The following is a 252,942-nucleotide window of genomic DNA, read 5'->3' on the forward strand; positions in this document are numbered from 1 at the left end:
CACAAGGTCTCCAAGACTCGTGGCAGCCCCAGGATATCCCAGAGGAGTTCTGGTGAGGATCCAGTGAGGATGGTGTGTGTACCAGAAACCAGAAGTCTTGAACCAGATCAGTGACTCATTGCAATGAACATTTGCCAGTAAAACTGATGGGACAAAGAAGTATACTATATGGCACACTGAAGTCTCCACTGCCACCAGGATGAATGAAGAGGTGTTGAAGAAGCAGGAAAGAAGGAGAAGCAAAGAGATTTTTCTGTTGTGATTTTTGTTTTGGGTTTTGTTTTGTTTTGGCTTGGAATTATATATATATATATATATATATATATATATATATATATATATTGCTTTTATTCATTTGCTTGTTTGCTTACTTTGATGTTTCCTTATGTGGAAGGGGCATGACAGGGATGAGGGGAGGATGGGGGCAGGAGGTAAATGGAATTGGGGTGCATGATTTGAAACTCCCAAACAGTCAATAAAGAAGCTATTTTATAAAAAGGACAAGTATATGTACCACATGTGTTCAGTGCTTTCAGGGGCCAGGAAAAGCATGAGATCCCCTGGAACTGAAGTTACCGGTGGCTGTGAGCTGCCATTTGGATCCTGGGAACTGAATCTGAGTCCTCTGAAAGAACAAGAATGCTCATAACTGCTGAGCCATCCTCCAGCCCTAGAAACCTTTCTTACTGGGAAGATGAATGCTCCAGGAATGTTCAACCAGATTCAGTATCACCACTATCTGGAAAGAATGCTTTATTATTTGCTTGTTTGTTTATTTATTGCCTTGGACTCGCTATGTAGCTGAACACCTTGAATTTCTGATCCTCCTGCCTCTGTCTCCTGGTGCTAGAATTATAGGCATACTCCACTATGTTCATGTGGTACTTGGCGTCCAACCCATGGCTTCATGCATGCTAGGCAGGCATCCACCAACTGAGCTACATCTCTAACTTCATGTTCAGGGAGAAGTTCACCTACTGATAATTGGGTGTCTGTACTTGTGTGATGCCAGTAGTCATCCTTCATGATCCCATCATGTATGTGTATTCTATAATGCTTCAATTATGTGGATTTAATAATCACATGTGTCCTTGCTTCTTTAGCTTTATGAATTTCATAAACAAACAGTGGTGGTTAAGAATGTTCATAAAGCCATGGGAAGCATTTGTTTGGACCTAGTCTTCTCCCTCCCCCAGAAGGGACATGCTTCTGTGATCACTGTTCAGGAACCCCCATGGAGGGTCTGTTCTGCCCTTCAAAAGAACAGTGTCTCACCAAAGCTCAATGAATGAGTCTGTTTTCCCAGAGACTATGGCTGTGCACTACCTCTTCTCCTGTCTTACCTGGCCTTGGGTCCTGGACTGACTTTCATCATCAGCCAGCTTTTGCCCACCTCCTACCCCCAGCTCTCCCTGGTGGTCTTCTTATGTCTCCTGACACTATCCTCATAGTGATCTTCAGTAAGTCACTTTGGAAGAAGATGCATATGGACTCTGAGCTGTTCTCTTTCTTTTCACCTTTAGATATTGAGAAATACTTTGGCCTCATAGCTGCATACTGTCCTCTGAACCAGGGTTGGGCACTGAAGGGCGGGGCTGTGGTATGGGTACACAGCTTGAGTACTAAATAAACACAGAGCTTTCTGGGCTTCTGCAGGAATTCCAGCTCTTAGAACATATCAAGCAAGAGTCTGGAGAGATGGCTGTGTTGGTAGAGTGCTTACCCAAAACACATGAAATCCTGGGTTAAAACCCAGTACTTCATAAACTATATAGGTACACATCTGGAATCTCAGCACTTGGAAGGTAAGAGGATCAGAAGTTCAAAGTTATCCTTGTCTACATATCAAGTTTGAGTCCAGCCTGGGATGGAGACCCTATTTTTTACAAAAAGAATATAGTATGTAGTATATAAATTATTTCCCCTACAAAACGTGTCCAGGGAACACAGGGACTCCAGACTGTTGACCCAGATGTTAACAAAGGCTGTCAAAGGGAGGAGCTCTTTATCTACACTGGATAGTCTAGCTATTCCAATAGGTAAACAAGATGGGGGAGGGGAGCAGCATGGAAGGCAAGCATTCAGTAGCCCCTAAAGAGTCTGGGAATAAAGGAGGAATGGTAATCCTAAGTATTCCTGTCTTCAGGTACAAAGACATTTGGCAGGTTGGTGGGAATCTGAAAGTCAGTCTGGCACAGCTGTTCTTTGGGTACTTTCAGTCCCTCTGCTCTCTGTCTAGCTCTTTCTGTAAGCAAGTGCAGAGTCAAACTGACTCTGCTGCCCTTTGAACGTGGAAGCCCCTCTGGGTTGGTGTCTAACCTGCCTTGCTCTCCACATGATAGCCTTTCCTGTCTATCACCTTCCATTTATCTTCTAGACAAAATTTTCTGTCTTTTCTAACTGTTCCTCCCTGGTCACCATGTGAAGAATTCTTATCCTGGCACTTCCATTCAGAATGCATTTAGTTCCATATGACACAGTGTGGTAGCCTCAGGCCAGGTGAGATATTTCATAAGACCCAAGCAGTGTGGCCTGTGGAGTCTGTCATCTCATTTGTCCTAAATCAGGTTATAACTCTTTGGGCAGGCAGGAAACAGACAAGCATAAGCTCTGCCTCTGAGACACAGCTTGCATTGGGAAAACTTCAGATACCTGAAAACTTTGCCGAAGAATCAAGGGGAAGCATTGCGACACTTGTTGTAGGAATTGTCCCAACCAAATAGAGGAATATCTCTAGAGCAAACTTAGCAACTTTATTTATTTTATAGCAGATAGTAGATGATGAGGGACCACCACCATCACACTGTCCCTTCAAATGGAGCTTGCTTTAAAAAATTTTTTTTTTGTATTTTTAGTCGTGTGTGTGTGTGTGTGTGTGTGTGTGTGTGTGTGTGTGTGTGTGTGTGTGTGTGTATGCAGAGGATAACTTACAGGAGTTTGGGGAGCTGGTTCTTTCTTTCCATCATGTGTATTCAGAAAGGTCATTGAGAAGAAAAAGCAGACTAGGGAACTCCAGACAATGAAAGCTTTTATTTTTTGAAAAACCTGAAGAAGTGGTCTCTAAGAATCATGGCCCTGACCCTTACAAGCTTAGGTGGTTATAGGGAAGAAAGAAGGGAAAGAAGGGTGGGGAATGTGATTCTAAATATTTTTTGATCAGAAGTTGGCCATTGCTAGGGGTAACCAGTGAGCAGTCTATTAAAGTATTTAAGAGGGGGCTGGCAAGATGGCTCAGCAGTTAAAAGCACTGTTCTTGCAGAAGACTCAATTGGATTCCCAGCACCCACATGGAGGCGCACAGCTATCTGCAGCTCCAGTTCCATGGGATCTGATGCCCTGTTCTGACTTCTACAGGCATTTGACACATGGTACGCACATGTACATGCACACTTACACACATAAAATGAAATAAAAAAATCTTTTTTTTTAAAGGTCAGTTGATTAGTAAACAGCTTTCCTGGCTGGCCATAATAGAGGGTCCATGGGGCAGAGCTGTCAAGAATTTAGAGAAACAAGTACATTTACTTCTAGAAACCAAATTGCTGTGGTTACTGGAATTATGACACTTCAAAAGGAGTTTAACAAAATTGTGTGTCCCTGGCTAATAGGTCCTGGGATCAAATTCAAGTTGTGGGGCTTGGCAGCAAGCACCTTTGAGCCATCTCCTTGGTTCCTGAACTTGTCTTTGACTAAAACTCTAGACAGTTTTTTTCTAGTTCATTCTGTTTCTTTACTCAAATTATTGATGATTTAGGCTCTATCAGAAGGCCTAGCAGAGGTTTACTAAATGCCACATTGTTAATATCATCCCGGGATCTTTATAGCCCTCATTTTGATATCCCATGTATCTGGGCTCTTCCTCAACTTCATGGCTCAGCTGGTGAAGGTTCCTTATCAGGGGTATTAGAATTCTGTTCATAGTCCTTCCTGAAAAGAGGTCAATGACAACTCCTTCTCTGGAGTTCTCTTAGGTCTTCCCTACTTTGCTGAGCTCTCATCCCTTCTGTCACCATGGTTACAGCTAGAGTCATTTGTCCATGATAGTGAAAATAGAGGAAGGAAATATACTCACTGTAGCCATATTAAGAAGAGCAACAGAGAGTTCTAGTGACCTGTCCCCAAGCTCATTTTGGGGGGTCCTGCCATGGGTTTTGGTCTAAATAAGACAAGAGATACATACAATTAAGCAGTCCTGGCCAGGGTATGGTTCTGCCCATCACTGACCCACCCTTGTCTTTGTTAAACTCTCTCCTACAAAGTGTTCTGATAAGTTATCAGAACACTGTGACATCTCTTCCTAAGAGGCAAGGTAGAGTAAAATGAGGCAGGAAGTACCTTGAGAGATATAACACTTAGAGGTGTGAAGTCTTCATGAGTATTCAGGATACTTCAGAGAGTTTTGGGGTAGCTATAGTACAAAACACAGCTAAAAATGCCTCAAAGTAAAGAGAGCTCACCATCCTTTCCTCAAGGTACATATTGACAGTGATGTGTGTGTGTGTGTGTTTACATATGAACACATATTTATCTCCAAGTTAGCTTCAGCTATCAACTTGACACAGCCTGGAAGTACCAGAGGGAGTCTCAGTTGGGGAGATTGCCTTGATCAGGTTGGCCTGTGGCATGTCTGAGGGGCATAAAAATTACTCATTGATGTGGGAGGACCCAGTGCACCCACATGGCAGCCTACAACTGTCTAACTCCTGTTCCAGGGGATCCTACATCCTCCCACAGTCATATATGCAGGCAAAACACCAATGTCTATAAAATACAAATGAATGAAAAAAATGTTTTTAAAAAGAGAGAAAGCTGGGTAAGCACAAGCCAGAGGATGTAAGCCAATAAGCAGCCTTCCTCTATGGTTCTTATCTCTGCTCCTGTTTGACCTCCCTGACTTCCTACAGTGAGGAACTGTAATAGGGAAGTATAAGTGAAATAATCCCCATACCGTCAGGGGGGTGGGTGGGGGGGGAAGTGGGGCAGCCCCTGAGGTGTTTATCACAGTAAGAGAAAGGCAAACTAGAACAGTGCATGAGGAAATCAGGGGTCAATGTTGGATGTCTTCCTCAATTATTCTCTGCCTTACATTTTGAGATATGGTCTCACACTGAACTTGGAGCTCACCGATTTGGCTATACACCCAGGGACATACAAAGGACAGAGAGGAAGTTCTTTATCTTTCAACAGGAAAACTGACTGTAGGCTACAGGCAATAAAAGCATCGCCAAGAGTCTAAGGAGATGGCTCAGTTAGTAGAGTGTGCACATAGGCACTTCAGTTGGGACCCTTAAACCCATGTAAAGGTTAGGTGTGACATCACTCTCACTTAATCCTGTGTCTGTAATCCCAACGCTGAGAGGTCAGAGACAGGAAGACCTCTGGAGCTCATTGGCCAGTCAGCTTCGCCTAATTAGTGAGCTCCAGGCTGGTGAGAGACCCTGTCTCAAGAAAAACTCTAAATGAATAGCATCTGAGAAACAACATCCATGTGCACATTCACCTGCACACACATACTTGAACACATATGAGCATATATGCACAAATATTAATTCAGAAGTCCATACCTGACATGGAATAAAAATAACAGCAGTTTAATAATGAGCATATAAAAAAGGAAATAATGGCATAAGAATGAAAACAAAAAAGAGAAGCAGATGTTGGCATAAAGGAGGGACAAATGTAGGACATATGTTTAGTGATAGTTTGTAGCCAGAAGGCTAGAGGCAAATTGCTCTGGGTCCTCCAAGGACTGAAGACTTCTTAATCCAAGTCATGAAGATTCTTTCTGCAAGAGCATCCAGGAGCAATGACTCGGAAAAGTCACCATGAGATCTCTAACTGCAGACACACTGCAAAGGAATGGGGCTTGCTCTGCCAAACTCCCCATGTGATTCAACCACGGCCCCTCGCCAGAAAGCCAGAGGGAGAGAAAGCCATTCTGCGGAGAAGTGGAGATTTCCCAGCACCATCAGCGAGAGAAACAGCAGCGTGGGGCTTTCAGGAAGCCATTCCCGAAGACGATTTGGCTTTGAGAAGAGCCGGTGGAGTGCCAGAGCGGGTGATGCACTGGCCGCTTTCCACAGTTTAGCTGCTCTTGCAGGGAGACATTGGGTACTTGTAGTGACTGAGAGTCACTGATTGCCTTCACCATCTGCTGCTGTCTTCCTCAGGTGACATCAGAAGGCACAGCAGGGTTTCCCTTGTCATCCAATGGGACCTTAGGCTGTTTGACTCAATTGTTCATGTTCCTCTAATACTGGCAAAATGATGCTACCCTAAGTCAGCCAAGAGGAAGCCAGGATTTAACTGCAAACAAGAGACCCAGCTTGCTTAACAGCATGGAGCACTTCTGCTGCAACTGAGTAAGTATGTGCTAATTAGGCTGCAATGGAAGTGTCTACAGAGTCACTGTGAAAGGAAAGCCTTCCTTCCTCATCTGAAGAAGGTAATTACAGTACAGGTAGGCAAACATGTTTCTGAGATTGCTCAGTGCTGGCAGAAAGCTTGGGCAGCTTGGGCAGGAAGGCTGGGCTCTGGTTGAGAGCTTGGGTTCCACAGGACAAGTAATGAGAAAAAGAATCCTGGCAGCTCTGTTGCCGTAGGATGCTGGCTCTTGCTAATGCTTGTTCAGAGGGTGGCTGGTACCCTGGAGAAACCTCAGACAGGGTATGAGGCAAGAAAATAAAGCCATCCCCCAGAGTTGTGTGAGCTGAAGGCCGTCACTGGAGAGATGCCAGTCCTGATTTTCTGGTGCCAGGAAATTTGGATTGTGTTGGACATTATGGAGTTAGGAAAGGGTCACTTGATAAATGGGTGCAGATGGGTTTGTGTGGGATGTGACCAAACAAAGCACATGAAACTAAGTAGACCCAAAATGTTCTTTTGGAGCTGAAGATGTAGCTCAGTTGTCAGAATGCTTGCCTAGCATGCATCAAACTGGGTTTGATCCCCAGTTCCACATAAACTGAATGTGGTGGCACATTTTAGCATTTGGGAGGTGGAGGCAGAAGGACTGTAATCTCAAGGTCAACCTTAGCTATACAGTGAATTTAAGAATAGCATGGGTTGCAAGGAACTCTTGTCCCTACCAAATGATCTAAAAGGCCCCTGGTGCAAGGAACCAGGATCCACTTCTCTGTAAGCTGGGACACTTAAGGATATGGAGGCGTCATCTTGACTGAGGGTAGAGAAATCAGGAGTGAATAAAAAGACAATTCTATCTGCGGCTCCACAAGTCACTGCCTTATCCTTGTACAGGCTCCTCTATTCCCCTCAATGCCCATCTCCATCCTTACCTCTCCTCAGTTTGAAGCCTCATTGAGTCTCTTAGGTGTGGGTGGGTGGATACACAGGCATCTCCTTGTCATTGCCTCTCCTCTAGTCCCTTCCACCCCCATTCATTCTTATTCAGTCATCAACATGGTCTTTCTAAAATGCAAGTTGGTCGTCTCTCCAGTTTGAAAGACTCCAGTGGTCCAGATAGGAAGATAATTCAGTCAGTAAAGTGCTTGCTGAGCATATATGAGGACCTGAATTCTATCCCTAGAACTTATTTAAAAAGCCTGACCTAGTGGTGTGTACCCATAATCCCAAAGCTAGAGAGAGAGAGAGAGAGAGAGAGAGAGAGAGAGAGAGAGAGAGAGAGAGAGAGAACAATAATCCCTAGGGCTGGCTGTCTAGCCAGCCTACCCTACTTGGTAAGTTCTAAGTGAGAGACCCTGTCTTAAACCCTTCATGGCTCCTGAAGGTGTCCTCTGACCTCCATACAAATGTGCAGACACATGTAGCTGCATGAATACACACACACACACACTGCAGCCTTCATCTGGAACTTAGCTGCAAAGACCCAAGCTGGAGTTACCTGCATTTAGTGCTGTTCCTTAAAAGGTCTTTGTAATGACTTTCTTATTTCCTTGTGCTGTTCACTCATCTTCAGTTACCTTCTTCTTTTGTTCTGCTGCCAGTCCCTTATCTTTCTAAACAAAGCTATCTCCTCTGGGAAGCTTTGTCTGTCCTCCTTCCATTGTAGGGTTAATTGTTCTGTTTCTTATTCATATGTGCATTGTAAGTATACATAACAAAACTTAACAAGTTTAACATTTGTGTGTATGTTCACAGGCATGTAGGTGCATGTGTGTACAAGTGCGCATGCCTGTGGTAAAGGCCAGAGGTCAACTTCTGCTGTTGTTCCTCAGGATCCATCCACCTTATTACCTGGGATAGGGCTCTCTCATTGGGACCTGGCACTGGACCATTCAGGTAGACTGGCTGGCCAGTTGGCCCCAGAGCTCCTCCTGTCTCTGCCTCCCCCACACTGGGATTACAAGGGTATGTTGGCAAACCCAGATTTTCACAATGGTGCCAGGAATTAACTCAGGTCCTCATGATTGCATGGCAAGTACCACATGTGTACAGATCAGTGGTCATAAGAACATTCACACTGTTTAGCAATCATCATCACTGTCCATTTCCACAACTTCAGCTTCCCCAGTTGAAACACTGTCCCATTAAATACTAGTTCCTCACTCTTCCCTTTCCTAAGTCCTGGAAAGCACCATTGTACTTTCAGTCTCTATGTATTTGACTATTCTTGATGCACCATACAAGCAGAATTACACAGTATTTGTCCTTTTAGGACAGGCTTACTTCACTTCCCATAAGTATCCTCACAGTATGTTCATTACAGCATTTTGTCAGAATCACTTTCCTTTCCCCTTTTGTGCTGTTGTGTGTATATACCACGTTCATTATAACCACTAGCCCATTAGTGCATGCTTGAGTTGCTTCCATCTTTGGCTGTTGTGAACAACACTGGTAGGACATTAGAAGCAGATGTCTGAGACCCTCCTTTGCAACTTCTTTCAGTATGTTCCCATGAGTGACATTACAAGATCATGTGCTCAACCTAACTCCCACTCTTTCCCCTCAAAGGTAATTGTGTATGTCAAATATGAGTTTTCATTATGGTAATTGAGCTGGACATGAATTCCCTTGCAGTAATCTTAGATGATTAAAGTACCTCAAGGACCCTGTAAAGGATGCCTGCCTCTGCCCTGCTGTGAAAGTATGTTTTCCATAGGAGTTGTACACTGGCTGAAATCTGACAGTGCTAATAGCACATGAATCTAAAATTAGATGCTGGAAAATGCTGTGAGGAGAAAAGCCTCTTGAGAAATCTAGTTAGCAAGTTTTACAGTTTGCACTTCCTTGTGATCTGCCTGAGTATATGAAACCTAGAATTCTCTGTGTCCTCCCTGCTCTGCTCTTTATACATAAAGCACTTCATCCTCTAGGTTAATTTTATCTCCAGTAAAGGAACAAGTGCTTCTTTACACTCATGAGCATGAAGCAACCCAAACGAAAATATGTTGATGACATCAAGAAAAAGGGGTCAGCTGAATTAGCACAATTAGGACAAGCTGGCTGGCCATCCTGTCAAAGGAAGCTAAGTGGAATTCCTTTGGAGATGAAGTGTGGCCATTCTTGGTCATTCTCATTTAGATAAGAACATTCTCTGAGAAATAAGTGCATTTCCAGAGCTAGAGCTCAGTGGTCCTGATCTCCATGGAACCTGGGCTCCAAAATAGAGCTGAAAAAAAAAGTCAAATCCCAAGAACAGTAAGGGTAAGAAGAAAGCCACTGGTACAGTTTAAGAGTACAGCAATGGCACCTATGAATTAGGAATAGACACTGAGAAAGAACGTCCTGGGCCAAGAGAAGAAAAAAAGCCCTTAGTAAAAACAACATACAGTAAGGATCTGAGGCCTAGTGTTAGAGTGCTTCCCTAGTAAGTGTGTTTGACATGTGGTAACACACACACACACACACACACACACACACACACACACACACACACAGAGAGAGAGAGAGAGAGAGAGAGAGAGAGAGAGCCCAGTAAGTCCTACATGATATGTGTGCATTCTGTCCAAGAGATATTGGTTTTAGTGTTAAACTAAGTAGTCTAGCCTACTCTTGTTTCTGGCTCTCTCTGTGTGTGTGTGTGTGTGTGTGTGTGTGTGTGTGTGTGTGTGTGTGTTTGTGTGTAGTTTGGAAAAATGTATTTATCATCACTGCAATGATACTGTTTCCAAATGAAAACACTTACTGATGTTCCACAGTTTAGTACAACTGACCAATCAACTCAATTTAGATTTACAATTTCCACATTTGTCTTTCATGATTTAAGGTGTCTATGTTATTGATCCCATACCAGGGACAGCAGTATAAGCTTAGAAATCATTTGTTCTTTTCTCTTTAAAAATAAAACAACCTTTTTTTTACATCTATCTATCATCTATATATCTATCCATCATCTGTCTAGTGTACGTGTTGAGGGGGATACATGCATCTAAGCACACATGTGGAGGTCAAAGAACAATTTTCTGGAGTTAGTGTTCCCCTTCTACCATGGATGGTCCTGGTATTGAACTTCAGTTCTCAGACTTGGCAGAAGTCTTACATTCTAAACTGTATTGTTGGCCCTTGGTTTTATTTTTTGGCCTAGAAGACACTGTATAACTAAAGAGACCTTGAGCTTCTGACTCATCTTTACTGCCTAAGTTCTGGGATTGTAGGTGAGGGCCCTCCATGATTGGAGTCTAGGGCCTCATGTCTACTAGGCTAGCACTGTACCAACTGAGCAACATTTGGAGCCCTCACTTTTTGTTTGTTTTTAAACAGACTAATAATGAAAACTTGCTATTGGGGGTTGGAGAACTGGACAGACGCTCAATAGTCAAGGACACACACTATTTTTGTAGAGGACCTAAATCTGGTTCTCAGTATTCATGCTGGGCAGCTCACAACTGCCTATAACTCCAACTTCAGGGAGTTCTGACCTCTGGCTTCTGGAGGCACCTGCAGTCATGTGCACATACCCTCCCCCCCCCACAAACCACACACAATTAAAAAAAATTAACTTAAAAAATTGCAGGGACATATTCAACCTCATTATTATCTCTGTTTACTCACTGAAACTGGTGAAGTGATCAGTAAGACTTAAACAAGTTTGGAATAATTATAGAACCAAGGAGATGTAACCAACCACTATTGATAGGAGACCTAGATAGCAGTACTGAATACGGAGTAGCAATTAAATCTCAGAAAAAGAGACTAGTGTCTTCTATAAAGATTCAGGCCCATTTTTGAGTCTGAGCTATGAGTTATAGGTTTCAGTTTTGCTATTCTAGAGAGACAGAGCTTGGACAACAGGAAGGAACTCACTATTCAACTACAAGACCATTCAAAATTGAGTGGGATGGTGAGGATCTATTTGGAAGGAGATGCTTCCCCAGCCCCACCTCATTCAGTTTCCTTTCAGATGCTGTCTTCTTCCACCTGTGTATTCTCAGTCTGTGGTCAGGGAGTCAGAAAACACAGGTGGCACCTGCCATGCTGCTTAGCAGGCTGGAAGTGGATGCTGTTAGCATTCAACTCTTCCTGCCTTATGCATCTCCTTTTGAGTCCCTAACATCCAATAATTTTTCTCATTTTGGAACATTTATTGTTGCTTGCCTTGAATTGATCAAGCTTCAAGAAGCACCCACACATGCCCAAAATGCATTTTCCAGGTAATGATTGTCCAGATGCTGTTCTGGGGGCCTTTTTTGTTTGAGACAGTGTCTTGCTGTATAGTGCTGCTAGCTTCAAACTTGCAACAATCCTCCTAAGTGCTGAGATTACAGGAAAGCACCATTGTGCCTTGCTACGTGTGTGTGTGTGTGTGTGTGTGTGTGTGTGTGTGTGTGTGTGTGTGTGTGTGTGTATGTCCATTCATAAACATATGGAAGCCAAAGATCAATGTCAGATGTCTTCCTCTATTTTTCTTTAACTTACTTTTTGTGACAGGGTCTTTCACAAATCTCGGAGCTTTTCATTTTGCCATAATGGTAGCCAGCAAGCTTCTGGCATCAGTTTGTCTCCACTGCTCAAGCACTGAGGTTACAGGTGCATGCTACCGTGCCAGCATTTATGTGAGTTCTGGGGATCTGAACTTGGGTCCCCATGCTTAAACACTAAGCTTTCTCCCCAGACTTTCATTGTTTTTGATAACATTATTCTGTTAAGAATCAGCCATAAGTGGTTAACACACTCATCTAGCAGCTGCCTGTAAAGTGTAAAGACCCCAGTTTCCTGTACTACCTGAGTCTGGTGTGGTGGGTGGCAAACATAGGGTTGAATCAGGTTTGCAACAATGAGCAAAGACACAGCTACTTAGAAATATAGCAGATGCCTGCACACCACCAGGAACTCCTCACTCTCCTGTTAGATATAATTATCAGCCAGCCACTGAGTTGCAGAAATGTTGCTATAATTTCAACAGGAAATAATTCAGGGTTGGGAGAGTTATCCCAAAGAACAAGAGGTCCTGGGATCATACTTTTCAATGCATTTCCTGATAATGTATGGCTTTGATTTGTTGACCCCAGATTCTTGACTGGTGACTTTAATGTCTGGAGAAGGAATTTGCACAGTCTGAACTGAATGGGACTATCATTACCATTGTCACTGTAGTCATTAAAACCACCATAATTGTCATCATCATTATAATCATCACCACCATCATCATTACTGCCATCATCACTGTCATTATCATTAATTATCACCACCATCACCACACCATTATTATCATTTCCATTTCTTTTCTTATCTTTTCTTTTTCCAAGAGAGGGTCTCACTATGTAGCTCTGGCTGTCCTGGAACTAGCTCTGTAGAGTAGGCTGTTCTCAAACTCATAACCATCTGCCTGCTTCTGCCTCCTGGGATTAAAGGCATGTACCACCACTGCCCAGTTTTATCATTTTCCTTCCAGTTCATAGATCTGATTGAGGAATGGTCAGGAGGATGGGATAACAAGAGAGTTTGGAAAGCACTCAGAACTCAGTAGAAGGAAGGTCAAAGCAGTGTCTACCTCCCAAGACCAGATTTCCTTCACAAGAAGCTATGCCTTCTTGTCCTGGGAGGAAGCGCACTTTCGCTGCCTTGCTCCTGATATGGAGTTGCACGTAGCTGACAGCTGAGCCCAACTATCCTGGAGGCTGCCTTGGAGTTCACTGCCTACATGTCCCCTTGATGCACAGTTTTCAGTGGGCCCAGGCATCCCAATGCACTAATATACCTGTTCAGATACAATGGCTTTCCTCAGACTTTTGGAATGTAGTGATACTTTGTTGCCCTGTCCCCCTCTTTCCTATTTCAGTGACTCACTGGTGCCTTCTTCCTTCCCTTTGTTCTTTGTTCTTTTTATATTTAATTTATTTGCATGTGTGCTTTTGTTTCATTGTATGTCTGTGAACCATGTGTGTGCTGTACCTAAGGAGGCCAGAAGGCTTCAGATCCACTGGCACTGGAGTTATAGAGGGTGGTCAGTCATTATGAGGATAATGGGAAACAAACCCTAGTCCACCAGAAGAGTAGCCAGTGCTCTTAACTTCTGAGTCATTTCTCTAGCCCTTGCCCCTCATTTATTCCTGTGGTACCTTGGACTGAAGTCAGGTCCTCACATATAGTACTCTATCACTGAGCTGTATTGCTAGCTGGTTTAAAAAATACTTTTAATTTGAGACAGTATCTCACTAACTTGCCCAGGCTGGCCTTGGACTCATTCTACAACCCAGACAAGACTTAAACTTATTATCTGTGTTCCTAAGTGTCTTGAGTAGGTGGAATGACAGAGCTTTGCCACGAAGTCTTGCTGTTTTCTATCCCCATCTGATGTCTACATGGATTCCAATACCAATGTGTGTCTTGAATCTCTTTTCTGGGCCAGACATTGTTGCCTTTCTGGAAGGACCATATAATTTATTTCTAGTATGAAGGTATGTCTGAGCTATATCTATACAATTTAATCATGTGATTGTTCATATAGAAGAGTGACACTTAAGAAATCAGGATTTAGCCATGTCTTAGTCACTGTTCTATTGCTATGAAGAGACTGCATGACCAAGGCAAGTCTTGTAAAGGAGAGCATTTAATTTCAGAGGCTTAGTCCATTATCATCATGGCAGGGAGCGTGGTGGCATGCAGGCAGTCATGGCTCTAGGGCTGAGAGCTTTATATCCTGTTCTGTGGGCTGAGAAAAAGAAAATGGAATGGTGTGGGTTTTTTAAACCTCAAAGCCCACCTTCAGTTATACACTTCCTTTAACAAGGCCACAGCTACTCCAATGAACCCATGCCTCCTAATCCTTCTATTTCTTTCAAACAGATCCACTCCTTGGTGACTTCAAATATGAGCCAATGGGGGCCATTCTTATCTAAAGTACTACAAGTCAATTGTCTATCAAACTGATGTTCCCATAGGCTTTTGTGTTTTGGCTCTTGGTGCAATTTTGGCATCACCTAGACAGACAGGAAGCCCTTTGCTTTCATTCAAACCTTCAGGCAAACACTTGGTAAAATGAATGTGTTCTCTTGGCCTTGTCCATCATACTATTGGGCCTATACACAGGGGGCAGGGTTATCCTCCTGATTCTGGTGTGTTTTTGTTAGCATTTCTAACACATTACAGTCTCTAGCCCCCATAGACTTGTAACCATAATATAATCCAGGAATGCATTCAGTACAACTTCAAAAATCCCCACAGTCTATAGCAGTCTCAAACTTATTTAAAAATCCAAAGTTCAAAGTCTCTCCTGAGACATTGCAATTTCTTAACTGTAATCCCATGTAAAACCAAAATCAAAATGCAGTTCACATACTTCCAACATATAATGGCACAGGATATACATTACCATTCCAAAATGGAGGAAAATGGGCATAGTAAGGAAATACTGGACCAAAGAAAGACCTGGGCAAATTCTAAGCTCTGCATCTCTATATCTGATGTCAAAGTGCTCTTCAGATCTCTGACTCCTTTCAGCTTTGTTGACTGCAACACACTTCTTTCTCTTGGGTTGGTTTCACTCCCTGTTAGAAGCTTTCATTAACATCCCATGACTATGGCATCTCCAACATTGGGGTCTCTAAGGAAATCCAGGCTTCAACTTCTCAGCTTCACACAATGGCCTCTGCAGGCCCCCATTCAAGGATACCCCTGAAACATGCGTGGCCTCAGTGGCTTTCCTTAGTTAGTCATGAAGGAAGATTCTATAACCTTTTTCTTCTATCCTTGATTTTAAAGCCAGAGCCATATGGTTAAAGCTGCCAAATTCTTCTGCTTTCTGGGGCTGGAACATGGTCCCCTTGTTCAATCACATCTTCATTAGCTTCTGTTTTCAATTATTTCCTTCCTTCACTGCCTAAGCCTGGCTATTTTGAAACTCTATCTATAGACCAGGCTGGCCTTGGATTTAGAGATCTGTCAGCCCCTGCCTTCTGAGTGCTGGGATTAAAGGCATGCACCGCCACTAAGCTTTTCTTTAATTCCTTTTCACAAGTTGGAAGCTTAGCTGATTGGGGTCTTGCCCTAAGGTCACCACTCCCTTTATTCTATTTAACATCCATCTCTTCTATAATCTGTTTGTTTCCTTGAACATAGGACTTAGTTCCATTCTACTTCCTGGTAACCCCTTTCTCTTCAATTTGTATATTTTATATTTTTCTCTTTCTGAGCTTGCTCCTTTTTATTATAGATCTTCATAAGAGTGACCACTAATAACCACTGCAAAGTTTATACTAGGCTATTTTGAGATTTTCTTTGTCAATGCAAAACTCCTCACTTTAGCCTCAGGCAGATTCTTCGGACAAGGGCAAAGGCATCCACATTCTTCACCAAAATATCAAAAGAATGGTTTCTAGGCAACATACTAAAATTCTTCCCCTCTGAAACCTCTTGAGCCAGGTCCCCACAGTTCAAATATTCCATGCTCCCACTAATATGGCCCATTAAGTAGTGCTTAAAGCATTCCACTGCTTTTCAAACCCAAAGTACCAAAGTCCAAATTCCCCCAAACAAAAACATGGTCAGGCTTATTACAGCAATACCCTGGGCCCTGGTACCAACTTATTGTAAGTAGTGCAAGTTCTAATAGGTCCATTATCATCATGGTGAGAAGCATGGCTTCATACAGGTTGATATGGTGCTGGAGAATGGAGCTGAGAGTTCTACATCTTGATTCACAGGCAGCAGAAGGAGACTGTGTGCCACCCTGGGCATAGCTTGAGCAAATGAGACCTCAACACCTGCCCCAACAGTGATATACTTCCTCCAACAAGGCCCACCGTCTAATAGGGCCACTCCCTATGGGCCAAGTATTCAAACCCATGAGTCTATGGGGCCATTCCTACTCAAACCATCACATGGTACATACAGTGTGTTCTTTAGATAGTCCATGCTGCCTGGGACCAGGAATCCCACAAACATTCTGTGGAAATAGATCTGACCTTCTTATGTCAAATTTCACATGGTTTTGTCCTGGGTAAGAGTTAGTGTCCAGAAAGCAGATGGCAAGTGGATCAGGATGCAAGTCTCATACATTCGGCAGTTTCTTTCTTTAGGGCAGGTTTTATTATAAAATGAACTTGTGTCTCATGTAAGGTCTTAATGAGAATGTCCCAGAAATGTTATCCAACCATTTACACATAGCTAGGACACCATCAACTCCACATCACAATTCCAGATGCAAATGGAGCTTGAATGGAAGTGGGGACACTATGTGTCTATTTAGTTGATTCCAAAGACATGAAAGTCCTGTGCCACTAAAATGGCTTTCACAGTGATCTGGGGAAATGATGAGGTTCTTCTTACAAGTGTGATTTACTTTGCCTAAAATGGTGCTTTTTTTTTTTCAGCAAACAGGATACCACATCACAGTGCCCACAGAGGTAAAAAATATTATGATCTGTCAGGTTCAAAGTCCAGAATTTAAACAACATATGCTGAGGTGTTAAAAGATGTACCTCTTTCAAGGAGAGTTTATCCTGTACTTCAAGTCATGGAGAATTTCCTCAGCAATTTGCATTTTATTTTTCTCACTATCTTCCACATTTATTCAAAACTTTCATAGCACTTAACACCCCGACCCGTAGGAACCCAAAAAACCAAAGCTTAGTCCCCAGAACTTAATCATCTCAGTGTAATTGAGAGAATTTTGGTTGTTTTTTTTCTTCTTGTTCTTTCACATAATGTTTTACACTGTAGCCCAAGCTGTTGTAGGACTCACTATGTAGCCTACACTGGCCTCAAATTTGTCATCCTTCTGCCTTGGCATTAGGATTACAGGTAGGGGTCACCATGCCCAGTTTGAGAAACTTTCTAGGGACAATAGTGACATTGCAGAAGGTAGAGGAGGATGGGAGACAATATGAGACTGTCTGCCAGTTTCCTGAGTGTTCTTTGAGCACTTAGAAGAGACAATGTAAATTTTAACTTAAATCCTAATTTATACCATTGAAAGGGCAAGATGGTGCCTTATGGATGTTCACTGCAATCTGATGAACGGGCTGGATGAAGACCAATTAAGACATGTGGGACAGGTCAACTCTTGACAGCATATATGTACCAGCACCCTGGCTTTATTCCTTAATAAAACAGACTCTTGCCAGTGTGATGTTACAGAGTCCTAGCAATCAGGAGGCAGGGGTAGGAGGAGTTCAACTTTGAGGCTAGCCTAGGTTACACAAAGAGACAGTTATTTAGAAAAGCCCAAGGTATAGGGACACAGTTTTGTGGTAGAATGCTTGCCCAACATGTACTAAGGTCAATCTTTACTGAGAGAGAGAGAGAGAGAGAGAGAGAGAGAGAGAGAGAGAGAGAGAGAGAGAGAGAGAGAGAATATACAGATTCATGAAGATTCCATAAAGAGTCACTATGTCAAGTCAGGCATTGGTGGCACATGTCTTTAATCCCAGGACTCAGGAGGCAGAGACAGGTGGATCTCTCTGAGTTTGAGACCAGTCTGTTCTACAGAGCAAGTTCCAGAACAGGCTCCAAAGCTCCAAAGCAATACAGAAAAACCCTGTCTTGAAAAACAAAAACAAAAACAAAACAACAAAAAAGTCACTATGTCACTATGACCTGTGTTTATCCTTACAAAAGGCTTATTTAGCAGCATCCCACTTATCGTCTAATTGTCACATAATAGGCACTAGATTTTGGTCCCTCATAAATTTTACCTAGATTGTGATTTCTATTTTCTTTTCTTTGTGGTGTGTGTGTGTGTGTGTGTGTGTGTGTGTGTGTGTGTGTGTGTGTGTGTTATGTGCATGTGTAAGTGCAGGAGTGAATGCCCTTGTACAAGTGTGGAGGCCAGACAAAGACATCATGTGTCCTGTTCTCCCACTCTTTACCTTATTCCCTTGAGACAGGGTCTCTCACTGAAGTTGCAGCTAGGCTGACAGTCAGAAAAACCCCCTGATCCTCCTGTTTGTGTCCCGCAAAGTACTGGGGATGCAGGCATATGTAACCATACCTTGCCTTTTACATAAGGACTGGGATTTGAAATCAGGTCCACACTGTTGCTTAGCGTGTATTTTACCCTTGAGCCATCTTCACTCATTGCCTTCTATGAGTTCTTTAATAAGTGATTGATGTTTTAAGGAACATGAAACATGGCTTAATTAAAAATGACCAGGATGATATATAATGCAATGTATTATATATTTATAATCCCAACACTTGAGAGGTGGAGGCAGGAAAATGGCAAATTTGAAGTCAACATGAATTATATAGCAAGATTCTGTCTCAAAAAAGTCAACCAAATTTTTAACAATTAAGGAGGATATAGAGAGCAGTAAAGAGAATCCAAGTATGAAAACAAGGGAAAATCCCCAACAAAACATGAATCAACTTCACCTCCCTGCTTGCCTTCCTAGCATCTCCCCACCTTGCCTGAAATATGGCCTTTCTCCTTCACTAAGCATCTTCAAGCCACAAGGATCTTGCTCATCAGACTTTCCCGTGCTGTTTCCTTCTAAGCTTTAATGTGCATTTAAATAACCCAGAGGCCTTGGTCAAATGCCAGGTGTGACTCAGTAAGTCTGGAGCATGGCCTGAGATTCTGGTTTTCACAAGCTTCCTGGTGATGCGCTCTCTCTCTCTCTCTCTCTCTCTCTCTCTCTCTCTCTCTCTCTCTCTCTCTCTCTCACACACACACACACACACACACACACACACACACACACACACATACATACACACACACCCCAATGTCAGTCAAGCAGCAAATCCTGTCAAGAGAGTCCAGAGTTGCCAGCTCCTTATTACCAATTGTTTGAGAAAGGACATCAAAGGTATGCCAAAATGTTGTTTCTCGGCTGTAAAAGGAAGGCTACTCTAATTTCAAAAGAGAAGGAAGGGTGGAGTTTCAGAATAAAAGACAGTGGTGAGTCAGCTTAGCTTTGTGAGTAACTGACTTCATTGATCTTACTTTTAAACTGGAATCATTAAGAACATTTGGGAATAATTGTCCTGTCTCCAAACTTCCTGGTCTTTAATTCTCAGGTCTAGAGTCAGCCTTTCAAAGCCTTTCTGACCTTGGGTGGGCATGACCACACTCCTCCAGAGACTCCTGCATAGGATGGTTCTATGGCTCTCATCAGCCTCTGTAAAAACTGATGGTTTACCTACCTGGAGTCCTAGTAAACCTGCAGTGTCTTTCAACTACATTTTGGTCCAACTGCTGGAACATTGTTAGTACACAGAAAATCTCCAATGATGGAATGAAGGCCTACAACAGTGCCTCAGTCTTGTAATCTTTTTTATTTTAATAAAAAATTGAGACAGAGTCTCTTGTACCTTGGAATAGCACGGGACTCTACTACAGCCTTTTGTTTTTTCCCTCCCAAGATCTGGGATTGCAGTCATGTACCTTCATGCCTAGTCAGTCTTGCAATCTTATCAAAATTTTGTAGGTAGGATTAGGGATGATTTTTTGCCATAGATAATTGTGATGTTATCAAAACGAGAGAGAAAATGTACCTATTAAACATTTTATGAGCTGGGCTGTTTTCTGGTGGTAGTTAAAGGCCCTAGATCCCATCCCTAGTCCTCCAGAAATGAAATGCATAGTGTGGTTTTATGAGTAGACAGAGAAGCACATGTCTTCACCTATTCCTTACCAGATGAATTAGTTACCATCTTCATTGCAGTGATTCAATGCCTGACAAGAAACCACTTAATAGAGGAAGGGTTAATTTTGGCTTACAGTTTGAGGGGACATAGTTCCTCGTGATGGAGAGGTATGGCATTAGGAGTGTGAGGTGGCTGGTCAAATTGCATCTGTAGTCAGGAAGCAGAGAGCAGAGGGGAAGAATCCTCAAGCCACACCCCCCAGGAACTCATTTCCTCCAGTGAGGTCTTGCTTCGAGGCTTGATCCTAGCTAGGGATCAAGTGTTCCAACATATGAACATGTGGGGGATATTTCACATTCAGACCACAACAGTGTGTTTGTTTGCCAGTGTGCCTGCTCCTCACCTGGTCTTTTCCCCACCCTTTGCACCTGCTGCCTTGTGGTGATCAGGTGATGTTCTCTTCTGTCAATCCACTCATCAGTGGGGTGGGGGAGGGGTGTTTCTAATTCCCTTCTGAACTGCCTGCTTGAGCTCTTAGACTTCACCCTTATGGTCTTCAGTTTCCTCTGACCACCCGGCTTTCGGCTTAAGAAACAGGAATCCATAGGAACCCTGTTTTCTTCATGATAATGTTTTAAATTTTCCTTTTACTTCTACAGCCAGTCTATTATGTAGGACTGCCTTAGCTTGCTCTTCTAAAATAAACAGCTCATTTAGATTACAGCTGGAAGTTAATCAGAAACTTGCCGGCCACGGTACTCTATTGGGTATAAAGACTGACAAATATTTGCTATTTAAATATGAAATACCAAGTACATGACTTGGCTTGTGCTTTGTAAGTGACTGAAATCCCACCCCCTCCCTCCTCTCCTTCCTCATTTCATTTTGCAGTATAGAGACTGCACCTAGGATTTGGAACATACTAGGCAAATGATTTGCCACTGAGCAGTATCTTTTATTTTGAGATTAACTCTTGCTAAATTTTCTAGGCTGAATCCACTGTGTAGCCCTGGCAATGATTGAACGTGTGATTCTTCTGAGTAGTTGGGATTATGGGCCTGGATTAAATCCTAGTTTTTTTTCAGTGACAGTAATATAAAAAGAATAATGTGTGGTTTAAGCCTTTAATCCCAGCACTTGGGAGACAGAGGCAGGAGGATTTCTGTGAGTTCCAGGACAGCAAGGGTTACATAAAGAGATCCTGTCTCAAAAAAGAAAAGTTAAAACAATAGTGTGTGTGTGTGTGTGTGTGTGTGTGTGTGTGTGTGTGTGGTGTTCACTAAAACATCTGTGGACAAGTATATCAGTCACTAGTTTGTGCTTTTTGGGATACCACTATACTTGGTTTTCTATATTGTGTATTTCTCTTGGGTCTGGCTTCATATATATATATATATATATATTTTATATATATATATATATATATATTTCCAATGAGAAGCAGAAAATGGATCATATTTTGAAAAGAAAACAATACCTTAATGAGAAAATGACACCGTTGCCCACAAGCCGTCTTTCTTACATATGAAAGTCGAGCCCCAAGTCACACTTAGCTTGAGGTTTCCCCAGCAAAGAAGGAAATCTGAATCACTTTAAGACTTCTTGCTACTTTCAAAGGTCACCTCAAAAAGTGGTTTTTGAGTTCAGAAATCAAATGATGTAAGTCCTGAGTAAAGTATCTATATGTTTAAGGACATTTGCTATCAGTGAAACAGCAGAGAAAATTGCATAAAAGAATTTGACTAAAATCAACTCTGATAGCTTTTGTAAACAAGAGAAGTTGGCTCTTATGCAATGAAGACATTAATTATGAATGGGTCACTTCAATCAAATTTCAAGGTATCTGTTGGAAAGCACATTTTAAAGATTTATTAAGGCAAAGCACTCCAAAACTCAAGTCTGTAGCCTAAAATAATAATCATAGTTATTATATTATTATTGCTTTTGAAATACTGGGAATCAAACCCCTGGCCTCACCCATGCTAAGCAACTGCACTACCACTAAGCTATATTCCAAGTCTGGTATGTCTCTGACTTTTTTGCTTGTATATATGTATACTGTGTGTTTATGCATGTTGATATGGATATGGTGCACATGAATGACAGATGTAGCAAATGGCTGGAGTCTTCCTCAATTGTTCATCGAGTCAGGGTCTTTCAAATGAACCTAGAGATTGTCAATGTGGCAAGCCTTGCTTCCAAGTACTGGAATTACAGATGGACTGCCACACCCATTGGCATTTATGTTAGGTTCTGGGTATCACAACGCCAGTTCTCAGCTTGGTGAGGCAAGTCTTCATCAGTTAAGCTATCTCCCCTAACTTCTGATATTTTTAAATTTTTTTATTTAAATTAGAAACAATCTTATTTTACATATCAATCCCAGTTTCCTCTCCCTCCCATTCCCCTCACCAACCCCCTCCCCATCCCATCCCTCTTCTGCTCCCCAGAGAGGGTGAGAACTTCCATGGGGGATCATCAAAGTCTGTCACATCATTTGGGGCAGGGCGTACTCCTTCCCCCATGTGTCTAGACTGAGAGAGCATCCCTCTATGGAGAATGGGCTCCCAAAGTCCATTTGTACACTAAGGATAAATACTGTTTCACTATCAGAGGCCCCATAGACCACCAACGCCTCCTAACTGACACCCATGTTCAGGGGACCTAGTTCTGTTCTATGCTGGTTTCCCAGCTGTCAGTCTGGGGCCCATGAGCTCCCCTTGTTTCTGTGGGCTTCCCCAGCCTGGTCTTGACCCCTTTGCTCATCACTCTTCCCTCTCTACAACTGGATTCCAGAAGTTCAGCTCAGTGGTTAGCTGTGTGTATCTCCTGATTTTTTTAATGGAACAATTATTTGGTCTTTAGTTATATGTAGTATAAATACAGCTAACTATATAATCTTGACCATTATATTGTTACAGAAATTGCAGCCCCACATTCCTTCCACCTTTCACAAATTCGCTAGGCATTTAACTTGTATAAACTTAATATAGAAGTTATATTATGCATAATTTATGTATATATAATATACATAATATATAATATACATAATATAATATGTATAAACTTAATAATCAACATATTTTTTGAATGCTTATTTGAAATTGAAGCAGATTTTTCTTTGAGATAGGCTAGCAATCCAGGCTAGTCTTGAACTCACAGTGATTCTTCTGCTTCAACCTCTCCTGGTATTAGGATTGCAGGTGTGAGACATGTGTACAGGTGCGTGTGTGCATGTGTACAGGTGCCTGCAGCAAACAGAGGCATTTTGAACTTGGGGCCTTGTGATGTCCCATATGGTACAAGGATTGCTTCTCGAATGAATCAAGTAGTCTTAAGTGGGAGCAATGATAACAATAAGCATATTAGCTAGGCCTGAGCAATATAATGAGATTCTGTCTCAAAATATAACAGTAAAAATGGGTGGGGCATAACCTTGGTGTAAGAGCATTTGCCTAGCATGTTCAAGCCCCATGTTCAATACACAGAAAGGTAAAAATGAATAATAAACCATTTAAATATGCTAAAATTGATAGGTGCTATGAAAATGATATTTAAAGATACAGGTTATAGCATGTGGACTTGCACTCATGATACATGTGGATCCTGTATTCTAAATGGAAGTGATGATAAAAAAAATAAGCATAAGGGCTGTGCCTGGTAGTATAGGCCTGTCATCCCAGATCCTCTGAAGTCTAGGATCCCAAGCTACAAATTATGTAAATTTAAAAATTTATTTAGATGGTACTTGTCTTATGAGAGAAATTCCAGCACATGGTCCCAGGGCTGAAGTCTTTGTTGCTGAGGACTCAGAGCAGTACTAAGGGAGGATATTACTGGGAGATAATATCAGAGCATAGCTAAGGGAATCATTGTGGCTATCTAGAAAGAAAGCACTTTGTGGAGAGGGGCCAGGCAATGCAAGATCTTAAAACAGGAACTTGTCTGGCTGGAAGTATATGCCTACCAGTGAAGAGGCCAGTCTGTGAGGAAGGAAGACAGAGAGGAGGTGAAGTTCTGGGGCACATATTAAGCTCTGAAGGTCATTGCAAGGATTTTTGCTTTTGCCTAAGTGAAATAAGGAACCATGTGATCTATTAGTCACTGAAAAAACTGAAGGTATTTAGGGAACAATTAAATGTGAAAATGTGCACATTACAATGCATATTTTAAAGTCTATTTATTTATTTATTTATTTATTTATTTGGTTTTCCAAGACAGTGTTTCTCTGTGTAACAGCCCTGGCTGTCCTGGAACTCACTCTGTAGACCAGGCTGGCCTCAAACTCATAGAGAACCACGTGCCTCTGCCTCCCAAGTGCTGGGATTAAAGGCATGCTAATGCTGAATGCAATGTGGAGTCAGAACTAGATTGAGAACAGGTAGTTTATTAAGTAATAGTACTCACACAACGGAGCCAGTGACCAGGTTTAAACAAGATGCCTTCTAGTCTGCTCAGCCAGGCAGAAGGGAGGAAAGGGGACCCATGTGCACACCTTCGTCCTTCTTTAAACCCTTGTTACATCATTCTGACCATGCCCAAGGGGGTTAGCAGTACCTGTGGCCAGCCCCAAGTGGGCATGGTCAGCAGTACCTCTAAACAGGATTTCTCCCTATAGCGTGTGCCACCACCGCCTGGCCATTTGAAATCTCTTAAACTAAGTGTCTTAAGCTTGCATATACTTAGCATTCTATCATCTGTTCTTATTTACTCATTTTTTATTGTTTTGATAAAGGGTCTTATGTACTTGGCTGGCCTCAAACTTGTAGTCAAGGATGACCTTGAACTCCTGATCCTCTTGTTTCCACTTCCTGAGTGCTATTCTTGCCTGAATATTAATGTTCTAATATTATATACTGGTTTTGTTTTTACATTTACTTATATGTTTGTTTGTAGTGTTTGTGCATATGTGGGTGTATATCATTTGCACAAGCCATGAAACACATGTGGAGGTCAGAGGACAACTTTTAGAATTTGACTTTTTCCTTTTTCCATGTGGGTTCTAAGTAAACCAAATTCAAGTTGTCAAGGTTGGCATTGAATTTTGTGGAAATTGTCCTTCCTCAGTCTCTAAAATGCTAAGGTTACCAGTTTTTACTACTAATCCTGGCTTAATTCTAAAATGTATACTGAATTCAAATTAAATACTATAAATAATCTTGTTTAAAATGCCTTATGATTTAGACATGCAATGTCACAAATGCTATTACTTTGGCTGTGTATAAGTAAATACTTAAGGCCAATGTATACCATTGTTTGATTTTCTTTTGCTTTAAAGAAATCTTGATCATTCCTGTCTTACCTTCCTTCCAAAGGAAACAATACTGTTTGTCACTTGATGTTTCTGTGACCTTTTGTTTATTAAAAAGCTTTGCTTGTTTGCTTGTTTTTTTTTGTGTTATATTAGTGGGTGAACTTTGTGTGAACAAGAGTAGATTCAGCCTTTGCTAAATATGCAACTGGTAATTCTTAACCACTTTTCCTCTTTGAGTTTAGAGACATTGCAGTGTTTCAAGTGCCTGGCACTGTGCTGGGCATAGATCCTGGCACCTAGGAGATGCTATTTATATATTTGTTAAACAAGTGCCCATTTCATGGCATTTCTTTCATTTGATTCTTAGAGACTTTGTATGTTGCCCATCCCTAAAGTACTGGCATTTTAAAAGACTGCCTGTCAGAGGAAGTGGGTAACCTCTGTCTAAAGATGTGAGCTGTTAATGGTTAAACACTGGAGTCAGATAGAGTTATTTTAAAGAGAGGAATTTTCCCAGAGAGCCCCCTTAAGCCACATCAATGGACAACTGTTTACTCGGCTTTATCATCAGGCCATAAGGGAGTTGAAGGATTAAGAGTTGCATTTGGCAAATAGCCTTTGGATATAACATCCGGAATTCTTTCTATTTCTCAATTCTTTTGCAAAAAGTAACTAGAGGCATTGGATCTACAGCAATCCCTACTATTATAGGCAGATGCTGGAGTGTGGAATCTCTTTTTTTGGGGGGGGGGCGGTGGTTTCGAGGCAGGGTTTCTCTGTGACTTTGGAGGCTGTCCTGGAATTAGCTCTTGTAGACCAGGCTGATCTCCAATTCACAGAGATCCACCTGCCTCTGCCTCCCGAGTGCTGGGATTAAAGGTGTGCGCCACCACTGCCCGGGCTGGAGTATAGAATCTATCCACTGGAATTCCTAGTTTTTATTTTTTTTATTATTATTATTATTTTTGTCTTGGAGCAAGGACCAGGTACATATAAGGTAATGGTGGAAACAAAGGGTAGTTTATTGAAGCTTGGGCTTGAGCTGGAGAAAGATCAAAGGCTCAAACAATGGCACATAAGAGTTGCGACTCTGTATGTCATTTACACAGCTTCTGCCTTTCTTCACATTTGTACACTATGGGCTTTTCTTAGACATGCCCTAACTTTTTGTGTAACAGCCCTGGCTGTCCTGGAACTGGCTGGCCTTGATCTCACAGAGGTCTGCCTGCCTCTGCCTCCAGAGTATTGGGATTAAAGGCACTGCCACCATGTCTGGCAATGCCCTATTTTATGTATCCTTTGGTGATGATAATGGGGTGTTTTTTTTTGGTTATTAATTGTAATATCTCTACCCCATTCTTCTGCTTTTTGATAAGCCTTAGACTTTTTGATTGAGTGCATTATTTGTGAAGACTTAAAAACTGCCAAATGATACCAAATATATGTGTATAGTTTTGACTCTTTCCCCATACTTCTAATATCTCAAAGACCTGCCACAGTTGTGGCTGGAAGGTGAGGAAGGGTGGCCTCTAAGCTGTCAAAATGTCAAATGTCAAAATGTCAAACAACAGCACTTTGTCAGTGTTAAGATTTAGCCAGACTGTCTGTGATGAGACTCAAATTTCCTTTGTTTAACTTGTGGTTCCCACACTCAGGAGAGACTGATATAGTAAGGTATGTAACATTAACAGTCATCAGAGAAAACCAGAGCTGGACACAAGTTAAAGTGGCAAAAACAAATTTTATTTAGAATGAGTGTGACAAGAGAGACCCAGTCACACAGCTGGCCTCTGTTGTAAACATGCTAGGGATAAGTGGGGATTTATAGTCACTGAACATGGAGCCCTCGGATGATACCAACTTGGGTGAATTCTGGCTGCACCAACCCACAAGATTCTTGCTGAAGGTAGGCCAACATGAACAGATACCACAGGTTGGGACCTAAATATTTTTGTTATGTAGGGAGGGTGTGATTGTGGGTGTGTGGGTTCTTGCTAAACTGCCTTTAGCAATTGCTAAACCTGAAGTTTACAAAGATGAACACATATAGCACGTGGGCCAAGAAGGTTCAAAAGTCTGACTAAAGTTTGGCTTTAGCAAGGATCTTTGTCACAGGGCCCAGTCTATTCAAACGTGCTTGAACAGGGTTAGGTAGAGTATTAAACCTGGACCCAGAATTACCGAAAGCCTCTCTTTAGTTCGTGACCGAAGTATAAGGTCAGGCCCTAAAGCTATCTTGAGGGTATCCCTGCTTCCATCTCGGTAAACCTTTCCATTTTTCTTTTTATCCTTTGAACTTCAGCAGGAGATAGGATGACAGTTCATTGCATATACTGTCCGTGCAGAACATCTCTTGCTCCAATGGGAGTAAGAGAGAGTTTATTCTGAGGCAGATTTGAGTGTACACCGTTTAGGAATACAGTTTAAGGGTTCCCGGATTTACACGCTCAGTTGTGGAAGAGGTTTACATGAATGAGGTCTTATAGCCATAGAATAAAAGACCATAGATCAATACATTTGCCAAACGCAGGGAAAAAGACATCAGGCGCGCAGACTGCAGCACAGCCCGAAAATCTCTCGCGGATGATAATTTTCGTTTGAGTATTGCTGAAAAGCCAGTCATTGGCTAAGCTTAACAATACATTCCAAATGTCTTACACAATAGCCACAGCGATGTTAGGTCAACAACAGAGGTTGGTAATAAGCGGTTTTTAAAGAGCCTAAAGATACTCCAGGATAATTTTGGCTACCGATCATTCATCTCTCCATAATGGCAATGTTCTGTCAGTCATTCTGAACAGTCTTCGACACAGATGTGGCTTTTTCAGGGGGGACGCGAGTTTACAGTAGGAAGGAGATATTCCGCTTGCACCTCATAGGCTAATTTCAGTCTGACTGAGCTTTACACTGCGGGGGAGGAGGGGTGGAACTCAGATGGGCCGCACAGGCCCCGCCCTGCCGCCCTTGGCCCGCCCCCTACCTCTCATTGGCTGAGATGCTCCACGCAACACGCTGGCGACCCCGGCGTGCCCTCCTGGCGGGGCGGGACTCCAGGCGCTCGAGGCGGGGCCTGTGCGCACGCGCAGAGGAGCGGGTCTGTGTCCGGGCGGGGGAGGAAGGGGTGGTGTTCCCGGTTTCCCGGGTTACCTGAGGGGGCGGGGGTGAGAGCTCGCGCTGGCGGGGCAGCGGTGGCGAGTCCGGATTCTCTGGAGCGGGTGCGAGCGCGCCGCGGACCACAGAGCGGAGGTAAAGGCGGCCGCGGGCTTCTTAGAGGGTCGGGGTCTCGACCTCAGCAGGGCATGGCGGGAAGGTGGCGGGTTGCCCGGGCGGGGTCGCGCCACGCTGAGAGAGCTGAGGGAACCGATGGTGCTCAGAGTTCTGCAGGGCTGGGGCTCGCTTGCACTCGGAGCTCTGCACCGCTCCTGGCTGAGGCGCTCCCGGGCCCCGCGGACTGTGGCGGCGGCGCGGACCCCACACTAACTTTACTTGACCGGCTGGCGCGGCGGACCGGTGCCCTCAGGGGGCGCTTCACCTCAGGGAGCGCTTGCCCGGCACCGCCGCTACCCTCAGCCGCCGGGTCCTCTTCATCATGACAGCGGGAGCTGACAGGTTCCGGGAGTCCCGCTTCGGGCTGCGGGCCCATCTGTCATTCCCACCCCGTGTGCGCCGGAGTCCCCGCTGTCCCTTCCCTGCGGGTGACACCTGCTGCGGGGCTCCGCACACAACCCTCCGCGGTTCGCGCTCATCTCCGGAGTGGTGGCTGAGATGCTAATAATGTAAGGGGCATGACCCAGGGAGACCCCACTGCCACTGTGCAAAGGCCGAGGGTTCATGATGGAGGGCTGGAGCTCAGGGAGTCAAGAAAAGCGTCCTCATGCAATCCTCAGAGGGATAAACAAAACAGCAAAACATTCTCGATGCTCAGCCTATCACACACAGCCAGTGACAGCTCTTGCTTGGTAGTTGATGGGGTGAGGAAAAATTTTAAGGGTGTTGACTCGAGTCGAATACACATTTGTGTTGAATTCTGGCCAGTGTTTCCTTAAGGAAATTTTGCGTTTTCCCTAGGGTTTGTTTAACAGATTGATATGGCGCACTGAATTGAGGTTTTCTTCTTGAAGGTTGTTGGCTGGTCTGCCATAACGTTTAACTTCCACACCTAGAAACCTTATACTAATAAAAATGTTGACTCTTAGCTTCTACTAATGTCGTTAATTAGTAGGCAAGATCTGTTTTTAAAACGCTTTACAAGTAACTTTTCTGCTGATTGCTCTTTGCTGTCATCCACATCAATACATATAGATATTAAGAGAATTTGGGAGAGGGAATAAGGGGAAAAATGATTTTCCGGAATTTAGTTTACATTAAGAGACTTTGCAGACTATAAATATGTAATGTATGTGTTTAGTAAAGATCCGTTAAACACCTATTGTAGGCCAGGCACTTTAAACAGATAAATGGAACATGCACCCTACTGGAGAAGTAGATTAAATAGAGTATGCCTTGTCAGATGATGTTAAGGACTACAGAGCAAAAACAGGGAAGAGAGAAAACAGGGAGCCAGAAATGGGTTGCAATTTGATTAGTGGTAGTTAGGAAAGGCCTGCTAGAGAAGATGACATTTGATCAACCAGAAGGAAGTGAGGGGTGATCCATGTTCTTTTCTGAGGGAAGGGTGTGTAGTGAGAAGCCACTTGCATAAAGCCCTGAGGCAGTAAGTAGTGTGGAGACTGGAGTGAGAGCTGGGGGCTAGTTTGGGTGTGTTGTAGCCAGCTAAGTAAGAGTTGTAGAGTACTGACCTATTAGAAGGCTAAGAGATCAGATTGTGAAAGGCCTTGTAAGCCTTTGTAGGGAAAGGAGTCCTCTTTTGAATGCAAAATGATATAATTAAACTTGATTTTTCAAAGGGGCTATATTATAGGTGGTTGGAAAATACACCTCCTTTGGGGGAAAGGGTTAGCAGGAACAGAAGTATCGAAACCTTATCTGGGGATATTGGCATAGTTCTGTTCAGAAATGATGTAGGAATTGGTTCCCGTGGGTGAGAGGTTATCGATGTTTGAATAGCTTATGTGTAGGGATGTAGAGGACAGTAACAATTTTGTCTTTAGCAAGAATGATAGAATGGTGAGGTACTGAGAGTTTTATGAGAAGAATAGGCTTGATTGGGAGGTTAGGTTTTAGGCAATAAAATTAAACATCCAAGTGAAGATTATTCATAGTAGACATTAGTGAATTTCAATTGCAGAAACTTTTTATGTTGCCTTGACTATTTCAGGAGATTAACAGTTTTGCCCATAAATGGACATTTTTTATTTCATGCTTACTTTTTTTTCTTCTAGTGTTGGGAATCAAACTCAGTACCTTGAGCCTGCTAGGAAAATACTCTCACTGAGCCCTACCTCTGGTTTCATACTCATTTTCTTCTTAATTCTTTTGAACCATCCTAGTTATTCACATTCCCAAATGTAGTTTTTGTCTTATTTGTTTGGATTCAGTCTATGAGTTTATTAGTTTTAGTTGCAGAGAAAGCCATGTAATATGGAAATCCAGAGTGTCTTTTATAGCATGCTGCTATATTTAACTTGAACACCTTTATATGATTTCTCTTTTTTTCCTGAATTATCTTTAGATGCCCCTTAAAAAGAATTTAAGCCTCAGAAATGTTATCAAATGTGGCTTTTCTTGGCCATTTGTGAAATTACAATGTAAACAACCTGAATTTTTTAATGCTTTTCTAATAAGTCAGTAACAAAGAGATTACCTTGATTCTTTTGTTTCATTACAGATGACTTGAAATAAATGGACCATCACATTCTAAATGGAGACTTTTTAAAATAACATCAGAGTATAATGTATTAGACCAATATACTTTGATCTATAAAACTTGATGGAGCACCTCTGTAGTCCCAGCTACTTGGGAGACTGAAGCAGGAGGATCACATGTTCAAGACCAGTCTGGACAGCTTAACAGCTTAGTAAGGCTGTCTCAAAAATGAGGTTGAGGATGTGGCATGATTGTAGAGTGTTTGTCTGACATGCACAGGGCCCTGGGTTTAATCTCCAGTACTATGAAAGAGAACAACAACAAACTTGTATCAGAAAATATGTGACTCTCAGTCCTGAGGTCTATACTTTATAATGAAGAACCAGAAAATAATTAATATTTAAAATGAATTTTCAACATATCTATCCTGAAAATATATAAAACTCTGTTGTACTAGTGAGTAATTATAAACTGATCTTGGAGTCAGTCAGACAGCTGTATTCTCATTGGTACTACTTTTTCATTGTTGCTACTCATCAGTGCCATAGTACCTCTTAATTCCCTTGGCCTTGCTTATAGTAATTGACAGAGTGCTGATACATTGGGAAATTTTGAATGCTTACTAAGTGTAAGTGCTGGAAAAAAATAAGGAAAAAAGTACCTAATAACCCATGAAATAATAATGCTTAGAACCAAATATCCTAGTCAAAAAAGAAAATAATTTTCCAAAAGGCTAGTCACTGTTCCATTCAAATGTTAGTCTTTGAAACTGAAACCCACATAGTGGATAAGAAAATGAGAACTTCTAGCTGTTTTAAATAAATGGAAAAAGTAGATGAACAGTAGAGAGCTACACACACACACACACACACACACACACACACACACACACACACACACACACACACAAGCACCCACACACATTCACAGCACAGCCAACCAAAAAACCACGATGTACCTAGTAGCTCCATCTAGAGAATGTGCTCTTATCTGTAGTGTCAAGAAGCAGTGGTGGATTGGGTATAGATAAGGTAAGGGGAGGAGGCACAGAAGGGAGGGATAACAAAGGTGTACTGGGAAACTGCAGGGAGTGATAGACAGGTTTCACTATCTTGATTATGACCCATGGTTTCATGGGTGTACACATATGTTGAAACTGGACAAATTATACAATTTAAAGATATACAATGTGTTATTTGTCATGCCAATTACATCTTTATAAGTGATATTTAAAAGCTCAAACTTTAAAAGACAGAGGAATTTGAAGTACATATTACCAAATGAAAGAAGCCAATCTGAAAAAGTTGTTTACTTAATTTTTCCAACTATGAAACATTCTGGAAAAAGCAAAGCAAAACTCTGGAGACAGAAGATCAGCAGTTGAAGAAAGGGAAGAATAAATGGGCAGAGAGCACAGAGAATTTTTAGGGCAGTATGATACTTTAATGGTGGGGTATGTGTTATTATACATTTGTCAAAACCTGTTATATGTACAACTGTGGGCCTTCATGTAAACTTTGGCTTTGGATGAGAATGATCTGTCAATGTAAGTTTGTTAGTAACAAATGTATCTGTAATGTGGGATGTTTATAGCCAGGCTGTGCCTGTGTGGAGACAGCTATGTATGATTTTTTTTTACCATTTGATTTTGAGGTAAAACTAAAATTGCTTTATAAAAGAAAGTTATATTTAGAAAGTAGAAGATTTTTGCCAGAAACTTGAAGAATTGCCATTTTGTTTGTTCATGTGTTTGTTTTGAGCCAAGATCTACCAGTATTGCCCAGGCTGCCTGGAATTTGTGATCTTCCTTCCTTGAGTGCTGAAATGAAAGGTGTGCACCATCGTGTCTGGCAAGAATTGCTTAATTTACATTTCAAAATTGAAGTATTAGGTAAAGGTGAGAAATTGTATATTGAAACGTTTGACACTGATTCCCAGAAAAAGTATAAGCCAGATTGCCAAGTACTTTATGATTCATGATCAGAAAAGAAAATATTGATTACTAAGACCTATTCAGTTTTTAAGAACAAGTCAATGATTTAACCTCATGCTCACACTTTACCAAGGTTAGCATAATAATAGCATATTTTATAGCATTTCATGATGTATAGAATACACACCCAGTATTTTATTTAATCTTCAAAAAGTACCCCCCAGGATAAGTTTAGGATGGGAACAATGTCAGCAGTAGCAGTCTTAGCCTAAGAAATGGGATAAAGGGAAGAGGAATAAAAGCAGGCTTTGAAGAGTATAAACTGGGTGAATAGTGATGCTGATTGCTCTTAATTTTTAAAATACAGGAAAAGGAAATGACATCCATCAGTTTTCAATTTGGGGAATGTAGTTGTTTGGTTTCTTTCATTGAAACAAGTTTCATAGAATTAAAAAAAACATTAAGTCTGATCATGTAAAAACATCTTTATCCAGTAAATGTAGTCTTTCATATACTTTTGGAATATAGAGAAGACAACGTGTGGAAGCTTGAACTGGGAGGTGCAATTGGCCAAAGGTGTGGTTTTCTTTAAGGAGTGAGGTCAAAGATACTTGTGTGGATTGAGGGAAAGGGACATCCTATAAGAGAAAGATGCTGATTTATTAAAATATAATATGAGAGAAAGGGAAGGGGTGAGCCCAAGAGCAAATGTTAAAAAGGGTTATCTAGAAGAAGAATAGTAATGCATCTTCCTGTTTGCAAAAGAAAACAAAATAAGGGAGTGGGTTGAGGTGGAGCTGAGCATCCAGGATGGTATATCTTTCTCTATGAAGCAAGGTTATCTGCTGAGACAAAGAAAAATGTGAGTTGGGATATGCTTGGGGAAGCACTTTAAGCCTGGTGTATTGGGATTTCTTGTTTTTATGGCTAATGAGTCCTGAAAAAGAGCACTTGTGTGGAGATGAAGAAACTTAAACAAAGATCAGTGACCTAATTATAGAATGATGATGAATATCCTCCCAAGATTTGAAATCACTAATGTATAGAGGTTATCAGAATGGCTAAGTAGTTTTCTCCGTGACCTGCTTTGCTTAGATGAAAAAGCAGGTATGTTAAATTGAACATGGATGAAATTGGGAAGGAAAGGTGTAATGAAGAACCTTGGGAAGAAGATGGTATGACACCTAGGAATGGAGGTTGGCAATGAGGTCACTGTGCGAAGGGATGAGCCCCCTTCACAATTAGGAGTCCCCTACTTTATTAGGAAGAAAAGCCAAGCTAACTTGAAGCTGATATATGTGGATTGTGGAGGTGAAGAATATTAGTAAAAAAGAATTTATGAGTAGAATTTATGGTAGTAGTGGATTACTAGGGATGGAAAAAAAAGCACACATATACAAAAATTCTAAATTTAAAATTCTCGAGTTGGGGCAATTTTAAGAGATAAAAGTAAAAATACAGCAGCTTCTGCTGGGCATCTAGTCTTAACAATAGTAATATCAGTGTGCTAGTCACTATACATGCTTTTGGAAGTTTATGTTTCACAACAATCCTATAAGGTTCATATTAGGATCAGTGAGGCTAAGTAGCCTTCCCAAGATGCACAAGTAGGGAGTATCTGAGTCTGTGTAGCTTGAAAATCTTTGACCAACTGTTGAACCATGTTAACCTTCTGCAAAGCAGGAGCCATGGGAAACAAGGTAACACTTAAGCCTAGTGCATTAGGATTACTTGTTCTTATAGCTAATAACCCCAGAAGATCAGCTCTTATGGAGAGCATGTGACACTGTTCATAATAAATGGTAATGACCTACTCAAAGTTTGGCCAGTAGGTGACAACTGTAAACCTAACCCTGAAAGTAGACAAAATGAAGTACTGTGCTTGAGATGCCAGATGAATACTGATATTTCTTCCCAGGCTGTGATTTTGGTGATGTGATGATCTTTACTGAGAAGAGGAGGTGAAGGTAAAGAAATTGCTTAGCAACAGTGGTAGGGTTTGGAAAATAAGTAAAGAACACAGGGAAGGGACTGAATAGAAAACTGAGTAAAATTTCTACTTTGTATGCATGAGACCCTCATTTTGAGACCCTCATTTTGACCCACAGAAGCCATGTAAAAATGGTGGCTGTGAAAGCATGCACTTAAAATGCATGTGGAAGCATGCACTTAAGAAGCAAGAGGATCCCTTGGTTTTGCTGGCCATCTAATTTAAGCCAATTGGTGAGCTCCAGCACCATGTCTCAAAAAAAAAAAAAAAAAAAAAAAGGTGATGTTTCTGATGACACTTGAGGTCATGCACATATATGCTCTTACAAATAAAACATAACAACAAAAAATTTATGGAGGACTTATAGTGGGGCACAAAAACTCAAAGGGATAGTGAGTAGGTAGGGTAATACAGCTTACTGGCCAAATAGATGGTATTTTGATGAAAGGATGTCATTAATAGTTACTCTTTGACAGATGTAAGCCAGAACTAGTCTGGGCAAATAGAGAGGTATTTGGTCACACCAATGTAGGTAAGCAGAGGGACATTGGAAAAGGATAGATAGTGAGAATGAGTGAATGAGTACACCGAGTCTCTTATTAGAGGGCCTTGAAGGGTGCCAGCTTACAATGGGTATCATCGTACTATCCTGAGACTTTCTCGATAAATTTTATATAAGAAAGTCTGGGCTCAATCTTTGTATGAGAATTTAGGAATTCATTAAATATATAGGTGATAGTTGAAACCTCAGAAGTGGCTGAGTTCATAAAAAGCACTCCCCGTAAAAAAAATGAAATGAGGAGGAGGAGAGAATTCAGAGCGTCATCAACATGAGGAGCTGGTAGAGAAGAATCCAACCAAAGAGACTAGACAGTAGTCAGAGAAGGAAACCACAAAATACAGAGGTATGTGTATGTGTGTGTGTATATGTGATCCCTTAATAAGGGAAGTATATGTGATTCCATAAAGAAAGAAGAGAGGGTTAAGAATGGAATGATTATTGATAATCATATGCTTTGTATTTCACAGAGAAGTCCAATCAGATAAGTACTTGGAATGTGCTTTTTGGAATAGAGTTGGCAATTAGAAGGCTTTTTTGTTGCTCTTGGCCTAAGTAGTTTTGATAGAGGACTGTGAGCAAAAGCCAGGCTGCAGTGCACAGAGCAGAGTTGAAATGTGCTTCCATTATAGGCTACCTTTGAGTAATCTTGAAAGAGGAGGTAACAATGGGATATTCTGTTTTAAATGCAAGCAGTGAAGAAACTAATGGAGATCTAAGAGGGAGCTGGGAGAATGTCATCAGAAAGTATTTATGTCATTGCAAAGGCAAAAGTGAGAGGAAGGAATGTTTTGTTGTTTTGGGCTTTTTTGAGATAGGGTCTTACTTTGTAACCCAGACTATCCTGAAACTCACTCTGTAGCCCAGGCTAGTCTCAAACTCACAATCTTACCTGCTTAGTGTCTTCTGTAATGAGATTCACTGAACCTGGCTTGGAAGATACATTTTTGGTTTTTTGTCTTTTTTTCTTTTTGGTTTTTTTTTTTTTGGGGGGGGGGTTGCTTGTTTGGTTTGGTTTGGTTTTTGTTTTTTTGAGACAGGGTTTCTCTGTGTAGCTTTGGGGCCTGCCTGAAACCTGCTCTGCAGACCAGACTGGCCTCTCACAGAGATCTGCCTCCCAAGTGCTGGGATTAAAGGCACCCGGTTTAACTTTCTTTTTTTATTCTTTGTGTCTGTCACATCATGCATCCCGCTCCTATCCACCTTCTATCTCCTCGAATCCACCCTCTGCTCTTGTAACCTCTCCTTCCCCAAATAAAACAAAATAAAATTTAAGATAAAGAAAAAAGAAGGGAAAATCTTGACATGGAAGCTGCAATGTGACACAGTGATGTCGTAACCCCTTTATCCATATATTTTTACATGCAGGGGTTCTTCAAAAAGAATCATTGGTTTGGTTCGAGGCCCCTAGTCTCTGATACACTATCGACACTGGACCCTCACTGGGATTCTGGAAGATATGTGTTTCTTTAAAAAAAGACTTAGACATGTATGTGTGGTGGGAACCAAACTTGAAATCTCTGCAAGAGCAACAAGTGTTCTTAACCACTGAGCCATCTCTCCAGCTCCAGGAGATGTGCTTTAAATAAATAAGACAAACTTACTCACTGAAAGTATCAAATACTGCGGTGGGTGGGAAGTATTTAATTTACATCTAGTGTGGACTAAGTCTATAATTCTGTTTTCTTTGTACTGTTTTTAGAATGATTAGCCATGAGTTACCCAAAAGATTGTTGAGATGTTTGCTATTTTCTGGGGCTTTTTTTCTCCTTATACTTACCTCTTTTTAAAAAGTTAACTATTTTTGTACATCGTAAATGTTTTTTAATTAAGTATAGTAATGTCTGTTTAGTTACCACAAACAGAATTAAATCTATATGCTTTTTAAAGTATTATGAACTTTTAAAAAGCAGTAATAATATATAATTTTTCCTTTTCTTTAACACTGATCTGGTTGAGTGTGATTTACTGCAGTTTTTATTAGTTCTGTAGTTGTCTTCACTCCTTAGGAGAACAGTAGTCATAATTACATTCATTAATTTGGAGCACCAGAGCTATTAAATACATTGAGTTTGGGTGAGTGTGAAATTCAAACAATCATAAGAACAGTTTCCTCTTTTTATCAAAATAATGTGACCTCTTTGAAAGGGCAGCAAAACATATCAGTTCATAAAATGCATTCATTGTTGTAACTTCTGGTTATTCATCCATTGAAGTGGGAAATACAGCATGGCCAATGCAAGGAGGTTGTACTGGTGTAACTTGTAGGGCAGCTATGTGTATCCATCAGCTCCCTATTACCCTGCTTTCTATATTTGCTTTTTGGACTTCATTGCATTTTGACTGTGTGTGTGTGTGTGTGTGTGTGTGTGTCTGTCTGTCTGTCTGTCTGTCTTTGTGTGTATTTGTGTAGGCCAGAGAACTTTCAAGGGAGATCTGCCTGGTTATTTTAAGATAGGTCTCTCAGTGGTATGGAACCAGCTGATTAGGCCAGGCCATTTGGCCAGTGGACCCTAGGGATCCACTTGACTCCACCTCTCTAGCCCTGGGATTACATGCATGGACCACCATGCACAACTTTTTTTCAACGTGGGTTCTGAAGATCAGACTGAGGTCCTCATACTTACAAAGGAAGCATTTTGCTGACTAACCTATCTCCACAGCCTGGCCTGGTGTTTAAAATGTATGTGCTGGCAGTTGGACCTAGGGTTTTATGTATGCCAAGCAAGGACTTCAACACTGAGCTATATCCCCAGCCTTGACTTAGAATTTCTTCTTTTGTTTGTTTGTTTTTATTGTTGTTTTGTTTTTTGAGTCGAGGTTTCTGTGTATAGCTCTGGCTGTCCCTCAACTCTGTTGACCAGGATGGCCTCAAACTTAGAAATCCACCTGCCTCTGCCTCCCTAGTGCTGGATCTACTTAACTTGGAATTTCTTAAAGATTAAAATTCTTTGTTGATTTCTGGATTTCCTCTTAATGGTGCTTCCAAACACAATAATGCTGATACTTACTCTTGCATTTTTTCTTGTTAGCTTTATTTAAATGTTTTAGAATCCATTTCTAAAGTCATTTGTTTCAAGTTACTAGCATAATCTTCTCCACTCCTTATATTTTATGTTAATTATCTATGTGTGTCTGAGAGAAAATGTGTCTGAGTGTAGTCATGGAGGTCAGATGACAACTTTCAGGAGTATGTTCTCTTACCATCATTTAGGTCCTGGGGATTGAACTCAAGTTGTCAGGTTTGGTAGCAAGCTCTTTTGCCTACTGAACCATATCACTGTTGTTTTTTTTTTTTTTTTTTGTTTTTCTAATATTTATTTTGTTTGTATGTATGTGAGCCCAAGTCAATGCAAGTGCAACACATAAGTGATGGTGCCCATAAGATCAGAATAGGGTGTTAGATCCCCTGGAGCTGGAGTTAAAAGTGATTGTGAACCTCCTGATATGGGTGATAGTAACTAAAACTGAGTCCTCTGCAAGAGCAGCAAGTTAAGGATGCTAAGCCAGATTTCCAGCCCCACTCCTTGTTTTGTTTTGTTTGGGGTTTGGTTTTTCGAGACAAGGTTTCTCTGTATTGCTTGGAGCCTATCCAGGCTGGCCTTGAATTCACAGAGATCCACCTGCCTCTGCCTCCTGAGTGCTGGGATTAGAGGTGTGTGCCACCAACGCCTGGCTCCTTATTTATTTTTTTCTTTTATGTTTTCTCTTTTTTTTCCAACTTTTTTCATTTGAATTAGAAACAGGATTGTTTTACATGACAATCCCAGTTCCCTTCTCTCACTCATCCTCCCCTACCCCCCCCATATTTTTTTTTTTAATTGAATACTAGCAATGTTGTTTTGGCAAAACCTGGTAATACACACATTAAGGAAACATTAGAAATACGTAATTACAATTGTAAATGGATCTTCATGCTTGCTGAATTTTCTCATGGTGTACTGCCATGAAAGTTCACAATCTGAAGAAACATTTAGATATTATTTAATTTTTATTTTTCTGAATATAAGAATAATAGGCAACAGGCTAGGCATAGTGACACACACCTAGTACTGGGGACTCAGAAGGCTAGGTAGAAGGATACTAAGTTTTGGAGTGACCTGGGCTATATAGCTAGACCCTGTTTCAAAACAAAGTGACAAACCAACAATTGAAAAATGTGTGCTTAAATGGAGGTGGGGGGAGGCGTGGTGGTGGGGTGGGGGGTGTTCATGAAGGTTTGAGGAGAAACAAAAGCTCAAAAATATTTTTATTTTTAGTCTGACATTCCTTCTATTATACTGTCAACACTCTAAATATTTTAGTGTGCCTTAGGAATGTAATTTTATAGCCAAAATATGTATGGGTACCACAGGAACCTATAGCAGTTGGCTTCTAGTATATAATTTATGTATAAGTTTAACTATTTTCTTTATGTGTCTGTATCTACATCATCATCATTATTATTTTGAGAAGGTGTCTCATTAGCTCTGACTAGTCTAGAATCCACTGAGCTTTAACTTGAGGCACATTTCATGTCTTAGCCTTTCAAGTGCTAGGATTACACACGTGTGCCACCATGTCAAGCTTACCTATTTTTTCAACATAGTGATAGAAACTAATTGTGATGATGTTCAGTGTGGTGGGAGAAAAAAAAAAGTGTGGGTTACATTTGAAAAGTGTTTTCTCAGAAAATGTTTATTTCTTTTTGTTTAGTTCTCCTAGCTCCTGTGTTCACCTCACCTAACTAGACTTCTTCATGGATGGTTAGAGAGCAGTTGATTCAGCAAATATATCTTGGTTTGACTCTACTCTTACCTTTCTTGGTGTGAAATGTAACAGGAAACACATTTTCTATAATTGCTGCACCAAATAAATTCACATTTCTTTAAAAGGGCAGTTAATTGTATTGTCTGTATACACATTGCAGAAGAATAAGAGGAAGCTAGTGCTTTCTAACCTTGCAAGGTGTAGCCTAGGTTGGCTTCAGTTTCATCCTGTGTAGCCTCACAATAGCTGACATTATAGGTTAGAGCCTCTTAACTGGCTTGCAAGGTGTCTTTAAAGCTTATGAATATCTATGTTTAATATTTCTAGATCTTATTTTGTGGAATCTTTTGCATGTGTCAGAAAACATAAAACTTGATCAATATGATACTACTACAGAAATTATTTTTTTATTGTTTTCATTTCACATTAGATTCAGGCTTCAAATTGTTTTTAGTGTTTCTTCAACAAATATGAAGAGCTACATGTCTATAAAAAGAGTTTAATAACTTCTTTAAAGGCGTGTAGTTTCTAAAATTATAATATTTAACATTATATAAATGATATACCAACTTTTATTCATAAAGGTTTGTTTTTTTTAATATAGCAGACTTTGCTAAGGCTTTTAGGAGTATGTGTAGTATCTTCTTAGTACTTCACAACTTGCTATGAAAATTTCTTGGGTATTTTGCCTGCATATATGTTGGTGTATGACATGCATACAGTGCTCAAAGAAGCCAGAAGGTGGCAAATTCTCAGGAACTGGAGTTACAGATGGTTGTAAACTACCATGTGAGTACTAGGATTTGAACCCAGGTCCTTTGGAAGAGCAACCAGTACTCTCTTTTTTTTTTGAATTACAAACAAGATTGTTTTACATGTCAATCCCAGTTCCCACTCCTGCCCCTCCTCCCATACAACCCCCCCCAACACACAAACACACTAAAACCCTACCTATCACATATCCTTTCTGCTCCCCAGGGAGGGTGAGGCCTTCCATAGGGGGTCATCAGAGTCTATCATATCCTTTGGGATAGGGCCTAGGCCCACCCCTGTGTATCTTGGCTCAGGGAGTATCCCTGTATGTGCAACCAGTACTCTTAACTATTGTATTGTCTCTTCATTCCCTTGGTGTCCCTTCTTAAGAAAGAATATAACTGTATGATACAGTATGATGAATGATAATTAAAGGCACACAGAAGAGAATTAATTAATAGTAATTTCCATGGTGAGAGCAACATGATAAAACAGTGAAGCAGTGTGTAGGAGGTATATACCTTTGGGGAGGAATTATAGAGGAGGTGGTACTGTGTGTTAGTTGCATAGAGAGATTGGAATGACTACATGGTAGAGGATATTGCATACTCAGATCTAACAAAGGTACTGGAGTCTTATTCCTCATGAATTAGAATGTCATTTATAGTTTCAAGGAATCTCATGACATTTTTTTTTTAGCAGTTATAAAGATTCAGGTTGGATGGAAAACAGACCAGAGGCAGGTTGTCAGAGAGGAGATGAGGGCTCAGAGGTACTTAGAAATAAGGCTAGAGGAGAAGAGGTGATGATGATAATGGCTAATAATTACTGATCTTCAGATTGCCAGATACTTGTGTTCTGCATGGATCTTCTCATTTAATTTTAATATCCATGCCTCACAAGTAACTCTTCATAAAAACTTACACACTTAAGAAACAAGGGGTCTCTCGGGAAGAAAATGAGCTAACTCCAAATAAAGGCTGTGTTTATTCCACAAATTCTTACTGTAAGAAGGGCTCAGGAAGAGGAAGTCAAATGCCCAGCATCTCAGAGCTAGTGAGTAGTGGATCTAGATCAGCAAACAAGAGAATTGCCAAGGCTTGGATGAAGCACTGTTCTGGTACTTCTTCTGAGTAGCTGTCCACAAACTGGAATATGAAGGAGGAAGGAAAAGATGGCTTGTTGAGGGCAGTCAGTAGACTTTAGATAGATTGGTGAGCCTGACTCCTGTCTCTGACTCTTTGAAGCTTTGTGATCTTAGACAACTGCTTAACCTTACTGTGCTTCTGTGTCCAATTTGTGTAACCAATAAGGGCACTTCACAGTACTTATGAAATTGTTATAGGAATTAAACCTGTGCAGTCATTGCAAGTGTTAGCTAGTTCCTCACATCATTACCATTATTTTGTAAAAATCTCAAGATCTGTCTTGAGGTCAGCTGAGCTAATCAGTATAAAATTCCTATCATATCCCCCTCAGCAAGCCAGAAGATATTTGCTTGGGTGGGCCTTCATAGTTCTATTTTGTATAGTCTCACTAAAACCATCTTATTTTATTTTATTATATCTTCCTTCCTTCTTTCCTTCCTTCCTTCCTTCCTTCCTCCCTCTCCCTCCCTCCCTCCCTCCTCCCTCCCTCCCTCCCTTCCTTTCTTTCTTTCTGTTTTGTTTTTTGAGACAGGGTTTCTCTGTGTAGTTTTTCCTGGCATTCCCTCTGTAGACCAGACTGGCCTCGAACTCACAGAGGCCTGCTTCTGCTTCCCGAGTGCTGGGATTAAAGGCGTGCACCACCAACGCCCAGTTTTATTATATTTTTCAAGCCAGCATTTCTCTGTATAGCCCTGGCTGCCCTGGAACTCGATCTGTATATAGAACAGGCATACCTTGAACTCAGATCCACCTGCCTCTGCCTCCTGAGGAGTGCTGGGATCAAAGGCATGTGCCACTACCTCTAGGCTTCTAAAACCATCTTTTATGAAACTCAGGGTTAAACAGGTTTTACCTGAGAGATCTAGTTGCCTAATTCATTTGTTTTAGGAAAACAAACTACTTGTTGAAGGGTTTAAGTCTGTTGCATTTTGGTGTGACTTCCTCTGAATTTCCATTAGAATTCTGCCTTGCTGCCATGGCCTGGGCTTCATTTATTTTCTCATCAGCTTTGTCATATGAGGGCTCAGAGTGACTGTTTCTTTTTAGACCTACTGTAAGTTTTAAGGTCGTTGGAATAGAATATGCCAACTAGGACTTTTTGAGCTTAGAGAGGTGGGAGGGAAATTGTCAGAATTGGTTGATTCCCTGTAATATGGAAAGGAAAAAATTGGGGTCTATTGCTTTCTTAGATTTCTGCCCTCTTCACAAACATTATTCTAAATTTATTTATTTTGAGAATTCTTTATTTGAACAGCCCATACAGTTCCACATAAGTTGGAAATATTTTATTAAACACATTTTTCTACTTTGACTTAGTCTACATACACAATACAGAATAAATATAGGAATACCACCACCATTTATTAACATTTTTCACTACCTGAGGATTATCATAGTTCCACATTTGTAATGTGGAACACCTAGGTCACAGGTGATGTTGAAATTCTAGTAACAGCTCTTGTTAAATATTTTTTGTAGGAGGAATAGCATCCTTCCAGGTCATTTACTTGTTTGTATAAAAGAAAAACAAGAAAACATAAGGGAAGTGATACCAAGTATGCATATTTTTCTTTATATAAAAAAATAAAGTAGGCAGTGGTGGCATGTACCTTATTAATCCCAGCACTTGGGAGTTAGAGGCAGGAGGATCTCTGTGAGTAGTTCTAGGCCAGCCTGGTCTACAGAGCGAGTTCCAGGAGAGGCTATAAAGCTACACAGAGATATCCTGTCTTGGAAAAAAAAAAAGAAAAGGAAATGAAATTGAGAGTTAGGATAGCAGGAAACTTGTGGTGCTTAGGGATGTTATACATAGTTCTAGGCCTGGCCATTAAACTATTTTGATAGATACAACATTCTGAAAGACATGGTTTGGCTGTGAGAAATCTCCCTAGACTTCATTCAATCTCAGGAAAAACATTAGATAAGAATCTGCAGGCCCAGCCTTTAAATTTAGTCCTACTCAGTTTTAGGAACACAAACTATAGATATCTTCTTTGCCAGAATGTAACATGAATTACCTGTAGTCTAGTTCTCCGTAGACTACTTATTCTCATTTGAAACCTCATGAAACTGGCCTTCACTGTCCCATTCAGTTGGGACAGTGTGCTTCTGAGTTCTCACCAGAATGACTCATTAGGCTTTACTTGTAGTATTCTAGTTCTTTTTTAACCTGTAGCTCCCAACATTTCCAGTTTTCATAAGTCAGTCCCGAAGGCTTAAGAACCACATGATTGGGCTTAAACACAAAACTCATTTCACTGGTATCAGTTGTCTGTGTTAAATAGTTTTGCAGAACTGTGACCAAAATACCCAAGACAAAAATCTAAAGGAGGAAAGATTTTTGCTCACAGATTCAGGGGTTTCAGTCTATGGTTGCATGGTTCCATGAGCTTGAGTAGAAGATCATGGCAGCAACAGTATATGACAGAAGAGATAGAGAGATGAATAGATAGATTAACAGTATAAAATAGATTTTAAAAGGCTGCTTATTAACAGAAGTGTTTAAATGTTTCTAATGTGCTTTCTGTATTAAGTATGTGTTTAGAAACCGGATGGCTCTTAGCACATCAAGTATTGACTAGAAAATTACAGTGTAATGCACATATCAACAGATACTCTCTTGCTTATATGCTTTAATTTAATTGATATACTTTAACTGAATTATTTTTATAGAGAAGTTTGGCTTGGGGAGATGGCTCAGTGGGTAATACTTTTTTTTCTGCAAGCTTGAGCTTAGATCCCTGGTCCTTACATACAAAAGCAGGTTATGGCAGTGTATTTTTTAATTACCAGCACTGAGGTGAGGGATTGAGCTTGGAAGATTCTTGGGCCTTGAATGACAGTGAGTCTGGCCATTTGGTGAGCTGCAGGTACAGAAAGAATTGGAGGGAAAGGAAGGAAGAGAGAGAGAGGGGAAGAGCACGGAATGGGGGAGGAGGAGAGGAACAGAGGAGGAAAGAGATTGGGGGGGGCTGTCTCAAAAAATAAGGTAGAGAGCAATAGAGTAAGATACCTAATGTTGGCCTCTGACTTCCACAAGCATATACATGTGGAAATAATAATTTTTTGTCATCCATCACACAGCCCTGGCTGTGACTTGAGTGAAATAATTGAGGCTATCATTTTTGAACTGCCTTAGTTCTTGGCTACTATCTGATGTTTCCCATATCTGTAATTCAATCCCTCTTTCCTTTGGCATTAGAAAATGATGTGATGCTTCTTGTCCTCTGCTCCTAGCCTGGCCTGTTTACCAGTACTGTAACTTAATCATTACTTATTTTCTCTGACTTTATCCTTCATTCATTTCTTCTCTTGCTGCTATCTTTGGTGGTTTTCCCCTTGTAGATAGATTGGTGTGCCAATAAATTGCTCTTTTGAGGGAAAAGAAAACAAGCAAGACCCTGTTATGGGTCAGTGAGATGGCCTTGTCCAGAAATTCTGGTGACTTTTGAGTTCAATCTCTAGAACCCATGTAAAGGTAAAAGAGAGAACTTCACAAAATTGTCCTCTGACTTCCACATACATGTCCCCCACCTGCTATCATTTATGCACATGCACAATGAATAAACAAAAATTTAGAGACCTTGTATAGCATTTGTTCTTTTTCATGGTGTAAATACTCTTACTATGATTGAATTGCTTGGGAGAAGGGCCAGGCAGAGCCAGTTAGAAATATCTAGCTGTACCAACAGCCTGTTCCTTTCTTAGAAGCTAAAAATATGACTGGGTTCTCAATAGTTCTAAAACAAAAATGAGAACTAAATGTTTTAAAAAATATAGCAAAAACCTTTCTTGACCTGTGACTTCTCTCTGTAGCATCCCACTTTTTTTCTTTGCTAGTCTTGTTTCTCAAAAGACTGATATGTATTTACACTATTTCCTTATTTCACCATGTTTTGGAAACTGGGTAAAGTTGGCATGGCTGTTTTAAGACATTCTGGGATTGAAATGCAATGCATAGTGATTTTAGTCTTTGTAGTTACTGCAAAGAAGTTCATCACTAGCTTAATGGGCAGAATTGTAGCTCACCTACCAGGTGACCAGGTGTGTTTTTGCCCTGGCAGCCATTCTGCATATCCTAGCTCTTCTGCTGTATGATGCCAAGGTGGCAACACCAACAGCTCAGTCATCCATTTAGAGAGTTGTTCTGACTCTCCTTTTTTCTTCCCAATCTAATCTGTCTCAGAATTATGCTCTTATAATTCTTAAGTAGAAATTTATTAAAACTATGTTCTTCTACTATTGCTTAGGAAAAAAGGTCTCACCTTTTACTTTAAATATTACAGCAGTGTCCAAATTGGTTTACATAATGCTAGGTTTTTTCCTGAAATCTTGCTTTTACTTTGCTACAAGAATGATATATCTGTTCAACATTAGCTGTGCTACTCTCACATTTAAAATTAGTCCTGGGCTTTCTATTACCTGTGTCATGGCTGTTGGGCCTATTCATCAGAACCTCTTAGGAAGCTTGTTAAATATGTTGATGTTGGGCCTTCTTCACCTTAGGAGATCAGAGTCTTTGAAGGTATAAACATGGCAAAGTCTCTAGATGATTCTAAGACCTATTAGCCAATAGATTACATTCTTGGTATAATGTCAAAATTCTCCCCCATCTGATTTTCACCTACATTCCACGCTCATTTTTCCTGTATCTACATTACAATTATAATACCTAACTTAGTATAATGTGCTCATTGACTTAACTGGAACTGTTCTTTAGTCTGTAATACTTTTCTTTCCTCATTTGTCCATCTTCTACTTAAAGATCCCTTAGCTTAAGATTTACCTCTCTCAGGAAGCTTCCTGAACTCAAATTTGGGTCAGGTGCCCTTAGTAGTATACAGGGTCCTCTGTTCTGGCTCTCCTTTATCACCGTAGTGTGAGCTTCTAAAGGTAGATACCGAGATTTGTGTGTGTGTGTTCTGTATTCATTTTTACATGCTTTTAAAAAATGGCATTTATTTATTTATTTGTAAATGTTGGTGGTGTGCATCCCATGGCACATGCATTCAGGTCAGAGCACAACTTTCTGGAGTCAGTTCCTTCCTTCCACCTCATGAGTTCCTGGAATAGAACTTAGACCATCAGGCTTGGTGGCTAGCACCCTTACTTATTGAGCCATTTTGCTGACCCAGTGTTTTGTATTCTTAATCCAGTACAACTAGATCTTCTGTAATTATAAACAGGAAGAACATGGAACCAGGCTGGTGTGTTAAATTAGTTCTTGTCACTGACAAATACTCAAGAGAAGTAATTTTAAAAGGAAAAAAGATTTATTTGGGTTTGTGGTTTCAGAAGTCTCAGTTGATGGTTAGCTTGTCTCATTGCTTTGTTCTTGAGGCAAGGCAAAAACTCATGGTGCAGGACCATATTAGATAAAAGCTACTTACTTCATGTAAGCAGAAAGCAGAGGTAACAGGAAGAGATCAGAGCCAAGAGAGTCCTTCCAGGCACATATCCCCAGCAACCCACTTCCTCCAGCTAGCTCTACCTTCTTCAGTTTTACTACCTCCTGAGAGAGTTTGTTGAATCTTGAATCTATCAGTGGATTAAACCAGTGATTGGGTCAGAGCCCTCCAGATCCAATTGTTTCTGGAAAAATCCTCATATATGCTAAGAGGTGTGCCTTACTGGTCTCTAGACCATCTCCAAATCCAATCAAATTGACAAGATTAACCACCATAGCTGGGATACAGCAAATTAAGATGTGGAGTTACAGGGACTGGAGACATGACTCAGTAGAATCATTTGCCACAAGAATCTGGTGACCTGACTTCCACCCCCAGAACCCTCATAAATGTAGAAAGAGAACTGACTTTACAAAATTGTCCTCTGATTTCTACATGTGTACTGAGCATTGTTCTTGAATGAGAATGGCTCCCTTAGACTCATATTTGAATACTTGTTTCTTGATTGGTGAAACTGTTTGGAAAGGACTAGGAGGTATGGACTTGAAGGAGGAGATGTGTCACCTGGGGTGGGCTTTGAGGTTTCAGAAACCCTCACCATTATGAGTTAGTACTCTCTGCCTCCTGCTTGTGGATCAGATGTAAGCTGTTAGCTACTGCTCCAGGGCCATGGCTGCCTACTGCTGTACTCCCTGTCATGATGGTCATGGACTCACCTTCTGAAACTGTAGGCCCCAATAAACTCTTTTGTAAGTTGCCTTGGTCATGGTATCTCTTCATAGCAATAATAAAGTAACTAAGACATACTCTTCTTGTGCAATAATAATAAAGTTGAAATTAAATATGAAGTTTGTAAGGTGTAAAGAAATAAGGTGATAATAAATAAGGTAAATAAGGTGCATGGATGTAGGCTCTGGAAACAAAAGTGGTTATATAACAGTCATAATGTTTTTATAGAACAACTGGAAATTTGTAAAGGAAAAAAAAGATAGGGAAATAAATTAGGCAAGTTGACTGATTTTATGCATGTGCAGAAGGAGGAACAAAGGATATGAAACCAAATAATATACACACATAAGACACAAAAGTGAAACACATCCTAGTAGAATAGAGAACTGAGATTTTGAAATGGGTTAATCTGGCCTTTTTACTTCATAAAAAAGAGAATGAAAATCACAAATAAATAAGTAGTTAATGACCTGGCCCTGTAATTGGATTCAAAGAACAAACAAAAGTTCTCAGCTTCTGTTCTTTGTCTTCTCTGATACAGAATGACTTATATGCAGACTAATGAAGATCAAAGTAAGAAACATATTAAGACAAATTGAAGCCCAAGGTGAGGGAGGAGATCTAGAACCTCTGGGTAGTCTAAATGAATTCATACCTCACAGATTCTCAGCAGATTTGTTAATGTTTTTGACAAACTGGCAATCTTTGAGTAATTATAATACACATGAAAACTTGTAAGAAGCTGTGGAAGTGTAATGTTGCAAATTTGAAGAGAATATAGATTCCATAGGTTATAGTGAACTTGGCATTACCCTCACAAAATTCTAGAGATGACTTTAAAATATCAGTAGATATTTACATATGGGGAAAGTAAGTAGTTTGCATGGGTTCTCTAAGAATTCATTCCAGATAATGCAGCTCACCCCACCCCCTTTGAAGACAGATAAAGTTGCTGCTGTAATGTATCTAGATTTCTGTGGGAAATTAGCTGAGCTGCTGTTGCACTGTTCACTGGTGGTGTGGGCTGCACCTACTCTCTGACTCACACAAAGCTCTATGTAGTCTTGCATGGTTCCTTGTTCCATTTCCTGCTGGCTTTATCTTCCAGAGCTTGAATAATGTGTGATCAAGACTGTTTGCCAACATACTCAAGGTAGTTTTTTGGATCTTAAGTGTTTTGAAACTTTTAAAGATGACTTTTATTTTTTAAAGAGCCTTGTTATTAAAAATAGTCCCTTGTAGCCATAAAGAAACATTTCCCATGTCTTTCTGGTAAACAGAAACCTAAACAGAAGCATCTTATTGCTCTCAGAGGCAGAAAATTTTCATTAGCATTCAGGAAATAGCCTTTATTGTCTTATGCCCAGAAGAATTTCATTTCATTTAAAGAACTCAAACCCAACAAGAAATTCAAGAATATGCAATTTGGTGGGAATTCATCATTATTTGGTTTTGGGGTTTTGAGTTCTTATATATCCTCAAATATTCACCCTGACAGGAGAGTAATACATTGGCTGTCTGTAGGGACACTGAGTTGCATGTGGGTAGTATCCCACCATTTCCTAGATTCTGTTTAGCAGATACTTGTCTCATTCTCCATTGTAGTTAATTTGTGTTTTATGTGGAGGTAGGAGATGGAAAAGGAAGAATAGAGTGTTGTGACTAAGTTTACAGCTCTATATTCCAGGATTTCCTTCCTCAAGTCTCAGTTCTTGTAGTTAGGCATTTGAATTTTACTTTTTTTTTTTTATAAAATTAGGAATTTTATGCTTGCATGTATTGTTTTGATCAAGTCCACATTTCATTTTCTCTCCTCCTATTCCTCCCTTATTGCCACCACCGCTATTCCTTCCCAATTTCATATGATTTATTTCTCCTTTTTTTTAAACCCACAGAGTCCACGTAGTGTTGCCAGTATGTATAGGTGTAGGGCCATCCACTGGAGCATATGGAATCTCTCCAGTACCACATTCCTGAAAAGCTACACATCCTTCTACTAGCAGTCATTAGTTGTCAGTAGCTCCTCAGGGGTGGAACTTCTTGACCACCTCCTCCTTTCATTATGGGGTTTTGTCTGGCTTGATCTTGTGCATGTCTTGAGCCGTTGTCAGTTTCTCTGTGCAATTTTCCTGTTATATCAAGGAAAACACTGGCAATAGCCATCTACTGCTTCTTGTTCTTACAATCTTTCTATCTCCTCTTTCTCTATCCTTGAGCCTTGGGAGGAAGGGAGTATAGATATCCCATTTAGATCTGAGCACTCCACAGACTCTCTTATTCTCTGCCTATTGAGCAGTTATAGGTCTCTGTGTTAAATTGTTATCTACTACAAAAAAAGAAGCTTCTCTGGTCAGAGTTGAGAGATCCACTAATCTATTTTATAACTATTAAGGCTTTAGGAATTTGTACTACCTGTGTGAGATACTCTTCCCCATTCTCAGCTTGGGTGGTGGGGTCTGGGGTTGCCCACTGGGTAGCACTAGCTGTATAAGGTGTGGGGCTCTGCCCTGTTCTCAGGTGGCAGGATACTAGGGTTAGTGGGTGGGTGGGTGGGTGGAGCTATCTGTGAGGTGTTTCTAAGAGGGTCCCAGCTGCCTAGAACTTTTTCTTTTAAGTGTGCTCTTGAGATCACAAAGAATTTGTTGCCTGTTACATATATCACATACAAAAACTGGCCACTGATATTTTGTCAGAACTTTATTAATATTTGTGGTTTATTATTGCTGCTAATGTATTTGTATCTTTTTCTTATAGGTGAAGCCATTTGCTAAGACGATTTCATCTAGTTCATGAACCAAAATTATATACACGCTGAATGTTACAGAAGTGTTGAAAGACTGGTAGGTAACATAATATTTTTTTAATATTTTAATTAATTAATTAATTATTATGTATACAACATTCTATTTCCATGTATATCTGCACACTAGAAGAGGGCACCAGATCTCATAACGGATGGTTGTGAGCCACCATGTGGTTTCTGAGAATTGAACTTAGGACCTTTAGAAGAGCAGCCAGTGCTTTTAACCTCTGAGCCATCTCTCCAGCCCTGGTAACATAATATTAACAGAAGACTTGGTTCAAGGTAAAATTTTGGAGCTATATAGTTATAGTAAGCAATTAGATTCTCTGTAGGAAAAGTGTATATGTAGATTGTGTAGTTAATATTTTTATAGCTATAAGCATGTGTATCCTGTAAAAAACATGCATGGTAATGCTAAATACCATCTAGTGTGAGTTTATCTTTCTTTTGCTGTAAACCTTGGTTTCTTTATATACACATATGCATGTTCACAAAATCACCTGAACATCATGAATGCTAACACTACTGATTCTGGGTGTTGGCTATAATTTCATGTTCTATACATTTTTAAAATATTTGTATGTAGTCTGTGTGTGTATTTTTTGTGTATGTGCTCACATTATGTTTTCTATATACTTTTCTGAGTATATTAGAAAAAATTTAAGGAAAATATATGCTTTTCTGTTTAGTTGATATTCAGAATGTCTGGAAAATATTCAAGTATATTCAACATTTATTCTAGGAAGTAATGAACAAAGTAGAAATATACTTTAGTGACCTACTCATGTTGTGTTCTGTTTGTGATAATGCAGTTGGGATGTAACTGTTGTGTGAATACTGCATAGGAGAATTCAGAACTTTGGCAATTTGTAAATAAATGGTAATTTGTTGCCCAGTAACTGTAGTCAGTGATGACATATTATATTCTTTAAAATGTAAAACAGGCCAGGTGTTTAATCCCAGCACTTGGGAGGCAGAGGCAGATGGATCTCTGAGTTCCAGGACATCCAGGGCTACAGAGAAACCTTGTCAGAGGTGGGGGTGGGTGGAAAAAAGCAAAACAATGAACCTTGGTGATCTCATTGTGGCATAACTGTATAAAATAATAACTTTGTTAATTAACTTGATTTAACCATTTCACAGTGTATATAGATATGTGTGTTTTTAAACATTGTGTTGTGTGTAATAAATGAAATTTTGTCAATTTGAAAAAAGGAGTAAGAGCTCATATAAAAAGTCCTTTTTTTTTTAATGCATGAGTGTTTTACTTGTATTATGTATGTGCGCCATGTGCTTGCCTGGTGCCTATAGAGGCCATAAGAGGTTGTCATATCCCTTGGTACTGCAATTGCAGAAGGTTGTTAGCTGCCATGTGGGTTCTGGGAACCAAATTTAGGTCCTTTGCAAGAACAGCAAGTACTCTTAAATCCTGAGCCCTCTTGTCAGCCCTCCAAATTACTTCTAACCATAAGATAAAACTATTCTGAAACTCTTCAAATACTATGTTTTTTGTGATTTTTCTTTTCTGACTGTACATTTTTCTCTGTCTTCATTACCTGCATGCTTTACCTTGTTATTTTCCTTAGTGTTAAAGTTCCATATTGCCTTTTATTTGGCTAGAAGCGGCATAAGCTCAGCAGCTAAAATTCTTTAGTCCTCACCTGACAGAAATCGCTACTTTCTGCATTAACTAAGTGTTGGAGTTTTAGGAGGATGGGTCAGTGACTGGGTTATATCAAGAGAAAAATTATATTATATTATATTCTATTATTTATCCTATAGTTTAAGATTTACTTATTTTCATTTTGTGTGCATGAGTGTCTTGTCTTGTCACATGCTTGTTCAGTGTCCACAGAGACCAGGAGTCCTTGGGTCCTCTGGAACTGGAGTTGTAAGGCAGTTGTGAGTTTCCATGTGGGTGTTGGAACTGCAGGTCCTCTGCAGGAGCAGCAAGGATTTTTAACCACTGAACCATTTCTGCAACCTCCAGTTTATATTTTTGAAAGATCCCTTTATCTGTTTTAAGTATGCAAAGCAAGAACAGTTTCCTAAGTAATTGTTTATTGTATGTAAGAAAGTCAGACTCCTCCTTAACTGTCACTGTTCACTTGTGTCTTCTCAAAAGTGGTGTTGCTTATGCCTGCCTGTGTCCAGGCATTTCAAACCTCAGACTAGTAGAACTGCCATATAAGAATTACCTAATGAGGTCAGAACTATGCCTGAGAATAGTAGAGAGCTAGGGACTGATATATAGCAATTTTAAATCACTCTACAAATCACATATATTTACAGGTAAATTTATATTCATTTAAAAAATCTTTTGTATTCTTTTCATTTTATAGTTCTGTCATGAGTACTGATAGTAACTCATTGGCACGTGAATTTCTGATAGATGTCAATCAGCTTTGCAATGCAGTGGTCCAGAAGGTGGAAGCCAGGGAAGAAGAAGAAGAGGAGACCCACATGGCAACCCTTGGACAGTACCTTGTCCATGGTCGAGGATTTCTGTTACTTACCAAGCTAAATTCTATCATTGATCAGGTAATGTCAAACAATTGTTCATTAGTGTGTATGTTATTCCTGGTCACCAATTAATAACTTGTAGATTTCATATGTTCTGAGAATCTCTTCAAGTTAAAGTCCTATCTTTCTTATTATTCAAACAAAAAAGTTATCCCTATTTGTGGAAATATTATTTATTTGGATACTTGACAAGCTGTCTGAATTTTAAAAGTAGCCTTTTTTTTTTTTGGTTTTTCTATACAGGGTTTCTCTGTGTAGTTTTGGAGCAGTGGGCTTTTTTTCTAAAGAGGTTTCATATATATGTTTTTTGCAGTTGATTTTGATACTTTAATAATAATCTCCAAGGCATCAATAGTACATTGTTTTTTGGTTTTTTTTCTTGTTTGTTTGTTTCTCTGTATTGCTTTGGAGGTTGTCCTGGAACTCGATCTGTAGACCAGGCTGGCCTCGAACTCACAGAGATCTGCCTGCCTCTGCCTCTCGAGCAATGGGATTAAAGGCGTGCACCACCAACACCTGGCATAATACATTGTTATTACATTAAGGAAAGAAATATTAGCAATTCCCCTGGGTGTCATTTAACCAAAATCAAGGCCAGATTTGAATTCTCTGCTTGATGTTCCCTATGTCGTCTATCCTCTTTCTTTTGGCTGCATGAGTCTGAATCTGTGACTGCCTGAAGTCTGTCCTATAGTCATTCTTGTATCTGCATATAACTGTGTGTCTATCCCTAACAAAGGGGTTTGTTCTCTTTATTGAATATTACAGAAGGTATCATATAGGGAAGGAATAAGAGATACTTCACAGAAATCTTTAACAGAGTTTTATAAGGGATTAGGTATAGAGTTTGGTTAACCCCAACTGATCCAGATAACAAACAGTGCCACAAACATCATTGCTTATCGGGCAATATATAAATGTTTCATTCAATATTTATGGTGTCTATTCATTTTTTAAAATTATTTTTATTATTACTTAATATCTTGACCACAGTTTCCACTACATCTTCTCCTCCCAGTCCCTCCTCCATTTCCATTCAGAAAAGGGCAGGCCTCCCATTGATATCAACCAAACATGGCATATCAAGTTGCAGTGAGACTAGGCACCTCCCCTCATATTAAGGCTGGACAAGGCAACCAAGTATGTGGAAAAGGGTCCCAAAAGGCGGCAAAAGAGCCAGAGACAGTCCCTGCTCCCACGTTAGGAGTCCTAAAAGAAGACCAAACTATACAAGTGTAACACATATGCAGAGGGCCTAGGTCAGTCCCATGCAGGCTCTCTGGTTGTCAGTTTACTCTGTGTGAGCCCATATGAGCCCAGGTTAGTTGATTCTGTGGGTTTTCTTGTAGTGTCCTTGACCCCTCTGGCTCCTACAATCCTTTTACTCCCTCTTCTGCAGCATTCCCTGAGCTCTGCTTCATGTTTGGTTTCTGTATCTGTTTCCATCCAGTTTCTGGATGAAGCCTCTTTGATGACAATTATGCTACGCTCCTGTCTACGACTATAGCAGAATATCATTAGGAATATATATATATTTTTATGTCAAATATCCTACATCTCTGGGCTGTTTAGCCTCTGGGTCCTGGTGCTCCAGGCAGTTCCAGTGGTGGGCTCCCTCTTGTGGCATAGGTCTCAGGTTGTTCTAGTCATTGGTTGATCACTCCCACAATTTCTGTGCCACCTTTACCCCAGCACATCTTGTAGACAGGACAAATTATAGGTTGAAGATTATGCGTCTGGTTTGGTGTCCCAGTCTCTCCACTGTAAGTCTTGCCTGCTCACAGGAGGTGGCCAGTTCAGGAATATATATATATATATATATATATATAATATATATATATATATATATATATATATATATATGTATATGTATATAACTCCATCCATCCATCCATCCATCCATCCCAGTGCTAGGAGTGCTAGTATCACCCGTTAGGTTCCTGGGAGTTTCCATTGCACTAGGTTTTTACCTCACTCTGAAATGCCCTGTTTTTCCAGTACTCTACCCTCCTGATTGCTCTTGTTCCCATCCCCACCTTCCCCCTTAAGCCCTCCTTGTTACCTAGCCTTGTTGGGTCTGTGGATTGTAGCATGGTTATCCTTTTCTTTACAGCTAATACTCCACTTATGAGTGAGTGTATACTATGTTTGTCTTTCTGTGTCTGGGTTACCTCACTCAGGATGATTTTTTTCTAGTTCTATGCATTTGTCTGCAAATTTCACGATATCATTGTTTTTAACAGCTGTATAATACTCCATTGTGTAAATGTACCACATTTTCTTTATCTATTCTTTGGCTGAGGGACATCTAGTTGTTCCCAGTTTCTGACTATTACAAAATAAAGCTACATGAATACAATTGAGCAAATGTCCTTGTGGTATGATGGAACATCCTTTGGGTATATGTACAAGAGTGATACAGCTATGTCTTGGGGTATATCGATTTTAATTTTCTAAGAAACTGGGTGGCTATTCATTTCATAAGATTGCTTTCAACCTCTATTTTTTCTGGTTTCAGCAAATGATTATTAGAGCATGCATGGAAGAGTGAACGATTTAAGATTACAGTTATGCATTAGCTTAGGTTGTAAAAATTGATTATATGGGAAATCCAAGGCAAGTAAAGTTGATTGTTAAATTATTCTCTTAAAGGCAGGTAAACAAACAGGCTGAGTATACAGTAGAATAGCAGTTTTAAGTCTTTTTTGTTACTTTCAAGACAGGGTCTCCCTATGTAGCTCTGACTGTCCAGAAACTCACTATGTAGAGCAGGCTAGCCTTGAACTCACCAAGATTTGCCTGCCTCTGCCTCCCAATTGCTGGGATTAAAGGCATGTACCACTATGTCCTGGCCCAGGCTTAAGTCTTAGGTGACCTCAAGGTATATTATTAACTCTGTTTATGAGGTTCAGCAAAAGTTCTAGTCTTGTAGAGTATAAGAAATATTTTCTTAATAATGCATCACCACAGCTTTTGACTAATGGCATGAGATTACCATGTTTATTAGAAGAAGCATAGTATTATAGTTCAGAAAAGGAGTTTATGTTTTCAGTAAAGATAAGAATGCAGTTTTAAAAGTTTAATAAGACGATTTAGGAAGCATGCAAATTCTAGGATGAAATGATCTTTTAGCTTGTATGCATTTAGTTTTTTTATCATACACTTTTCTTTTTCTGTCCACTCACTTCTTTCCCTTCTTTTCTCATCACTCTCATGTTATTGGAACCAAGGTTTTGCTTTGTAATCCTTACTGGGTTAGAACTTGCTATATAGCCCAGGCCAGCCTAGAACTCTTGATCCTCCTGCCTCAGCTTCCTGGGTACCGGAGTATAGGTATGTAACATCACACCTAGCTTCTCTTTTTAAAGATGCTATATAAATAGTACCAGAAATGTTACAATGCACTTACCAATAAATCTAGTAAAATATATATACTTCTGCATAGAATTCTATAAAACATAAAAATTAAAAGAAACTAAATGTGATTTAATTAAGTAGAAAATGATTAGATTTTCATGTGTTCAAAGAATCAGTGTTGTAAAGATACATGTTTTCTCCAAATTGATATATACCTTCCAATATAGTCCTAATCAAAATCTCTAGCTTTTCAAACTAACAGTGTTATGGAGATATAATTCACATGATATAATCTTTATATATGCAAAATGCAGTTGTGTTTAGGACACTCAGAAATATGTGCACTGTCACCATGGCCAATTTTAGAGCACTCTCATTATCTCAAAAGGAAACCTGTAGTGTAGCCATCCTTTTCTACCCTCCTCCTAGCCAAAAGCTACCACTAATCTGCTTTTTGTGGCTGCAGATTTTACTTTCCATGAAATATAATCCATGAAATATCCTTTAATGTATTATTAAAATGCCTAAAATTATCCAAGTCTTACAGCAACAATAGTTTTTCTAGTAATGTTTTGTCAGGTTTTAGGATTAGACATTCTAAATGAATCTGAAGTGGTAACTTATAGTTTGTTTAAATTATTTTATGTGTATGGGTGTTTTGCCCATATTATGTATGTCTGTGCACCATGTATGTACATAGCACCCACAGAGGCCAGAGAGGGCATCAGGTCACCTGACAGTATAGTAACAGATGGTTGTGAGCAGCCACATGGGACTGTGAATTGAGTCTGGGTCCTCTGGAAGAGTAGTGCTTTTAACTGCTGAATCATCTCTCCAGCTCCATAGCTTATAGTTTTATTTGTATTTAACTGACAACCAAAGATGCTGAGCACCATTTCTTATAGGCTCATTGGCCATATGCCTACTTTTTTGTGAGTCTGTTCAAGTTATATGTGTTTTTGTTATTGTGTTTATGGCTTTTTTTTCTTTCTCTTAAGACAGGGTTTCTCTGTGTATCCCTGGCTGTTCTGAAACAAACTATGTAGACCAGGATGGCCTTCAACTCAGAGGTTCACCTGTCTCTGCCTTCCAAGCGCTGGGATTAAAGATGTGCATCACTGCCCATTATATGCCATTTTTAAGGCCAGGCTATTTGTTTACTATCCAGTGTAACAGTTATTTATTATGCTGTATACAATTCTGTTGGATTGCAAATATGATAGATCCTTCATGAAATAACTTTTAATATGTAGCTAAATGACTAAAATCACTAGAGCTTTAATTGCAATAATGTTTTTCCTATGTAATAACTTTTTTATTTCTTCTTTCTACCTAGTCACTTTTTGGAATATTTACAGCAATGATAATAGGGACAGTATATGTTATCTTTGGAGTGCAGATAAATAGCCATTTTAAAAATAGAGTTTATCTATATTTGATTGTTTCAGTTAGTGGTGAATGACTATTTGAGTCTTTAAGGGAAATTAGTTGAACAAGATACCCTCTTTAAAGATATGTCACACTAGATACAAAGCTGCCTATTGCTGAGTGGACTGTAGTTTTAATATTAGTGGGGGCATTGTTTGACTATTTGGGGGATGGGGTGATTTATCCATCCACTGTGGACCTTTTTTGCTTTATCAATATCTAGCATAAAGAATTAAGAGGACTCCTTATTGAGAGAATCAGCAAACATACATATAAAATATATAGTTGGATAAATTTTGAGAAGTATTTATATCTCCATACAACCACCATTTCACTCAGTGTGTCACCATGCCCTTTTCAGACAGCCTCTATCAGTTGCCCACTGTACAGTAACTAATGTGTTGATCGCTGGCATCTAAGTATAATTCTGTTTTTCTAGGACTTTTCATCAGTGATCACACAGTTTGCCCTCTTTTGACTCTGAGATTGTTGTATCCATTCTGTTGCAACAGTCAGTCAGTCATGTTTGTTTGTTGTTTTTTTTTTTACTGATTAGTATTTTGTTGTATGTGTGTACCACAGTTTAACTGTTCACCTGCTGCTTAATCATTTAGATCGAATGCATTTGGTTATTATGGATAAAAATGCTATGGACATTCTTACAAGTCTTTCTGTGGTTGGATTCAGTTTTCATTGGGCATACAAATTACTGGTGAAAGGATAGTTATTTGTGTAACTTTGTAAGAAGCTGAAAGTTGTTTTCTGTGGTTGAGCCATTTTTAACAAAAAATTTTGTTAGATATTTATGAGAAGTCTACTTGTTCTAATAGTCTCTTTAAGATGTATCATTTTTCTAATATTAGCCATTTATAAGTGAGCATGAAGAAGTATCTAATTGCATTCCTGACAATTAAGGATGCTGAGAACTTTTTAATGTACTTATTGATCATTTATATGGGTTATATATAATGTTTATATATAATATATAACCATGTATATGTAACATAGTAATTATATGTAATATAACTATAAATGTTTATATATATATGTGACTACATATATACATATATAATGACCATTCCTTTTCTTTTTTTAACAAATTTTATTTAAATTAGAAACAATCTTATTTTACATATCAATCCCAGTTCCCTCTTCCTCCCATCCTCCCAAGCCCCCCACCGACCCCCATCCCCCATCCACTCCCCAGGGAGGGTGAGGCTTTCCATGGGGATCAGAAAAATCTCTCAAGTCATACCCTCCCCGTGTATCTAGGCTAAGAGTGTATCCCTCTATGGGAAATGGGCTCCCCAATGGACGTTCATCATGGTTCCACTGCCAGAGGCCCCATAATCTGCTCAGTGCTCCTAGCTGATACCCACGTTCAGGGGGCCTGTTTGGTCCCTATGTTGGTTCCCCAGCTGTCAGACTGGGGTCCATGAGTTCTCACTTGCTCAGGTCAGCTGTTTTTGTGGGTTTCCCCAGCATGGTCTTGACCCCTTTGTTCGTCTCTCCTCCCTCTCTGAAACTGGATTCCAGGAGTTTGGCTCGATGCTTAGCTGTGGATCTCTGCTTCTGCTTCCATCAGCTGCTGGATGAAGGCTCTAGGATGGCATTTAAGGTAGTCATCAATCTCATTATAGGGGAAGGGCATTTAAGGTAGCCTCTTCACTATTGCTTAGGTTCCTAGTTGGATGACCACTCCTTTTCTGCAAGAGATATTTGCTATGATACTGGATGCAGTAGGTAGCACTAAACTATATATATTTTCCCATCCTATATGTAAATATATGTGATGAAGTATAATTTATAAATTAGACACAATAAAAGGTACATAATCATTGATAAAATAGAGCAATTATGGCAAAGTACTTTAATAAAATTTATTTAAATTTTGTGAGTTATTTCTTTTTTACTTTTTTTTTTTTTTTTGGTTTTTTGAGATAGGGTTTTTCTGTGTATCTTTGGCGCCTATCCTGACACTCGCTCTGTAGACCAGGCTGGCCTCGAACTCACAGAGATCCGCTTGCCTCTGCCTCCCGAGTGTTGGGATTAAAGGCGTGCGCCACCAACAACCAGTTTTTAAAACTATTTTAATTCATGTATTTATTTAATATTTAATTTTATAGTAGTGTTGAGGATCAAAGCCATTTTCTCATGAATACAAAATAATCACTCTACCAAGTGATGAATTTTCTCAGCCTTTCTAACCTTGTAGCCTTGTTTTTAACCTTACATCTCTGATCCAATTTACATTACTATTTGGGTAAAGGGTGAGGTAGGCATTGCCACTCTTTTTTATTTTAATTTTTTATTTATTTATTTTTTAATTTCATTTTACATACCAACCACAGTTCTCCCTCCTCTCCTCCCAAATCCCCTTCTACCCCACCCCCATCCACTCCTCAGAGAGGGTAAGGTCTCCCATGGGGAGTCAACAAAAGCTGGTACATCAAGTTGAGGCAGGAGCAAACCCTGCTCCCTGTATCAAGGTTGAGCAAGGTATCTCACCATAGGGAATGGGCTCCAAAAAGCCAGCTCATACACCAGGGATAAATGCTGGTCCCACTGCCAGGGTCCTAGAAACAGACTAAGCCACACAATTGTAACCCATATTCAGAGGGCCTAGTTAGGTCCCATGCAGGCTTCCAGCTGTCAATCCAGAACCCATGAGCTCCCACTAGCTTGGATCAGCTGTCTCTATGGGTTTCCCATCATGATCTTGACCCTCTCCCCCATCATATAATCCCTCCTCCCTCTCTTCCAGTGGACTCCAGGAGCTCACCCCAGTGCTTGGCTGTGGATCTCTGTATCTGCTTCCATTTGTTACTAGGTGAAGGTTCTATGATGACACTTAGGTCACCAATCTGTTACAGGAGAAGGCTGGTTCAGGTACCCTCTCCTCTATTGCTAGGAGTCTTAGCTGGGGTCATCCTTGTGAATTCCTAGGATTTTCCCTAGCACTAGGTTTCTCCTTAGCCCTATAATGGCTCCCTGTATCAAGATGTCTCTTTCATTGCTCTCTCTCTCTCCATCCCTCCCCCAGCTCAACCATCCTGTTCCTCATGTTCTCATCCCCTATTTCCTCCCCTCCCTTCACCCCCAGTTTACCCAGGAGATCTTATCTATTTGCCCTTCCTAGGGTAAGCCATGCATGTCCTTCTTAGGGTCTTCCTTGTTACCTAGCTTCTCTGGGTCTGTGGATTGTAGGCTGGTTGTTCTTTGCTTTACATCTAATATCCTCTTATGAGTGAGTATATACTGTGTCTTTCTGAGTCTGTGTTACCCCACTCAAGATGGCTTTTTCTAGTTCCATTTGTCTGCAAATTCCATTGTTTTTAACAGCTGAGTAATACTCCATTGTTTAAATGAGTATTAAATGAGTATTAAATGAGTACCACATTTTCTTTGTTTGTTCTCCAGTTGAGGGGCATCTAGGTTGTTTCCATGTTCTGGTTATTATGAATAATGCTGCTATGAATATAGTTGTGCCCTTGTGATGTGATTGGGCATCCTTTGTGTATATGCCCAAGAGTGATATTGCTGGGTCTAGAGGTAGATTGAGTCTCAGTTTTCTGAGAAACCGCCATTCTGATTTCTAAAACATCTGTACAAGCTTGTACTTCCACCAGCAGTGGAGAAGTGTTCCCCTTAGTTCACATCCTTTCCAACATCAGTGTTTTTGATCTTAGCCATTCTGACAGGTATAAGATGGTATCTCAGAGTTGTTTTGAGTTGCATTTCCCTGATGACTAAGACTGTTGAGCAATTCATGTTTTTTTTGCCATTTGAGATTCTTCTGTTGAGAATTCTCTGTTTAGATCTGTACCCCCATATTTTAATTGGATTATTTGGTATTTTGATGTCTAGTTTCTTGAGTTCTTTATATATTTTGGAGATCAGCCCTCTGTCAGATGTGGGGTTGGTGAAGATCTTTTCCTATTCTGTAGGCTTCCATTTAGTCTTATTTATGGTGTCCTTTGCCTTACAGAAGCTTTTTAGTTTCAGTAGGTCCCATTTATTAATTGTTGCTCTCAGTGTCTGTGCTACTGGTGTTATGTTCAGGAAGTGTTTTCCCGTACCAATTCCTTAGAGGGTACCATCTACTTTCTCTTCTAAGAGGTTCAATGTGGCTGGATTTATGTTGAGGTCTTTGATCCATTTGGACTTGAGTTTTGTGCATGGTGATAGATATGTATCTATCTGCAGTCTTCTACATGTCAGTGTCAGTTATGTCAGCACCATTTGTTGAAGATGTTTTCTTTTTTCCACCGTGTAATTTTAGCTTTTTTGACAAAGATCAGGTGTTCATAGATGTGTGGATTAATGTCAGGGTCTTCAATTTAATTTCATTGATCTGTTTTTATGCCAATCCCAAGGTGTTTTTAATACTATAGCTCTATGGTAGAGCTTGAATTCAGGGATATTGATGCCTCCAGAAATTCGTTTATTGTATAGGGTGTTTTGGCTATCCTAGGCATTTTGCTTTTCCATATGAAGTTTAGTATTGTTCTTTTGAGCTAGTACCAGTACTCCTCAAAGTGTTTCACACAATCAAAACAGAAGAAACATTGTCTAACTCATTTTATCAGATGACAGTTACTTTGATACCCAAACTACACAAAGATACAACAAAGAAAGGGAATTACAGACCAATCTCCCTCATGAACATTGATGCAAAAATAATAAAATACTGGCAAACTGAATCCAAGAACACATTAAAAAAATTCATCCACCATGATCAAGGAGGCTTCATTCTAGAGATGCAAGGATGGTTCAGCATATGAAAAAACACATAATCATCTCATTAGATGCTGAAAAAACCTTCAAGAAAATCCAACACCCCTCCATGATAAAGGTCTTGGAGAGAACAGGGATACAAGGAACTTTCCTAAACATAATAAAGGCAAAATACAGCAAGCTGACCACCAACATCAAACTAAATGGAAATAAACTCAAAGCATATTGCGTGGGGATCAAGATTCACTAGACTTAGTACAGGTTAAGTGAAGTTTATTTGGGGAGACTACACTTACACAAGATTCAGGTGACCGCTGCAGAGCCTCTTCTTTCCTCTGTGAAATCACTGGTGATGTTGTTGAAAGCATAATACTGTAGAGGAATCAGAGAATACCCAAATAAACTGATTTATGCCATGTTCATGGACTGAGAGAACTCAGTAGTGTCAGTTATTTTTATTTATTTATTTATTTATTTTTGGTTTATCGAGACAGGGTTTCTCTGTGGCTTTGGAGGCTGTCCTGGAACTAGCTCTTGTAGACAAGGCTGGTCTCAAACTCACAGAGATCCACCTGCCTCTGCCTCCCGAGTGCTGGGATTAAAGGTGTGCGCCACCACTGCCCAGCAGTAGTATCAGTTCTTTCCAAATTAACTATACTTAGTGGTCTCTATCTGGACTTTCTGTTCTGTACACTATCTGTTGTCTTTTCTTTCACCTACATTGCACTGACTTGATTAATATGGCTTTTAAATAAAAATAAATCTAGAGGGCCCACAAGATGACTTAGTGGGCCAAGGCCCTTGCCACCAAGCCTAAGTCTAATAACTTGAATTCAGTCCTTAAAATACACATGGTGGAAGAAGAGAACTGACTCCTGCAAGTTACATAACCTGTGATCTCCACACACACATCATAGCACAAGTACAATCCCCCAATAAACAAACAAACAAATAAATAAATGTAGTTTTAAAGAGTAAATCCAGAAACCAGGTCATGTTGATTTCTCTTAGTCCATGAACATGGTGTAAATTTGTTAATTTGGCTCTTTAATTCCTCTACAGTGTTGTTTTCAATATAGAGATTGTGTATTTTTTATTAAATTGGTTCAAATATTTTATTCGCTTTTGATGTTATTGAAAATGCTATTTATAGATTTCATCTTCCTGTTTGTTGCTTATAGTAATAGAACTGAGCCTTTTTGTTAAATTCATTTATTGGATCTCAGAATTTTTCTGTAAACTCTCTTAGGATTCTTTCTGTTAGCAACTATGTCATTAGTATAATGACAGTTTAATTTTTTTCCCAGTCTTTATACCTTAACTTTTCTCCTTTTTGGAGTATCTTCTAGCATAGAAGCAGATGGAATTGATGGGCGACAGTGGACTTGTAGTCTTGGGTCTAACCTAAGGGAAGTGTTTTTCCATTGAATGTGGTTTGAGCACAGTGCTTCTTAGTTGACTTTGATCAGAATGAGGTTTTTTTTTCCTGCTTGTGGTTCACTGAGAGTTTGTAGCTTTAATAGATGCTGAGTTATGGCAAATGTCTTTTCTGCATCTATTGAGACTATCATTATTTTTCCTTTTAATTCTTAATATGGGTGAAGTACACAGATGGTTTTTAAATGTTGTACTAAGCTTAGATATCTGTGATAATCCCCATTTGTTAATTATTATACATAATAATTTTACTCTATTAAATAAGTTATTCTTTTTAAATGACAAATAGCTTCTTTTTAATGGTTAATGATGACAAATTTTATGTTTATATTCATATACATACATTTGTATATGCATACATATATACAGGCTAGGACCTGATTGGGTTTATAGGTTTTTACACATTCTGAGGGCCTGAATATTTTTATTCTACGTGAGTGGTTCACTAATTCCTGGTCTCCAGGACTCTTGGCTTCATGCACTAAGAATAGATTGCTTTTTTACTGGGGATAGAAGACAAGAGACCTTTTCACTCTTTGTTATCCTTCACACTTTTAAGTGAAGCTGGTAGTTATTTCTGTCCTCTAAAAAATTAAAGTTTTTATACAAGTATATATTGTATGTTGAACATATTCCCCCATATTTTCCCTTTTTTCTCTCCTCCCACAGTGTTTCTTAAAAGTACAACTTTCTTTGAAATGTAGGTTTCTTATGAATCTTAGTGAGATTACCTCTGTATTACTAAAACCATATCTATAACTGTTTTTGAGACAGATTTACCAGACTAGACTGCATAGTAAAGCCCTGTCTAGCAAACAAAACATCATGGTAGATAAATGGGAGGTAAAAATACTGTTTTTCAAAGTGATGTGTAACAGAAATAAAGATAATCATTAGGGAATCTTTTTAGCAAAGCTAAAAAAAAAATCCAGTCTGGACTTATTATGATTCCTTTAGCTCTGTAACTATACAGTTAGGGTGGAAAAAAATTAGATAATCCTAATGAAATTTTTAATATATATATAATATACATATATTAGAATAAAATTCTTAGAGAAGAAATGAGGACTAGCAATGTGTTAATATGCTGATGCTATATTGTGTTTTTACATTTGGAAAGTTAATTTACTTAGTATGCTAAACATTCATTTGTAATAACATTGAATAGCTTCAATAATTTTGTATTACTTTATAGCTACAGTTCATGTTCTTTGATGTCAAACATTCCATGACAAGGTCTCCACTGATGCCTACCTTTGAGCCTTCTAGATATGTGTCTGGACTAGATCTCAACCTTTCCTGACTCACTTGCCCTTCCTTTTCCTCCTGTGACTACTGCTCCTAAATGCCTAACATGGGAAGAGCTATGCCTGGTATTTGCCAAGAACTTGTAACATGTTTCTTGAACTGAATTGAGAAAGTGACACCTCAGTGAGAATGATTTCATTAATTATTGTTGTAGGGGAAAATTTTAAAGGCATGATCTATCCTTTTTCTCTTTTAGAAATGAAGACAAAACTATAAGTATTAAGTAATAGAAGGTATAATATAGACTCATTTCTATATGTCAGGTCATTAGAAAGCCAGAGAATGGCTCTGTGCATGGCCTGTGTTGCCTGATGTGGCATGAATGGATCTGGCCTGAGGGGACAACCTTATTTCTAGATACTATAGTTGGTATGCATACTTTGACATAACTAACCCCTACTTTTCCAGAGTGCTTACAAATAAAAGAAAAATATTTATGGGTCTCCAACAAAATTACATGTGACGTTTCTCTGAAGACCAGAAAGGATTAAAAAAAAGTAGATATATATAATACTTTAATAGAATCAGGGCCAGTGAAATGGCTAAGTGGGTATAGGTGATTGCTACAGAAGCCTGGTGTGTTGGGTTTGACCCCTCAGAACTCATGTTCTGGGGTGGAAGGAGAGAAACAATTCCACAAAGTTGTCTTCTAACATGCACACATACACTATGGCATGTGCACACAAACAAGCCACATTATTCTTATTCTTATTATTACTAGGGAGAGTTACCTCACTAATGAGTTGTGTTAGAAACACGCTAATTAAGTGTGAGGTAAAGAATTGTTGCATTAAGCTGTAAATGTGTCCTCCTTCCCACCTAGGACTGTTGTTCTAGCATAGCAGGTCAAACCCCAAAGATCTATACTTGCTTCCACCTCATCCTTTCAAAGGCATGTGGTTTATAAGTTTGCATGGAACTGGGGGCAATAGGCATGAAATCCTGAGAGGGGAGAGCAATTGTTTCAGGAAGAACCGGGTTATGAGCCCCACAGAGCAGATATTGCTGGAGCTAGGCCTTATATGGTAGGAAGGTATTAGGGATGATCCAGATCATGTTGAGCAGCAGGCGGAGGCAGGAATGTCTGTTCACATAGCAGTGATGATTTGCCAGTGTACTGCTGTAGAACAAGGACTCAGTTACCAGGACCGTGAGTCTATTTAGTTAGAATCCACTAAAGACTCAGATTGGAGAACTCTGAAAGATTAATGAGCTAGGAAGTTATTTACTTTTATTTAAGACTGGGAATCTTTCTTTAATTCCTTTGACTCTTCTGCCTGCTATAACAGGGACTCACTCTGTTCATTCCATTATCACTTCATTAAAGCTGTGATTGTGAATGTTATCAGCACCCTCCAGTTGCTAAAGGCTTTTCAGCCATCATTTTATACAGTTCAGAAATGACAGCTTTCATCCCGTTGAATGCCTTTTCTTTCACTGCTCTCTTCTGTGGTTTCTCTGGTTCTACCACTCTCTGTAATAACAGTTTGCTCAACAGGCTTACTTCATTCAGCACTGCCCATCCTTTAAGACTTTTCAAAGTCTTAAAGACGCCCCCCCCCCCACACATCTCAGATTACATATGTCTAAAAAATGAATCAGGGCTAATTAGATGGCTCAGCAGGTAAAGGCATTCACTGCTAAGCCTAATAACAACTCATGCACACTAAATATAATTTTAAAAATTTAAAGTCAACCCATCATCTTTACCCTAACCTAGTACCCCTCTTAGATTTTCTGTCTGTGGAAATATTATCAGATACCTAGTTACTTAAACCAGAAACCTATGAGGAGTCTTTTTTTTTTCCACTCTTGTGCATCACTGAAAATAAACTGTGAGACATTTCAGTTTTACTATATAGTTTCTCATATGTCTCTGTGTTTATTTGTTGAGTTACTTAGTCATTAATCTCACATATGGGCCATGTGACCTTACTGCTAACATTGGTTGTTCCCACTTACCACAATTATTACTAACAAATCTATTTGTGTCATCCTGCTCCCCTCCCCAAAGACTGTCATGAGAAGGAATAACTCCAGGCTTAACTGTTAAATACTTGACCACCATGTCCCAGGTTTCCCAGGTATAGCTGTCTAGTTGCAGTCCTACTTCAATACTTCTAATGATCTTTTTTTTTTTCTGAACTCCTATACTGAATATCAATTCCATAGTAGGGTTCAGTTCCATACTGGAAAATTTACTGATACTACATGCCTTCTATTGTTCTGTTTGTGTATATTTTATGGAACAATTAAAGGGACCTTTTCCAACATGGAACATTTACTTTGAAAAGGATTATATAGAAAGTCCCTTGAATAGAGTGTTCAGTCAATGTATTTATCTTCACTGATAAATATTTCTATATGTATTATTAATATTGCTTTCACTTTTAAAATTATTTTCTGTTTTACATTTAACTACATGAAGACTTACATTTTTCTAGTAACCTTGTTTACTAACTTACAGGCTTTATTTTTTTATTTTTACTTAACAAGTCTGTTTTTCAGACTTGTGATGAATTCTTGCAATGTGCATGTAGCAATAACAGCTCTCTTGGAAATACTAGCAAGAATATGCTAAATACCACCACATAATCTTACATTCTTCTGTGGTTGGAAAGCTTATAAATTGATAAGTCTCCAGTTTGACTTGGACTTAAAATAGGTTAATTTGATCTTCAGTTTCTCAAATGTATCTTTTTTTAAGTATAAAAAATTGTTTTTGGTTCAGTTGAATACAGTATGTTAGGAATAAATGTGTCTTGGGCCCTTAGAACATGAAAGACCTTTTTTTTTTTTTTTTTTTTTTTTTTTTTTTTTTTTTTTCCTGACACAGGCCCTGACATGTAGAGAAGAACTCCTGACTCTTCTTCTGTCGCTCCTTCCCTTGGTGTGGAAGATACCTGTTCAGGAACAGCAGGCAACAGGTATGTCCCTTTTCAGAGATCACTTGAGCTCTCAGAGCCCATTGGTTCATTTGCAAAGCTACTTCTGCTTGAATGGTTAATGCAGCTTCATAGTAGCAGATATTGTGGTGATTTATTATATACCTAGTATGAAAAGTTCATTAGGCAAACACAAATTTATTTTCTTCCTGTAATATAAAAAAATCATGGTGTTTCTGAGAGGCTTACACAAATGACAATTACAAAATTCATGAAGAAGCAGAATACTTACTGAAAGGAGTTGCTAGGTATGCTGTAGTATTAGGAAAATAGGTGGTGAGGAGTTTGAAGAAAGGAATTAAATCACCTTGCTTAAAGACTGCTCTCACCATTGCTCTAAAAGTGACTTCTGCAATATTTTATTTAGTTCAGTTTTTCTAATTTTGCTTTTGAAGGAAAAACTTGAAGTTATGGTTTGTTTCTAGGCTAAGTAGAATTATAACATGAAGTCAATATGTAATTTTAATTTCTGATTTTGAAAAATATTCATTGTAAGTGCATGAACTTTACTTCAGTGGAAAGACAAACAGGTTTTCTCCTGGATCATTTCTAGAACTGTTTGATAATCTCCTGGTTTAAAAATAGTCTCCCTGTATCATATTTTAATGCCTTGTCTATATTTTAATGCATATTTGACATAGACCTCTTTTAAGGAAGATATTTAAAGATATAATATTATTTTCCTGACTATTGATTCACTAACTACTCTTTTTGTTTTTTTTTCTTGAGTTTGCAGAATTAAAAAATGGTTAACTAGCTAAGATTGATTACTGCCATTTTAGGGAAGTTGTCTTCATTGCTGGCATCTTATATTTTTGTGGAACTGGTCCCTTTTAATGTTTGCTCTCATTTGCTTTGTTTTTCCTCTCCTAAATAAAATACAAGATTCTATTAATGGGTTTTTATTTATTCCTCCTAAATTACAACTCTGTTTCATGTGGATTATAGCACATATTCATTTAATTAGATTCTTTTTCTAAGAAATGATCATTGAATGCTAACCCAAGCTCTGGGGAATTAGGATAGACTGCTGATCTCAGTATACTTGGCTAGTTCAGGAAACAAGTCCCCAGAGAAATGCTTTGACTGAAGAATTCTTTTAACCCCAGGCTTGATGAATACTTGATATGTACTATCTGATTTTGAGTTCATTTGGGTGAATATTGAAGCTATAAACTAACCTTATATCTTAACTATATCTTAATGCTATATCTTAACAGCATTACTAAAGGTTTATAAATGGTGAGCACAGCAGCTGGATAATTCAGTCTTATAGTTTGAAATTAGAATGAAGTATATTGGTTCAGTCCACATCCACTTTTCTAATTATTTTCTTTGCAGTTCTCAAAATCAATTTGTATTCCTCTAGCTAATGCCACCTAGTGTTGAAAGTGAAAAGGGTAAGTGTGGATGGAAGTGACCTAGAGAAGTAACTAGGGAAAGCAGACTTGCAGGAAAATTATGTGAGGCCAGACTTACAATGTGGGTTGTAAGAGTCATTACCCATACATGTTGAGTTGAACAAATACTGACATATTTATTCTAAGCTTCTTTCTTGATTTCATTAGATTTTAACCTGCCATTGTCATCTAATATAATCCTGACCAAAGAAAAGAACTCAAGTTTGCAAAAGTCAACTCAGGGAAAATTATATTTAGAAGGAAGTGCTCCGCCTGGTCCAGTTTCTGCAAAAGTAAACCTTTTTCGAAAAAGCAGACAACAGCGTAAAAGTACCCATCGCTATTCTGTAAGAGATGCAAGAAAGACACAGCTCTCCACCTCTGACTCCGAAGGCAACTCGGATGAGAAAAGTACAGTTGTGAGTAAGCACAGGAGGTCCCATGTGCTACCCCGGCTCCTGACGCAGTCTCCTAAGGAAGACCACCTCATAGCCAAACTTGACCCATCTGAAACCAAAGAACTGGTCCTTTCTGATGCCATGGCTTTGGAAAACTCCAGAGAAATCATTCCGAGACAGGATTCAAATGGCGACATATTAAGTGAGCCAGCAGCCTTGTCTATTCTCAGTAACATGAATAACTCTCCCTTTGACTTATGTCATGTTCTGTTATCGCTATTGGAGAAAGTCTGTAAGTTTGACATTGCTTTGAATCATAATTCTTCCCTAGCTACCAGTGTAGTACCCACACTGACTGAGTTCCTAGCAGGCTTTGGGGACTGTTGTAACCAGAGTGACACTTTGGAGAGACAAGTGGTTTCTTCAGGTTGGTCTGAAGAGCCGGTGGCTTTGGTTCAACGGATGCTCTTTCGAACGGTGCTGCATCTTATGTCAGTAGATGTTAGCACAGCAGAGGCAATGCCCGAAAGTCTTAGAAAAAATTTGACTGAATTGCTCAGGGCAGCTTTAAAAATTAGATCTTGCTTGGAAAAGCAGCCTGACCCTTTCTCACCAAGACAAAAGAAAACACTACAGGAGGTCCAGGAGGGCTTTGTATTTTCCAAGTATCGACATAGAGCCCTTCTTCTACCTGAGCTTCTGGAAGGAGTTCTACAGCTCCTTATCTCTTGTCTTCAGAGTGCAGCTTCAAATCCCTTTTACTTCAGTCAAGCCATGGATTTAGTTCAAGAATTTATTCAGCATCAAGGATTTAATCTGTTTGAAACAGCAGTTCTTCAGATGGAATGGCTTCTTTCAAGGGATGGTGTTCCTTCAGAGGCTACAGAACATTTGAAAACCCTGATAAACAGTGTAATGAAAATAGTAAGTACTGTTAAAAAAGTGAAATCAGAGCAACTTCATCACTCCATGTGCACGAGGAAAAGGCACCGGCGTTGTGAGTATTCCCATTTCATGCAGCACCACCGTGATCTCTCAGGTCTCCTGGTTTCAGCTTTTAAAAACCAGCTTTCTAAAAGTCCCTTTGAAGAGACTGCAGAGGGAGATGTCCAGTATCCTGAGCGGTGCTGCTGCATTGCTGTGTGTGCTCACCAGTGCTTGCGCTTGCTGCAGCAGGTTTCCCTGAGCACCACCTGTGTCCAGATCTTATCGGGTGTACACAGTGTTGGAATCTGTTGTTGTATGGATCCTAAGTCTGTGATTATCCCTTTACTTCATGCTTTTAAGTTGCCAGCACTGAAGAATTTTCAGCAGCACATACTGAATGTCCTTAACAAACTTCTTTTGGATCAGTTAGGGGGAGCAGAGATTTCACAGAGAATTAAAAAAGCAGCTTGCAACATCTGTACTGTGGATTCTGACCAACTGGCTAAGTTAGAAGAGACACTGCAAGGCACCTTGTGTGGTGCTGGCCCTTCCTCTGGTTTGCCCAGTCCTTCTTACAGATTTCAAGGTATCCTGCCCAGCAGTGGGTCTGAAGACTTATTGTGGAAATGGGATGCATTGGAAGCTTATCAGAACTTTGTCTTTCAAGAAGACAGATTGCATAACATACAGATTGCAAACCACATTTGCAATTTAATCCAGAAAGGCAATGTAGTTGTTCAATGGAAGTTGTTTAATTATATTTTTAATCCTGTGCTCCAAAGAGGAGTTGAATTAGTACATCATTGTCAGCAACTAAGCATTACTTCAGCTCAGACTCATATGTGTAGTCAACTGAAACAGTGTTTGCCTCAGGAAGTGCTTCAGATTTATCTAAAAACTCTGCCTATTCTACTTAAATCCAGGTGTGTATGTACGCATATATATTTACAGTTGCATATATTATACATACATGGGATAAAAATGTGTGTGTCTATTTAAATTTCTAACTTTGATGTCTTCAGGATCTTACCCATAGTATAATCATAGCTATTGTATTGTTTTCAAGGAGTTTAGTTTGTCCACAAAGAAAGCAATCTTCCCATGTCATGTTTTAAACATTTTAAAATTTATTTTTCTGGGGAAAGATATAGAAGAGAGGCTAGAGACATTGATTTTTAACTCCTCAATTAGAAAAAAAAAGTAAAAATTTTTAATATATTTCTGAGGGAAAGAAATATGTGGAACAAGGATATCTAAGAGCAAAGGCTGGTTTGCATTAATTTTTTGTATTTACTATATAGATAGAATATTATAAACCATTAAGACATTTATAAAGATCATTTTAGAACAGGAAAATGATTGTAATATTTTATACATAAAATATAAAACTTAATATAATATTCATGTATTTACAACAATGTATAATTTATATATACATGAAATATTTAGTTCCTGAATCAGTGGCATTAAGGAGATCATTTCTTAAATATCATTGTTACATTTATTACCCAAAGTAGAAAACACAGATAAGCAAAAAGAAAGTTTAAATTATATTCTATCAGTGGATTTTCCAAATTTCATGACTGTTAAGTTTGGGGCATTTTAAAATGATTGTGTAAGTAAAGCTTGCTTTAGTGGGTAGATTGACCATTTAAATTAATGCATATGTCATTTCAAAATAGCATAAAATATAACCTGTAACTACTATCTTGGTGTGCAGTACTTTTTGGTTCATCTTAATACAACTACTTTAAAACTGACATGGATTCTACCCAAGCTATACTCATCTTTCATGTCTAGCACAGATCATCCTGACAAATTAGAAGAAAAATATAGGGAAACTCATGTGGTGCTAAACCCTCAAGCTGAGAGAATATCCTCCCAAGATTTTCAGCTCTGTAGATTGGTTCTTTGCTTTCACAGAGTATAGGTATAAAACAAATGGAAAGTTTTGAGCAGAGTGTTAGATTATCAAGTGAGCAAGTGAAGGAATGTATGCTTGCCCTCCTGTACCCACATCAGGGGTGGTTAATGATTGTGATATTTAAATTTTCTATGAAATTTACTATTTGAAGAAAAATTCTTCCTTAAGTTGCTTTTTTAAATGTATTCTATATATAAACATTTCTTTTTAAATATAACCAGAGCTGTATATAAGCATTTAAGTGCAATTGGAAAGTAAATTGAGATCTTGATCAGTATCTTAGAACTGTTCAAGCATCGAATTAGAGTAGGCAGTGTTTAGTGTATACCACACGCAGCAATGGCATGGTTACATAGTATATGTACCTATTTATATATGTTCCACTATGTTATATAAAATCTTTTGTTTTTTCCTATCTCTCACAGGACAATAAGAGATTTGTTTTTAAGTTGTAATGGAGTAAACCAAATAATTGAATTAAATTACTTAGATGGGATTCGAAGTCATTCCCTCAAAGCATTTGAAACTCTGATTATCAGCCTAGGGGAACAACAGAAAGATGCTTCAGTTCCAGGTGTCAATGGGTTAGACATGGAGCAGGAGTTGCCATCCTTAAGTGTGAGTCCTTCTCTCCATAAGCAGCAAGCTTCTTCAGATTCTCCTCGGAGTCTCAGTAAGTTTTATGCCAGTCTTAGAGAAGCTTATCCAAAGAAACGGAAGACTGCTCACCAGGATGTTCACATAAACACCATAAACCTCTTCCTCTGTGTGGCTTTTTTATGTGTCAGCAAAGAAGCAGATTCTGATAGGGATTCTGCCAATGAGTCAGAAGATACTTCTGGCTATGATAGTACTACCAGTGAACCATTTAGTCACATGCTGCCATGTCTATCTCTTGAGAACATTGTTTTACCTTCCCCCGAATGTTTGCACCAAGCAGCAGACATTTGGTCCATGTGTCGTTGGCTCTACATGTTGAGTTCAGTCTTCCAGAAACAATTTCACAGGCTTGGTGGTTTCCGAGTGTGCCACGAATTAATATTTATGATAATCCAAAAACTATTCAGAAGTCATGAAGAGAAACAAGGAAAAAGGCAGGGAGAAGTGAGTGTAAATGAAAACCAAGAATTAATCAGAATGTCTCAACCTGAGACATTGAAGGGAGATGTGTCATCTTCAGCAGCACCAGAACTGGAACATCTGAAAAAGAATGCTGACAGCTTGAATGAGTTAGAATCACAGCATATGTTTCCCACAAGTGTAGAGCAGATTTTGTCTACTGAAGCTGTTTCTGGCAAAGCAAAGGCATTTATGAGTCAAGAAAATGATACCTCTCTCCAGAGTATACGACTTTTGGAGTCCCTTCTAGCCATTTGTCTTCATAGCTCCAGAGCCAGTCAACAGAAGATGGATTTGGAGCTACCTCCTCAGGTGATGCTTTGTTCTTAGTTCAGCTCATGTGACATATATATGTATTGTATGTATTATATATACATATAATAATATATAGTGTATATAATGACAGTACTACCAGTGAACCATTAAGTCACATGCTGCCATGTCTGTCTCTTGAGAACATTGTTTTACCTTCCCTCTAATGTTTGCACCAAGCAGCAGACATTTGGTCCATGTGTCATTGGCTCTACATGTCGTTGGCAGTACTGTTATTTTGCTGCATATTTAAATTTTTATTTTCATGTATTAATTATACATAAATATGGACCTCAATATAACAGTTTTATATATATAGTGTACTTATATCAATTTACCCTCCTTGCCCTCTTCTTTTTCCTCTCACTTTCACATTCATCCCTTTCCTCTTCCCATCTGGCTCCCCCTCCCTCTCCCTCTCTCTCTCCCTCTCCCTCTCTCCCTCTCTCTCTCTCTCTCTCTCTCTCTCTCTCTCTCTGTGTGTGTGTGTGGGTAACTCCTTATATTTTATTAGTATTTCTTATAAGATCCTGGATGGAGTTATTTATCAGAGTAAGAGTTCCTTGCCAGTGGTTATACCACAGCAGAAAATGGAAATAGTTACTTCCCCAGTAACCATTAATTCCTTCTAGATACTGAGAGGGCTGGGACTTCAGGAGCTCTTCTCCCTATTAAATCCACAGAAGGAGAGGGGTCTCATGGCCCTCCCCCCTCCCATTTGCCACATACTTTGTTTTTAGAAAGCCCTTTTGTGTGTAGCCAGATACCAAGTATGGAGGACAAAATGGGGCACATAATCCTTTTCATGCTCTAAAAAGCTTACTGTTTAATTTTCTGCAAAAGCCCCTTGAGATAATTTGTGAACTAAGTCTTAAATGAGTAGTTATGGATGTTTTGTTTTAGAGTTTCAAAGTTCATAATCTTTGTGATACTGTTGGTTACTCTGCTTATATCCTCTGACCTTTGTTTATGGCTCTGGTATGGTCATTATCTTGTCTGTACTTATTTGTTTTACATGTTAGACTTGGAATTCCTTAAAAGCAAAGCACATTTTTAATCCACTGTTATAAAGATCTAGGCAAGCAGTAATAGCTTCAAAGGGGAGAACTGAAGGCACAAGAAGAAAATAATTAGAACTGCTTCTTGGACTCTTAGAGGATTTTTAAGAACAAGGAATTAGTAAACTCTAGAGATAATTGAAACTCCAGTTTCAAAGGATGATTTTGTAAAAATTTTAAGATTTGTTATTTTATGTGTGTGAGTATTTTGCCTGTATGTATATCTGAGCACTATGTATGCACAGTGCAGAGGAGGCCAGGAGACAGGACATTGGATTTCCTGGAACTGGAGTTACAGACCTAAGTCCTCTGTAAGGACTCTTAACCATTGAGTCATCTCCCCAGCCCCAAAGAGTGAATTATTTTTATGATTCGTATCATTTAAAGTATATTGAAATTAAAACCTAATATATTTATAAACAAAAATTTAATAGGTTTTTTTGTTTGTTTGTTTTTGAGACAGGGTTTCTCTGGCTTTGGAGGCTGTCCTGGAACTAGTTCTTGTAAACCAGGCTGGTCTCTAACTCACAGAGATCTGCCTGCCTCTGTCTCCTGAGTGCTGGGATTAAAGGCATGAGCCACCACCGTCCAGCAAAAAATTTAAGTTTTTAATAGAATATTTGGATAAGAGCTCAAAATTTATGCAGTCAGTTTACCTTCATATCAATTACAAGTAAATGATTTTTCCTGCTTATTATAATCCATTTTGTCACTGTTTTTTAAAAGCATGATATTGATAGTCTTAGTCTCTCATTTTATCTTAGAACTTGTCTGTGGAAAATATATTGTGTGAAATGAAGGAACACCTTTCCCAGTCAAAGGTGACAGAAACTGAATTAGCAAAACCTTTATTTGATGCCCTGCTTCGAGTAGCCCTGGGAAATCATTCAGCAGATTTGGATCCTGGTGATAATGTGACTGAAAAGGTATGAACCCATGTGTTGTGTTTTTAGGTATGCCCAGTAGAGACTGGAACATGTGGGGTGGGGCCAGGACACTGATTTAGATCACAGGGACATGGATTTTGGTTAGGTGAGTTCATTGGTTCATTCTCTGTCATTTGGAAGAGGTAGTATTTCATCATTATCCCGCCTTGAAGAAAAGCAGTACATCAATACAATATGCTTCAGCTACTCTAATCTGGAATTTTTTTGGTAATTGTTCCCAATAAGGCAAAAATGTATTACGGTTTGATAATATTACATATAACTGATAATCTTTTTTCCCTAAAATACTTTAGTTTGGAAAATTTCAAATCTGAACAGAAACTGTGCAGCACCCCCTCCCCTGCACCAGCTACTTCCACAATTGACTCCTTAGCATCAATGTGTTTTCTCACTTTCTCCCTCCCATATCTTTTTTCTTCTCTTTTAATTAGAAAGATTATTTTACATGTTAATCCCAGGTCCCTCTCCATTCCCTCCTCCCTCACCCCCCACCCCAACTAATACCCTACCTATCCCATACCCTTTCTGCTCCCTAGGAGGGTGAGGCCTTCCGTAGGGGGTCTTCAAAGTCTGTCATATCCTTTGGGATAGGGCCTAGGCCAACCCCCTTGTGTCTAGGCTCAGGGAATATCCCTCCATGTGGGATGGGCTCCCAAAGTCCATTCCTATGCTAGGGATAAGTACTGATATACTACAAGGGGCCCCATAGATTTCCAAGGTCTCCTCACTGACACCTACATTCAGGGGGTCTGAATCAGTCCCATGCTGGTTTCCCACTTATCAATCTGGGGACCAAGAGCTCTCCCTCATTCAGGTCAGCTTTTTCTGTGGGTTTCATCAGCCTGGTATTGACCCCTTTGCTTATCACTCCTCCTCCTCTGCAACTGGATTATGGTTCAGTTCAAGGTTTAACTGTGAGTGTCTGCTTCTACTTCCACCAGCTACTGGATGAAGGCTATACAATGGCATATAAGTTAGTCATCAATCTCATTATCAGAAGAGGGCATTTAAGGTAGCCTCTCCTCTGTTGCTTAGATTGTTAGTTGGTGTCATCTTTGTAGCTCTCCAGACATTTCCCTAGTGCCTGATTTCTCTTTAAACCTATAATGTCTCCCTCTATTATATTATCTCTTATCTTGCTCTCTTCTGTTCTTCCCTCAACTCAACCTCCCTGCCTCATCATGTCTTCCTCACCCCTCCTCTACTTCTCATTCTCCTAGTTCCCTCTCCCCTTCCTCCATGCTCTCAATTTGCTCAGGAGATGTTGTCTCTTTCCCCTTCTCCAGGGAACCATGTATATCTCTCTTAAGGCCCTCCTTGTTTACTAGCTTCTCTGGCAATGTGGATTGTAGGCTGGTAATCCTTTGCTCTATATCTAAAATCCACATATGAGTGAGTACATATCATGTTTGTCTTTTTGTGACTGGGTTACCTCGCTCAGATTGGTTTCTTCTAGTTCCATCCATTTGCCTGCTAATTTCAAGATTCCATTGTTGTTTTTTTTTTTCTGCTGAGTAGTACTCCATTGTGTAAATGTACCACATTTTCTCTATCCATTCTTCAGTTGAGGGGCATCTAGGTTGCTTCCAGGTTCTGGCTATAACAAATAGTGCTGCTATGAACATCGTTGAATAGATGTCCTTGTTGTATGAATGTGCTTCTTTTGGGTATATGCCTAAGAGTGCAATTGCTGGATCTGATTTCCATTTTCTTGAGGAGTCGCCTACAGATTTCCAAAGTGGCTGTATGAGGTGGCACTCCCACCAGCAGTGGAGGAGTGTTCCCCTTTCTCTACATCCTCTCCAGCATATACTGTCTTTGGTGTTTTTGATTTTAGCCCATTCTGCCAGGTGTAAGGTGGAATCTCAGAGTTGTTTTGATTTGCATTTCCCTGGTGGCTAAGGATGTTGAATACTTTCTTATGTGTCTTTCAGCCTTTTTAGATTCCTCTATTGAGAATTGTCTATTTAGTTCTGTACCCCACTTTTTAATTGGATTATTTGGCATTTTGGAGACTAGCTTCTTGAGTTCTTTGTAAATTTTGAAGATCAGCCTGTTGGATGTGGGGTTGGTAAATATCTTTTCCCAATCCGTAGGCTGTCATTTTGTCTTGTTGACTGTGTCCTTTGCCTTACAGAATCTTCTCAGTTTCAGGAGGTCCTATTTATTAATTGTTGGTCACAGTGTTGATCTACTGGTGTTATGTTCAGGAAGCCGTCTCCTGTACCAATTCGTTCAAGGGTATTTCCTACTTTCTCTTCTAATAAGTTCAGTGTGTTTGGATAAAAAAAAATCCTGGTTTATAGTACTTGATGTTTCATGAATAGTGATGTTTAGCTATCTTATCTGATCACTACTGACTTTAATTTTAAATTACTCAACATACAAATGACCAGTACTCATACAGAAGACAGCACTGGGTGATTTTGAGTTCTGTTAGCATTATTTTTAAAGTAACTATTTTAAATTTTTTTCCTGCAAGTTTATGATGTGTGTTTTAACTTATCTCTCTTCCCTGTTATGCTTCTTTGACTTTGGGTTAACTATTGTTAGCTTTCATCTTTATATAGCTTCTTTTTTAACCTTTGGTCTAGTAATATATTTTTTATTTTATTATATTTGACATAATAGTCTATGTTATTTTCCATAATTTTAAAGCTTATTAACTTTAAAAGCTTATAGCTTTAATTTGTTTGATCAAGTGGCAGACTATCACAAATTAAAACATCTACTTTATGTTACCTTTTATTGCTGTTGCAATGATAAAGTACTCTGAGATTTTATAAACTCAAATAGATCCTAAGGTGAAAGTGTCAGTAACATTTTTATAAGGAAAAAATTTCTTGCCACAGGTATTAGACAGGAAATTGATGCTGGAACTCTTGGTTTCTGAGATCATTATGTGTAGACATTTGCATTCTGAAATCCTTATTTCCTTTGGAAGATTATTTTTTCCAGTTATCTAGTTTATGAAACATTTAATTAAAAATACTTTGGGGAAATTTTCCTATCAACAATGTGTGCAAATAATATGTTTGTTATTAGAAATAAGTCTATATATTAGAATACTACCTTAGTGTGGTTTTCAGTCTTTCTCTGTTGTGTAGCTAGAATGAAAATTCCTGAGTAGATTTATTTTTTGGAGCAACAAAAGTAACCAATGGTTTTATCTGCTACAGCCCTTTGATCTGAGTTATTTTGTATTTTTCAATGACTACTGATTACTAAGATTTTTTTCTCTTAAATAAAATACTAAGATTGTTCTTAGAGTGACTTTTGAATGGTAAATATTCTATTACTGAAGAATGCATTAGTGTCACAACTCTTGCTGTTGACTTTGGCCTCATAGAGTCATCAGTCTGAGGAAGAAATGTTGTCCCAGCCTGGAGATTTTTCAGAAGAAATTGAGGATTCTCAGTGTTGTAATCTGAAACTTCTGGGTGAGGAAGAAGGTTATGAAGCAGATAGTGAAAGTAATCCTGAAGATGGTGACATCCAAGATGATGGTAAAATGTCTCTGCTTGTGATTAGATTGCCATCAGATTATAAATTAGCCCCTACCTAGTGGCCTTACAGTTTCAAAAAGGCATTGCATTGTCATTTTATTTGGCCATGTGATTAACCCCTTACACTGTGAGGAAAACAAAACAAAACAAAACCCCTCATCTAAAACAAATAGATACTTAAGAATAAGTATAAATAATAAAGTCCTTGCTTTCATATGCATTCTGGCAGGAAAGAAAGGCAATGTCTAGAAGTAGACATCACAAGTAAAAACAGGTAATTACCAGTCATTGGCTAGTCAGAGAAGCCCTTTCTGAAGAGGTGATATGTACATTGAAATCTCACTGTCAGTGACATCCAAGAGTGACATCCAAGCAGGTTCCTTTGTCATTTCCTGTAGACTAGCCTGTTCTTAGGATGGAACTGTGTTGCATCTGATCTTTTGTGCTGACTGTGAAGCTTGAATAGAATGGAAAAGATGGTCTATTTGCTTGTTTTATGTCAGGTTGACACAAGCTAGAGTCATTTGGGAAGAGGGAGCTTCAGTTGAGGAAATGCCTCCATCAGATTGATTTATGGACAAGCCTGTGGTACATTTTCTTAATTAGTTATGTGGGAGGGCTCAGTCCATTGTGGGTACCACTCTTGGGCAGATGATTCTGCAATGTATAAGAAAGCAGGTAATGTAAGCTGTGGGGAACAAGCCAGTAAGCAGCACTCCTCCATAGCCGCTGCTTTTGTTCCTGCCTCTATATTACTACCCTGAGTTCTGGCCTTGATGACCTTCAGTGAAAGGGCATGACCTGGGTGTTGTAATCTGAAATAAACCCCTTCCCAACTTGCATTTTGTAGTGGTATTTTATTACAGCAATGGAAAGCCTAAGTCAGATTATTTTAGCCAAAAGATTTTGTGAAGGTTCTTCCTTTTCAGATATTGGCCTTGGGACTTTTCCAGCACTGTTAGTTTTCTTTAAATTTACAGTAGTTTATTCCTGCTAGAAATTAATTTTCTCTTTTTCATGGGGGGAATAGGAATAATCACTGATTTTAAAATTGAAAGTTGTAATGGACCCATAGTCTGTGCTTTTTGAAAAAAAAATTGGTTTAATGGTAGTTTTATTATATCCTAGGTATAACTTTACAATGGTAGATTTCCTTTGTATGCTTGTTAACTAAATCTCAGACTAAAGAGGTCTATTCTAGGTAGAAATTTACTATGTGTGTATGTTATATGTACATGTTCTTATGGGTATGTGCACACATGTGTATGCGTATGCATCTGTGTGTGTATGTCTGTGGAGGCCAGAGGTCCATATCAAGTGTTTTCCTCAATCATTTTACATCTTTTTTTTTTTTGAGACAAGGTCTCACTGTGTAGCTCTGGCTGTTCTGGAACTCAATATATAGACCAGGCAGGCCTTGAGCTCAGAGATCTAGCTGCATCTGCTTCCCCTGTGCTGGGATTAAGGGCATATACCACTATGCTAGCTTTTCTTCTTATTTAACTTTTTTTAAAAAAAATTTGTTTATTTATTTATATTATTATTATGATTATTGTGTTAATATATTGTGGAGGACAAACACATGTGTGCGATGGTGTGTGTTTGGTCAAAAGACAATCCTTTGGAGTCAGTTCTCTTCTTTCACCTATACATGGGTTCCAGGGTTCAAACTCAGGTTGTGTGTAATGCTTGTATGGCAATTTCCTTTACCTACTGAGTCATCTCACCTGCTTCATTGATCTTATTTTTTGAGACTGTCTCTGACTAAAGTTAGAGCTTGCTGATCTGATTAAACTGGTTAGCCAGTGAGCTCCAGGCATTCACTTGTCCTAGTTCTGGTATTGCCAATTCTTGGCACAGCACGCAGCTTTTTGTATGGGTGCTAAGAATCTGAACCTCGTGCTTGTGCAGCAAGCACTCTTTTTAGCCTTTGTAAATACATTTTTAAAGAGTGCAGTAGACCCTGTTAAGTTCAGTCTGTAAGATAGTCATAAGAGGACAATGTTTAGACTTCAACAAACCAAGCCTACTATTACCACAGAAATAAGGGCAGATAAAATAAACTACACTCTGGTTTAGATATTTGAGGATCAGAAAAGCTGGGTTAATTTTTTCTAGTTGCATCAAAAGAATGTGTTTAAATCTATATCACATGTTTATGAAAATTTCTGTTGGTAATATTTTAGTTTTATAAAAGATCAAAATTACTTTCAAAATTAAACTATCCATAAGACTTGATTGTTCAAGGTACAAACCTAAATCAACATTAATGTTTCAGGAAAAGGCTTTGTGAATATCTTAATAAAAGAAGCACAGTTTCCATTAAATGTTCTTAGTAATGAGTTAGGGTTGAAATATTCAGTGTTTGGGGAATATAAACATTCTTTTTCTTTCCTTTTTCAGGAGTAGAATTAAAACCTGAAGCAGAAGGTTTCAGTGCATCGGTTGTTCCAAACAACTTACTTGAAAACCTCACTCATGGGGAGATAATATACCCTGAGATTTGCATACTAGAATTAAATTTACTTTCTGCTAGCAAAGCTAAACTTGATGTGCTTGCTCATGTGTTTGAAAGCTTTCTGAAAATTGCCAGGCAGAAGGAAAAGAACATTTCTCTGCTCATGCAACAGGTAAAAGATGCACTAAGTTGAATCAGTATTTATCACACTCATGCCCCCATTATTCATTTCCTTATATATAACCCAACTTGTCTGAAAATTATTTGAGATGGTAGCTTATCATGTATCCTGAGAGCAAATCTTAAAACTTGCATTTAATCCTACAATAGTATTCTTTCCAGTCATTTAAACACACACACACACACACACACACACACACACACACACGCCCTTATGAAATAATTGGTCATGACATTGCAGGTGTATTATGCTTTTATGAAATTAAACATTTAATTTCTTACATTTCATTTTTTAATCTTCAGGGAACTGTAAAAATCCTTCTTGGAGGATTCTTGAATATTTTAACGCAAACAAATTCTGATTTCCAAGGTGAGTTGAATATAGAATAAGGGAGTAGCTTTGTAATTTTTGTGATATTGCTTGAAGAATTGATGATTATGGCTTCTACTAGCATATTGCTCTGTGGTTTCCAAATTGTATTTATATGTATCATCTTATTTGTTCCTCACACTCAGTAAAATATAAGTGTTTTTATTGAATAGGGGGAAAATGTAGATTCCAAAGCCTGCAGTAAGTTGTTTAATAGCTTCATGGAGATTGTAACCAGATATAAACACTGTATTATGTCTTGTAATATTCTCTTCTCTACCCACTACTTTCTCAGACATTTCAGAAATTCATAATGAAAATTAGTGTGATTTCTGACCATAGTAAATCTAAATTATAGTTGGAGGATTAGGGCTAATGTATCTGAAATGTTAATTTGTGTTTCTGTAATGCTTCCTTCCTTCCTCCAAGTTAAATTCACATGCTTTTGTCAGGAAAGGTGTAGGCTGTTGAAATTTCATACTTTCTGTTTTGGAGTGAGGAACAGTTGAGGCATACATGTAAAAATATACTTGAAACACTGTAAAATGATCTGTAAATAATAGTTATTACTTTAAGGAATTTTTATTAATTAGTATATTATTGCTTTTGTTTATGTTAAACTCTTTAGTAGAATAAAGAATGTGGTCAAAATAAATAGCCTGGGATATTTATATAATTTTGTTATTTACTTTTATTTCTGTCATTTAACTTCTAAGTAATATGTGGTAGTTATAATCTAAATGACCTGTTTTATTAATGTTGGTTCATTTGCCTTTAGTTATCTTGCTGTTTCTTTAGCAGTTTTTATGATTGCTAACTAGATTGTTTATAATCATTCCACATGAGAGAATAGTTTATTTCTTTCAGTTAAAATGCTTATATCTTTCTTTAATTAAATGTGTACTGGCTTTAATTTGTTTCTTCTTTTTAAAATATAGCATGCCAGAGAGTATTGGTGGATCTCTTGGTATCTTTGATGAGTTCACGAACATGTTCAGAAGAACTAACCCTTCTTTTGAGAATATTTCTGGAGAAATCTCCTTGTACAGTAAGTATGCTTGAATTTTTATGTTTTCACTAATTCTTTAATAGAATTATTTTTTTACTAATTTGTAAATCACTAAACTCTAGATATTGTAATTACTATTTAGCCAATTCTATGTTTTATGTTCTACATATTCAGTTATATTATCTGTATATATCTTAACATTTCACTTTGATTTTGACTAACCAGTTACCTTTACCCTATGTCAACTCCAACCTTTGTGCTTGAGAAATGCTTTGATTTTAATTACTAAAGAGAATTTAAGTATGAATAACAACAATCATCCCAAAATTGTCCTTTATCTAAAGAATGATTATCTGTTCTTTAGTTGAGTATTCTCCTTCCCATTGCTATATAGTTTAGTGGCTCTTAGCTAGGAAACTCATTTTTATAATGCAGTCTTCATTGGAAGAATCTGCCGATGAATCTAGAATGTGGAGGCAGCCCTGTCCACTTCACTGGCTGCCTCATTAACCAATTCAGTCTCAAGGCCTCATGGAAGCTCCATCAACCACCAGTTTGGGTCATTGAGGGCTGGCTATATGTTGATGGATTATTTCTAGAGCTTGTCTTGAGCACAGTTTCCTTCATCCTGGCCAACATTAGAGATTATTTTATGCATGAGTGAGGCATTGCACTAGGCTAATCTTTTATACTTTGTAACTTAGTTCCTCTCTCTCTCTCTCTCTCTCTCTCTCTCTCTCTCTCTCTCTCTCTCTCTTCTCTTTTTTCTAGACAGGGTTTCTCTGTGGCTTTGGAGGCTGTCCTGGAACTAGCTCTTGTAGACCAGGCTGGTCTCGAACTCACAGAGATCTGCCTGCCTCTGCCTTCCGAGTGCTGGGATTAAAGGTGTGCGCTACCAACGCCCGGCTCATTGCTCTTTTTTTTAACTAAATGTACATTTCAACATTCCATCTCTTACCTTTGTTTTGAATTCCATTTAAGACCAAAACCTTAAAACTTTATTTCAATTCCCCAAAAAGATCTGATAGAACTTTTCCTTGGCTAGGGGGTAAAATGTGAAATAAATTGGAAAATAATTGAGCATTCAATTTTATGTAGTTGATCGTTTAGGGATCCAGAGAATTTGTATGGTTGTATCCCTCACTTAAAAATATTTGAGTTATGGGAATAGAAAGATGTCTCAGCAACTAGAGTGCTTGTTGCTCAATCACAAAGACCAGAGTTCAAATCCCAGCACCCACTTCAGGCAGTTTACAAATACCTGTAACTCCAGCTCCAAGGGATCCGACCCCATTTTCTGGCTTTTTCAGGCACCTACTCAGGCAGGCAGGCATGTATGCATGCATACATTCACACGTGCACACATGCACATACACACTAATAAAAATAAATCTTTAAAGTTATTTTGAGAGAAATACCATGAGGAAGTAATAACCTTGTTTTATAGAAATATTTCCTGATATAATTATTGTATTTCATTTATAATACTTAAATGCTACTCATAAATGTTAGATTTGTACCATAAAAATACCAAAATTTAAACCAAATTTATCAAGAGATTACATGATAAATTAAATCTCCCTATCTTATTGTAAATAAAAATAAAAAAATTTGAAGATATAATAGATATGATATTTAAATTAAAAGACTACTATATACAGGTATTTTGTATTTTTACTTATAACCTGAATTTTGAGATTATTGTGTATCTGGTTACAGATTGTAAAAGTTTAATTGTTTTTCTTTTTCTCTAGGAAATTCTTCTCGTTGGTATTCAGAAAATTGTTGGAAATGATTTTACTATGAGCCCTTCACAGTATCTAACCTTTCCTCTGCTTCATACCCCAAGTTTAAGCAATGGTGTCTCACCACAAAAGTCTCCTGGGATTCTTAACAGTAAAGCCTTAGGCTTATTGAGAAGAGCAAGGATTTCCAGAGGCAAGAAAGAGGCTGACAGAGAGAGTTTTCCCTCTCGGCTGCTTTCCTCTTGGCACATAGCCCCAATCCACCTGCCATTGCTGGGGCAAAACTGTTGGCCACACCTGTCAGAAGGATTTAGTGTTTCTCTGTGGTTTAATGTGGAGTATATCCATGAATCTGAGAGTGCTACAGAAAGAGGAAAGAAGATAAAGAAAAGAAACAAACCATCAATTTTACAAGACGACAGTTTTGAAGGAGCAGGTATGATGGTAGGGGTCTGATCTGTACACTAAGACTCTTCAGATAGCCATTTGCCTGAACTGTAAGGATATTTGGCAGTATTTTAATGTGTTCTTTAGATGTTCTTCACCTTAAAGGCCATACTTAACTACAGAATTACCAAAACCTGAGTTTTCAGATAGCCTTGACATCTCCATTCTCTTCTAAACCTTAGATATGGAAGGAGATAGCCCATATCTACAGCTGCTGCTGGTTAGTAGCCCCATTATTATGGTAGTGTGGCCCCTCATACTAGAAAAGGGATAAAAATAAGACCCTATAGCCACTTACATTTCAAGTTCTTCCTTCTGTCTTAACTTGGTGGCCCCTTCCTAGTTCCTATTACTGAGCATTTATATGCAATAGTGCTCCAAAGTTAGGACAGAGTTTACATCTATAACTGAAAAATTACTGTTAGGTCATATTGAAACTGCATCATGTTTTTGTCTTTCTTAGGTATACAACAGTTTAAGACATGTGGCAGCTAGAGTGAATAGTGTTAGAAATTGGTTGTGTATTTTTTTAACCTGTTGAAAATGGTGGCTAGTATTTATACAATCTATTTACTGATAATGTTCATCTTCTTTAAAAGTCTGAGCCTTTGGATATGCACTGTGTACTTTAGTACATCTTAGCTTAGTTTAACATAAAGTCACATCATAGTAACAAATAGCTCATCATACTTAACTCAGGTAGTTCACGATTTAATTGGTAAGATGGCATTGGGAAGGATAACCAACTAACCTAAAGCCTATAAACAATTCCTTTAGCTGGAAACAAACTATGATACAAGGTTTAAGCATCACTTAGCACTCTTATTCAAAGGTTACCCACCACTCTAAATAATGACCCATCAAACACTGTAGCTTTTCTAAGAAGAGTTTTAATAAGATTATTATATCAGAGATTATATCTTCCTAACAACAATCAAGTAAATTTTGGTAGTGCAAAGCATGTGTTGATAGTGTGTGCTCCCTAGAACAGGGTCGGTCATGTTATAGTGGCCCAAACCAACAAAAGCAGAAGCTTGGCACAGCGTATAACTGATTACAGTCCTTCAGCAGCCCTGCCCAGATCTGTTCTCAGTTATTATGTATTTTAAACCATTTAATAATTTGTAAAACACTGTTTTTCACCCACTGTGTTCTTTTGAAGTTAACATTTAACCTTTGGAAATATTGTTTGAAAGAGGTTCAGACATTTGGGATAAATAACCTGATACAAATAAACCAGCACACATTGTATTCTTTGAAATTTGCTTTTCCACAGTTTTCGTCAACTATTTTATTGATGATTCTAACATTTTTCTCACAGAAGGCGATAGACCAGAAGGTACAGAACCCATCAATCCTGGTGACAGACTCATAGAAGATGGCTGTATTCATTTGATTTCATTGGGATCCAAAGCATTGATGATCCAAGTTTGGGCTGATCCCCACAGTGGCAGTTTTATCTTTCGGTATTGATTATCCTCAACTCTTAATAAATAGGTCATGTATTTAAATAATTTATGTGAGAAATTATTAAATAATATAAGAACAATCTTATTAAAGGTCTTTAGAGAGAAAAGAAAAATTAAAAGAATGATTATCAGACAGCACATAGATTCTCTCTGGCAGTAGACAGATAACAAAACATGGCAAGTCAAGTGCTTATGATATCCAGTAGAAATGACTGTAATATAATACTCCAATTGGCAATAGTAGCAACATCAAAAAAAGCACATGAACATCCAGCAGAAATGACTAGAGAAATCTTGCTGAAAACAGTCACACTGGCATTCTTGATTGAGAGATTTACAAGCAGATAGAAGATTCTCTCTATAGATGAGTGTCCAGCTTCCTTACCACTACAACCATTTATTTATCTATTTATCTATTATGTATACAGTGTTCTGATTGCATGTCTGCCTGAAGGCCAGAAGAGGGTATCAGATCTCATTATAGATGGTTTTAAACCACCATGTGGTTGCTGGGAATTGAACTCAGGACCTCTGGAAAAGCAGTCAGTGCTCTTAACCTCTGAGCCATGTCTCCAGCCCCACTACAACAATTTTTATGCTGTGTATAAGGATAGTAACCTCTGTTGGAATATGTTTCTCCATCCAGTTGTTCTCAGGGGCACAATATTTTCACTAGAACAATTCATTCTCTTCTGCCCTTAAGGGTGCAATGTTTTTATTCTTGTGCTGTTGTCTTGTTCTTTTTTCCCTATCACAGGGCTAGGGGGGCAGTCTGTCCCCGGACAAGAAGATACTTTGAGAAAAACATATTTGGGTTTGAAATGGGGTATGGTGTCTATCCTACTTCCAAAGCCAACTTCTTAGTCAGCTCAAACAGCACACAACAATTTACCAATTTAATATATCTTTCTAAACATAAAAATCAAAGCCAGTATATTATTTAGATTTTGTTTTATAGATAATATAAATGTTACCAGGTGTTTTCTACATACATTTCTCCTTATTCTTTTAGTAATTCTGCAAAGTGAATTAGCACCCAATATATTCTGGTATTTAAACATTTATTACAGTATGCATTAATTTCTTTGTGAGCCAAATATTACATTATAATTTCTAAAATAGATAAAATCAAGGAAAAACTTGGTTTTATAAACTGATTTCTAGAAATTGTTGCCCAAGTTATTAACATCAGCCAATGAGTCTAATCCATTTTAGTTCATAAACTGAGGAAACAGATATGGTGTAAAACAAAGACCTACTGACTTTCTCACTTGTTTTTAAAATAGAAGTGACTTTTAATCTCACATATTGAGAATTATAGTTGCAGTGTATGTGTTAACTATTAAAGTCAGAATTTTCATGTTTTTGACCTGTGATTTTCTTTTTCCTACAGTGTGTGCATGGACTCAAATGATGACGTGAAAGCTGTTTCACTAGCACAAGTTGAATCACAGGAAAACATTTTCTTTCCAAGCAAATGGCAACACTTAGTACTTACCTATCTTCAGCATCCTCAAGGGAAAAAGAATGTCCATGGGGAAATATCAATATGGGTCTCTGGACAGAGGTATTAAACATTCTCAGAAAATATTCCTCTCAGTTACAGTTTTAGCTTTACTTTTCATTCCTGAAACATTGCAAGCTAGGTAAAATTTGATATGTGATAAAAGAAATTTATATCAAAATTGACTTTTTTCTGTTTATCACTTTAATACATAATAAATCTTCCATAGTAAATTTCCACAACAAGTCTTCTATATTGAAAATTGTCCATGAATTCTGCTCTTGAAGATTCAACCGACATCAGACTGAAAATATTTGAGAATTGTATCTCTGATGAACATGTACAATCTTGTCTTCTGGTTATTCCCTAAACAATAAGTATAACAACCATTTGTAAGGCATTTATTTTAGGTGTTGTAAGTAACTTAAAGGTAGCTTAATATATATAAGAGATTATATGCAGGTTATATATAAATATGGCATTGTCTATAAGGGATTTGAGCATTCTCAACTTTTGGTATCTATTGGATGCCTAGTGAGTATAATGGATTACTGTATTTAGGTATGAGGAGCAAGCCAAAAACCTGGGCATTAGATATTTATGAATAATATATACTAGGTAAGTAATTACAAGATATGTAGTATTATCCCTCAAATCCATATATTACAAGGAATTCTATAAATCAATTTAAAAAGAAGTCTAATACCTAAATTAAATTGGGACTGAAAGAAATTAAAATGACTGGAGAAGAATATAAAGCATCATATCTGATAATAGACTTACATGGGTTCTAGAACTATATAAAGTAATGGATTTAGGTAGAATACTGCATTTCTTTTACTGCACAGACTTCACAGTCAAGTTAATAAACATTTTGTAGATGATCTTAATGTAAAAATTAACCCCCAAATAAACTATGTCCTAGTTTGCTTTCTATCTCAGGGAAAAAGGATTTATTTGGATACAGGTTACAGTTCATCATCAAAGAAAGTCAGGGCAAGAGTGCAAGGCAAAAACTCAGAAGCAGAAACTGTAGCAGAGAACACAGAGGAATGCTGTTTACTCTCATCCTAACCCCTGGCTTGCTCAGTTACTTTTCATAAACAACAGAGGACTACCTGCCTACGGGTGTCACAGCCCACATTGTAGGTCCTTGTTCACAAATCAACAATCAAGAAAATGTCCCACATACATGGCCACAGGTAGTCTGATAGAGGAAATTCCTCAATTGAGATTCCCTCTTCCTGGGTACTGATGCCAAACTGACAAAACTAACCAGCACAAATTATCATGTACCTTGGATTTGAAAGAGTTAATTGAAATAGCATGTGGGAAGATACAGTTTATCATGGGAGAGCATTGAAGTGGATAGACAAGATGGAAAAGTTTGGCAGGAGTGAGTGGCAAGCTGATGAATATAATTTTATTTTATTTTTTTTACAAAAGTCTGTTATGTGTTGTATACTTGTTATATTGCAGACCTTTTTCTAGATGGTTTATATATGTTATCTCCTTATCCTCTCAAAATACTCAAAATGATTAGATCATAGAAATCACATATATCTTGAGTGCACATTAAGGAATTGCTATGTGTCAGACTTGGCACTGCTTTAGGAGGCTGTAAGCACTGGTTACTCATGGTCATCAACTTTTAATCCCTGAGAGAGACAAGAAAGAAGGGCTTTGGGATAACCCATAGTGTCTGCTATAGGAAGTTAAGCCCAAGTTCTGTTTTGTTGATTCATTGAAGAAAATACATAAAAACACATGCCTGAAATAGTATTCTTCTAAATGGTATTCACAGCTGCCTAAGCTTGAATAGCAGCTATAACCAATTAGTGAATTTGTTTTCAGAACACTGGGATAGAACTATTAGAGTTGGAGATGGGCCTCTTTTTCTTAGACACACTCCTCATTTCTTGAGCTAGTAACAAGTGCCACTCATTGTACTGTTTCTGCACTGTACCTCATTTTATCCTTCCCACTACACTGTGAAGTAGGTATGCTATTGACTATTTGAAATGCTCAGCTGAGACCTAGAGCGGAGTAAGGAAACTTGCTCAGAGCTATGCCACATGGAAGGAGTATAGGCAAAACTTGAACTGAGGCTCCAAGCTTGGATTGCGGTCATGCTGTAAACCCTGTACTGTGCTGCTCCTCTAGCTCTTGTTTTTGCCTCAGAATATCTTATGGGTATGGGGACCATACTTACACTAGTAACTAGTCACTTTCAGAGTGAAAGATGAGACTGTCACAGATAGTTCTGAAGTCTTTTGTGTCACACATTGCTCTTGCTCCATTTACTAATTTTTATTTTGCTTTGAAGAAATTTCCTTGGTAGAGGTTAATTTGATAGTAAGTTAATAGAAGTTAATTTCATTAGTTAACTAATCAATGAACAAGTGACAGGTCAATAATATAATTTTGTTGATTTAAATTTGGTTCTTTGTTATTTTAGAAGCTACATAGCCTAATGTCTACAAAGAATGCATTTTAAGAGGCCATTTTAATAATACATAACAAGCCAAGCATTGTGACTCACACTTGTAATTCCAGCACTGTAGAAGTTGAGGTAGGAGGATTGCTATGAGTTCAAGGCCAGCCTAGGCTACAGAGGGAGACTGTCTTAGAGAAATGAACAAACAAAAATAACCAAAAATAAAGCACATAATGACAGTGGAAAATAACTTGTTAGCATTAAAGTCACACAAATGCAGTAGAAGCATGTGGCATAGGTACACTTATTATTCACTGTGTTTATTTTATGTTCATCTTCCAGGAGGTTTTCTTTCACACATAAGAAAAGTAAGTCATAATGTCATTGGTGGCAGTAGTGTTTTAATTGTGGCCATTTATTGGCCCACAAAGGAGATAGTCATAGATTGTCTGTCTCATTTCTTTTCTTTATTAATATACATTAATTATATATTTAATTTGTTTAATTATAATTATATATGCCAGTAATTGCTTTAATTGATTAATTATATACACACATTTTTCCTATTTGGACTGGTGAGGTGACTTAGCAGGATAAGGCATTTGCTACCAAGCCTAACAACCGGAGTTTGATTCCTGGAACTCAATTGAAAAAAATCAACTCCTACAAATGTCTCTGTGCACCTTAGAGTGCATATGCACACACAGATATATGCACGTTCATAGATATTTTTAAATTAAAGGATGTTACTAATAATATAGTTGGATTTACTTAATAAATACGAATCAGATGTTAAGGTTTTAAAATAAATGTACAAAAAGTTTAATTTCTGAAAGTGAGTTAGCTGTGCAAGCTAAGTCTCCATTTTCCAAATTTTAGAGTTTGCCTCTAAATAGGGCCCCCTCATTACCTTACTGCGGAGTTTAGGAACTTGCCGTTTACCTAAGCAATGAAGTCTCCTCAGTCTTTGTGTATCTGTGAGAAAGCCTTATGCTTACCTTATATAGCTCTGTTTTATGTAAGAATTCTTGACAAACCTTTAAAGAAAAAGAGACCCCAAACAAAATTTCTGTAATGCTTAACATTAGAAAACAAAATACAAAAAAAAAAAAACCCACTGGCATTTCAGAGGTTAGATATAGCAAAACTTATGGACATTCTGAAATTCTGATTCCAACACCTTATAGAGAATATGAAATCTTAGTAATTATCGCCAAGACAGGAGAGTTTTTGACAAATTAAAGGGAGATGATTACTTTGTTTCTGTGCATTAGGAAGGCACATATGTACAAGTCATGTGTTTGCTTTCTCTGGCCAACATATAGGATCCCTAGGTATTGTCTGTGGCCTGTGGACCACAAGCACATTTGACCAGGAGACAGAAAGCTACCCTCTTTACCCTCCCATTGCCAACAATATATTTCAGGACCTAGAAAAGTTCAGGGATGTCCCCTCATTAAGCATTCATGGTATTCCCAAAAGCCATTAACTTAATTTTGTTTTTAATGTAGGAAGACTGATGTCATCTTGGATTTTGTGCTTCCAAGAAAAACAAGTTTATCATCAGACAGCAATAAAACGTTTTGTATGATTGGTCATTGCTTAACATCCCAAGATGAATTTCTGCAATTAGCTGGAAAATGGGACCTTGGAAACTTGCTCCTCTTTAACGGTATATTTTCCTGTGAAGTATTTCCAAACTTTTCTTTAAATTTCCATGTACTATATAAATTAACCTGACAATAATTCTGGTCTGTCGTCATTGACTAATGTTTAGTAAGTACTGTGTTTCCAAGATTCTGAGATTAACTTTCAGGATGTTTTTAATATATTATAGCTTAACATTTTCTTACAATTGATGTATGATATGGAGATGTAGCTTCTAACTTCATCTCATATACTTAATCAACATTACTTTGTAGTCTTGGGAAATGCAATGTCATAACTAATAAACCTAGAATGGTTCTCTCTCTCTCTCTCTCTCTCTCTCTCTCTCTCTCTCTCTCTCTCTCTCTCTTGGTTTTCGAGACAGGGTTTCTCTGTGGCTTTGGAGGCTGTCCTGGAACTAGCTCTTGTAGACCAGGCTGGTCTCGAACTCACAGAGATCCGCCTGCCTCTGCCTCCCGAGTGCTGGGATTAAAGGCATGCACCACCACCGCCCGGCATAGAATGGTTTTCTCTTATTTATAACTTTTAAAGAATTATTTATTTTCTATGCATGGTTTTTTTTGCCTGCTTATGTGACTGTGCACCACAGAGGTCAGAAGACAGTGTCGGATCCCCTGTAGCTGGAGCCACAGGAGGTTGTAAGCTGCCATCTTTGCAAAAAACAGTCAGGTCTCTTAACTACTGAGCCACCTCTCCAGCCCCTCTTTTATTCATGATTTTAGTACATTCTATCCAAATAGCAAATTTATGCAAAAAACAATGAAAACCATTTAAAAACTACTAAGCCTAGCATATAAGGTATCAGTTTAAATTTTATTTTAAAATGAAATACATCAAGAAATAGTTTTTATCAAAAAAATTCTAAGTCTTTATTTATTAAAAACAAACCAAACAACCCAAGCTTGGTTAAATTAAAATTCACTGTCTTAAGAAACAAATAGAAATTTTATCAAAAGCTTCCCAGTTTGTAAGGATACATCCAAGCATCCTTAACATAGTTGACATAGGTTAGTTTATCCTAACTTGGAAATTGAGACTTTGAGTTTTATAAGATATAGTGAACAACTGAAATAATCTGGTAGACAAATATATTCCTACCTCGTTTCCTTGTTATGTATGAAAAATTCTACTTGAAATGTTTTAAATAACTAGTTTTGTTTTTCTGCTATCCAGGAGCAAAAATTGGCTCACAAGAGGCCTTTTACCTGTATGCTTGTGGACCCAACTACACATCCATAATGCCTTGTAAATATGGCAAGCCAGTGATTGACTACTCCAAATACATTAATAAAGAAATTTTGGGATGTGAACAAATCAGAGACCTTTTTATGACCAAGAAAGGTGTGGATGTTGGTCTCTTAATTGTAAGTTTTATAAATTTTAACATTGTAGTAGGTTTGTGTAGGTATGTTCATTGACATGTATAATTAGTGGTGATTTAGATTCATAATTTTCCATTTTGCTCTTTTCTTAGAATGTGGATTTTTTTTCCTTTAAAAACTGTGAAACATTTTAATCTCTTGTTAAGCTTGTTTCATGCATCTGTGTATACATACACACACACACACACACACACACACACACACACATATATTTTTATAATCATTTACTTGGAATTTCATTTATGTAGCATTTTTATCAGACTAGTTTATTTTATACCTAGTAATATTTTAAGAAAAATGTTTATGACACATTGAAAATATAGCTCTTTTAGCCTGACATACTCTTTTTTAAAAAAGTCACACATTCCATTCTTTTTCATACTTAGAAATGAATACAGAGACTAACTTACAGTATTAGATGTAATTGCATGTATTAGGGGAGTATGAGATGGTACAATGGATAAAGCAATTTGTTGTGCAAGCCTGGTGCCCTGAGTTGGAACCCTAGAATCCATGTAAAAATAGAAGGAAAACCATTTACATGTGATAACATGTACAAGTGCACACAAACAAATTTAAAATTAATTGCATTTATTCTGGGCTTATATAACTACTCTTTAATAACAGTATAAAATGGGAATTTTGCCTTCAAAATATTGCTAATTTTTCTCTATTGCTTTTTTACATTATTCTTTTATTTTGTCTTACCAGTACACAGTTCATGAGCAACTGGTGGGGATTTTTGTTAATAACATCAGTTAGCTGTTTTAGTTTGTGTGTGGATAAGACATAAACTGTGCTTAATGAGACAGACTACTTAAGCTGCTGTGGCTTCTTGTAAGTGACCAAAGCCCAGAATCCTCTCTGACTTCTTTAAGTAGTAGCTCAGAGAAGTTTGACATGGACCAGTGCTGGTTGTGACAATGTTCTGCAAGGAGAAATACTGAAATTTTGATTTAATTTTGTTTTCTTCTGATGACAGTGTGAAAATTAGTTCTAATCAAAAGAAAAATCTATTCAAAGACACTTTTTTTTTAAAAAAAAATTGAGAATAGATTCTTCTCTCATACAATATATCCCAACTACAGTTTCCCCTCCCTCTATTCCTCCTAGTGACCTTCCACCTCCCTTCTCCCTGAGATCCACCCCCTTCATTTCCTCTTCTAAAAGGAGCAGCCTCCAGGAGACAACAGCCAGACATGACAAAACAAGATTCAATAAGACAAGGGTAATGCCCTCATATGGCGGCTGGGCAAGACAACCTAGTAGGAGGAAAAGAGTCTCAAGAGGAGGCCAAAGAGTCAGAGCTTCACTCTTGCCTCTGTTAGGAGTCCCACAAAAACATCAAGTTAACAGGCTTAACATATATGCAGAGAAACCTGGTGCAGACCCAAGTAGGCCCTGTGCTTGCTGTTTTGGTCTCTATGAGCCAATGTGAACACTGCCTAGTTGATTCAGTGGGCCATATTTTCCTGCTATCCTCCATCTCCCCTGACTCCTACAATCTTCCCTCCATCAGAGACACTTTTCACTAAGTAGGCAGCCCGTGAAAAAATCCAAAACAAAAACTTGGGGTAAATTAACCCAGAGTCCTCATTTTGAAGAGTTAGAACAGTAACAAAAGGAAGCCAAGTGTGGCAGAAGACTCAACTCTCCTGTATTAAATATATAAAGTTATCTATGTGGGTTTGATTATAGAACTAATAAATAAAATGTTCTCTGAATAATGAGAAAAAGGCTAGTTGTAATTAGTATTTATATTTTAATCTCATGTTTATTCTGGATGTATCAAAGCTAGAATCCTTAGCCATGGTTCATGTTAGTGGTCATAGCCTGATTAGCTTGTCATTTATGTTGTAGAAAGAAGATGAGCTTCTCTGACCATCTTTGTTTAGTATGGTGGCTATCTTTTTAAAAATAAAAGTTAGCTAAGTATCTTTTTATGTTGAAATATTTATTTGCTAGTTGATAGCTAACATTTTAAAATTTTTTTATGTCACTAAAGGAAAATGTTTGTTTTAGGAAAGTCTTTCAGTTGTTTATACAACTTACTGCCCTGCTCAGTATACCATCTATGAGCCTGTGATCCGACTCAAGGGCCAACTGAAAACTCAACTCTCTCAGAGACCCTTCAGCTCAAAGGAAGCCCAGAGCATCTTGCTAGAACCATCTCAACTCAAAAGCCTCCGGCCTACAGAATGTAAAACCATCCAGGGTATTCTGCATGAGATTGGTGGAGCTGGTGTATTTGTTTTCCTCTTTGCTAGGGTAAGAATCATGATTATAGCTTTTTTTATTTTTTATTTATTTATTTTTTATTAGTTCAAATTAGGAACAAGCTTGTTTCACATGTCAATCCCTTCTCCCTCTCCCTCCCCTCACCCTCACCCCTTCTATCCCACCGCAACCTACCCCCTACCCCATCCACCCTCCACTCCCCAGGCAGGGTAGGGCCCTCAATGGGGCTCCACAAAGTCCACCACATCATCCTGGGCTGGGCCTAGGCCCTTCCCCATGTGTCCAGGGCAAGAGTGCATCCCTTCATGTGGAATGGGCTCTCAATGTCCCTTCTTACACCAGGGAAAAATACTAATCCACTACCAGTGGCCTCCTAGAGGGCAGAGGCCTCCTCATTGACATCCATGTTCAGGGGTCTGGATCAGTCCTGTACTGGCCTCCCAGACAGCATCTGGGGTTGATGTGTGCTCCCTTGTTCAGGCCAGCTGTTTCTGTGGATTTCTCCAACCTGGTACCAACCCCTTCCATCTTCATTCCTCCGCCTCTACAATTAAGTTCCAGGGTTCAGTTCAGTGTGTATCTGTGGATGTCTGACTCTGCTTTCATCAGCCACTGGATGAGGGCTCTGAGACTAGGGCATCTGCCGCCGGACCTGATTATAGCTTTGTCTGAACAAAAGCTCCCTCCCTTTTATTGATAAATTGAAGGGGTACTTGTAGAGTGCCAAAAAACTGTACTCCGCTATGTAAAACTTTAAGACAAAAAATTATCACATATTACTGATGATACCAAGCTTTCTGCCAAGGATGATTAAGGTTTAATTCATGAAGATTTTAGAAGTTTTTATTGTCAACAAATATAATTGGAACAAGTAAATGTTAAATATATGAGATTTTAAATTGCCTTTAGAAAGAAACTATATGCTAACTAATGATATGAAGGAAATATTTTTTCTTTTAAAAATGGTTTTTCATTATGTGTATGTATTTATGTATGTGTATTCATGCATATGTGAAGATACCGGTAGAAGCCACCAAAGAATATTGGAATCCCTGGAGCTGTAGGTACAAGCAGTTGTGAGTCACCTGGTGTGGGTGTTGGGAACCAAATACAGATCCTCTGGAAAAGCAGCAAGCCTCCTTTAACCCTTGAGCCACCTCTGTAGCCCCAAAACATGTTTTCTTTTTTAAATTTTAAAACATCATCAGATTTTCACAGTATGTACTTAACTAGCTTCCTTTAATGGGGCCACTTTCTTTTTCCTTTTTTTTTTTTTTAAATTTGAATTAGAAACAAGATTGTTTTGTATGACCATATCTGTTCCCTTGTCCCTCCCCTCCTCCCCTACCACCCTCCCCCAACTAAAACCCTACCTATCACATATCCTTTCTGCTCTCCCTGGATGGTGAGGCCTTCCATAGGCTGTCATCAGAGTCTATCATATCCTTTGGGATAGGGCCTAGGCCCACCCCTGTGTGTCTTGACTCAAGGAGTATTCCTCTATGTGGAATGGGCTCCCAAAGTCCACGCCTTTGCTAGGGATAAGTACGGAACTACTACAACAGGTCCCGTAGATTTCCGAAGTTTCCTCACTGAAACCCATGTTCCTGGGGTCTGGATCAGTCCCATTCGAGTATCCCAGCTATCAGTCTGGGGAGCAAGAGTTCCCCGATGTTCAGGTCATCTGTTTCTGTGGGTTTCATCAGCCTGGTCTGGACCCCTTTGCTCATCACTTGTCCTTCTCTGCATCTGGATTCCAGTTGAGTTCAGTAATTAGTTGTGGGTGTCTGCTTCTACTTCTACCTGCTGGATGAGGGCTTATCGGTTCTTGATTTAATTTTGGTAAGTGAAATCTGTCCAGAAAATTGTCAATTTCCTTTAGATTTTCCAATTATGAGGAATATAGGTTTTCAAAGTATGACCTGATGATTCTCTGGATTTCCTCCGTGTCTGTTGTTATGTCTATGTTCCTTTTCATTCCTGATTTTATTAATTTGCATGTTCGCTCTCTGCTGTTTGGTAAGTTTGGATAAAGGTTTGTCTATCTTGTTGATTTTCTCGAAGAACCAACTCTTTGTTATATTGATTCTTTGTTTTGTTCTCCTAGTTTCCATTTTATTGATTTCAGCTCTCAATTTGATTATTTCCTGGCATCTGCTCCTCTGGGGTGTATTGGCTTATTTGTGTTCAGTTGTGCTGTTAATTGTCTAGTGTGAATTTTCTCCTGTTTCTTCATGTGGGCACTTAGTGCTATGAACTTTCCTCTTAGCACTGCTTTCAAAATGCCCCATAGGTTTGGGTATGTTGTGTCTGCATACTCATTGAATTCTAGGAAATCTTTAATTTCTTTTTTTATTTCTTCCTTGACCCAGGAATTGTGCAATTGGGTATTGCTTAATTTCCATGAGTTTGTAGGTTTTCTGTAATTCATGTTGTTGTTGAATTCTAACTTTAAAGCATGGTAGTCTGATAACATACAGGAGGTAATTTCAAATTTTTTGTATCTGTTGAGGTTTGCTATGTTGCCAAGTATGTGGTCGATTTTAGAGAAGGTTCCATGTGGCGCTGAGAAGAAGGTAAATTGTTTTGTATTTGGATGGAATGTTCTATAGATCTCTGTTAAGTCCAATTGTGCCATAACTTCGATTAGTTCCTTTATTTCTTTGTTAAGTTTCTGTCTGGTGTTCCTGTCCAGTGGTGAGAGTGCGGTGTTAAAGTCTCCCACTATAAGTGTGTGTGGTTTTATGTGTGATTTGAGTTTAGTAATGTTTATTTTACAAATGTGGATGCCTTTGTATTTGGGGCATAAATGTTCAGAATTGAGACTTCATCCTGATGGATTTCTCCTGTGATGAGCAGGAAGTGACCTCCATCTCTTTTGATTAATTTTAGTTTGAAGTCCAATTTATTGGATATTAGGATTGCTACCCCCGCTTGTTTCTTGGATCCATTTGATTGGAAAATCTTTTCCCAACCTTTAATTCTTAGGTACCTTCTGTCTTTGAAGTTGATGTGAGTTTCTTGTATGCAGTAGAAGGATGGATTCTGTCTTCTTATCCATTCTGCTAACATGTGTCTTTTTATAGGTTAGTTAGGAGCATTAATGTTGAGGGATATTAATGACCATTGATTGTTCATTCTTTTTTGTTTTTGATTTGGTGATGGTGGCAAAATTATGTTTGGGATTCTATCCCTTTTTCCTTTTGGCTGTTGGTAAAGTGGGATTATCTATTGCCTATATTTTTCTGGTTGTAGTTAACTTACTTGGGTTGCAGTTTTCTTTCCAGAACATTCTGTAGGGCTAGATTGGTGGATATGTATTGTTTGAATCTGGTTTTGTCATGGAATATCTTGTTTTCTCCATCTGTATTGATTGAAAGCTTTGCTGGGTATAGTAGTCTGGGCTGGCATCTGTGGTCTCTTAGTATAGGTAGAATATCTATACAGGACCTTTTGGCTTTCAGAGTTTCCATGGAAAAGTCAGGTGTAATTCTGATAGGTTTGCCTTTATATGTTACTCGACCTTTTTCCTTTGCTGCTCTTGATATTTTCTCTTTATTCTGTATGTTTGGTGTTTTGATTATTATGTGGTGAGGAGACCTTTTTTTGGTTCAGTCTATTTGGTGTTTTGTAAGCTTCTTGTTTTTTCATTGGCATGTCTTTCTTTAGGTTGGGAAAGTTTTCTTCTTTGATTTTGTTAAATATGTTTTCTGTGCCTTTGAGTTGGATTTCTTCACCTTCTTCTATACTTATTTTTCTTAGGTTTGGTCTTTTCATGGTATCCCATATTTCCTGGATATTTTGTGTTAAGGATCTGTTGGACTTAAGATTTTCTTTGGTTGATGAGTCTATTTCTCCTAGTGTATCTTCAACTCCTGAGATTCTCTCTTCCATCTCTTGTATTCTGTTGGTTATGCTTGTGTCTGTAGTTCCTGATCATTTATCCAGTTTTTCTATTTATAGCATTCCCTCAGATTGTGCTTTCTTTATTGTTTCTATTTCAGTTTTTAGGTCTTGAACTGTTTCCTTGAGAGATTTGTTGATATCTTGTATTTTTTTTTTTTTGGTTTGTTTTTTCTTCTGTTTCTTTAAGGGATTTTCTCATATCCTCTTTGAGGTCCTCTATCATTTTCATGAATATGTTTTTAAGGTCATTCTCTTCTGCTTCATCTGCATTGTGATGTTCAGGTCTTGTGGTGTATGATTCCTAGTCTCCGGTGGTGTCATATTGGGTTTTCTGTTGTTGAATGTGCTTTTACGTTGTCCTCTTCTCTTCCTTTCTCCTGGTGGGTGTAGCAGGAGTCTCTTCCTCTCCTGGTGGATATGGGACGAAGGTTCTCTTCTGGTAGATGCAGACAGTTCCAATACTCTGATGGCTGTCCTCTTGTCGTGGATGGAGGTGGAACTGCCACTGGGGCCTCGGCAGTGTCCAGGTGCATTGGGTGTCCAGGTGCATTGGATCCCACTGCTGAGTTTGGATCCAGTGAGCAGACCCCTGGCGTCAGATGTTTCAGAGCAGGGCCGCTTAACCGGAACTGGAAACAGCCCTTGGCCTACCTGGGCTAACTGCCACCAGGGCCTCATCAGTGTCCGGGTGTGCTGGATCCCACTGCCAAGTTCAGATCCAGCGAACAGACCCCTGGTGTCAGATGTTTCCCTAATGGGGCCACTTTTGATTTAATCTTGCAATAAAAGGGTCAGTGTTTGTTGTTAGAGTCTTTTTTAAATCTTGCTAGTGTCTTTCCTACCCTACTGTGTTTCCTGTCTTGTCATCCTCTAACTGCTTTTCTCCCATCTAGTATCTAGTTGAATAGATTTTCTACAAATATTTCAAAAGCAAAACTTTCATTTAACTCCTAATCAATATTTTGCTATCTCTTTTTACATTATAATTTCAATATGTATGTCCTTGGTTTTTCTTGTTTTATCCAGGTTTAAATATAATTGGATCATAGAAAAGAGATTTGATTTCTATTAAACATACATTTATGATTTTTCTAGTAGACTTTAAAGTATATTTTCATATTTAAAATTCAGAAATTGTGTTCAATATCCTTCTGTTTCCTATAAAGATAAGTGTATCCTCCCTAAAAGTCTTATATGCACAGCCTGTCTTTTAGCATAATTTCCTGCCTAACAGGAACATGTACCTTCTTTAGGTGTTCTGGTGCAGGCCTTGACCTTCTAGATATGCACTGTGCTCATTTCCCCCTTATCCCTGCTTTCAAGGCAAGAGTCTGGCTTTCTCTTCAGGGTAGCTTCTCAACATAGCCTTCCTTAAACCAGCCCAGGATCAGAAGTGGGTACTGTGCAAGAATCTAAATATATGTGCAGTAGAAATCTAAATCCTGTTTTTGCCTTTTATCATGATAAAGGGTTTGAGACAGGGTTTCTTTGTGTAGCTCTGGGTGTTCTGGAACTTACTCTGTAGACCAGGTTGGCCTTGAACTCACAGAGATTCACCTACCTGTGCCTCCCAAATTCTGGGATTAAAGGTGTGCACCACCACTGCTGGGCTTCTTGTTGTTGTTGTTTTTGTTTTTGAGGCAGGGTTTCTCATGCCTGGTTCTTAAAAGTCAGAGATATTGGAGGCATTGTTTGAACTGTAGTACTAGGTACAACATGTGGCTTTTATTTTTCTCTTTAGCTTTATGCTAGATAAGAGCCTTCTCTGATACATTGACCCTTTGATTCTTTATGCCTCTCCCTGAAGCACATCATGTTGTTGAGCCTGTTTCTTGATTGACTATGGAAAACTCAAATTCTATGATCCCACTTCAGATTATTAAGTGTTAAGATGCTACTGATCTCTAAGGCTGTCTGTGTTACAGCTGTTCATTTTAGTGTATTTGAGAGATTAAAAGGAATGGGATTTATGATTTTCTTTCAGTTTTATTTATCCACAGTTCTTATATTACAATCATTAAAAATAGCTTGATACTTCTCCCAGCTCTATCTCCATTATCCACATCCCAAATCTAATCTCTCCTTTCCCCATTAATAGCTCAATGTAACATCATCTTTTTTCTGGGCTTTGCACTAGCAACCTACCAGTTCACTGCTTCCCCACCGTGGCCAGTGCTCTATGCAATGGCTGCTGTAAGTTTTGAAATAAGCCACTCCCACTGGCCTTCCATTGCACTGATATAAAATTTAAACACATTGTATTGACTAATAGGAAGTTATCTTCTTTTTATCTCTCCAGTTCATCCTGTCTTTCCATTCCTCCACTCTTATAGCCACACTGGGCTTTCTTGATATTTCTTAAGTATCACCAAATGAACTCCATTCTATAAAGTAACTACAGAACATCTTTATGCATCTAGTTTAGCTCATTTCAAAATGCCCTCTTCAAAGCCTTATCCTTTCAACTGCTATTACCTCTCCCTGGGTGTTCTTTGATAGTTAATTTACTCAGTATTACATATTAAAGTTGATAGATTTATTGATGTTATCTTTCATAAGAATATTTTGTTAAAATACTCTATTGTTATATTTCCCAAGCTTAATTGTTCAAGACTTGGGAAAATTCCAGTTGTATCAATGAACTAGCCTGAGTCCTTTAATAAATAGTCTAATGTTTAAAAGTCAAAAATAGCTTGATATGACATTACTATAAATAATCATACACATTACATTTTTACTATTAACAGATCAAGAAAAAAATATCGCTTTTTTGTTTTCAGGTTGTTGAACTCAGTGGTTGTGAAGAAACTCAAGCATTAGCACTGCGGGTTATATTGTCTTTGATTAAGTACAGCCAGCAGAGAGCACATGAATTGGAAAATTGTAATGGACTTTCAATGATTCATCAAGTGTTGGTCAAACAGAAGTGCATTGTTGGCTTTCACATTTTGAAGGTATGGCCTCACAAAATTTGTTCTTGTGGTTTCTATGCAGTGACACTCACATTTCATAATAATTCTATGTTGCTAGTAAATGAAGGAAGCTCATTAGTGTATATGTACTCAAACCAAGGTACTCTGCTGATTCTTTCCAGAATACTTATATTTTTCTTTTTTCTAAAGCTTCTTGGAAAGGAAGAAAATAAACTATAAGAACTTTAGCTCCAAATAGACCACAGATGTACTCCAAGCCAAGCCCTTTGTTCTGTGGGCCAATGAAGTTGTTTATCTCCCACACTTCTATTTCTCCAAATAAGTGCTACTACAGTCAGTCAATGTTGCTACAGTTAGGATTTGTTGTTCTTGTTTGTCATGTTTATATGCAGGAGGCCTTAGGATAAGTATGTACTTGTTAGTGTGTGCACATATACGAATGCACAAACAGGTGTGTATGTATGCTCATGGAGGGCAGAGGTTGATGTCAGGTGTCTTCCTCTAGCTCTCCACATTTATTTTTTGAAATCTCACAATGAACCTGAAGTTTATCAATTCAGCTTGTCTAAATTCTCTGGCCTCTGTTATTTGAGAATTTCATACATACACATAATGTATTTTGATCATATTCACTCTCCATTTCTCCCTTCCAACTCTCCTGGACCCCTTCTCAACAAGACCTTTTCCCAGCTTCATATCCTCCTCCTCTTCCTCCTCCTCCTCCTTCTTTTGAAAATAGATTCTTTTCTCATACAATATAAATTCTTTCAGCCTCCTCTTCCTTGGAATTCCCTGACCTTTGAAGAGAGGGATTTGATGGAGACCTTCAATTTAGACTCCTTCTTTGTATAATGTCTGGCTGTGGGTCTCTGCATCCCTTCACATCTGCTTCCAGAGGAAGCCTCTCTGATGATGACTGATCTATGAGTATAGCAGAATATCATTAGGAGTCATTTTATTGATTTTTATTTTATTTTATTTTTAGACCAATAATGTTTGGTTTTACCCTAGGTCTCTGGGCTATCTAGTCTCTGGTTCTTGGTTACCCAAGCAGTGTCAGGTGTGGGTTCCTTCACGTGGAGTGAGCTTTAGATCAAAACATATTGGTTGGCTACTCCCACATGTTCTGTGCCACCATTGCCCTAGCATATTAGGCAGGCAGGACAGATTCTAGGTCAAAGGTTTTTCGGATGGGTTGGTATCTATGTTTCTCTTTTTGTCACCTGCAGAGTACCTTCCCATACTAAAGAGATGGGAACTTAGGGGTGAGAGCTCAATTAGGAGTGAGAAGTAGATACCAGCTCTGCTTCTATGTGTTCAATAAGTTATGTAAATGTTGTGCTTGTCAGTGGGACCCACTGTCAATTTTTCAGAGAGCAACATTTTTCCTTAACAACATCTTGGGTTGTTTGGGGATTTCCATGGAATCCCCTTAACCAGCAAGTCAATTGAATACCGCCTAATCCTGCCATTGGAAGCCTCACCTGGCTACAAGAGATGGCCAGTTAAGGCTCTGTATCCTGCATTAGTAGTAGTCACCCACATAGATTCTAGGAAGTTTCCACAGTACTAGGTTTCCATACCACCCCCAAATGTCCCTGGATTCCAGCCATCTCTCCCACACTCTCTCCCTGCACCCTATCTTCCCTTGCATCCTGACCCGTTGCACCTGACCCACTGCTCCCATCTTCATCCCCAGTCTGCCTGTAAAATCTATTCTACATCCCCCTCCCAAGGAGATTCCTGCATCCATCCTCCCTAGACCCCCTAAACTCTCAGGGTTAATGGATTGTGGCTTGGTTATCATTTACTTAACAGTTTATATATACTTATAAGTGAGTACATACCATATTTATATTTCTGGGTCTGGATTACCTCCTCAAGATGATCTTTTTTTCTAGTTCCATCCATTTGCCTGAAAGTTTCATGATGTCATTTTTAACAGCTGAATAATATTGCATTGTATAAATGTACCACAATTTCTTTACCAATTCTTCTGTTGAGGGACATCTAGGTTATTTCCAGTTTCTGGCTACTATGAATAAAGCCTCAATGAACTTGGTTGAGGAAGTGTCTTTGTGGTAGCTATTTAGCTGGGTCTTGACATAGATAAATTAGATTCCCAACTTTCTGAGTAACTGCCATATTGATTTCCATGGTGGCTATAAAGTTTGCACTCCCACCAGAAATGGAAGTGTTCCCCTTGCTCCATGTCCTCATAAGAATGAGCTGTCACTTGTGTTTTTTTATCTTAGCCATTCCACCAGGTTATAAGATAGAATTTCAGAGTTGTTTTGATTTACATTCCCTGATGGCTAAGGATGTTGAACATTTTAATTATTTCTGGGCCATTTAAGATTCCTCTATTGAGAATTCTCTATTTAGATTTGTACCCATTTTTTAATTGAATAATTTGGATTTTTTGAAATCTAGTTTCTGAGTTCCTTATATTTGGGATATTAGTCCTCTATCAGATGTGGAGTTGGTAAAAATCTTTTCCTATTCTGCAGGCTGCTGCTTGACCTTGTCCGAATATCTGTGTCCTTTGCTTTACAGAAGCTTTTCAGTTTCATGAGATCCCGCTTATTAATTGTTGGTCTTAGAACAAATTGGTGTTCTGTTCAGAAAGTCATTTCCTGTTCTGAGGCACTCAAGGCTATTCCCCACTTTTTCTTCTATCAAGTTCAGTGTCCCTGGTTTTATGTTGTTGAATTCTTTGAGGCACTTAGACTTGAATTTTGTGTAGGTTGATAAATATGGATCTATTTAGATTCTTCTACATAGCGCCATCTAGTTGAAGATGCTTTTTTCTAGTGTGTATTTCTAACTTTTTTTTAAAATCAAAAATAATGTCCATGGGTGTGTGGATTTATGTCTGGGACTTCAATTTGATTCCATTGATCAGCACACCAGTTTTTATGCCAATACCACATGGGGTTTTTGTTTTTGTTTTTATTACTGTAGCTCTGTAGTACAACTTGAAATCAGGAATGGTGGGACATCCAGCAGTTTTTTGTTTTTTTTTTTATTTTTCAGGACTGTTGTCACTATCCTGAGGTTTTTGTTTTTCCATATGAAGTTGAGAATTGTCCTTTTAAGATCTGTAAAGAAGAACTGTGTTGGAATTTTGATGGGGATTGCATTGAATCTATAGATTTTTGGTAGGATGCCCATTTTTACTATGTTAATCCTACCATTCAATGAGCATGGGAGATCTTTCCATTTTCTGTTATCTTCTTCAATTTCTTTCTTCAAAGACTCAAAGTTTTTATCATGCAAGTCTTTCACTTGCCTGGTTAGAGTTATCACAAGATATTTTATATTATTTGAGGGTATTATAAAAGGTATTTCCCTGATTTCTTTCTCAGTTCATTCGTCATTTTACATAGGAGAGCTGCTGGGTTTTCTTTTCTTTTCTGTTTGTGAGTTAAGCTTGTACCCAGCCACTTTGCTCAACGTGTTTATCAGCTGTAGGAGTTCTCTGGTCGGATTTTTAGAGTCACTTATGTATACTGTCATACCATTTGAAGATAACCATACTTTGACTTCTTTTTTCCAATTTGTATTCTTTTAATCTCCTCTAGTTATCTTATTGCTCTACCTAAAACTTCAAATACTATATTTAATAGCTATGGAGAGAGTGGTCAGCCTTGTCTTGTTCCTGATTTCAGTGGGATTGCTTTGAATTTCTCTCCATTTAATTTGATGTTGGCTATAGGCTTGCTGTAAATTGCCTTTATTATGTTGATTATGTTCCTTGTATCTCTACTTTCTCTAAGACTTTTATCATGAAGGAAATATTGAATTTTGTCAAAAGCTTTTTTGGCATCCAATGAAATGATCAGGTGTTTTTGTTTTTGTTTTTTCTTTCAATTTGTTTATATGGTGGATTACATTTACTGTTTTTTTTTTTAAATATGGAACCATTCCTGCATCTCTGGGATGAAACTTGCTTGATCATGGTGGATGATTTCTTTTCTTCTTCTTCTTCTTCTTTTTTTTTTTTTTTGATGTGTTCTTGGATTCGGTTTGTATTTTAGTGAGTATTTACATCTGTGTCCTTAAGAGTAATTAATCTGTAATTCTTTTCCCTGTTGAGTCTTTTTGTGGTTTAGCTATCAGGGTAACTGTGACCTCATAAAATGAATTGAGCAATATTCCTTATATCTCTGTTTTGTGGAATAATTTGAGGAGTATTGGCATTCATTTTTCTTTGAAAGTATGGTAGAATTCTGAGCTAAAACCATCTAGCCCTGGGCTTTCTTTGGTTGGGAGACTTTTGATGACTGCTTTTATTTCACTGGGGGCTATAGGTCTATTTAAATATGATCTTGATTTAACTTTGATAAGTAGTACCTGTCAAGAAAAATTGTCCATTTCTTTTAGATTTTTCAAATTTGGTGGAGTACAGGTTTTTAAAGTATGTCCTTATGATTCTCTTGATTCCCTTGGTGTCTGTTGTTATGTGCCCCTTTTGATTTCTGATTTTGTTAATTTGGATATTCTTTCTCCACTTTTTAATTAGTTTGGATAAGGGTTTGTCTCTTTTGTTGATTTTCTCAACCAACTCTTTGTTTCATTGACTCTTTGTATTCTTCTCTTTGTCTCTATTTTATCGATTTCAACCCTCAGTTTGGTTATTTTTTTTTCCATTTACTCCTTATGGGTGTGATTACTTCTTTTCATTCTAGAGGTTTCAGGTGTACTATTAAGTTACTTGTATGAGACATCTCCAATTTTTATGTAGGCACTTAGTGCTATGAACTGTCCTCTTAGTGCCACTTTCATTGTGTCCCATAAGTTTGTGTATGCTGTATATTCACTTTCATTGAATTCTAGAAAGTCTTTAATTTCTCTCTTTATTTCTGTCTTGTCCCATTTTTCATTCAGTTTCCATGAGTTTGGAGCTTCTGTTGTTGTTGCTATCCAGCTTTAATTCATGGTGGTCTGACAGGATACAGGAAGTTACTTCAGTTTTCTTGTATCTGTTGAGGCTTACTTTGTGGCCAAGTATGTGTTCAGTTTTGCACCAGGAGATGCAAAGTAGAAAGTATATTCTTTATTTTAAATATTTTTTTTATTTTTCAAGTCAGGGTTACTCTGTGTAGCTTTGTAGACCAGGCTCGCCTCAAACTTAGAGAACTTCCTGCCTCTGTCTCCCAAGTGCTGGAATTAAAGGCATGTGCCACCACTGCTCAGCTGAAAGTATATTCTTTTGTATTTGAGTAAAATGTTCTGCAAATATATGCTAGGTCCATTTGGTTTATAACACCTGTTGGTTCCAATATATCTCTATTTAGTTTTTGTCTGGGTGAGCTGTCCATGAGTGAGAGTAGGATATAGTAGTTCTCCCATTATCAGTGTGTGAGGGTCGGTATGTGATTTAAGCTATAGTGTTTCTTCTATAAATTTAGGTGCCCTTGTGTTTGGGGCTTAGATGTTAATAATTGAAATGTCATCTTGGTGGATTTTCCTTTGATGAGTATGCAGTGTTCTTCCTTATCTCTTTTGATTATTTTTGGTTGAAGTATACTTTGTTAGATATTAAAATAGCAACACCAGCTTGCTTCTTAGGTCCATTTTCTTGCACTATCCTTTTCTAACCATTTATCCCGAGGTGATGTCTATCCTTGATGTTTAGGTGTGTTTCTTGGATGGCCCCAGACGGATGGGTCCTGTTTCTGGTGTGAGATTACTTATTTCCTGTGTTTTCATGGGCCTAGTTAACCTCCTTAGGTTGGAGCAATCCTTCCATCACCTTCTTGTTTTGTAGACAGATATTGTTTAAACTTGAATTTATCATGGAATATCTTATTTTTTCCATCTATGGTGATCGAACGTTTTGCAGGATATAGTAGTCTGGCTGGTATCTGTGGTCTCAGAATCTACAGCACATCATTCCAAGCCTTTCTGACTTTTCAAGTCTCCATTGAGAAGTCAGGTATACTTCTAATAGGTCTGCCTTTTTATGTTACTTGGTCTTTTTCCCTCACAGCTTTTAATATTCTTTCTTTGTTCTGTATGTTTAGTATTTTGATGATTATGGGGTGAGGGGATTTTCTTTTCTGATCTAATCTATTTGTTGTTCTATATGTTTCTTGTACCTTTATTGACATCTCTTAGGAATATTTTCTTGTATGATTTTGTTGAAAACATTCTCTGGGCCTTTGAGTTGGGTTTCTTCTCCTTCCTCTGAACTTATTATTTTTAGGTTTGGTTTTCTCATAGTACCCTAGGTTTCCTGGATGTTTATTTCAGGAGTTTTTTAAATTTACCATTTTCTTTGACAGTATATCTATTTCTTCTATCATATTGTCTAGGGCTGAGATTCTCTATTTATCTGTTATATTCTGTTGATAAAGCTTGCCTCTGTAGTTCCTGTTTGAATTCCTAAATTTTCATTTCCAGAATTCCCTTAGTTTGTGTTTTCTTTATTGATTCTATTTCCAATTTCAGGTCTTGAACAATTTTATTTATTTCCTTACTCTGTGTTTTCCTGGATTTCTTTAAGGGATATCTTAATTTCCTCTTTAAGGACCTCTATTGTAGTCATAAAATCTGTTTAAAGGTCTTTTTCTTATGTTTCATCTATGTTGGAATATTAGGGGTCTGCTATGGTGGGTTAGCTGGGTTCTAGCAGAGACATATTGCCCTGAGTATTGTTGGTTGTGTTTTTACACTGCTGTCTTGGCATCTGGGTTTGGGATGATTAAAGCTCTAGGTGCTGATTCTGGATTTATCTTTGTTTTGTGGATGTGTTGTTCTTAGTTTCTGTTTTCTTTTTGTATTTTTTTGAGAGTGTGATGGCTGTATGTTGCCTATTTTCCTGTCCTATTCAACTAGTGTTGGCAACTGAGCTGCTGGGATGAGTTAGGGGAAGGGAAGGTAGATTGGAAGAGAAGGTCTTTGTGATTCCTTGGGGATGGGTGGGAGAGGATGAGAACACAGCAGATTTCCAGCTACAGAGCTAGGGATGAGACTGAGGGATTAGATCTCAGGAGCAGTAGGAGAGGTGTGGGTCTGCCTTCAGCCTTTTTGTTGCCTTGGAAGAAGCTGTCTTTGTTAGAAGAGGGTATCTGCTAGGGATGGAGTCTGGGATAAAACAGTGGGGGGAGAGAAGTTAGGAGGGAATGCTGTGTGGGATCCACAGTGAGGGAGGGCTGCAGCTGGTGTTCTTTCTATTACAGTGCTGGGGTTGAAACTGGAGATGGGTCTGATGGAACAGAGAAAGGAGAAGGTCTGTGAGCAGCCTATCTGATTTTCTAGTGGAGTGGCCTGTAGTTTAGCAGGGGGTGCCTACTGGTGTTATGGGATGGGATATAGCCATGAATGGGGGAAAGGAGGTTAGAAGAGAGTGGTTCATGGGACTCCACAGGAGATGTGTATGGGGGTTGGGAAGTTGTAGGGGGTGGGAGAGGTAGGCTGCAGCTGGTGTTCTGTTGCTTCTGTAGGGATGAGACTGGAGGATGGGTCTGGGGGAACAGATGGGAAATGGTCTATAAGCAGCCTACCTGGTTTTCTGACAAGTATGGCCTTTCATCCTCTTGCTCTTTAAAAAAAAAAAAAAAAAACAAACCTGTATCTAACCTAGTGAGTCCAATTAGTACTGCCTATATGCACATGTGTGTGGGCAATCTATGGAAGCATGGGCAACCTATCAACATCCACACTCTGAAGAAAATTATACTTTTCTCAGTAGCCATCAGTTGCCAATGGCTTGATTTTGTGCAGTTCTGTGAGTGCATATGTGCAAAAGCCTTGTCATACCCAGAAGACAGCATCTCATGGCACTCCTCCTCATTCTCCAGCTCTTACATTATCTTTTTCCGTTTTCTTTGATGTTCCCTGACTCTTAGGAACAGGGAGGTGGATATAGATATCCTCTTTAGGGCCAAACATTCATATTCATTGCAAAAAGAATCTTCTCTGAGCAAGACTGAAAACCACAGAAATCTATGGGTGTAAACATAAGTACTTAGAAGACAGCTTGATAACATGACCATTTAGCATAATATAATATAGTATGTTCCCTGTATGCCATGGGCTTTTGAACAGGCATGAATTTCCCTCCTATGAATAAGCATGCCCTCTTGTGGTTTCTAAGGCAACTGCACTCAAGTACATACCTCTACATATAGACCACACTAAGTAAAAATATTTTAAAATCCAAGGGCTAAATTCACCTGTGTGAGCCTTAGCTTCTACAATCATTTATACCTCATGAGGTTATCTGGAAGATTAATCAGTCTAAAATACACATATTTACACTGGAACTTGAACTCAGAGCAGCAAGAATAAATCAAGGGCTAGAGATTTGCCCTGTGATAGAGTGCTTGTCTGTAATGTACAAACCCCAAGTTCCACTTCTAGCACTGCAAAAAATGAAGAATAAAGATGAGTTGTAGGTGTTTTTACCCTGTGTTTAAAACCAAATAATCGTAACTATTTGAAAATTTATGATTTGCTACTAAATTGAATTGTTGTATAAAACAGATATTTGGAGAAATGTTTAATTCCTCATTAGTTTTCCTTTAAATTTGATGTTATGACTGCTGAGATAGAAAGCTTGATATTTCTAGTGAGTTATTTGGTTATTCTGTTATTATTACATTTTACATTAATGCTAATTTTCTGTAGACCCTTCTTGAAGGTTGCTGTGGTGAAGAGGTTATCCACATCAATGAGCATGGAGAGTTCAAGCTTGATGTCGAGTCTCATGCTATAATCCAAGATGTTAAGCTGTTGCAGGAACTGTTGCTCGACTGGAAGATATGGAATAAGGCAGAGGCATGTGATGTGCACTTTTATTTCATCTGTGTATTGTGGTAAAGTACCTATAGCATTCAGTTTGTCTATCCCGATCATGTTAAGTATGTTATCCAGAAGCATTACCTGTATGCAAATGCTATACAGCCATCACCAATATTTATCCCCATGGGTTTTTTCTTATTATAAAAACAAAACTCTATACCCGTAAAACATCTTTGCCTCTCCTCCTAGTTCTATTTTGGGGTCTTTGATACTCTTAAGTATCTCATGTAAGTTAAATCATGCATTATTTGTTTCTTTATGATTAGACTAGTATAATGCCCTCAGGATTCATCCAGGATTCTTGTTCTTCTGGGATTGAGGAACATTCCAGTGTGAGTGTATGCTATGGTATCCTGGACCTCTCACCTTCCTAAGGACATTTAAATATAATCACCTAAATAAACAGTTTAAAGGATATGAAGTTGGAAAGAGGGGTGAGGTACATCTGGAAGGAGTTATGGGAGGAGTGTGAATATGATCAAAATGCAGTGAATGTATGTATTAAATTATTAAAGAATTAATAAAAAATTTTAAAACAATTACTAATAATTTTTGAGGAAAGGATGATTTTTGTTTCTTCAATGTAATGTTAATTATAAATGTAAATACAGAAGCTTGTTCCCTGTGTGGAGTTTTGAACTGCCTGAGGTAATGATGAGCTGAAAGGAATAAATTTTAAGACTTTATTGCCCCAACCCCAACAAATTTAATCTGTGACATAGAATATGCACAGTGTTAAGTAGTTATGTTTCAAGTCTTCTAAGAGGCCCATGGCATGTTTTCCATAACTGTGTGCTAATTGGTGCATGTTTATTTTCTCAGCAAGGTGTGTGGGAAACTCTGCTAGCAGCTCTGGAAGTCCTCATCCGGGCAGAGCACCAGCAGCAACAGTTTAATATTAAGCAGTTGCTGAACGCCCATGTAGTTCATCACTTCCTACTGACTTGTCAGGTTTTACAGGTACTTTTCATGTAGCTTCTCTGCGGAGATGTCTCCTGCAGTTGCTTCTGTTTAATAACCTACTGTTGTACACATCAAGATTTCACAGGCCTGTCAATGGGAATTTTTTCTGTCTTTTGTCTTACCTACTCTGCAAGCCTGTTTTCTTTCAGCTTTTGCCTCCTGATCTTTACACTATCATCTTTTCTATCTCAAACTGCAAGAGAACAAGTAGTAAATTTCTGCATGTTTCTTTGTGTTGAAATATAATAATTTTGTAGTTTCCTGAACATCAACATATAACGATCCCTAACTCATTATATAGTCTTTAAATAGCAACTTATGCATATGTATGCTTTTAATAAATACAACTTATTGTAGGTATATTTTATATGATAATTAGCAACATGGAACTATATACAAAATGTTATGTTAAAAAGTGACAGTAGCTTACATTCTATGTGCTGTCATCTGCCTTTACAGTGTCCTTTTTTATTTGCTTGATTGGTATAGTGGACTATTTCCCAAGGTTTTATTTTTGTTTTTAATGTTTGAAGCATCCATTGGTCTTTTCAAATGAGATAAGTCCAGATAAGGTGGGATCTATGGGAATTTTATTATTTCATGAGGCTAGTGCCTTTGCTTCCATAACCTGACACCTTTACAGTATAGTTGGGTTAAAATCCAAATAAGGTGACATGCCAGCCTCTTAGGCCACTAAACCCCTGGTATTCTTTCCTCCTCTAGCCACAAATCATAGGCTTCCCTTCCTCTGGCACATAATCCTCCTTTTGGCTTGGATATTGTTGATCCTGTTCTTTTCATTTGGCCCACATGTACTTATTTACTACTGGGGCTTCTAATCTTTACACTTTCGTATCTCCTTAAACTCGCTCCTGGAAAGAAGCCTGCCCTGATTTTTTTCATCTTAATTGGCTCCTTCTGCTTTATACATTTGTTCCCACTGTGTGTATATGGTGTAGTTTTATGTTCATGATATTACAGCTTATTTCTCTCTGTAAATCTTCTGTTGCTGCTGCTGGTAACCACACTCTGACCTCTGTATCAGGAACACATAAGGCACTAAATGAATACTTGCTTTAAAAAGCATCATATTTACCTTTCTGGGCCTCTGTGGTACATCAGCTTATTGTCTTTGATTTCTTAGCTTGCTGACTATTTTATGTATCATTTGTGCTTCTATTTTTCTCTAAATTTGTTTATCCATTTTGAAATTTATTGCCAATTTTCAGTAATTGTATGACCATGTGATAGTCAGTCTTTTCAATATATTTTCCTCTTCCATAATTCTTCTGCAAAATGTTTTAAAACTCAGGTAGCAATTCCTTCTTCTAAAAGGTCTTTTTTTTAACCTTTCATTCAGAAAGTTTATTACATTTTATTAAACATGAATCATATGTAAAGAAATGAACACTTGGTCTTTGCATTTACAATATCTCAGTGTCTGTGGCATTTTGAAAAGAATAATGAATTAGCAGCACAATGAATATGAGACAATTTCTTTAGTTACTGAGTATAGTGTACAGGCCCTGAGCTAAGGTGATAAAGTGAGAGTGTAAAGAGGAAGCACGTATAAAGGAGATTAAAAAGATATCACTACTAAGTCTGTATATTATGTTATATTGTTATGCACACATATAAAACACTAAAAACTGTGGGGTTAAAGAATAATAGCATCAAAAAAGCGACCAAGTTTTATTTTTCATCCAGCCTACATCTGGGCTTTCAGCAGGCAACTCGGTGGCAGTGGCTATAAACCCATGGGGACGGGGTAGCACTCCCAGGACAGCAGCCTAGCTAGGATATAATGAAGGCTGAGAATTTTTTGCCTTAAGAATATCCATTCTCCAAGATGAAAACAGAAAATGGGAACTATAGAAAGACTAAACAAAGAGAAGAACCTGGAAGGTCAGGAGAGTGAAAGCTGGAATGAGCAAGGGACAAAGAGATAGCACAAGGGGCCATGTGATGGAGCAAGCTCAGTGATGATACAAGCAAGAGAGTTGGGAAGGTAAAAGAGGCATGAATTAAAAGAAAGTCAGGTGACTATAGCAGAAATGTGCTCTGAGTTGGAAGTTAGAAGGCGTAACTTCTTGTATTGGTCTGAACAGTTGAGAGATCTTAACAGATTTTGTTCTTAAAATCTGAGCTAGTTAGATGACTAAATTATCTCAGAATTAACAACTTTTAAGTATTTTGATTCAGCAGTATACCAGAGTAAATAGAGTGGAGGGAGAACTTTGTATTATATTTGGACATAGGGAGACAGAAGACAAGGCAGTTTTATATTCTGTGCCCTTAATCAGGAGGTTAATTACTAGCCTCTGGGAAGATGGAGTTGAAGGCCATAAACAAGTTATGTCAGCCTCTATTTTTAGTAATGCAAGACATCTTACCAAGTTCTATAATTTAAGCAACTGATAGTACAGCACAAAGATGCTGGGGGGCCTGAGTTTAGGTCATAGTAGAACAATTATTTGTTTATTTGTGTGGTTCATGCTAGATAAATAACTACTTTAAGCCCATATTCTAGGAGTGAAAGATAAGACCACTGCAAAAACCATTGTGAGAAAGGACTTTGTAAGCCAGGGCACAGTATATCACTATAACTACTTTGCTCTATTGCAAGAGGTCCTTCCAGATCTAGTAACCATAGTGGAGTCATAGTACTAAGAGTGATGCTAGTAGTAAAAGAAGTAAGTTTTATGCACTAAAAAAAAAATCAGTTTGGAACATTTCTAATTTGGGGATTATAGGTCTTCATCTATGAAATCAAGATACCCAAATCCAAAAACCTGAAATCTAAAGCTTTTCTTCCAGCTTTTTAAATTACAAGATGGTTACCCTGCATAGGACTTAGTGTCTGAGGCAATGTTCTAAGAGACTGTGTCACTTAATTCTTAAAATGATCTTATATACTAGCATTAGCATTATTCATATAGACAGAGACAGCATGGCAATGTTAATGTAATAACCTAACATTGCACCCTTAGACACTTTAGCTTTTGAGTCCATGTTTGTGAGTTTGGCAGTATAACTTGGCTCAGTTAACTAAATTAAGAGGGTTAGAATTAAATCACCATCACTTTTAATGAATGTTTAATGGCAAGATTATTTGAGCCTCAATTCTAATGGTAAATATTTTCACACTAAAGTAGTAAACCAACAAAATTCTATCTTAAGATAATATCAATGATATGATTCTGCAGGTAGGGTGCTTGCCATGTAGGCCTGATGACCTGAATTTAATCCCCAGAACCCACATAAGGGTAGAAGGAGAAAACTATCCACAGAATTGTGTTCTGACCTCTACATGTGCACCGCTGCATACACTAATAATAATGATAATAATAATTATTCTTAAAAGACCATTTTGTTTAAATGAGAAATATTATTTGATAGTTCTCTAAATATAAAAAGTGTTTTGGCTTTTATTTTTTCAGGAACATAGAGAGGGGCAACTTACATCCTTGCCCCGAGAGGTCTGTAGATCATTTGTGAAAATCATTGCGGAAGTCCTTGGATCTCCTCCAGACTTGGAATTGTTGACAATTATTTTCAATTTCCTGTTAGCAGTACACCCTCCTACTAATACTTATGTTTGTCACAACCCCACAAACTTTTACTTCTCTTTGCACATAGGTAAGTATGATCATTGCTGGTCATTGTTTCTATTGTGTTTTTCCTGCTGATCCACATTTGTTTTGATATTCATTGAGTAGTTTCTCTGTGCTGGAAATGGCCCTAATTTTATCTTGGGGATAGAAGGCAGTGAGTTACAGGATAAACCAAATTGGCCTCTGCTTCCAGAGCTTGAATACCAGGAGGAAGGAAGAGCATATATTGAAAAAAAAGCAATTAATAGTAGGTAACCTAGCCAGCTTTTTTAAAACTAGGGAGATAAAACATGATAAGAAAGTAAGCAAGGGTGAAACTTTGAGAGAGCTAGGTAGTGAATCTAAAATAGAAATCTGGTTGTACAACAACCATTTAAAGAAATGTATAAATAAAATGAATGATCATCAATAAAACTTCAAATGAAATTAGATAGCATGACTTTGTGTTAGGTTAGCACAGTTAGTAAAGTACTGCACAAGATTCTAGAATCAAAATAGTTCAAAGATTAGTAAAATATTTCCTTAAGAGGCTTATGTCTGGTAGAAGGACAGAGAAATGAACAGATAGTTATACTAGGATTGTGGACAGCACCGACATATAGAAGCCATTATTTATGTGGATATATGTGGCTTTTTTCTGGTAGTATAGAGCAGGGGCTAGGGGACTGAGGTCTATTTCCTGAAAAAGAAGGCATTTGCTTAGAGTTTAATAGAAATAAGAAAAGAACAATGGAAGGGCATCCAGGCAAAAACTGACAAGGAACCTAGGGGTTGGTGTTGCTAAAATATAAGAAGCACAATGTACTGGTTGGTTTTATGTCAACTTGACACAAGCTAGAGTCATCAGAAAGGAAGGTGACTCAACTGAGAAAATGTCTCCATAAGATCCTGCTGTAAGCAGCAGCAGAGTGGAGCAGCAGGACATCCTGCTTTAATCAAACCTGGGTCATTTTCTCAATTAGTGATTGATGGGGGAGGGCCCACCCCTTTGTGGGTGGGGCCAGCCCTGGGCTAGTGGTCCTGGATTTTATAAGAAAGCAGACTAAGCAAGGCATGTAGGGCAGGCCAGTAAGCAGTACCCCTCCATCATCTCTGCATCAGCTCCTGCCTCCAGGTTCCTGCCCTACTTGAGTTCCTGTTCTGATTTCCTGTGGTGATGAACAGTAATATGGAAGTATAAATTGAATAAGCCCTTTCCTCTCCAAGTTGCTTTGTTCATAGTGTTTCATCACAGTAATAGTAACCCTAACTAAGACCCACAATTAGAGAGAGGCATGAAAGACATGGAGGTTCTTGAAAACAAGAATCTTGAGCTTTATCTAAGATATTAAGGCAACAGGAAGCCTCTGGAGTATGTTAAGTCATGCCATTATTTGTCCAAATTCTGGAACTCTGAAGATCTTGGGATGGACAAGACACCTACCAGTTATGACTTAGAAAGCTATGATACTGATCCAGTAGGGAGATGATTGAATAGAGAAATGATCAAGCCTGAAAATTGGGAGAACCTAGTGACATGGGTGAAGGACAGCAGGTACACAGGTATTTCCAACTCTCAACAGGGGATGAGTGAGAAATTCTCCCACAGTATCCAGAGAACAAACAAAAGTTGTGAATAAGAGCAGAAAGATAGTGTAGCTGTGTGCTTATGGTACATTTAAAAAGTCAAGGTGGGAAATTTCAAAGTATGAAGCCTAAAAGCATGATTAAACTGAAAGATTACTTAGGATTCGTATCATACACTGAAGGTAATTTATAAAAACATAAGAGTCGGGTTGGAGAGGTGACTTAGTTGCTGCTCTTCCAGAGGACCCAAATTCAGTTTCCAGCACCCACTACTGCCTATTACTCTAGCTCCAGAGGATCTGATAACTTCTTCTGACCTTTGCCGGCATCAAGTAAACATGTGGCAGGCACACATACATACACATAAATTAAAACATAAATCTAATATACAGGCATATGACACAGTCCTTACTCAAGGAATAAACCAGTAAACAGTCTATTTGGAGAATTCATAATTATACATGAAAGGGGAATAGTAAAATGTGAAACCTCAGAAATAATTGTTAATACACTTGGAGTACAAATGATGTGGAAGTTAATGTGGGCTATGATAATCAACATCCACAAAATCCATAGTGAGAAATTGTAGAGTGAATCCTTACATACTACACTTGACAGTAGGAAGCAGGCCTTATTTGTTTCTATTTGAACATTTTTGCCAAATCCTATTTTAAATTTTTGCTGTCTCAAAACCATTTTGAATTCCAGATGGCAAGATCTTTCAGGAGAAAGTGCAGTCAATCATGTACCTGCGGCATTCTAGCAGTGGAGGGCAATCTTTTCCCAGCCCTGGATTTCTGGTAATAAGTCCATCTGCCTTTACTGCATCACCTTCTGAAGGTAATAATAGCAAAGATTAAACCACAGATCATCTTATTTCAGTTATGACTATTCATGAACAGTTAAATTGTGCATGTTGTAGCAATATAATATAACCTGATATAGCCAAAGTGTGTTTAGTACATTTTGTGTACACACACACACACACACACACTCACACACACACACACACACACACACACACACACACACACAACACACAGAGATAGAGAAATATATATACACCCACACTCTCACACACACATAGACAAATATATACACCTCTCTCTCTCTCTCTCTCTCTCTCTCTCTCTCTCTCTCTCTCTCTCTCTCTCTGACACACACACACACACACACACACACACACAAGAAATGGGAGTAAGAGGAGAATGTGGGAGAAGGAAACTAGAAGGAGTTGCAGGGTTGGGGTGAGATTTAGCAAAAATAAAATAAATCCATTTTCACAATATCTGGTATCAGTATTTTACACTCAGAATAACGACACACCTAGAGCAGGTCTTTGGAGGATCCCAAAATATCTCACCATTGCATTATATGTCCTCTTACCATAGTCATTTATATTTTCATTAAGCTTCTGGTTTGCTTTCCAACTTAACTCAAAAAATATTGGTTGTCTTATTCTCCCCTTTGCCAGACAGCTCACTTGTCAGGTTCACTGTCCCCTCTGTTGGCATATTTCTTCAATGTGACTAATTATGAAGGCTTCCAAGTACTTCTAGAACCCTATTGCTCTTTCCTGTTCTATCTGTGAGATTGATTTTCAGTTGCCTGCATCACTCTAATTTCAGATGCAGTTGTACCCTCATTTTTTTCTAGGTCTTTTGAATAGAATTTTTAAAGTAGCTTTGGCCCTCCATCTAGAAAGAACATCCTCTGGGAATTTCTGGTAGCTAGAAGAGGAGGCAGTCATTCTTTTGAACCACTCTACTGCCCCAGTTCCCTATGCTTCTACTTGTATTAGTTAAGACTAGTTCCTGTTAGCCAGAAACTGCAGCAGTTTTTTTGATGCTATCTTCAGTGTCCTATCCTGTGGCTGTCTGCTTCCACTTCCACCAGATGCTGGGTGAAGGCTATCGGATGGCATATAAGTCAAGGACAGCCTCATCTTCTGTAGCTTTACTACAAACAACTATTAAGTCTCAGAAGCAAAGTAGAGCTATGGAAAAGGAGGACAAGATGTATAGGTTTTAATTTCCAATCATGCTTATTTTCCAATGCATTTCAGTTATTCTCTAGTTCATTCTATGGTAATTTATTATAATATTTTAAGGCCATGTTTTAATTAGTTTCATCTAGTATTTTGTAGGAAGTGTATTTTTAAAAATTGTATCAGTCTGAAACATTTTCAAATATAATCATACCCCATTTTTTGCTGGATTTTTTTGACAGTCTTTTGGCAACTTTAGCCAGCCAGCACAAATCAAGAATTACTAGGAGTGAGTTCCAAGCTGTGCATCTCTTTTATTGGCACAAAACTTTGCCTCTAAAATAATTCATTCAGGAGCTCTTTTTTTTCTGTCATACTTATAAAACTTGAACATGCATACAAGTACCTGATCATCTCACTCCAACACTGTGTACCTCTCTACTGTATTCTGGAAGAGTAGGTGTAGGCCATAGTGTATGTGAATTCTTAGCTGTTGGACTGGTACTGCTGCTCCATTGTTGAAGTTCATGGCCAAATGTTGGGAAATCTGTGCTTATATCCTGTGCTCTTGTCCTAAAGGATTTTTCTGGTCTCCTGAACATAGTGTTAGAGTCATTAAATTGGAGAGCCATGAAGAAGAGAGATTATTACCTCTCATTAGTAAGTAGCTGCAGAAATAATAGGGAAAGAAGAGAATAGTCTGAGGGCCATTTTTGTGATGACAAGTACTACCTTTTATTAAGCACCTGTTATAGTCCAGGTATATCATACAAGACCTTTCTTCATACTTAAAACACCCTGCAGAGTGAATATCTAAACTCTCATTATACATTTTCAGAAACTACCACTTATGTAGTAATTAAGTGATTTACCTATGGCCACTGAACTAACAGAACTTTATTTGAATCAGTCATGTCTTATTGCAAAGCCTGAACTCTTTCCATGTTGTCAAGTTGTACCCTGTGACTGTTGGCCTAAGTAAATTAAATTTCATTTGATTCACTGAAGCTGAACCCATTAGTCCTAATGACTTCAAGCCATGCCATCATTATTGTATTTTCTTAAGGAAACATGAAAAGACATGTTTTTGAAAGCTTAATAAAATGTAGTTAAAATAAAAATAGCTTTGACATGTATGTATTTTAAGTATTTTTGGCTAAGAAAATTGCCCTTAATGCAGGTAGTCTCTTTTATGGTTGTGACTTACATTACAGAAGAAAAGTGGTGTTATTTAATAGGTTTTTAAGTATTATTTTTCTGTCTACACTTACTAGGAACCGGTTCTTCCAATATTATTCCTCAGCGAATGGCTGCCCAAATGGTTCGATCTAAAAGTCTACCAGAATTTCCTACCTATTCACCACTAATGCAAGCACCAAAACTGGCTGGCAGTTTGGGCTATAGTATTGACAAGTTACTAAATGTTGCCGATGTCCAACCAGAGAAACGGAATCCTTTAGGGAGTCCCTGTACACTGAAAACAAGCAAAGAGGAAGCATTCATCAGTAGCTGTGAGTCTGCAAGAACTGTTTGTGAAATGGAGACACTTCTTGCAGCCCAGGACTCTGTCAGAGGGGTCTCCAGAGGAACACTGGGGTTTCCCATGCCCAGAGTAGATCACAGAGACTTGGGAACCGAGCCCAGATCAGAGGATGACAGTCCTGTGGATGAGTCTTATCCACGTCGACCTGATAATCTCAAGGGACTGGCCTCATTCCAGCGAAGCCACAGCACTATTGGAAGCCTTGGACTTGCATTTCCCTCTCAGAATGGAACTGCAGCTGCTAGCAGGTGGCCGAGTCTTGTTGATAGGAATGCTGATGATTGGGAAAACTTTGCCTTTTCTGCTGCTTATGAGGCAAACTACAACCGAGGTGCAAGTGCTCACAGGTACTTAATGTTTTCTTGCCTCAGAATCACTGCACTAGAAATGTCTTCATTATGCCATTTCTGATCATATTCCATTAATACCAGGACAAAAGATGCCTTCCCATTTATTTGCTGTTAGATAATACTGAATTCTATATTCACCCAAAAGCCAAATAACTATAAAAAAATATGTCTTGTGGTTTTTTAGACAGAAAAAATCTTTAGTTCAGAGAAATCATCAGATTGATGTTGCTAGATCATGTCCAGGGTCCTGAGTGATGAAACTTTCTGTGATAGTGAAATGTTCACCTATGAGACATTTGAAATGCAGCCAGAGGAATAAAGGCCCTTGATCTTTTTTAAAATATATTTTTATTAATTCTTTGAGAATTTTATGCATCTAACTCCTACAAGATCCACCCTCTACGCTCTATCCTCCCCTTTTGTGTTCTCTCTCTGATTTTTGTTTTTACCCAAGTCCAATTTGTGCTGCCTATATACATGAGTATGTTGGCATCCACTGGAGAGTGCTCAACCTACCAGGGCCACAACTTTTAAAGAAACTGACCCTGCCTCCCTCAGAAGCCATCAACAGTCCATAGATGCTCAGTTAGGGGTGAAGACTCTTAAGTCCTTCTCCCTCCCTGCTGGGCTGTTGAGTTACCCTGATGTTATACAGGAGGACCTGGATTTTTAACTTCAAATAGTTTAAGTAGCATATGTGTCAGTGGTGACTGCATTTTAGTATACTATCTACTGGGGCAGGGTATGTAAGTTTGTTTATCATGCTTAAATCAGGAAACATTTTTAGACTGGTTGGTGGCGCACGCCTTTAATCCCAGCACTTGGTAGGCAGAGGCAGTCAGATCTCTGTGAGTTTGAGACCAGCCTGGTCTATAAGAGCTAGTTCCAGGACAGGCTCCAAAGCTACACAGAGAAACCCTGTCTCAAAAAAACTGAAAAAAAAAGGAAAAAAAGGAAACATTTGAAAACTTTCTGAGCATTTGTTTTGCATGTTAATGTTGCTGCTCTTTGCAATTTCTAAGGTATTCTTCATGTGGATTTCTTTCTAATGGTGTTAGTAAGACTTTTCTGGTTTCTGTCACAGTGTCACTGAAGACTGTTTGATACCTATTTGCTGTGGGTTATATGAACTCTTAAGTGGAGTTCTTCTTATCCTGCCTGATGCTATGCTTGAAGATGTGATGGACAAGATTATTCAAGCAGATACTCTTCTAGTCCTCGTTAACCACCCATCACCTGCTATCCAGCAAGGAGTAATTAAAGTAAGGGCACAAACTACATAAATGATATTTTCATCAGGAAAATAAGTATATGTAGGAAGAAGATTGCTACATACTTGTACCGCTGATCACACCCATTTGGGCATGGTCACAGGTACATAAGAGACATGTAGAATAAAGGGCTAAGAAAGAGGGGACACACTGTCTTTCGGGGTTCCAGTTGGGTTTTCGGTGTAAGTAATCTTCCACAATAAATAACCAACATCATTCTTATTCCATATCCTGTTATAATTCTATTACAAGTATATATGTAATTTAAATTGTTTAGTATATGTTAAGACTTAAAGTTTATCTTACAATTAAGAAGAGTAAACTGTTGTGGCTAAAGAGATGGCTTGGTGGTTAAGAGCGCTGGGCTGCTCTTACAGAGGACACAGGTTCAATTCTCAGCACCCACATAGTGGCTCACAGCCATCTGTAACTCCAGTTTTAGGGACACCCTTTCTTGGCCTCTGTGGTTATGAGGAGCACAAAAGTGTATAGACATACATGCAGGCAAGACACCTATATACATAAAGAAATTAAAATAAAATAATTAATAAAAATAACAATCTATAGTTTTACTTTACACTGGCATTTTGTATGTAGTATTCAATTTAATCTTAAGTTTTTCCTGTATATTGATTTATACCAGTTTACCAATAAATTCATTGTCTTAACAGTGCACAGATAAGAAGAGAAAAACAGTGCACTGGTTTCTTTCCTTTTGAATTAGACATAATATTCTGCTTATACTCAGCCATGGCTCCCAAGATACCAGGTCCTTTGCTTAGCCACAGGACATCCTCAGAGAAATATGAAATCCCCAAGAAAGTGTCATCACTAGCATCCCACAATGGCCAGTTAATTTTTCTATGCAGGTTACAGTTATTAGCTTTCTCTATATGTGACTATGTATATGAATAACAAATAATAACTTACAAATAAAAGAATATATATAGTCTGATTTGTATATATTAAATGTTAACATCTAAATGGTCTTAATTTTTTTCTTCAGCTGTTACATGCATATATTAACCGAGCATCTAAAGAGCAAAAGGACAAGTTTCTGAAGAACCGTGGCTTTTCTTTACTAGCCAACCAGTTATATCTTCATCGGGGAACTCAGGAATTGTTGGAATGCTTCACTGAAATGTTCTTTGGTCGAAGAATTGGACTGGATGAAGAGTGAGTTCTTGCTACCATAACCAAGCATCTTTTGTCTTAAATATAAAATTAGGTGATTCTTTTGGGTCACCAGAAAAAAATCTGGTGTAAATCATTTTCTAGGGAATTGATTTATTATTTTATTTATGACAATCTTTCTAATAGTACTTCCTTCTTAGTATTTTATTCACTAGTTAAAAACTGGAAACAAATAACTGTAGAAGAAAATGAAAGTGACATAAGATTTTACATATAGTACTATCATCAGAAGGCTACCCCAAAAGAGAGGTGGTCCCTGTAGTCTCAATGACATATTTGTGACTCATACAGGACTTCCTCAGTCCCCTCAGAGTCTTCCTTTGGAATTGTTCAGATTTGACTTTGGTGAAATGCTTAAAGACAATACATGCAAAGATAAAAGAAAAAAATCCACTGAAACTGAAAGTTTGGCACAAATTATTTTGGTTTGATAGACAAAAATATATACTTCTTCAGTGTAGTGGGCAAATCCAGACCTTGGGGAACTTAAATTATTACTGTGGTCATTTTATATATGTGTGTGTATTGCTGGAGATCAAATCTAGGACTTTACATGTACCAGGCAAGTGCTCTACCAATGAGTTATAGCCCAGCCATGGTAATCTTGGTAGTAGTTTTCATTTGCATGAATTTTTTTCAGTTTTCTTTTTTTAATAACCATTCTTTTTTTATTCTTTAATTACTACTCATATTTACATATCCATCCCCCCATTCCCTCACCCTCCCATCCTCCCATGTTCCCCACCAACCCTGTCCCCAACTCCTCCCCAGGGATAGTGAGGCCTCCCACCAGGGACCTTCAAAGTCTGTCATATCGTTTGGGGGAGGGCCTAGGCCCTCCTTGCTGTATCTGGGCTACAATAGTATCCCTCCATAAGGAATGGGCTCTTGCATGAATTTTTAATTTTGTTTATTTTTAGAGCAATTCTGCATGAATTATTTTATTCTCACAACACTCTTGTAAGGAAAGCTGGACAGACATCATCTTACCTATTTGTAAGATAAAGCAAATACACAAACTCATAATTTTCCTTTACACTTGTATAGCCCCATATAGCAGGTGTTCTTTGAACACAAGATTGTCAGTTGATGAATTCCAATGAATCCATTGAAGCTATGAAATTGTATGTGTACTTCACCTGAGTATTTATGCATTTATCTCAGGTTTTACCTTATTAGAAACTATAATCTTTTTAAATTAAGAATCCTTATTCCCAACAATGTTTTTTGATAACTTTAAAATCAAGTTTTAAAAACAGCTTTGTGGTGTCAAGCATCTTTTCCCAGTTTGTGACTGACTTCTACTAACATGTTCTTTCCTGTGTCTTATTTATTACAGATTTGATCTGGAGGAGGTGAAACACATGGAACTTTTCCAGAAGTGGTCTGTCATTCCAGTGCTGGGATTAATAGAGACCTCTCTTTATGACAATGTACTCTTGCATAATGCTCTCTTACTTCTTCTTCAAGTTTTAAACTCTTGTTCTAAGGTAGCAGACATGTTGTTGGATAATGGTCTACTCTATGTGTTATGTAATACAGTAGCAGCCCTCAATGGATTAGAAAAGAAGTAAGTTCATTAAATTACATCTGGTAATTAAAATTTAAATTACATCTAATTTTAAAATTACATCTGATAAGATCATTAGAAGGGGAAATACTTAATAGGTTACCTTAAAGAATTGATTTTTTGTAATACTTTCAAAGAATTTCTTTCCCACAAAATTAAATTAACTTGGAGATGGCATGTTTTCATCACTTTCAATAGTGTTTGGTTAAGAATAGGATGTTTATATGACACGGTTTTAGGGATTTAGAATTGAAGACAATAAGTTTTCTCTCAGCTATGTTTATCAAGCATCCACTGTAGTCTCTGTAGTTCAACCCCCCACTAGGAATAAATTAGATAGAGCTACAGCAACTCACTGATCCACATACAGCTCAGGAATAGCAAAGGACTTGTCTCATCTCAGTGAATCCACTTGATGTTGTATCACTGTTGCATGATACTCTGTTATCATGATAATAGAGACTGTTAGCACTGCTAGTACAAACTAACTTCTAAAAGTCAAAAGTACACTTAGAAAGGGCTGCCTGCCAGTTGAGTAAGAGCTTCAAAAAGTAAATTCTTAACTAGACTTTGTATTTTTGATGTCTCCACATCTGATAGAGTTTACCATTTTACTAGCATAATATTAAAATATGAATCTTATTGTACACCAAAGCACTAAATGTCCATATTTTTGCAGACTATATAGCATATATGTACCCAGATTGTCTGGGGCAAAGATAGACTTTATACTCAGTTCATCTTTTCCTGGACACTTATTATATGTAAGGTTCATGTGCTTATGCATGTGAAAAGTAGAAATGCAAAGTATTGTAGTTCCTCAGTGCACTTAGTCTTGATTGCAGTGCAGTGCATAAAATTGGTAAAACTGGGAAGGTACCTATAGGTTTGTTCTGAAAGTAGTTTTTCCTAAAAATAAATTATACTGATACTTCCTTGTGATACTGTCTGTATTAATTGGCCCTAAGAAAGTTATATTTCCAACCCTTACTTAATTTGAAAAAACTAAATATAGAAAAGTGTTTGGGTTTGGTGTCATATACCTGAGTAGATTGTTAAGGTTAAACTTGTGGGCAGAGTAACTGATTCATATTTAGTGTGTGTTTATAAAGTGATTAATACACATTCAAGCTTATTATCCTTAATTCAAGTTCAGTATACATTCAAACTTATAATCCCCAAAATAACTTTAATTTATACAGTTGAAATGCAAAGAGCTTAATTAATTTATTTAAATTCATTAGCCCTTAGTATTGTTACTACACTCCATCTTTCACCCTTCTAGGCTAGGAACCTGTGTGAGTGTTCCCTTAGTATCTTGTGTTAATCTCTGCCTGCTGTATAAGATGCCCTCTTAACTTGTCTAGTTATCTGCAAAACTGTATTTTTGACAGGAGTCAAAATGTCTTATTTCCGTTCCTGGTATGCAGGGTATATTGCTTGCCATAGAGTAAGCATGAGTAAATATTAAATTAATGTATGCTGGCAGCATAGAATTTAACCAGTTCTTTGTCTTAAATTGTTAGCTATTGTGCTTATACATGTCTTGTTTGTTTTGTTTTTGGCTCACTTTAGCATTCCTTTGAACGAATACAAATTGCTTGCATGTGATATACAGCAACTTTTCATAGCAGTTACAATTCATGCTTGTAGTTCCTCGGGCTCACAATATTTTAGAGTTATTGAAGATCTTATTGTACTTCTTGGATATCTTCAAAATAGCAAAAACAAGAGGACACAAAGTAAGAATGAAATTTTATGGAATTTTTCTCATATCTCTTTTCCTGCAGGTTTGAACTTAATTATGTGTTGGTATTAGTTGGTATTAAAAGCAACCTTTGAATTGTTGAAAATAGAGTAATTGATGACTTGATGTAATTAGTAGCTGGTCATGTATCACTGGCAGAAACTAGTAACTTTTTTTTTTTTAACCAAGTAGAATGCAAAGGCTTATGTTGAAGAGGAATGATCTTTAATTTTCTTTAATGGGAAATTCTAAAGTGACTATGAAACCTGAAAACATGCAAATTATTGAAGCTTTTGCTTTATACAAAATTACTGTTTTTGAAAAAATATTTAAAATGAAATACATTTATAATTTATTATTTTTCCATTCAAATTTCTATAGGAAGGCTAAGTATGGTGATACATATCCAAGGAGTAGAGGCAGGAGGATTAGGAGTTCAAGGTCATCTTCAGCTACATAGCAAGTTAAAGATCAACCTGGGCTACAGGAGACATTGTCTCAAAAAATAACAAAAAAATTATAGTGACAATATAGGAATTTACTTTAACATTATTTTTAAATATAGTTAGAAATACTGATACAAAAGCCTATGTTGGTAAGCAATTTTAACTTAATGTCTAAGAACTTTTTGTTTAGATACTGATTATTATAGTTTGAGTATTAGGTATCTCTTATGCAGTAGATTATATATTAAATTAATTTAGTTAAAAGATTCAAACAATGATGATAGCTTGAAAACATTCTAGTTTCTTCTGGGTTTAGATATGGCTTTGGTCATGCAGCTTAAAGTTCTCCAGGCTGCTTTGGAATTTATAAGGAGCACAGCAAATCATGACTCTGAAAGTCCAGTAGATACAGTCCAGTCACCTTCTGCTCACCACCATACAGTATCTCAGAAGCGGAGAAGCATTGCTGGTGAGTATTCAAATGGCATTTTAATAATTGCAAATTGAAGGTAGCTATACTTTCCTGTATTCTGATGTCATTTACATTAAAAGTATTTTTCTTGCTTGGCATGGAGGCACATGCCTTTAATCCCAATGCTAGGGAAACAGAGTCCGGTATGTCTCTGGGAGTTTGAGGCCAGCCTAATCTAACATTCTGAGTCTCATCTCCAGGAGCCAAGGAATTAAAATGTATTTCTTGGTTTAAAAAAAAGTCAAATTATAAAATCTGTGTAAGTTTTCCTCTAAGCAGAAACCATTACCAGAAGAGGCTACATAGACCATGTCCAGGTTTTATCCTAATGGAAGTCATGATATGATTAGATGGATGTTCCTTGTATAGAGAGAACTCTGATTTCTGTGGGGAGTATGGACTAGAAGAAAGCAACGTGCAGAATCCATGTCGGGGCTGTGGCAGCAGGAATGCACATGGTGTCAGAGATTACTGTGAATTTGTATTAATCATAAAATAATAAATACTGACATGTTTTTCAAAAAACCTGCTGCTGCTTTTATAGAAATATAAACTAGAAAGATAATGTAGGATCTATGTTAATATACACATAAACATATATATGTGTCTTATCTATATGCAATGTATATACATAAATATGCGTAAGAATTAATGTTAGTCCAGCTGCTGCTTTCACAATAGTATCTGCAGCACCAGTTTTATGCATACACTTGGATACATATGAACAGAGTACTTGGTATATTTCTTAGAGTTACTCTCACAGTTATAAAGGGGTTTAAGTTCAAACCTTTCTCTCCTTGTACTAATTTTCTTCTTTGTGTTCAGTGCTATGCAAAATTTTAAAGTCATGTGATAAAAAGCCCAGCCATAGAAAATACTTCTAAATGTTTGTAGTAATGTTTAAATTGCACTAAATCAAACTTATAAAACATTCCTGTAACTAAACTTGCTGCTTCTATGTATTCTTCCTTGTTTAATATCTAGACAGAGTCTCTCTTCTTCAACCACTCTCCCATTATACATGTCTTCTGTCCCAGGTAAAAATTGTGCCCTTTTAAATATCAGCTTCCTATATGCCATGGCTTGGAATCTTGTTTCTCCAGCAGTGTCACACATAGGTTTTATAATCTTAAACTCACAGAGGAGATTGACACTGTAATGTTCCAGTCTTCCTTCAGCCTCACATGTGTGTTGTTCTGTTTGGCAGTCCTAAGTTCCTGTCAACCCAGTGAATGGGGCCAGAACTGTATGGCTTTAAGGCATGAGTCCTGAAGTACACTTCCACACTCACTAATGCAGACTGAGAGTCTTAGTATCTTAATACCTTGCCATCCTCGGATTATGATTGTCAATGAGTTTTACATAAGGAATCTGTGGATAATAAGAGAATGAGTCTACCTTGACAAGTAGGAATATTGTCCAACAATATTATTTTTAATGTCTCTAAGAAATTTTCTTTTTCTTTTTTTTTTTTTGCCTCAAAGGTGGCTTTACCCACCAAAATTATTAGCTGATTAAAAATACTAATGGGCAATCTAAAAAAAAACTATTAAAATTTTAAATATCGTTTAGGGTAAGTTATTAAAACCATCATAATTTAGTCAGATGTAAGTAATTTGTAAAAAAAAAAAAAGTTCATGGAAATTGATATTTGTTTTCCTAATTTAAAAACAAAGGTTCAATTCCAGTGAAGGGTTCTATTACTCCTCATCTACCAAGACGTCATTTTGGTTCCTATGGTCAACTTCCAATGCCCTTCTTCAATTCATTAAATCAAGACTCCTCCCAGATCTCTCTTGGATGCACCATGTGTGCAGTGCCTCCCAGAGCAGGTGCAGTAGATGCAGGAACAGCACTCTGCCTTTTTCAGTTTGGGGAAATTTCTCAGGAAATGTTTTCCAAATGAAGTGTTCACCCCTAATCACTATGCTGGCAAAAATCACTGGACTTGTATCTACTTTGTGATCTCTTCACTCTCATTGGCTGATTTCTTATTTGTCATTATGCATGATTTTCCAAACTGTAAGATTCAACAGAAATTACCAAGACAGAGTAACATTACCAAATTATATGGTCTTATTTTTTTTTTTTTTGCTAAAATGTCTTGTTCTTTAAAACTGTTAATGATTTTGGAATACAAGGAAGTGAAACAGTGAAAATAGTCTATCTGGTACCAAAGCCACACATACTCATCTGATACTTTGAGTTTTTCAGAAGACTTAGACTTGGACAAATGTAAGCATGGTCCTGTGTCACTGGCTTCAGTGCTGTTATTTTGAACTTTGAAATAAGAAGTACTGTTGCACTTCCTTGTAGAAGGAAAGAGTACTAACTTCTCTTACTTTCTTTTCCTTAATATAAATTAATTTTGTAATAAAAAATTTTCTTTTCATGACCAATAATCAAAAAATTGTAGTGAAAGTAAGTTCATTGGTCATCATTAACTGTAGCATTGGATGATTTATGTACTTGAAGGTCCTCGAAAATTCCCCATGGCTCAGACAGAGTCTCTCCTGATGAAGATGCGCTCGGTGGCCAGTGATGAGCTGTACACTATGATGCAGAGGAGGATGAGCCAGGAACACCCCAGCCAGGCCTCAGAGGCAGAACTTGCCCAGAGACTGCAGAGACTCACCATCTTGGCTGTGAACAGGATCATTTACCAAGGTAGCCCAGAACTTGCTTTTCTCCCTTCAGTGCAGATTCACAAGGGAAGTATGAAGGTGATTAGGTTTCCTTTTTTTAAGACTTTTTTTTCTCTTTTTAAAAACCACAGTGTAGCCAGGCCGTGGTGGCAGATGCCTTTAATCCCAGCACTGGGGAGGTGGAGGGATCTCTGAGTTTGAGGCCAGCCTGGTCTACAAAGCTACACAAAGAAACCATGTCTTGAGAAAAATAAAAACAGAACAAACAAAACAAAAAACAAAACAACAACAACAACAACAACAAAAAACCCACGGAGTAAAGGAGGCTTAGGTTCCTAATGTATTAAGTACTAGTCTGGGTTGGCCATTGATTTCAAAATGATAATTTTTTAACTTTTCTTTTGACAAAGTAATATATTCATGGGCTATTATTAGAAATAATACAAAGATCCTGCAGTTTCCCCCATGGAATCTTGCAAAACTATAATACAGTGTCACTGTCAGGAAGGAGACATAGATATAGCCAAAGAGGACATTTCCATCCCCAGAAGGAATTACCATGTTGCCCTGTTATGGCCAAACTCACTTTCTTCCTACTCCTAGGCCCTACCTACTTCCATTTTACCCTACATTTCCTTGTTTCTATCATTTTTTTTTTCCAAGACAGCCAGACACAGTGGTTTGTGCCTCTGATCCAGGCACTCAGACACTGAAGTGGGACTGTTTGAGCCTAAGAGTTCCAGACTGCCCTGGCAGCAACACAGCAGTGAAAAACAAAACAAAACAACAGATGTAGTGGCCCATGCCTTTAATTCCAGAGTGCTGGGGAGGCAGAGGCAGGCAAATCTATGTGAGTTGGAGGTCAGGACTAATGAACATTCCTTAACTATATCATTCAACTGTATGTATGTATATCAAAGCACCAAGCCATACACTTTATATACAGAATATAATTTCTTTCAGTTAGGCCTCAGTAAAGTGGAAAAATTAAAGCACTATTGGTGAGTCAAAATAGAATTCTAAAATCTATTCAAGGGGTCTGGAGAGATGGCTCAGGAGTTAAGAGTATTCGTTGCTCTTGCAGAGGACCCAGAACCCATATGGTAACTCACAACCATTTGTAACTCCAATTCAGGGAATCTGATACCTTCTTGTGGCCTCTAAGAGCACTAGACATGTATGTAGTGCACATAGGCCAAACATTCATACACATACAAAATACATTTTTTTACAAAATCTTAAGAAATTATTTAAAGAGTTATTCTGGTTATCCTAGGAAGGTAAGAAGAAGAAAGAATTGTCCCTAAAAACATGTTAAGCCCAAGAGGAATTTTGTTACTGTGGTTCTGTTTTAACTCTTCTAATTTATATTTGGGACAACAGACTTCCAGACTTAAATCTAAAACTGAAGCAGGATTATCACATTACAGCATTAAAAGGCTAGTGCATAATCCCAGCACTTGGGAGGCAAAGACAGGCAGATGTCTATGAGTTCAAGACCAGCCTGGTCTACTGAGCGAACTCCAGGACAGTCTCCAATGCTACAGAGAAATCCTGTCTGGAAAAACAAAAAACAAAAAAAAAAAAACAAGAAAACAAACAGAAAAAAAGGCTAGTACATGTACCCATCCATCACAGATCCATTCAGTATGTATTCAGTATGTGTCATGTGGTCTTTCAGTTGATTTGTACAAGAGTCATATGGTCTTAGTAATTTTTAAAACCTTTTGTTTCATTGGCAAATTTGGCCTTTATAATGTCTTAAGTATTTTTAGATGTCTATATTATTTTAAGTGAATTAACTCTTCTGTCACATTTTATCTACGTTAATTAGTACATTTATACTATGGTAAGAGATTTTTAAATTTTTATTTATGTTTTGTTTGTGTAAAACAGGGTCTCTCTATAATCCCTGGCTGTCCTGGAATTCATTATGTAGACTAAGCTGACCTCAAACTCACAGAGATCTGCCTGTTTCTGTCTCTTGAATACTGGGAATAAAAGCATGCACCACCATACCTGGCAAGAGGATTTTTTAAATTTAATTAAAATATAATTATATCATCCCCCTCCTCTCTTTCCTACCTCCAGCCCTTCCCATGTCTCCCCCTTGCTGCTCCCTCTCAAATTCATGCCTTCTTTTTCTTTGATTATGTGTGTAAATAAATATATAAACACAACTTTCTGAATCCATTTAGTATTGCTTGTATGTATGTTTTCAGTATTGACTACTTGGTTTCACATAACCATTTAAAGTGCTCATGTTGGGAAAGCTAATTCTCCCTCACTCAACAGTTGTTAATTGCCTGTAATTCTTCATCTAGGCGCAGTGCTCTTCAATTTCTCCCATCCATCTACTTTGACATGTCAACTGTTGTTGTCATTGTTCAAGTCTTGCTTAAGCAATCATATTGTTGAAATTTCTTGAGTGTCTCTTCCATGTAATATCTAGAAGACATAATCTTACAGAAGACTTCCTGGTCTTCTGGCTATTACAGTTTTCCTACCCTAAGTTCCATAATGTTCTCTAAGCTGTAGATGTAAGGTGGTGTTGTATATGTATCCACTGGGGTTGGGTACTTCATGAATTCTATTCATTTTGATTAGTTGTGGCTTTCTGAAATGATCTCCATATGATGCAAAAAGAAGTTTCTTTGATGAGGGATAGGAGCTACAATCTCTGTGAGAGTAAGGATAACTATTTAGAATGCAGTTAGGAATTATACTGGTTTAGGAAAATGGCAGTTGCAGGTTCTCTTCCAAAATCCATGGCATCACTAGCCACTGGTGGTTGGCTAGATTTATAGTACCAGGCATGATTTCTTTCCTGTTGAGCAGTCCTTAAATCCGTTTGACAGAAGTTGATTACTGCCAAGATACACCTTTAAGAATATCTTACTGTGCTGATCATTGTGGATCATAGGTGTCACAGCTAGATTGCTTTTCTTCCTTGGCAGCTTGAATCATCTTCCTGTGTGATGAAAGCTAGTCCCCAGGAAGGAGGCTTTCAGATCAGATCACGCCAGAATCTTCCAAATCCTGTGTCTAAAGTGCATGGTATCTTCAGTAATGTGGAATTTCCTTCAGACTTCTAGAAGTCAACCAAGGGCAATAGCAGTAACCTATATTGTTTTGAGTGTCTCTTGGACTCCCCTAACCACCAACTTGAAAGGAGGTTTTTCATGCCCAATACTGGGGGGTGGTTTTTTGTTTTGTTTTGGTTTTGGTTTTGTTTCAAGACAGGGTTTCTCTTTATTGCTTTGGAGACTGTCCTGGAAATTGCTCTGTAGACCAGACTGGCCTCCAACTCACAGAGATCCACCTGCCTCTGCCTCCTGAGTGCTGGGATTAAAGGCATGTGCCACCAACATATGGCCCAATACTGAGGTTTTTATTAGGCTTTTTAGTTAGGTTTTGTGCATGGCTCTTGGGGATCCCAGGTGGCATAACTTCATTAAAATATATACAATTATATGTATTATAAGTAATTTTAGGTAAATGTAAAATAATTTTCTATGGCTATCTCAAATATCCTCTGATATGGGATAATGCTCTTGTATACTGTAAAGATTTGTCACTCCTATTGGTTTAATAAAACGATGATTGGCCAGTAGCAGGAAGGGGACTACCAGACTAGGAATATTCTGGGAAAAGGAAGGCAGAGACAGATTGCCAAACACAAGAGGAAGCAAGATAAGAATGCCTTACTGAGAAAAGGTACCAAACCACATGGCTAAACATAGATAAGAATTATGTAAGAGTTGTTAGTAATAAGCCTGAGCAATAGGCCAAACAGTTTATAATTAACATAAGCCTCTGTGTGTTTATTTGGGACTGAAAGGCTGCAGGACCAGGCAGGACAGAAACTTCCATCTACAATCCTCAGTGTTATTTATCCCAAGAGGGTTGTTTTACCAGCATCATTACTATGTATATCAGTGAGTTAACTAATTTTTTAATTCTTTTTTAATTCAAAGAGTTGAATTTAGATATTATTGACATTTTGAGAACTCCGGAAAATGCAGTCCAAAGCAAGACCTCCATTTCCCAGACTGAAATTTCTGAAGAAGATATGCATCATGAGCAACCTTCCGTATACAATCCATTTCAGAAAGAAATGTTCACATATCTGATAGATGGATTCAAAGTGTCTATTGTAAGTAAATTAATTACTTGGAAGGTGTCCATTTATAGAAACTGAATAGAGGTCTACATGTCTAAACTATGGGTTTCCAAAATCATATTTCTTCTTAGCTATTCAGTATTTTTCTGCATTTGAAGCAATTTGAATTCATTTTTCTGTTTTGGTTTTTAGATGGGTTTTTTTACTTTGTGGGATTTTGTTTTGTTTGTTTGTTTGTTTGTTTGTTTGTTTGAAGTAAGGACTCACTATGTAGCCTAGGTTGACTTTGAACTTATATTTCTAATGTCTCAGTCTCCTATTAATTGAGATTGCAGGTGTGTGCCATTATGCCTGGCTTGGGCTTTCAGTAACAGAGTAATTGAATATATTTTGCTGAATTACCTGTTACAAAATGAAGACCCTCATATAGCATCAGGGAAGAGTAAGTTTTTGATGATTACTGTGGCTGTAAATGAATAGCCTATTTTTAAAGGGCTTTATTTATGGTTATATTCTTGAGTTTCTTAATTATCACAACATTTGGATCTTGGAACCAACTTATCTTCTGGTGCCTTCAAAATGATATAGAGAATATTGATGAATGTCTGGCTTCACATACCATCATCTCACTTGAGCTTCTTTGGATCATTTACACTTCACTGTGGGGAACAAATCAATCAGTTCACTCTGTCAGTAGTACAAAAGGCCAATCTAATTCTAGAATACCATGAGTCATCATTGTCAATCTCTGAATCTAAACTAGATTATAGTGTCCGTCTTTGATCATTAAATAAACTGTAGATGCACTTAGAATTCAATCACTCAAACAGAGATCTTAAGAGTAGGAGTAATTGGAAAGCCTTTCTAAAGTTCTGAATAAACTCTAAAATACACTGATTCCAGTATTAAACCCAGGTGACTTGTTCATTACTAGGCTACTGGTTGATTATACATTAGGGAAAATTGATGATCAATTTCTATATAATTCTAAATTTGTAACTATTGTTCTTACTGTGGTAGTACTGACTCAACTTTTTATTATGAGTTCTTTGTCTTTTATATTATAGAATCAAGGTGACCTTATCTACCATTGTTCTCTAGTTGTTTGATTTGATTTTAATTCACAGTCTGTAAGCCCTTGGTAGTTTTTGAAAAATGGCTCATGACATTAGCTTGTCCTTGTGTCAAAAAGAAAACTTACCTCTTTTTCTACTTGTGGCAAAAGTACATAAAGTTCTGAATATTGTTGTAAATCTATCTTAAACTCATTTGTGTAGATATGTATATGAGTGTCTAACTTAGAATATTAAATCTAGAATGAATCATGTTCTATTGCCTTCCTTGAGTTGTGTGAAGTTAGTATAGTATTGCTTAAGAAGTCTGATCCTGAGCAACCCAGCTTGCTCAGCAGGTAAAAAACACCATGCAAATGTTGACAAACTAATTTTGATGCCTCGAACCCATGAAATAAGAGAACCAACCCCACAAAGTTGTCCTTCCACTTCCACATGCATGCTGTAGCACATAGACACTCTCCCTACACATACTATTGCTACTGCTGCTGCTACTAATAATATTTAGTTCTTTAAAATCTGATCCTAATTCACTCCTATTTTGACTTAGGGTTCAAATAAAACCAGTGGTTGTAAGCAGCAGTGGACTAAAATCATGGGGTCCTGTAAAGAAACTTTCCGAATCCAGCTTGGAAGATTGCTAGCACATATTTTGTCACCAGCTCATACTGTCCAAGAAAGGAAGCAAATATTTGAAATAGTTCATGAACCAGCTCATCAGGATATACTTCGAGACTGTCTTAGCCCATCCCCGCAAGTAAGTATCCTAGCATTTGATAAAGCCTTTCAAATTCCTACTTATTTCCAGGATTTAGATGTTCTTTAAGTTCTTAGACAGTCTTAAATGGTTACTTATTGCCATATTGTAAAGTATTTTCCTTTTTAAAATATATTTTTAATTAAAATCTAATTATATTACTCTCCCCACTTTACTTTCTTCCCTCCAGTCCCTCCCTATTTCCTTCCTCCCACACTCTAAATTAATAGCCCTTTTCTTTATTATTATTCCATATATGTGTGTATATGTATAAATATATAAACATAATCTGCTGAGTCTGGTTTTGTTGTTGAGAGCTCTTCATTCTCCTTTTGTTCTTAACTAGATAGCATGTCCTCTATAGAATGTTCTTTATGCTTTTCATGGCTGCATACTAGTTTTGTTCTGTTAGCTTTCTCCTGGGGTTGCAAAGCTCACAGCTGCATTTCTCCATTCAAATTCTCCTCCTTTCAAGATAGTTTCTCATCACTGCCCCTCACAACCTCTTTCCATCTTGTGAGGCTCACCAAAAACAGGGCACTCTGTTTTCTCCTTTATCCACCACTTAGCCTTTGACTAGCTCACCCTGAATTTCTTCTCTCTTCCTTTAGTACATTCAGAAAACTTCAATCTGAGAACCGTCATTGAAAGCTTTACTTTTATACACTCTTGTTATTTTATAAAGATTTATAATAGATTCAGTTTCTTAAGTTAGTTTGGTTTGTTTTGGGTTTTTTTTGAGATGGAAACTGTTGTCCAGACAGATCTTAAACTTATGGGCTAAAGTGATTTTTCTGTCTTTGCCTCCCAAGATGTCTACTTTTTGAAAGAAAAAAAAAAAAAGAACTTTCTACATGTGACCTAACACCTTTTCTCATCGGAAAAATTATTGATCAAAGGATAGAAAAATGAGATAGTAGGAACAGCTTAGTGTTTGAGAAAATACGTGTTTCTTGGCATGTTCTCATGTTGTAGCCTAGACTATCCAGAAACTGGTAGCAATCCTTCAGCGTCTGCCTACAAATGCTGAGGTGTAAGCCACTGTTTCTGGCTTTTTTCCCCATATAGTTCTTTAAAGACAGCTTAGAATGTCATTGAATACTAAGCTGAAATAGTTTTAATGTAAAACGAACATTACTTTTAAGACACATAAGAAAATACCCCAGTCTTGGACAGCTTTTCTTTATTTGCCAACTCTTCAGTGCTTTTACTCTCATAGCATCTGTTACTTTTCTTCTTTTGGTCAGGTAGCAGCTGTTTTCTGACTAATTTAAAATGCTGCATTGAAATAAGCTTTGCTACTTTCACTGTTTCGTGTTCATTTTGGGCTCATAGCAACATGATATGATTCAGCATGTTAGTTTAAATATCACCAATCATTTCTAGACCCATTTGTTGACATTTAATTCTGTTCACAATTTAAAATGCCATAAAGCCAAATTCAGTGATGTTTGCATCATTGAAGATTTTTAAAGGGCATGTGTTTAATTTGTTGGCATAATTTTTGTTTAACATGTATGTACACATGACAGTCAAATGTGATAGACATAATGTGGAACACCCACCTAACCAAAGTAGGAACAAAACTTTGGTTTGAGTTTGCATTTCAAAGGACTGCTGTCATCATCTTAAGAACTCTAATTTTGGCTTTAGGTCTGCTCATAGACTGGCCTACAATAGCCCTCTCCTTGACACTCATGTGGAACTCATGAGGAGCAGGATCTTACTGCCTTTAGTTTCTTGCCTCTTGTGATGACAAGCTAGGGACAGTCTTTATTTCCTGAAATCTTACCATTTTCTTCTGAGTGAAACTCAAAGGAAAGGGGATGGAGATGTACTTTTACTTTAAATTAAAAGACAGGTTTCTCTTCTAGTTCAGTGTTTTTGTCTTTTCCTTTATCCCCACTTTTTCCTTAACAATTCTCCCCAGAAGTTGGCTAACTAATTGCTTCATTTCAACCATTTATGAAAAGTTTCTAATATACACAGAGAAATAGAATAATCTAATGAATACCACATAACCATCATATTAAATATAGGTTTAATATTTGATAGCATCTATCTCACACTGGTGGTGTCATTTCTTCTATTTCTAATTTATTTAAAGGTGGCTTGTAGAAATCATGACATTTTCTAGATTCTTTTTTAAGACACTTTTTTCTATTATCAAAACAAATAAAATTAGCAGTATCTACTGCATAATTAAATTTTTTTCTACTCTAGCATGCTATATTGAAGTCAGACCCAACAAGCTAATTTTAGAAATACATTTAAATTTATTATTAAATAATTTTAAACCAAATATAGAAATATAATTGACTTTATTATTAAATAACTTAAATGGAAGAAATAAAAATTCTTTATGACTAAAGCATTATTACTTTTTTTAAAGCATGGAGCCAAGTTGGTTCTGTATTTGTCAGAGTTGATACATAATCATCAAGATGAGTTAAATGAAGAAGAACTGGACACAGCAGAAATGCTTATGAATGCTTTAAAATTATGTGGTCACAAGTGCATTCCTCCCAGTGCCCCTTCTAAACCAGAGCTCATTAAAATGATCAAAGAGGTGAGTCTATCAATCAGAGTTGTTTTTTTAGGAAATCCTGCTGAACATACTTAACACAGTGACTTAAAGATTTTTTTCATTATTGGGTAACATTGATGATGAGCTTGCAATGATTCTTTCGTTTTTACTACAAGAATTTTTTATCAAGATAGAAAAAAAATAGACTTATTTTGAAGAGCTTTCTATTCTCTTTGGTTCTTGTCATCCATTATCTATAGCTTACAATGAAGGAAAGATTTTTTTTTAAGATTTACTGATTTTATGTGTATGGATGTTTGCCAGCATGTAAGACTGTGTACCACATATGTACACCTTGGAGAGCTGAAGAGGAATCAGAGTTACAGGTGGTTGTGAGTCATCATTCAGGTGCTGGGAAATGAATCCCAGTCCTTGACAAAAGCAACAAATGCTCTTAGCCACTCAGCTGTTTTTATATCCCCATGAAGGACAGATTTTGTAGTGACAAATAAGTCAGTACATATCTGAACTAAAGGATTCTTTAACAAGCAAGTAAAATGAGCAGGTAGCAGCTATGTAAAGTCAGCAGGCTGGGGAACATACTTAACTTTTTTGTTGTTCTAATTTCAGTGGCTCAAACTATACAAAAAAAAAAACAGGGAGATTATAATGTTGTTTAAATGGCTTATATTTCAGTAGTCTGATCTCTTAAGAGTAATAATTTTTTGCTTTATTAGCTTGGTTTCAAAATTACTTTGTTAAGCCCCATGCCAATATTATATGACAAGTAACAAGTTTTGGGGCTCAGAATGTTGATCAGTTTGTAGAATAATTACCTAAAGGGCCTGGATGTAGTGGTATACTTCTGTAATTACAGTATTAGGGAGGCTGAAACAGGAGGGTTGGGAGTTTATGGTCATCTGTGATTACATAGTGAGTGCAGTGCCAGCCTGACATTCGTGAAATCCTGTCGCCAAAAAAGAAGAAAGAAAATAAGTTTTATATATTATTGTTTAAATCTTTAGGAACAAAAGAAATATGAAAATGAAGAGAGTGTGAGTAAAGGTTCATGGCAGAAAACAGTCAACAATAATCAACAAAGGTGAGTTATAATGTATTCCAAAGTCTGTTCTTCAGAAGTCATTCAATCCTGTACATTTAGCCCCCCCTTTTTTTTTGGAGGGGGTAGGGGGAGTGGGATTGATTTTCAAAACTTTTGAGGTCATTTTTTGTGTGTATGCAAATGTGTTTATGTCTGTGTGTTTGAATCTGTGTGCATGTGTATGTATATATGTGGAATGCTGGAGATGGAACTCAAGTTCTTGTGCATGCTGTCCAAATGCTATACCACTGAGCTGTACCCCCAGCCCTCAGATGTACTATTAAAGTATTATTTAATGTTCCATGGATGGTTAACTTTGGAACAATCTTGCTTAGTCTCTTTCAGCGGCTCGATTTAAAATCCAAGGATATATCTAAAATAGCTGCAGATATCACCCAGGCCATATCTCTATCCCAAGGAATTGAAAGAAAAAAAGTGATTCAGCACATCAGAGGGATGTACAAAGTCGATCTGAGTGCCAGCAGACACTGGCAGGAACTCATCCAGCAGCTGACACATGACAGGTGTGTGCTGGGAACACGTCTGGGTTCATTCAGCTTTTAGATGTGATGTTAATACCATTTTCAATATAGAATTCAGATTTGTAAATCTATTTAAGGAAACATTTTTATCTAATTACCATTTTTTTCAATTTTTTAAAGATTTTTTAGGCGTACAGTGTTCTGTCTGCATGTATGCTACGTGCCAGAAGAGGTCACCAGATCTCATTACAGATGGTTGAGAGCCATCATGTGGTTGCTGGGAATTGAACTTAGTATCTCTGGAAGAACAGCCAATGAGTACTCTTAACCACTGAGCCAGCCCCCCCCCCCATTTTTTAATCTTTTAAAATAATCACATGAGTTTTTTTTAATTATTGAAGAAAAACAAAAGCAGTAGCTCTTCAGATAGTAAAATCAACTTCAATTTTAAACATTTTTTTTAAAGGATAGAGAAATTGTCAAAAGAGTATGGTTGAAAATGGATCTTTTTCTAGCTTAGATTTTATTAATATGATATTAAAAATGCATTATGAGGAAGCTAAGAAAAGAAGGTGACTTAGTGGTTAAGAGAGCTTATGCTCTTGCAGAGGACAGGTTTCAGTTCCCCAGCACCCATGTGGAGCACCTCACAAACCATCAGTCGCTCCAGTACCACGAGATTCAATGCTCTCTTGTGGCCTTCACAGGCATTAGGTACACATATGGTCCACATTCATACATGCAGGAAAAATGCTCATACATTTAAAAATTAATCTTTTTTTAAAGACAAATTACAAATGACAAAAAAGAAAATGTGTCATTCTTTATATTTAACATCACTAGTTACAGCCAGGCATGGTGATGCATTCCTTTAATCCCAGCACTTGGTTGGCAGAGGCAGGCAAATCTCTGTGAGTTCAAAGCCAGCCTGGTCTACATAGTGAGTTTCAGGATAACCAGAGCTACATAGTGAGACTCTATCTCAAAAAAAAAAAAAAAAAAAAAAAAAAAAGATAAGCTTGTTAGTGCTTAGATAAGCTTGTTAGTGCTTTGACTTTGAGTGCTAAAATACACTAATAATTATATAATAATGGAAATTGCAAACAGAAAGAATTACACTTAGAAAAGTTTATAAAATAGCATGTGCCTAGGCTATGCTAAACCCTGAGGTCATTCCCCAGTACCCCCTCAAAAAAAATTTTTTTAAGTACATGAAATTGGGAAACTGGGGTATATATTCTCTACTGATTACAACAGAAAAAAGGAAATAATTCAGTGGTTTTGAATTAAATAATTCATTTAATTTGAATGGGTGTTTATTATATTTAATGACAAAAAGCAAGAAAATTTGTTTTCAGAAAATATATTGAAAAATTAATATTTTTTATTTTGAAAACTTACATAGATATAAAAGTATAATTCCACTATCCCTGAAGAGCAAAAAATATGAGTACTCACTTGATGTATGTTAGACTTTTTAAACAAATTGAAAATACTTAGAATTGACAGAGGGTAATTTGATCTTTTTGTTTGCATTATGGTTCTTTGAGACAGAGTCTTATGTAGCCTTGGTTGACCTTGAACTTGCTGTGTAACTGAGAGGGGCTTAAACTCTTAATCTTCCTACTCTGTCTATCAATTACTGTGATTACAGGCATGTGCCATCAGTCTCAGCTGTGAATTTTATTTTTAAAACCATTATTTACTATACTTTAATTTTTGTTTAGATTTTTTTCTTGTGCCAATATGGACAATAGGACATTAGCTGGACATGTTAGCTTTTGTTCTTCAGAGCTTTGGTGGTGGTGTACCCTAGATAAGTGCATGTTTGGAGCCCTACAAATATTTCTTTCTCTGGAAATATCTTAGTGAGTCTATCCTAAGGAAAGGTTTCAAAATGCAGACAGCAGTAAATTAATTGGGAACAACAAAGGAATAGTTACAGTAGCATGGTAGATACATAATGATGCCAGAAAATTATGTTCTGGGTAATAGAATTAAGAGTGATTTTTTTTATCTGCTTTCTAAAAATTACTTACTATAGTTTTACTCCTTTCTTTCATCTAATATCTAATTTTTTTAAATGTGGCATATACTGCAAAAAAGGAACTATTGATCAGTAGAAAAAATGGGAACTCTAAACTAATTTGCAGAAATTTTTCCATTAGCTAGTAACCAAGTTAAGTATAGTGTGTTGTATAATGCTAATAAAGTTTTGTGGTAGTAGGGATACATATTTTTAAAATTTTAGTATAGTTAACATGGAAGAGGAAAATCTCATGAGGTCTCAATGTTTGACAAAAAACCACAGACAACTAAGGAATACTGAGATTGCGAAAAATAGTTTTCCTTGAGGAAAAGTACAGCAATTGTTTATCAATACCAAGTTGTCAGCCCTGAAAATAAACACACAAGTAACATTATGCAGACTGAGCAGGTTGCATTTATATATTTAGGAGAGAGGGGGGAGGAGGGAGGAGGAGGAAGGGAGAAGGGAGGGAGGGAGGGAGAGAGTGAGAGAGAGAGAGAGAGAGAGAGACAGAGACAGAGACAGAGACAGAGACAGAGACAGAGAGACAGAGAGAGATTGAGAGAGAGAGAATAATTTAAAAAGAGACCATGAATTTGAAAAAGCAAGGAAGAGTATGTGGGAGGGGTTGGAAGGAGGAAAGAGAAGGGGGAAATGATGTAATTATCAATGACCTAACTCAGAAATTTTCTTTGAATTTTGGAGCAGAAAATAAAATTTAGTAGATACAAGAAACTAGAAGCAGCACTTACTCCTGAAGGGAACTTGAACTGGACTCAGGGACAGATATTCTCTGTGTTAGTCTTTATCCTAGGTATATGCTTCCCCTAATGTACAAATTGCTGTTTTGTAATTAAACAGGTCCATTGCATTACTCTATAATGACTTTAAGGCTGTATGTCCTTGGATGACCACAAATTGTTTTATTTCAACTTGCAGAGCAGTCTGGTATGATCCAATCTACTATCCAACTTCATGGCAGTTGGATCCAACAGAAGGGCCAAACCGAGAGAGGAGACGTTTGCAGAGATGTTATTTAACTATTCCAAATAAGTATCTCCTTAGGGACAGACAAAAGTCAGAAGGTAATAGTAACTTTGGTCTTGACTGTAGTTATGGCAGATAACTTGTTATTAGATAAGTGTTATGTACTTTTTTTTTTTCTCAACAGGTGTGGTCAAACCACCACTTTCTTACCTATTTGAAGATAAAACTCATTCTTCCTTCTCCTCTACTGTCAAAGACAAAGCTGCAAGTGAATCCATAAGGTAGGTCTGAGTACATGCCTCCCTTCAGTCTTTGATGAATGTACAAAAATAGCTCATTGTAGGTTTTGCGTAGTGTTGGTTTCAGCTAATGCTGTGGTGTTAGGAAAGTCTTAAACAAAAGAGGCTTGAGACAAGACAAGAATGAATGACAAACTCCAAATGCCATTTCTAACATGGGGGTTTAATATCATACTCAGACCCTACCTAGCATATTTATATTTTATAACTGACTTTTCAGTCTCTGTAAAGTAGATAGAGCTGCTGCTGGTGCCACCACAGGAGTGGAATGTAGTGACATAAAGGGTCAAATTCCAGTTTCTACCCTGCCTGCCTGCCTGATCTTGGGCATGTTATTTAGCCTCTCTGCTTCAGTTTCCCCACTTCCTAAGTAAGGGAAATTATCATATACAGGCTTTTCATGCTATTATTGAATATTAAATGTGTCAGTATGTTTTAGCTATTAACAGTGTTGCCATATTCTTGTTGTGGTTATTATTGTACCATTTTATAGTTAGAAACCTTACACTCTAAAAAATCAATGACTTCAGAACAGAAATTTTCTGAACCCAATGTCCCTGTTTTTCCTAAAAACAACAAGAATAATAAAAAACTAGATTTCTTTCACACATTGAAGTATCAGTGACCTAACACAGTGTCAGTTGCTTACTTAAACTATGAAACATTGGTGTTTCTTAGGTATCTAATCCATATATTCTATAGGCAGCTGCAGGAATCCTTAGTCTTTCCTAAAGATTTCCATCACTTCTCTGATGAGTGTTATAAATAGCACAGGATTGTCATTTGGGTTTTGAGACACCAGCTTACACTACTTAAACTCTAATCTGCTTTGCATTAATATTTTACTAGATTAAAAAGCTTGAAATCTAAAATTGAGCAAAAAATTGAATCATAGCAATTTTCAACATGTTTTGACAGAGTGAATCGAAGATGTATCAGTGTTGCACCATCCAGAGAGACAGCTGGGGAATTGTTGTTAGGTAAGTTGACTTCAAAAGAATTTCACTCATATTCACCCTTCCTTATTTTATTCTTAAATAATTTGAAGCATTTTGCATACAGAGGTAAAATGTCTTTATTATCATGTAGGTGGCTTTGCTTTGACATTATAGAGATAGCCCCCACTTACCTACAGGGCCCAAGTAGATGTTTGAAAGCACAGATAGTACTGTTTTCCCATGTACACATGCCATGATAAAGTTAAATTATAAACTGGCCACAGAAAGAGGTTAATAAAAATAACTAACAAAATAACAACACTACCATCAAAGTTCTATGAATATGAGGCCTCTCAAAATACTTTATTGTACTATCAACTTTATACTTAAAAGTACAATTTCATGGCTTCTCTTGGCATATGTGGATAGCCAGCATTACTATTCTTGTTTTTAGGGGCCATTATTAAAATGAAATAAAGGTTATTTGGTCATAAAGTGTTCAACATTGTAGCAATAAACCTGATGACCAGCTGATGGCTGACTAGTAGGCCTGGATACACTACCTGAAGAGATGCTTCATGTTGCAGATAGCATGGAGCAGGACAGGACTGGATTTCATCATGCACTTAGAGTAACATGATTGAAAATTTTAAAGTATTTATTTTCTATATTTTCAATGGAATATTTTCAGATCATGGTTGACTATAAGTAGCTGAAGCCTCAAAACACAAAACCACAGACTAGTCCAATTGTCATCAGAGAGGTTTCATCCAGCAACTGATGGAAACAGATGCAGAGACCTACAGCCAAACATTAGGCGGAGCTCAGAGAATCCTGCAGAAGAGGGGGAGAAAGGATTATAGGAGCCAGAGGGGTCAAGGACACTTCAAGAAAACCCATAGAATCAGCTAACCTAAGCTCATAGGGGCTCACAGAGAGTGAAGTGACAACCAGGGAGCCTACATGGGACTGACCTAGACCCTCTGCATATATGATACAGTTGTGTAGCTTGGTCTTCTTGTGGGACTCCTAACAGTGGGAGCAGGGGCCCTGTCTCTGGCTCTTTTGCTAGCTTTTATGACACTATTCCTCATAGGTTGCCTTATCCAGCCTTAATACAAGGAGGGGTGCCTAGTCTTACTGATATGTCATATTTGGTTGCTACATGTGGGAGACCTGCCCTTTTCTGAATAGAAATGAAGGAGGAGTGGATGGGCATGGAGCAGAGTAGAGGTGGAGAGGACTAGAAGGAGAGGAAAGAGGGGAAACAGCTGTTGGGCTATAAATAAATACAAAACCACAAATAAAGTGTGATGGGGGACTACTCTAATGAATTTGAAAAAATAACATTTTCTGAAAGTACATGTTCAAAATATTTTATTAAGTTGACTTTATGGGTAAACATTTTTATATATTCAATCATTCCTTTGACTTCGTAGAGTAACAGAGTAATGCAAATCAGTGCACTTGTACTATAAGGAGAAGGTAATAGTTGAATAAGCCAATAGACAGGCAGTATGGATACATGCTTTGTATATATTCTAATTTTATTTTTACAGTAGTTTTGGAAATCCAGCTCTCACACACTCCTTTTTAAGTAAGAAAACTAAGGCACAGAAAGATTAACAACTGAGATCTTATGAGTACTATTTTTTAAAGTATTTATTGAGTGTGTGGAACTGTTTCTAGCTGCTGGTTTTCAAACTCAAGCCAGAAGTCTTCAGAGGGCCCACCTTTCACCAGTTAGAACAGTGCGTACTTTCAAACCCATCTGTCCAATTACTTCCTACAGGTAAATGTGGAATGTATTTTGTGGAAGACAATGCTTCTGATACAGTTGAAAGTACGGTGAGTGGAGGCTTAAGTTTATGTTTATTTAAACCTAGAAAAAAATTTAAAAACTACATAAATCCAGTATAGTGAGAGAGTTTACCCATTATCACTCTGTGTGTAGATGAGTGTGAATTGCAACCACTTTTTAAAAGGTCCTTTTAAAGGGAAGACTGCCATCTCCTCTTCCTTTTGGTCTGTGTCTCAGCAGATAGAGTTATGATTCAAATTCTAGCACACGTCTATTATCCCATGTCATTCTTCCTCATTAGTCCTGAACAGCAACAAGTAAATGCTCCCTGCCCCTCCCAATTCACAGTTGAGTACCTTTGCTATCAAAATGAAAGGAAATTTTTGTATTATTGAATAACTAAGCCATTCTGATGTCTACATTAATGAGTAATGGTTCTTCTGGATATGCTAGTATTTGCCATAACAATGACCAAGAAGACTGAGTTCTCATATCACATAGGATGAAGCTGCTCAGTATTCTATAAACCTAAACTATTGCTGGTGGTTCTTTGTTCCACTAGATCCCACCACCCTTCCCAGCCCCAGATAAACACACAGAAACGTTATATTAATTATTAAACTGTTGGCTGATGGCTAGGGCTTCTTATTGTCTACCTCTGTCTTAATTATTAACCATTTTCTACTAATCTATGTATTTCCACATGGCTTTATCTTACCAGAGAACACCCGGCGTGTCCTATCTTCCTGATCAGCTACGTGGTGACTGTTTTTTGGTGGGCTCTCTCTCTGCCTACCTTTCCCAGAATTCTCCTCATCTCCTAGCCCGCTTATTTTCCCCACCTCTTTGACCAAACAGTGTTTTATTCATCAACCAATAAGAGAAACACATATACAGAAGGACATCCCACATCACCTAAACAGATTTAGAAATATTCTTTGTTTTTTATTCCTAAATTTTTTCTAAGATATGCAATGTTATGTAAGAAGGGTTTCCAGATAATCTTACCTTTTTGTCATGGAAGATTATGTGTTTTGTTTTGATATTTAAAACCAAAATAGCTAGTTTCATGTAATTGAAATACTTTTGTCTGTTTCCTTTGTCTTAGAGCCTTCAGGGGGAGTTAGAACCAGCATCTTTTTCCTGGACATATGAGGAAATTAAAGAAGTTCACAGGCGCTGGTGGCAACTGAGAGATAATGCTGTAGAAATCTTTTTAACAAATGGCAGAACACTCCTGTTGGCATTTGACAATACCAAGGTAAATCCACTATTATTAGATTTGTAACTGTTGAAATGATCATGTGGCCAATGATGCTACTGATTATATGACATTTAGTTAAATGAAGGTTAATTTTCTTAAATTGTTACTTTAAATTATATAAAAATATACTTTATATCTTAATCTTAACTAAGGAAGTCCTTACTCTTATACTCTTATAAAGATTCTCTGTGTCCTCTAAAGTGTTAAATTTGAAATCCTCAAGGACACTGAAAGGAGTAGCTAGTACTTGCTTAGGCTGTGATCCATCTTTGACATGCCATTGCTTGCCTCATAGCCCTACTTTCTTTGTGGAAAGCCTTGGGAGGAGTTACTTGGCTGGCTACCACCAGCTTATCCCTGCAGTCCCTTCTCCTGCTGTTGGAACCTGAAGTTCTCTCCATAAATGCTCCACTCCTGCTTTCTTCTCATCATTCTGTCCAGGTTACCATAGCCTCTATTACAAACTCTGTGTTCCTCAGTTTGCTTGTCCCACCAGAAGTATTTGACATGCTGACTAGCCTTTTCTTTACACTCATGACACCTTCCTTTCTAGGCTCCTGGGTTTCCATTTTTTTTTCCTCATCAGCATTCCCACTCAGCATGTTTGCAGATCCTTCTTGAGTAGCTCAGACTCATTCTTCAATCTCTTCTTATTCATCTCATGGCTTTCAAAGCAATCTCTATCCTACAACTTTCAGCTCTGTGTTGGTGCCCAAGTCTCTACCCTTCACATCACACCCAATTATTTACCTCTGCCTTACCATCTCCACTTGGAGTTTCCAGTTATTATCTTGAACTACATGTATGATTCTCCTTGAAAATATCCTTTCAGTTTTCTCCCTTTCCATAAATGGAACCTCCATCTCTCTGTTGCCCAAACCAAAAACCTTGAGAGTATCCTAGTAGACTGCCATTTATCCCACCCTGCATGTCTACTCCATCTAATTATACCCTTGACCTGAATAAACTGCAGTTTTGCTCTGAGCCACCATCATTTCTCACCTAAAGCATTTATAGCAGCCTCCTAACTGCCCCAGCTATATCCACACCCCACCTCTTCAGTCTGTTTCATTTCTCTATTCAAAACTCTGTAGTCGCTTCTCATGCCACTCACTAAAAGTCAAAGCTCTTTCGAGATCCTAACAAAGCCCCAGTTAGTCAAGAACCTTATTATCTCCTGACTTCATCTACTATTCTCTTCCTTACTCATAGTCTATCTGTGGTGGTTTTCTTTGAATATATCAGACACACTGATGCTGTAGAACCTTTGTACTTAACTGCTGCCTGGAATGCTTTTCTCCATTGAACTCCCAATGACTCACTGTCACTGTTTTCAGGCCCCTTGATCTTCCTCAGCAGAGTCCCTTTATTATACCAAATAGTATCCCTCCCTCTTAATCCTTACTATATAAAATAGCAATGTCTTAGTCACTGTTCTATTGCTGTGAAGAGACACATGACCACAGCAACTCTTATAAAGCATTTAATTGGAGCTTACTTACAGTTTCAGAGGTTTAGTCAATTATCATCATGGCAGGGAACATGGTAGGATGAATGGTATTGAAGCAGTAACTGAGTGCTACATCATGCTACACACAGAGACACAGAGAGAGACAGAGAGAGAGAGAGAGACTGGACCTAGTATGGACTTATGAAACTTCAAAGCCCACCCCCAGTGACACACCTACTACAAAAAGGCCACACCTCCTAATCCTTGTAATCCTTTCAAACAGCTCCACTCCCTGGTGACCAAATTCATAAACACATGAGTTTATGGGGGCCATTCTCTTTCAAACCACCACAAGCAGCCCCTCTAAAACCCAGTACCCAGAACCTCTGCCATCTTCACTGTGCTGTCTTTCTCCACATGGCTGTTTAGTCCCCAGTACTGTGGTGTCCCTGCAGAATGTCTAGACCTGCCTTTATTTGGTTTTCCATTGCCTACATCTGGACCTACTGGCATGTAGGCGTCATTATGTGTTGGTTGAATGAAAGCTTTTTTTCCTTCCAGAGTTAGTATACACTGTCACAAATTCCTATCCATCTGTTTTGGCATCGATGTTTGGCACCCTTTGGTTTTAGGTGACAGTTTCTGTTGTTTAGCATTGCATTTCTGTCTATTCCTACATTTCTCTTTCTTGTCATTTTGTTCAGTCTCTTATTGTCAAATCAGGACGTCTTCTTCCTACAACTGAACATATGGACTTTGAGATGGGTGTTCCAAACCCATTTAGTTTGTTTTGTTTGGGTTTTCATTTGTTTTGGAAGAATCAGAAAACCCCTTTTACATGACAGAACTTTTATTAATATCTAAAAAAAAGTTTTTATGGAACTGGCATATACTCAGTGGTAGAATGTTTACCTAGAATGAACAAGGCCCTGAGTCTAATCCCAAGAATCACAAGAGCTGGGGGATTGACCCTATTTGTTTTCAATCAGCAGTGGGTTTGTATCCTACTTACATAGGATATTGTATTTAATTCTTATGAGATAAACATTACCACCTCCATATTACTAATACAATAACAGCATGAAAGGTTTAGCAGGAATACACAGACCAGATATGTTCTGATACAATCAGATTGTCAGTGCAGAATGACACCACGCTCTTTCTATACAATCATGTTGCACCTTTATTGATTTTTTTTGTTTTTATTATCTATATCTACGTGACATCTGTGTATAAGTTTCCCTTGGAAATTATGATCAGATAACACAGAAATTTCTGCCAGATAATTTTACTAGAAGATTTATCTAGCAGTAAGCCTAATGACTAAGAGCCTGCTTATGGAAGGAAACTGCAGTCAGATTTTGGTTCTCTGCCATTTAATGCAAATTTCTTGGAGGATTTCAGATTAATAACATGTCTACAATGTTCTGCTTCTCTAGGGACATATCAATAAAGCTAAAAAATATCTGGTCTTTTTTTTTTTCTCCTTCCCTTTTAGGTTCGTGATGATGTGTACCAGAACATTCTCACAAATAACCTTCCCAATCTTCTGGAGTATGGCAATATTACTGCTCTGACAAACCTGTGGTATACTGGACAAATTACCAATTTTGAATATTTGACTCATTTAAACAAGCATGCCGGCCGATCCTTCAATGATCTCATGCAATACCCTGTGTTCCCCTTTATCCTCTCTGACTATGTTAATGAGACTCTTGACCTCAATGATCCATCTATCTATAGGCAAGTAAAAGCATCACATTTTGGGTTCATCTGCATGCTGAATTTATGCCATTAAAGTTTTTACTTTGAAAAATTTCAAATATGTACAAAAATTTAATGATTAATGAAGCCTTTATAATTCACCTTCCCCAATTAAGCAATGTGAATTATGAAGAATTTTACCAAACTTGCATCCTTTCTTGTTTTTATTTCAGATATCCAGTTAAGTCACACCTTAGTTCTACTGTATACGTCTTTTGTAACAATATTTCCTTACATTTTTTACAGTGCTAATATCCTATCTAAGAAAATTAACAAACCTGATAATATCTAACATACCAACCATATTCACTGTCTCCTGATTATCTTGACAATGCCTTTTATAATTGGTTATTTTGAATCAGGTCTGTTGTTACATTTATTGGTGATAAGTAAAAAATGCATCTAGAAAGACCTTAAAGTTTTTATATGGATTTTTTTTTTTTTTGCAGCATAATATTTGTTCCAGTAGTCTCTGTTTGCTAGAGAGCAGGGATTAGTTCAAAAGGCTTACTTGTATTCAGCTTATCCTTTATTTGGGACAGAATCCACCATAGATGGTTGTGTGAACTTGATGTCACTACCTATCATCAGGAGGGCCATAATGTCCCTCTCTGAAGATGCTTATGATGATTTGTAGGTGCAGGTTGACACTGAACTTTTATCTAATAGTTTCATCCATGGCTTTATTGCTTGAATCAATTATTTCAGTAGAAATTGTATAAGGATGGTTTTCTATCTGTCTTAGTTGTGTTTTGTTATTGCTGTGATGAAATGCCATTACCAAAAAGTAATTTGGAAAGGAAAGGGTTTATTCATCATCAAAGAAAGCCAGGATAGAATCTCAGACAGGGCAGGAACTTAGACATAGAAGCTGATGCAGAGGTCATGGAGGGGTGCTGCACACTGGCTTGCTCATCATGGATTGCTCAGCCTGCTTTCTTATAGAACCCAGGAACACCAATCTAGGCCTGGCACCACCTACAATGGGCTGGGCCCTCCCCTATCAGTCACTAATTAAGAAAATGCCTTACAGCTGGATCTTATGGAGGCATTTTCTCAATTGAGGTTTCCTCCTTTCAGAAAACTCTAGTTGTGTCAAGACTAACCAGCACAGTAATCCTTTCATTTCTTCTAAATCTATGAGAAGAAAACATAGAATCTGAGCTTAAGATATCTTACTGTATTGGAGAGCAAGGAAACAACATAGAAACAAACTTAATAGATTCTCATTACCAAAGACAGGACAGTCTGAGGATCCAAGAGAATAATGGAAGCAAGAACAAGTAGCTGAAACCCCTTGAAATGAAAACATACATTATTTAGTCATTTTATAGTCTGCATATCCCTTATCGAAAATGTTTAGGATCATAAGTGGTTTTGGATTTCTGAGTTTTAGAATATTTGCAGACTACCAGTTGAACATCCCAAATCTAAAATTGTGAACTCTAAGGTGCTCTAAAGTATGGCTTGTTTTGATGCATGGTATGTATGAAGCTTTAAATTTAGGATCATTTTAGATTTCAATTCTCCAGATTCAGAATTTCATTCTATACTTTAAAAAAATTGAAACACATACATGTGCACAAATGCACGTAAACACACATGGGGAGGGGTCATGAGACAAAGGTTGGTACCTATGGAGGTAATTCCTTAATTTGAAGTTAGAGAATTAAAGGAAAAGTATTTTTGCCTTTCTTGAACAAAGTATTATTTTAAAGAAACCAGATAGTCCCAGTTCATTGGCAAATATTTTATTTAGTTCAGAAAAAAAAAGTTCTCTTATTTAAAGAAAAATTGACTTCAAATATTCCACTCAGGATGTTACAAATATTTTAATTATAACTCTCCCAAAATAGCCCTGATTTTTTCCTTAATCAAGAAGTCAGGTTTAAATTAATGCACAATGGTACATTGTCTTTTAGATACCATATACACTGCTGTTGGACATTTGAACATTTTACACATTGCTGGTATAAATAGATGTGGCCTTTCTGGAAAGCAGTTTGACAATGTGTATCCAAAAAATCTGTTGGATGTGCACACTCTGTTTTAGCAAGTGGCTTCTAGGAATTATTCTTGGGACATATGTTCAGCAAAAAGGTTGCAACTTAACCAGCTTTTGTTTCGTGAGGGCTTGGGCTAGAACTTGCCTGATTCTTTGCTTGCTTTAGCATCTGGCACTGTATGCAAAGATTTAGCTAGGATTGTGGTGCTCCTGTAATTTTTTCAAAGTATCTAAAATCTAGAAACAACCTGCAGGTCCGACATTAGATGCAGATCTGGACTTGTATTTCCTTAACAATTTGTAAAGTCATGATTTTGAATGGTGACTGTTGGTTGCAAAGCAACATGCTTATGTGAATTAAGGGCTGCTCATTTTGCTAATTGCTTGTTTTCAGGATGAAGACATGAGCAGCTGAATACTGGCAGTATCAAATTACTTCATATTTTTCTATCATCTCTTTCTTTGTAGAAACCTATCTAAGCCTATAGCTGTGCAGTATAAAGAAAAAGAAGACCGCTATGTTGACACATACAAGGTAGCTTTAGTTTCTATTAATACTTTGATATGTGAAAAATGGAGCTTTATGGACCTATGTTTCTTAAGTTTGTAGTATTTATTTTTCTGTGTTTTGTTTCCTTGTTCTTTAAGAACTAGAAATTACATGAACTTAAAGTCATTTTTGTTTTAGTTCTATGGAAATACCTTCCAAGAATAGAAAAATTATACTCTCATTTTAGCACAATTTGAAAACTAATTAGTCCATTGTATTTTCAGATACATAAAAAATTATATTTCTTATAAAAATCACAAATTTCCAGAGACCCAACTATTCATGCCTCTCAGTTTTATTTATATAGAAATAGTGGTATCTTTATAATAGTAACACATTAATATGATCATGTTAGTTTGTGTATATTGAATATTGATGTGTTTATTTCTGCTATAAACACTAGGCATATTCAGAAAAGTATGTATGTTAGATAGAAGTGAAATTACCTATTTAAATAAAATGAGTTACCCATATTGAGAATGTTAATATTAATGGAATTCAACTGGAAGCTTAGAAAACTGACTTATGACATAGTATATTCTTCATAATAGTGTAATGATAGGAGCAGCAGAAGCAGTTTTCTCATATTCCCACATCATTCATGTCCCAGTTCCAGAGATGTCCTTCTAAGTACCTGAAATTCACCATTTGATTCTTCTGCAATTTGAAATATGACAGTCTGTGGGAGTCAAGACATTATGTGAATATTCACTACATCCAACTTTGCTATCAGGCAGACAGAACTATAAAGATGAGTATAGTCTCAGATAGGAAGTGCATGACTGAGCTTCCTCCTTTGTGGTGGGGAGAGTTGGAGGTGGGAGAGATCATCATTTTCTTTCTAACCCTGTGTACATGCTCTCCAAAACCATCACACACCACTGTGTTAGTAGTGGTGATGTATGGTGTCTTACCACATTCCCATTCCTAGAGAAGCATTCAACATACATCATGAAGCTCTTCATTGCAGATATCTGTGGCAGTAGGATCAGCTCTTGGGCTTTGAGCACACCTGTTAGTTTAGCTATTTGGAGCTGTTAACTAGGAGTGAGATTACAAAGCAGGTGTGTTCTTATGAGGGAAGAGGAGTGGAGGTAGAGAGAACTGGGTGGTGGTTCTCATTTGGCCAGGGGTCAGTTGGACACTCCTAGAACCCAAAATGGCTGTGGGCTCTGGACACAATTGGGAAGACAATAGTGCTGAAAAGGTGGGGGATAATGGAAGAGAAAACTAGTCATATTTGGAGTACACAATTGTGAATTTGCCTGTTCTTTGTTCGGTAGTACTTGGAGGAAGAATACCGCAAAGGAGCCCGAGAGGATGACCCCATGCCTCCTGTGCAGCCCTACCACTATGGCTCCCACTACTCCAACAGTGGTACTGTGCTCCACTTCCTGGTCAGGATGCCTCCTTTCACTAAAATGTTTCTAGCCTATCAAGGTAAGGATATGTTTTGTAACTACCCCAAAAGTCATGTATATCATTAGAAAAAAAAAAAAAAAACTTGACTAGCTTGAAAATTTATACTAACCAAGCCTAGGAAAAAGAATTCCATTTAGCCAGTCACTAAAACCTTCATTTTAAAAATTGGTAGTTAGTCAAATCTTGCTCCTGTCTGAGATTTTAGCTTTAGATCTTGTCTAAGTTTATCAAAATTGACTTTTTAAAAATTAAGATCTAATTCACAAACTGCAAAATGACCAACTAAATTATATTCTTCTCCCTTTTATTTTATTTAATTATTTTGGTTTTTGGTTGGTTTTTGTTGTTTTGTTTTTTTTTTTTTTGAGGCAGTGTTTTTTTCCTGTGTAACCTTAGCTGTCCTGGAACTCACTCTGTAGGCCAGGCTAGCTTCAAACTCAGAGATCTACCTGCCTCTGCTTCCTGAGTGATAAGATTAAAGGCATATATCACAATGCCCATCCCAGCTCTCTTTTAAAGACTTGCGACCCAGTAATTATTTCAAAGTACAGCAGTTTTGCAGCTTATATAATTTTTATATAAAAATCTGTTGTAGAAAAAGTATTGTTATTATTTATGATAACCAGTCAATAAAGAACACACTGGCACTATCACTGTGTTAGTAATCTAACTTGTTAGTAATCTAGCTCAGCACTTTGCATGACAGCCTGTAGATGACAGAGGGAATTCACTATATACCAGTGGGGACAAACTCACCATGCTATCCAGTGAGAACTGAGGTATTGCTTCTGTAATTGGTCCTCATGACATCTGTTTAAGAAATCATTGTCCATTCAGTTTTCCTACCCTTCTTGGACTTCTTTGACTTCTATTCTTAAAACAACCTTTTAGAGGAATAAATTTGTATTCTCTATGCTTAGTCTATGAATGGGGCTTTTAATATTTGCCTAGTAAGCTTACAGAGTAAATGTCCCACAAAATGGTTATTCAATGAAAGGGAGAGAGAGAGGAAGAGAGAGAGAGAGAGAGAGAGAGAGAGAGAGAGAGAGAGAGAGAGAGAGAGAGAGGGAGAATTATATATGCATGGGCCAGTGAGCATGCTTGCAGAAGTCAGAAGAGGACTTCAGGTTCAGGTATCCTGCTTTATTACCCTGTACCTTATTCTTTAGGAAAGGGTCTCTCACTAAACCTTAAGTGAGTCTGGCAACCAAAAAGCCCCAGAGATACTTCTTTCTCTCCCCAGTCCCACAGCACTGGGTAACAAGCAGATGTGTGACCACTCCAAGCTATTTTACATGGGTGCTGGGATCCAAACTCAGGTCTTCAATGCTTATGTTATAAGCACTCCTACCCACTGAACCATTTCTCTAGCTTCCCAAGGCAATTGTCACGTCCCTTTCTTCCCTCTCAGTCTTGCTTTCCCTTGACCAATTATCCCTAGTTAACTTGATCTCAGGTTGAGTATGTATGATTGTACCATTCCAGCTGGTACAAGGAATTCCCATAAACAAATAAGCATCCCTGTTAAGGAAGATCATTCAGAACTGATGTCTATACCATTCTTGCTTGCTGTGGATTCAAAGTGTGTCATTGTTTGAAGATCTTTTTGGATATAAGAACATTCATTTGTGAATGTCATTTTGTTAAAAATGACAGTGAAACAATATTTTAATGTAGTTTGAAATATTGCAGTGCTATTAATATTAACATCCCTCCAACTAAAACCATTTGTTTCAGTGGAGCATAAGAATTCTCAATATAAAAATTTCCAGTCTACCATCAATATTTATTATATTGCTGTTATGAATGGAACATATACAATATTAGTTTTTCTTCATTAAGTAGTTCATTGTTGTTTTGAAACCAAGTCTCATGTAACCAAGGTGGGCCTTAAACTTACTAAGAAGCTGAGATTGGCCTTGAATTCCTAATCCTCCTGCCTCTATATCCCAAGTTCTGATATTACAGGAATTCACTGCCATGCCTAAATCTTCATTGCATATTTATTCATAGATTATTTTTAAACTCTAACATACTACCTTAATCCTCATCATTTTTTATTTCATTAAATTTTTGCTGGCTTTTCAATTTTTTTCTTAACCTAATCAGTTAGTCCAGGAATTCTCAACCTTAGCACTATTGTTACTTTAAGTTACATTTATTTTGTCTCAAGGGTTTCCCTGTGCATTGCAGGACATTTTAGCAGCATCCTTAACTTCTACCAACCAGTGTTAGTGGTACATGAATCCTACCATATGTGACAACCAAAAATAACTTTAGACATTACCAAATAACACCTAGAGGGTAAAAGCACTACCCATTGAGAGCCACTGATCTAATATATGCATATTCTAGATTCTAGTACTTTGCAGTGGGACTTTTTTTAAAAAAACAGAAACTACAGAGAGTTGTATAATCCAAACAGAACCTATTGTATGCTACTCTTGTTATACAGTGGCTTAGATTAAGCTCTATATGCAATGACTCAATGATGACCTAACATTTCTTACTTTCTTGAAAAATATTATAAATCTTATTTTTTCTCCAGATTTGATTTAGTAGCCAGCCAGTGCTAACTGGCTCAGTGTAATAGATGAAAAGCGATAAAAATAATGGAAAATGTAGCTCAGCAGAGCAAGCAGGCTTGGAGAAAGAAATGAGCTCATCCTTTTGAAACTGCTGTACTTGGTGCTGAGATTAGTTTGTGATATTCTCAGATTTGTGATATGCTTAGATTTCACCAAGTGCGGAGGAGCTTCAGACAATATATCACAATCCCTAAGAACCATACATACAGCTGCTTTTCTTAGGAACTGGCCTTTGCACGTCACTTATTATTCCAAGCCTGTGACTGGAAAGGTTGGTAATTGTTCTCAGAAAAGATACAGAGACAAAATTCAGTTCTTTTTCATTAATAGTCGATTCCATAAAAAAAATGAACAAGAGTGAGTATGCTCAGTTTTATATTAATTGATAAAAATCTTAGTTAATGCTTAAGCTCAGAATTGGTGCATCTGAAAAGCAGTGTCAGTATGGCATGTTTTCTCTCGTGCAGAATTTAGATTTAAATATGTGTGTCTATATGTATTGGTATAGAAGTAGGAGGGGACTCTGTAAGGGGAAGAAGTGGTCTGAAGGGCAGAGGAGGAAAACAAATGTAATATTTAGCACGTTTTCTTTTACATGAAGAATCTAATGTATCAACACATACATACAACATAAAAACAGAAGAGGAACTGACTATCTGCAGGGGAACCCATGGGTGACAGCAACTGGAATGAGAAAGGAAAGGTGGGGGATGATAGGAGAGGAAAATAGAAGAAAATTATAGTGAAGTGTAGTATTAAAAAAGGTCATAATGAAACATTATTTTGTACTCTAAGAAGTTTAATTCTAGAAAGCAGACATTTAAAAAATAGTATTGGTAAAGAAAAGAGCCATAGAGCCATATATCAAACTTCATTCTCTCTCCATCCTTCTGTCTCTCTCTCTCTCTATCCTTCTGTCTCTCTCTCTCTCCATCTTTCTGTCTCTCTTTCTCCCTCCCTCCCTCCCTCCCCCCCCCTCTCTCTCTCTCTCTCTCTCTCTCTCTCTCTCTCTCTCTCTCTCTCTTTCTCTCTCTGTGTGTGTGTGTGTGTGTGTGTTTTCAAGTGCATGCATGTATGTGCCTGCTTATGGAGGCCACAGGTCACCAACAGATGTCCTCAACTGTTGCCCATTTTTTGAAACACGATCTTTCACTGAACCTAGAACTCACCAAGTCAGCTAACCTGCATAGCCAGTGATCCAGGAATCTCTGTGTGTTGCCCACACATTGATTACCCTAATGCTGGAATTACAAAAACACATCATCCCACCTGGTTTTACAGGAAAGCTCGAATCAAACTTTCTGTCCTTGTGCTTTTGTAGTAGGTACTTTGCCACACAAGCCATCTCCTCAACCCATAATTTTCCCTTCTTTGAAATTATACGTTCACTTTAATAAAGAGATCGTTTTTATGTGTTCTTATGTGCTGAGTATGGGTGGTCCCTAGACTCCTGCTTTTGTAAAATTTTCATTTTAACTAGGTAGAAGATAATAGTCACTTAAGCAAGTAAATGATAGAAATTTAGAGACAATGAAATCATAATACAATTGAAAATAATGTCATTTCAAGAATTTGAATCCTATTTTAAATAAGTCAAAGGACCATTTCTTCAATCATTTTTGAAGCAACAAAAGTTATGGGAAGCTTCAAGTGGAATAAAGTCTTTGTGTTTTCATTGTATTATTGGAATTTCTTTTTAGATCAAAGTTTCGACATTCCAGACAGAACTTTTCATTCTACAAACACAACTTGGCGCCTGTCATCTTTTGAATCCATGACTGATGTGAAGGAGCTGATTCCAGAGTTTTTCTATCTTCCTGAGTTCCTAGTGAACCGTGAAGGTACACAACAAATCATTTTTCGCATATTTTGAAGGCTGTGCAATGGAGTTATAATTTTCCAGGAATAAAAGTAGCTTTTCTAAGACTTGAAATTTGAATTCCCAGATAGGAGAGACTCACTTCATTAAATGTATAATTTTATTTCCAGTTGAGCTTGAGAATTTATGATGTTTTATAAGACTGTCTACATTTAGGGAACTGCGGTGTTTTTGTTGTTGTTGTTGGGTTGTTTTGTTTTGGTTTGGTTTTTTGTTTTGGTTTTTCAAGATAGGATATCTTTGAGTAGCCCTGGCTATCCTGGAACTCCCTCTGCAGACAAGGATGGCTGGCCTTGAATTTACAGAGATCCACCTGGCTAGGAGAACTGTGTTTTTAACTAAAGTTATTTGTAACATGTATTTTAACTTTATTACACAATTTTTTCCTGTTTATAAAAGTTACACTCATTAAAAAGTAAGGGTAAAAAGCAATTCATTGAAAATGTAAATTAACCAAAATCTGAATGATTTTTTTTGAAATCCAGAAATAATCTTTGTTCCAAATACTCATGTCTTTCAAGTCAGTGTGGTTGTTTCTTTTCTGACAATAAGGAAAGCACCACTAGGAAGTAGAGGCCTGTTGATTATGAATACAATCTGAATAATTTTATGAGGAAATAGAGAAATAAGTCTGGGGCTAGAGCTGTAACTCGGTTAGGACTGTGCTCTCCTAACATGCACCACGTAACCACATGTGGTTGTACATGCCTGTAATCCAGAGTATGGGAGGAAAAAGAAAAAGCAGCAAAGGAAAACTTTCTAAGAACTATCTAATAATCAAAAGTTAAACAGTTTTCTGGAGGATAAAATACAGTGCTTCTATGTCAGTGACCACTGACTTTGACCACCCTTTTGAAGCTCGATCGACTCTGGGATGGATACTTTTGAGTTGTTTTCCTTAATTTCATATGACTCTTAGGAGTATATGAAATTGAGACATATCTCTAGGTAAGCCAGTGTTAAACAAAACAACTTAGAATATTATTGTATGCTGTCTACTGAGGCTTTTAGAAAATTATTAATACACTCAGCCTACTAATTACCCTGGAGCTGTTTCATCATGTTGCCTATCTAAAATCACTTCAGTTTAGAGCTCCAGAGGCACAATCATTGTACTAATATGAAAGTATATGTCAAATATCAGCACCTGCAGCTTGGAGGAAACACACATGTCATTTCAGTTTGAACCTCATTTAAATTTACTGCCTGTTTTCTCTGACTCTTTTATGGCTTTATGATAAATCACTCCAATACTTAGTGACTCAAAGCAACAATAAATTTGTTATTTATCACAGTTTTTGCAAAGTCCAGGTCAACCAAATGTCCTTTGTTGCAGTCAGAGCTCAGGCCACTAGGGCAAGGGGAGTGGCAGATCCACAGGTCCCTTCCCTTCAGTTGATCTGTGCTTTTCCAGAAAGTGTCTCCAAGAGGCCTGGTTTGGGCTTCCTCACATACTATTTGGCTGCTCAAGAATCCAAAGGTAAGTATCCTGAGAGAGATAGACAAAAGCTAAATGACCTTTTCCAACCTAGCCTTGTCATCCAAACAGCATCCCTTCCTCTGCTCTTGCTCATCTGTGTCCACCCAGATCCACTCACAGGCTACCACCTGATGATGGGCAAATAAGACCTCAAAGCATAGTAGGTGGGAAATACTGTTACCTGTTTCTTTAACCTTTATTGTTTTGTTTTATGTGTATGGGTGTTCTGCCTGTATACATGTGTGCACCACTTGTGTACAGTGCCTGCGGAGGCCAGAGAGCATTGGATCCCTTGAGACTGGAGTTGTAGACAGTTGTAAGCCTCCAGGTGGTGCTGAGAATTGAACACAGATCCTTTGGAAGCACAGTCAGTGTTCTTAACCATTGAGCCATCTATCCATCCCCTATAACCTCTTATTAAAAATATAACTTCCTCTGATGCTCCTTTTGTCTTTTCCTATCAGCATTCCTCTCCATGCCCTTCAGTCATCTATTCTGAGTGTCTCCTTTGTGATGTGCCCTAGGTACCTGAAAGTAATGATTGAGTTCATGGTCCCTCCCCAGCCCTTATGACACACTGGCCACCATTAACTAAATCAGGCCTCCCACCAAGCCTGTCACTGCCCTCCACGATACCATAGCAATGTTCAGATGCCTACTTATAGATATTATACGTACCCTTGGTTTATAGTTTGTATCATGACATTGCAAAATGCTTATAAGCTGGTGAAGAGCCTTCATACCATACTCACTTCATACCATAATCAAGAAGCAGGTGGACAATTTAAATTTTAAGGAGATCCTTTTTAATTTTTATCCTGCTTATAATAGTTAGATTTTCTATAGAAAAATAAATCTCTATTCAAAGAGGTTTGTTTGTTTTAAGAGACACTGTCTCCCTGTGTAGCTCAGACTGGCCTAGAAGCCCCCTTCTCCCCGCTTATTCCTGTTTTAGCTTGACAAGGGCTGGAATTACAAACATGCACTGCTGTGTCTGGCTTTCAGACAAATTCCTTTAGGACAGTGTTTTCAATATTTTTTATGCTAGCAGACAAATGAAATGGATATTAGCACAATTCATACCACAAAGAACCCTTTTAGTCAGCTGGGCAGTAATGGTGCATGTCTTTAATCCCAACACTTGGGAGGGAAGGCAAGCAGATCTTTGAGTTCAAGGCCAGCTTTGTCTACAGAGTGAGTTCCAGGGCATCCAGTGCAGAGTTGTATATTGTCATCTGTTTTCCAGAGCTCTTATGCTCTGTAGGCTGAGTGAAGCATGCCTTGGTAGGGTTAAACATCATGTATTAATCTTCCTTAGGTTTTGACTTTGGTGTGCGTCAGAATGGTGAACGAGTTAACCACGTCAACCTTCCTCCATGGGCACGCAATGATCCTCGGCTGTTCATCCTCATTCACCGGCAGGCACTAGAATCTGACCATGTGTCCCAGAACATCTGTCACTGGATTGACTTGGTGTTTGGCTACAAGCAGAAGGGAAAGGCTTCTGTTCAAGCCATCAATGTTTTCCATCCTGCAGTAAGTGACTCTTTTATAAGAATTTGCACACATGTAAGTTAGAACCTCAATATTTTAAGGTTGGCTGTTAAACTATTTCTTTAAAATACCCAAGACATCAAAGGCAGTTACACTAAGCTGTTACTATTGTTATGGAAGATTTTTAGTTAAAAATGTCTTAGATGCTACAGTCAGGGATTCTCCAAGACCACCCTTATATTCAGTGATTTACTAAATAAACATGTGAACTCAGTTTGTAGCTCTAATTTACGCCAGTGAAGGATACAAAGCATAACTTACCAAAGGAAACAAGCAGTGAAAGAAGTCTGGGTGAAGCAAGGCACACATGCCTGACTCCCCCTTTAAATCATAGAGTGTGTTCACTTTCTCCACGTGCTTTGATGATGCGTGTGAAGTGGTTTCTGCCAGGGAAGCTGTCTAGAGAGTCAGAGTTCAGTATCTCTTTGTGAATGGTTACTTAGAAGCCATCTGACTGATGTGTGCTGAATTCCAGACCTAGAAGGAGTACAAGTGTTGAGCATGGTGTAGGCACAGTGAGCTGTACTTGTCATTTAGGAAATGGTGGGAAAACTAGTAAAATCCCAGCTCCCAGACACTAGCCAAGGAGGCAGCAGAGCTTCCCAACGAGAGTGGCCAGCTTGCTGTGTTAGCTCTTTTCTGTGTACTACTCTGGGTGCCTGTTATATTTTTTAAAAAGCATCATTTTTCCTCATGACAGAAACAGCCTTATTAGAGAATATGTAAAATGTAACTATCAGAAAGAGGAAATATGAGAAATGAGTTAAAGTTTTTTACAATATCTCTAATAGAAGATATTTTTGGAGGGGAAGTATTATCATTTATCAAAATCACCTTCAAGGCTTTTTTTTCTATACCTGCATACTATTCCAGTAGTTTAATATTAACTCTGTTTTTTAAATATTTTTCTTCCTTCAATAATGAAGTATTATATATGTTTAAGCCATGAGGTATCATTCTCTATGATTGTAATGGCCAAGACAGCTTCTAATTCCCTAGAAGTAGAGTTGTTAATTTCCACATGTACTAGTTTACATTTTTGTGTACACTTAGGAAACATTTATTATGCTAGGATCTCAGGGTACAGAGGTAACTAGGGTGAGTAGAGGTAATAGGAAAAAGGTTGGTTTTGTGGGCTGACTGCATGTGTTAGGAAAAGTTCCAGTGAAATGGGTAAAAAGTCATATCTGAGGACAGGAGGGGAAATGGCAGGATACAAAGAGAAAGGTATTCCTGACTCTGCATGCTGTTACTAAGTGAAAACCCACAGATCAGCTCTTATTCACTGCATGACACACGGCTGTTCAGACTTCACTGAGCAAGGTGAATTGATTGACGGTAGGCTTGCTCTCCAGTGGTGTCTGTGTAGATGATACAGATCTGAAAAAAAGTGTTTTGTAACATATACAGCTAAGTGTACACTCCAAAGTCTTACAAGGTATTCTGCATCTGAGCTTGTTTATACCAGAGACCCCTGTCCAAAAGATGGGCCAAAAATGAAATGCTCTTTTTAGTTTGTTGTTCTTTGTAATTACTTTGGATACCTCCAAGGTACCCTTAGAAGGGAGAATAAAACAGTTCTACAGTGGTTCTAAAAGATGTTTATGAAGGAGAGCACTTCTTTTAAAAAAAAGGAAAGCATTACCATTTGATTCACAAATAAGAGTTTTACAAAAAGAAAAGTAGTAAATAGAGAAGGAAAAATATTTCTTCCTTCTATCCATCTCAGGTTCCTTATTGGGGACTCTACACAAGGCAGATTAACAAGAGAAAACATGAAGTCTTACCCAATACAAACATTTTTTTAACACCAGAGCATTCCTAAGGAATGGATGCCCTCAACAAGTGCTTAGACCTGAGATTTTGTACTAGAACTGATGGAAAGTACAACATTATGGAGTGTGTGGCAAAATAAAAGCAATATGGGCCAAGACAGGTAAACGGCAAATAGTGAGACCTTTTAGCTCATGTCCTCTGTGTGTGCCTTGATCATTCTTCATGATCATGCTTTTCTCCATGGAGGCACATGTGTTTCTGACATGCTTTAGGAAATGGTCAGAAATCCCTTTCTAGGTTTTATGAGCAGCTTCAGGGAAAGAGCAGAGTCCTTCCTCACAGTCATTCTTCAGCTCAAAATACTCCGTATGTCTAGGCACCACGTTTTGAGGTAGTATGTTCTGAGTGCATCAAGTATGAAATAAGGCAAAGGTCTGGATATAATTTCTGAGCTGCATTCATATTTGATCCTGAAATGCAACATTTAGAGCAATTATGAATTCAAACCTCAGTATACCCTCTTCTGTGCACATTATTTTACATCATCTTTTCAGTAATTTAAAATGAACCTAGAAACTGAAATACACAAGGTAATTCAGCTAACTGGAATGTTTTTCACTAAGTTTTTGAGACCAGTATTCTAAAAAGTTGAGTAACCACGAAGGTTGTTTAACTTCTGAAGTGCCATGGAAATTTTATTTTAACACTTGTAAGAATGTAAGAATATTATATACGTGTGTGAAGATTGCTATAATTGATTAGATGCAAAAACCTGGACTATCTACAGGGATGCACAGCACTAATGACCAATAGTTATAAAACAGAGAAGTTCACAGAGCACATAGGCCAGACTTTCACAGGCACAATGCCAATTATTTCAGTAACTCACCCTGGAACCTTCCTTGGTGCTTTTTCATATTCACTGCTGGTTTCATTGTGAACTCACTTACCTACATTGCAGTATAACTTCACTTTTGCCTTTTCACATGTATTGCTTTGGACATTGTTTCTTCAATAATTTACTTGATGCTTTATTACATTTTCTGGCCTTAAAATTGAAATGTTTTCTAAACACACCTAATTAATACCACTTAGACAAGATGTATTATTTTGTTCACACATTCAGAAATATTGGCTATTACTGTCTGATCCTAGTAAGACCAATAAGAATAAGTTAACTTGATCAGAAACATTTTTAAATCATTTACATCCAAAATAAAGTATTGTTACCCTAAAAAATGAAACAAGTTGCTTTCTTTTCAGCATTATGACTAATTCTAACAAGACATTGCTGACTGCATGTTCTTTGACTTTTTTCTCTGCAGACATACTTTGGCATGGATGTCTCTGCAGTTGAAGATCCAGTGCAGAGACGAGCTTTAGAAACCATGATAAAAACCTATGGGCAGACCCCTCGTCAGTTGTTCCACACAGCCCATGCCAGCCGACCTGGAGCCAAACTCAACATTGAAGGAGAGCTTCCAGCAGCTGTTGGCTTGTTAGTACAATTTGCTTTCAGAGAGACCCGAGAACCAATCAAGGAAATCACTTATCCGGTATGTTATTTTGATTTCAGCAAAATTCAGCAAAACTTGATTGGACTCCTGCCATGCCCCTCACTTAGCTATGGGGGTGCAGACACGAATAGTGTGGTCCTAGCCTACAGATAAGCACCAGCCAGTGCAAGACAGGCAGAAGCGGCTAGAGCAATGACCTGTGTGTGCAGTGAATGCTGCATCAGTGACATGTGGAGAGCGTCATTCAAGCCCAGGGAAAAGAAGCATTTTAGGGCAGACAGAAACTATTCACAGGGAGCACAGAAGGGTTATCACTAGGGAAAGCCTCATCAAGCAGGATTTTTTTTTAATTTTACATACCAGTCAATCTCAGTTCTCCCTTCCTCCTCTCATTCAGCTCCCCCCACCTTCCCCTCACCCCCACCCTGCCCCCATCCGATCCTCAGAGAAAATATGATCTCCAATGAGGAGTCAACAAAGTCTGTCCCATCACCATGGTGAGGCCTGACCAAGACCCTCCCCTCTGTGTCTAGGCTGAGCAAGGTATCTCTCCATAGGAAATGGTCTCTAAAATGCAAGTTCATGTACTAAGGATAGATCTGGGACCTACTGCCAGTGGCTTCATAAACTGCCCAATCCACCCACTGTCACCTGCATTCAGAGGGTCTAGTTTTGTCCTATGCAGGTTCCACAGCTTTCAGTCTGAAGTCAGTGAGCTCTTAATAGCTTGGGTCAGTTTTTTCTGTGGGTTTCCTCATTATGGTCTTGAAGCTTTGCTTATATTGTTGCTCCTCCCTCTCTGGATTCCCAGAGCGTGACCTAATGGTTAGTTGTGGATCTCTGCATCTGTTTCCATCAGTTGCTGGATGAAGGTTTGACAATTTAGGTGGTCCTCAATCTGATTACAGGGGAAAGTCAGTTCAGTGCCCCTCTCCACTATTGCTTAAAGTGTTATCTGGAGGGGTGGGGGCATCATCCTTGTGTATTCTTGAAAATTTCCCTAGTTCCAGGTTTCTTGATAACCACAAAGTGGTTCTCTTTATCAAGATATTTCTTTCCTTGTTCTCCCTCTCTGTTCTTCCCCCAACTTGACCTTCTTGTTCTCTTATGTTCTCCTCTCCACTTTCCTTCCCTCATCCCTTTCCCCTTCTACCCTCCCCCTTCACTCCCATGCTCCCAGTTTACTTGGGAGATCTTGTCTATTTCCCTTTCCTAGGTAGATCTATGTATGTCTCTCTTAGGATCTTCTTTGCTGCCTAGCTTCTCTGAGTTTGTGGACTGTAATCTTGTTATCTTTTGCTTTATACCTAATATCCACTTATGAGTTAGTATATAACATATATGTCTTTCTGGGTCTGGGTTACATCACTCAGGATAGTTTTTTCTAGTTCCATCTATTTGCCTGTAAATTTCAAGATGTCATTGTTTTTTAGCACTGAGTAGCACTCCATTGTGTAAATGTACCACATTTTCTTTATCCATTCTTTGACTGAGGGGCATCTAGGTTATTTCCAGGTTCTGGTAGATTGATTCCCAATTTTCTGAGAAACCGCCATACTGATTTCCAAAATGACTGTACAAGCTTACACTCCCACTAGCATTGGAGGAGTGTTCCCCTTACTCTGCATCCTCTCCAGCATAGGCTATCATCGGTGTTTTTTGATGTTAGCCATTCTGACAGATGTAAGATGGTATCTCAGAGTTGTTTTAATTTGCATTTCTCTGATAGCTAAGGATGTTAGTCAAATCCTTAAATGTCTTCAGCCATTTGAGTTTCTTCTGTTGAGAATTCTCTGTTTAGATCTGTATCCCATTTTTTTAATTGGATTATTTGGTATCTTGGTGTCCAGTTTCAAGTGTTCTTTGTATATTTTGGAGATCAGTCCTCTGTCAGTTCAGTATCTTTTCCCATTCTGTACACTGCTGTTTTGTCTTGTTGACTGTGTCCATTGCCTTACAGAAGCTTCTCAGTTTTAGGAGGTCCCCTTTATTAATTGCTGTTTTCAGTGTCTATGCTGCTGGTGTTATATTTAGTAAGTGGTCTCCTGTGCCCATGCATTCAAGGCTACTTCCCACTTTTTCTTCTATTAGGTTCAGTGTGGTTGGATTTTTGTTGAGGTCTTTGAACTTGGGTTTTATGCATGGTGGTAGATATGGATTTATTAAAGTCTCCCACTGTTAGTGTGTGGGATTTGACATGTGATTTAAGCCTTAGTAATGTGTCTTTTATAAATGTGGGTGCTCTTGTTCAGAATTGAGATTGATGTTCAGAATTGAGACTTCATCTTGATGGATTTTCCTTCAACAAATATGAAATGTCCTTCTTCATCTCTTTTGATTACTTTTAGTTTGAAGTCTATTTTGTTAGGTATTAGGATTGCTACACCAGCTTGTTTCTTAGGTCCATTTGATTGGAAAAACTTTTCCCAACCATTTACTCTGAGGAAACGTCTGTCTTTGAAGTTGAGGTGTGTTTCTTGTTTGCAGCTAAAGGATGGAGTCTGTTTCCGTATCCATTCTGTTAGTCTGTGTCTTTTTATAGGTGAATTGAGTCCATTGATATTAATTGCTAGTTCCTGTTATTCTTATTTTTATTGGTGGTAGTGGTATTGTGTGCCAATTTCCCTTCTTTGGGATTTGTTAGTATGGGATTATTTTTACCTGTGTATTTGTGAGTGTAGCTGACTTCCTTGGGTTGGAGTTTTCCTTCTAGTATTTTCTGTAGGGCTAGATTTGTGGATATGTATTGTTTAAATCTGGTTTTGTCATGGGATATATTGTTTTCTCCCTCTATGGTGATTGAAAGCTTTGCTGAGTACAGTAGTCTGGGCTGGCATCCATGGTCTCTTAGTGTCTGCATAATGCTTGTCTAGGACCTTCTGGCTTTCATTGTTTCCATTGAGAAGTCGGATGTAATTCTGGTATGTTTGCCTTTATATGTTACTTGGCCTTTTTTCTTTGTACCTCTTAATTTTCTTTCTTTATTCTGTATGTTTAGTGTTTTGATTATTATGTGGAGAGGGGACTTTTTTTTGTTCAGTCTATTCAGTGTACTAAAAGCCTCTTGTACTTTCATAGATAGGTAGGTCCTTTTTTAGATTGAGAAATTTTTCTTCTATGATTTTATTAAGTATATTTTGTGTGCCTTTGAGCTGGTCTTCTTCTCCTTTTTCTATTATTATTCTTGGGTTCAGTCTTTTCATGGTGTCCCATATTTCCTAGATATTTTGTGTTAAGAATATTTTGGATTAAAAAAAAAGAATGTTTTGGATTTCCAGGTGTTGGTGATACACGCCTTTAATCCCAACACTTGGGAGGCAGAGGCAGGTGGATCTCTGTGAGTTCGAGGCCTGCCTAGTCTACAGAGCGAGTGCCAGGTTAGGCTCCAAAGCTACACAGAGAAACTGTCTTGATAAACAACAACAATAAAAAAGAATGTTTTGGAATTAGCATTTTTTGACCAATGAATCTATTTCCTCTATCGTATCTTCAATGCCTGAAATTCTCCCTTCAATCTCTTGTTTTCTGTTGTTTATGCTTGCATCTGTAGTTCCTGATTGTTTACCCAGATTTCCCATTTCCAGAATTCCTTCGGTTTGTGTTTTCTTTATTGCCTGTATTTCAGTTTTTAAGTCTTGAACCATTATCTTCACTGATTTGATTGCTTTTTCTTGGTTTTCTTTAAAGGATTTGTTGATTTCTTCCAATTTTTTGTTTGTCTTTTCCTCCATTTCTTTAAGGGAATTTTTTCATTTCCTCTTTACGGACCTTAATCATCTTCACAAAGTTATTTTTTAGGTTGTTTTCTTCTACTTCATCTGTGTTAGGATCTTCAAGTCTTGCTGTTATAGAACCACTAGTTTCTGGTGGTGCTGTATTGCTCTTTAAGTTGTTGAGTTATTCTTATACTGTTATCTGCCCATTTCGTCCTCCAGTCAGTGCAGGTGGAGCCTGCGCTTCTGGAGTCCCTCTTCCTCCAGTTGCAGCTGGGGCCTATAGCTCCATTGATCACTCCTTCAGGTACAGACAGGACAGAGCCTCTGGTGATTGCTCCTTCAGGTGCAGGCAGGCCCAAAGTGCCAGTGGTCACTGATGCAGCAGGATATCTCATACAGAGGATGGCACTGGATGCTGGCTGGAGCCCTGGTGCTCTTTCCCAGGGTAATTTCTTAACATAGTTTCTAGAAGCTACTGCTGTCAATGCTTTTGGGTGGCTCGATGCTCCCCCTTGGTAGCTTGCCTCTGATGCTCCCCCAGGCCAGGATGCTTGCCTCTGACTATCCCCTGGGCTGAGACACTCACCTTTCACCAAGCAGACTTCTAAATAGGATTGTGTAAATAAAAGGAACCAGTTGGTACCTGTGTAAATGGCACAGCTGGGCCTGGTCACCATCTTCAACCAGAGGTACCTCCCCTGATAGCAGTAATGGAAAATATTGTCTCTAAAAATAGGAAGTAGGCATAATTTTTCTTTTTAATGGAAAGCTAAAGCAAACAGGCCTTAAAAGGAAAAACAATTTTAGCCTTCATTTAAATTCTTCATATAAAAGTAGCATAAGGTACTAAAAATTAAGTTGTAGAATGTTGCAAAGTGTTTGTAGAAGGGTGCCACTGAAAATAAAAAGGGAAGGGAAGAGACCTTAAACATAAATCAAGCAGTCTGCCTCAACTACACAAATCTGTGGCCCACTGTCAGTGAAGAATTCTCACAGACCTTGTTTTGATAATGTTTTTTTGTGTGGATATTGCTAAAATAACTTAGAACTATAGTTGTACATTTTTCATGCTTATAGCTCACATCTGTGAGTTTTGCATGTTAAATACAAACAGAAGTCATTCAATTCTAGAGTCAATCTAAAGACCTTTATTAAGTGTGGTGTTCTACTAAAACCTAATCACCAATGTTGAATTTTGTAGTGGAAAACTGGATTTTTATTTTGTTATTTTTAAAGGCTCATGAGTCATATTAGCCATTACCAGAGTTGCTATTTTTTACTATAATACAATATTTTAACATGTCAGAATAATATAACAGTATATTCCTGAAATCTAATAAATTCAACTTAATTTACTATAATACTTATTGGTAATTAATGGGTGAGATGTTGTTGGTTTTAGGAGTTTGATTGGATGATTTTGACCTTTTGAAACAGGGTCTCACTGTGTAGCCCAGACCAGCTTAGAGCTGGACATCCTGCAGAGTGCTAGATTGCTTTATTTCCCTAGTGCTGGATTCTAGGCCTGAACTGTGCTCAGTGCTAATTAGCTACTTAAGCCTGATGTATGTGAAAGCCTTAGGCAGTCTATCTGCTGGCAGTAGGAGTACAAATGCCAGCCTGTCTCATTCCCACTGTAGCATCTTCACACTACCTGTTCCCTCCACCTGACTTGTCCCCACGTCCATCCCATTTTAATCCCCCACTTCAGTAAAGTCTTTGTTCAGATATCCCCTCCTCTGAGAGTCTTCCCTGACCCCCATGTCTAAGCCAGATGCTCCATTGTTCTCAGTCTTCTCTCTGTTTTGCTTCCTAACACTTTCACTCCTGACATACACATAAGTGGGTGCTTAGTCTATCTCTCCATCCCCACACGAATGCAACACCATTGGACAAGGATGTTGTTTGACTTGCTCATCACCATGTCTGCAGATCCTAGGGCAGTGTGTGGCACACTGTTTTAGTAAATGAATGATTTCTGAGGCAGGCTCTTTAGAGGTTGGCTTCCTTTTACTTAAGTGTGATCTGTAGTGGCATTTATGTCACAGCTTTTCTTTGCTTGAACCACAGTGAACCTCCCACACAGTGCTATACCATGGCCTTCAGGTGGCAGCTCCACAAGCTCTGACACACAGCAGCAATGCTATGCTGAAAAGGGTCCTCCACACAGCCCAGCTGCACCTGTGTGAACTTCAGCTCAGTGTAGAAGTTAGTCAGAACTGTATGAGCAGCACTTAGGAAAGGCACTCTTTCTTTATGCCACACAGTGTAAAACAGCCAGTATACAAATGGCTAGTGTTTGTATGGAACTCAAAAGTGGTTAGCTTTGTATAGAACTCAAAAAAGCTTCAACTCTGCAATTCATATGAGAGGAATTTTCAGGCAAGGAATTATGAATGGTCGGGCATAACCAGAGTCTAACACCACTTTTTACTGACTTCAGTGTAGACAGGCTGAATGAAGGCTTTAGAGAGGAAAACTTGTTCTCAAAATACCCATGTTAGCCTCTCTCTTCCACAGGAGCAGACCTGCCACTCAGCCTTCCCAAAGGTGCCTACTCTAAAACTCCTCCATGCCACTTAACACTGCATATTATTCTGTCCCATAAGTGGTCTAAATAAGAAGAAATAGAGCACTGACTGCTGTGCTTTTTAAACAGTTTTATGTAGGCCAACACCACCTGTTTCTTCATTCAGATGGAAAGATGAAATAAAGTACACTGAAAATAATTTGATATTTTTATGGAAATGACTAGAATTTATTTAGTATATTATTTTCACGAGGGTTGTATAGCATTTACTCTGAAATTTTAAAAGTAGAAAATACACTTTTAAGTGTCTAAGACAGAGAATCTATTAATAAGAAAATATTAATAGAATGTAACAGTCAAAAAGAGAGTGGAAGAATAAAGTTATTGGGAAAAACTCTGAGGGATGTTTTCTCCCCTTCCTGGATTTTCTTCTTCATAATTGTTTTTTCTTGAATGGAGGAAGGATTTAGGTTCCTATTCATGGCAGGTGTGAGGCCATCCTTGCCACAGTCTTCTCTCACCTCTTTGTGTTCATAGCCTGCTGCTCTTCAAGCCCATCTATTCCTTTGTTCTTGATGGGCAACACTGTCTTCTCCAGGATTTACTAGCACTCTCTTGAGCATTGAGTGCTCTAGCCTTCTCAACCTCCTCCATTAATAAACTCTGAGCATCCAGTGAGAAACTGCAGTGGTCTAGACATTCATGAAGCAGGGGTCTCCTGATTCCAAAACTTGTGGCTGAGTGAGCTCTTCATGTCTTCATTACTGTTATATGTACATATGGCTTATCATCCTTCAAAATCAATCCACTGGCACACCAACTTTAGGTATTTTAGGTAGCCTAAAAGAAATGTGTCTAGTAAAACTTGGTTTTTTCTTTGTTGAATTTCAAAATTATTTGAATTAGTAGCAGGCATTTCCATTCAAGCTAGGCCAGAACCACAGAACAAAAAATCACATAAACACTGTCCTATATAGTCAACATGTGGGAAAAATATATAACACAATTCTTGCCCTCAAAGAGTTAATGATCAGTTTTCTGTTTAGAATTTATATTGTAATAAATAACATATCACCTTTTATTTGAAAAGTCATAATCTTGACTTTCCTTGGTTTTAGAGCCCTTTGTCATGGATAAAAGGCTTGAAGTGGGGGGAGTATGTAGGTTCCCCCAGTGCTCCCGTACCTGTGGTCTGCTTCAGCCAGCCCCATGGAGAAAGATTTGGTTCCCTCCAAGCACTGCCTACCAGAGCCATCTGTGGTTTATCCAGAAACTTCTGTCTTCTGATGACCTACAGCAAGGAGCAAGGTAAAGTGAACCACAGTGAGGACCAGTCTGGACATCTTGTATGTGATTTAATTGTCACCAGCTCAGCTGTGCAGCTACCTTGCTTGACTTCTAAAGGTGCAGATCTTTACTCAGAATTGTTTTGTTTTGTTTTTTTTCTCTCACTTTTTAAGACAGGATTTCTCTGTGTTGCACGGGCTATCCTGGAACTCACTTTGTAGACCAACCTGGTCTCAAACTCAGAGACCCACCTGTCTCCACCTCCCAAGTGCTGGAATTAAAGTCATGAACTGCCATGACTGGTTGAATTGTGTTTACTTAATGTAGGCTAAGCATTAAAATGTAGTACTTTTAAAAAAAATGAGGATTAAATGCAGTGCTGTTTAAAATGAAAGGAGTTTGAGGGAGTTGAGAAATGGCTATGCTCACAGGATGAACACATTGTCAGTCTGATAGAAATGTGCATATTCAAGCTCTCAGTCCCCACGGTGGACAGATGTGTTTAACAGGTAGATCCAGTGCCTCTGAAGATGTACCTGTGGGTTTACACATACAAATGGGAATGATACGCATAAACAGATGCTCTGAAAAGCAACTCTTCTGGTTCCTACCTCCAGCTCAGGGGCATTGAAACATGGAACAGGACTATGTGGTGTGGGTCATTTCTTAATTCAAAATGTCATCCAGACACTGGAGAACTGAGGACATCCCTCTATCCTTCCTGCTAACATTTTCTAGTGCAGAGGCTCTCCTGCTTGACCTAAGAGTGAACATGAATAGCTGAGGACACTCATGTTCATATGAAGTTGCTGAACACTAGCCTATGCCCTGTGATTCATTTTTCAGCACCCTTATCACTCAGCATTATAGAATTTAAATGTGCCCCATGTAATTCTCAACCTAGTGTATGTTTGTCAGGCCCTTACTATACCTCAAGAACTGTGTTCATCCTGTAACTTCTCTGTAGATTGGATTTGGAATTGGCCAATCTAGGTGTGTGCACAGAAGTTCCTAACTGTAACCTCCGGAAGCACAGTTCCTTAGTTTGTATCCAAACTCTGCTATTTACTACCTGTGTGACCCTGGTAAAGTTACCTGAGGCTTCCAGATCCTGGCTTTTGATCTATATAAATAAGAATGCCAAATGTCTTCCCTCCTTGGGAGAATTATTGTGAAGATTCAAAATGATGTATGAGAATGATTAGCATAGAGCCTGGATCATTGTATTAATATTTACAAGAACCTATTAGGCTTTAACCCTCCTGGTCCAGGGATTGTCAGTGTTCACTGCTTTTACCTAAACATAACAGTCACAGAAGAATCAAAGAGGGCTTTGATTGACAACTGACTACCTTGAAGATGGGTGTTTAAGAGTCCTGGTTGAAGCTGGACATGTTGAGTGCTAATATGTAAAATGCCATGCTCTATGTGGTTATCTATCTTAATAGACAGCTGCATGAGGTGTGCCTAATGATCGGCCACTTTCTTGGGAAATGTGTCTCAGAACTGACTGAAGGCTTTATTATAAAGTACACTCTCTGCCCCCTTCATAGCATGTCATGAACCTCTAGGACTTGAGTCCAGACCTACATATGCCCAAATTGCAATTTTCTCACAAACTGCTGCTCAAAATCCACTGTTCATTATTTTAGATAACGTTTCTCTATCTAGCTCTGAGTCAAGTAAATCCCAGGCAGAATACCCCCAGTGAAAAAGAAGGTAATCCCACTCTTAGGTCCTATTGGCTAGATACACTGAGGGTTCTCAGACCTGTGGCACATGGCTCTCCCAGTGGCTTGCATGTAGAGGAGCTTATATTTTTTGATCTCAGTTCTTTTGTTGTGAAACTGATGCCTACATTTGACTGTTAGAAGAATAGGTCTGTGGATTCATTGTGCTGCTCCTTCATTTAAGAGCTATTTGTTTGTCCATCCATGTGCTGTGTGCCCTGGCAGGTTCTGAAATAAATAAAGCACATTCTCCTGAAGACTCCTTGTGTTAGTTTAAGCATTACATGTTTCAAGGGCAGTCATACCTCAGTCTTCCTCCTGTTTATTGTAATGGCACATGTGTAGACAACAGAAAGTCCCAAAAAAACACAGAATGTCCAAGTCTTTATGCCATAAGGGCATAATTCTGCACTATTAAAAATGGAGAAAAAAATCAAAACCCTCTTGGGTGGTAATTTGCTATGTCAGATCCTACAGCTGACCAGCATGAATCCCTTGCTCTTGGAAGGTATGGCTTCTCTCCAGCAGAGGTCATTTTCCACTGTTCAAAGTTGTTCATGCTGACTACTCAGCACTAGATTGTTAGAAAGTTATTTAACAACTCTTTAGTTCATGTTTCATTTTTAAATAAAAAAGAGTCTCAGAGCATGAACAGAGTAAACTTTATTAGTGTTGTCTTTAATTTATCTGAAAAGATAATTCTACCCTTAGGATCTTACTATTATTAAAGGACTGAAACCAAGATTATTCTATCTTGGAAAGATAAGGATATTGCCTGAAAGGAGTATATATTCTGCTATATAAATGTCAGCCTTTAGCTTGCCACTGTCTGAGATGTTATATGATGGTGACTAGATACTTGATTTCCCCTTCTCTTAAGGTGTGAGAAGCATGAATAATACAGACATTCAGTGGTCTGCTATCCTGAGCTGGGGATATGCTGACAACATCTTACGATTGAAAAGTAAGCAGAGTGAGCCACCAATCAACTTCATACAGAGTTCACAACAGCACCAGGTAAACTTGGGTGTAAGTTCAGTGTCTTGGGAAGGAATGAAGGAGTCCAGCTGACACTGCTTTACTTAATGCCAGCCCAGAAGCTGTATTTATACTCTTTCTAGATGTCCTAGTCCCTGCTCATCTGATTAGGTCCCACAGTTTGTTTTTTTTGCATATTTCTTCATTAAGAGGGTTGTCATCAAGGGGGATGGGATGGGAGTCAATGGGGCACATGGAAGAATGGGAGGGAAAGGGAACTGGGATTGATATATAAAATAAGATTGTTTCTAATTTAAATTTAAAAAGAAAAAAATTTTAAAAAGAGAGTTGTCATAAACACTTCTGTGTACCAATCTGAGGCCCAGTGTTTAAACAAAATGAGCTACTTTCATCCTGGATCCATTTGGTTTTGCAACTATGTCATTTTATATAACCACAGTATCATCTTTGTTACCTGATTTTCCCTAAATAGCCCAGGTATTTGGGGCTGGAGAGATGGCTCAGAGGTTAAGAGCACTGACTGCTCTTCCATAGGTCCTGAGTTCAATTCCCAGCAACCACATGGTGGTTCACAACAATCTGTTATGAAATCTGGTGCCCTCTTCTAGTGGAAGCAGAATGTTGTATACATAATAAATAAATATTTTAAAAAAAATAGCCCAGGTATTCAGCATCTGATGAAACAAGAGGACAATGGGCCTCATCTCCTGGAGTTGTGTTAGGCTCCCAGCTTTGATAGTCACTGCATAATCTTTGGCAGATAACTTGGCCTTTCCAAACTAGAGTGTCTTTCATCCTCTTTAAAACTGGGCTTATCCAACTTGCATTGATCCCTCAGAAAGCTGCTGTAAATATGCTGCTGATATTTACAAAAATTGTCAGCTATGTCTGTCCTATAGACACATGGTACAGCCATAGTCAGAACAGACTGTGAATTGAACACACAGCCACCTTCTGTCTTCCCATGGAATGGTCTCTGACCATTATCTAACTTCCCTTCCCTTGACTGTGAAACATCTACTATACCTGCTCATGTGTGCTGAAGTGTTCCATCCCTGAGAGTGGTTGGCAGCAAAATAAAAAATGGCTGTGCCAGTTTTATAAGCTGAAAAGGCCACCGCCATTTGTTATTAGACTTAATCTAGAGCTAGCAGAACCAAGGATAAAGAAACAGTAAAAAACAACCTTATTAGAAATATTAATAACATTTTTAATCATATTGAAGCATTTTATACAGATAGAAATATGTATCCAATGCCAACAGGTGATGATGAATCATAACAAAGCTGGCAGCATAATTAAATTGCAAATGAGTCTGCAAAATCAGTGAAAACAAAAAATATGTTGCAGAATAAGCATGTCCCTTGCTGCTTCCTTTATGGAATTGTTATGAATTGCAAGGGGAAAGAAAATAGAGTGGGAGTTAGATGTATAATATATCCTACCTATTCCAGTATGTTGACAAATACATTCATGACTAGGTGTAGCTCAGTTCTTTGGATGTGGTGCTTGGCATCAACAGCTGTCAAGGGAAAGCTGTGAGGGCATGAGAACTGAGCCAAACTTGAATGGCACCTCCATGGGTAGGAATGAAGAGCTTTGTACCAAAGTAGTAATCCTTCACATTTGCCTTTCTTTCTCCAATTTAGCAACATTTACAACTGTTAGAGCAATACCTGTGTTTACATATACACTGCTTCCCCATAGAAAAAGAAAGAGAATGCATGACAGTAAAAAATAGTAGTCCAGCATGGTGGCTTCCAACACTTACAAAGCTCAGATTGGAGGATCTTGAGTTCCAAGCCAACCTGGTATACACAATTAGACCCATTTCAAAACAAAAGACCAGTACTTAGATGTTTGAAGCACTCACATTCACACTCAAGCTTTGATCAGTTCTGTGTTACTTTGTTAAGTTTCTGAGAGTATAAAATACAAAATTATATACTATTTTTAATACCCTGTATTCTGTAAACAATTGTTAAACATTTTTGCTAAAAATTGTTGAAAGTACTATGGTTACATCTGCTTCTGCTCTGATCATACCAAGCAAAATGTTTGTGATCATGTATTTTGGTGAAAAGATCTCAGAAAGTGAGAACTATCTCTTAATGCTAGTCTTTGGTTTGTCCTCTCAAAGGTGACCAGTTGTGCCTGGGTGCCTGACAGTTGTCAGCTCTTCACCGGGAGCAAATGTGGTGTCATCACAGCCTATACCAACAGACTCACCAGCAGCACGGTAAGTACTGGCTCACTGGCACATGGTTGAACCTTTATGTCATTGAGGAAAGCCTGGATGATGTGAGTGAGTGAGGCATCCTTTGTAAACATATGTATTAGCCCTTCCTTATTCTAGCTCTTGGAAAGTGGAAAGTCACAGACCTAGCTCATTAGAATTAGGTTTATTAGGAGTGATGAAGGATTTTGAAAATAATCATAAAGGTCTTAATTTTTGCCTCAGAGACACATAATATTTTGAGATATGATCATCTTTGTATGTGGGCTTTTTACGACTATCTTTGAGACAGGGTCAAGTCCTGGGATTCCAGGCATGAGCCACCACACAGCTTTTTTTTTTCATGACATTTGAGTCTTGCCTGTATTCTCAGTATCCATGTGAACATTCAGAAAGAGTATATATGACATGATTTCTACCCTCTATACTCAAAAGTGTGGAAACCCTAATATCACCCCTTTAGTCTGACTAAAGTAAATGGCAGCAATATCTAAGTGGCCATCTTAATTTCTGTTAGTTATTGGCAAGCATATTCAAGCTATCCACTGAATGTCCAAGATGAGGTATTTAAATAATAAGCCAGTTTTTAAAAAGTATTTATTTTTAATGTGCATTGATATTTGTTTTACCTGTGGAAGGGCATTGGTTCTCCTGGAGCTATAGTTACAAACAGTTGTGAGCTGCCATGTAGGTGCTGGGAATTGAACCTGGGTCTTCTGGAAGAGGAGCCAGTGCTTTTATAACCACTGAGCCATCTCTCCAGTCTCTAAGCCAGTTTTTAAAACAAGACATGTTATGCAATATGCCTTTTTAATTTTCTGTCTCCTTGCTTGAATCTTGTGGTACTGTTCAGGATATAACAGGTTAAAGTAATAATCTGCTTTCTAATCTAGTATCTTCTCTGGGCTTTTTTTATTACAACTTTTATAATTAAATTATTAAATATATTTTGTTGAGTGGAACTACTATTCTTAGCACAGTATTGTTCCCAAATTCTTATGGTAAATCCCTTGTTAAAATTTGCCCTGGCCCTGGGGGTTAAATGTGATTATAATACTGTTCTATCTCTTATCAGTGGAGCCATTAGCAGAAGTAATGGGACCCTGGAGAGCCTGCAAGTAGAAACACCCTGAAGGCTGGGATGGAAGCTAGGACAGGATGTAGGAAAGGATGAGACAGGAGAGTGGTCCCTGCTAGGTATTAGGGAACCAAGAAGGTTATATTTAAATGGGGTACTACTGTGTGGAGAAAGGAGATTATCAAAAGTGGGGGAGCCAACTTGTCCAACAATATGGAATCCAGGGTCTGCTAAGTTGGGAGATGGCAAATAATTTTCTGTGTAGGTAAGACTGAAGTGGTGAAGATGAAATGAAAAAATGGAGTAGTCTATGGAGCCCAGGGGTGAAGTTCTTACATGCCGTGGTCACTAAGGAACCCAAGTCCAGGAGTGTTATAACATCCAGAAAGTCTACTTTTTATTTCTCCCTTTTATACCCAAACACCTCATCCCTACACAACTGTCTCTATCATTAATGGCTGCTGGTACTTTCAGTCATCTCAGTTTGCACTCTGTTGCCTTGCTGTCTGCTGTGCACCATGCATAGTTGCTTTTTTTTTTTTTTTTTTTTTTTTTGGTTTTTTGAGAGACAGGGTTTCTCTGTGTAGCTTTGGAGCCTATCCTGGCACTCGCTCTGGAGACCAGGCTGGCCTCGAACTCACAGAGATCTGCCTGCCTCTGCCTCCCGAGTGCTGGGATTAAAGGCGTGCGCCACCAACGCCCAGCTCATAGTTGCATTTTTAAAAATAGCTTTATTTTTGAGTGTTTTTTGGTTGATTGGTTGGTTTTTTACTCTATTTGCTTCCTGACACTTTAAACAGCCTTGTTCTTAGTTTTCTGCATTTCTGCATTTTTAATTATGCACTAACACAGTATATAGTACCAGATTGAAAAGGATTAAGATATCAGTATAGGAGTCATTACACAAAGAATGCCTTTGAATAAAGCTGACCATACTTATACCTATTGTAATTTAAATATAACAAGACTTGTTTTGTTTGCTATTAAATTCTGGCAAGCTGATCAAGACTCATATTGTTTATCATTCCTTTTATATAATTTTCCTGAAAGCAAATTTTCCAGATCATTGCTGAGGATTTTCTTTCCTTCCAAGTAGTGGGTAGTTGAGTTGTGAGAGTAGTTGTTATTATCTACCCTGTGTCAGAAAAGCAGCTTAGCTGTGTGGTTTGAGGGAGAGCTCACTTAGTTTTTCACAGATGTTGATACTGATGTTTATCCCACAGATTGTCTCAGAAACCTGTATTTATGATACAACTCTGGCCCTGGCTGCAAAGTCAAAAGGAGGCTTCTGACATTCACTTCCTTCTGTTCTATAGCCCTGGTCCTAAAAGTTTTTATGTGTTTCTTCAGGGAGCTTTCATACAGACTAAAGATAGCTTCATAGTGCCACATAAGACACACCAAAGTCCTTGTTGGGAGAATTTTCCAGGGGTTCTGATGAAGCATCTCCTGAAAGTGATAATTGATTGTATGATAGTTATTCTTGAGACATACAGCCAGGTACTGTTTTTAACAGACTAAAAAATTAAACATTTTATTGATTTAGATTTTGAGAAGTCACACACACACATACACACACACACACACACACACACACACACACACACACACACACACACACATAAATGCATAGTAGCTATAAATTTAAACAAAGTTTGGTACACCAATGCAGTGTAGAATTCAAGACTTGGCAGGAGGGTCCAGAGTCAGATACCCTGGTCTCCCTTGACAACACATGTCAGGTACCTGGTGAACAGGTGGAAGAGGTTGAAGAAGACAGAAGCCTCTAGACAGCCTCTGGCACACACAGTAGAATGTAGCTCTAGGACCTTAAGCCTTCTGTGTGCTGAGTATGAATACAGGCCTTGAGCTGTAAAAAGGGATTGGTCCAATATGTCCTTCAGCCCCTCTGCAGGACCTTCAACATCAGGGCTAGTTCAGTCTGCAAAGCTATTTGTTGCTCCTGCATCTGCAGTTGCCAAGGTCCCAGGCCCTGGAAAAGAAATGGAAAATACATGTGACTTCCTTCTGCAGTAGCCACTCCTTATTACTAATGTCCTTAGCCCTCTTAAAGGCCTGTAGTTCTTGTGGGAGCAGAGACCTGAACTTGGACATTTGGCAGACCTTTACATCCAACAGCACCTGGGAAGCCTGAAGACAGGAGCTGCCCAGGTTCTCATCAGTACCACCATCATCGGCATCAGGAGGAGCATGCAGCCCTGCCTATATCTGGCTTCACCCTGGTCTGTGGTGTCTGTAATAAAATGAGACCTCAAGTGTGTCCTTGAGGTTCTTCCCTGGGATCTCATTCTTGCTTGGAGTTTCTAGCCTCCATCTTCCCCTGTGGCTTTCAACCTGCTTCTGTGTTTTGTATCTCTGGATTTCCTGCTTCACCTAGAACAGGGTGCCTGCCCATGATTCATGGTACCACTTTAAGTTGGCCTGGTGGCAGCTCCAGCTGATGTAGGAAAAGTGAAAACACTGGAAATTGACATTAACCACCAAGGGAGCCCCAGATTGGGGAAATCCAGAGCAGAGAAGGGCCAAGAGTTAGGTAAGCCACTGAAAGTCACCTAGGATAGAGTGAGTCTGGAAAATTCCCACAGGAAGCTCAACACACACAGGGGTGGTCTTGGTTACCTCTTGAGTGGATCCCAGCTGGGAGTGCAGACAGGGGACAAGGTGTCTCATGCAGGGGCATGGAGGGACACCTAGGAGATGCCACCCTGGGAGCCTGGAGCTGCTTTCTCAGCAGGAGAGAGCCAGCCCCCATATCTGTATTCCTGAGTGGGAAATTCTGAAATGCCAATGATAGTAAACACTCCAATAAAAAAGCAGGTCATAGCCATGTGGCCTTCAGACATTGGTTTTTGAAAGTCCATCTGTAGCCATTGAGAAGGGACATAGCATTGGAACCTGTCAAACTAAGGAGAGGAACAAAACTTTTTATGGCATTATATGTAACTTGAAAGCAGTTTTAAATATCAGCAAATATAAGGTACTCATTTCAATGATGATAACTGCATGGAGTGTTATATACCATTAAAATCATTTGAAGATAATATCCTAAGTAAAAAATGCAAAATAATATAAAATACAAAATAGAAATTTATTTGTATAGCAATATTACAAACTATAAAAATACACGTGTCTTTAACAAAGACTGAACAAGAACAAATAAAAACAAAAGGCAATGCAAGTTACCAAAATTGAGCAATTTAAATCATTATAATTCTTTATTAACTTTTATCATTTAAAATGTTGAATAGGGCCGGGCATTGGTGGCGCATGCCTTTAATCCCAGCACTCGGGAGGCAGAGGCAGGCAAATCTCTGTGATTTTGAGACCAGCCTGGTCTCCAGAGCGAGTGCTAGGATAGGCTCCAAAGCTACACAGAGAAACCCTGTCTTGAAAAAACCAAAAAAAAAAAAAAAAAAAAAAGTTGAATAGGATTGAAAAGTGATCAGAGAAGAAGAAAGCCTAGGACATATTTTTAATTTTGAGATACTACAGATTCCTTTGTGTAGGATTTCATCTCATACTTTGCTTAATATTCAAATTCTAGCCCTCAGAAATCGAAATGGAGAGTCAGATGCATCTCTATGGACACACAGAAGAGATAACCAGCTTGTGTGTCTGCAAACCATATAGTGTGATGATAAGTGTGAGCAGAGATGGGACTTGCATCGTGTGGGACCTAAACAGGTACAAAAGTCTCTCATCCAGACATGGTTGTTTGAAATGCTGCGTATTTTACAGTATATAGTAAATACACTAAAGTCATGCCACTGTATTGTCAATTTAAGCATGAGACACATGCTTATAGGTATAGAGTACCTCTGTAGTCTGGGGAAAGTCGGAAGTCAGATGCCTCAGAATAGGAGTTACTCAGACTGAGGAAAGGAAACATAAAAGCTGTAATCCTGTGTGACTGGATGTGTGAATTCATGTCATTTTATTTTAGACTATGCTATGTACAAAGTCTGGCAGGACACAAAAGCCCTGTGACAGCTGTCTCTGCCAGTGAAACATCAGGTGACATTGCTACTGTGTGTGACTCAGGTGAGTTATCCCCAGCCAAAGCCTAGAGCTGCCCGTTTCCTGGCTAGGGCTTCTCTCAGCTCCCTTCAGTAAAAGCACTTTGGCCATAGCATGGAAGTATATTAAAATGTAAGGTCCTACACTGATTTCTCCTTAAGCAGAAGTTAAAATTTTTCCTGATAGATGTAAAAATTTGTTTGAGTACACTCCACCTTCTGTCTCATCATGGGAGCGAGCACTGGGCTTAGTGGTACAGTTGTCATGGTCAGAGTTTCATTACCTGTTACTAAGATAAAGCACATCACAAAAGCAATTTAAGGGAGAAAGGTCTTCTTTGGCTCAGCTCCAGTGGGAGAGATGTCAGGGTGGCAGGAGCTTGGAGCAGCCACCCTGCTCCAGGAGTAGAGAGTTAATGAATGCAAAGTTGGCCTTCTCCATTTCATATAGTCCAGGATCCCTAAATCAGGGAATGGTCCTGCCTACAATTAAGACATATCTTCCTACATTAGTTAATTTTATAAGACCGTACCTCACAGACATTCTCAGAGATTAAACTTAATCTAGAGACTCCCTCACAGGTGTACCAGGCTAGGTGTCAATTTAACTTTACCCACTGAGCACTTTATCCACTGAGCCATCACCCCAACCTCTTACTCTATAGTCTTTGAAAAGAAAAACTTAGTTTAGTTCAGTGTTAAGAAATAAAATCCCACAGTAGATATTCTGAGGAATAATGTTTTGTTTTAAGAATTAATTTGTTTTTTTTTTCAAATACATACCATTTTTACTACAACTTTTTTTGTCTTTTGAAAGTCACATAAATCACTTTTGGTTTATTCATTCATTCATTCATTTTTCAGTAGGGTTTCTATATGCAACCCAAGCTAACCAGAAACTCATGATCCTCCTGCCTCCCAAATTGCTTGGATTGTAGGTATTTGTCATCATGATTGGCTTAAGCCACGTCTGTGCTGTGGGGGAGGGGTGCTGTTCACCCATGCTGCTATGTGTGTAGGCCAGGGGTTGACTTTAATATCTTTTTTTAAATTTTATTTATTTATTATGTATACAACATTCTGCTTCCATGTGTATCTGCACAACAGAAGAGGGCACCAGATCTCATAATGGATGGTTGTGAGCCACCATGTGGTTGCTGGGAATTAAACTCAGGACCTCTGGAAGAGCAGTCAGTGCTCTTAACCTCTGAGCCATCTCTCCAGCCCGACTTTAATATCTTTATTGTTCTTTGTCTTACGTTTTGAGAGAGGGTCTCTCAGTTTCCAAGGGTCTGCCTCCCCAACACTGGGGTTGCATGCATGAACCTGGCTGTTAAGTAGGTACCAGGGATCTGGACTCATTCCCTTAGGCTTACACAACAAGCTCTTGACCCACTGAGCCATCTCCCAGCTCCCTTTAGTAGCTTCTTTCTGATGGTTTCGCAGAATAGTTCTCTCTTTTGGAGAATGGTATTCTGAGTACCTTCAAACATAATTGAGATTTTCCAGTCCATACATGGAAATGTAATCATACAAAGATCCCTGATTCATTTCCCTTGTTGCTGTTTCACTTCATCATGGTCAGTGTCCACCAAGGACTAATCTGTAAGACTGTATGACTCTGTAGTAATTCAGAACCATTAGTCAGGGCTTCCTGTGAGCTGCTTCACTGAGTAAGTAAGGGTGGCCTTTATGGGTGCCCTAGAGACCTCATGTGTGAGATCCCCCGCCCCATTCTGGTGATCTGTGGAATGATTTGGTGTTTCAGCTGGAGGGGGCAGCGACCTGAGACTCTGGACAGTGAATGGGGACCTCGTTGGACATGTCCACTGCAGAGAGATCATTTGTTCTGTAGCTTTCTCCAACCAGCCTGAGGGAGTATCCATCAATGTCATTGCTGGGGGACTAGAAAACGGCATTGTGAGGTAAGAGAGGTTTTGACCCTTTTCTTCCCAATCATGGATCACTGCAGTTTGAGAAATGAATTCTAGTATCTAAGCATATTAATATGTAGGACTTAGAGATTGAAAGTTACTTTGGGGTATAGGTCTTTATTCCTGTTGTGTTTCTAAATAGTAAAGCTAGTGCAGTTTAGAAGTATTGTGTTAACTATAAGATAATATAAAATATTAACCATATGAAAATATGCTGAGTTCTTGTTCCCACCTGCAACCCTTGCAGACTCCCCAGAGGCAATGCTGTTCTTTGCAGTAGGGTATCCTGGCAACTCAGCAAGCAAGCGCTGATGTTTTTCAGTGCATGCAGTTTTAGTTTGCATAATTGAATAATGACTGCTCTTCCCTCTAGGTTATGGAGCACATGGGACTTGAAGCCTGTGAGAGAAATTACATTTCCCAAGTCAAATAAGCCTATCATAAGGTAAGATCTACCACCACCTTTTGTTCTTCATAAAATAATTTGTAAATGTATATTTGTTAGAGAAATATTAAAGCATATAGACCCAAAGAATGTGTGTGTGAAGGCTTCATGAAAAGCCAGCCTCTTACCATGCAGCAAATTTCCTATCACCAGCAACAAACCAACATACTCCTGTCATGTGGAACTCAGTGTCTAGTTGAAAGACAGGCTGGCCCTCTTCCAGGAAACTTTTGGGACCATAGAAACTATTCTTTCCACTTCCTCCTAGCAATGACAGTCATGTGACTGACCGCCACAGTGATGTGCTTCATAAAACAAACACCAGTCACCCTTAACTTGACTTACAAATTTGACTTTAAAACTTAATCAATAGTTGAGATATTCAAATTATACTTAATTAAAATAAATTTATTTTGATTGTGCTGAACTTAAATATTAATAAACAGAAATTGTCTATTAATGTTACATTGTTTTACCTTTGTTCTCCAGAAAAATAAAATATATTCTCAAAACAAATGTTATTTAAGGGCTGGGTATAGTGTCCCACACCTTTAATCCCAGAAGCTGGGAGGCAAAGAGAGGCTCGTGTGCGTTTGTACATTGTGTGTGTGTTAGTATATGATATCTTTGTGAAGTTTTTCCCACCCTGATGTCTGGGGCTCCAGTTTGTTTGTTTGTTTGTTTGTTTGTTTGTTTGTTTGAGACAGGGTTTCTCTGTATTGTTTTGGAGCCTGTCCTGGAACTTGCTGGGTAGACCAGGCTGGCCTCAAATGCTTTTGGTTTTTCAAAACAGAATTTCTCTGTGTAACAGACCTAGCTGTCCTGGAACTTGCTCTGTAGACCAGGCTGGCCTCAAACTCACAGACAGAGATCCACCTGCCTCTGCCTCCCGAGTGTTGGGATTAAAGGTGTGGGCCAGTTTTATTCTAGATAAATTGAGCCGGAGCCTTGTCAGGAGTGCAGCTGTATTAGAATGGGTCATCACAGAAGGTTTGTGGGCAGTATTTTCATGTATAACTCTGGAGTGGAGGCACCTTAGTTTCAGCATCACAGTCTGTGTAAAAACAGTTTAAGGACTGTAATGTACAAGTGGGTTTGCTCTTTACAGCCTTACATTTTCCTGCGATGGACACCATTTATACACAGCCAACAGTGATGGGACAGTGATTGCATGGTGTCGGAAGGACCAGCAGCGCATGAAGCAGCCCATGTTCTACTCTTTCCTCAGCAACTACGCAGCTGGATGAAGAGAAGGGCCTTCCCCAGAGAACATGAGCACCATACTGTGGAGCTGGCTCCAGCCACTGCAGAAACAGATGACTAAGCAGATATCCAATAATGACACCTGTCCCTAGGCACGCTTCCACAGCCTCCATGTCCTGAAAGTAAAGCCCTGCCCCATTCCATAACGGTGTGGAAGGCTGGGTCAGCACGCACCAACCAACAAGTTTCGGGGCTTTTGAGACAAAGTCAGAATCTTGATGCTTTTTCCCAAGAAGTTATGCTGAGTAAAAGATTGGGGTCTCTCTTCTTTCAAAAGGAAACAGCAGAACTTTAAATTAGCTATTTATCTAAAATACTAGAAATTATATTTTAAAAATTTCTGGTATATTCCCTACAAGCACACATTCCCCCCTTAAAAAAGGAAAAGAAAAAAAAAAAAAAAAACCTAGGAATTTTTCAGGACTCAACAATTGCTTTCTTTGAGAAGCAAATTATTCAGTAGGTGCCTCTGCACCAAATACATTCCGGAATATCCGAACAGAAAGTGAACTGCTACATCATCACACTAGGCTGCTTTTGCTGGTTGCCTTTGCCCAAAGAAAAGCTAGGTTCTCCTGCAAGCTGTGGGCAAGAGTATAGGTACTTTTGATTCCATGCACATCCTCATTCCTCATAAGATTTTACTTAAAATCTATAACACTAGACATCAATACCCTTGGTTCAGTGACTAATTTTCAAATATAATAGTAAATCTTTTAGCACCTGCCATTAACAATGCCATTGACAGAGCACTGAATCTGTACCATCTGTAATCGAAAGTTCCAGACAGCACTCCACAATGGAGACACAGCAGCTAATCTAGTCCACTGGGAGAGTGTCCTGCTGTGAGACAGAACCAGGAAGGAAAAGCAGACAGCTGAGTGTGCAAGCAGAAGTCAGGATGAGTTACTCTTTAGGAAACAAGTTTTTCTTGTTCCTACTAAGCCACCATCTGAGAATCCTAGGGAAGGTGGAAAGCCTTCCTTGTGCACCATGGCATGTGAAGGCTGCTCCTAGTCTGGAATGCCATGTCTGCCACATGGAGACAGCTGGATTTTTACTTGAGGTGCTGCTTTAATGGCTTTGAAAACTGTCAGTAGGCTCAGAAATATGTCACCATGGGATAGGAGCACGTGTTGCTGCCTATGAATGACTTGTGCATTTGTTTTGGAAATTTAATTCATATAATGTTTACAGAACTACTTTTGTAACTTCCAGACTTTGTAAAACATTCTGCTTGTATCTATAAGATGCAATTCCAGAGTCTCTGCTGTGGGGACAGGCATGGGGAGAGGCAGTGCCTAATGATACCTTTAGGTCACATCGACATGGACCACATGTTACTCCTGAGGTCCATTTATGAGCAGAGAAAACATTACTCCTACTCACGTTGAAGTGATTGATTTGTTTTTAAAAAGTCAGCTATTGTCTAGCTTTCATTTTTTTTTACCAAGAACTTCAAGTTAGTCTCTTATTAGAATAGGGATGCTATGCAGTCTTGGCTTTTTTTAAGGACCAAGTTTCATCATTATCTGAAGAAAATATGCAAAATACCTGGTCTTGTTAAGAGTGCAATATTATATTTTTATGTAAAAATGAAAATTCATTGGGGGGATTATTTATTGAGCATGAAACCTAGTATGTATATGTTGGAAAGGCTTTGTAATATGCATGTTGTAGCACACATCCCTAGAAGTCATCACATGCTGTTACCTTATACACTGCCACTTCAGTTTGGAAATAAACTTGCTAAAAATGGACTTAAACCTGTGTCTTCTGTATGTCTTGTACGTTATGATCAGATCCCAGTCAGTGACTGTTGCAGAACAAGGTGTATCTGAAAGTCCTGTTGCTAATAATAACTGGCTGTGCTGGGACACGTTTCCTTCAAGCCAATGAGCCTCCTCAAGGAATAGAACCAACAAACAAGCCATAGGTCATAGAAGGAATGCTGCCACCTCCATAGATGCCTGTTGATACAATTAAGGGCTCTAAAAGAGATTGTGTGGATGCAGCCATGCAGACAAACACAGATACCATGTGGCTAGAGAGAAGGAAAGAACAGCCAGTGGATTAAATTAAGAGCCCTGTAGATAGTAGTATCCCATGAGACATGGCCTGTGAGAGTCTGCACTTAAATTGGGTTTAGCCCAACTTCATGGATGGCTTAGAGTAAGAGGAAACATACGGACATGGGAGGAAATGCAGAATTCGCAGGAATCAGAGTCTGTAGTCCACAGCCCATTGAATCTTCCCAAATGCCAAGAAGTATATGCTCTTAGTCACCTCTAGACTACTCACTAAAATTCATTTAAAGTCTGGCCACCCGGCCTCAATGTAGGTTGGAAAATAGCTAAGAGTCACCAATAGGCCAAAGCTGGTCCCACAGCCATTTAGCCCCAAATAAACACACAGGCTTGTACTAATTATATACTATTTGGCCAATGGCTTAGGCTTCTTACTAGCTAGCTCTCTCTTAATTACTTACTCATAACTATTAATCTATGTGTTTCTACATGGTCTTATCTTACTGGAGAATGCCTGGACCTGTTACTCCTTTGGCAACTACATAGTGTCTCCCTGGCAGCTCCTTTATGCCTCTTGACCCCCAAATTTGCCTCATCTGGTAGCCCTGCCTATACTTTCTGCCTGGCTACTGGCCAATCGGTGTTTTATTCATCAACCAGTAACAGAAACATATTCACAGCATACAAGACATTCCCCCCTTCTCCTCTTTTCTGTCTAAATAAAAAAGGAAGATTTTAACTTTAACATAGTAAAATTATATATAACAAAATAGTTATCAAGCAAGAACTATAGTTAACAATATTTAGTCCATTTACATTTGGCAAAATTTAAAGAAAATACCATCTTTGTGAGTCTGAAGTTTTACATGTAACTTATCTCTTATCATAACTAAGGAAAACCATCACCATTAACTATCTGTCTTCAACTCCATCAAAGACCTCAGAAGGATAATAAATAAACTCTAGAACTGACAGAAACATCTCACTTCCTGGACAGTCACCCAAAGTTCCTCTGTAATTTTGGGGCATCCATCTTCAACCCATAGGCCACAATGTCTGGCAGACTTTTGATGAAGCAGGAAATTTAAAACTGTCCTTCCTTGTTTTGGCAAGTTCAGCAGTCATTTTCCTGTGGGTCCTGTATCTCCAGTTTGGACAGCATGCTGTCAAGCAGTCCAGACAAGAATAGTTTCTTGTCCAATAGGCCAGTTTTGCCACATTGAAGGCAAACTCCATAATGAGTTTCTTCGATGCCCATCTTCCTCTCTGACATAATTGGTGTTGCCAGGAGCAGCTGTGTCTTGTCATGAAAAGCTCTAATAAACCATTTTAAATGCCACATTCTGAAGTCTTTGAAAGGTTTCAAATATCCATTTAAAATATATCTCCGTATATCTAGAAAACCTAACTAACATAACTAATTTTTGATTGTTATAGGCTACTATCTATAATCTGTATTTAATTATACATTACATTTTAAAATAAGCTGTATAAACACAATACCTAAACAAGAATAGAAATATAATATAACTGACCTTAAATTTGTATCAATAAACCAAAATCCATACCAGCACAAAGTATTCATTTCTGTATCATATTCTCTTTTTTTAGAAAGAGATCATTAACCATTTATAACCAACCCCATTTAAATGAAAACAAACATAAACAGTATTTGGGAATGTGGGCATAGTTTTTTTCCAAACTGCTTCCTGATGTTTGGGGGTGCTGTCAATCCCAACGAGATCCTGAGAAAACCCAGAAACTTGACCAAATCCTGGCTGTAGTAGTCTGAGGCTGTAGTGTCTCGGTTTTTTGGATGTTGGGTCACCAGGGCCACAGTTTCAGGGGTTCTTGCTTGATCAAACCATATTAGTCTGGAAGGAATCCACAGCTTTTCATCTTGTTAACTATAGTTCTTACTTGATAACTGTTCTGATATATATAATTTTAGTATGTTTAAATTAAAACTTTCCTTTTTATTTAGACAGAAAAGAGGAGATGATAGGGGAAGTCCTTCTGTATATGTGTTTTTCTTATTAATAAAACACTGATTTCCAGTAGCCAGGCAGGGAGTATAGGTGGGGCTACCAGATGAGGAGAATTCTGGGGGGAGGACACAGACAGTGAGCCACCAGAGAGATGCCATGTAGCAGTCAAAGAAGTAACAGGTCTGGGCATTCTCTAGTAAGATAAGACCATGTGGAAATACTTAGATGAATAAAAATGGGTTAATAATTAAGAGCGAGCTAGCCAGTAAGAAGCCTGAGCCATTGGCCAAACAGTTTATAATTAGTATAAGCCTCTGTGTATTTATTTGGCCAAATGGCTGTGGGACCAGGAAGAACAGGAAACTGTCTACACAAGGCCAGTCAGCAAGGGATGCAAATAAGCCCTCTCTTGTGTATAAAGGGCCACAGGTTCACACACATACACACACACACACTACAAGGGTGGGAAAGGGCCTTTGAGAGACCATAGAGTTATTGAACACAAATTCCAGTGGTGGGAATAAGATACTTCCCTATTAGTTTTTGGCCAAGGAGACCTATAACTCCCTAAACAGTTAGTGAGGACATTGCCACTGTTTTTGGCTGCCCACCAAAACTGGCCGATAAGGCCATACTGCTGAAGATACTACCTGCTTTGCAGAATGTAGAAAAACCAAGCTGGTACTGAGTTGGAAGCTTTCTCCCTACTGACTAGTTTTCATAGTGCCTTTCAGATTGCCTTACGAATATTTATTTTTTATACCCATAGATTACAGGGGTTGTCAGCTTTGTTGGGAGAAACTTTTTACAGTGGACAGTGATGGCTGTAGAGACTTGTAACTGGCCCAGTTGCTGAGAATAAATGACTTTTGACTGCTTGTCCCGAAATGAGACATCTATATTGTGCATAAATCTCAGGGAACATTGAGGAAGAAGGGATGAAAACAATCAGGAACTGGAGGGGAGGGTGAAGTGTCATGAATGCTATTCTCTGAGCCTGTCCTGTCTATTGTCCTTTTGAACTCTAAACCATTGTGATTACACAAGACTGGGCCCATTAACTTTCTGCAATGGATAGGGAGAGGCGCACAAGGCGTTCCCCCCTCCCTGAGGATTTATAGGTAGTTAATGGTTGCTAGATGGAAGTGGTTCACAAGTCACCTCTTCCCTGAGACAGGTAATGGTTGCTGAGGGGTGAGGCGCTCACAAAGTCCCACTGCCCTGAGGATTTGTTGGCAGTTAACAGGCTCCCAGCTTCCCTAAAGGTTTGTTGACACTTAACAGTTGCTTGGGGAGGGTCTCAGGAGATCCTACCCCTACCTGAGAATGTATACAGTTATGGTTGCTCTGAGGAGAGGCTCACAAGGTCATGCCCCTTCCTAAAACACTTAAGAGTTGCAGAATTTTTTTTTCTTTCAGTGGTGCCCCTGCCTCTGTAAGTAACCCTAATTAAACACACTGGTTCACCAAGCTACACTTGAATGAAATCATTTGTTTCTGTCTATCTGAGGTGAGAGGTTTGCTCTTGTCTCTTCAAAAAAGTTCACGCAACAGTGGCTTTTTAAGAAGCCCCATCTGTTCTCCTTGGTTCCTTTATAAATTTCTACCACTAGGAATAGATAAGGCAGCTCTCGTTTCTTAATTTTAGTTTTTGTTCTAAACCGCTATATTTCAACTTTTTCTTATCCTTAAATGAACTTAACACATCAGTCCCAAGATCAACCTCTCATTTTAAGTGACAGAATGTCTGTCCCTTCTTTGTGGCAGGACTCTATTGAGAATAGAGCTGAGGATATGATACCACGAAGTCTAGCTGTTCCTGCCTCATGGGCCTTACAGGCTGGTGAGAGACCACTGGAAATGCAGCAGGTGGCTCAACCTGTGTGCAAGTCTCAATCCATAGTAAGCACTGGGGAGATGGAACTGAGGTGCTCTGAGAATAGCAGGAACAATATGTTTTTGGTGGGAGTGATTTACAAAGCCTCCTACCACTGAGCTTCATCCCCAGCCCTTGTTTTGTAAAATAGGGTCTCTATGTCCCCCATGCTAGCCTGAAACTTCCAGTCCTCTGTGCTCTAGGATAACATGCACACACCACTGTTGCCAGGTAGAAAGCGTCTTTATTAACTAAAAGTGTTGTTACAACCTAATGGATAAACATAAACCTAAGTGAAGGCAGGCATCAAGGTGTTGCAAGTAGAACACATTCCAAGACCTTGGCAAAAATGCCATCAGCAGGTCAGGCCAGGGATGTGGGAAAGAGCGTCTACCCAGCCTTTACCATGGGGAAAGCGGCCAAGCAGCAGGTGCTGCAGTGACAGAAGGCACAGGGGTGGGAACCGCTGCTCCTCTGCCTGCATCTGTGGTGTTCCACAGCGTTTCAATCTGGTTTAGTGTTTTTCTGTCCCCAGGAAGTCAGCAGCAGCGCTTTATCAGTGTAAGCCTGCCAGCCCCATGTCCTCCCTCTGCCTGCCTGTTTCGGTTAGCTAAGAATGCAGAAAGGAGAGTCTTGGGAGCTCTTCCCTGGCTATCTAGTTCCTACTGTTTTGGATAACTTGCTAATGCCGCAGCACATTGACAAAGAAGAGCTGCGGAGGTGTTGGGAAAGGTAAGTAGAGAAGAAATAAACACCGTGTTTTTACTTCTGTTGGGTTATCTTTCTCAGGACCCACCCCCTTTAATTGCTGATAGCCCTTTAGCTGTTAACCATTGGTCCTCACATAGGTGACAAAATGTTTCAGTTTGTTCCCCCAACGTGCCTCAAGTTTTGTACAGCTTTACCATTTTTTTTTCTGAGAACTCCTCTAATCAGGACAATACTTTATGCATTATGAAACCAAGACACTTCAAAAGGCGGCTCTCTGATTGCTAAAATGAAATATACTCAAATGTCCTGCGTTACAAGACAGACACAGACAAAAAGGCATATCCTGCTGCTGTCAGAGGGGAATTCCTAACACGGTGTGCCCTCTGAAGACAGAGGCTGGCATCAGCATTCCTTCTGCAACCCTGAGAGTTCCTCCTCTCCTGAGCAGAGCAGATGAGAGGTGAGTTTTTAAAAGATGATCCTGTGGCAAGTTTGGTTCATCCTCAATATGAAATAAACTGGTCTCACCCCAGCTTCTGTTGGCTGGTTACAAGATGCATTCTTCTCATTCTCAAATTCTGAGCTCGTTCAAACTGTTTTTAAAATCCTTAAAATTCAGTTCAAAGTTTTTTTAAAAAAAAAGTGTTTTCTGAGATTTAGTAAAATCTACACTCTAGTTTCCATAGTGGTTGAATAACTTAGTTTCTTCTCCTGTTGCTGTGATTAAACACACACACACACACACACACAAAAAAAAAAAAAAAAAAAAAAACACTGACTAAAGCCACTAGTTAAATAGGATTGAGATGACGTGCAGTAACTGATGGAAGAAGATGAAATGACCCACAGCCAAGCACTGGAGTTGAGTTGAAGAGAGGGGGGAGGGATCATATGAGCAAGGAGGGGGTCAAGATCATGATGGGAAAAACCACAGTGACAACCGACCCAAGTTACTGGTAGCTTACAGACTCTGGATTGACACATGGGGAACCTGCATGTGGGTGACAGTTATGGGACTTGATCTGTTTAGGCAGGGTCCTGGCAGTGGGACCAGGACTTATCCTGGGTGCATGAACTGGCTTTTTGGAGCCCATTATGTATAGTGGGATATCTTGCCCAGCCTGATTCAGCGGGGAGAGGCTTTGTCTTGCCTCAACTTGATATCCCAGATTTTGATGACTCCCTAAGGGAGTCATCCTCTCTGAGTAATAGATGGGGGGGGCGTGGAGGAGGTGAGGAGGGAGAAGGCAAGGGAGGGGGAACTGGGGTTGGAATATAAAAATAAAAATAAGAGGATTGAGAATGACACTTGAGCATGTACATCCTCTCAGAGGTTAGTTTGCTTAGCTATTGTTTAGGTCTACTGAAAAATTCTTATTTCTATCTCTTTTTGAGACTAAAAGTTCAGTTGTTGCCTACTGTACCAGAAGCAACTGGTCTCTTTGAGTATGCTACGGCTATACCCTGTGTACTCGACACTGTACCAATCAGTGTTCTGCTGTTTCTAACTATCCTTGATCATGCTGTACTTAGGATATACTGCTTCATGTCTCCCAGAGGCCGGTGTGTTACAGGTTTGGTCCCCAGAGCGGCTGCTAGTGGAAGTGGGGTGAGATCTTTGTGTAGGAGGTGGCCCAAAGGAATACAACTTGCCCTCCAGAGCCCTAGAGGCAGAACTTTGGTCTCACATGTAAGACAAAAAAAAAAAAAAAATAGTGTGTTGGGGGGGGGGGGCTGGGAAAGACCAAGATATCTCAGAGGACATCCCTTACAACTGAACAATTGGCACCAAAATCGTTAGAACTGTCGTAAAAGGAAACCTAAGCTCCACTTGGATGCAGCCGGTTTGGGGGAAGAGTGTACGACTGAGTCAGGGATTGCAGGAGAGATGATGGATCCCAGAGAGGAATCGCGAACACAATTTTGTGCTGCTTGAATTTTCAACTGCAGTATCTCTGGATCTTTCTCAAACAGTCTCTGTGCCGAGAACTGTACTGGCAGTTGCGTCATGGTTTAATTCTGAGGCCTAAAGGGACTCCTGAGAGCTATCAAGACAATTGGTGTGAGTTTCTGCCCCAATGGGCCTTTCTGGCCTCTTGGAGCAACTCCACTCTGCCAAGGTGCACCTTCATCCCACATACAGTGGAGGATGTGAGCTAGATCCACGAAAATGTGAGGTACCCTGGTCCAGCGTCACTTTACAGCAGGGATGGTCGCTGGAGATGGACGGGAGGAGGATTTTTAAGAAATCTCCCTGTCGGTAGTGTTTATAGACAGAAGTAACATCTTCTCTTCGCCCCTTAGTAACTCTGCTCGAAATGTTTTCCGGGCTTCTGTCTTCAGAGGGCTTTGTGTGATTTTATGGGAGTCGAAAGACAGACGTGGCTGAAGCTGCTTCTCCCTCAAGGAAGAAGAGTAATTGATGGCTTTACAAGAAACAGCTCCATTAGGGCGAGGCCTGGCCAGCCACGACCGTCTCACCGCTGGGAGTCGCCAGGATTCCCCGCGGCAGCAGCGCCCTGCTGTCCACTCGCACTCCAGTGGCTGGCTGGGAGACAGCTGCTCTGCCCAGGCCGGCCGCGTGGCGGTCTTGCCCACGTTGCTTAGCGACGTCGGCTTAAGGACGGTGCGCATTTCCAGATGTTCAGCTTCTGCGCTCGCAGCGCCCACCTTCCTCGGCGTGAGGCACCCTCAGTGTCCCCAGGTGAAGTACCCTGAGCTGGCCGTCCCCACTTTGCACTCGGGGATCTGCCCGGGAGTCATGAGCCCCCCAGGATGCGCGCACCCCGGGAGGGCGGGTCTGGGTGAGGCGAGGGGCTAGGGGCGCGCAGAGCCCGGCGCGGGAGCCCCGGTGACGCACGAGTGACGTCGGCGGCGGCGGGCGGGATTTCCCGGCCCCTCCCGGCGCGGGAGGAGACCTGCTGCGGAGTGGGTGCTCGGGAGTGGGTGCGGCCAGCGTGGCGCAGCAGGCTAGGGTAGTGGGGGGGTCACCGCCTTGCACCCTGTGGACCGGCTGCGCAGACCCGGAGCTCCGGGTGCGGGTGGCTTTGCTGTGACTTGGGCTCGGCGCCGCGCCCCCTTCCTCCCCAGACGCGCACAGTCTTCTGTGGCCCGGGACCCCGCGGGCGGCCGCGCGGGGCGCGTTTGCACCGAGCCCGAGGCGCGCGATGCCACTTGGCCTGGCCTCCCCCCTCGAGCGCCGTGCCGGGGACCCAACCCGCGTCTGAGCGGCACCGGCTGCCTGCCGGCTGCGGTAAGTGGCACCCGAGCCCCCGGGAGGGCGCGGCGCCTCGTCGGGGAAATCTCGGCCCAAGTGCCTCCAGCTCTGTGAGAGCCGGGCTGAAATCAAAAGTCTCTGAACTGGAGAGACATTCTAGCTCCTGGCTCTTCTCTGGAGATGCCTCGGCACGCGACATAAAGACCTGTGATTCCATGTGTCAGAGGCCACACGATGCACCACCGTGGGGCGCCTCCAGCCTGAGCCTCCCTCCTGTGCATAGGCAACCCGGGCCTCGGGGGACACAGCCGAATCCCCCGGGATCGCGGCGGGCCGAGGCTTCTAGGGGACCCTCCTGCATCCGCAGGGCGTAGAGTAATTAATTGCTGTCCTCTGGACAAGGGACGTCCCCAGTGCAGAGGCCCATAGGGGGGGTGGATGGTGTGGCCATTGATCATTTTGTTTGGAGCAGTGTTTTGGGAGGGGGTTCGCAGAACCCCCCCCCCCGCCCCGCTTTCCTGACTCCAGAACACCTGTCTCGGATCTAGAGGGGGAGCGCATGGTGACTCGGGCGAGTTTGTGCCCTCCCTCCTGATGGCGACTGTCCCCGAAGCTGGTGCTGAAACGCGCTGCTGAACTCGCGGGGCATAGCCTTGGGAGAGGGATCTTTGCTTTAATTTTTAGTCGCCTGGGAAATAATGAGGCGAGATGCCAGTTATGGCTGCAAAAAAAAAGCGCCTTCATTTAGACGAATCTGCTTCTTGTCGTGTATTTTGAGCTAAGATGTGAGGATACCTCCAAATGTAGAAAGTTTGATCGGGTGATAAATAAATCCTGTCCTCGGGTCCCAGGGATCTGTAAAAGGCTGGCAGCAGGCTGGCTGGTGTCTCAACCAGAGCAAGCCTGCGAGGCTGTGCTGGGGTTCCAGTGAAAAAGCGTCACTCCTGCTTCCAGAGCGAGATATGATGGCCCCCATGGCTGCAGCAAAGCACCTGGGCCGTGTGCAGGCTAGCTAATTCTTCATTATTGAAGCACTCCCCGCCCCCGCCCCCCGCCCCCCGCTTTTCCTCCTGTTGCCTTGCAAGGAGCAAAGCAGTTACTTCCTCATGTGGTCTGTCACCTGGGAGAGACCACTGTGGGAGGCACCTGGAGCTTTTAGTCCTGAGAAACAAAGCAGGCTGCTTGTAAGCTGAACTTGGGGTTGGTGGATTTCTCCAGCCTGCTGAGAGGCATTACTGAGAATGCGGGGAGGGGGCGAGGGGGGCGGCTACTGGGGTGCATTGCCAGCCAAGGGACTCTCAGGCTGAGAGAACCGTGGCCATGCAGACCTCAGGCCCCAGTCCTTACTCCCCGTAATGACGTCCAGGAAGGAAGCAATGGAGGGACTTAGGCAGAAAACTGCACTGGGAAGGAGGAACATTTTTCATGGTGATCTGTAAGAAGGGGGCGTTCTCCTGTTTGTTTCATAGTGTTTAAAGAATGGCTGTTCCCAGAGATCCCAGATCTCAAATGCTCTTCAACGTTGTGGAACATCAGATAACACAGGGTCCTTACCTTTATCCCATCTGAGCATCACTGGACACCTGGGACTGAGAGTGGCTGTGTGTGCTTCCACCCACAGCACACTCACACAGTGCACACCCGGCTGGCTCTAGTTACTGCCATATCCCACTGTCAGCTTTCTTAGTGTATCTCACTTTATCCTGTTTTCAAGGGGAAGGTGTTGACAGTGTATAATAGAAGTTTCGGGGTGGGGGGATCTGAAGCAGGGTCTAATTTTTTGAAATCTACATTCTGCCATCCAATCTTGCTGATTTCCTTTTTTTTTCTTTCCAGAATTTTTATTGCCTTTAGACAAATTCTATTAACATTAACATGTTTAGTATTCAGTTCTCATTATTCATTCTTCTTAAACCAAAAACTGGACCTTCTTGAATTCTACAAAAGCAGCAAGAGTGGATAGTGAAGAGATTTTCACTGACAGTCAGACAAACCATGTAAGTGCTCAGGTAGGGAGACAGGAGAACAAGCAGAGGATCCTTCTACTAGAAGGTTAAGTGGCTGCCTGAAAACTAAGAATAAGACAAAACCTTTCAAGAATCCAGAGGGGAAAACACAAATGAAACTTCCACACAGGGAACAAGACAGAGGCAAGGAAAGCTGCTAAAAGATTCATGCAGAAAAAATCGGGACACTTGTAAAGAGATGGGTGCTCTGAGCTGTGAAGCCACTGTGGCAGCAGCTGGACAGTCTCTGACAGATGGGATTGTGTGGAAGCAGTGCTTCTTGCTTCGCTGCCCAGCAGGAGTGAGGACACATAAGTAGTAGTGGAGAGACTGTCCATCATGTGGCCTTGAGGTCTCGGGTGTCTACAGGCAGATCTACAAATGCTGAGCCTCTCAGAGGCAGACAAGGTGGCAGAGCCCAGGTGAGCAGGCCCAGGGCTGGGAGGCAGTGCTTGCTGGGATGGGCAGGGTACATGATGAGAATGGCCTCAGTTGATCTTCATGTGACAATTGCAGTGGGGGCTTTTGCAAAGTATCATAGTAGGGAAGCGTCCTTGGTGAGTGGTGGGGATGTCAACAAAGGAGAGATGACAAGTGAAATCGAGAGAGAAGAGTGAGTGACTGAAGCCAGAGAGTGCCTTTTCCCAAAGGTGATGGCATATCCTTTCTCCTCAGTGTTCTCTCTAAGGGACTGGGTCAGCTCTCCCTTTGGAGATGTGCACTGAAGAAGGTCCCTAGAGAAAGGAGAAACACTGCCATTGTCACTTGGAGTATGAGGGACTGCTTCTTCCCAACACATGGGCATACAGAGCCCATAAGCCGTCAACTGTCCCTGACTGCTTTTGTGCCCCTCTCCTTCCCTATGGGTCCTGCTGGTGTTGTGCCTGAGGCACAGGTTCCAGGCCTCCTTCAACCCCAAAGCTGTCCAAACAGGAGGATGTCTACGTAGGAGAATCAGGCTTAGGAAACAGGAAGGGATAATGGATCAGCAAAGGAAGTAAGGCTGGGGTTGAGAGTGGCCCAGCTATCACCAGAAGATGAGTACAAAATTCAGAGGGGTGACTGTGTTCTATGTGGGTATGCCTTTACAAGGGTCAGGCCTTGGCCTGCCTGCAGGTCATACGTGGATGAAAACTTCCAGCAGGCCCTTACCATGGCCCATAGCCTGTGGCCTGCTAAAGGGAAGTGAATTGCTGATGTTCAGTTCTGTTCAGCTATCTTGGAGAAATTCTCTCCTCTCTGTACCCAGCTAACTTGCCACTCAGCCATTGGGTGCTTATCCACTGCTCCACCCATAGTAGTCTGTCTAGAAGGGGCACTCTGCAGCCCAGCAAATAGAGCCAAGTCTTGTAGGCATATTTGATGTCCTTTGAGGACAAGAGTGTTCTCAGTAGAGTGACAGGCTCTCTGACCCTCCAGGGCAGTGGTGGAAGTGGGATGTGGTTGAGAAGGGTGATGATGAGCTGTGGGTGGAGCATCCCAAGCCCTTAACGGACCTCAAGAGAAGAAACAAAGGAAAGATGGTGTCCTCAGAACTCTTTCAAGGGCAGGGGAAGGTGTAGATTTATGAATAGGACTCACTCAGTATCACATACTTCCTCTTCCAGTGGGGTTTTACCTGAAGGGGAGATGCTGGCATCTTCTGGAGGCCCCTCTCCCACCGTGACCTCCCCGGTAGCAGTTCAGCATGTCGCTCCTTGCTCCTCTCCCTACCTCGTGTCTTTTGTGTCTCTTGTAGGCCAGTCCTTCTACATACACTCAGTCACACCCCAGGGAGCATGCCCAGTCTCCACTCTGCCATCCCAGGTTCCTAGGGTTCACCTTTCTCCTACCCCTGGGGGGAGCTCGGGTGGTTGCTGTGTGATGCTCAGGTCTGGCTCCCCATCCTCCCTCCTTAGTCAGTCATTCTGTACAGCTCAGTTGGGCTTTCTCACTGTGCTTTCTCAGCCCCAGAGATGATACGGCAGGGAACAGGATGTGGGCAGTAGCGGGAAGCACAGAACTCCTGCCCTCTGGATGTGCACTTCAGAAGGGGGTTATTCTCAGTGGGGTGCATTCAGCAGAGAAAACACAGATAGTTCAAGCAGAAGTGTATTTTATCAGATCACAATTATAATACACTTCTGAGAAAAGGTAGAGCAGGCTAACCCAGGTGGATGGAAGCAGCCCACTGGGTACTGTGTTGTAGAGGTTTGCATCCATATATATAATCCCAAACCATGGAGGAGAGATGATTTGTAGGCTATTTCTTCCCATGATCTTCTTGAGAAGCCCATAAAGGGAGTCAAGGGTATGAGGTTGATCTGGCTGTGAAATCTGTTACTACATTAATCTCTGGGGTTGATTTGACTGATCTGGCTGGCTAGGAGGGTGTCCCCTACCTCCCTCATGGCTCCACATCTGTCCCTCCTGAAGCTCTACACTTAGAAGGTAAAGAGGACAGCCTCTGAAGTGTAGGAGGATGACTTTCTGCTATAGAGGGTCCCTAGTCAAGGGTAGCGACACTCCCCTGACAGAACCTCCAAACAAATACAAAGGGTGTCAAAACCACTGTGCAAATCATAGTCTAATGAGCCAAGGTCTCTTGAGAACACAAGGCCTTTGTTAAGATAAACATGGGAATTGGTAAAGAGCCCCAGGGCCTTAGTTTCTGATACACAAGGAAGAACATGCACAACCTCCAGGATGTTTAACCATTGTCAGGTGTGCTAGCCATCAGCGGACACAGCTGGCTACTAAGACACAGCTCCAGTGTTCTTGGTTTCCTCACACCTAACTCCCTGTCTGCCTAGTCTTCTCACCACCAATAAGAAGCAAGAAACTCAAAAGTCAGGGCTGGAGAGATGGCTCAGCAGTTAGGAGCACTGACTGCTCTTCCAGAGAACTCAGGTCTAATTCCCAGCACCCACATGGCAGCTCACAACTGTCTGTAACTCCAGCTCCAGGAGATTCAACAGACACACCAGCAGACAAGACACCAGTGCACATAAAATAAAATTAAATCACATTTAAAAAAGAAGCCCAAAGTCATTTAAACAATAAAGAGTTTCTTGAGATATAATATGTGCAAACAAGAAAAATGGAGCAAGGAACGGGTTGCCAGAAAGGGCATGACAGGCTGGAGGAAGAGACAGCCATTCTTGTGGCTTAGAACACATGGCAGCGAGCTCTTTGTTACTCTGAAATAAACCTCTTCCTGCCCTGGGGGATCCGTGGAAGCACTGCTGAGTTGGTTCTGTCTCTGTGATAAATCCTGACATGAACAAAGAGGAAAGGTTTCTTGGCCCTGGGTTTTAGAGGTTCCAGCCCATGGCTGGCTCCATTGCTGCAGGCCTGTGGTGTTCCAGAGGCAGTTATGCTTTGGGGGCTCCAGTGTAGTCAACTCTTTCTTCATGGGTTCAGTAACAGCATTATGGGAGGGGTGCTTGGAGTGTGTCACTTAGGGCCTCTCTCATCCCAGCTTTTTGCTGTCACCTCTCTCTGTCTCCTGCCCACCATGATGTGAAGAGAGCCCTGGGAAACTGAACTAAAAGAAATAATCCCTTTCCTTAAGACATTCTGTCAGGGACCAGGTCACTGAAAGATAAGCTAACACAATTTTGGTGGAAAGAAGGAAAAGTGCCTGCCTGGTTGCCAGTGAAGCAATACCTGCTGCTGTCCATCATCTGGGAATGTGGAATGTCACCGTTTCAGAGGCAACCGTGGGGCTCTGGCACACAAGTCAGACCCTGTCACCTGGGAAGGGAGGGGATTTGTCCCTGCTTGCCTCTAGCCCAGCCTAACACTGTCCACTGTCCCTGTACTCAGGGATAGGTCACCCTGAGCAGATCCGCATTGTCTCAGATCTGCACTGGGCTATCAGCACCTTGAAGACATAGCCGGGTCGGCTTGCACATCTTTCCTGGAAAATATCTAGGTCATTTCCAGACTTGTTTCATGTGTCCCATTTATTCTCCACTATTGCTAAAATATTCTCTCCCATGCATAGAATACTTGAGCAACACAAATGAGTCTTGTCTGCAAAGAAAAACACTGCAGAGAGCTCTTTGTAGTGTGTGTAACAGGTGACTCACAGCATTGCGTCGGCGGGCGGCAGCCGTCGGAGCCGGTACTTCCTGGCTCTCCTGAGGCAGTGTCTTTGAGCAGTCGCTTGGTGTGATACGTTCTTTGAATACAGAATGAAAAGTATACTTGTAGGCCTTTTCTTTCAGGATCAAGCTATCAATTTGATCCCTGATCTCAGAAGGAGGAGGGAGGCATATGACAGCATCTGCCAGACCCTGAATTTGCCAGTTTGTGTCATTGGTTTTGTTCCCACTGGCAGCATTTTGTTAGATTATCATCATCTTGGGGCAAGAGAATGACAAAGAAAATGCAAAAAGATGGAAGCTTGGTTGAGTCACACAAGTAATTGAAAATGGAAACCGATTCTGTAGCAAGTATGGCTCCTCATGTATTTTCCCATCTAAAAACACCTTTTCCCAATGTTCAAGCTACATCTGTAGACCCAGCAACCCATCTATTCTACTTTTCTGGCACAGTCTACAAGCCATTCTGCAGCCACAGTGGGCAATGTGTACTCCCAGGAGGAGTGCATGTAGACTAAACCTTATCTCTACCTTGTCTGTCCTACCCATGATATGAATCAGCTTTTCCAGTGTATCCATGCTATATATGGTACCTACATGTTAGTTACGTAGTAGCCATCTCGGTTACCAAATTGTCACAGTATTTGTATTCTGAAAAGATGAACCGGTTTCATAGGTATATATGCATAGGAAAACCCATAGCATATACGATGGATGGTTTCAGGCATTCAGCTGAGGGGGCAGTCTGAAGTGACTGGATTTGAAGAGACAGATATGGGAGTTAATAACAGACCATAAGCAATTCATGTCAGGTATGCACTGGCAGAGAAGAGGTGCAGGGAGGAGACCTAAATAAGATGTGTGCAGATAGATGCAAGATGAGCTGTATTTGATTGACTAATGTGGAAAGTCCTTGTTGGTGGGGTTAGTTGTTGATTTCTGATTGGTTAAGCTGAAGTCTCCTCTAACTGTTGATGCTGAGTTGAATTTGCTGAGATGGGAACCCTAGGTGCAGGAGCTACCGGGCTGGGGCTGCTGTGAGTGCCTGCCTTGCATGCCCAAGGCCTAAGAAGACAAGGAAGAACCTGAAATGCATGCTGCTAAGTGAAAGAAGTCAGTCTGATAAGGCTGCAGACTGCTATCCCAGCTACACGACATTTCAGAAAAGACATAACTATAGAGATAAGTAAACTATCAATTGGGGCCAACAAGATAACTCAGCAGGTAGAGGAGCTTGCTGCTAAGCCTGGTGACCTGAGTTCTATCCCCATAACCCATGTAAAGGTGAAAGGAGAGGACCAACTTCACAGTTGTTCTCTGACCTCCCCGTGTGCCATGGCACATGCATGCCAAAATTACACAGATTGCACACACAATAATAAATAAACAAAGAATTTTATGTTGATAATCTCTGGGGGAAGGGACAGGTGGATAGATAGTCTACAGAGAACTTCTAAGGCCCAGAGTCTATCCTATAGGATGCCATCCAGCTGCATTTGTTACAGAGAACTTCTAAGGCCCAGAGTCTATCCTATAGGATGCCATCCAGGTGGATTTGTTGCACATTTGTGCAGACTGGCCTAGAGAATACTCACTCTAAGAGAGAGCCCTGGTGTAAACTTGTCAGTGTTGGTTGTCTGTCACAAATGCCCTGCTCTGGTGTGGAATGCTGATTGTCGGGGAGTGGGGGGGGGGGCTGAAAGGTGTATAGGAACTCTGTGCTTTCTGCTCAGTTTTTCTGGGAATCCAAAACTGCTATAAAACTAAGTGGAGCGTGGTGACATATTTACCATAATCCCAGCACTCCGGAGGTGAAGGCAACAGGACCGATTCAAGGCCAGACTCAGCTACATAGTGAGTTTGATGCCAACCTGGGTGACATGACATCTTCCTCCATCAAGAAAGAAAGGAAGAGAAGAGGGAAGGAAGGGAGCAGTCAGGAGCATAGCTCAGATGATAGAGAGCTTGCCGAACATACACAAACACAAAGCCCTGGGTTCAACCCCGGCACTACACAGACCAGACACTGGCACATACCTATAATCTAAGCACTTATGAAATAGAAATAAGAGGATCAGAAGTCCAAGGTCTTCCCTGGCTACATTGTTTGAGGCCAGACTGAAATCTGTGATATCCCTCTCTTAAAGGAAAAAAAAATAAGCCCTGTTTTAGAAGACCTGGGGAAGTAGCAAAAGAAGTTGGGAAAGGTGAGAGAGAAGAGCACAGTCTCAGGGCAAGAAGAGAGTGCAGGGAAGGAAGCCATTCGAGGGTCCTCATGTGGGTGACAAGGGCTGTATCCAAAGGACATGCTTCCTTAGTTCCTCTTCTGAGACCCAGGAATACCTTCTGGTAATACCACCTCTCCCTCTTGCTTCTCCAGGGTTCCTCTTAGGGGTCCCCAGGCTGCAGACAGTCTGCCACATGGCTTAGATTTCCTGAAAGCAGCACCTCATTAGCAAGACATTTCTGCCACTCAGGGGCCTGTTCTCAGTGGCACAGTAGACCAAGACATATTGGAAGCTGCCTAAAGACCCTGCAGAGGTATGGTGCAGACCACAGGCAAAGCTGTGAGCTGTCTTAGTGCAGAGGTCTCACTGGAAGCAAGCGAAGCAAGAAGTAAATTCACACAATGTAAAGTCCTCAAACTTTGGAACAAAGTCAACCTATGAAAAGAAAAGGTGGATTCTCCATTAATGCGGCTATTAATGGTTTGCCCTAAGAAGGTTGATAGGAAATTCATCGTTCTTGAATAATTCCAGGAGCTGGACTATGACAGTATTGTTCTTTCTTCAATTAAAATTGCATGGAAAACTCAAAATTTATCATTCTTCTCCAATGTCACCTGCCATTATAAAAAATAGCTTTTCTGTGGACATGATGTCATGTGAGACAGAACTTGACATAATCTGAAGGGCCAGACTATCTTTCCTGGTCTGCCATAGCAGAGGCCTGCAGGCTTGTTTATTTCAGCTGTGTCTGAACCCCAAAGACCTAGGGATCTTCACCTCCCTCTCCATCATCCAGGAAGTCTCTGAAGTTTTATGATTACAGTTTTCAAATGTATGCTCTGTCTCTTTGCTGTAGACTCAGGTATAGAATAGAGACAATCACCCCATCCTTCCTTCTTCACTTTGGAGAGCCAGGGATACAGCAGCATTAAGGACATGAGGCCCACTTCCTTGCTAAGCTGCTGGTAGGGAGACAGAAAGAGTGAGTGTGTTGTAGCCACATGGTGGTGAGAGTGATCAGGAAAGATGTCCTGGAGGTCATGAGAGTTGAGTAGGTGTGAATTAGACAGTGGAAAGGTGTCAACAGAGTGACTTAGGGAATGTCTAGAATGGAGCAAGAGCCCCTCCCTCCACTGACTGCAACTAACACTCCAGAAAAGCAGAAAAGGCTTCCAAAGCACAGGAAAGTATGTGGATAGTGGAAGAGGTGCATCACAAGAGAAGCCGCCCAGTCGGAGATGAGTCTCCTGGGACGCTTTATTCCAGCTTTGTGGCCTTGCTCCGAGCTGGCTGGGAGGAGAGCTGACGCGTGGGGAGCTGGTGTAGTGTTGTGAGAGAGCCCCGCTTTTCTAAATGGAGAACTGGGTGGTCTGTGGATCTTCCCTTCTCCTATCACAGCTTTGCTCTGTTTTAGAACTGGGGTGAGATGGCAGCCCTTTGGGGGTGTAGCTTTAAGATAAACTCTGTCTTTCCCACGGAGGAGACAGGAAAAGAGTCCCTGTGAAGTAGAATGTGTGGAAGAAATCCAGGAAGGGGGAAGGTAGAAGAGGGTCATCAAATTCTCTTTATTAACCACAGAATTATAGCCTCATCTCTCCATGTGTTTAGGACAGGCCCAAAGATGCAAAAGTCTTGCGAATTAAAGTAAAATTGACACTGCCACTAAATTCTCAGTGGACCCCTGAATGTTGTGTGCACGGAACTGCAAAGACTTTGGAAACTAACCTAATCTAACCTAATAGAGCACACACTTCTACATATTCTGAGAGCCAAAGAGCATATCACAAAGGAAATTAGAAAATACTTTGAATTCATATTAATTTGTATGGGGCTCAGCTAAAGCTGTGCTTACAGGTAAATTTATACCATTCTGAACTTATTTTTTTAAAGAAGGCCTTGAATCATTGACAGCCCTCATCTTAATAAACTAAAAGATAGACAAATGGAGAGAAAATTAAACCCAAAGCTAGCAGAGGAAGGAAACGATAAACAGAAGGGGGGGGACATCAAAATTTAGGACACAAAAACAATACTAAAAAAAGAAAAATAAATAAAAGAAACCAAAGCCAATTCTTTGAAAACATTTGAGGCAGACTCAGACAAAGAGGATACACACTACCAATACAGGCACAAAAGGCACCACTACAGATCCTACAAATATTAAAAGGCAAACGTGGTGAGTTCAGTCCCTGGAACCAACATGGTGAAAAGAGCACCAGCTCCCACAGACTGTCTTCTGACCTTTACAGATGAATATGATATTCATGCACCATCCTCAGTCATTTTTTAAAGAGAGAATTATATGTTCATAATTTCAACAGCTTTGATTAAATATCTGAACTCCATGGAAGACACACTTAAAGCTCATTTAAAAAAAAAAAAAAAGGTGAAAAACTGAATAGTCCCAATTCTGCTAACAAATGTGAACTGGGAATCAATGACCTTTTAACAAAGAAAATTCTAACAACACATTTACTTGTGGGGAAATTTTACGAGACATTTAAGGGGAAAGTTATGCTAATTATATCCAAACTTTGGGCGATAATTTGAAGATGAGGGCACATAGCTTTGGAAGGCAGGATTATCGTAATGCCAAAACCTGACAAAGATGTTGTATGAAAATAGATCAGTATCTGACATGCGTTGGTAGCACAACCTTGAAATCCCATTCCTCAGCCATGGAGGCAGGAAGGTCAGGAGTTCCAGGCCAATCTCAGCTACATAATGAGTTTGAGGCCAGCCTGGGCTACATGAAATCCCATTCTCAGTTTCTGAGGTACCAGTCCACAGTCAATTGGCTCTGGTTTGACGGAACAAAACTACTCACCTGGTATCCAAAGAGAGGAAAAAGTAAGAGGAAGAGATCAAGGTCTCACAGTCCCCTTCAAGGATATTCCGATTTCCACCTTCTAAAGGTGGTACTTTGGAGGACAAGTTTTTGACCCATGGGCTATTGGAAAATACTCAAGTCCAAAGTACAGTCTAGTTTGTGACCACATGGAGTTTATGTATCTTAGATGGGAAAGCGGGAATAGGGCATACACAGTGGGGAAGCTCCAGTAGTTCAGTGTGCCTGAAGCAGGGTGAGAGGTGGAGCTGTAGAAGGAAGGAGTGAGGGACCAGAAGCAGGTGATGCTGCCTAAAGGCTCTGCCTCCCTAGCCACCTCCCTCTGCTACCCCATCTTGTTTCCAGAGTCATACCAACTGACAAACAGGCTGGAGCAAATGACAGCAAACAGTGTAGGAAAACATCACAGACTGATTGGTTACATTTCTAGAGGTCAGAAGTCCAAAACACGTCTCCAAGAGTTGAAGCCAAAGTCTAGCAAGACCATGTATTTTGAGGGGCCCAAAGAGAAGTCTTAACTTTCTTTCCCCAGCTTGTGGAAGCTGAACACTTTCAAACATGGCCCTGCGTCCCCTTCGAGGCCATGGGGGTAGCATTTTTAAGTCTGTCTGACTCCTACCAAGTCCCGTGTCTCCTTCTTTCACTTATAAAGACCTGTGATCACATGAGGCCCAGTGGATAATCCATGATAACCTGCCTATTTTAATATCAGCTGGTCAACAACACTAATCCCATCTGCTACTTTAATTCCTCTGTGTCTTGTAACACAGCATGTTCACAGAGTCCAGGGATTTGGACATTGGGGGAAAGCCATTATTCTGCTACCGTACCCTGGAAACCAGATAAGATATTACATGTCAGCTATGTTGCCAGGCAACCTACTTACAGTAAAAATGGGTCCGGGTTGGTAAATAACACTCGGCCCTGGAGCAGCTGGGAATGAACCTCAAACACTGGATGTAGCTATCACTTTGACTTCTTTGTCTTGTGTTTGTTTGGCATCTGTATGAGACTAGCTATTACTGGCTCAGGAGATGCCACAATTGTAAATTGAATGACTGGAACCCAAGCTATAAAATATTTCAAAGTTCCCTGTCATAGCATTTAATTTGGACAGTGACTGAAGTAGCTGAGAAACCATGCTCCTGTGAGGACAACTGGAGACAGTGAGCCCACTCAGATCCAGCTTGCCTGGATGAGTGACACCTGTTTACCTGTTGTTTCCTTCAGGGGTGAGGATATTCAGCTGACTCTCAAGATGACTGAGAAAGAGTGACATTGGTCATGTGACACTAACATACCCCTTTAGATGTCCTTGAGAACAAATAAAGCTATGCTCCACAGGCCTCTGGGGGAGGGAGAGTCAGTTTTCTTTAAGGGTGTGGTCCTGGGAGTATATGGCAACACAAACCGGACTTGGTGGGCTATTAAAAGAGAAGGAGGGAGGGAGAGAGAGAGAGAGAGAGAGAGAGAGAGAGAGAGAGAGAGATGAAGTTGGGATGGAGTGGGTGTTAGGAGGTGGATCTGAGAGAAATTAGGGGAAGGAGTGGAGGTGAATAGCATCAAAATACATTGTATACATGTATGAAATTAAAAGTTAGTAAGCACATTTTAAAAAGCAATGTAAAAATTAAACAACTATGGTAAAAGATAAGCTATTGTTAAAGCTAGTTGACAGAGATAAGGTTGTTTGGTCTCCAGTTCTTTCTACTTGGCTACACTTGAAAAACATCATGGTAAAACTAAAAAATAAATAAATAAATCTTTAGGTGTCGAAAACTGCTCACTCAATCTCATTCTCTCCCTCCCTCTCTCTCTCTCTCTCTCTCTCTCTCTCTCTCTCTCTCTCTCTCTCATTGAGACAAGGATCACTAAGCAGCCCAGCTAGCCTCAGCATCCTCCTGCCCCCAGCCTCCCCAGCTGCTGAGATGGCACATGTGTACCCCCACTTTGGGCAGCTGGCAGCTTTACCTTTCCTTCTGCAGTAGTTATAATTTCAGGTGCATTCACAGCTCCCTTCCTGTTCAATCCTGTATCACAGATAGTGTGGCATCCCTTGTTGGCTACTGTAAGGTATTTACTCAATGTGTGACATCCTTGTGACACTCAAATCCAATTTATCCAAGAGCTGTGTTGGAAGAACCCTAAGTGTAGACGCTCCTCTGCTTAGGATGGCCTGCATCCTAGCTGTGGCAAGAAGATATGCATTTAACATCCACCCTCAGACATTGCTCAGCAGCATGGCACAGAACATCATTGCCTGTGTGTGACACCTTGGTCCTGTGTGACTGTACTCACTGCTGCTGCCCATGCTGTGGTGTTTCTTCAGCACTGGGGATCTTGCCTGGGGTCTTGAACATGCCAGAAAAGGGCTCTCCCTCTGAGCTACACCTCCAGCCCAGGTTCCTGTCTTACTGCTTATCACTGGCTGGATAAAATGTTCCAATTCAAAAGTCATTTACATGACATTGTATTACTTCAGACCGTGGGAATGCAAGGCTCAATACATGTTGTCTCTGAATGTAGGGAAAACCTCCATCCCATTTTTGTCCACAAGGACTGCTTGCGGCTGGTCTGCTACAGAACCTTACAGGGAAGTGGTATCTTTCTTACCTGGCTGCTTGCAGCCCCTTCCCCTAGAATCCAACAGGAGTCTGTATCTGTGCAATAGATACCATACAATCCCAGAAGCAGTAGTGGCTGACCACTCAGGGCTCCATATGTTAGATTCTCCACACCCCCCACACACACACACACAAAAGAATCTTTGCCACATTCACAAGCCATAGTCTTTGCCACAGTCACATGCCATGTTTGTTCTCCAGAATATAACCCTAACCCAGGGCACTTCTGAATCAGATGTCAAAGCCTTCGTAAGGCAACAGTGTTTCCATGTCTCTGTACACTGGCCTCTATTGAAATGCCACACTGGCTCACCAAGGGCAATGCTGCTATGACAAAGAGACTCTGAGGACGGGACTTGAAGCGGGTGGGAGGTCTTCTCTGACATGTTGGTCCATTGGTGAGGAGCCAGGCTGACAGAAAGGTCAATGTTTTTTTTCAGCAAAGCCTCTCTTTCTTTCTTTCTTTCCTTCCTTCCTTCCTTCCTTCCTTCCTTCCTTCCTTCCTTCCTTCCTTCCCTCCTGTCTTTCATATCATTTCCCTGGGTCTGTGCTTCTCAGACTGTCAGCACCATCACCTGGAAAGATTGTTTTGAAGTGAGAAAGATTCATTTTAGTTCACAGTTTCAGAGCTTTCAGCACAGTGTCAGGAAAGCATGGCAAAACAGCTTGTTCCATGGCTATAAGAGAGCTTGGCAGAAACTGTGCCTGTCACGGACCATAATGCTGAATATCTGCTTTTCCACCATACCTCAAGGGATGCTGATGTTGCTGCACTAGGGAATGACTACTATGTTCTACCTAGGCACTACGGACACAATAAAACAGGGCCTTGGGCTGGAGAGATGGCTCAGCTTATCCAAAGAACCTGGCTTTAATTCCCAGCACCTACATATCATCTCACAACCATCTGGAACTCCAGTTCCAGGTGGCTCTGATGTCCTCTTCTGGCCTCCATGGGCACCAAGCACACAAGTGGCACACAGACATACATGTGGGCAAATCATCTCTACACTTAAATAAAAATAAATGAAACAGAGCCTTTGACTTTAGTGGCTCGTGTGCACTGATGGTCAAGTGGTAGATATTCAGTGATCTCACAATATAGCTATAGCACCTTGTTTAGAAATCACCCACACCCACACACACCCACACACACTGAGGATCTGGATACCACTTTTGAAAACATTGTAGCAAAATTCAATGCCATTAAAAATCAACTTTCTCCAACACAGCCAGAGATCAAAGGAGGCCAAATCCCTTGGCTATCAAATACTTGTCACAACTTAAGAAATGGTGATGAGGGGCTGGAGAGATGACTCAGCAGTTAAAAAGCATGAGAGCACTCGCTGCTCTTGCAGAGCATCTGAGTTTGGTTCCCAGCCCCTACAGAGCAGCTCACAGCCATCTGTAACTCCAGTTCCAAGGGACCCCACACCCACTTCTGGCCTCCAGGTCCTACACACACATAGTGCACAGAACTGGTGCAGGCATGCACATATACACATAAAATGATAAGAATATTTAAAAAGAAACGGTAAGACACAAGGACAGTGTCTTATAGCCTCTCTGGGACCTGGACACATCAGTGGGGTGATGTGGGAAACACGTTTCCAACTGTTGGGTGGAAGGTGAAGAGCAGATGCCAAGTGAGTGAGGAACGATTGGTTAGTCTAGACTTTTTTCCTGAGGTGTTGTCTCTCACAGAGTGACCAGAATTCATCAAAAGAGCTGGAAAGGTGCCCAAAAAGCCATGGTATTGTGACAGTGATGTCCTCAAGGACAATGTCACTTCACATCTGCAGCTATCTCAGTGTCTTCTGGGAAGTGTCGTCACCTCAGGCTCACTTAACAGCCATCTCTGTACCAAACTGTCACAGTGTCACAGTCTATGTTCAAGAAAAAGCTAGACTTTTTCACTGGTATCCATGCATAGGCAAACCCATAGCAGGCTTAGGGCTCAGTTGGTCTATGATTTTAGGTTTCCACTGTGGGCGTGTGCACCCATGCCTTTTCCCATTTTCCCCCTTGGTCTTTCTTTTGTTTTTGTTTTCACACAGGGTATTAATCTATTCTCTCTCTCTCTCTCTCTCTCTCTCTCTCTCTCTCTCTCTCTCTCTCTCTCTGGCCTGTTACATGTAATCTGTCTGCTTCAGCCTCTCAAGTACTGAGATAACAGGCAGGCATGACTAACTCACTTTTTTTGTTTTGTTTTGTTTTTCGAGACAGGGTTTCTCTGTGCAGCTTTGGAACCTGTCCTGGCACTCGCTCTGGAGACCAGGCTGGCCTCGAACTCATACAGATCCGCCTGCCTCTGCCTCCCGAGTGCTGGGATTAAAGGCGTGCTCCACCAACGCCCGGCACTAACTCACTTTTTTAAAGATTTATTTGTTTTTATTCTATGTGTATGAGGTTTGTCTATACATATTTATGTGCACTGTGTGCATGCTTGGTGCCTGCAGAAGCCAGAAGAGGACATCAGATCCCCTGGAACTGGATTTACAGACTGTTGTGAGCAGCAGTGTGGTGCTGGGAACCAAACTCAAGTCCTCTGCAGCAGCAGCCAGTGTTCTTTACCTCTGAATCTCACATATATTTTTTTCTCCATTTTTATTTGAATTAGAAACAAGATTGTTTTATATGTCAATCCCAGTTCCCTCTCCCTCCCCTCCTCCCCTTCCCCCCTCCCAACTAAGATCCTACTTATCACATACCCTTTCTGCTCCCCGTGGAGGGTCAGGCCTTCCATAGGGGGTCTTAAGAGTATCATATCCTTTGGGATAGGGACTAGACCCACCCCTGTGTGTCTAGGTTCAGTGAGTATCCCAATATTCTCACATATATTTTTATGATAAGAAAAAAATGTTATGTATGGAGATACCACAGCAAAACCTATTCATCTCCACAACTGATAGCTGTTCGTCAGTATAATTTAAAAAAAAAAGAAAACTCTTGCAAACTCTTTCCTCTTGGGATGACAGATTGGCAAGAGGAAAGGGACAGAACAGCTGGGCACACAGTTTGTGCCCAAAGTGGTATTGTCTGCCAAAGCTCGGGGTGATGGCCTTGCCTTGAGTTGTGTCCCAGACTGTTTCATGTCATCTTGGCTCTTCTCTTCATCCTTTATTTCACTGTCACCCCCCCAAGGCTGGCATGAGAGTCATGAGCTAACAGGCAAAACCACTGAGCTTGGGCAGGACAACTGAGGGAGTCCCTGAAGACCCTGAGGACAACATGCATCTGTTTGTGTTTTCAGGAGAGCCCCTGTAGCAGGACCCCGAATCAGCCTGTCTTCCAACAGCTGACTGCTGCTGCCACCAGTGTCCCCTACCTGGACCTGTCCCTGTGCCACCTCTCAGCAGGTAAGAAAGGCCTCCACAGAGCAGAAAGGTGAGAGTCAGGGAGCAGGGTCCCCATGGTGGCAGAAGTTCCTCCTACCATCACTGTCAGTTCTAGACTTCCTCTCCCCTAGGAACACTATTCACCAAGGCAGATGAAGGTGTGACAATTCTCATCATTCTGGAAATCCTTTCCCTGTCCTGAGTCAGGCCATATCAACAGCCCTGGGATGAAACTGCCTCAACCCAGCTTCCATCCTATGTTGGCACTTGCTGACAACAGTGCTGGGAACCACTGATGCAGCCTGCCAGCGGTCCCTAGATGATGTGTCAGTGTAAATGTGCCTGTGTGCCCAAGGAAACTGACCTTGAGGCCCCAGGGTGGTCCTGAACAGTTGGCTCAATTTTCCTTTTGCCTCATCTTACTGGAGGCCAGGCACCCAGTCAGTGTCCCCTGGTGGCAGCATGGATGTCCAGCTTTGTCACCACCCCTGTTGTAGGATGTTGTCCTCTCAGTATACTTGCCATTACCTCCTTCATCAGGGCAGCTGTGACTACTCACAAGCCTGTAATGCCCTCATAGGAGGGGGAGGTGTCATCAGCTAGCTGCACCTGAGCTTGAGCCACTCTCTCCCAAGGCTGAGTGTAATTCTGCCCCAGCTGTCTGTGGTCTCTGAGGAGCTAGGGTAGATGGGGTGGAAGGTTAACGGAAAAGGAACTCCATCGGCATCCATGTAGGGATGGGACTGCTCAGTGACACAGCTGTTTGGAGGTCACCAGCGATGTAGTAAGCAACCCCTCACTTGCTCTGTAAGCAAGCCCAGTAAACTAATTGGTTCACCACGCTGGACTGTAGTGGGATTCTTACTTTGTCCTATGTTGGGGCAAACGCTGTCTCCCCCAGAAAAGCTCATGTCCCATCCCTCCTCCCTTTGTCTCTAATCCATTTCTTCTTACTCACTTGGGTCTTGTAGAGGTAGCTAGTGGGCTCAGAAAAGCAGAGGTGTCAGTCAAGAGGAGTCTAAAAGACCTCTGGGTGAGTTGGGGACAGGGACAACTCCAAAGCCTCCCACTTGGTCCCCCTTTCAAAGTTCTTCTGTCTCTAGCTCCAGTTAGCTAAAACTGTTTCCTTCCACATTTCCAGCCATCTCAAGTGGCTTGCCCACCACTGTGTCAATCCCTCCCTGCCCTCTCTCCCAGGCCAGGCAAGTGATCCCCCTGCCCAAGGGGTACATTGGTCCTGGAAGAGCAGGACAGACCAAGGCTGGGGCTGGCTTGCAGGTCCCTGGAATTCAAATTCCCAGTTACTCGTGACTCCACTCCTGGCTGGGACGTTTCCAATCAAGATATGAAGCCACACCTGATAAACTCTGCTTTGAGCAGATGACCTAGCTAATACACCAAAAAACCCTTGTCTTTAAAAGATGCCTGTGAGCTTATACCATTGCATGGCGGGAGGAGACAGAGCGAGCCTCAGTGTCTCCACTCTCTTACTAGGGGTAATGAGCACTCGTCGATCCCAGTCTTGGCCTCTGTCTCACTCCTAACCCAGGGGGCCGCTGTCCTTTATATTTGTGTTTGCTTGACTTTCAGCCACACACTGTGATCACTAGTCTCCCTCAAGCAGTTTCTCCATGCATGGGTGACAGCGAATCTTCCTCAGGGGATAGCTAGCACTGTAATGTCCTGTCTTGGCCATGTGGGTCTAGATGTGCACCAGGGCAGGGGGAGTTCCTTCTCCTTCTAAAAGAACAAATCTGACTGGGGGCAGGAGCTCTGCAGGTGGTGGGACATAGGAAGAGCGGGAAGGGGCCACCTTTCCCTGGGCAGCAGCACTCCGACCCTCTTCCCATGGTTCCTTGCAGGGAGCACAGAATGAAGGAAGGCATGTCTAATAATAGTACCACCAGCATCTCCCAGGCCAGGAAAGCTGTGGAGCAACTGAAGATGGAAGCCGGCATGGACAGGGTGAAGGTAAACGCGCCCAGCATGTTCTTCCCAGGTCCAGAGTGGCCTGGTGAGGCTCAGTCCCCCCAACAGAGCAGCAGACTCAGTGGGTGTGTGTTTGTTCTGGAGCTCTGAGCCTGCCATGATGCAGTCCACTGTGTGTGTGAGTTCCATAAGGAAGTGTCAAAAATAGCCTGTCCTTCCTGCCAGCTGTATTTAACCGTGGTCAAACAAGACGGGTGGAAGACAAGGCTTGGACCATGGGATTGACCACATTGTGTCTCCCCGGTGCCGTGACAGGGGTTAAATGGCAACATGATTTTGGACATGCACAGCTATGGCTGACTCATTGAATCAAGCCTGTGTGTATTGAATATTCCCTTGGGGGAGATGACAGAAAGTGCCTGCCACCTCCCACCATGGATGTTTCAAGTCCCTTCCCACTGGAATTACTGCAAGATGAAGCCCTGGTTCTCGCTGGTGCACACAGAGATGAGCTGGAGGCTTGGCTTTGTGTGGCTCTGAAATGCAGCCGGCTCATGGCTGTGATAAGGTTAGGACGCCCCTCCCCAAGGAATGATAACAGGGAACTGGAGTCCACCATGCCTGTGGTCTTCGAGGACCAAACACAAGGGTCTTGCCCAAGCATCTGGTGTATGAGTTGCTGGTGACAGCAACCTGAGGAAAGCAAATTAAGTGTATGAGTTACTGGTGACAGCAACCTGAGGAAAGCAAATTAAGGGAGGAAGGGATCTCTTCCCCCTCCCCCAACCCCACTCCTTGGTGTGAGGACACAGTCCATCTCAATAGGAAGATGTGGTGTGAGTGTGGCTGCAGCTGGGTGGGGGATGAGGCAGTGGGTCCCATGGCATCCAGTCAGGAAGCAGAGAGGTGAGTACTAGGGTTCAGCTTATTTCCTCCTCTTTATGTAGTCCAGGATCCCTGTCTGTGGGCTGGTACAGCTGGTCTCCTCAGTTAAACCTCTCTGGAAACTCCCCATGACCACACTCAGGATCATAAGGACATCTCCTAGATGACATCTCCTAGATGATCCCAAACCCAGTCACAATGACATTAGTCATCATCACATTGGGGTACAAAATTCCTAAAGCCTTCAAAGCTTCCCTTCCAGGAAGCATTCATCTAATTATTCTCTGTCAATTAAACACTCAGGAGTCAGATTTTGGGGTAAGAACCTGAAAGATAAGTGGTGGAGAATCGACCAATGACCCCTCCTCTCTTTCTCTTTTCTCGATCCAAAAAGCACTGAGTGTCTTTCTAAGCTCCCCCCTACTATTTCCTGTTTCTTTCTATATGCCCTTGGTCCTCCAGAACCTCTGTGCTAATTTTGGTCACCTAGTAGGTAGCTCCGCCCTCTGATTCAAAGCAAATTTTATTGGTAGTTTTGGGAGTGTCAGAATGCAATCAAAATATCCCACAACACTTCCCACTCCAGAGTGTGGCTCAGCAGCCCGATCTTCCTTTTGCAAGCAGAGTGGCTCTTTCCCCTGCAGCTCATCGCCCGTGTTATTAGCTCATGGCACGTGCTATCCTGGGGGACAGGAAATGGACACAGAACTTGGCATACGTGCATATGGGACAAGGAAGGAGTGTGGGGTTGTGCACGGAGCTTTAAACAGACCTGTCATTTGAGCATCAGCATCTTATATGTGCTGACACCAGCTATGCTGTCATTTGGGTCTCACGTCCCCCAAAGGCCCAGTGTTAAAGGTTTGGACCTCAGTGCAGCACTACTGGACAAATATTAGAAGTTTTAAGAGGTAGGGCCTGCTGGGAGGTTTTACATCACAGGAGGTTGTGGGACTCTGGTCTATGCTTTTTTAAAATTTTTATTTATTATTATTATTTTATCTGTGTGTGTAATGTGTGTGTATGATGTGTGGGGGTAGCATGACACAGTGTGTGTGTGTGTGTGTGTGTGTGTGTGTGTGTGTGTGTGTGTATAAGTCAGAGGGCAACTCTGTAGTCATGTCTCTCCTATCTTTTACATGAATTCTGAGACTCTAACCCAGGATCGAGCTTGCACTTCAAACATCTTTACCGGCCGAGTCATCTTGGTGGGCTGCTGGTCTCTTCTCTTTGTGGTTTGTTTGCTTTAGTTTTTTCAGATGTAGTATCACTTGGTAACCTACACTGTATTTGAATTCATTCTACAGCCCAGGTTGACCTTGAACTCACTCACAGTGAGTTTCCTGCCTCACCCTGACCAAATGCTGGCTGGCCTTTTGAGCATATACCATCATGCTCAGCTTCATCTCTTCTCTCCTGGGTCATGGCCACAAGGTGAATGGCTTTGCTCTGCCAGGTGCTGCCACCAGGATGTGCTATCCCCTCAAACTGTGAGTTGTTTGCCTCAGGTATTTGTTCTAGTAGCAGAAGCTTCCAACCACAAACAGCCAATCAGATGTCAGCCCTGGGAATGCAGGCCAGAGAAGGGAGTGAGGTTAGCACCCAGAGAACAATTGGAAGCAGGGGTTCTGGAGACTGAATGGGACTTCAGAGGCGTCCTGCAGACAAGCAGTGCCCAGCTTTGCAAAGACAGAAAACTTCTGCCAGGGGGGGACATGGTGAGAACATTGCTGAGCAAGGCTCTGCACAGCGGGGCTGCAGCTTCAGTGAGAGCAAATGTCTCCAGCATAGTGAGCGGACATGTGAGCTGGCCTTAGGCCAGCAACTGGATTTGAGAAAGCCACCTGCTGAGCTGCTGGGGAGAGGGTGCTGTGGTACAAGCACAGCTCACAGAGTCACATGAATGACAGGTGTGTGAGGTGAACGGCCTGTGTCTTGTTGTTAGGAACAGGGAGGCAGCTGCTGCTGGAGCTGGCCAGAGGTGGTGGGAGAGATGAAGGCCAACAGAGTATGAGAAGGAAGCATGGAGCACCAGGCAGAGAAATGAAAGAAGCCAGCCATGCACTAAGGGGACAATGAGCACAGGTTAGGGCCCTGCCAGGCAGGGAAGGACATATTCTGTGACAACAGATGATCTCCAGCCACAGACAGAGTCCCAGAGACTTGTGTGTTCCCGGGGATGGGCAAGTTCTCAGAGTCTTTTGGGCACATGTGCAGACTCTAATGGGAGGAGAATCATCAATCATGCCGGAGGCATTGGGAAGGCAGGGTTGTGCTGCTGTGGCAGGACCCTGTGGAGGAAGTAGCTAATTCTAGCTCTGGTGATGTCAGCACATGGCATGGGCAAGAAACTAGCCTGTGTGGTTCAGAAGCAGAGTGTAGAGTTCTCAGGGAGGAGATAAATAGACCTGGGCTGTCTGAAGAGAAGGATGCCCAAGTATGGGGTCTCAGGTAGCCCAGGCTGGCCTCAAACTGGGTATGTAAAGGATGACCTTAATCACCTAATCCTCTTGCCTCCATCTCCCAAATGCTGCATGATCTTAACATAGGTTTGTGGTGGTAACGTACATACAACACATAATTCCCCATTAAACCGTTTTTAAATAAATTGCAATTTTCAAGATCAGGGATATTTTTAGTATCATGAGCTACCACCACCTTCCATCTCCAAGAACTTCATCTTCCCAACCAAGAATTTATCCCCATTCACCCGACCTCCAGCCCTAGAAACACCATTCTTCAGTCACTGTGAATATAACTGTAGTAGAGACCTCTTCTAAGTGGAAACACATAGTGGCTGTCATGTGATGTGTAGTTCCTTCACCTAGCACAGCTTCCTTGGAGTTTTCCTATGCTGTACAGTGCATCAGAACTGTAGGTGGATGTTTCTCTACTACCCACCAGTTCGCAAATAATTTTAATGGCTGAATAATGTTCCATTATGTATATGTAATATACAGATACACAGAAACACACAGAGAAAAGGGCACACACACAGTGTTTGAACCAATATCAAATTTCTTTATGAAAAGTGGTGCCAAGATGGGCACATATTCTGCTCACTGTCTATTTCTGAGATCTGTTCCTTACTCCTTGCGATCCTCAGACCACACCATCTCCAGGTCAGCCAGAAGCTGTGATGGGTAGCCTGCGGCCGGTCCTACTGCTCAGGTCTGTGTTTCCCCCTCTTGCTCTCTTGGTGGCTTGAGAAGCCCAGCAAGTTGAGTTCCAGAAGAATATGCTAGAGTGGTTTGGCTGTTGGCATATAGGATTGAGAATTATTTCTGGAACCAATTTTGTGAATCAAGCTCATCCTTTTCCCTCTAAGAAGTCAAGAAGTCAAATTCCTAATGAAATCCATGTCTTACACTGATATATTAGAAGTCATGTTTATGGAGCTGCCCTGTTATTGCTAAGATTTCATTGTGTGTCAAAAGCACAGACTCCATGGCTGAAGGGCTCAGACTAACACCGTTGTTGCCCTTGTGGACACAAGTCCCAAGTTCCAGGTACTCTGCCTACCAGCATTCTTGAAGGCTTGCTGCAAATTCAAGGGTTCCCAAGGACACTCTTCCCTAGGCTCTACCACTCATAAATTAATTCATGGAACTCAGGAAATGTCATATATATATATATATATATATATATATATATATATATATATGTTTATTATCAAGACAATAATTCAGGAACCTCCTGATGAGATGCCCAGGACAAGGAGTTGTGTCAGCTTCCAGGACTTGTATAAGAATGACACCTCCCAGCCCGTAAATGTGTTTACCCCCTCCAAGGGTGTTATAGTGGTTTCCTTATATAGCCATGATTATTAACGCATTGGCCACTCAGTCTCCAGCCCTTCCCCATCCCTAGAGGTCAGAGGTAGGGCTAGAAGTTCTACTTCCAACCATAGCTGTCTTTCTGAGGGCATACCCTCTTCCTGAAGCTACTCAGGGGTCCCCAGCCACCAGTCATCTCATTAGAATACCATGGAGACTCGCCACTCATCACAGTCCTGGAGTTTAGGAGCTCTGTGCCAGCAACAAGGGACAAAGGCCCCATGCTCAATCTACTATAAAAGGCTGACTGCTCCTGTGTCCTACAGCTGCAGTGTTTGAACTACCAGTTACTCAGCACTGTGCACATGACCGTTAGCTCACCTAGCCCATCATTATATTTAGGAATTACCAGTTCTCTCTTAGTACTCCCTTCCGCATGTCTGTACGCCTACCTTCATCAGCAGCCTCATGATATGCATCTGAAGAATGTGCTCCACTCCCCCGAGAACACCTGTCGCCATCATGTTCAGAGTGGCGCTGACTCTGACCTCAGGCCTCAGCATGCCATCTGTCTGGCCCACCACAGAGGCATGTGTTTATGCCAAAAAGCCAAGACCTTCCTCCATGGAGAGAGATGCTGATGAAGAAAGTACAAGGTACCCTCAGAAAATATATATTAAACAACACATCTAACCATGTGTAGCCAGCACCTCCTCCAAAGGCTAAATGAGGGGGCCCTGGGCAGCCCCGATGCACAGCGATCCATCTGCACTGCTTCAGTAGACAAGGCAAGAGGCTCAGGAGACTCTTATATTCTTGGTTGTGAGCCTAGCCTTTAACAGCTGAGCCATCTCTCCAGCCCATGGAGACTCTTAAACTATCCTCAAGTGCACAGATTTGAGTTGGCACTGTTCCTTTGAAGAGTAAAAAACAAAAAAAACAAAATGAGTGAGTATTCTGCCAGAACAATGAGGGGCCAGACTGTAGCACAAAGAAGGCTAACAGCACTCATTTGACAAGTCTTTTTCTAGAAAACCAAGGAAACTTTAAGTGCCTCATACTCTCAAGGAAAGTAAAGCTAGTAAATCCAGAGAGGGAGCTCAAAGGGCTGAGAATATGAGCCAGGCATGGAGGCACAGACCTGGAATCCCAGCTCCTCAGAGGCTAAGACATGAAGACTGCAAGGTCAAAGCCAGCCTGGGCTACACAGAAGTTTAAGAACAGTCTCAGCTATGAGACCCTGTCTCAAAAACTAAAAGGGAGGCTGAAAGATAGTTCAGTGGCAGAGTACTTGCTGGTTTGAAGTTCTGAGTTCAATTCTTTCTCCTGAATACAAAACAAAAAACAAAAAAAAAACAAAACAAAAAAACAAAAACAAAAAACCACTAGAAGAATAGTGACTATAATGCCCTGTAGAAAACCAAATTAATGGCATCCTAACCTGAAGAAAGAGATTAGGATGCAAGTCACAGAAAAAGAAAATGCTAAAGGATCAGTTTGGAGATGATAAATTCAAGACTGGCCACATCCCACATTGTGCAGAGATGTTCCTGGCGGAGAGAACTTGGGACAGGAAAGACTCCTCAGGGCAAGGTCTGAAGGGCTCCCTTTAAGCAGAGGAAGAGTCTGCCCATCCCAGCACCTCGCCATGTCCAGCTGAGAGTTGGAAATGACAGACACTGAGACACAAGTGTCTGGAACGTTCCCTGATCTCGAAAGTAGAGAATCCTTTGCTAACACCACCCAGACAAAATAAAAGCACACCAGGCATGGTGGCACACACCTGTAACCTCAGCATTCAGGAAGCAGTGGAAGGAGAATCAAGAGTTCAAGATGAGCGTAGGCTCTGTTAAAACCCTGTTTCAAAACAAGAAAACAAACAAGAAGTGGTTAAAGCAGCTTTTAGATGACAAAAGTAAAGAAGAAAACCCTAGTGGGTTATGGGCAGAGGTAACGGCTTGAGACAGTCACCCTAATTTTGATCACCTTCTTCATATGTGGTGTAACGTGCTTGAGTGTTCACAGTAGCTCTGAGGCCTTGGTACCCCAGTGTCTCAGCTCACAGTCGAGAAAACTGAGCTCCAGAGGCACTGTGAGAGCTAAAAGAAGCAAGCCTGGAACTCAAGTTCTGGCCCCAATCACATGGAAGATGGCCTCGGGCTGGACGCCCTCCTGAATCTCGGGTGGCAACCACAGAGAAATCACATCTGCAAGGGAGCCTCCACCCCTTACCACATTCATGGTGACTTAAGCTTATTCTCAGTTATGCAGATACTTAAACTGACTGCACACATAGCCTGCTTTTCCTTAGAAAAATCATCTCATTATATAATTGAGTTTCGCTACAAGAGATCCAGGCGTGCTTAGTTTTGTGGATAAAGCAGTTTGAGAGAGGCCATAGAGTTGTTGACTAGACAGCCCGAGCCTGCGATTCTACTTCTGGGAAGAGTGGTCACCACTGCTCCAAAGAAGAGTGGGCCACAGCCATGTGCTCTGCTGAGCTGAGGACCCCCTCCTCCACCTAGGGCTGCTGAAATGACCCGGATCATGGGTCACTAGTAAGAGCCTAGAACATGTGTATCTGATAGGCAGAATGAATGGTGTGTGCCTGTGTCCAAGTTGCAAGGTATTCTGGGAAAGGGAGAACATTTTCAGATCCTATTTAGAGAAGTCTTAAGTTTTCCATACTGGAACTCATTGAGAAAATAACTCCTTTAATAAGAGAAAGGGTTCAGTGGCCGAGGAACAGAATGTGTAGCAACCGTCCACTATTTCCTAATTCTTAGGCGTGAACTAGTAGCTACAACTTCATTTCTGAAGTTCATTAACATTTAAGCATAGCAAAGCTATAAAAATACATACTTCGGCATTACTGGTGGATGAGAAATAATACGTAAACTATAAAACAGCAAAACAAAGAGTTCATAAAAATTTGAAAAACAAAAACAAAGATAGTAGAAGAAATTCCAAATATGTATGTTTGTAAAAGTTAAGTGGGAAATCCAATTTAGGTTCTGCGGTGGCTGTCCTTGGTTGTCAACCTGACTATCTGGAATGCACTGCAATCCAGAAATGGGGGACACGCCTGTGAGAGATTTTCAGCTTGGTTTGAAGCGGTGAATCCACTTCTAGTCCGGACCTTTGAGGTAGGAAGCCACACCTCTGATCTGGATCTTGAGGCGGGGTAAGATACACCTTTAACCTTGGCCACACCTTTTTGCCTGCCTCTGCCTCCTAAGTGCTGGAATTACAGGTGTGTGCCACCACCTCCTGGCTGCAATATTTTTTATGAGAAAAATATACCAGCTATGTATAAGAGCTAGGTGAAGGAAACTCAATAAAATAAAATTTAACTATATGGATTAATGGAGAGATGTCCCATGTTCATGGATGGGAAGACAGCATTGTTAAGATATCTTCCAAACTTGGCCTGTAGATTCAATACAATTGCAGTCAAAAATCCCAGAAAGTTGTTTTGTGGATATTTACAAACTAGTTCTAAAGTGTATACAGAAAGAGAAAAGACTCAGGGGAGTCTTATAGGTGGAGGAAAAGGAGGCTGTGGCAGGGAATGGAGGAGGAAGAGATGGAGGAGGACAGCTGCCTTCTGCTGCCTTATCACACAGTGATAGTAACCGAGGCAATGGGATGTTGGTGAAGGTCTAGACACACAGATCAGTAGACCAGAACACAGAAATGAACCCTCATAAATACAGTCAACAGATGGTTTACAGAGAGCAGAGGTGGTCTTTTCAACAAGAAGTATCGAATAGCTGACATCCACACACAGACATTAACTCAACATGTGACGTAGGCAGAAACATGACACACAACTGTAAACCTAGGATCATGTAGGAGGAAGTCTAGTTGATCCTGGATTTGACTGTTTCCATAGCACTAGCATAACCCAAGACAGTCGGATAAGCCATGCTTCCCTGGGACTTGAAGCTTCTCCAAACACCCCAGGCAAGCTGCACTAGAAGACAATATGTGCCGTATACATACCTGATAAACACACATATTCAAAATATACACAGAACTCTTAAAATCCAGTAATTAGACACCAATCACATTTTTAGATGGTCAGAACTTAGGAAGGGTGCTGCACACCTATAATTCTAGCACTTGGGAAGAGGAAGAAAGGGTCAGGTGACCAAGATCTTCATCAGATACATAGTGAGTTCAGGGCTAGCCTGGACTATGTGAGACTGTCTCAAAAAAGCAAACAAAAAAAGGGACAAGACACATGAATGGATATTTCACCAAAGATGATGTAAAAATGGTAAATAATGGAACAAGGAGATAGCTCAGTTAATAAATTGCTTGCTTTACGAGCACAGGACCCAAGTTCAATCCCCAGAACCCATGTTTTGTTTTGTTTTGTTTTTTAGGTTATGAATGTTAGTGCACACTTGTAATCCTAGCACAGGAGAGATGAGACAGAAGGGTCCCTGGGAATCACTTTCAAGACAGACTGTCTTACTTGACAAGCTCCAGGCCAATGAGAGACCCTGAATCAAATGAAAAAGGTAGACAGCTCCTAAGGAACAATACCTGAGGTTGTCTTCTGGCTGCCACAAACACTTACACATGGGCGAGCATTCCCACACACATGTGCACTTACATAAATGGTAAGTGAGTATGTGAAAGCATTTCAATGTGATATGTCTTTCAAGAAATGCATATTAAAACCATGAGATGATATTACACACCATTAGAATCAGAAAGGGGGGCTGACAATATCAAATACTGGTAATGATAAGGAATAATGGATTGCCATTTCTTGCTAGTGGGACTGCACAGCGACACAGTAACTCATAGTTTCTAGTTGTACTTTGCCATATGATCAAATGATATGAAAACCACAGAATCTGAGAAAAACACAGGAGTTACAATGCATTAGTTGAACTTCCTATATTAACATACTTCTTTCTGTTTAGTTGAACCACAAGAACTGAATGGACTCTTACTCAACTTGACCATCCCTCCTGACATTTCTGCATGTTTTGCTTTGTAAAATAAATAAAATCCTTTTTCCAGAAGGACCTCAGGGATGTCTCTCTACAGGCATCAACCCTGTAAAGCAGTAGCCATGGAGACTGTGCCCTTAATGGCGGTAGGAGTGGGAAAACATACTGGAAGCTTTTAAAACTGTCTCCTGAGCATTAGTGTTCAGGCTTGGGTATGAATGGCCCTCATAGGCAGTGTCTTGGATGCTCGGTCATCAGGTGGTGGTCCTGTTTTGGAAGGCTGTAGACATTTGGAGAGGCAGGTGCTCACTGGGGGAGTAGGTCACTTCTGTGCCTATGGCCTTTGGTTCTTGTCTACCATGAGAGGAAGAAGCCTGTCCATCACATATTCCTGCCACCATCATGTTCTGCCCAAGCACAAGGAGCCAAGTGACCATGGATTGAACCCTCTGACTGTGAGCCAAAATAAGTCTTTCTTCTTTAGATTGTTTATGTCAGGCATTCTGATACCACACAGGTAACTACACATGTGAAAATCACTTTGAGAATATCTATATATGGACAAGACCTGTTCTACTCTTTAAAAAATACTTTAAAGGATATAAAAGAAGATCCACATGACAGAATACCTTGTTCTAAAACAGGCAGTCAGTATTGGAAAATATTATAAATTAGTACATAGATTCAATTTAGCAGAAATTCTATTTTGAATTTAAAGTTAAAATTATCCTAAAGTTCAAAGAGATGGAAAATGTGAGATGCCTAGGAAGTTTTTTTGTATGTTTGGGTTTTTTTTTGTTTTTGTTTTTGTTTTTAAATAATGTTTTCTACCTTTGGCAACGTATAAATGTCAGAATGTATAACAATGTCTAACTTCCCTCGGAAATAGATAGATCAATGGAACAGAAGTCTTAGTCAGACTCAGCATGTCCCTGAGGGTTCATAATCCAGATGGCATCTTAGATAGTGGTAGTAAGTTCTTAACTGACTGGTCAGAATGCTGTTGATAAATGTTGCTGGCACTCAGGGAAATAAACAAGTTGCCTAATCACTAATGTATCCAAATAAATGGCGGAGGAATTGGAACCCTCTGCTCAGGCTGTCAGAGTACAGAATGGATGACTTGAACGACAAGTTATTTTAAAGGTTTGTTTTATTTATGCATGTAAAAATGTGTATATATATGCAGATGGTAGACACCCATGAGTATACGTATCTCTGAACTCACACAGAGGCCACAGGAGTCTGGGGTCTTCCTCTGATGCTTTCCATCTTTGTCCTTGGAGTCAGTGTCTCCCCTTGAACCTAGGACTTGTGTTTTCTTAGCTAGGCTGGAAGCCAGCATTCCCCAGTAATTCTCTACCCTGCTCAGAGCTGTGGCTACTGCAGTTTGCAAGGATACCTGATCTCTTCTTATGTGGATGTTGTGATCCTGGGTCCCAGTTCTGTCCTCATGACTTCAAAGCAAACACCAAGGCAGCTCTCCGGGACCTTAAACAACAGATTTCTTACCATTTTCTCTCTTCTCCTTCCTTCCTTCCTTCCTTCCTTCCTTTCTTTCTTTCTTTCTTTCTTTCTTTCTTCCTTTCCTTTTTTTTTTTTTTTGTGTGTGTTTATGTGTGTGGTTTAGCTATAAGTGCAAGATCCAGGTACCAGTAGGGTGCGGTATGGTGTGTGTGTGTGTGTGTGTGTGTGTGTGTGTGTGTGTGTGTGTACATGTATTGAGAGATCTTCTTCTGCATAGTAGACCTCACTGTGGCTTCATGTGACTTTTCCCTTATGCTTGCAAGGTGAGACAGAGAAATCCTTTTGTCATTTCTTCTGATATAAGGACACCAGCCCTGCTAGATGAGAACCTGTCCCTTATACGTACAGTTAGCCTCAGTCACCTCCCCCAGAGTGCAGTCTCCACATGTGCTTCATACCTTCTGCATTTGAATTGAGGGGAGGTGTGATTCAGTCTATAGCATGGATCAAAGATTTAAAGATTGGCCAGACAGGGTGGAGGATCTCTGTGAGTTTGAGCCTGCCTTGTCTACATAGCGAGTTCCAGAGCAGCCAGGCATACATACAAAAGCCAGAAGAGGGCATCAGAGTTATAGGCAGTTGTGAACTACTGCCATGGGTACTGGGAACCAATCCAGGGTCCTCTCTAAGAGCAGAAAGTGTTCTTAACCACTGAGCCAACTCTCCAGACTCAGATCAAATGTTTAACTGTGTGTGGTGGTATACACCTCTAAAAGATCCTAGCTATCAGGAGGCTGAAATGCGAAGATCGCCACAAATGCATTTGCCACCTTGGCTGCAGGGTGAGACCATCTCAGAAAGCAAAGATTCAGACTTAACAAATGAAACCATAAAGGCACTTGGAAGATGGGAGTTCGTGTTTATAGCATGTGAATTTGAGAAAGTCCTGTCTAGTGATACCACTAAATTCATAGTTCATAAGTAAAGCAGGAATTCTGACTGCATCTATTTTTTTTTCTTTTTTTGGTTTTTCGAGACAGGGTTTCTCTATAGCTTTGGAGAGTGTCCTGGAACTCGATCAGTAGATCAGGCTGGTCTCAAACTCACAGAGATCCGCCTGCCTCTGCCCCCTCCCCCAGTGCTGGGATTAAAGGCGTGTGCCACCACCACCCAGCTTGTGACCATATTTTTATGTAAACAGTCTACATGAATATTTACAATATATCCAAATTTCAAGCATCGGCTGAAGTAGGATTGTGCCCATTGGTTTCCTCAGTGTGGATAAGCTACCTGGTGCATATTTTCCGAGCAACCCCATGAGATCAAGCATGTGACTTCTCCATACTTGTGTTTGAGCCCAAGTTTTTAATGATGCTTCCTCTTTAACAAATGAGACTTCACCACCTTTTACCTTTGTTTTCCCAGTTCCTCTGTAAGAGCTGTGTGCACGCAGTGGGGTGTGGACCTTTAGAAAGAACAAAATGTGATTTCTGTCCCCCCACCCACCCCATGGCTTATAAATTCAAAACAGAAAAAGTCAGAACTTGTATTTAGTAAGACATAGGTTAGGGTGATCAGCTATTCTAGAATGAGGATCATATAAGAGAACAACCTTTTAACTAAACCAAAGAACAGGGCAGGGCATTCTCTGTCCTACCAGATAGTAGCCATATGAGTGCAGTCGTCACAGCAGCTTCAGGGTGGCATCCGCTATGCAGCAGGAACTGTTGATACTTGCAGAAGTGAAAGTCAGATGGCCTATCTGTGTGGTCTGTGTCCTGCCAGCAGGACAGGACCTGACAGTGACCGTTGAGGCTAAGTCAGGGATGTGTGGTATGTGCCACATCCAGTCAGGAGGACAAGGAGTGTCAATGCCCACTGAGACCGGTGGGGCTCATTGCTTTTCCTTAGGAAAAATGAATCCCTCTGTGCCAGGACCAAGGCAGTTCCTTGCTTCATTCATCCTGGACTTTGGTGGCTTGCCTTGCTGTGTAAATACTCTCCTGAGAAGGTTGTGAGATATTTGAATAGTGGCTTTCAGTTGTTTTGTCCGTTTCCTTTTTGACAGAGCCTTGTACTTGCCATCTTACCTTAGCCTCCAGAGTACTGGCATTACAGGTGTGCATCACCCCACCTAGTTTTTCGTTACAGCTTTCTTCATAGAAAACTGGGAAATCGTGAAGACTGAGAGATAGCCAATCACATGGGACATCTGCCCACCTGTGGGAAGGATTTGGTTAAGTCAAGATCCAGAGTACAAGCTACACAGGCTGGGGCTGGTTGTTCCTGTGGTGGCTGTGTAAATCACAGTTCTCACTGAGGTGAACTTGGTGGTATTAACCTAACCTCACATTTATGCTTCCCAGTGCAACCAGCCTTGATATGAAGGAAAAGCAGTTATGGGGATGACAATGACTATCCCACTTTTAGAGACATCTGACCTTAGGTTTATTTACACTATTACCACCTGGCTCTTACTGCCTCCAGATGCTCTCCAGAGGCAGGAGATACTCCCTCCCTCAGGACAGGACCTCCTGTACAGCAGAAGTCACCTCCCCATTCAGACCATTCTCCTTCACAGATCTGGGATCTGTGGAAAGCCAGGCTGTACAGTGTCTGGAGATATTCCTCAGGAGCAGGCATGTTGGGCTCAACTGTGTCCGAGTTTAGAAAGAAGAGCACAGGAGCTCGCTCAGAATTCAGAGGCAAGACATACTTGTGATGTCCTGAGGATCCCTGGGTGAGGGGGGGGGAAGAGGGGGGGCTAAGGGCACATAGTAGCCTCTGTTGGAGTGTGCACCAGGCCTGATCTTAGAGAAGATACCATTGCTGGCCTCACCCTGGCTGCACTCTTAACCCTGTCATGGCTTTGTTTTCTGGGGGTGGAGGGAAGAACAGACAAAGCCAACCAAGATGCTCTCCATCGATTCCATATTGTTCAATAGACCAGGACAGCTGAGAAGTAGGTGCCCTCTTGACTTCAGATGCACAAGATAAGTGCAGTGGGTGTCACAGCGAAAGTAGTAATTATGTCATCTGTCTTGTCATGGAATGTGACTATAGTAATTGCAACATTTTCTCCCATCATTGAAGCTGGTAATTATGGTGCAACTAACAGCATTATGTGCTAACTTGGGCTGTTTTAATCACCTCTTTCGCTCTGGAATGCAATGGGAAAATTCCACAGTTGTTCCCAGGCTACCCATTTCTCTGAGCATCTGCTGTCTTATAATCCTAACAGCTGGATGCCGAGGTGGGAGGCAGGGATGCTCAGGGCAGCTCATCACAGTGATCTCAGTGCCTGATAAGAAAGCATCAGCAAGAAGGCAGTTGTCAATTTTCTACCATGATAAAATATTATCTTTGAGACTATCTGTTTTGTTTCAGAAGCAGCAGATGTTTTGGCATCTGGCACTGTTCGCCATCTATACCGCGCAGGAAGGAAACCTCAATCCACAAAAATCAATCTAATTCTGATTAAGAAAAACCTCCTTCAGCCCTTGAGGCAGTTAGGTTAATTAATGCCGGGATGGAACACTGTGGGCCAGTGTATTGCTTTTCCCATGGCTGTGACAAATTACCTGATGAAGCAATGTTAGGAAGGGCTCGTGATTTGAAGATACAGCCCATCATGATGGGAAGGCATGGCAGGAGTCTGAGGCAGCTGGTCACATCACATTAGCAGTCAGGAAGCAGAGAGCGATCAAGGCTGATCACAACACCTCTTGTTCTTCTTTCTATTCAAGTCTAGGACCCCAGTTCGTGGGAGGGTACCACTCAGCCTGGCTCTTCCAACTGCAGTTAAACTTGCCTGGAAACACCCTTATAGACACACCAAAGGTGTGTCTCCATGATTCTGAATTATAGTCACCACAGCCATGATGGCGTTTTTCATGTGTAATGTTCCTTGCCTGAAAACAGTCATTACCTGTGTTTATCTTCTCTGAACACAGTATAGTGAGCACTGGCAGATATTCAAGGAGCTTTGCATATACTGACATAAATAGACTTTGGACACTATTATATGAACTGAGAGTCTGGTTGGGATAGAAATTCCCTTGATCACCTTGATGTAAAATGATTTATTTACCCTGCATTAGATGCAGCTAGGCATAAGTAGGCCATTCTTTTTTTTTTTCACTTTGCAAACTCTTGTTTTTATTTGGATTAAAAAGCTTTGATGAGCAAACATATGATACATATACGGTATAGAACCAGTTACCACTTAAACTTCAGATAATGATATAGTACAGAAAATAGAATAAACCACTCTATAATCAGGCCTGGAAACGAACGTTCAAGCTGAAAGTTATAACATCAATTTGGTGATTTTACACAAGTGTCCCTCACTCCCACCCCAGTTCAGAAGGAGAAAGCAGATTTAGTAAAACCAAGGTCTTTTCAATCAGTTGGCTGAAATTTTAAACCTATAGGTCCCCCAACTCAATATAAACAAAATTCTTCATAGAAACTTACATTTTGAAAACAATTAGGTCATTATATTTCTTAAGCCACATTACTACAGTTCTTAAGTCATGAGAAAGTGTATTGTTTACTTGTACTAAGTAGGCCATTCTTTACAATGTAGTTGTTCGAGTAAAAGGTAGTCCTATAAGGAATTCAGAACTAGCAGAGCACAGTCAGAAAAATGAAATAAGATCATTTGTTGGGAGTGTAGAATGACTAAAGGGGCTGTGTTTGAACTACTCTTTCTTCCTGGGATTGTTAGATCGCCATCCCTGACTGCAGGCTTGTGTCCGAGTCCATGTTCTGCAATTGTAACAGAATCCCATGGTTTGGAAAATAGAAGATGGGGGAGAAGGAAAGAGAAAGGAAGGAAAGATTGGAAGGAGGAAGAAAGGAAAGATTGAAAGGAGGAAGGAAAGATTAGAAGGGAAGCAGGAGGGAGGAGAAAGGAAGAAAGGAAGAAGGGAAGGAAGCTGTTTTTCACAGCTCTGGAGCTAGAAGTCTAAGGTCCCCAACTGTGTCATAACATGGTGGGAAGGCAAGCCATTAAAGGCTAGGCAGGAGAAAACTCAGGCTAAACTCTTCTAGTCAGGAGCTCTGTCGTGCAGTAACACCGTAGCCTGTTGGGGATGGGGGTGTCACATGACCCATTTGTGAGTGCCCTTAACTTTCAAGGTGAGTTTTGAAGGGACTTTCAAACTACAGCAATCATGTGTCAGTCATTCTGAGTGCATCTAGAAAACTGGCATAGTGTGGAACCAGCCTAGGTCCACGCATTTGTATTCTTATAGCAAGTGCCTCTCCCTGGTACTGAATCTACCTCTTTACAGATTCTGTTGGGCCATTCTGTTGTGCAGATGGGATTCTACTCAGGAGTGTAGTTATGACTGAGTAGATGCAGCTACAGTCTGAAAAGAACAGCTGAAAAAGAGATGACCTTAGCCAGGCAGTAGTAGTGTATGCCTTTCATCCCAGCACCAGGGAGGCAAAGGCATCTCTATGAGTTCAAGACCAGCCTGGTCTACAATGTTAGTTCCAGGACAGCCAGGGCTGTTAGACAGAGAAACTGTGTCTCCAAAATTACAAAAAGAAAGAAAGAGAGAGATGGAAAAGAAAGGAAAAGAAAAGAAAAGAAAAGAAAAGAAAAGAAAAGAAAAGAAAAGAAAGGGGGCAACCAACAAGCAACTTTTTCTCTTAAAAGGAACATGGTGGCATCAAGTATAGCCTCACCTTTGTGACATGACAGAAAAAAATTAATAGAGAGAACCAGCTAGAACCTGCTCAGAACTGGGTGAGCCAGTCACCCAAGCACAATTGCCAGTTGTTACAGACACTGGGGTGAGAGAGGTGTTTGGGCCTTACAGCTCTTTCACTGGGCACTCATACCCCCAAGTCCTCTGATCCTAACCCTCCATGCCTTGCCAATGATAAATTTGAACTTGGGGCTGTTCTCAGTTAAGCAAGTATAACCCTCCCTCCCCACCCCCATCTCCCTGCCACCCCCTACCCACACTGCTGAAGTACAAAGATAAAGTGGTCAAGGCACAGGAAAACTTCCCTGGCTACACACAAGCCAGCTGCCAACCACAAAGGCCTATGGCGTGTCCTCTGCCTCCACATCTGTGACTCTTCAACACATACTGCTGTCTGAAGTGGTTTGTTATTTCTGAGTCTTCTTGGTTGGTTCTAGTGTCTTAGTTTTCTCCCTGGCATCTTCTCAATTAGCTCAGGAAGGTAAATGATGCCCAGTAAACACTTCCTGGATGGGATAAATGATAAGTCCTATAAAGAATGCAGAATTATCGGAGCATGGTCAAGAGAAGTGAAACAGGGTCATTTTGGGGGGCCAGTTTGAACTCTTGCCTCCTGGGATTGTTGGATCTACATCTCTGACCTTGGGCTTTTTGTTCTAGCTCCACTCCTAAGCTTACATGTGATCTCCAGAAAGGAACTCACCTTCTCTGACCCCTGGATTAGTGACATCCAGATGTGTTTTTATGTCCCTAAGCTTGCTTTACCTGTGGTCAGCTTTTTTTAAATCCTAACTAACTGTACATTGAGATGGGAATTTCCCAGGGGAAGACCAAGTTTGCATGCTTAGCCATAACAAGGGATGGGAGTGTGGGCACAGAGATGACCCTGATGGGGACACACAGATCACCAGTCACACAGTGAGGGCAATGGGACATAGCTGTGGCACTGCCTGCTCTAACCTTCCAAGTAAATGTCAAGTGATTCCTGTTGTCAAGCTCACCTCCACCGAGATGAAAAGCTGCCTGTCTACAGCCACCAATGTGGGGAGACAGTACACTTACCCAGATGCCCCTCTGGAAACCCCTGGGACCCCTACCTCTGTCCTTCACTTCAGGGAGACTACTGTAGGAGTCCATTTAGGCCTGTTTCACCTGTCCATCCTGCCCTCTTCAACCTTCCAGTTCTCATTTTCCCAATAACTATTTTTCTTGATGCTGTGACAAAATACCTAATAACCTTCCCAAGGAAGGAAGAGTTCATTTCCAGGAAGAAAAGGTGGTACAAATGGATCCTTTCTCATTCCACACTCCCGGCAAATGTAGCATTTGTCAGAACTGGGCTTGACTCATCCACTCAACGTGTAGTTATTTTATTTGAGAAAACAACACAACAACAACAAAAATCAGCATGTGTCTCCTGGCATTACCTGAGGGATCAGGCTTCCGCCGACACTGACAGGTCTGAGTTGGAAATCAGAAAAAAGAATCTATAGGTTGAAAGTGGGAAAAACCCCAAAGCAGGTTTTGTGGCTTGCTGGGACAGGGGCCTGAGGATATTCTCCCCTCCCTTCTTGGGATGGCTAATCTCGATTTGTCAGTGTGACTACATCTGGACTCAACTAAGACCTGAGCTGTCGGGGATTTTCCTGAGTAGATCATTTGAGATGGGAAGACCCATCCTACGTCTAGATCATTGGAGGTCAGAATGCCCACCCTAAATCTGGGCCACACCTTCTGGAAACAGATCATATTAAAGGACACATCATTCCCCTCCCTGTGAACATCCAACTCTTTTTCTGGACTCAAAGCAGGGAAGTTTGCTATACAGTTTCTGTGTGTTGATCAAGAAAAGTCTGGAAGGAAAACAGAGGAGAGAGCTTCCTGGTCAGTAGCAGCCTGCTTGTAGGGAGCAGCTGCCAGTCGCTAGCAGATGTGACTTGAGCTGGTGAGATGACTGAGCAGGTGTAGATGTATCCCACGAAAGCCTAATGACCTGATTTTGATCCCTGGAGACCATGTGAAGGTGGAAGGATGGAACTGACTCCACAAAAAATTTGTTCTCAGACTTCTCCATGTGTGCCATGCCATGCACCTGCTCCTTCCCCGATATAGGCATTATATACTAATATAATAATATTATAGAAGTATAATAGTAAATGCATTTTGTAAGATGAGGACTTATAAAGCAGAGCTGAATGGGGGCTTGCTGAAGGGGACAGAGTTTTGCTCCTGCTTTGGCCATGAGAGTAGATTGTAGAAAAACCAATACTAATAAATACAATCAGCCTGACTTGGCTAGGAATATCTTCTGTGGTATTCTTACAGAACTGCAGAGTCACTGTGAGCTTACTCTGCTCTGTTCTCTCTGCTCCCTTGTTGGAGGTGCTGGGATCAAATCCGTGCTGGGCGAGAGCACTACCATTGAGCCACCCCCTCAGCATGTTCTCAGCTCTCTGGATCCTGACCTTGCACTGTAGGGCAGTAGGACCTTGCAGCATCTTCGAAACCCATCACCTTGGTTCTACTCAAACCTGCTGGCCGCTGGCCTTGTTTGATCTTGCATACCATACAGCCTGACTTTGGCCAGGGCCACTCCTCTTGTGGACCTCGGCCTCGACCCACTCTGTAAATGCCTTTAATGAAGCACCTGTGCTGTTGTCCCTGCAGGTCTCCCAGGCAGCCTCAGACCTCCTGGCCTACTGTGAAGCCCACGTGCGGGAGGACCCCCTCATCATCCCGGTGCCTGCCTCGGAAAATCCCTTCCGGGAGAAGAAGTTCTTCTGCACCATTCTCTAACACCCATGGTGATCAAACGGGCCCTTTCCTGCTGTAAAAGTCCTGAGTAGAGACCACGCACGCTCCCATGTAGAGGCATGCCTCCCATACACACCCCGTCCCTGTCCAACCAATCAGTCATGATCTGGGCTCATCTTGATTTACCATATTTTCTTCAAGACACTGTTTCTTCTTCTTCTTCTTCTTCTTCTTCTTCTTCTTCTTCTTCTTCTTCTTCTTCTTCTTCTTCTTCTTCTTCTTCTTCTCCTCGTCCTCCTCCTCTTCCTTCTTCTCCTCCTCCTTCTTCTTCTCTTCCTCCTCCTTTTCCTTCTTTTTGGTTCCATTTTTGTTATTTCCATCCATAGAGAAAAAAGCAGATGTTTTTATAGCCAAATAACAAATGTGCCATATAAAAGTGTGGATTTAAGTGTCTACAATTTTTAAACATTAATTCCCAAGTGTAAATATATCCAGTTGATAAATTTCAGCAGGTAATTCATTGAAATCAAAACTGTGCACAGTCATCTAGTATCAGATGAGAGCATGTCGGCCAGCCACATGAAAAGGTGAGGTCCCTTTCTCCTCTGGCATCTCTATCATAGGATAGGAGTCTTCAGGGGCCATGTGCTGTAGATGGCTAATGTACCCACCTGCTTCTCACTGACCATTCCAGAGTTGATGCTTCTGAAAATGCATTTGCGGTGTAGACATTAAGGCTCCCTTGACGGTAGTTACTCACCAGGACAGCCCCACTGGGCCACCTCCTCAGTCCAAATGCCACTCTTCCTGTTTGCTTCCTCCTGCTTGGTGTTTCTAGGAGGGTGAGGAGTACAGTACTGGGCCCTTGGGAGTCTCTGCAGAGTCATCCCTGTCCTGAAATAGTGAGGAGTTATGGCTGTTAACATCGCTAACAATAAACGCCACAGTGTAGGTCTGTTTTAAAGAGGGAATATCCAAAGGACAGAGAAATGGTGTTTGCTCAAGGCTGCAGACAGTGTAGGCAAACCATGACTTCCCTAAAGCTCTTCCTGAACCCCTGAACTCTGGCCACCTGTTGCAGGTATACAGCACCACATCAATCCTAACTGCACTCTAGGAAGAAAGCAAACACATTTGTCACACCAACTGCACACTCCTCTCCCACCTTTGCCGGGAGAAGTCTCACAAGTCTAGATTCTGGCAGTTTGTGGTAGATGATATGTGGGTGCCTCAAGATCAGCTAGCAGTAGGTCTGGGATTTTTCAAGACAACGCTGTAGGTCCCATCTAGAGTACCCCCAAGCCCTCCTGATAAAGACACAGTTGCTGAAGACTCGGTGAGGACATTGTTTTGTACGTATCTGGAAACTGCCACTCTGTCTCTCAGAGAGTCTTGCTGTGTGTTGCTGGACAAGCTGTTGTGTGCCACGCTGTTCAAAACAGCAAACTGCAGACAATGTTAATTACCCCTCTTGCTCTTCTGCCAGGGAAGAAACCAAGTAAGGCTCTGATTATCCTTGAAAACCAAAATGTGCTAGATGACAACCCATAATGTTGGGAAGAGTGTGTGACTTCGTAGACACTATGGTTCTGGTGATGAGGAATGTAAAATGCCCTCCTAGGAGGCCATTATAATTTTCATTAAATTATCGTGGTTTTGTGCCTTGCTACCCTCTCTGGCAGCTTTTGTGGGAACCGTTCTTAATTTTACTACTGTATGTGAGGCTTTGTTGGGATGTAAAAAGATCTCTTTATTCTGTGGTCCATGTTGGCATCATTAACCTGGCAGAGTAGATCATGGTCCACAAAAGCCAAGGAAGTGGGTCAGCACCTAGGGTGGCAAAATAGGTCGGGAGCACAGCGTGCTTTAATCTCCTACCAAACTGTCTCTCCTTTACTGCCCCCCATTTCCAATCAACTTTCCAACATTCTCCTGTAGTTGGTGTGTCCACAAGTAACTTTCCTGGGAATTTAATCCCATGCCACACCTTGGACCCAGTGAGCTTTCTCAACCCCAGCATCTTCCTGCTTATCCTTAGATTTCTGTTAATTCCCGGAGTCTCTGACATCCATCCAGTAAACTCATGAAATATCCTCATTTGAATGTAAATATTGTGTGAGCTGACACCTCCACTCCTGAGTATACACTTGACAGAAATGTGTATGTATCATCAGAAGAAATGTGCTAGAGCATCCATGGAAACACTGTTCCTAGTAACCCCTAAGCAGAAGGTCCCATATGCCCATGTTGTAGAGATAAGCAGATGAGGGTCATTCACATGGTAGACTCCTACACAGCTGCAGAAGGGACTGTCAGCTCTACCCACAGCTCACTGAGAGAACCTTGCTGGCCTAGTGGTGGGACTGAGAGCAGGCAAGTCCAAGCCTACGGTTCCATTTTCATACAGCACAGGCCTGTAGGTCAACCCATGCATGATTCAAGGAGGAACAGTAGCTGCTCTCAAAAGGGCAACAGAGGGGACGTGAGAGGTTTCTGGAATGTTCTGTCTCTGTATCTAGCTACCTGTTCCCCTGATATGTTTAGTTCGTGAAAACTCTCCCAGCTGTCTACTTTTGGGTGCTTTTCTGTATGTGTGTTATACTTCAATAAAAAGTTGGGTTTTGTGACTACCAACTGGGTCCCTCTGCTGGGTTTTTTTTTCCCCTTCTTCTCTTTGGCACTTTATTCAATGTTTGACTCCTCTTTAAATGTCCTTAATACATGACATTAATAACTCCCATCATTAGCAGGATACGCTAAGAGTGTGTTTGACAACATTTTGAATACAAAATCCTGGTAATCACCAGCTGTTTCTGGATGGAGAACAGGCTGCTGGCACTGCACAGGTGCCTTCTCACACAAACACTACGCTCTGCGATTTGTAGGCAAACAGCAAGGCACACCATGTGTCTTCCACTGAATGGCTGGGGTGACATCCTCAGTCACTCTTGCCTTCTCACCCTCAGGAATGAAGGTACAGGATGGCCTTCCAGGAAACCCTATAATTGCAGTGACCACTGGAGCAAAAGAGCAAGATGCCATACGGCCCTGTGGTGACAAAGAGGTGACACTTAGGCAGGAAAAGCAGGTCCTTCATGCTTCTCCCTCACTCTGCTTCCATGGAAGGCTCCCCTGCCTCCAACCTGGAATGTCTGAGCTCCACCGGGCTGTTTCCTCTCACAGCTTTGCCTCTGGAGTCCCAGGGCAATCAGAGAGCAGCTTCCAGCTGTGTCCACCACCCCTCACAGCAGTCCAAAGATTTGGTCTTTGATGCTGATCTCCAGAGTTGTCAGCACCCCTACCCCCAACTGAGGAGCCATAGGAGGGACAACACCAACAGGCAGAAGGGGTTCTGTGTGGTGACTGCTGGAGCTTGAGCTGAAATCATGAGAGCTGCAGCTGGACAAGAACAGGGCTGTGGCAATGGCTTGGGGAGAGTTTATTGACACCACCAGGTCCTCAGCTTCTGGGTGGTAGAACAACCCCAAGACCAAAGGTAGCCCAACTTCTGGTCGCATCTCCTGAGCTGAGCATCTTCTCTGCCCAAAGTGGCTGTGGTGGCAGATGAACTGCTGTCCATCCAGGTTTCAATTTCCTGGATATTGAGTGTGGATGGCCCAGTCTGCCTGTCATGCATGCCCTGACATTTGTTAGGCTTTCGGTTTTGTTTGTTTGTTTGTTTTTAATTATTGCCTCTCACTGAATTTAGAGCTCACCATTTGGCTAAACTGTCAGGCCAGCAGTCCCAGAACTGCTCTGTCTCCCTCCCTCCCACCAGAGCCAAGGTTCCAGACATTTGCCATCTCCCCTAGCTTTAGTGTAGGTGCTGGGGTTCTAAACACTGTCTCTTATGCTTAAGCAGTAAGTATTTTACTCACTGAGCTGCCTCTTCCAAACCCTCTGTTTTTTGTTTTTAATCAAATTCCTATGTTTGATTCTGCTATGTTTTGCTAGTTTGTGACATTTTCAGACCCATTTGTGATTATTAGCCATAAACTGTTGTCCTAGCTCCATGACTTCAATGATTTCTCAGAGCCACGGTGTGACCTCCAGTGGCCTGCTTACTCTGCCCTGGACTTACACTCCAGTGCCCCATCACCTCTCTCCTCTAAACTATGTGCTCCTCCATACTGCCATTACTCAAGGCTACCTCACTGGCTGTTTCTTGTTGCCACAGGGTCCCTGCACTTGCTGTGTCTGTCCTCTGCTGCTCTGTGCTGTCTTTGTTTTATAGATTTCAACTCAAGATCAGTGAAGATGCACCATCGCATGGCCTCTCTGACCAGCTAAATCTGTTTGCAAGTGTGTCTGGCACCACAAGACAATCCTACATCTGTGCTTGTGATTGCCAGGGAGGATCTGTCCCCAACTCTGATACAAATCTCAGGTGGTCAGAGGCCCTGGTGTCATTCCCTTTGTATATCCAGCACTGGATGGGTCACCTGGCACATGAGAGCCGCTCTAAGTGTCACCTGGAGCAGTTAGCTCAGTGAGAATGCTTGCCTAGCACTGCCCCCAAAAATGAAAAAAATGTGTGACCACTACTCCTAGTTCAATACCAGGCTCCAAGTTTCTATTAGCTTTTTTTTTTTAATTTTTTTCCCTCATAACATTTTCTTCTTGTAACTTAAATTTTTGGGGGAATTTCATACATGACTACTATATTCACATATAGTAGTCCAAGTCCTCCAAGTCCTCCCACTTTCTTCAAATCCCTTACCTTTTCTTTGTTATTGTTGGATGGATGGATGGATGGATGGATGGATGGATGCAAATTCAGTCTGCAGAGTCCATTTACTGTTGTCCTATATCTATGTGTTTAGGGCTGACCACCTGGGAGTAGAGAACTTGTCAGGCTCATCCCTGGAGAAAACTGATTCTTCCTCACTGTACAGCCATTACTAATTGCCTGAAGCTCTTCATCCAGGCATGGGCCTTGTGAGAGTTCTCCCATCCTTACTGGCATGTTAACTGATACTGCCATTGTGCTGGCCTTACTTGTGTAACTATATTGTTGAGATTTCATAGATGTAGCTTCCCTGTCACATATAGAAGATACTACTTCACAACAGATCCCTGTTCCTGTCTCTTATAACCTTTCTGTCCCCACTTCCATGATGTTCCCTGAGTTGTAAGTGAAGGGGTTGCCACAGGGTCCCTGCATTTGCTGTGCAGGGCTGGGCACCCCATGGTCAGTTGTTCTCTTCATTTTGAACAGGTGTGGCTTTCTGTAATGGTTCCTGACTGCTGCAAAAGCAGCTTCTTTGATGAAGGGTAGAAGCTACACTTCTCTGTAGGTATAAGGTAGGCACTTAGAATGCAATCAGTAAATATACTGGTTTGGAAAAGTGGCAGTCATAGGCTCTCCCCTAGGGTCTATGGCCTCTCTAGTCATGAATAGTTGACTAGGTTTATAGTACTAGGCATGAATTCCCTCCTATTGAGCAGGCATTAAGTAGTACTAGATGGCTATTGGCTATCTGTAAAATATTCCCATTTTTCACTACTATTAACTGACTGGATTTTAATGCATATGGGTCCAACACTACCACCACACTGCCCATTGTTACATTAGGGGGGTTAAGAGCTGAAAGATGGGGCCTATCTAGTTAAGTGCTTACCACACAAGCACAAGGACTTGAGTTAGATCCCAAAACCCACATAAGAAAGCTGGATACTATGGTGTGTGTTTATAAACCCAACACTGGGAAGGTGAAGACAGGCAGATCCCTAGTGGGTTTCTGTCCTGCCAGCCTAGCCTAACTGGCAAGCTTCAGAATAACGAGAGATCAAGTCTCAAAAAGTAAGATGGACAAGATGGGCAGCTCCTGAAAATCAATACCCAAGGTTATTCTCTGGCCTCCACACTATGCACACTTACCCCCATATGTATATGCACCCCCACACATGCCCATACACCTTCATTTTGTAAGCTGCAAGAAGCCACAAAAAACACACTATTGGCTTCATAGCCTTGCCATGCTTTCTTGCCACTTACAAGCCATAAATCACTTGCTTGCTACAAACTTCACTTCACACTGTGTAGCTGAATGCTAGCCTAATGGTGGTAATTAAGGCTGGGGAAGGGCTGCCTCTGGGTGAGAAATGGAGGAATAGCTGGAACAGGAAAGCAGCATCCCCCAGTGAGCCACAAAAGCAGCATCATGTCATCAGTCAGGGCAGCATGCATTTGGAGTGGGGGACATGGAAGTATTTCTGTGAAGAACCAGGCCTGTCATTACCACAGCTGGGGGCTGGTGAGTGCTCACTCCCTGGCTTTTCTTTCCAAATCTTTCAGTAAAATCCCCACCACTTACTTGAAGCTTTTTACATTTGTATTAGATTTATTTATTTATTTATTTATTGCTTTTGAGTTAAATTAGACTCAGTTCAGTTCTGTTTTAAATATAAACCAGTCCCTTTGTCCTGGATGCTTTTGAGGCCACTGCCTCAATGCTTGCTCCTGGCTGCAATAATTGTGGCTTTGTTTTAGCCCTGCCTAGCCTCTGACATTTGGATGTGCAGATGCACCTGGGAACAGCCCACTTTAGTTCAGATTACATAGGAACAAGCTAATGACAAAAGACAGGAAGGAACTGGGGAAGTGACTCTGGGGCAGGCACTTGCCTGGCACATGTGAGGACCTGGCTTCCACATCAACACCATTAAATATAAACCAAAAGGACAGGTAGTATCTGTGGGGAGAACAAACAATGGCCCTGCCATTTAGAAGACTGAAAAACAAAAGAAACTCTGGAGGCAGGAGCCTGGGCTGGGAACTCAGTCTTGGGTTGAACTCTGCTTCCGTCCATAGCTGGCTCTGCTGATGCTCAGCATCTTCACATCCTCCCCCACAACCCTCCCACACCACTCTGCTGCCGTGGCCATACGAGGACAATAGCAGCCTCCTCATAAGAGTTCTTGAATATCCAGGAAATAGCACAAGTGGGTAGCGTTGTCTGATGCAATGTGTGCTCAATAAATAGGCATTGATTAGTGATTAGATTTGCCTCTGTAACAATTACTGTGGAAAGTGGGTCTTGCAGAGATGTAGAATTGTGAACAAAACTGTGCTTGTGTACTGAAGACAAGGGAGAAGATAACACATGAGCTGGCATCCCACTCAGTACCTTGGTACACTGAAACCATGAACTTTTTATGCACAATGTAATTGAGGGTGACCATTTTGCAAGCACTGACTACCTGAAAGACAAGACTTGCTATGATTAGCAGAGGAGGGATAGTCAGCCTGTGGTTATGATGTTGGACTTCAGAATTGCTATGCGCAGAGTCACTGTGGACAAAGGAAGGATTAAAGTGTTTGTCGGGCCCTATCAAGAGATCTCACTCTCCACAAGTCATTGCAAGTCTCTCTAGTGACTGGGATTTTACTCTCTTTCTAGCCACTAACCAGCAGTGCTGTTCTAGACTGTCTTCTCTGTCTTGTATCTTCTGGATTCACGACAGTTTGTACCACTACACATGACATCAAGAACCAGAGGCTGATGTTCTCTGTAGTGGCAGATCATACATGGCCCACAAAGGGCAGAGGGGTGCACACTGGGCTTCCGGCTGGGCTAGGGATGTCCAGCTACAGCCCCAGTCCAATCCTGGAGATGAGGATAGCTTAGACAGCCTTTGGGGGTCCAGTCAGTAGGGAGTCAATTGGTATGCTGCTTTAGCCAGTTACAGCTGCTGAAGAAAAAATAAAGTAATAGGGGGCTGGGAAGACAGCTCAGTTGACCTGAGTTCAATTCCAAGAACTCATGTACAACAGAGCCAGGCTTGGTGGCATACACTTGTAATCCTGGCACAAGGGAAATGGACATGGATGGATCCCTGAATTTAGGTACCCAGCCAGCCTAGCCTACATGGCAAGTTCTAGGCCAGTGAGACATCTTGACTCAAAAAAAAAGAAAAGAAAAGAAAAGAAAAGAAAAAGCTGGACCCCTGAAAAATGATACTACACACACACACACACACACACACACACACACACACACACACACATACACACACACAGGTGCATGCACGCACACATCTGTACATGCATGCACAATTCTGGAGGCTCACAATTGGGAAGTAAATAGCCACACAGTGGGGCTATGGTAGAAGCCTTTGCAAGGTGCACAGTCCTCTTCACACTGTTTCTCACACTTTAGACACCAGAGAGGGGCACATATTGTCAGGACTCTTCTAAAGTCATTGAATGCCAATGACCTCAAATGCTGTCCCTCCTAATGCTATCACAGTGAGTGAGAGGGTTTTAAAGGGAAACTGGGGACAGACAGGAACTCAATAACAGTGGCTTCAGCAGCTTGATGAGGTCCAGCACAAATTATTTGTTCAGTTGTTATTGTGAATAGAGCTGTGCCCCATCGCAAACCTGCATGCTGATGGTCTTATGCTTAGCACTTCATAAATAGATCAGCGTGTACAAGGCCCTTCGGTCCCTCCTCGGCTTCCAAATAGAGAAATAAAGGAGAGATAGAGAAGAAGGAATGGAAGGAAGGGGAGAAGGGGAAGAAGAAAAGAGAGAGAGAGAGATGGGGAGGGATGGGTTAAAAGAGGGAGTAAAGGAAAGAAGTAGCAAGGAAGGAGTCAGGTGGCTCATGGCTCTAATTTTGGTACTGTGGATGCTGAGGCAGGAGGCTCTCCAATTCGAGGCCAGCCTGGGTGACAAAGTGAGATTCTGCCAAAAAAAATTTAAAAAACAAAACCCGAAGTATAAAAGAGAACTGTTAAAGAAATAATTAGTTTTAAATGAGATCAGAAAAGTAAGTGTTAATCTAATCTGATTGGTGTCTTTTTTGTTTTGTTTTGTTTGTTTTATGAGTCAGGGTTATTCTGTAGCTTTGGAGACTGTTCTGGAACTCACTCTGTAGACCAGGATGGCCTCAAACTCACGGAGATTCACCTGCCTCTGCCTCCCGAGTGCTGGGAGGCATGTGCCACCACCTCCCAGCTGATTGGTATGAAAAGAGGTAAGGGTGCAGACATAACAGAGGGTTATGAGAAGATGGCCATCTATAGGCCAAGAATCGGGGTTCCCAACAGGAACCACCTCTGCTAGCCCCTGAGGCTTGGACTTCAGCCTCAGAAACTATGAGGAAATATCTCTTTGCTTCTTAGACCTCACAGTCCATAATATTCTATCACACACCCCCTCCAGGTATATTAGCTATTTTTCCTTGTAGCTGTGACAAAATACCTGAAGAAGCAAGGAAGGAAGGAGGGGGAATGAGGGAGAAATGTAAGAAGGAAGGGAGGGAGGGAGGAAAGGTGGTTGTTTTGGTTTACCGTTTGAGGTACAGACCGTCATGACAGGAAAGCATGATGGCAGGAGTGGGGAACCGGCTGGTCACATGGCACCCACAGTCAGGAAGCTAAGAGAGATGAATGGAAGTGCTCAGCTCACCTTTCTCCTTTTTAAGTACTGGTCTTGAGCCCATGGAGAGGAGTTGACCACAGTTAGGGTGTGTCTTCCCACCTCAGCTAACCCAGTGCAGATACTTCATAGACATGCCATAAGTGACTCCAGACCTTGACAAGCTGATAGTCAATGTTAATCATAGCCCAAGGAAACATAGACAATGATCACATCTTTACATAGAGCTTAAGGTACGAATCCTCCACATAGCACTTCACAAAACTCACTTTGTAAATCCTCATGTCAGCCCTGAAGGTATTATTACCAAACCCATTTTAACAGATGACAAAATGAGGCATAAAGGGAGTAAGTCCATTATCAATGTCAACAAACGTCCACAAGCAACACAGAAGCCCAAGCAGCCTCATGGTATGCTGTAAGTTGTTAGTAACTTTACCATACGGTTCTTGGAGACAATGAGAAAATAGCTGATACAAAAGTTCAAATGGAAAGAGTGTGTTACTAACTAGGAGTGGAGGTGGGTGCGGTGTTGAAGAACTCCAGCAAATTGGCAGCCATTATGAGGGCAGGAGATGAAGAGATGGGGACCATGTAAACAAACCAGGTAGCTTAGACAAAGACATGAGCAGAGTCATGGGGCCAGGAGCCACCTTTCCTTCAGAGGTAGATTAATTTGGATTTATGAAATGAGTCCCAAGAAGCAGAATTCATCAGAAAAGAACTTGATCTGTAGTCCACAGCAGCAGCCTAGCCAGGGAGATGCACAGGCACAAGAACTCTGGTCTGAGGACTTCAGGGCAACTTTGTAACCTGAACAAGGAAGGGCATATGGCCCAAGAATATTTCAGATTCATCACAGGTGACAGCCTCTACTTCCCAGACAGCCTCATGTGGAAGATTGAAGTCAAACTCTTCCTAAGAGGCCAAGGCTAACACATCAGAACTGAGCCCAACTCTGGGATCCTAACAGAGCAAAAGGGGAAATGAGACAATCCTTTCTACATGGCAGCCCGTGTTCTCTGGGAAGTTTCTGTGCCTATTCTTATTAACCTCCCTGAGGCTTGCTGTTGAGACCAGGCCTGATAGAAAATAGCTTAGAAGGACTGCTTACTTTGAGGGACAGAATCTGCAGAGGCCAACTGCTGTCTGTCAGTACCTGACACCTCCAGGAAGGAGTCTCAGTGGTCATCACAGAGTGCCATGCTTCACCCAGTGACACAAGTTTCACTTCCTTGCACGGTCCATCTTCTTAAATGCTGACATCTGATATTTGTAACTATCACCTTAATGGGATACAACCTGTTTCTGAAAAGGGCAGTCTTCCAAGGTGTAAACTCCCAAGTGTCTTGACTGAAGAGTTCTCCACAGTGTGAGAATGTCGCTCAGTAGTACAGCACTTGCCTGGCATGGACAAGGCAGCCTCATACTCTGGCACTACCAAGAGTTCTCTATGATCAAGCCATCCAGAGTGCAGACTGACTATATTAATAACATCATAACTTCCTATCAGTTGGATGCATGTAAAGGTATATGAGGCTATGTATTCCATCAGTCATGAGTGTGTTTTATTAGCAAACAGATGCCCCTCAGGGCCATGGTAGTGCACACCTTTGATCCCAGCCCTCAGGAGGCAAAGACAGGCAGATCTCTGAGGTTCAAGACCAGCCTGATCTACAAAGTGAGTAACAAGACAGCCAGGGCTATTACACAAAGAAATCCTGTCTTGAAAAACCAAGACAAGATATATACCAAGACAAGATATATATATATATAGATAGATAGATAGATAGATAGATAGATAGATAGATAGAGAGATGCCCAACACAACCTGAAGTAAATGGACTTGTTTAAGTGTACATTGAGGACTGGGCTGTACAGTTGTTAGAGTGCTTGTCTCATATGCAAGTCCTGGGTTAGATCTCTAGTACTACATAAACTGGGCATTGAAATACATGTGTATAATTCCATCACTTGGGAGATGGAAACAGGAAGATATGGAGTTCAAAGTCGTCATCAACTACATAACAAGTTCAAGGCCAGCCTGGAATAGATGAGACCCTATTAGAATAAGAGAAAGATGTGTGGTGTGCCTAAGGCTACACAAACAAACCTTGTCTCAAAAAACAAAAGGGGAGGAAGGATAGAAGGAAGGAGAGTGGTGGTAGAGCACACCTTTAATCCCAGCACTTGGGAGGCAGAGACAGATGAATCTCTGTGAGTTCGAGGCCAGCCTGGTCTATAAATTAACACAGAGAAACCCTGTCTTGAAAAACAAAAAACAAAAAACAAAAAACAAAAAAAAAGGAAGGAAAGAAGGAAAAAAGAAAGCTCATTGTGCTTAAGTTTTCCCAGTATAATATTTATATCCAAATACATGATTAATTTGTTTATGATCATGTTGAGTCAGGTATTTATTTATAATAGACATTATATTTTTAGCATCCAGATAACAACAATCAATTCCCAAGAATTTATTTGCTTACCAAAGTCTTTATTAACTTGCATATCATTAATGTGAATTTGGGGCACATGTTTTAGTTCCACGCAGCTATTTACATTTTTAGAACATATTTGTTTACTGAAGCACCAAATGCTGTAATAAACCATCTTCACAGCCTTAGCTTTAATTGGGACAAGAAAAAAGAGAACTTTCAAAGGCAAAATTTCTCTAAATACCAACCAAATGGAACATGGCCAAGGCAGTGAGTGTTTGGGCTATATTCTAACTTTAAAAGGTATTTGTCGTGCGGTGGGCTTGAGGGATGGCTCAGCAGTGAAGGGCACTGGCAAGTCTTACAGATGACCTGGATTTAGTTCCAAACACCTTCATGGCAGCCTACAACTGCCTCTAACTCTGGTTCCAGGGGATTCATGCCCCTTCTGGCCTCTTCAGGCACTGCATGCATATGGTTCACAAACTTACATGAAGGTGAAGCATTAAAAAAATAAGAAAATCTTTAAAACATATGTGTGTATTATTATGGTTTTAATCTGCATTGTACACCAACAGCTCTTGTGTTGAAAATCTGGTCTCCAAGGTAGCAACATTCATAGGTGGGTGTCTTAGTTAGGGTTTCTATTGCTGTGAAGAGACACCATGACCACAGCAACTCTTATAAAGAAAACATTTATTTGGGACTGGCTTACAGTTCAGAGGTATAGTCCATTATTATCATGGTGGGAAGCATGGCAGCATGAAAGCAGGCATGGTGCTAGAGAAGGAGCTGAGAGTTCTACATCTGGATCCACAGGCAGCAAGGAGAGTGACACTGAGCATTTGAAACTTCACAGCCCACCCCAGGTCACACACTTCCTCTGTCAAGGCCACACTTACTCCAACAAGGCCACACCTCCCAATAGTGCCACTCTCGATGAGCCTATGGGGCCATTTTCATTCAAACCACCACACTGGTCCTGTGGGGAAGTGATTGGGTCACAAAGAGACCCACCCTCATCAATGGTCAGACTCATAACTTGATGTGGATGAGTGTGTATGTGCATGCATGTGGGCAAGTGCTTGGAAGAGATGCAGAAGTAATATGGAGAGCTTGAAAACAGGACTTGGAAAGAGTAAAGAAAAGGTCACCAGGGGCCGGGCGTTGGTGGCGCACGCCTTTAATCCCAGCACTCGGGAGGCAGAGGCAGGCGGATCTCTGTGAGTTCGAGGCCAGCCTGGTCTCCAGAGTGAGTGTCAGGATAGGCTCCAAAGCTACACAGAGAAACCCTGTCTCGAAAAAACCAAAAAAAAAAAAAAAAAAAAAAAAAGATTTGATTAAGAAACATTTAAGAAGCCATGGTGGCACATGCCTGTAATCCCAGCCCTGCAGAGTCTGAGGCAGAAGGATTGGCTTAAGTTTGAAGCTAGTCTTTATAGTGGGCATTGTCTTTGGGCTGCCAACTAGCTCCCAAAGACATGGAGACTTATTAATTATGAATGCTTGCCCTTAGCTTAGGCTTGTTCCACAAGCTCTTTTAACTGGATTTAACCTGTTTCTACTCATCTACATTTTGTCCCAGTGCTTTTTTACCTTTCTTTCATTCTACTTTCCTGTTTCCTCCATGTCTGGCTTGCTGGCACCTGACATCTTCCTGTTGTCTCCTTTTCTTTCTCCCTGAGCCTAAATTCCTCCTCCCACTTACTCTTCCTGCCCAGACATCCCATCTATACCTCCTCCCTCACTAATGGCCATTCAGCTTTTTATTAGACCATGTAACGATAGCTCTTTCTACCAGCTGCCTGAGTTCCACCACTACGTTAGGACCCCGAAATAACACACAGAGATTAACATCAGTTACAATGCTTCTGGCCAATGACTAGGATTTCTTATTTGCCAGCTCTGTCTTAAGTATCAACCATAACCATTAATCTATATATTTTATAAAGACTTATCTTATCAAGGACACCAGCAGCGTTCGTCCTCTCTTCCCCGGGATCACATGGTGACCGTCTCTCTACTACATTTCCCAGAATCCTCCTTCTTTCCTAGTCCTGCCTATCTTGCTTCCCTATTGGCCAACAGTGCTTTATTTATCAACCAATAAGACAAACACATACACAGAAGGACTTCCCCCATGAAGACCAAGCAGGTGCCTTAGGCAGGCAAGATAGCAACACATCTTTACATAATTAAACAAATATTCTGCAACATAAACAAATGCAACACATCTGTTCATAGTTAAATATTCTGCAACAAATCTTGCTGCATAGTGAGTTTAGGGATAACTGGGGCTACTGTGGTGTTTTGAAAGAAAATGGATCCCAAAGGGAATGAGTGGCACTATTAGGAGGTGTGGCCTTGTTGGATGAAATGTGTCACTTTGGGGGCAGGTTTTGTGGTCTCATTTGCTCACGCTTCCCTCAGTGTATGCCTGCAAGATGTAGCATTCTCAGCTCCAGCTTCACACCTGCCTACAAGCCACCGTGTCCTCTGTCATGATGACAATGGACTGAACTTCTGCAACCGTAAGAGACTCACCCCAACTAAATGTTTACTTTTATAAGATGAATGAGACACCATAACCACAGCAAGGTCATGGTGTCCCTTTGCAGCAATAAAATCCTAAACTAAAGTTGGTATCAGGGACTTAGTATTGTTGTGATGGGCCTGACCATGTGTTTTTTTAGAGAAATTTTGACTTTGGTACTTTGGATTTGGAAAGCAGTGGGATGCTTTAAACACTGCTTACTGGGCCGTACTGGAAGGAGCATGGAACAGGTGGTATTAGAGTTACTTGAACTGTGTGGGGGCTCACTCAAGAGGTTTCAGAGAAGCATTTTAGTATGTTGCCTAGAGATCATTCTTGTAATAATTTGGTGAAGAAAGTGGCTGCCTTTTGCCATTGTCCAAAGAATTTGCCTGAGGCTAAAGTGAAGAGTTTTGGATTAATTCTTTTGACAGAAGGAATCTCAGAAGAGCCTAATATAGACTCTGTTGTATGGACATTAGTGCTAACTCTAATAAAAATTTATAATGAAAAGGAGTAAGATGAGCAGGGTAAAATACAAAATGTAAATTTTGAGAAGATAAAGAGTGCCAGGAAGTTGAGTGTAGAGCTAAATCCTGTGTTCAAGGAGATAAACAGATTAAGGAATGGATGGGATCTTGCCCTAAATTTTCAACTTGTGAAAAGAAACTAAAGAGAAGCTTAGACCTGGATGTGGTGGGGCACACCTTTAATCTTAGCACTGGGAAGGCAGAAGCTGGCCAGCCTGGTCTACAGAGCAAGTTTCAGGATAGCCAAGCTTAGGAAGTGAAAGACAGAAAGCAGGTGAAGATGTAATTGAATGAAAGGGTCATGTTCCAACCCCAGTAAGCAGCAGAACCTGGCAGCTTCTGGCTTCAGAGTTAAGAATAGAAGAAATGGGTTATGGAGATTGCCTCCACACTTAAGGAATGCTGTAGAGACCAGGCATGTATCAGGGGTGTCCCTGAATTGAGGCCTAGGAGAGAGGCCATTGGGTGAAGCTATGAAGTTTAAGCCTATTGCCTTGGAGAAAGGAAGATGTTAGAAATGCCAGAGTTGTGGGATACCTGCCTAGGAGAGCTGCTAGTAGGGACTGGAACCAGCCCAAGAGAAGGAAGTGTGTTGCAGACAACAAAGGTGAACAGAATTGGAGATCTGAAAAACATTGAGCTGCAGGGTTTGGAGTTTGCCCAGCTGGTTTTTAGTCTTGTTTTGGTC

At 40.1% G+C, this 252,942-nt stretch overlaps 2 protein-coding genes across 4 annotated transcripts; both read left to right on the forward strand.

Moving 5' to 3' along the window:
* Nucleotides 1–19,079: 19,079 nt before the first annotated feature.
* Lyst (lysosomal trafficking regulator) lies at nucleotides 19,080–190,682 on the forward strand. Of its 3 annotated transcripts, none has more exons than XM_035442855.1 (53): nucleotides 19,080–19,169; nucleotides 50,995–51,080; nucleotides 53,386–53,584; nucleotides 68,670–68,760; nucleotides 70,347–72,426; nucleotides 73,853–74,858; nucleotides 76,681–76,842; nucleotides 80,213–80,369; nucleotides 82,773–82,999; nucleotides 83,311–83,377; nucleotides 84,316–84,425; nucleotides 86,141–86,567; nucleotides 87,900–88,044; nucleotides 89,441–89,614; nucleotides 93,500–93,660; nucleotides 94,830–95,020; nucleotides 97,061–97,306; nucleotides 103,963–104,136; nucleotides 112,753–112,902; nucleotides 113,749–113,886; nucleotides 117,330–117,528; nucleotides 119,778–119,909; nucleotides 122,331–122,946; nucleotides 124,034–124,211; nucleotides 125,227–125,396; nucleotides 126,754–126,984; nucleotides 128,560–128,726; nucleotides 129,494–129,646; nucleotides 132,125–132,316; nucleotides 136,272–136,450; nucleotides 138,041–138,247; nucleotides 140,640–140,816; nucleotides 141,800–141,876; nucleotides 142,212–142,400; nucleotides 145,327–145,472; nucleotides 145,559–145,655; nucleotides 146,592–146,653; nucleotides 148,404–148,459; nucleotides 149,521–149,673; nucleotides 152,625–152,869; nucleotides 155,364–155,430; nucleotides 156,729–156,885; nucleotides 161,156–161,296; nucleotides 164,133–164,350; nucleotides 167,470–167,700; nucleotides 175,026–175,215; nucleotides 177,805–177,941; nucleotides 180,064–180,162; nucleotides 184,803–184,942; nucleotides 185,202–185,299; nucleotides 187,043–187,199; nucleotides 187,582–187,653; nucleotides 188,762–190,682. In XM_035442855.1, the coding sequence occupies exons 3-53, from the start codon at nucleotides 53,393–53,395 to the stop codon at nucleotides 188,898–188,900; spliced, it is 11,370 nt and encodes a 3,789-aa protein (XP_035298746.1). In that variant the 5' UTR covers nucleotides 19,080–19,169; nucleotides 50,995–51,080; nucleotides 53,386–53,392; the 3' UTR covers nucleotides 188,901–190,682. The 3 variants fall into 3 exon arrangements, with proteins under 3 accessions (XP_035298746.1, XP_027265237.1, XP_035298747.1); XM_027409436.2 differs by lacking the exon at nucleotides 19,080–19,169 and adding an exon at nucleotides 28,319–28,450; XM_035442856.1 differs by lacking the exon at nucleotides 19,080–19,169 and adding an exon at nucleotides 28,319–28,450 and having other exon boundaries at nucleotides 87,903–88,044.
* Nucleotides 190,683–198,414: 7,732 nt separating this feature from the next.
* On the forward strand, nucleotides 198,415–240,212 carry Gng4 (G protein subunit gamma 4). Its single transcript, XM_027409588.2, has 4 exons — nucleotides 198,415–198,771; nucleotides 215,783–215,888; nucleotides 217,730–217,838; nucleotides 237,282–240,212. The coding sequence occupies exons 3-4, from the start codon at nucleotides 217,740–217,742 to the stop codon at nucleotides 237,408–237,410; spliced, it is 228 nt and encodes a 75-aa protein (XP_027265389.1). The 5' UTR covers nucleotides 198,415–198,771; nucleotides 215,783–215,888; nucleotides 217,730–217,739; the 3' UTR covers nucleotides 237,411–240,212.
* The last annotated feature ends 12,730 nt before the right edge of the window (nucleotides 240,213–252,942 follow it).

This window comes from Cricetulus griseus, chromosome 3, assembly GCF_003668045.3.
Source record: "Cricetulus griseus strain 17A/GY chromosome 3, alternate assembly CriGri-PICRH-1.0, whole genome shotgun sequence".
Lineage (NCBI taxonomy): Eukaryota > Metazoa > Chordata > Mammalia > Rodentia > Cricetidae > Cricetulus > Cricetulus griseus.

What these genes read in the sequence shown, in the direction of transcription:
- Lyst (XM_035442855.1), top strand. Translation starts at nt 53,393, where the DNA reads ATGAGTACTGATAGTAACTCATTGGCACGTGAATTTCTGATAGATGTC. An exon ending in GACCTACAGCAAGGAGCAAG is followed by an intron (nt 175,216 to 177,804) that starts GTAAAGTGAACC and finishes CCTTCTCTTAAG; the next exon opens with GTGTGAGAAGCATGAATAAT. An exon ending in ATCGTGTGGGACCTAAACAG is followed by an intron (nt 184,943 to 185,201) that starts GTACAAAAGTCT and finishes ATTTTATTTTAG; the next exon opens with ACTATGCTATGTACAAAGTC.
- Gng4 (XM_027409588.2), top strand. Translation starts at nt 217,740, where the DNA reads ATGAAGGAAGGCATGTCTAATAATAGTACCACCAGCATCTCCCAGGCC. An exon ending in CCGGCATGGACAGGGTGAAG is followed by an intron (nt 217,839 to 237,281) that starts GTAAACGCGCCC and finishes TTGTCCCTGCAG; the next exon opens with GTCTCCCAGGCAGCCTCAGA.